Here is a 288,358-nt window from a genome sequence, read left to right as displayed (position 1 = left end):
GAAATCCATCTTTTTACCTAGTGTTCGTCAATATTGAAAAATTCCAGTGTAAAAAATATTACACAGACAAAGAATTGATATTGATGATTCTGTGTTTGGATGCTAAAGTATATTTGTGAATTATAATAAAATAATAATATGAGAATATCTGATAACAAATATGTTCTCAAATAGGCCTTGAATCGGATAACTAGCCAGTTCTATTAATTGGATACTATTAATAAAAAAGTATATCATACAAATTAATATAATTTATTTTTGCAAATGCATCTAATTTATATTATAATAAGAATATAATTTATGTATGTAACCTCAAGTGTTTTAATTAATTTTGCTTGAAATATTTCTGTTTATAAAGAAGATATATAGATCGATATAAAAGAGAATGGTTACTCTTCTAAATGGAGGATCTTGACTTGTGATTTTTTTTTTTTTTTACTTACTTACTGATTAAAGAAGTATCTTTTAATAATGTTGTGAATTTTTTTAAAAAAATATTTAAAATCATTATAAAAATACATCAAAAAAAAAAAAAAATTGGTGTGTCAAGATCCCAGTCGGGGGATTTTCCATATAAGGCCGTAGTGCCACTCTACAAGGAATGCCTATGATAGTACATATCTTATTCAAATAAATAAATAAATAAGTACATATTTTATTTTTCAATTTTTTTTTAGTATAAGATAACCGATTCAATCGAATCGGTCGAATCGGCTCAATGAGCAACTTAAAAAATAAATTAAAATTCGTGCCATTTTTCCAGCCATCAAATAATTTCGTTATATATCTTTTCTCTAACCAAGTTTTTAAGGTATCCATCCAGTAGCTTTGCTGCTTTACGCATTGAAACTCAACATCCAACCACCAAATTCTCCATAAGAGGGACATTAAGAAGTATTGTTGGCTGAAAACATATATTTTATTAATGTAATAAAGTTTCTTTTTCTCGAAATTCACTATCCTTGAGAGTCTGTTCACAGTCCTCAAAACTTCTATTGTTTCTTTCTCTCGAAATTCACCATCTTTCTTGTTGCACTCCCTTATGATTGATCTAGTTATTGGACTTTGGGCACAGAATGAGAGGGGATCCTTTTTCCTCTTATTCTCTATGGTGGAGAGAATTAGGGTGAAAATGGAAGGTAATCAGTAGGTTTTGGAGGAAACCTAGGTCTTAAAACACCTAGTGTACGTCAACGATGAAACTTACTGCTTTTTATGCGATAGCATGTAAATCTTATATAGATTTCTGCTGGCTTAACGAAATGATAACTACAAAGAATAATTCTCAAGTACTAGTGTTTATCCGAAAGGATAAAAATACATGTGAAATTAAAAGAACTTAAAGATAAATGACAGCAATATTAAACGACTTCTAAAATAAAATACTTCTAGCCAGGACTTATTCCCAACCACGTAATCTTTCTACTGCCATGTGAAATATCCCATGCAGATTCTCGGTTCCTAACTTCTCTGTCACCTTCCCAACACTAGGCCGCATTCATGTTACACCTACGGTCATTAGAATATGAACTAATAAGGTAGTGCTAAATTCTATGTTGGCTACTTATTAGTGGCTTCCGCAAGCATTGCACTTCACAAACGATATTCTATGTTGGCTACCCTTTGTTTAGTTTGATCATGCCACTTTTTGCTGACAAGTGGCCTTGGATAATTTATTATTCTAATGATTACTTTACTGTTTCACTTTTTTTTTTTTTTTTTTTTATCAAGTTTAATCCCTTAATTTTCTTCATTTTTTATGCCGCGGTAATTGAGTACGTATATGCTCTGTCCGTAGATTGTTGTACCTGATTATTTTATCTGTTTAATATAATTCTTTTCTTAATATTAAATGATATTTTCTTAATTATTAAAAAAAAAAAATCAACGAGGATACCCGGACTCAAGCATTATTCTTACCTTAAAGTTAGTTTGTAATCTTATCTTAAAAATTCTAGACGGGAAACCCAAACTCAAGCATTATTCTTACCTTAAAATTAATTTGTAGAGCATTCATTCCACTTACATGCTGGCGGATAATCTACGAAAATTCGATACTATGTTGTCTAGTTCTTATTGTCCAGTTCACTTTTTTTTTTAAAAAACAAAAAAAATCATATATTTTAATATATTTAAATATTTTTAAAAAATAAAAAATATATATCAATATATTTAAAATCACGTTTTTATTATTAAATAAAAAAAATTCACCAGCAGTCGCGATCCACCCAAGGCGGCAATCAAGTTTTATCCATTCGACACCTAGTCAGATTTTGGAGAGTGGTGGGGCCGCAATTCCAAACACAATTATTAGACGAAGTGTGAGAGAAGAATGTCAGACAAGATTTAGCCAATCAAAGTTTGTAACTAGATTCGTACGACAATTGTCAGAACTCGTTATTTTATCATATGTTTTTGACAAAGGTATTCACTAATTATATTTTTTACAACAATAATTCACAATGAGTCCCGCCGGCAGACGAAATTGAAGTAAACTATTCATAATTATAATACAATGAAATATAAATTATTATATAATATATTTTTAAAATTTTTGATAAAATAAGATTTTATTTAAATTTTTAAAATAAAATTCTTTTAATTTATATTTAATACAATAACTTAAATGATCCCTCAATGTAAATTTTATACTTCAATTTAATAAAATCTTTAAAAAATATTTAAAATATAAATAATTCATTTTATTAAATATAAAATTTAGTATTATGGGGTCTTGCACACTTTGAAAAATCTAAAAATTATTTAAAATTTTATTTAATGAAATTTTTTTATTATATTTTTTTCATTTTTTTTAAAACACCTCATTTTAATTTTTAGACTTTTAGACAATAGTTTAAATGGCCTTACCGATGAGTCAGCCCTAACAATGAGCCATGCTATAGCATGTAGCACAAGACTTATCCCAAGAAGTACAAATTTTATTTTTTATTTTTTTAATATTTTTTATTCATTTTTGTATTCTTAAATTTTTTTAAAAAACATTCACAATATCACTAAAAAAAGCTTTCTTAATCACTAAGTTAAAAAAAAAAAAAAATCAGGACAATGATTCGGGGCCCACTTGTCGATGAGTATAGCTTTTCTCCTTTCACAATATATTATTATAAAGTGAGGTAAAATGAGGATATTTTAATAAAATGATATTACTTTTTAAAAATATTTTATAATAATATTCTCATTTTTAAAAATATTATAAAATAGATTGTGAAAATTTTCATATTTCAATAAGAATGCCATTTATATATTTGACCTCAAGATACTTATTCAACTCTTCATTTTTTTTTCTATTTAACTAAATAAAATAAGTAACTACATATTTTATTTCCCAATTTTTCTACCCTTATTATTAAGCAAAAAGAGAAAAAAAAAAAAAAAAAGGAGAAAAAATATGAATTAATTTTTCGTATATTCTTAACACAATCCAAAAAAGAAACATACCTTTAAATGGGTTAGAATCAATTTTGCAGCCAGAATATAATTTGGTTATATTTACCCTAGCTAACCCACTTTTACTTTTTAGGGTATCCATTGATCACTTGCTTTGTTGCTTTAGAGTATTTCTATTTGGTGCCTTAAATCACTCTTATCCCTAAAATTTAGGGAGTCAAGTTAATTTTTTAACAAAATAAGCACTTTATCCGATTCCCTATCGATCTTAATATATAGGTTTAGGATGTGAACAATGACTCTCTATATTTGGAGAGTCATTATTCATCCTCTAAATCAATTTATATATATATTTTATCGGGAATAGTTAAAGATGTAAAAATATAATAGTAGAAATAATAATAAAGAAATAATAATAAAGAAATAATAGCAAATGATTATTTCAATAGAATAGAGAAAAAATAGGCAATGAGCTATATGCATGAGATTTTTTAAAAATGAGTAAAATTTAAGAAAAAATTATAGAAAATGTAATTTTTAATTAAAGTTTAGGAAAAATTATATTAAACAGGATGTGAATGCTCTATGCATTGAAACTCAACGTCCAATTACCGGCCACCAAAATCTCCGCTTGCACGCGCGTAACAGTCCATTCACTTAAAATAAATATAAAATCCAATATCATAATGTCGACACGACCAATTAAACACTTAAGATAAAGACAAGATTAGAAAAGGCATTTATGCTTAAAAGTTAAAAAATCACAAAACTTAGTACGCACGCAAAAATGCCTTTGATGATCACGAGCGAATATATATATATATACAGTTCATAAATTAACAGTACTGGGACCTTCGCGCCGGCTCACATCCAAATGCCTAAAGTAAGTAACAAAACACAACCAAATCATTTCGTTGATCTTTTTTCTTCGATTATAAATTGTACTTTTAGATTTAAGGTGGATGTGGCGCCCTAGCAAGTCCCATAAATTGTACTTTTATTATTTTGTATTACTATTTACTACTATTTAATATTTTATTATTATTTTTTATTATTATTTTTTTACTATTCACAGAATATCTGATATCACCTCATTATCCAAACGCAATCTAACTTAAATAATGTATATATAAATGGTAGAGTTGTAATATTGGAAATATAGCATCGTGAGTCTTAATTAATTAATAAGTGATCGATCTTTATCATGATGTATATATATCCACTGTAATCCGGCTAGAATCACCCTTTATATAATAAAATAAATGAAGCAATTAGATTGGAGATAGAATTCTAGCTAAAACGCATGAGAATTAAGGTTTTCATTTCCAGGTTATTAAAAAATAAGGAGTGCTAGCTGTCGCACTGTAGGTTGGTCGAAACCCAACGTTAAAAGTTTTCGATGGCCGGATGGGAGAGGGCTGAGTCTAATTTTAAACTCAGTCTATCATTTAAGTACCAAACTCTTAAATTATTAAATTTATTTCAATTCAAAATTTTCTTACGCGTAGGATTTATAATCTTTTTCAACTCAACATATCTTTATAGGTAGGATCCATAACTTTTTTTCAAATTTTTATAAATAGTGTTAAACTCATGTTAACATCCAAACACATTTAAACACATTTTAGATAGGTACCATATAATTTTCTCTACCAATAAAATTCACTAATATTCATAAAAATCTCAACTTAACTCAATTCAACTCAATATTTAAATGCAACATAAGTGTGTCGAAAAGGTTCCATCGAAGTTTGGGTTCCTTAATCATGCGCCGCTGTTTTTGTCTTCAAAGAAAAGTTCTGATTGGAATAATACCATGCATCATGAATACCGTTTAATTTGGACAATACTGTGATTCTATGTTTTCTGAATAATGTGAGACATAATCAGAGTGCACGTATAATCCTTTTAAGAAATAATGAAGTTTTATATCTATTAACTCCTTCTAAAAAAAATTACCTGATGCTTATATACTTAATTATACACTCCATTATTGTAATTTTTTTTTTTTTTCGGTTACGCGTACTTGCACCTGAGTTGTGCGCATTGTGTAGTGTCTTCACGCAGTCTAACGCCAAGTTTGGAGAGAGAGAGAGAAGAAGGGGGGGGGGGGGGGGGGGGGGGGGGGGGGGGGGGCAGGAAATACAATATCTAATTTTTCTACGTACGCCTTCTCCTTCCTACCCTCTTCCGTCTCCATGGAGCTTCCTCCCCTCTTCCCTGTCCTTGGTCTGCATCTTTTCAAGCGATGGGTTTGATATTATTATTTCGTTATCTTTTATCTAGTTTACTAGTACGTGATAGGTATCCGTCCACTACCTTTCCACCTTTAGCCATTGAAACTAACATCCAACCACCAAATTTTACGACTACCATTGCTAAAGGAAGAAACAAGTTTTTGAGACTGTCAGTAAACAATACAGAAGCATATATATAATACAAAGGTTTAATTAATAGATGCCCAAAAGTAGAAACTACGGTTTCATCCTACGTACCCTACAATGGTACTACTGTTTTCAGTTTTGTTCATGGTCTTTCTGTAATTTCTTCCGCCCTAAGCCTCTGTCGGAAAAAATATTAACCTGAAATATACTTTTATATAGGATTCTTATTCAACTCTTAGTATTTTACTATTTAACTAAATAAAATAAACAACTAAATAATTTATTTTTCAATTTTTCTACCCTTCATATTAACCAAAAAGATTTAAAAAAAAAATATTTAGAGAAACACAAATATTACCAGATGTTTTTTTAAGATTCTCTTTGCGCGCGGCGGCTTTGATTATTCGCCAGGTAGATTTGTATTATGCTTGAGGCTCTGATTTGAGATTTCAATTTCAATTCTGGATTTTCGTTTTGTTTCTCTAACATTTTCAAGGGTTTTATCTTGGCGAAAATTTGCCCGGCCTCCTACATATGGGGGGGGCCCGCCCAACCGATGCCGCCGGACAAAACCACCCCGGGTAGCACCTGAACCAAAAAGTGACACATACATACGTCATGACCACGAAAAAACGATGCGTTTCCTACTAATTGTCTAGTACTAGCCGAGCGGACCCTCAAGGACCTCAAAACTTTGTTACCTTAAAATATATGTTTTACTTTGACGGCCTCTAACCTATTCGAGGTTTACAAGAAGATCCTGATCTATCTCCATTCCTCTCCATTCTGGGCGTTGAAGGTCTGATCTCCAGGATGATCCTAAGACAAGAGAGAAACCATTCTATTCATGGAATCAAAATGGTCAGTCAGGTACCCCTATCTCTACTTTACTGGTCGTGCAGGTGATTTAAACTCTTTTTAGCAGCTAGGGCAAACAGACTAGATGAAGCAGAATTAACCCTTAAGGAATGTTTACAAACAGGCTGCACCTGGTGATCCTGCCAAGGCTTAAATGAAAGGAAGTCAGCAATTTCTTTTAAAAAGAATGCACCCCAAGATAAAAAAGGATAGATTACAGCAATTCTTAACCTCCGCAACTTGGCTTCGGAAAACGAACATCTAGGACTCTCCACTTTTCCCGCAATTGTACTGTTCATTGAGAATTTTTATTACTTATATATATAAAAAAAAAAAAAAAATGGAAAACCCAATACTATTTGGATGCTTGAAATGAAACCAAGAATGAGGTAAAGCAAACCTGAGCCAAGAATATAGCAAGCTCAGATCGTAAGCAACTTAAGACTGATTTTATCCTCTCAACTATGTGTGATGCTGCATGCAGATTAATGGCACAGCTGCTACATAGAAGAACCCTCGGCAACACATGATACACGTATCAACTTAACTGTTCCATGAAGAAGAGCCCGCAGTGGCCTTCTCTCAAAGATCATAAAGTACATTTTACTAACCTACGCCCTAGATTGCAGAAACTGCAAATTCTTGCGGATGTTATCCAAATTGAAATGCGCATGCTCTGAATTAAATACCAAAACATCATGAACTCTTGATGGCTTCTTCAAAACCCTGGTGAGCAGAACATTTAACCAAAAGATTAATTTCTTCCCCAAAAAAGAAACTTATTTTTATCAGACGTACGTAGCATGCTTTGTAAGTAAACGAATACATTTTCTAGGTAATTAAGTAAATTGTATCACATTGTTGAAGAGTTAAAAGCAACAGTTTCATGAACTTTACCTTCACTCAGAGTGCTGCCCACGTAAAGACATTTCAGCATTTCATAGGAATCAAAATAACAATCCCAACTATTTTTTTTTTTTTTTTAAATGGCACATAGAACACTCATCACGCACTCGAAGAAATCTCGAAGTCACTGACTATCAAAAACGGAAACCGTCAGTACCTTACATAATCATTCATAACCCAGAAGTTTAAACACTTGCAGCAATTCAATGTAAAAGAAAATTCAAAACAAGCACTTTACGAAAAGGCAGAGTACATAGAGAGAAGTACTGAATCCAATTTAGTAGAGTTTTTCATTACCCCAGAAAAAAAGATAAAATGCCAACTCCGGAATACTTTTCTTCCACGTTCTCGACAACCAAACAAGACATGCAAAAAATAAATATAAAACAAGTAGGAAAAATAATGAAGAGGTAGCATACATATAAGAGTCTAGAGAGTCAGAAGGCAACGAACAGCGTTTTGAAGTTGGAGAGAAGACTCATGTAGGATTAATCAATGATCCCATATTTGAGATCACCTCATTATCCAAACGCAACCCGACTTAAATAGTATATATATAAATGGTAGAGTTGTAATATTGGTAATATAACATCATGAGTCTTAATTAATTAATAAGTGATCCATCTGATCATGATATATCCATTGTAATCAGGCTAGAATCACCCTTTATATAATAAAATATATAAAGGAATTAGATTGGAAATAGAATTCTAGCAAAAACGCATGAGAATTAATTAAGGTCATCGTTTCCGGGTTAATAAAAAATAAGGAATGCTAGTTGAATTGGCAAGTTTTGTTTACAACAAAGGCCACATCAGGTCGGGTGAGGGACAAATACTGTAGACTACCAGCAGTGCTACAGTAAATTGTAGGATCACTAAAAGTAGGTCCATTAGTGAGAGAGAGATGGGTATTGGTGGCCATGGTAGTTTTCATAGGCTTGGCTAAGTCCATATTCGTTCTTTTGAGGATGTCACAGATATATTTGGCCTAAGATAAATGAAGACCATTTGATAAATTCTGAATTTCAAAACTAAGAAAAAACCTAAGTGGCCCTAAATCCTTTACTAGAAATGACAAACTTAGAGATTTAAGGACTGATGAAATAGCATTTGGACAGGACCCAGTAAGTATAATATCATCTACGTAGACCAAAAAATAAATGGTAACAGATGAGTGTTTATACAAGAAAAGTGAAGGATCAGCAAGGGATTGTGTAAACCCGAGTTTAAGAAGCCATGAACTCAATTTTGAGAAACAGGCTCTTGGTGTTTGCTTAAGGCCATAAATGGCCTTATTAAAGTGACAAACATGAGTGGGGTTGTAAGGGTTCATAAATCCAACAAGTTGAGTCATATAGACTTGTTATTCGGGGTCCCCATGTAGAAAGGCATTGTTAATGTCTAACTATCTAAGCGACTAGCCTTCAGTGACAGCAATGGCAAGAATGGTCCAAATGGTGGTGTTACCATATGACTAAAGGTTTTAGAGAAATCAATACCTTCCTGTTGATGAAATCCCTTGGCTACCAAGCACACTTTGTAATGCTCAATTGTTCCATTTGCGTTCCTTTTGATGCAAAAGACCCACTTGCAACCTACCAAATTAATGATTTCAATAGATGGCACCAAGGTCCAAAGTGTTGATTTACATGAGTGTTTGAAATTCATTGGCAATGGATGTGCACCATTGAAGATGCTTGGCAACTTCTTTGAAATTTCTTGGGTCATCATGAACCAAACTGGAGGTGGTGGTAAGATAGCTTCGTGGCGGCGACTAGAGCACTGTCCCATTGGTGAACTGTTTAGGATGATGAGAATTGGTTTTGGAAGGAGTGATAATCGGAACAGATAAAGAAGAAGACACTGGAGTTAGTGAGGAAGAAAGGGACTGAGAAGAATTTTCAAGTGGCTGGTAAATATTTGATGGGTTGGGAGAAGGAATGGGGCTCGTGACAGGAGAGGAGCTTGTAAGTTCAAGAAGGGAATTTGTTTGAGTAGTGGGGCTAGGAGGGAGGGGTGGGCCTGGCAAGATGTTGGGCTAAGAGGGTGCAACTGGTAATGAAGTGGACGAGGGAGGCAATTTGGGGGGTGGGGGGAGGGGGGAATGAGGAAAAGGGCCCATAATTGACGAAAGTGGTACAGAACTGGGCTAAGAAGAATTATCAAAGAGTTTGGCAAAAGGGAAGCACTGTTCATCAAATATAATATCGTGAGAAAATTAAAGGTGATTGGAGGGAATGTGTAGGCATTTAGAATCACTGTATCCTAAGAATAAGCATTGAGTGGAGTGAAGGTTAAGTTTATGGCTATTATGGGCCTCAAGTGAGGCCGAAAAGCTGTGCCAAAAACTTTGAGGATGGTGTAATCATGTGATTTTGACAAAAAATTTTCAAGGGGAGATTGATAATTGAGGAGAGGAGTTGGAAGAAAATTTATTAAATAGACCACTGTGTGAAATGGGTCAGCTCAGAGGTAATGAGGCATGGGCCATAAGAGTTAATATGATTTCTGCAATGTGCATGTGTTTTCTTTCCATGACACCATTTTGCTGATGGGTGTGGAGGCACGAGATGATGTGTGAAATGCCTTGATTTTTAAGAAAGGTGTGATGAAAACAATACTCACCACCCCAGTCATTTTGAAGAGATAGTATTTCGGAATTAAATTGTAACTCAACTTGTTTTTGGAATTGAATAAAAACTGAGATAACATCAGAATTTTGTATTAATGGAAACCACCAAGTGAACCCAGTAAAATCATCTAAAAAAACAACATAATAATAGAACCTATCAAGGGAGAGGACAGATCATGAGGCAGGGTCCCATACATCTGAGTAAATAAGTTTTAGTGGTTTGGTGCAATGTTGAGGACAAGAACTAACATGCAACTAAGAACTTTTGGCTTGACAGCTAGTGGAATAAATAGAAGGAGGATCGTGTATAGAGAATGGATGAGAATTTTGAGAGATGACTCATTGAACTATCTGGAGGGATGGATGCCTAAGTCTTCAGTGCCACTAAGAGGAAGTAGTGTGCTTGCCAACTAGAGCTTGAGGAGAAATGGAAGGCGCTGGAAAAGTGTAACGTCCATCATGTACAGGGAGGGGTATCCCTGTCTTTGAATCCTTTACAATGAAATAAAAACTGTGAAATTCAAAGAAAGCAAAATTGTCATGACAAAATTATCTAACAGAAACTAAATTCTTAGTTATATTTGGAACATGAACAAGATGTTTGAGAGAAAAGGAACGAGAGGAAGTGTTGAACACAAAATCACCAATGTTTACAATCGGTAGTGCAGTGTTGTCGCAAATACAAATTTGATCTATACCAATATAGGGTGCTCAGTTGAGGTGGGCTAGGTTAGAGGTGAGGGAGTTGGTAGCTGTGGAGTTTGGGTACCGAGACTAGTCGAGAGTGGAAATTGATGTGGTGTAGTTGGTAGAGAAAGATCAAGGAGGTTCACTTTGGACCGCATGATCAAATCGGTAGTAGCATTTGATAGAATTATGTCCAGCTTTTCCACACACTTGGTAGATGGATTTCGAGTGAGGAAGCGATGGATTTTGAGGTGAAGAGGTCGGAGTGAAATTTGTTGGGGAGAAGGAATTTGTGTGACCCCTACCATGGCCCCGATAACTACTACGATTGGTTCCTCGATAGTTACCACGACCACGAGTAGAGGACATGAAATTGGCTGAGAGATCTGTGGAGGGAGGCAGATGAGAGGAATGGGATAGATGACTCTTGTGGGTCAAGAGAAGACCATAAAGTTCTTCAAGGGATAATGGATCAATATGGGTGGTAGCTAATCAACTTATAATTTTAACTTCCAAGCGTAGAAGCTGTCCAAGTAATACGAGGGTAAATCTTAAGATCAATTTCACAGGGACAAAGAGAATTAAGCAAACATTAACATGTCATTCCTAATTATGGCGACAAAATATTCTGAAAAAGAAAATGAAGCTTCAACTAAAATGGTATAGCAATGAACAAACAAAAAAAAAAGTCTGAAATAAACTTCAAGTATTAGTCACTAAATGTATCAAATCAAAATGATGACTATTTACCGAGGGGTGTGGATTGGTTTAAGAGTGAAGGTAATGGTTGTTTGGGAACTTTAAGCACAAGTAAAACTGAAAATAAAAGCGAATCTATGCTTCTAAAATTATCAAAACTAAGAGGCTTAAAGAAAGTGTGTAGCAAATTAATTAAATTTGTAAAAAAACAATAAAAACAAACACTTGGGATGTCATTTTCACCCACTGATTTGGTAATGGGTTTACTTCTCTTTTCATTCTCTCACAACTATTCTCCCATTCTTAGAAGTTATGGTTGGATAATATAGCAATGAACCACAATTTTTGGCCTAATAAAATGTCTTGATAGATTATATAACAAGTATAAAACAATGAAAGAAAATCATCAAAGTCTTGTTACTTGTTCAAGTATCAAATGTGCTGTTATGTCTACAATTGAGCTAAATCAAGAACAAATAACTTCAATTCCTTCTAGATGCAAACTAAAATATAATCCAACAAGTTAATCATAAAAAAATCACATAACATTGAAGAAAATCCAATCCAAAATAGTCATGGGTTACTCCTTGAATCCCAAGCTAAAAGTCTAGCCTATCATCTCTAAATTAGCAAAATACCCAAAAGGAATGAACCCTAACATCTGAAATCACTGTCTAAACAAAATTGCAAAAACTGAAATTAAATAAAAACTGAATGCCAAAGTTACGGAAGAAGAAAAAAATCCAGGCTTGTGAAAATGCAAATCGCCCTTGCTCCCCCCCCCCCCCCCCCCCCAAAAAAAAGAAAGAAAAGATCAAAAAGAACGAAAAAAACTCTCCAAAACAGCTAGGAAAACTGACAAAACTCCAAACAGCTAGCAAAAACTGAACAACTAAAAAAACAGTGCCTCAAAATAAAAATCCTCCAATAAGTCCAAATGCCTACCAACCCAGCCAAAGAAAATCCCTCGAATCTGCTTTCGTGTGCTTCAATTTGTTCCTTAGCCCGTGTTTTGCTTTTTCTCTCTCCGTACTTTACGCCTTGCGAGACCAGCTATGTGCGTGAGTTAATTTGCTATAGTCCGAGCTACTGAAGGCGTGATTTGATTCCAGCAGGAACACTCTACCGCTATTGTTTCTGTGAGGCCAAGTTCCAGTACACTCCTAGCTCTAAGTGTGTGGTCCTCTCCGGAGTTGAGGCGACCAAATACCCAAAATCCCTGCAAAATAATTCCAAACCGTCACAGCCAAGTCACCACTATAAAGAATGTGGTCAATAGATTCTTGTTGTGGTAATACACAATAATGACACTTTGATACTAGAGAAATGCCTAGCTTAACAAGGATATCATCTACAGGTAACACTTGTGTTTTAGCACGCCAACAAATAAATGACATTTTCTTGGGAACAAATTTATGCCAAAGCCATTTTCTCCACAAACAAACCGGCCCTTGAGCTCTAATGAGATGCCAAGTAGATTTAGTGGAGAAACTTCCATCCGGATTAGGCTGCCAAATACGCACATCAGTGCCACTTGTTATCTGAACTGGCGAAGCAATTATTTTCACAACAATCTCTTCCAACACCAACGTATTTAATTTAGAAACATCCCAACTTGACTTAGGATTCTAACCACCAATAAATCTTCATCTCCGCTAACATCTTTTGAATTAACAATGACTCCATCCCCTAGCCAGTTGTCAAACCAAAAATTGCATTCATCATTTCTAAGCAAAATTCTGAAATTGTTTATCACTATCGGCATCACTGACATAATGTCTTTCCAAAATCTAGAGCCTGTGGAATTAGAAAGAATTGCTGGTTGCTTTTCACCCCACATATTTAGCCTTAAAGAATTTTTCCCAACACGATTTACCATCCAGTAATTTCCTAACAAATTTCATGAATAATGACATTTGAATATCAACGAGGTTCCGAATGCCCAAGCCCCCTTCCTCAACCGGCAAGCATATATTTTTTCAAGTCACCTGGTTTCATTTCTTTTTATCATCAGTCAAGCTCTAGAGACAATTAGAGAAAATATTCTTAAAAGCTTTGAAGACACTCTTAGATAAATTCATAACAAATAAAACATGTTTGAGAAGCGTAATTTTACCCACAAATGATAGAATTTTACTCTTTCAACCAGCCAATTTTTTTTTTTTTAATCTTCTGCAACAAAGGGTCAAATAATTTGATTGTAATCCGTCCTACATGCAACGGAACACCAAGATAATTACACGGCCATTTACTTTTCATAAATCTCATTATCCTAAATACTTCTAATTTCCTAGCAAGCAAAAATTTAGAGGAGAAAAAGATAGAGGACTTAGTCGGACTAACCAATTGCCTCGACATAGATTGATATGCATGTAAAGTCTTCATAATCTGCACTAGAGACTTTTACCTCCATTTACAAAAATAAATACATTATCAGCATAAAATAAATGAGAAATCAAAGTACCTCCATTAGCATTAAGAGGCTTGACTTTCTCCTTTTGAAAATCATCATTAATCATTCGAGAAAGAAGCTCTTGTGATAAAATGAAAAGATATGGTGAAAGAGGATCTCTATTAATATAATTAGCTACTTAAATTTTATTAATATAAAATAGCTACTTTGACCAAGAACATCAATAGAGTGCACGAAAGTACATAAAAATTACTATACGTAGTAAAACTCTTATCACAATTGCAGGAAAAAAATATGTAGAAGAAGCAAAGAAAAACTAGATAACAAAAATAAGTCTTAACTTGCTATAATAACTTTTTAAATTTGAGATGTATTGTAGCAAATCAAAATTCATTTTTCAAATTAAATTCAAAAGTAGATAATGTATAATATAAAGATCTCTCGAGATATAGTTATTCTCGTAGCAAAGTTAAGCTTTAACTAAACTTTAACTCCGGTTTGATTTCATAGATGGTATCAACCCATTTCATTTCATCTTAACATTTAAATAACATTTAAACATAAATATTTTTCAATTTCAAATTTTTAAAATTTTCATCTAATCATTGCCTAATTATTACAACTTTCACAAGCTTTCAAACAAAATAAAAAATATAATTTAATTTTTTCAAATCTAAAAAAAGTGTAATATTAAAAAATTATATTTTAATAATATTTTATAACTTTATAAGATTTGATTCAACTTTTTTTCTTTCATTTTTCAAAATTTCATAAAATATCTTAACTCAAACCATATCATTGTTATTTACAAATGATCTCACTATTATTCACAGATTTTTTTATCTTAACTCATTTCATCTGATCTTATATGTGTTACCAAACGAATTAATATGATCTCGTTTGGTTACACAGATGAGATTAGATGATATAAAAGTTGAATAAAATATTATTAAAATATTATTCTTTCATTTATTTTTTTGTGATTTGAAAAACTTAAACTATTTATTATATTTTATTTCAAATTTTTAAAAATATTATAATAATTAAGTAAAATAAATTAAAATAACTTATAACAAATTTGTAAAACACAAACCAGAGGCCGGCCGGATGCCGTACTCCAGTTTGGGTAATATTAATGATAATGATGCTTTTTGACCGTATGCAATTTACCAGTTGTCCTATTGTCTACCGATACTCATATATAATATATATTCTTCTGTGCATGTTTTGGTCGTCCATATATCACACGGTTCTTCTTAATATGAATGCAATTTGTCTTTTGAACTCAAATGTCTTTTTTTTTTTTTTTTTTTTCTTTTTTCTCAAATATTTACCTTAAATATATTAGACCATGTAAATGATACACTATTTTGGAAACAATCACCGATTTCAATTAAATGAAAAGCAAATTTAAAAATATACATTTAAAACAAAATAGTCTTCGAAAATACAAAAATATAATTAAAATTCCATTCTCTCTACCTTTTTATGTTTGTATTTTTATTTAACCACATGGTGTCACATAAAGGAAGCAAAAGGAGCGATAATTAAGGGACATGATAACATCTCTCTTATTTATTATACGAGAAAGACTTTACAACTTCACTTAGAAAACCAATAGAATGAAATTATGAATCACTACAACAAATATGGCTTTTAGTGACAGATTATAAATAGTGACGGTTTCCAAACTGTGACTAAAACGTATTTACTGTGACGGTTTGTGAGAACTGTCACTAAATGTTGGGCAAGAATTTCAAAACGTTCGGACGTTTCACATAATACGTTCGCACGTCACAGTAACGTTCGAATGTTATGTATAAATTACGTGCGAACGTAAAAAAATTAACGCGGACGTTCGAACGTTTTAACTATTTACATGCGAACGTGAATATATTAGCGCCAATGTTCGAATGTTAATGTGATAAAGTTCGAACGTTATATGTTAAATTACATAAATTAACCATAATATATATTTTTTTAATAGTAAGGTTGAGTAACGTGATATTAAAAAAAATTAAGAGTAGAAATTAAGCTACACAATACATACATTAAATATGTGTGTCCATTACATATGTCGAAAATAAAAAATGATCGAATGATAAATTTTTACAAATCACTTTCAGAACTGCTGGTTTACAAAAGATCGAAACTCCTCAGTCAATGTCTCAACCTTATTGTTTAGCACATCTACATGATGTGCAAGATGTGCGACAGCCTGATCTATATGTGCAATCTGTCTATCGATCTGTCGGTCTATATGCGCCTTCATATCTGTCATCATTGTATCAACCCAAGCAGGTCGCACATCCCCAGCAGATGTAACTCCCGGCTGCTGACTAGTACTCGCCGACGGGTGAGCAACATCGGCCCCAGACTCAGTCGGGGGAACAAGATCTGGCGTAGGACCAGACTGACGCCGAGCTGAGCCTCTCCCCTGTCCAATGCTCCGGCGGTGTGTGGTTATGTCGATAGGGCTCATCTAGTTTATCACCATCTCCTCCGCCTGTCGTGGCACTCCCCGGGCTAGTAATAAGCGGCTGATGATGACTCCGTACGGGAGATTATCCGTGGTAACGATGCTGGCCTCATAACGGATCCGCTCAAATATAACAAGGGGCAAGTCAATGGACTCACCACGTGCCAAGCCAATCAGGAACTGTGCACGAGCCCGACTGAATGTGCTCTTATGTGCCACCGGGTCTACATTTGTTGCAACGAAAATGTGCAACATGCGAAAGAAAGGCAGCAGCTAATTCTGGCTGAAGGAGTTCGGCCTATCGAGCTTTGTGCGGTCCGTGCCAGTGAGGATGTAGAAATCTTGATCCCGCTCATCCTCACCAACCTCAGCAGCAATAGGATCGCCCTCGGGTCGATCTTCTTCATGACTGGGCATAAACTCAACAGGGCCCGAAGATGAAGCAGAAGCGGCTGGATCTGCCTCGAATATGCCCGGGGAAAATGCAGCTGCTATGTCATCAGCCTGAGCAGCTGTCGACTCAGGTAGCATACGCGGAATCTGGAGCAAGTCGGCGAGAACATCCGCCGAGAACTGAAACTGTACACCGCGTACACTGAGAGTATGGGATAATGCATCGTTAGGCATGGTGGCCATCCCAATGTAAAACTCTCGAACCATTGTGGGGTAAATCTTTCCCCTCAATGTGCATATGGGGCCCCAGCCTCTGGTGACGAAGATGTCTCTCAGCGTCTTTTGCTCCCAGCTGAGCTCATCAAACTCATTAATGAGGATTTCTCGTTCCCCCATAACAGTTCGTGCCCTCAGTCGAGCGATGTCCGGATTGCCTCCATCCCTCCCTCGCTTCCTTGTCGTCATATACTGAGCCATATCCTGAAAATTAAAAAAAATATATAAGTTATAACATTTAAAAAAAATGATTATAATCACAGATACATACGTATTATGACATATATAGATTATACTAAAAATTAAAATATCATCCTTATAAATTTACATAATTTTGTGAGTAAAACTTTTAAAGAAACTCACTTTTTCAATATATAAAATAATAATACCTAAAAGAAACAATATAAAAAAATTTTAATAGGAAACGTTCGAACGTTAATACAATGTATGTTCGCATGTTAAAATAGGTCCAAATATACAAAGTTGCTACGTTCGGACGTTCTTATCGAACGTTTCATTCAAACGTTCGATAAAAACGTGCGAATAAGTTCATTACGTCCGAACGTATTACCTAAACGTTCGGACGTAATGAATTTGAACCGTCATACGTTCGGACGTTCTTATTAGCCGAAGAAGATCAACGGTTTACGTTCGAACGTTTTATCCAACGTTACGTTAAAGCGTTGGATAAAAACGTTCGCACGTAAAACTAATACATTCGCACGTAACAATATAACGTGCGAACGTAAAGAATACAAAAGGTCACACATTCGGATGTTGTGTCGTGACGTCTGAACGTTACGACACGGAATCGCTGAGTCGACTCAGCCATTACCGAAAGCTTCGAAACGCATGTTTTGAAGCCACAAACAACCAAAATATGCATTTCAAAAGATGGGAAATGTTTCTACGGTCCTATTCTATCATTTTACTGCGAATGGTGGCTGGAAATGCAAGTTTATAACCGGGCTACGGTGGGTTTCGAATTTTTGAAACCCACCGATTAAAAGCAAGGAAATAGAAGAGGGAGAGGGTACATTACCTTTTAGTGACGGTTGCAGTGGCGGATGGCGACGGTTGCGGCGGCATGCGTGGCGGAGAGGATGAGAGAGTTTGAGTTTTATAACCGGTTTCGTACAAGTTATGGCCTGGAAACCGTCGTGCCTGGCCTTATATACAGTTAATGTCCGAACGTTAATTAATTAACGTTCAGACGTTAACTCCACATGCTAACGTTATGTAGATTACGTTCGGACTTAAAAGCATACGTGCGAACGTATAACTTTTACGTTCGGATGTCACGTATACATGCGAACGTGCGTCTATTATGTTCGGACGTCAATCAAAACGTCTGAACGTTTTGGTCATAACATTCGAACGTTTTTACACTATATATTATATTATATATATTATATAATATATATAATATAATATATATTATATTACCTATATATTACTATATAATATGATATATAATATTATATATTATATATTATATAATGTATAATATTATATACGTATAATATACGTATATTATATATTATATAGTGTTAATAGTGTATATAGCGTATACTATATACTGTTATACGTGTATATAGTGTATACTATATACTATATAGTGTTATACTATATAGTATATAGTATATTACACTTATGTTCTATATAGTGTATACTATATAGTGTTATATAGTATGTAGTTTTAATATGTATATAGTGTTATATACGTATTATTGAAACCTATATTATATAGTATATAATAATATACTATATTACTTTAATATAGTTATTAGAAAAGTAATATAGTTATAAGATATACTATATTAAAGTATACTATACTAGGATAATATACAATTTTTCCAATATAATATATTAAAACTATACTTGTTATAACTATAATATATAATATACTTATTATATATTATAGTTATAATATAATATATATTTTATATATATTATATTTATATAAAGTTATAATATATATATATATATATACGTTCTTATATAATATTAGACTTATATATTATATAATTGGTACAAATTATATATTAATTAATATTGTATAATTTATAATTTAATATATAAGTATATTATGAGGAATATACTAAATATATAATATGTAAATAATAATATTAACGTTCGAACTTAAATTCGGATGTTCGGACGTTATAATAAATTCGGAGGGAAATTTTCCGCTTAAACCAAATTTGCACAGTACGTTCTAACGTACTATATAAACGTTCGAACGTTGATGACGAATACGTTGGATGGACGTACATACGTGCGAACATACTGTATAATTATGGGGCGGGATAAGTTTACGTTCGAACGTTAATGCTTAAACGTTCGCACGTAAAATTAAACGTCCGAACGTTTATTAATGAACGTCCGAACGTTAATCGCATAACAAGCAGAAAATAAAACTTTCACGCATGGGAAAGCAGATTCATTTCTGCTTTCCTCCGTGCGTGTTAGAGTGAGAGATAGAGAGAGTTTTAGAGAGACGGAGCGGGGAAGTGGAAAGCAGTGGGGAGAGAGAGAGTTTTAGAGAGAGGAAGAGAAGAAGCGGAGGGTATATAGTGAGTATATGTTTGCAAAGGTATTTTTTTAAGCATTAAGGTAAATGGTTTTTCTCATTTTTTGTTTGTAATATACATGATAATTATCAATGTTTTATTTCATATATATTTAACTAACTAGTATTGTGTATTTTTTGAAGGATCATTTGTTGTGAATTGTTGAGAAGTTGTGATTTTTGAAGAAGAATTTATTTAAAGCACAAGGTATATATACTAAACTCTATTGTTATATTTTATTGTGGATATAATTTGTGATTAAGTTTGTGTTGTTTGGATGAATTAAAAAGAAAAATTATTGTTATTGAATATGTTTATTCTTAATGTGATAATGTTTTAGTATAGTGTATGTTTTTGAATAATAATTATTTGTTAGTTTATGTGTCTATTTTAATAATTTGTTGTTATAAAAGAATATATATAACAATTTATTTAATAAATAAATAGTGTGATTATTTGTGTAAGAATAACAATTTTGGTATATAATTTATTGGATGATCATAATTATAAATTATAATATTACAATTATAACTATTATATATATAATTAGTTAAATAACTAATATAATAAATTATCACATGACCCTAAGTGTCAATTATAAGGCATAACTATATAGTATATATAAAAAATCGTATTACTAAAATGATAATATAAATAAGTATTATCAAATAATAATACTTATTTATCGAATAGCTCAATAATTTTTAAATATTTTATCTAATAATATATAGTATAGAGTATATATTAATATTAATCCATAATAATAATTATCATGTAATGTATAGTATTAAAAAATGATTAATAAGAAATAGATAAGTAATTATAATATGGATTACTTATTTAATAATAAAAATTATTATAATAATTATAATAATTTTGGCAATAATAGTAATAATTATATAATAACTGATAACAATTAAGTGTTATCAATATATAGTGGCACTAGTAATTATAATCTAATTTACTTGCTATTATATTAAATACGAGATAAATAAGTAAAAATTGTCATTTTATGCTATATAATAACAAATAAAATATAAGTGTTATTAGTAACTTATAATAGTAATATATATTTTATTGTTATACTAGTGTTATATATTATATAGCTGATAAATGACATATAATATAATAAATTAGGAATTATATAAGTCTACAAATAATTCCTAAGTGTTATCAATCATTAATAATATAAATATTATTAGTACATCGGTATAATTCAAACAATGTGCGCTAATTTATTTGTAGACCTTTTTGTTAGATATTGTATAACATTGCATAAATAACCTTAGACCCGTTTGGGAATTAGTGTACATTTAGGTGTACATTAATTCCTGAATTGTCCAGTGTGGACAGTTTGAGATTATATTATCTGTATTGCACATAAACGTTATTCCTACTTTGAACGTTTAGTATGAAGTTTCGGTGTCTTCCTCATTTGTTCTTCTGGTATACTGTTCTTAGGGTCATAATCCCTATATGTGAACATGTATACTTGGAGAACTATGGGGAAGTGCTGCCGAAATTTTTACTAACGTTCAAAGTAGTAGAGTGACGGGACTTGTGCAATATGGAGAATATAATCTCGAATGGGATAGGACCAACTACCTTGAGAAAGAGTACTTTGAACATGATGTATCATGACATGCATGTGTATTTAACTTTACCTTAATTACTAAAAAATATTATGTTTTTAGAAATGGATAAAAGTTGGATGCGTCTACGCGATAGACTTGGAAAAGATTACATACCCTATGCGCGTGGAGTAAAGGCCTTCATTGATTTTGCAAAGGCGTCTGCTGATAGTCGTGGTTACATTAAGTGTCCATGTCGAGGTTGTAAAAATTTGTGTGCGATAGGATTGGATGATGCTGAAAGTCATATATTTGTGAATGGTATGGATTTGGGCTATACTCGATGGGTACTGCATGGTGAGCCGTATGCTGAATCAGTGGATGACTTATTCAGTCAGCGGGAAAATTTACACAACGTGGATGTAATTATGAGCGAGATGAGATGGAGGAGATGTTGAATGACATTGGAGCTGGGATGTTTATGGATGAGGTTGACGACAATGGCTCAAGTGGGCGACGGATTGATTCAGATAATTTTCCAGAAATGTGGAAAGATGCAAAGCGTGAGTTTTATCCAGGTTGTACAAAACATTCTAAAATGTCGTTTATTGTGCGGTTGCTTCACATAAAATCATTGTGTGGAATGTCAACCAAAGCAATTAACATGGTATTAGACTTATTTAACAAAGTGCTTCCCGAAGGATCTGCATTGCCGAAGAACTTTTATGAAGGGAAACAGTTGAGAAAGGGATTAGGATTTGAGTATAAGTCCATACATGCGTGCAAGAATGATTGTGTTTTATTTTGGAATGAGAACGAGGAGAAACAAGCATGTCCTGTATGCGGAGAGTCGAGGTGGAAGGATAAGAAAAGCGTTCCGGTTAAAGTATTGCGATATTTCCCATTGAAACCCCGGTTGCAAAGATTATACATGTGTAAGAAAATAGCTCACGATATGAAGTGGCACAAAGAGAAAAGAGTTCAAAATGATGGATTTATGAGGCACCCTGCTGACTCACTTGCGTGGCAATCTTTCGATAATCAATATCCAGAGTTTGGGATAGAAGCAAGGAACGTGCGTCTCGGACTCACAACTGATGGATTCAACCCTTTTGGAAATATGAGTACAAGTTATAGCACTTGGCCTGTAGTGTTGATTCCGTACAATTTTCCACCATGGAGGTGCATGAAGGCGCCCAACTTTTTGTTAACTTTGCTTATCCCCGGCCCGAGATCACCTGGGAATGACATTGACGTATATTTGCAGCCGTTGATTGAAGAGTTGAAAGAGTTATGGGAAGCAGGCGTCAGAACTTATGATGCATCCACATCAACAACTTTTCAGATGCATGCTGCGGTAATGTGGACGATAAATGACTTTCCGGCATATGGGAATCTTTCTGGCTGGAGTACTAAAGGAAAGTTAGCGTGTCCGACGTGTAATAAAGAAACTACTAGTGAGTGGTTAAAATATTCTCAAAAGTTGTGTTTCATGGGTCATCGACGTTATCTACCAACTAATCATGCATGGAGAACAGAATCCGCTAAGTTTGATGGACGCGTAGAAGATAGAATTGCGCCAAATGAGTTGTCTGGGGAAGAGATCCTGGAACAATTGGTACATGTGGCAGCGAACAATTTTGGCAAAGGTCGGGGAAAGAACAAGAGAAAACGAGGCGTAGCAGAATTGAATTGGACAAAGCGTAGTATTTTTTTTGAGTTGCCGTATTGGTCGTCCTGCATGTTGCGACATAGTTTGGATGTAATGCATATTGAGAAGAATATTTGTGATAATATACTGGGTACATTGATGAGCATCAATAAAAAGATGAAAGATACGATTAAGACAGGAAAAGATCTTGAGAGAATGGGAATTAAACATAATTTGCATTTACGAGTGGATGGTGAGAGGGTGGTCATGCCGCATGCATGTTTTACAATGACAAGGGAGGAGAGGATGGACTTCTGCAAATGGTTGCAAGGTGTGAAGTTGCCAGATGGTTATGCTTCAAATATCAGTAGATGCGTAAGTCATGATGACTGGAAAATTGGTGGATTGAAAAGTCATGACTGTCACATATTTTTACAGAAGTTATTACCGGTGGGAATTCGTGGGAAGCTAACATCTACTGTACCTGTTGCCATAACTGAACTGTGTATGTTTTTTAAGGATTTGTGTGCTCGGGTAGTGAAGCGAGATATGCTGCAGAAACTGGAAGAAGACATTGCTACTATACTATGTAAATTTGAGCAAATCTTTCCACCGTCATTTTTTGATGTCATAGTCCATTTAGCAATACATTTACCCCGGGAGATCATGTTGGGTGGACCAGTACAGTTCCGTTGGATGTATCCAGTTGAAAGATATTTAGGTCGACTAAAGCGCACTGTTGGGAATAAAGCCAGAGCTGAGGGTTCAATAGCAGAGGCCTATATACACGATGAATGGTTAACATTTTGCTCTTTATATCTTCGTGGTGTTGAGACACGATTTATTCGTCAAGAACGAAATGCTGATCTTGCTGCTCCGCCTTCTCGTGAGCTATCAGTGTTTTCTTAGAATGTACGACCTTTGGGTGCACAAACGGGTTACGATTTACTTGATACAGAGTTGGGTAAAGTTCGGTGGTACGTACTAAATAATTGTCAGGAGATTGATCACTATCTCAGGTATGTCGTTGTACAAGGTTTAAATAATTCTAAAGATTATATACAACTTAAACTATTGTTATGTAAAATAATATGATAATATATACTATACAGTGAGCACATGGACAAACTTAAGATGGAAGGCGTCGAGGATATAGTGGCAAGACACGAGTCAGAATTTTCTGGATGGTTTGAACAACGTGTATGAACTAAACTCTATACTATATGTTACATGATGAAAGTTTTAAATCTAGAGCATAAATAATAAATGACATTATTTATTTTGTTAGATATTGGAACAACGTGCTCGTGATCCCGAATCAGTCTCTTTTGAATTGTATGCATTGGCCCGTGGTCCATCAAACAGAGCACTTCGATACACTGCATGCACAGTTCGAGGTTATAGATTCCATACTCTGGACCGTGAACGTAATAGAAAAACTCAAAACTGTGGTGTCTTGGTTGAGGGGAGTCATGGAACAGATGATATTGATTATTATGGTGTCATTCGTGATATTATCGGATTGAAATATCTGGGTGGGTCTATAACATATGTCTTCAAATGTGATTGGTGGGATCTAGGCGGTGGTCGGGATTCGATATATAGGGATAATCATTTTACGAGTGTCAATATTGCATCTAAATGGTACGAAGATGATCCATTCGTACTGGCTTGTCAAGCTACTCAAATCTATTACTTGATTGATCCAATGAAAAGTGCTGATGAAGATAGTGGAGAGATAACTTGGCGAGTTGTACAAAAATTTGTCCCTCGAAATATATATGAAGTAGGAACGAGTGCAGATTACGATAATAGTGGAGATGAAGATGACTTTTTCAATGTAGAGGCCTACCAGGAAGATGGAGGAGGGGGTATTAACTTATTTGTTGACCTCGGTGCACTCGAGTTGCTCCCCTTATGTAGAGATGACGTCCCACTCATCCATCTCGACCCGTCTTCATTAAATTATCACTCAATTGAAGAAAGTGAGAAAAGTACAGAAGAAGAGTCAGAAGAAGAAGACGAACAAGAATCCGGGGGGGAAGTGGATAAGGATGACGAACAAGAGCTTGATGATGATGACGAAGATGTTATATAGAGAGATTCTGAAACAAACATGGAAAATACATCCGAAGATGAAGACTAAAAGTACTAAAAGTTTATTCATATACAGCCATTATAGAATTTTATAATAAATATAAATTTATTCTAATAATATTTTTTTGTTATATATAATCATTTCCAAGTATGCCGCCAAAAAGATAAAGGAGAAATGTGCCTCCTCCACCGAGTCCAAGTCCTGAACCCATTGAGGACTCCCCACCTGAGGAGTCTGTTCCCAAAGATGAAGTTAACATTACAGAGAACGATACACAATCGACACCTACCGGTAAGGAATGTTTACGTTAATACTATATATACTTGAAGATGTTTGTTTCAATAAATAATATATATAACCTTCAAAATTATACTATCATCTATTAGTTGATGAACAATTGGCTCGTCGCGGTCGTGGCTATACACGCGACATCTCACTTGAGAAAAATCGAAGGCATGGTAAATTGAAAATCACAATTCCTGATAATTCCACTGGAGGAGTGAATGATAGTGCAGCAGCGCTTTCCTCCTATATTGGCACAGTAATTCGAGTTTACGCTCCATTTTATGTGCGCTCCTGGAGAGATGTGCCGAATGAGATTAAGGAACACATTCGGAGTCGTGTGCTGGTGAGTTTACTTATTATATCATTTTTTTCACCTACATTAGTTTATTATATTTTTAACGTAATTAATTTATAATTAGGATGAATTTGACCTCGACTTTGGTCGTAGCGAGGATTTGAGAACTGTGAATGAGTTAATGGCTACACTATTCCGACGTCACAAGGGACGATGTCACGACCATTTCAAGAAATTTGAGTCGTTTGAAGAGGCTGCACAGTCCCCTTTCCAGCAGATGAAATTAGACGACTGGATAAAGTGTTGTGATCTTTTTGCCTCTCCAGAATATCAGGTATTCTAGATTTATTTTCTATAATTATTTACATTTATATTTGTTGTTTATATTATATGTATGTACATATATTACAATTAACGGTGAGAATTATTTTTGTAGCACTTAAGTTCTACAAATGCAAATAATAGATCTGCTCTGACTATTCACCATCGTGCTGGTTCAAGATCATTTCATCGTCTTGCTGAAAAAAATGGTAATTAATAAACGCAATAATTCATATTTTTTCTTATTATTCTTTTATATAAGTACTAATATTGTCTTTTTCAAATTGCTAATGTCGTTTTCTTAGAAACGTGATGATCCTGAAAACTTTTCCCTCATTCATGTCTATGCTGCTGCTCACACTAATGAGCATAGTGAGTGGATGGATCCTGCAGCTGCAATTAATTATGTAAGCGGTGTTCCTTTTGTTGAATAAATTATGTAACACGTGATTAAATTATTTTTTATTTGTATTTCTTTTAATATGTTACTTATTGTGTGTTTTGATCTTTCAAACTGCAGGGAAAAATGATGGAGATGCAGTCAGCTTCTGGGGATTCCTCTCCTAGTGACTTGGACATTTTTTCACAGGTGCTTGGGCCCAACTCTAGTATGGCAAGAGGTTTGGGACGATCTTTCAAGCATTCCGGTTCATCTTCCTCAACCTCATCGACATCACAAATTAATAATCTTACCAAAGATTTAGAAGCTGCACGACGCGAGAATGAGTATATGAGGTCTAGACAGCAAGAGTTGGAGTCCCTCTTAGAGCGACAGTCTCATTTAGAGACGCGTTTGCAGGACCAACAAAGAGAACATGAGGAAAGAATCTGTAGTGAGGTCCAAGAGCAAGTGCAGCGGGAGATGATGCTGCAAATGGAGCGTGTTATGTCATTGCAACAGAATCGTGCTGGGCGAGGAAAGAAAGAGAAATGAATCTTATTTCTGTATTACGTTTTTAACATCTAATTTGAAAACAGTTTCAAATAATATTGGTTGTGAAATATGTACTGTAATGTGAAACAATTGGTTTGTTTATTAAGTGGATGAGTTTAGCATTTCTGATATGTACGTTCGAATGTAAAAAAAATACGTTTCAACAGTATTAAACGTTCAAAAATATGTTCGAACGTAACCATGCAAAATAGTAACAAAACGTTCGAACGTTTAAACCCAATTTAAAAAAATGTTCGAATGTCAAAAAAGTTTAACGTTACAAACATCCGAACGTACACTTTACGTTCGAACTCTACTCTCTTAACATTCGAATTAACGTCCGAACGTCATGATACAAACGTTCGGACATTATTTCATTTTCGTTGGATTCGAGATTCGAACGTAACGTTCGCACGTATAAACGTTCGAACGTTTACATTATACGTCCGAACTATAATCAACAAACGTTACCTTTTCTCGTTCGGATGTCAGCTTGTCTTTTTTACGTTCGAACGTATAATTTTAAGTTCGAACGTTATATTCTGTGACAGATTCTAACCGTCACAAAAAATAATACGTTCGAACGTTATTTCAAACGGCACATCTCCAACCGTCACTAAAAATATTTTTAGTGACGCTTGTACAGTAAACTGTCACCAAATGTAATCCGTGATGCACATTACGTGACAGTTGTGGTGACGGTCAGAAACCGTCACCAAATATATTTCGTGACGTTTTTTGCATTTCTTGTGACATGTTTCATCTGTCACTAAAACCTATTTTTGTTGTAGTGAATGTAAATATACATTCCTTTCAATTGCCATGCTTTCTAACCCATTTCCGGATTCCAATTAAATATTTAGATTTTAGACACTTTTTTGGACATGCTACACCCACGAGGGTGTAGCCTAAGAGAATTCACGGAGAATGCCGGCCATTTGGCTCTTCTTTTCTTTTTCTTTTTCTTGTATTTTTTTTTTTTTCAAGCATTTTTTAGTTCTCTTAAATGTATATTTTTTAAAAAATTCTCAATATTATTAAAAAATATTTACTTAATCATTAAAAAAAAAAAGAGGTACCGGGACCTATATATTGTTGGGATGCTTTGTCGGGACACAACATATTTTTCCCGTTCTTGTCATTGCAAGTTAAAAGTTTTATATCAACTTATTTATAAAGTGAAGCACACCCACTTGCTTGGATAAATTAGATTCTATTGCTATTTGTTAATGTTTATTTTATTTTAGAATATTCATAGGTATAACAAAGTTTTACATTATAAATAGTATTCTTTTCACTAACAGATAAGAGACAAGAAAAATCTGAATATAAAAAAGTAATTAATAACTCTACATTTATTTAAACTTAATCTGGCATAAAAAGATCTCCCTTAAACTCATCACGTTATGCCTTAGAATCTATTGAGTCGGCCCTGTATGTATAATCTCGTCAGTACTGCAGCCTCCGAAGAAAGAGCATGTCCATGCAAAAATGACCTATGGTTATTGGCTCAAGCGTTTATACATCCTGAATGATGACGTTTTAAAATGATAGGCCCAATAGGTTAGGCTGGTTTTGAAAGTCTATATTTGAAAACGCGTCCTTTTTCTCACGATTAGTTTAGTCTGATTTTGTATAAATTTTAAAATTGAATTAATAGTATTTACTGATTTTGTAATTTTTAGAATCCATTCCGAACCGATTATTTTATTAAACTGATATTTCTAGTTTTATTGGCTCCAATCCAGTTTGATCCCTTTTTTGTTTTTAAATGTGAATGTAAATATATATTATATATATTTAATATTAAAATTTTATGTTATATATTATAATATAAATTTATTTTATATATAATTATATATATTATATATACATGTATAAAATATTTTATATAATATTAAAAATTAATTTATATATATATATTATAAACCAGTCCAATCTGGTGCCGGCAAGTGGTCCGATCCGGTCCGTTCCGATTCAGGGCGATTTTCCAGTTTAAAATTTCACTCCTATTTGAAAGGGAGATTCTTTGTCTAAAAGTATGTCTTACAACTTTGTTTTATAAAAATGTCATTTAATTAAAATAAAGTGTCAAAAATAGGTTGGAGATAGAGGAAATGTCTCCAACCTTTTACAAAATGAAAAATTATCTCTCTTAATTTATACCATTCACTTTGTCTCATAGATTCAAACCAATAAAATAAAGTATCCCCCGGCCAGAAACACTAAAATTCAGATTCTTTTTACCCTTATATATTTGTGTTTTTAATTATTTTAATAAGTCACGTGACACTACATTATATATAGTGTCACGTCGAGAGAATAAAGTGAACAATATAATAAATACGGACGCATAGACTTTCTGACTATGGATATTGGTAAGGCTGGACTTTTCTTGGTCGGGTGTTTTAATTATTTTTACGGACAATATTTCTGCTTATAAAGTAGACGTACATCTCTAAAGATATACTCATGATATCTTATTCAACAAAATAAAACAAAAAATATACTTATTTTATTTTTCAAATTTTCTGCTGTTCAGTTAATATATAATTAGCTCTACCATATTATTTTTTTCGTACATAATAAAAAAAACTATTTCTTATCGCAATCCAAAAAAGAAACATTAACGATTTAAATTGAATCAATCTTATTTTTGCCATCTTTTCCAGACATCATATAATTTAGCTATATTTCTCTAAACAACTTTTTAAGGTATCCATGCATCCATTTGCTCTCTGCTTTAGCCATTGAAACCCAACGTAACATCGATCCAACCACCAGATTCTCCACACGAAGAACATTAAGAAGTATTGTTTCCTGAAACATGTAAAATCTGCCATTGCTACAGGAAGAAACTAGCTAGGCTTGAAGCTGTCACTTAACGATACAGAAGCATATAATACAAACGTCGATCTAAAGATGCCCAAAATAACTAAGGTTTCATTCTACCCAAGAATAATGGCGTTTGTAGTTTTGTTCATATTCCTATTTCCTACTCGCTACAAATGATTATTATTTGTAGAGCTCAAAATATTTTAACACAAACTTGAACTTTTCGAATTAACTTCACTTAAATTATTTATTACAGCGATTTTTTCTATAATAGCGGCAATTAACGGCGCTACAAATAAAAATATTTTGTTACAACGCTGAAAATTACGTCGGGATTCAGGTGGGTGGGAAAATGTGAAACATCTCTTTATTTCCCCCCAACATTTTTCTACCAACAGTACCTTTCCTTCCCCTGTATTCAAACAATTCCTCTAACATCTTTTTCGGCAAAATCTTTTCTCCCTATCTCCACCTGCAAATCCTGACGGTCACCTATGTTTTGGTGCGAACAGAACGTTCGGCTTGAAGGCTTCACAAGGCACATACGTGAACATACCTCTCTTTCCCTTTTCAGAGTCCCATTTTCCCACCCCCTAGTTCGTGTTTCTCCGCGGCTTTCTTACTTCACTTCCGAGTAGTTCTCCCCCTCCGTTGAGTATTAGGGCACAGTGCCTCTATATTCGGCTGGGAATTCACAAGGTTGGGTTTCATTTTGCTGTCGATCGAAGCTGATTTTCAGGTCATAATTTCTTTGTAAATGTATATTTTCTTGTCCCTCTAATTTGCATAATCACTCCTCCTTCATGGTTGTGCTCCTCCATTGAAAACAACCACTAACTCGCTGACTCCACCCATTTGGTGCCTGCGCAAGGAATTTGCTACATTTCCTCTTAGCATGGTAAACACCAGTCCTTGACGGAATCATCTGCAATTTTTTTCCACAAAAAGCTCCTCTTTTTTGTTTTCCTAATCCGCTATGTTATTGTTGCAGCCCGATCCTTTTCTTGGTGGCAAAGCCAGTTTTTGGTATTGCCTCTTCCCCTTCCTTTCCTCCACTCAGTTGCAATGATTTATTCATGGTAAGAACCTCTGTTTTTCTTTTCCAATTTTATAAATGCGTTTAGGTCAAGTAGAAATTAGAATGTATGTTTAACATTAATTTACTCAATTGTTTGGCTAAAGTAGTTAACAAATATTGTTAATGATTACGCTGTGCTTTTTTCTTTCATTTTCTTTCAAATTGCTATTTTTGCTTAGGAAGATCATTTACTATGATTCCAATGCGTATGAAGCGAGTAGCATTTACTATTATTACTCTTTTTGTGATATATTTCTTTAGATCATTGGAATGTGTGGGGTAATTTAATTATGAATGTACAGTTTTTTATAGTTTCCTTTATCCACAATCTGGTACCTCATTTGGTTCCAACATTGGTCTGGAGATTTTGGCTATTTTGCATGTTCCTCACTAGTTTTTCTATTTGTTGCACTATTTAAGTGAATTAATTATATCTTAAGGGTTATATATACATATATTTTATATAAGGGTCTCTAATATGAAGTATAGCTTGGGTATTGTTCATCTCTAGTTTGTTGAAGTATGTTGCTGCAGTTTAGGGATAAAAATAAAATGGTATGTTGCTACAGTAAAAAATAAATTGATGTTTTGATGTTGCTGCAATTTTACAGATAAGAGACAATCAACAGGATCTCATCTTTTTTGCATTACATATCTCCATAGTCCTAATATAATTGCATTACATAACGAAGTCCATATCTCATATTTTAGCTCCCTCCTTTCACTTTGCTGGTGTCTTAAGAGAAGTTTAATCATTTTGGGAGGAAGCTGTCATTCCTAGATTTCACATAGGGCAGTATTTTGATTTGCTTTTGCTTGATAATAAAAATGAGCTGTAACTGATAGTTTGATGTTGAACATTTCCTTTTATGAGTTGTTAGACAAGTGTGAGTATTGACAATGCCTTTTTATTTTCTTAGTCTTCCTCTGGTTTTCTTCTTTTTCTCCATGTTATTTGCTTCTTCCCCTTCTATTTTCCTTCCATTTTTGTTCTCATCAGGCCGTATTTGCTTATTATTTGATAATGATTATTAACTTAACTTATTTTCTCCTTATTATTTTCTTAGTCTCCTTAAACCATGTTATTTGCTTCTTCTTATTATTCTTCCTCTGATGACAGGGTATATTAATACTGCAAAACCATACCTCCATTTTCTAAATGAATGGCATTTCAGATCTGGACTTGGTCGGCATATACGGATCATTGGAACCTTATATGCCTGAAACTAGTTTGGTTTGTATTATTGTAGTCTCTACATTTGTAAAAAGAATTATAACAAAGGGCCACTTGGAATTTTAGATTTTTAACTAGATTTGTGTTAGTTTAGCAAGTGCTGGATGTTTAACTGGTTTTAGTGTTCACCGCATAACCCAACGACTAGTGTTCATTGGCTTTGAGTGAGTAATTATTTAATGTATCATAGTTGAATAATTGGTTTTTGCCCAACTATGTATAATGTTCCAATGTTTATGTAAGTTAGCATTGTTGTAAGTATTGCTTTGGACAATATTTTTCCCTCTTCATCCATCCATCCAGCTATCTCTCTCACTCTATCTATCTATCCATCTATCTATCTATTTTTCTATCTATGTATGCATACACACATACTCACGCATATGTACAAGATAGGGTTTTCAAAATTTTGAATGGTTTCAAGGGAGGGTTTTTGTTTCTTGCTTTGTTTTCAGTGGAGTGTTAACTTAGTTTCCTTATATGCCCCAACTGCTTTGGTGTGCCAGCTTCATTGTAATCTACATCAATTATTTCATACTTTGCAGGGCTGGACTGGTGAAATGGATTTTTCTGAATCTATCTACAAAAGTTGTGTACAACAAAATTAAGAAAATAGAACCTGAAAAACAGCATTCATCTTGCTGATAGGTGGGACTTGTAGACTTAATGTCTTTCTTACTCAATTAATTCATTGCTTAAGTTGTGAATTTATACGAGTTGCAAGCCTAGGCTTATGGGTAGCACTAAGTAATGTTGGCAGAAGATGTGCAAAAACATTAAGATTTGACCATGCATGATCTTAGAATTACGACCCTGGATTTGGTTTTTTTTTTTTTTCAATTTCAGTTTGGTTAGGTTAATGTGCTAAAGCCTGTGCTAGATATATTCCTCCATATATATATATATATATATATTTGTTTCATTGGTCTAATTTGCTTGTTTCCTTGTTGGGATTATAGTGTTTATTGTACTATTTTTTTCTTCTCTTTCTAATCTACTTTGCTTCATGTATTTGTAATGTATTGTAACCTATTTTGGCATGCCTGAATATTAATTTCTATACTAGGTTTAGCAATCTTCTCCACTCATCACATCCTTAATTAACACTAAAGCATCACCTTCATAACACGTTATGCTAAAACCCAAGTCTAAGCATGTTTGGTGTGCCTTTCTGTTAATTAAACCCTAACCTAGACCCTCCCTTTCCATCCACTTTGCACTCTTCTTTTCCTTCCCCCGTTCTCTACTCACACAAGAAGTTATTTGGAAAAAGGTTTTCTAGGTGATTTCCTTTGATTGACATTATACCTCCCAATCTTGTAATTTGCTACATGTTTTGGTTCTACTTGAACTGCTTGTACATGGATATCTTTTGAATTTGAAAAATGAGTGATGCTGTGTTATTATATTTTTGGTAAGATAGCGGCATTTTTAAAAAAAAATGCAAATGAAGAAGATTAAATTTGGAGTATTTAGGTCTTCAAGCTCTAGTTCAATTTCTATTTGAATGTATGCTTGTGCGGGCTTTAGATGTTAAGAGGATATATCTGAACTGGTCTTGGGTTGAAGTATGTTGTGTAATTTTTCTAAATGAATTGGTATGATGCCTATGCATATTCAGGTTATATTATTATATAATGACTATAATCACTATCATCCATTGTCATTGGCATCTTGCTCCTGTACATTGAGATAAATAGAAGTTAGGGCTTTTGTCTTTTTTGCTATATCTCATGGAAATCATCTACTATATGTTTTTGAGCTTATTAGTTGTCTTTAGTTGCAGCATTTTATCTACGTTAAAGCTGTTGCCGAGGAAACCTAACCTAACCATATCATAAGTGAAGTAGCTATGTTAAGAGGGGCCTTTATTTATTATTTCTCAGTTTTCTTGGTAACCAAACAGGGGTTAATAATGATGTTGTATTGGTGGACCGATGCTTTATTTTCTCTTTAATTGATAATCAATTCATATATTGTGTGTTATCGACATTATTCATATATTATGTTTAATCCTTTGTAAATTTTATATATGATATATAGCTTATGAAATAACTCATATTTCATCAAAAAGGTATATTCTGAAAATATACCTGATTACCAATGGATCTACACCCCTCTTAGACGATCCTTCTACTCAAAATATTTAGGTATCTTTTGAAAATATTGTGGTTAAAATTCATGGGGGTTTCAGATTGCAAAAACAAAACAAAAAAAAAAAAATCGGTTTCAATGGAGTTGATGTTTTTTGACTTTTGCTTATAGGTTACTGGAGCAACGGTTCAGAAGTTAAAGAAGCGGGTATTTAGGGGTTTGGGGTGCTGCTTCAATTACCTCGAGTGATTACGCTAGTAAATACCTGAATCTGACATGATATTTTTAATTTGTTAGACTGTCGTAAGCTCTGTATCTCCCATACTCTTGTTGAAGAATATTTACTTCATAACACTTCTAATTCATGGGAGAACTGTGTGACCGCATAAATTATACTATCAAATAAGATTATAAATTAATATCCTCATTGATCCAATAATGAGTTTCAACATTAGTCATCATTTTCTTTTGATCAGTATAGCAGAATTTTTGCTGAAGATATAGATAGGCATAGCCTAGGTATACGGGACATATATAAGAGCTTTAGACACAAAAGGAGACGTGCAAATTTCCTGAGCTTTCGATTCTATCTTTCCTTTATATTATCTTTGGTTGTGTTCAGGTGGTAAATCACAAAGAGGAAGTGAGAGGTATCTCCCGGATATTCAATTGATTGTGAAACAGCTGATGCCTTTTCTACATCTCTTGTGTCAGAGCATGTTAACATTATTGAAAACCTCATCAAATCTGTCTTGATAACTTATGATATAAGAATGTACTTTATAAGTCGAATCCCTTTCGCTTTAATTTCAAGGTTTAAGTTACTATGCAGTTTTGGCTCAGATAGGTCACCCAAATTCAAAGTTATAAAAACAAAGGACAAGAGGGCATGGACTGCAAAAGACCTAAAACTGACTCTGTTTTGTCTGACAATTCTGCCTTGAAAAATGACTAGCTATGTCATATGTTCTAGATCTTCAGTTTTAGAGTATTTGGTGGGTTTACTACTTTGTGAGAACCATTATAAAACCTTGAAGTTTTATAGGGTTGATATTCAGTAGGTTTGGACACATAGGTTTGGCTAGATTTTGTCCCAAATATCAAATAGGACTCAACCTTAGAGATGAGAGATTTCCGACCTGCCAACTTGAAAAGGAATTACATGCTAATTAACTATGGGCCTGACTTTCGTATGCATGCTTGCAAGGTGTTTGAAGATATCAAAGGATCAAAGCTGTAAAAATCACAATGGAAACACACACACGCACTACTTACAATTTTTATTGGCTGGATGAAAAGAACAATAAGGGAGATTGAGCATAATGCATTGGTGCTTTTGCTATAGTATTCCCTTCTAAAAGGGGCATACCTCCTTGGAAGTCAATTAACCAAAAGATGGAATGAACACTTGCAACACAAGCGTATTATAAGACTTGCTTTCTTGGTTAATCATGACTGAAAAACTGTTTAAGGTTGCTTAAATCCAGCTACCACAACTCCATAACACAAATTTTACAAGCATTGCATAATAAGTCTTTAAATATCCTAAAGGTTTTTTGATAGGTTTGAAAACATGCACACAGGCACTACAACAAAAATCATTTTTAGACACAAAATTGCTTTGGAACGAATTGAAAATCGTCCCAAAAAGTGAGATTTTGGAATGAAATTTGAATTTCATTCCAAAATAACGACGGTTATGCAAGATCGTTCGAACGCGTTCGAACGATATTCTTAGGGACAATTTTTTGTCCCGAATAAGTTAACCGTTCGACCGTTAATGATTAACCCGTCAAACGTTTAATTTTTACCGTTTGAACGTAATATTAGAGCGGTAGGCAAAATTATTTTGGAGGGAAATTGACAAACCATTCGAACGGTCAATTATAAACGTTCGAACGTTTCATATTCACCGTTCAAATGTTATTTGAGTCGGTCGAACAGTGATAGGGTTTTAATTTTTTAAGTTTTCTGCCAAATTATATTTAGATTAACTAGGAATTATAAAAAATTGATTAATTAAATAATATGAATAATCTAAATTAAGAATTAGTTTAGAAAATATAAAACAATACTATGTCATACTTAAATACTAAATTTACAAAACACAAAATGTTGTCCATACAAAAAATAGGAAATCAATAAATAAAATATATCATAAAGTAATTAAGACCCCAAGTCTTTGCACACTTCCTCAACTACAGCTATACGTTCCTCTATTTGTGTCAGTCGAGTACTGATGGTGACCTGAGTCGCAGACATGGCAGCAAACTCTGTACGAAGTTCAGACACAGTAGAATGGATCTCCATATGCACTGCATCGATCACTGTTGATGTTTGCTCGCTGATCGCTGCAGGCACTATCTCAGCCATCTCCTCACGAGTAACATTGTGGACTGATGCCTCGGCCCGTGTAGATGTCTAAGCAGCTGCAGCTGAGACTCCATGATCTCCCGGCTGTGCATCTCTGTGAGGATCAACTGGTTCTGGAATATGTGCACGAAAACGCAGTCTCGAGCATCCCGTGCTGCATGAGAGGGTGGTGCTGTTTATCGGTCCCATCGACTCCCATTTATGCTCAGCAACATCTGGCACAACACCAGCACATAGTAGATATCGGGTGATCAGGACTCCGAATGGTAGTATATCCATCGAAATGTACCGAGATTCTGATCGAATCCTATCGAATATATCCCCACCAAGTCGATAGGAATGCCACGAGCGACCTATATCATAAATTTCATCCGATCAATGCCAACTTCTATCTTGTGCTGCCGAGGGTCAATGTTATTGGTAATTATCAAATTTAATATCTTAAAGAAAGAAAATAAATCTGCCTGTTTGATGCTCTTCATCCCGTCATACGGTGGAGCATCTGGACCGACAACCAAATCCCTCACCTCGTGATCAGCAAGGGTATCGACCTCATCAGTATAAACTGATGCCTCCTCCTCAGCTGTCTCTGCCTCAACTGAAGGATCAGACTCTCTAGGCACCACATTCGGATATGCATCTGGGAGCCTAGGAATACCGAGATGCTCAGCAAGTCCATCTCGTGAAAATACAACGGGTACTCCTCGGACAGTGATACTGTAGGCCCCAGAATCATCTGCGCTGGCCCTGCCGAGTTCACTATAGAACTCAGCAACAATGTCAATGTAGGAGACTGGCTCCCATGCTTCCTCCCGTTCATCCAAGATAGGTCCCCAACCACGATCACTGAATATTGAAGGCAATGAATGACCCTCCCAGAGAAGACTCTGGAAATCAGAAATCTTCACTGGTCGCTCCAGTGATACTGTCCTCTTCCAAACTGGACCACTACTACTCTCACCAAGATTGCGTCGCTTACGTGCCTGTCTAGAAGTAGACATTATAATCAACCTGAAATTTATAATTACAAACTAGATATATAACATTAACAAGAAAAATACAATTAAGAACTATTTACAGTAGTTTGAAACAAACATCAATTTAATAATATTTGATATTATGAACAACATTATCAACAATAAATATATTTCTCAATATCAATATTAATAATATAAATATAATATTAAAAAACCGTTTGAACGATTAGAGACAAACCGTTTGACCATTATGTCATATCGTTCGAACTCTACTCATAGCGTTCGAATGATATTCGTGTCGATCGGGATTCCAGGCCGAGTAAACTCGGCCATTGAAATCCATGGAATCCTTTGATTCCCTGGATTTTACACCAAAATAAATGCAATAAAAACCTAAATAAACGTTCCTAACATGGATTTATGCAAATCTACCGATTATTTTGATGTATAAATCGGTTTACCCTAACTTAAACAATTAATCTATCAAACACTTAAATCTAAACGGTAAAATGCTTTAAAAATGAAAAATACCGATAGTTAGAGGTAGAAGCTTTGAGTGGGCACTGCTGACGGCGGCGAAGACGGCGTTCAACAGCGGAGATCAACGGTTTGGAGGCTTAGAACGGAGGAAATGGAGATGTAAACCTCCGTGAAAGTGACATCGGGGGCCTTATATATGCAGTACCGTTCGAACGGTAAGTTAATACCGCTCGAACGTATTAACTGAATATTAATACCCATCCCTAATTAATCCATATTTCATGATAATAAATATTATTTAAATGTAATATTCGGTATTAATTATATTAAATGTAATAATTAATTCAATTATAATATATTTTAACTGTTAAATATATTAAATGCAATATATTTAATGCACTTATATATTATTAAACACTATGTATTATATTTATAATTTTTTATATATATAGTATATATTATATTATATTTAATTAAAATATATTATACTATTGAATATTATAATATTCATATAGTATAAGTTATATTATATAGTATAATTAATATAATATAGACTACTATATACATGAAACTATGTTCATGTATTTATATAACATATATATTATATGTGATATTAACTAATATCACATATATATACTAGTATAGATGATCGTATTATATATATTAATAGTAGATATCCTATTATTAAATAATATTATAATAATAATATAATATAATAAACATTATATATATATATGCATGTGATACATATAACCCTATGCTATGATACCATATATATGTTATATATAATAGGTTAATATACGTACTTGACTATAATACTAGATGTAATATGATATTTTATACTATATATGTTACTAAACTATATAATATATGTTTGATTATATATTATATAGTTATATTACTATGTCTCTAAACTATAGTATATTTACAAGTTATTATATTTAAAGGTATAGTGCAAAAAAAATACAATAAGCAACAATATAATTTGACGTTTGAACGGTTTAATATAACCGTTCAAACGTATAAGAAAATGTTCGAACGTATGTTTTCACGTTTGAACGAAATTAGCGGGGGGAAAATTTCCCGCTAATCGATTTGACGTTCGAACGTTCATTAAACACCGTTCGAACGTAAATATTCTACATTTACACGACAGAACCTCACAATTTCGCACTAGTTCCAGTCGACTTCCAGTCACTCCCAACGCTCATTTTCTTCCAACCAACGCCATTATTCTTCAATCCAGCCCTCAAATATTACTAACTTCTATCAATCTCTTATATTTTCGGATTAAGAGGTTATTTTTAACATTTGTTGAAGAGTTTTTACCGTTTGGTGGATTTTCCGCTTTATCTCTCCAAATCAAGTATTTTCCTTAAATATATTCTCATTTTAGTTTTTATATAAGTGTTTTCGTTTGCTATAATGAGTTCGTCATATAGTTTGCTATCTTTTGATGTAATTTGGACTGTAAATGTTGGGATTTTCAGAGGTTGAAGATGAGTGATATCCGGAAGTAATCCCCTTAGTACTCCAACCTGAGTGATATAGACATACACTTACAACCATTGATTGCAGAATTGAAAGATTTGTGGGAGAATGGGGTTGTCACATTGATTCATCAACAGGCAAGTCGTTCAAGATGCATGCTGCCGTTTTATGGACAATAAATGATTTTTCAACATATGGAAACGTGTCAGGTTGGAGTACTAAGGGGAAAATGGCATGTCCAACTTGTAACAAACATACTAAATCTGAATGGCTCACTTACGGGAGGAAATTATGTTTCATGGGTCATCGTAGATTTCTACCTGGTGATCATAGATGGCGGGGAAATTCACAAATGTTTGATGGTACTGTTGAATGGGGCCAACCTCCACCATATTTGTCTGGTGAAGATTTACTTGCACAATTTGTAAATGTTAGTTGTAATGAATTTGGTAAAAAACAATGAAAGAGAAAACGAGCTACATCTGAGTTGAATTAGACTAAGAAAAGTATATTTTTTGATCTTCCATACTGGTCAAAGTTAAAATTACGGCACAGTCTTGATGTTATGCATATTGAAAAGAATATATGCGAATCCGTATTGGGAACATTGATGTCAATTGAAGGAAAAATGAAGGATACATTAAACTCAAGGAAGGATTTGAAGCAGTTGGGAATAAGACTGGAAATGCAGTTGCAAGAAAATGGTTTGTCTGTTTACATGCCGATTGGGTGGTATACATTGTCAAGGAATGAAAGGGCTACTTTTTGTGAGTGGATAATGAAAATTAAATTACCGGATGGTTATGCCTTGAATTTGACAAGGTGTGTGCGAACAAATGACTGGAAAATAACTGGGTTAAAAAGTCATGATTGTCATATCCTTTTGCAGCGTATCTTGCCTATTGGTATCCGTGGGTACTTGACTAGAGAAGTGCGCGTGGCTTTGACTGAGTTGGATTTATTTTTCAAAGACTTATGTGTACGAACATTAAATGTAGAAGCTTTGGATCGAATGAAACGGGAAATTCTCATAATATTGTGTAAGCTAGAAAGTATTTACCCACCGTCATTTTTCGATGTCATGGTTCACCTGGCCGTCCATTTGCCAAGTGAGGCTCGACTTGCAGGACCAGTTCAGTATAGATGGATGTATCCCATTGAACGATTTCTTGGGAAGTTGAAACGAATAGTTGGTAACAAGGTTCGCCCAGAAGGATCAATTGCAGAAGCATATATTGATGATGAGTGGCATACCTTCTATTCCAAATATTTCCACGGAGTTGACACTAGGTTTGATCGACCAGAAAGAAACTTTGACGTTGACAGAGCAAGACAACGAAATGTGTTTTCTGTGTTTTCCCAACAAGTACGTCCACTTGGTGCAAGGCGTGGTTATGACTTATGTGGAAGAGAGTTTGAGAAAGTTCAGTGGTATGTGCTGAACAATTGCCCTGAGATAGAGATTTACTTGAAGTGAGTATTAATCTTTTCTTAATTTAGTATTCGCTCATTTACTTTCACAAAATTCTAATAATATAAAATACATGTGGTAATCATCAATTTCAGTGATCATATTAACATGCTCAAGGAACTAGGAGTAAATGATATAGACCAGAAACATGAAGAGGAGTTTCCAAGATGGTTTGAACAACGGGTAATGACATTAAATATGCGACACTCATTCAATACAAATATAAAATATTGATTTTTTTTATTGATATAATAGAAGTTTTACTTAATATGTAGGTTGTACAAATGCATGCCAATAATCCAAACGATATATAAGATGAATTGTATGCATTAGCACGTGGCCCATCGAGACGGGCTATAAAATATTCTGCATGTATTTCTCGTGGTAGTAGGTATCACACAATAGATCGAGATCATTATAGGAAAACACAAAATAGTGGTGTCCTAGTTGAGGGAAGTCATGATGGAAAAAATATTGATTTCTATGGAGTGATTGTTGATATAATTAGAATGAAATATTTGGAGGAGCTTGTAGTGTATCTGTTTAAGTGTGATTGGTGGGATTTAAGCAATCCTCGAACTGGAGTCCGTGATGATGAATATTTCTTGAGTATTAATACATCAAGAAAATAGTACGAGGATGATCCATTTATTTTAGCTTCTCAAGCATCTCAAGTATTCTACTTAGATGACCCGAAGTTAGGAACTCAATGGCGAGTAGTACAAAAATATGCTCCAAGAAATATATATGATGTTATCCCTCAGACAGAAGGGCGAGATGAAGAAGAAGATGATGCCTCTACTCAAGAAGCATACCAAGAGAGTCAGCCCGTCTTTAATTTGTTTGTAGATTTGAGCCAGTATGAGATGATTCCATTGAATAGAGACAATATTGAGGCTGAAATTGTTGATGCGACACTTGAGCAAAATGTTGATTCATCTGAAGTATCTACAGAAGATGAGACTAAATTGTCAAATGATACTAATACAGATAGTGATTGACGAATTATATTTTCACATTATGTGATAATGAGCACTATTTTACGTAATGAATATTGTATCAATTTTTTGAAATTATGCCTCCGAAGAGAAAGGAAGTGCGCAACCCATCTCCACCTGTTCCTATCTCTCCTTCAGACTCACCATTAGAGATTGACTCTACAGAACAAGGTAAAATTTTAATAGTCATAAAAGTTATTAATTAAGATTATAATAGAAAATTGATTATAATGTTATATATCATGATGACTTCACAGTACAATCTCATCAAGGTCGAGGCACTACGAGAGGCGTGACGTTGGAAAAATATCGTAAGGTGGGTAAGATCAAAGTTAACATTTTTGATGAACATACCGGAGGCGAAGGACAACCAGCAACTTGGCTTGCATCGCATATGGGTGCTCTTACACGAACTTATGCACCTTTGGCAACAAGTTCATGGAAGAAAGTCCCCCAAGATGTTAAGGACCTTATCAAGAAGCGTTATTTGGTAATGTTTAATAAACGAAATTTAATTGGACTTATGATTTTATTTTACTTTAAAGTTAGAATATTATAAATGATAATATTTTTGTCTAAACTTTTTTCTGTAAGGATGATTTCGAATTAAATTTTGGTCGGAGAGAGGAGCGTAAAACTATGGAAGAGCTTATGAGTAATGCATTCCACAAGTATAAGGCGAGGTGTCATGAGCATTATAATAAGTTTGAGAATAGTGAAGTAGCACGCCAACATCCTTTTCAAGATGTGCAACCTTCTGATTGGGAAAAACTTTGTGACATGTTTGAGGATCCATCATATAAGGTATAATTAATTTAATTATTTTAGTCGTCCTATTTTTAATTTCGCTTTCTAATATTTTCAATTCTTATGTAGGAGCGAAGTTCTATAAACAAAACAAATATATCAAAATTGAAGATTACTCATCATGCAGGCTCAAGATCTTTCCACCGCCTCTCTAAAAAATTGGTATTGCTATTCTTTTATTTGTATGTAGTTAACTGAATATATGAATCATAATGACTTTATATCTTAACAAATCTTTATTATAGCAAGATTCAGATGCCAATTATGATCTGACAAAATTATATGCTGCATCACGTACTAATCGTAATGGAGAGTGGAGTCATCCTGATGCCCGTGAAAATTATGTAAGTATTATAATTTGTTTTAAATAAATATATTTGAATATTTATGATGATATTAACTCTTTATCTTATGTGTAGGATAAAATGGTTGCCCTGCGTGCTGAATCTGCGTCAGATCAAAATTCCTCAAATACTGATGTTGAGATTTTTACACAAGTTCTGGGTGAACGTTCAGGATATTTGAGGGGTTTGGGTCGCTGTGTAAAACCTTCTCCCTCTTCCTCTTCTTCCGGGTCTGCCTCTATAGCTCAAGAGAATGCGAATCGCAGAATTGAAGAATTGGTTGCAAAACAACAAGAGTTAGAGGCTCAATTGGCGAGACAAGGAGACATGGAGATGCGCCTCAAACAACATGAAGAAGAACAAGTAGAGTTCAAGAGAGATATGTAACTCCAAATGTAACAGCTTATGCAATAGTACAGGCCTCCAACCAACTGATGGTTTTTTACATCTAGCTTATGACATTATCTAATTATATATGAACAATGCTAGTCTTATGGTTATTTATTTTTTCGCACTTATTATAAAACTTTCGTGAGTAGTTAAGCAGTTCCTAATTTATGTTTTTTCAAATAATATGGATGTCTATTTAGTTTTTTTATAATTATTGGGTAAATATCCATTCAAACGACCGTGTCACGTTCGAACATTAATGGGCATGACGTTCAAACGATAATGTACCGTTCAAACATTCATGAGCAAACCGTTCAAACGATATCACATGCTCAAAAAAATGTTCAAACGCAGGACATTACCATATCGTTCAAACGTTGATAAGAACCGTTCGATCTTTCATACCGTTCAATCGATTCCTTTAACGTTCAAACGTAATTCTATTGATCGTTTGAACGTATCTTCATAACCGTTCAAAAGAAACGTTAACGTTCGAACGGTATATGAGAAGCATTCGAACGCCATTCTGGAACGAATGTTAACCGTAACAAAAAAATCCATCGTTCGAACGGTATCAAACGGTGAATTTCAAATTCATTCCAAAAGATATATTTTGGGATGAAATTGTGATTTTCGTCCTAATATATCTTCTGGGACAGTGATGTTGGGACGACCTTGGGACGAAATTTTTTCATCCCAAAAAATATTACAGAATGAAATCTATATATTTTGGGATGAAAATTTTCGTCCCAAAAAATGTTTTTTGTTGTAGTGAGGACAGCCTCTGAAAAATCCTCATTATATGCACTACACACCTAGAATTAAAATCATGCCCAAAACAGACATGCAGTAAAGGCCTTAATCTCTAACCTTTCGTCTAAACACCTCCAAAGATGTCCACAAGGCCTTCTCTTCTATTCCGATTTGCTTATACAATTTATCTATGATCTAATATTGGCTGCAACTAAGTACTATTGTCAGTTACATGAGGTTGATCACTTGTTTATGCTTTTATGATCTACCAAAATGTGTGTATATAGTCTGAAAATTTTTAATTAGATCTTACCGCAAGTATCAATCATGAAGAGTTTGATATTAGTTTATATAAATATATATATATATATATATATTACAGGTAGACAATTAGAAAAATGTGTAACCCACAATATATTGGTGTAATGTTGTTGGTGTATCCATACATTTCCAATTGCATATATATAATATGCAGAGCCCGTGAACCAAATATATAATATGTGCATAATGTGCTTTTTCTATATTACAAGATTGTTTCATGCACTGAATAAATTATTTATGTTCCAAACAGCTGGATCTTTGTTTGCACAACACTAAAGGGGATCTATCAACTTGCATAGTCGCAGGCGTGCAATGAAGTTTTGGATGTTCCAGCCACCAATATTTCATCACAATATGAACTGGGTGCATCTGAACCTCCTGACTATTGTGTGTTTATTGAGAGATTTCGTTGGAGAAAATATCCATATGTATGCTTCGATTTATAGTACTTAGTTGCCTTTCATTAATGCACCATTGATCCAGTGTATAGATGACTAAAAGAATCAGTACAATATTGTATTGGATGATTGAATATATTTATATTATTAAAAAATGGAATGATTGTTAAATACCAAGTATTTGGATGAATGTAATGTTTGGTTTAGCATACATATGATGTATTGTAGTATTTGAGATTATTGTGAGTAAGTTGGACCAGGATATGAATTAGGAACTCAAGAGAAATTGATATTTGTGTACCGGGTGGTAAAATAAAAGACTATTTGTGGCGACTTTTAATCACCACAAATAGTCTTTGAACATGTCATTTTTTTTCCAGCGAATGTAGTACGCTGATAATGTCAAGCATGCATATTTCCTCATTGGTTTTCATAGCATTTCAAACGCTGGAAAAATTATTATTTTCAGCGAATTTTTAAATGTTGGAAATAATAATAACCTATATGCATCGTTTTAAAAAATGGCTGTAAATAATGAACACTATTTGCAGTGAAATTTTTGTTATTTCTGATAGTTTTATGTCGCTGCAAATACTGTTCTTAGCGATTTACAACTAAATTGGAAGCGTAATTGTGGCAATTTTTTTTGCTATTTACAGCGTGGAAATTCGCTGCAAATAACTGAATATTTACAGCTATTTTTGGCTTTCACTGGATTTATTTATAAATGAGTAGACAAATGCGACTATCATCCGGTGCAGTAAAAATCGCTGGAAATAAATTATTGCAGCGATTTTGGGGGTCTCTTACAGCGATTTTTGACGTTGGGAAAGACCAATTTTCTTGTAGTGAATATTAACCCGAAATTTTTTTGTACATCTGAAAATAAGAACTACCAACCTATTTGGGGTAAGTAACTACAAATGCTAGTGACACAAGATCATTCAACCCTCTTCATCGTAATCTTCCTCATCCTTGTTTATTCTTCTACTAAAGTTGGCGACTTGACTAGGATCAATGGCCATCTTTTCCATGTTAGGTAAGGACCATTCAAGGACTTGACTAGGATCAATGGCCATCTTTTCCATGTTAGGTGAGGACCATTCAAGGTATTCATCATGTTTTGTTTCTGGAACAGGCTCAGTAGATGAACTACCAAGTCCCCATTCTCATCCAAGACCACATTCAAGTCAAAATTTTAGACTAGCGCTTCTTCAACTTTACCAGCCAGAATTTGTTCATTTGAGTCCTCGGCTTCTATCCTATTATTAAGCCTCTCAAGGCCTTGATTGTGATTTAAAATTTTATAATCATCTTCAAACTTCTCAAAGTGTTCAGTCACCTCCCTCTCTACTATTCTACTACCTTGCCCATAACCTCTACATCTGCCCTTACCCCTTCCTCTTGCACACATAAAAGTCAAGTCATGGGACTCGACGTGCACCAATAGGTAGGACAAGTTGCTTGACTGTCTGACCTCTCTTGTGCACGTAAAAGCCAAGACACCGAACATGCCATGGACCAAAAGGCAGGACAAGTCGCTTGACTGCTCAACCTCTCTCGTGCACATAAAAGTCAAGCTCAGCATTGGCATGTAGTACAGTCGAGTACACCTCCTGTCTATCTCTCAATGTCGAGCTACGTGCTCGCATTTAGCTCAATTGAGTACATCTCCCGCCCAAATCGAGCGCTATGCTCGAAAATCTTCATTGTTTAACACAAACCAAACGAAAAGCTAGGGGCCTTCTCCTATAATTTATTTTCTACATATTTTTGTAGGCTATCTCTGTCGCAATTTAATTTGAAGATTCTTCTCAAGGCCTAGCTCCTTGTTGAGCAAGCTTGTCTTAAAAATCGCAGGCATCTGTTAGGGGGTAAAGTCCCCCTAGCCCATACTAGGCTAACCCACCATTAAAGGGTCACCTTTGAGAGACAAGTGGGAAGAGAGAAAGAGAGAAGAAGCGGGGCGGGGGGACAAGAGAAACGAAATGTCAAGGGGAAATGAAAAAGATGATAAGAAAGAGGAGAAAAGATAGGAAGTTAGGCACACAAGGGGGATGAAGTGACATACAGCCGAATTCCTCACCAACAACTGACAGAGACTTAAATAATAATGGGACTTCCAGATGGCTGAGAATGGTCTCTTCAGCTAACCTCACGCTGAGAGCTCTAGAGAGAGGATCTTCTCCAGAAAATAAATCTTCGTCCTCTACTGTACAGAGAGAAATAGGAGATTGTAAAATATTCATATTATAGTGGATTTTCCCTCTAAACAACCCATGGATGTAGTTCATGTGCCGAACCATGTAAATCTGTGTGTCTCAATATCTATTTATTTTTTATCCACTTCTATAAATGTAAGTACGGATTCTGATTGAAGTCATAAGTGCACAAATTGTAACAAGTAATAAAGTGAATGAGTAAGAGTATTGTCTCACGAGAATTGAAAAATTACTAATAATTACCAAAATTTATTAAACTATGATCTATTTGATAATCTGAATGAGAACAAATTCTTGAACTAGAGAGTTTAAAATAACGAAATTAAGTAAGCAAGTTGAGATCAAGGAAACAAGATTCTTCCGATTCACCATAACTCATCCTATGCAAATTTCCTACTTGAACTAATTGCAATTATTTCCTATTGTTGATAATCGAGTCTCTAATTTATTCATTAATCTTTCTCAAGCATTAACAAAGTATCCCAACAAGCAAATTTTCTACATCTTTGTGAAAACTCTAAACCTGTCAAAATTCATTAAGAACAAGAAACCCTCTTAAAGATTCCACAAGTCCATAGATATCTCTATCCTACAGATTCCTTGTGGTATCTCAAACATAGGCTGAAACAAATATCACTTCTCATTCTCAAATTTATTCCCAAATCATGCAAATATTGATCAATCATTCACAAGCATCAAGTCTAGAATAAAATACTCAACAATATGAAACAACTACTAAACTAGTTCAATTAAAGAAAGATTCACATAATCATAGTTAGGCTATATTGTAGCCCTAGAAAATGGAGATTAGTTCATAATAAAACCGAATAAAAACATAATCAAAGAGTTTAACATCCAGAAATTGAAAGAAATTCGGAATGAAGAAAAACTCAAAAAAAAAAAAAAAAAAAAAAAAAAGTCTTGATGTCCTCCTTCCTTTGATTGTTCCCAAAAAGGAATCCCCCCAAAAAAATGAAAAGAAACCAATTTTTGACTCCCTCCAAAGTGATAGAGTCCTTATGCTTTCCTTCATTAGAGCTATCCTCCCTAGGAAATAAAATAATTCCCAAATCCGAATTTTAAATTTTGCAGGTTTTTGGGCTTAGAATTTGGGACATTTTTCGCTTGGAAAACTTTGGAATTACAAAACTTCTATTTCATGAACAATTGTATTTAGTTGAAGTAGCTATCCAACACCTCTTGAATCAGCTCAATATGATGTCGAATGAGAAAGATACGGTAAAAATACTCGAGCCTATGCCTAAATGTTTCCAATTCGGGATTACATTAAACCCATGCTGCCTTTCATTTGTTTGCTCCTTTCTATTGACCTTTCATTTCTTCTTATTGGGTTGGGCTAAGCCCACTCACATTGAACTCCATATTTTGGGTCTTGGGTTTTATTATTTTTAGCTTCATCTACAATAAAATCATTTAAATATCAATTAGAATTGGACTCTTTATAAACTAGCACTCAAATTTAAAAATATCATTAAAAGTCTCAATTATACTTATATATAAGCAAATAGATGTAAAAATGTAGCATTAAAATTGCACTCTTATACACTCTATCAACGGGCACCGTACAGTCGATCTGGGCTACCATCGGGAGCTTCAACTCGCACCGATGTAGGCCTGAAATGGCACAGTGGGCTGGGAATAATTATTTATCCTATTTTCAGCCTGTTCGCGATTTTTTACATTAAAAACTCCCTTCAACTTTAATCAGTTGAATCCCAACTTGAGGTACAGGTGGTTCTGATTCTGCTTGGTGCCGGATAATACAGAAGAAAGTGGCTCTGAAAGCCTGACAAAGCCAGTACACAAAGCACTTGAGCTGATGAAAAATGACCCCAAAACAAGGAGACAAGATCAAGAGCATCAAATAGGCAAACCAGAAGAGTGAGAGGTGCAAAAGGAGTGAGGGCAGCAGTAAAATAATCAAAGAACCCAACACATCTCCTGTCTGCAACCTGAGTCACTCCACTGTCTGATCAAACTTCACTGCGATCACAAGACAGATCAGGAGGATGACACAGACAACGATTAAAAAAAAATAGGTCATGGAAAACATGGGAAGGCCAAGAGACTCAACTTTGAAGTTGCCATTTTGAGGCCAAGAGCTGTCTTGGGATGTTAGAAACCCAAGGGCGAGACGAGGCCTGTGGGTGGCATGAAAACGTATCTCAACTCAAGTCCGCGAAAAAGCGCATCCTTTCTCTTCAGAAACTTTGTGTTATGTTGATGTTGAAGAATTGCAAAGAGACGCTGGTCTATTAATTATACTAACTTTGGACCACAAACATTGACCTCACTATGATATTTGCTAAGGTGTAGTGCACTCGTATAATTTGATTATTAGCCAAAGACCTGTTTTTGCGTTGTATTATTTGATTATTTGTCAAAGAGTAATGCAAGTTGTATATGTAATTTGAACTGGATTCTGGAAGAGTGTTTGAAAATTGAATTCTTTGAGAAAAACTCAAAACAATGTACAAACCTCATCTTTGAGGAAAACTGAAAATATTAACGTTAGGAACAACCAACCTCCAAGACTGAAGAAAAAAATAAATAAATATAAGATTTTTCAACGCCTTCTCCTTCCCCGGGCCTTTCTCCTGGCCCTAATTATACGCAATAAACTAACAGAAATACAAACAAGTGAAAAAACTATCACCACCTATTACACGCAGAATGTCCATAATAATATTTTGTGTGCGATCGCTTTAGTTTTCTAGCTCCTCGCCATGCACAAATGCTGCGGCATAGCCGCCACTTTCCTAGGTCGTGGCAAAAATGATACAGACAAAAAAGGTTGAACAACTGGATTAACAAACTATTATTATATTAACATTTCCTTCCGAATCCAATTCAATCGTGTGAATTTATATGCATGTAGCAAATTTATGGACAAATAAAGTTAAATACTTGATATATCATATATTATATGCCATTTTTAAAACTGAAAATTCTTTGGGTTCATTTTTTAGTTGGGACGAAATAAACACACTCAATTTATTTTTGATCTGATTTTGTTGGGCATTAAACTAAAAAAGATCCATTTTGCACAAGCTCAATCTAAATAAATCGGTTCGACAAGCTCCATAATTTTGACATGGCATGGTTTGATTTATGAGATAATTTAATTTTAAACATTGCTTGTAAATTATTTCTTGCAATGACGTCTTCTGCACCGTTTTACAAGTAGAAATACTTTTAAAATCTGCTTGGAAAGGATCAACGTGTAGGTTTCAGCTCTTTCCTAAGCATTATTGCTCCCTTCAACTTCAGTCAGTTGAATCCCAACTTGAGGTAGAGGTGGTTCTGATTCTTCTTGGTGCCGGATAATGCAGAATAAAGTGGCTCGGAAAGTGTGAAAAAACCAGTACACAAAGCACTTAAGCTGAAAAAAAATGAGCCTAGAACAAGGAGACAAGAACAAGAGTATCAAAAAGGCAAACCAGAAGAGTGGGAGTGGCAAAATGAGTGAGGCCAGCAGTAAAATAATCAACGGACCAGACACGTCTCCTATCTGCAACCTGAGTCTCTCCACTGTCAGAGCAAACTTCACTGAGGTCACAAGGCAGAGGAGGATGACAGTGACAACGATCAAAAAAGTCAGGAGAAACATGGGAAGGCCAAGGGATTCAAGTTCGAAGTTGTCATTTTGAGGCCAAGAGCTGGCTTGGGATATTAGAAACCTAAGGGCGAGGCCTATGGGTGGCAGAAATACGTACCTCAGGTCCACAAAAAAGCGCATCCTTTCTGTGCTCTCCAGAAACTTTTCTGTTATGTTGATATTCCTGGTGTTATGTTGATCTTGCAGAAATGCAAAGACGCGCTGGTCTATTTGTAGTACAGTACTACTACTCAAGAATAAAAAGTTCAACTCAGTTTATGTTAGTGGAAATCTGGTGAAATAGGAAGGGATATATTTAAGTTAGTGCGTATCATCTAGTCATTGCAGACTCCCAAAATAGCGACTGCTCATGAAGCAATGATCTGTGCTTATTGGCTTAAGAGTTCATACATCCTGATTGATAATAGTTTATAATAATAATGGGCGTGCACCACCCCCAGCGGCCAGGGTTTGGCTGTATTTGAAAGGTTCCATGAAATGGACAGGTAATTTCTTTTACGACTATGTTTAATAGGGAGAATCTCTGTAAAATAGTGGGTCTTACAACTTTGTTTTATAAAAATGCCATTCTAATATAAGAATCTCGTGAAAGATTGATCTGGACGTGTTGATGTGACTTTCTAATGACATGTTTTGCACTCCTAGGCACAGTCAGCAACTTGCAGCACAGTTTAAATTTCGATTGAATTTTTTAAAATTTTAAAATAATAATATTATTAAAATATAATATTTTAAACTTTTATTTTAAATTAAAAATTCTTATTTCATTCCCTAAACCTAACCTTAGAGTAAAGAGAAATCCATCTTTTTACCTAGTGTTAGTTAATATTGGAAAATTCTCGTATAAAATATATTACACGGATAAAGAATTGATATTAATGACGCTCTATTTGGGTGGTAAAATATATTTATAAATAATAATAAAATAATAGTATGAGAATATCTTATAACAAATATGTTTTCAAATAGGTCCTGAATCCGATAACTAGCCAGTTCTATTAATTGGGCACTATTAATTAAAAAATATATCATACAAATTAATATAATTTATTTTTGCAAATGCATCTAATTTATATTTTAATAAGAATATAATTTATGTATGTAACCTCAAGTGTTTTAATTATTTTTACCTACAATATTTCTGTTTATAAAGAAGATAGATCCTCTAAAGATATAAACGAGAATGGTTACTCTTCCATATGGAGGCTCTCGACATGTGGTTTTTTTTGTACTTACTTACTGATTAAGGAAAGCATGTCTTTTAATGATGTTGTGGATTTTTTTTAAAAAAAATATATTTAAAAGCATTATAACAATACATGAAAAAAAGAAAAAGAAAAAAAATGTTGTGTCCGGATCCCAGTCGGGGATTCTCCATATATATATATGGCTGTAGTAGTGCCACTCTATCAGGAATGCCTATGATAGTACATATCTTATTCAACTAAATAAATAAAAAAAACTACATATTTTATTTTTCAATTTTTTTAACATAAGATAACCGATATTTCAATCGAGTCGGTTCAATGAGCAACTTAAAAAATAAATTAAAATCGGTTCAGCTTTTAACCAATTTAAATTGAATAATCCGATTCGTGCTATTTTTCCAGCCATTAAATAATATCGTTATATATCTTTTCTCTAACCAAGTTTTTAAGGTATCCATCCACTAGCTTTGCTGCTTTATGCATTGAAACTCAACATCCAACCACCAAATTCTCCATACGAGGGACATTAAGAAGTATTGCTGGCTGAAAACATATATTTTAATGTAATAAAGTTTCTCTCTCTCGAAATTCACTATCCTTGAGAGCCTGTTCACAATACTCAAAACTCCTATTGTTTCTTTCTCTTGAAATTCAATATCCTTGTTGTTGGAATGAAAGGGGATCCGTTTTCCTCTTATTCTCTATGGTGGAGAGAATTAGGGTGAAAATGGAAGATAATCCGTAGATTTTGGAGGAAACCTAGCTAGTGTACGTCAAGGATAAAACTTACTGCTTTTTATGTGATAGCATGTAATCTTATATAGATTACTGCTGGCTTAACGAAATGATAACTACAAAGAATAATTCTCAAGTACTAGTGTTTATCCGAAAGGATAAAAATACACTTGAAATTAAAAGAACTTAAAGATAAATGATAGCAATATTAAACGACTTCTAAAATAAAATACTTCCTAGCCCGAGTACTTATAATTCCCAACCACGTAATCTTTCTACTGCCATGTGAAATATCCCATGCAGATTCTCGGTTCCTCACTTCTCTGTCACTTTCCTAACACTAGGCCGCATTCATGTTACACCTATGGTCATATATACTTGCGTACTGGCGGATAATCAACGAATTACGACATTCTTTTCCTCAAATTTTAGGAAAGTGGTGGGTAATCTTACGTACCTTAAAAAAAATTCTCGACGAGGATACCCGAATCCAAGCATTATTCTTACCTTATAGTTAATTTGTAGAGTGTTAATTCGATAATCTACAGAAATTACAATATTATTTTCAACAAATTTTGAGGGGGTAGTGTTAATTCGATAATCTACAGAAACTCAAGCATTATTCTTACCTTAAAATTAGTTTGTAGAGCATTCATTCCACTTACGTATTGGCAGATAATCTACTAATTTTTTTTTTAATTTTTTTTTCACATTTTTTAATATATTTAAGTATTTTTAAAAATTAAAAAATATATATTAATATATTTAAAATTATTTTTTAATCACTAAATAAAATAAGATAAAAAATTTAACGAACGGTCAAGTAGAGCGGTCAACGCCAGCCGGCAAACAAGTTTATCCATTCGACATTCTTCTAGTCAGATTTTGGAGAGTGGTGGGGACGCAATTCCAAACACAATTATCAGACAAAGTGTGAGACAAGAATGTCAGACAAGATTTAGCTAGATCCGTACCAAAATTGTCAGATTTGTAAGTAGATCCGTACCACAATTTTCAGAGACTCAGAGCCTCGTTATTTTATCATATTTTTTAAATAAAGGTATTCACGAACTATATTTTTCACAACAATAACTCGCAATGAGTTCAGCCCGCTCAATAAAAATTAAGACTTGAAAGATAAAATTTAAATAATTCATCCAGAATTATAATATAATAAAATATAAATTATTATGTAATATATTTTTAAAATTTTTAATAGAATGAGATTTTATTTAAAATCTTAAAATAATTTTTTTAAAATTTATATTTAATACAATAACTTAAATGAAATTTTAATGTAAATTTTACACCTCAATTTAATAAGATCTTTAAAAATATTTAAAATATAAATAATTCATTATATTAAATATAAAATTTAGTATTATGAAGGCCTTTCCACACATTAAAAAATCAAAAAATTATTTAAAATTTTATTTAATGAAATGGTTTTTAATTTATTTTTAAATTTTTTTTTTTTTATAAAGACCACCTCATTTTAATTTTTGTGGGTCTTACACAAGGTAGAGTTAGGCAATAACCTAAATGGCCTTACCAATAAGCCAGCCCTAACAATGAGCCATGCTATTGAATGTAGCACGAGACTTGTCCCAAGAAGTGCAAATTTTATTTTTATTTGTTTAATATATTTTCATTCATTTTTTTATTTTTAAATATCTTTTTTAAAAAAATTCATAACATCACTAAAAAACACTTCTTTAATCACTAAGAAAAAAAAATCACGACAATGATTCGGGACCCATTTGTCGATGAGTATAGCTTTTCTCTTTTCACAATATATCATTATAAAGTGAGGTACAATGAGGATATTTTAATAAAGTGATGTTACTTTTTTAAAATATTTTATAATAATATTCTCATTTTAAAAAGATATTATAAAATGGATTGTGAAAAACTTCATATTTCAATAAGAATGCCATTTATATATATTTGACCTCAGGATACATATTCAACTCTTCATTTTTTTTTCTATTTAACTAAATAAAATAAGTAACTACATATCTTATTTTCCAATTTTTCTACCCTTATTATTAAGCCAAAAGAGAGAGAGAAAAAAAAAGGAGAAAAAATATTTTCCAATCTTTCGTATATTCTTAACACAATCCAAAAAAGAAACATACCTTTAAATGGGTTAGAATCAATCTAGCCATAATATAATTTGGTTATATTTACCCTAGCTAATCCAGTACTTTTACTTTTTAGGGTATCCATTGATCCCTTGCTTTGTTGCTTTAGAGCATTCTTATTTGGTGCCTTAAATCACTCTTATCCCTAAAATTTAGGGAGTCAAGTTAATTTTTTGACAAAATAAGCACTCTATCTGGTTCCCTATCTTAAGATATAGGTTTAGGATATGAATTAACAGTAATTCCCTATATTTGAAGAGTCACTATTCATCCCCTAAATCAATTTATATATATTTTATAGAGAATAGTTAAAGATGTAGATATAAAGTAGTAGAAATAATAATAAAGAAGTAATAGCAAATGATTATTTTAATAGAATAGAGAAAAGATGGGGAATGAGCTATAGGGTTTTTTCTTTTTAAAGATGAGTAAAATTTAAGAAAAAATTATAGTAATTTTTAATTAAAGTACTTTAGGAAAAATTATATTAAACAGGATGTGAATGCTCTATGCATTGAAATTCAACATCCAATTACCGGCCACCAAAATCTCCACACATACACGCGCGTAACAGTCCATTCACTTAAAATAAATATAAAATCCAATATCATAATGTCGACACGGCCAATTAAACACTTAAGATAAAGACAAGATTAGAAAAGGCATTTATGCTTAAAAGTTAAAAAATCACAAAACTTAGTACGCACGCAAAATTAATGCCTTTGATGATCAGTGAATATATACAGTTCATAAATTAACAGTACTGGGACCTCGCACCGGCTCATATTCAAATGCCTAAAGTAAGTAACGAAAACACAACCAAATCATTTCGTTGATCATATGGATGTAAGGTGGATGTGGCGCCCTAGCAAGTCCCATACATTAATATTGTGACAATGAGTGGTGGAGTATTTTCAGCATATTCTATTACTATTTATTATTATTTTTATCTACTTTTTATTATTTTGTATTATTATTTACTACTATTTAATATCTTATTATTACTTTTTATTATTATTTTTTTCTATTCACAGAATATCTGATATCATCTCATTATCCAAACACAATCCAACTTAAATAATGTATATATATATATATAAATGGTAGAGTTGTGATATTGGAAATATAGCATCGTGAGTCTTAATTAATTAATAAGTGATCGATCTTATCATGATGTATCCACTGTAATCCGGCTAGAATCATCCTTTATATAATAAAATAAATAAAGGGATTAGATTGGAGATAGAATTCTAGCTAAAACGCATGAGAATTAAGGTTTTCATTTCCAGGTTATTAAAAAATAAGGAGTACTAGCTGTCGCACAGTAGGTCGGTCGAAACCCAAAGTTAAAAGTCTTTGATGGCCCGGATGGGAGAGGGCTGAGTCTAATTTTAAGCTGACTTTATCATCTAAGTATCAAATTCTTAAATTATTAAATTTATCTCAATTCAAAATTTCTTTATACGTGAGATTCATAATCTTTTTCTATTCAAGACATCATTATAGGTAGGATCTACAACATTTTTTAAATTTTTATATATTGTACTAAACTCATCTTAACATCCAAACACATTTAAACTCATTTTAGATATGTCTCATATAACTTTTTCTATCAATTAAATTCACTAATATTTATAAAGAACTCAACTCAATTCAGGTCAATATCTAAATACAACATAAGTGTGTCGAAAGGTTCTATCGACGTTTGGGTCGCTTAATTAGGCGCCACTGTTTTTGTCTTTGAAGAAAAGTTCTGATTGGAATAATACCATGCATCATGAATACCGTTTAAGTTTGGACAGTATTATTCTCTGTTTTCCGAATAATGTTAGACATAATCAGAGTGCACGTATAATCCTTTTAAGAAATAGTGAAGTTTTATATTTATTAACTCCTTTTAAAAAAATTACGTTATGCTTATATACTTAATTATACACTCTATTACTGTAAATATATATATATTTTTTTGGTTACGTGCACTTGCACCCGAGTTGTGCGCATTGTGTCGTGTCTTCACGCAGGCTAACGCCAAGTTTGAAGGGAGGCCGGAAAAAAAAAAAAAAATACAATATCAAATTTTTCTACGTACGCCTTCTCCTTCCTCCCCTCTTCCGTCTCCATGGACCTTCCTCCCCTCTTCCCTGTCCTTGGTCTGCATCTTTTCAAGCGATGGGTTTAATATTATTATTTCGTTATCTTTTATCTAGTTTACTAGTACGTGATAGGTATCCGTCCACTAGCTTTTCTCCTTTAGCCATTGAAACTCAACATCCAACCACCAAATTTTACGACTAAAGGAAGAAACAAGTTTTTGAGACTGTCAGAAAACAATACAGAAGCATATATATAATACAAAGGTCTAATTAATAGATGCCCAAAAGTAGAAACTACGGTTTCATCCTACGTACCCTACAATGGTACTACTGTTTGCAGTTTTGTTCATGATCTTCCTGTAATTTCTTCCTCCCTAACCCTCTGTCAGAGCAAATATTAACCTGAAATATACTTTTATATAGGATTCTTATTCAACTCTTAGTATTTTACTATTTAACTAAATAAAATAAACAACTAAATAATTTATTTTTCAATTTTTCTACCTGGCCTTCATATTAACCAAAAAGATTTAAAAAAAAAATATTTAGAGAAACACAAATATTACCAGATGTTCTTTAAGATTCTCTTTGCGCGCGGCGGCTTTGATTATTCGCCAGGTAGATTTGTATTATGCTTGAGGCTCTGATTTGAGATTTCAATTTCAATTCTGGATTTTCTTTTTGTTTCTCTAACATTTTCAAGGGTTTTATCTCGGCGAAAATTTGTCCGGCCTCCTACATATGGGGGGGCCCGCCCAACCGATGCCGCCGGACAAAACCACCCCGGGTAGCACCTGAACCAAAAAGCGACACATACATACGTCATGACCACGAAAAAACGATGGGTTTCCTACTAATTGCCTAGTACCAGCCGAGCGGACCCTCAAAGACCTCAAAACTTTGTTAATTTAAAATATATGTTTTACTTTGACGGCCTCTAACCTATTCGAGGTTTGCAAGAAGAAGATCCTGATCTATCTCCATTCTGGGCGTTGAAGGTCTGATCTCCAGGATGATCCTAAGACAAGAGAGAAACCATTCTATTCATGGAATCAAAATGGTCAGTCAGGTACCCCTATGTCTACTTTACTGGTCGTGCAGATGATTTAAACTCTTTTCAGCAGCTAGCGCAAACAGACTAGATGAAGCAGAATTAACCCTTAAGGAATGTTTACAAACAGGCTGCTCCTCGCCAGGGCTTAAATGAAAGGAAGTCAGCAATTTCTTTTAAAAAGAATGCACCCCAAGATAAGAAAGGAGAGATAAGAGCAATTCTGAACCTCCGCAACTTGGCTTCGGATAACGAACATCTAGGACTCTCCACTTTTCCCGCAATTTGTACTGTTCATTGAGAATTTTTATTACTCTTATATATATATATATATATATAAAATCGAAAACCCAAAGAGTAATGAAACCAAGAATGAGGTAAAGCAAACCTGAGCCAAGAATATAGCTAGCTCAGATTGTAAGCAACTTAAGACTGATCTTATCCTCTCAGATATGTGAGATGCTGCATGCATGCAGATTAACGGCACAGCTGCTACATAGAAGAACCCTCGGCAACACATGATACACGTATCAACTTAACTGTTCCATGGATAAGCGCCCGCGGTGGCCTTCTCTCAAAGATCATATTTTACTAAGCTACGCCCTAGATTGCCAAAAGTGCAAATTCTTCGGGATGTTATGAAAATTGAAATGCGCATGATCTGAATTAATATCTTCCAAAACATCATGAGCTCTTGATGGCTTCTTCAAAACCCTGGTGGACAGAACATTTAACCAAAAGTTTAATTTCTTCCCCATAAAGGAAACTTATTTTTATCAAACGAAGCATGCTTAATTTTTTAGAAAACGAATACATTTTCTAAGTAAATTATATCACATTGTTGAAGAGTTAAAAACAACAATTTCGCGAACTTTACCTTCACTCAGAGTGCCGCGCCCGCGTAAATTTCAGCCTTTCATAGGAATCAAAATAACAATCCCAACTTCTTCTTCTTCTACTTCTTCTTCTTCTTCTTCTTCTTCTTTTTTAAATTATTTTTTAATTATTTTTATTTTTATTTTTATTTTTAAAAAAGCACATAGAACACTCATCACGCACTCGAAGAAATCTCGAATTCACTGACTATTAAAAACGAAAACCATCAGTACCTTACATAATCATTCATAACCCAGAAGTTTAAACATGCACTTGCAGCAAGTCAATGTAAAAGAAAATTCAAAACAAAAAACTTTACGAAAAGGCAGAGTACATAGAGAGAAGTATTGAATCCAATTTAGTAGAGTTTTTCATCATCCCAGAAAAAAAGATAAAATGCTAACTCCGAAATACTTTTCTTCCACGTTCTCGACATCCAAACAAGACATGCAAAAAATAAATATAAAACAAGTAGGAAAAATAATGAAGAGGTAGCATATATATAAGAGTTGAGTTTCAGAAGGCAACGAGCAGCATTTTGAAGCTGGAATAGAATGAGAACAGCGTTTTGAAGTTCTTCGATTCATCGTTCTCCACAAGTACGATCGACCTCCATGAGCTCTGGTAACTTCGCCGCTTTCAAGATGATTTCTTTCCTAAAAATATTGAAAATAAATGAATTATTAGCTGCATTTTCTATGATTAAAAGAAAAAAGAAGAAAATGCAACAAAATATCAAAATGACAGTCACAAAGCTCAAAAACTCGCAGGAATGTTAGTTTTGGAACTGCGTTTTGAAGTTCTTCGATTCTTCGTCTCCACAAGTACAACCTCCATGAGCTCTGGTAACTTCACCTCTTTCAATCACCGCGCGCAAGGAAGAAGAGAGTGTTGCGTCTCCGGCCATCCAAAAATCACACAAGACGATATTTAAGTAGTTCAGCAAATTGCCTACGTCCACTAGAGCATCTTTTATAGAATTTGTACGAGATTTACAAAAACTCTACAAATTTCTATCTCTCTCTCACGTCCCTCTTTCTCTCTATTTTTCTTTCTCCCACTGCCTTTCTATTTTCCCCACTGCCACTTTATGCACATTTAAGCTCTCCTATTTATAGGAGAGTAGGACACTTATGGTGCAGCAATCTGCTGCAGAAATTATGGGGTGGGTGCCTAATAAAACAAAGCACCAAATGGTGCATGTGCAGCAGGCCACTTGGGTTGATTCAACAATCACCCCCTCCACCCAAGTGTGCCATACCAGGCTGCTTGCAAACTGATTCATTCTTCAAATGAATGCACCTCTTTCTTTGACATGAGAGATTTCTTCTATCAAATGCATCTGCAGGTACATCTTCAAATGGATGTCCAAATGCCTCTCCAAATGCATCTTCAAATGCATTCGCATCGTCTACATCCACGAAACTTGCAAGGGATTTTCTTCAGAGGAGATTTACAAGTGCTTAACTGCACAATCTCAACTCCCTAGGATTCTTCTTTCGCTCGAGTCCATGAGTCCACACTCATGCACACCTTGAGCGAACTGGGCTTCACTCGAGCCACAGTCAAGGGAACAATCTGTCTGGTGCCTTTACAGCTTTCAAACCAGGCTCCATAATCCTACAATCACACCAATCTCCAACTTGGAGACTGGTTCTCAACATGTTAGCCTCTATCTCCAGCATGATCCTTTATAATCTATACAATTTTACAGCTCATGTCTTCAAGTTAGAAGACTAACTAAAATGATGCATAACTTTAGTTCATCACGTACAGTGCCCTTAATCAACACATCTATATAGGGTAACACATCTCCCACTGCACTAGGAATCAATGGTCTCACACGGACCTTGACACATATTAGAGAACTTGTTGCTGAGGTCTCCATCTCTGATCTGGGCGACTGACCCTTCATCCTGCTACTAACATATCTTGTCTTCAGTCAATGTGCCCATCTTGTGTGCAGTCTCTGCTAACTTCGACTTGCATAATCTCTATTCTTGCAAGATTTTTCTTCATACCGTAGTTCACTACCTTCATTCAGCAGGATATAGTTTAAGGTAGTAACCACTATGGAGGTCTGATCGTCTTGGTAGTTATGTGATCATCAACTTTAGGTGTAGATATCCCTAGAACATCTGACGTTTTGTTCCCATCTCTCACACCTTTGTTTCATGTCGTGGTCTGGGAGATTTCTTCAAGCTTAGATGAGGAAAAGTAAAACTGAATTCATTTAACTTCCTCATCTAATTCACGCAACCATTACCACAAGCCAAGACCAATGAATCATTCATGACTTTCCATGCATTTTTAAGAACACACTACTGAATGACTGTTGTCTTCAAGCTGTCTTTAACAGCATTGTGCACTGCAAGAAATGCAATGCCATGTATTTCTTCAGTCACCATATTCACAGCATCATTTTCAGATTTCTCCTGATTTTAGCAGTCTCTTGTGGCCTTTCTTGCCACAATTTCTAGCGAGTCATCTGTTGTCCAGATCTTAACTTGCCTCTGCCCTTACTATCAACATTCAGGACCAACAACTCGAGATCTTGCCAGAATCTCTTCTGCACATCTCTTCATCTAGGATAAGATCTCTTACATTAAGAAACTTCAACTTCGTTTTCTTTGCAGAATTACTCATAGCCATTCTCATGACCTCCCAACTTTTTGACCACAACGCCAAATATTATTGGGCAATAATAGTACCTTCTGCCTTTTCTGAAGTTGAACTGTTTCTTCATCTGCACTTTGTTACTTGCAACTAGCTTTTCAAAGAAAGTCACAATGAGATCCGTTGCGATTCTCCTCTTAATAATATTATGCTCCATGAGTTGTATGACTGCAAAAACATGCTGATATAACAAGTTAATCAGCATCATCCAATGATCTAAAGTTTACTCCTCAAACTTCACGATCCCAACTGACTTAAATCAAACCCAAACGAACTGAGTTCGGCAACATTGGACTCCAACTGGCTGACATCAAGCCCCAAAATCAATGAGTCTAGCACGACTCCAATTGGCTAAGATCAAACCCAAAACAAATGAGTCTATCATGACTCCAACTGGCTGCGATCAAGCCCACAACTTATCTGAAGTATGAACGGTCCAGATCATTAGTACCGATGACTTCAGGATACTAATTAATTGTTCATCTCTTGTGTACGTACCATTACAAACTTCATATAGGAGTCTTAATCATCTCTTAGTTTTTTTTTCTATTTAACTAAATAAAATTAGCAACTAAATAATTTATTTTTCAAAAAAGAAACGTACCTTTGTTATTAGAATCATTTCCAATTAGTCTAGACCAATTGACTATAGTCAATCTGAAACCTACCATCTTTTCCAGCCATCATATAATTAATTTTGTCCTCTTTGTTGAACCAACTTTTACGACTTTCATTCTTTGATAGGAAGACACTAGGTTTGAAATTGTCAGTACTAAACGACAAAGAAGTAGGGGTTGTAATATATTACACGACCCGTTAATCTAACACGAATACGACACGATAATAGCTAGCTAGAGTTTAGTCTTTATGAATTCGGATCAAAACAAGTTGACCTATTAAGACACGATTGCTTAACGGATTGATAACAGATCAACCTGTTATGACACGTTATAACCCGTTATAACACGTTAAGAAAATTAAATTTACAATTATATCCTGACACTTAAAAGTAAAATTGTTAGCATTTCAATTTCAATATTTTTATTGTTTGAATTGTAATTTTAGACTTGTAGTTAATTTTATAATTTTTATAAATATTGTAATTTTAAAATTTATATAAAATTATGTTAAATTTAATCATATCAAACTAGTTAATTTCAGGCATATTCAACTCGTTTACATAAACAGTTTGAAATAGGTCGTATTGTGTCGTGTTGTCAATGTGTCGTGTTAACCTATTTCGTAATATTCACTAATGAGTCAAAACGGGTTGACACGACATGACCCGTTATGTTAATGGGTCGTGTTAAGGTTTGAGATTTTGACACGATAAGTTTAACGGGTCAGATTAGGGTTGAGTTATATAATATAATATACATGCTAATTTGATACGACACAAACACAACCATTTAATACGATTTGCCACCCATACAAAGAAGCATATAATACAAGATGCCCAACATGCATAAACTAAGGTTTCATCCTACCTGACATGAATGAAGTTTGTAGCTCATAGACAGAAAAATATTTTTTTACATAGATTAATTTTGTTGCAAAAAATGTAAAATGCATCGCGATTATTTATTAGAGATTCGTTTTGTATTTTTTGTAGCGAATTTAGATAACATAAAAAGTAAATTTTTTTATAACGTGCAATTTTGTTCATCATCTCCTATAATTTCCTACTCCCTAATTACCCACTCTATCAGAGCAATATATTAACCTGAAAGCTACTTGTATATCTAAAAATAACAACTGCCAAGTGCCAACCTATTTTGGGATAATTAACTACAAACATGGTAAGTACTGACACGTGATCGTTCAACCCTCTTCATCGTAATCTTCCTTATCCTCATCTGTTCTTCTACTTTCCAAAAAGCATATTTTCTCTGGTCTAAAATAATTATTTTAATTATTTTTAACCCAAAAAAGAAAAAAAAAGATACGATCCTTTTCTTCGAACTATATATGTTTATTAAATAGGGAGAATCTTTGTACAGTAAAGTATCTTACAACTTTACTCATGAATCTATGAGCTTATTGAATCCGGCTAACGTAATGAATAAGGACACGCTTGCTTTTCTGGCTATGGACATGATTGGTGGCAGACCAGCACACAACAGCAGCACGCCGGACTTTCCTTGGTCGTGAATATTGGGCAATTCCGGTGTAAAAACTATTACACAAATAACAAACAGGCATTAACAAAGCTCCGTTTTTTTGTTTTTTTTTTTTTTTAAAAAACAAGTAAGAGCCAAAAGGCTCCTATATATTTCATTAACATTCAATCAATCATTACAATATTTTTCCTTCAACACAAAATTTTTTATCTGTGGAGGACCCTCCTCAATCCATACAGTTTCATCACTACAATCAAGAGCCAATTTGGCCAGTATATGAGCTACATTGTTAGCTTCCCTATGAGTAAACTTTACAGACCACCTCACATTATTATTAAGCATTTTCCTAGTATCCTCAATGATAACACTATAATCTGTACCCACTTCACCTTCACTGTTAGCAGCATTAACCACTACCAGAGAATCTCCTTCAAAAACTGCATTTGAACAGCCCAACTCTAAGCAAAAGAACATAGCCCTTCTCAAAGCACATGCCTCAACACAAACAGGTTTCAACAAATTATTCACTCTCAAGCACAAACAAGCAAAAATCTCCCCCTCTGAATCTCTAATTATAATCCCAATTCCCACTCTCTTATTAGTAACATCAATGGCAGCATCCCAATTAGATTTAGAGGCCAACGCATCAGGCTTCTTCCATCTAGCCATAATTCTATTAGACTGAGTAGACATAGGATCAGTATTAGCTTCTCTGAATTCTGCAAAATTCTGTTGAGCAGCACTAGTTAAGGCTTTCGGGCATTCAAACTTCTTTTCAAAAATAACAGTATTCCTTCTCAACCATATTCTCCTCAAAGTATAGGCCACCAAACCAACCTTCTCCTCCAAATAATGATTCAGCTGCTTCCAAAGTTTCATGAAATCCCCTACTGAACTTGCCCATTTGTGAACAGGACTGTCGTTTTCTGCCCACACATCTGATGCAGCTGGACAACCCCACAAGGCATGAATAGTAGACTCCTCTTCCCTCTCACATATTGGACACATGCTGTCATCTATTATTTTCTTCTTGGCCAAATTCATTCTGGTAGGTAGTAAGTCATGACAGGCCTTCCATAGAAACTATTTTACCACTCCCTGCACTTTTAACTTCCATATCGATTTCCAACCAAATTCATTTTCTAACACATTTGAATTTTCCCCCTTATCAGCTATCAACCTCGAATGCTCAAGATGATAGGCACTCCTCACAGAAAAAAGATCATTATGTGAATAGCCCCATTTCATTCTATCCTCAGACCCCAACCTGCTAAGAGGAATGCAACAAATGGCTTCAACATCTTCTGCACTGAAAATTTTAGAAATCAACAATGTCTTCCAATGACCTGTACTCTCATCTATAAGTTGGTTAACACAAGCATTTTCAAGTAGAATTTTCACTGAAGAAGACACCATATGAGAAGAGAATAATGGAATCCATTTATCCTTTCAAATTTTAATCTTATTGCCCCTCCCAACTTGCCAAATCAGACCAGTTTTAATCAAACCCATAGAAGACCATAGACTTCTCCATATCAGAGAAGGACCATGACCCAATCTAGCTTCCAACTGATTCTCCCTTTTGAAGTATTTCTCCTTCATTACCCTTGCTACCAAAGAAGAATGATTATTCAACATCCTCTGAACTTGTTTGGCCAACATAGCTTTGTTAAAGCTTTTAAGCTCCCTAAAGCCCAACCCTCCTCTTTTCTTTGATTCCCCCATCTTTGACCAACTCTTCCAATGAATTCTTTTATCATTTTGCATATGCCCCCACCAGAATCTGGCCATAACTGCAGCAATTTCTTTACACAATCTCCTTGGAAGCATGAAAACACTCATTGAATATGTTGGGATTGCTTGGACAACAGCTTTCAATAATATTTCATTCCTTGCCTGTGAAAGGAATGTATTCTTCCAATTGTTCACCTTGTGCCATAGTCTTTCCTTTAAGCTCCTGAAGGTATTATACCTTGATCTACCTACAATGGAAGGAAGACCAAGGTATTTTTCAAAATTGCCACATGTAGCAACTCCTGCTTCTTGCCGAATCTATCTTCTAATTGTCATTGGTGTATTGGAGCTAAAAAATATTGTAGTTTTCTGTCTATTCAGACCCTGTCCTGAAGCCCTCTCATACGTACTAAGGAGTTCTTGAATCTTAAACCACTCAGACAACTTAGCCCTCCCAAATTTGACAGAATCATCAGCAAAGAGTAAATGATTTACTCTTATGCCTCCTCTGGTTACAGCAACCCCACTTATATCACTTCTCCTCTCAATCATGTCAACAAGAGAACTTAGACATTCAGCACAAAGAATAAACAAATATGGGGATATAGGGTCTCCCTGGCGTATTCCCTTAGAAGGCTTAATAGTGCAACCTGGCTGCCCATTAACCAAAACAGAATATGTTACAAAAGTAAACATACCATCACCAAAGAAAGGCTTGATAGGGCTGTTGCTAACCCTTTATGGTTGGAGCTTTTTAAAGAAAGGGTGGTGGAGACATTGACTGCTAGGCAATCAAATCATAAGCCTATTTTGTTGACTTTGTTTGAGAATAAACTCTCTATAAGGACTAGAAGGAGACTGTTCAGGTTTGAGGCAAAATGGACTTTAGAGGAGGAAGGGGGGAGGGTTGTGGAAGATGTATGGGAAAGAACTTTGGATACTCAAAATTTATTGATTAAGGTCCAATGGAAATTGAAAGTATGTAGTGGAGAGCTTCTTCGATGGAATTCTCAAAGAGCTAGTGATGGGCAAAAGGAGATAATGAGGCTGTCTGAGAGGTTGAAAATTGAGCAAGAAAATGAAAGTCCTCACAATTTTTCTGTCGTGAGGAACTTGCAGAAGGAATTGGGTCTACTTCTTGAAAAGGAGGAATTAAAATGGAAGCAAAGAGCCAAGAGATCTTGGTATAAGCTTGGTGACAAAAATACCAAGTTCTTTCATGAATGTGCCAATCAGAGAAGGAAGATGAATTGTATCAGTAAGATCCTAGATGATCAGAGAAGATGTGTGAAAGATCAGAAGGGAATTGAAGAGGTGTTCTTCCAGTACTACAGCAACCTGTTCTGTTCTTCTAATCCTTCAACAGATGATATAGCAGTTGGTTTGTGGGGAGTAGAGGGCAAGGTTTCTGGTTGAATGAATGATGACTTGCAGAAGGAATTCACTAAGCTAGAGGTTGTGGCTGCTCTTAAAGATATGGGCCCTTTGAAATCTCCTAGGCCAGATGGCTTTGGAGCATGCTTCTACCAGAACTATCGGAGTACTGTTGGAGAGGAGGTAAGTCAAGCTATCTTATCTTTTTTGAATGAAAAGGCTGGGTTGGATGGGTCTATTAATTTTACCCATATTTCTTTAATTCCTAAAGTTGAAAAACCTGTTGTTGCTAGTGATTTTCGGCCTATAAGCCTGTGTAATGTATTGTACAAATTAGTATCAAAAGTCTTAGCTAACAAGTTAAAGAAAGTGCTGTCAGAGATTATTTCGAAGAACCAAAGTGCCTTCCTTCCTGGGAGGTTAATTACAAATAATGTAATGGTTGCATATGAGGCTTTGCATACAATGAAGACAAGGCAAAAATGAAGGGTTGGTAGCATGGCATTGAAGCTGGATATTTCAAAGGCCTATGCCAGAATTGAGTGGGGTGTTTTGGAGGCCATAATGAGAAAGCTTGGCTTTGGTAAAAGGTGGATTAAAACAAAGCTCCGTTTAGATGTTAAGAACATCTCAATTCATCTGTAACTAAAAAATGAAATAGTTTATAAATAGTAATTAAATAGTCTAAGAAAATCTTATAAGAGTTATATTCCTAAATAGGCCTTGAATCCGATAATTAGTTAGTTCTATGCATTGGGCAGTATAAATAAAAAATATATCATGCAAATTAATATAATTTATTTTTGCAAATGCATGTAATTTATTTTTCAACAAATCTATTCATCATCTATTTTCTCATCATTATTTCATCATCACATGATGTGGCATTAGATGATTGGTTCACAAATAAAATATAATAAATAATTTCCAATCATCTAATGCCATATCATGAGATGATGAGAAGATGATGAAAATTAGAATAATGAGTAACATTACTCTTTATTTTTTTAATAAGAATATAATTTATGTATTCCAACATCAAGTGTTTTAATTATTTTTACCAACAATATTTCTGTTTATAAAGAAGATAGATCTTCAAAAAATATAAACAACGTCAATGATAGTATCTTATTCAACTAAACAAATAAACATTAGTACTGACACATGATCATTCAACCATCTTCATCGTAATCTTACTCAACCTCGTCTATTCTTCTACAAAAGTTGGCGAGTTGACTAGGATTAATGGCCATCTTTTCCATGTCAGATAAGGACCAACTAGGGTATTCAGCATGTTTCGTTTCCAGAACGGGCTAAACAGATGAGCTGACTATGTGAGCAACTACAGTTGTCGAGTCCTATTCTCATCCAAGACCACATTCAAGTCAAAATTTCGAATGGGTGTATCTTCACCTTTACCAACTAGAATTTGGTCTTGAAGTCCTTAGTTTCTCCCATTATTGAGCCGCTCAAGGCCAGCTTGGTTGTGCTTGGAAATTTTGGAATCATCTTCAAACCTCTCTGAGTGTGCTGCCACCTCCCTCTCTACTGTTCGACTAACGCGCCCACAACCGCTACCTCTGCCCTACACCTTCCTCTACCACTGCTGGTTGATTGGCCAGCCTCCTGCTGCAATAAAGAAAATAATTCATCAAAAAATCTTCTATATCAAAACAGAAGCTGATTCGATATTGTTTTGTAAGTTACATACATGGGTATTGAGTTACATGCATGGGTATTCGGTTACATTACATATCAAAACAATTTTAAAAAAAACTCATATATCCAGTCATCACTGTGATTCTTGTCATCTTCAGTAACTTTACCAATGAATCAAAGTATTAGATAGTACTCATAAAATACCTCATATTTTTTCACTATCCTAAAGTCACAAAAGAACCTTTTCCCAAACCTTCTTTTGGCAGCCGAACAATCTTCACCAGTAGCATCAGAACCACCTAGATCCGAAAATTTGCCGACGATATCCCTCAGAATATCAAGAACATTAAATGTATGGACACACTGTTTCCTGTAAATACAATACTCTTTGGATGATCGAAATGAAACCAAGAATGAGGTTAAGCAAACCTGAGCCAAGAATATAGTAAGCCCAGATTTTAAGCAACACGAGACTTTTAGCAAGCTCAGATCTTAAGCAACACAATACTTTTGTTCTCTCAGACATGAGATGCTGAACAGATGCTGCATGAAAGAACCCTCGGCAACACATACACGTATCAACTTAACTGTTCCATGAATAAAAGCCCGTGGCCCTCTCTCAAAGATCATAAAGTACATTTTATGAGCATTTGATCCCTGAAATAAACTCAGAGAAAATGAGGGCAAATTAGATAACACTACTTAAAAGTTCATGGGTAACCTACACTATCAGTTGGATATTACAAGTAACGGCTTCGTTTGGTTATGCAGTTCAGATGATATAAGATGTGATATTTTGAATAGTGATGAGAATTTTGAGTTAAAATAAGATGAGATAGAATGCAAAAAAGTGTTTTTAGATATTAAAATGAAACGATATAGTTTTTATTTTTTAGGATTTGAAAAAGTGATAGAATATCCCATTAATAATTAAAAACTATTTTGTAATTATTAAAATATATTAATAGACAGTAATATTTATTATTAATTAAAAAATTTATAAACAAAACTGTACATTCGAAGATGGTGCGTGCACTTAGCTTTGAAAAGTAATAATTAATTATTATCAAAAAATCTATAAAGAAATACCATGCACTAGAAGACAGAGACTCTTGAGGAAGACTGCACCAAACGGGAAGGGAAAACATTTCAGTAGAGTCTAACAAAAGATAACAGTACAACAATAACCCAAATCATTTGGGCCTTCAGCCTCAACCTTGATTCTCCATGGCCCACTAAGTGCAAGCCTCCTTTTCCCCTATAGCCCAGCCCTTTACTCTTTCTTAGTTTGGCTAGGACGAACCACTTCAGATCAGTTGCAACCGACATCTTTACTCTCTTCGTTTAGTTCGTACAAGCCACTTTTACCTGATAAGATGAAATGAGATAAGATAATTTTAGATAAAATATAAAAGTTAAATAAAATATTGTTATTATTATTTTGAAATTTGAAAATTTTGAATTAGGATTTGAAAAGTTAAATTTTTTTATTATATTTTGTGTTGAAATTTAAAAAAATTGTAATGATAAAATAAGATGATATGAGATCACCTCCCAATCCAAACAAGGAGGCTGTGGAGATAAAGCCCATAATAACCTCCCCCTTCTCTCTTACCAAAGAATATCGTGTGTGAAGTGCACACACAAGTATAATTTAGCAGAGTTCCTGGATTGTATCGAATCCATGTCAAGTCTACAACATAGAATCGTTACTTCTTTTAGCAAGAATGCACCCCAGGATAAGAAAGGAGAGATAAGAGCAAGTCTTAACTTCCGCAACTTGGCTTCGGCAGCGAACATCTAGGACTCCCCTTGTTTTTCTGCAAGTCCAAAATGTCATCATTCAGAGAGATAAAAGAAAAAGTGTTCAAAAAAATATCTGGCTGAAAGGCAAAAATCCTATCTCAAGATGGTCCAATTTCATGACTTTCTTTCAATCCTACATAAGTGACTCTCTTGTTATACATCTTGCAAACGAGGCTGCATCTTTTGTGTTGATTGAGAATTTTTGATATTCACAAACAAATGGAAAACCCAATACTCTTTGGATGCCTGAAATGAAACCAAGAGTGAGGTTAAGCAAACCTGAGCCAAGAATATATATAGCAAGCTCAAATTATAAGCAACTTAAGACTTTTATTCTCTCAGATATGTGAGATGCTACAATCTAGCACAGACGCTGCATGGAAGAACCCTCGGCAACACGTAACATATCAACTTAACTGTTCCATGAATAAAAGCCCGTGACCGTCTCTCAAAGATCATAAAGTACATTTTACGAGCATTTGATCCCTGAAATAAACTCATAGAAAAAATGAGGAAAAATTAGATAACACAAATTAAAAGTTCATGGGTAACCTACAATAACAGTTGGGATACATCATATATTTTACTAACCTCCGCCCTAGATTCCAAAACTGCAAATTCTTCAGGATATTATGCAAATTGAAAAGGGTGTGCGCTAAAATATCTTCCAAAACGTCATAAACTCTGGATGGCTTCTTCAAAACCCTGGTGTGCAGAACATTTAACCAATAGTTTAATTCCTTCCCAAAATAACAAATTTATTTTTATCAAATGTAGCATGCTTAGTAACCAAACGAATCCATTTTCTAAGTCAATAAGTTATATCACATTGTTGAAGAGTTAAAGTCAATAGTTTCAGAAACTTTACCTTAAGTCAAAATGCCGCCCACGTAAAGACATTTCAGCATTTCATAGGAATCAAAATAACAATCCCAACTATATATATATATATAAATATATATATATATATATATATTTTTTTTAAAGGGGCACATAGAACACTCATCACTCATTGGAAGAAAAGCAATCTCGAAGGCGCTGACTATTAAAAACGGAACCCATCAGTACCTTAATTCTTAATTACGTAATCATTCCTAACGCAGAAGTTTAAATATGAGTTAAATACATACAAACACTGAAAGGTAGGGGAAGACATTCTCTGCGCCTCCGGAACAAGGCGCGAGTTGCTTGGCCACAGATATATGATATTTTCCTGAGAAAATTAGAGGCCAAAGTGGGCAAGAAACCGACCAGCCACTCGATTATGTAGATAGCTGGAATATAATGAGATCAGAGTTTTGAAGTTGTTCGATTTATCGTTCTCCACAAATACGACCTCCATGAGCTCAGGTAACTACACCGCTTTCAATCACCTCGCGCAAGGAAGGATAGAGAAGACCCACCAATTCAATGATCCAATATATGGGAAATGCTCCCATGCCGCCGCCAAGTGTACCGTTCAGGTAAATTATCTAGTAATTAAAGAAGTGATTTTAAATGTATTGATGGATTTTTTTTTTTTTTTTGCTTAATAATTAAAAATAATAAAAAAATGTAAAAATAAATTTAAAAAAAAAAAAAACCAACTAAGTAGTACATCAAGCGATATGTTTCATAGTAGCCGCTCCTCCAATATATATATATATATGGGTGCGTTGCGTTAGGCGTGCATACCAAAAAGCTAAAAGAGAACTAGTCTTTCATGTTTCAAGATGATATTTTTTCCCTAAAACAATTGAGAAGAAATTCACTCTCACAAAGCTAAAAAAACTCACAGAAAGTTCTTTGAGGTAGTCATAAGAATCCTATTATATAAGCATTTTTTAAAATTCTTCAAATATATTTTTTTCAAAAAAATTTTTAAATATATTAAAAGACACATTTTTAATTATACAAAAAGAAATTCTCGAGGAGATATCCGGACTCTAAGCATTATTCTTACCTTAAAAGTTTGTTCGTGGACCGTCGAGAGTATGTGACTCAAATAACATGAGACCTAATCTCCATAAGAGAGGTTCTGGTTCGATCTCCGTCCCCAAATCCTTCAATATAAAAATAATAAAAATAAAATAAAATAAAATAAAATAAAAGTATGTTTGTGGGCCACTCTTCGAACTATCATTTTTATATATAAATTTGTTTTTATTTTTTTATTTTTTGTAATTAAAGAAATATTTTTTAACAATGTTATAAATTTTTTCGATCTACTAATTACGATCTACTAATTACGACATTCTTTTCGTCAGATTTTGGGGGAGTAGTGGCGTGCAATTCCAAACAACTGTACCACAATTGTCAGACAAATTACCTGACAAATTATCAGACAAAGTTTTCTGACAAAAGTGTCAGACAATATTTAACCAAACAAATCTTGTAACTAGACTCGTTTCCCAGCCCTCCAGAGCCCAAACATCTGTACGACAATTGTTAGAGGTTCAGAGCCTCGTCCTTTTATCGTATCTTTTTTTAGTAACGATATCCAATACTTTCACAATATTTTTTAGAAGAGTTCTTCTACATATAGACGGGGGGAATCGGCTGCCACGTCAGCCAATAAATTTATTTAAAAAAAAAAAGTGAATGAAAAGCACAGGAAGAGGGGAAAAGTGAAAAATGAAACTAGAAAAATACCGAATTTCTTCAGTTGCTCAGAAGACGATTCAAACTACCGAATCTAGGTCATATTAACCTCGTTAAACCCAGACATGAGGCTTAAGAGCATAATTGCAAGTCCAGTGTTACACCGGCTAACCAAAAAAATCATTTTGACATGAACGTAAGTAGCAGATGATAATGATAAAACCAATTAAAAGCAAAGCATAAATGAATGTAAAAAAAAAAAAATCCAATGCTACCTTATCTACACTTTTGTGAAATGCTGGTAGACCAAAAGACACCATTACTTCTTATGGGAGGCCAGGCTACTTATAAAAAACAAAATTCTTATGGGAGGCAAAAAAATTGTTAGTAAATTCTATATCGGCAAGCAAACATTGGTTCAAGTGGCGTTCACTTGAAAAACTTGAAACTTGCAGTATGGCAAAATAGGCACTGCTTGGTGGGTTGGGGTTTGGGTTGGGATTTCAGGCTTTGTGGGGTTGGTGAGAAGACGGAGGCAAGGAGAGCACGGCTTGGTGGGTTGGGGGGTTGGGGTTAGGGTTTCGGGTTTCGTGGAGTTGGTGAGAAGAAAGAGATGAGAAGAAGAAAAGAAGAAGATGAGAAGATGAAGTTGAGAAGTTGTACTTGACCGTGGGGAAGTAGATTCGCATCTGCGATGCAGGATGGTGATGAAGACACGAAGGGAAGGCTCAAGGGAGCGAGAGCATTTGAACTTGGAGATTAAACTTAGCGGCTGATAATATGAAACGCGGAGTTTTATTTGTCCACGTGGAGGCCCGTGTACGCAAGGGTTACCCCTCCCGAGTGCAAATAGAGTTTTCCTTTTAGAATAAATCAAACTTTATTGCATCCTACAAGGCAAATATTTTATATATTTTAATATTATTTATTATTTTTATTAAATTAATTGAATTATTATACTTATAATCCATACATCACGGATTTATTATAAAAAAGATAAAAAAATTAAAATAGATATGATGTGTGATGTGTAAGGATGATAAGTAGAATTATTCTATCAGTATAAAATAAGGTAAAATGATGATTTTTTTATAAAATGATATTATTTTTATAAGATATTTTATAATAATACTCTCATTTAAAAAAATAATTGTGAAATGTGTTGTAAAACACTTATATCATTCTTCATTTTTTTGCTTTGGAAATCAATTATCAGAAAACAGCGGCGCGCTAGAGATTTCTTGGTCGTGAAAAATATTACACAGACAAAAAAATTGGGCAGTATTAATATTTAAAAAAAAAAATATCATTCAAATTAATCTAATTAAATTTTGCAAATGCATCCGATTCATATTTCAATAACTAAGGCGTTTCATCCTACGTACCTTAGAATGGCCCTTTATATAAAAAAAATAAATAAAGGAATAAAGGAATTAGATTAGAGATAGAATTCTGACTAAAACGCATGAGAAGGTCACCATGTCCAGGTTATTAAAAAATAAGGCGTGCTAGCTCATGTTCATATCACGCACGGTACTACGCCGGTCGTAGAAACCCAAAGTAAAAAGTCTTCGATGGGGCCGGATGCAGGGGGAAGGGGACGCCATTTTAAGGGTGTCGAATAGACGTTCTATCGGTTGTGTCGCTTAATTAGTCGCTGTTTATGATTTTCGAAGAAAAAGTGATCTGATCGATTGGACTAATACCATGCATCCGTGAATACCTTTTAAGTTTGGACACTGATTCTATGTTTCCGAGTGATTCTATATTTCCGACTAATGCTAGATACCATCAAAGGTATACGTGTTGTATATTTTTTTTAAAAAATATAGAATTTAGTATTAAAAAATTAGTTTAAGAGAAATGCTTAAGAGCCTGCTGGTACGTAGCTCCCACTGGGTTATTATTTGGTTTCTTGCGACGAAAAGAAATTGTTGGGATTGTTATTTTTTTCAATATTTTTGTCTATTGCTAAAATTAATTAAAAGTGAACATTTAATATCGTCAAACTTGCAGCGAACTTAAAATCGCTATAACTGCTCAAATACAATCATGATTTTTAGGTGTTTTTGCAACAATTTTGAACACTGAAAAATATCTAATTTCTTGTAATTTTTGATAATATTGTTGTAATTTTTTTAAAAATATATATATAAAACTATTAAAAAAATATATGGTAAAAAAATACAAAACAAATTACATAAAACTAACTAGCGGTACCTGCTGGAACTGGAAGCAGTGGCTGTAACATGATCCTTAATATATAAATATATATATATATATATATATATATATTTTAGGTGAATTTTATATTTATTTAAATTTTTTCTAAAAAATTAAGCTACGCTTACCCACTTTACCACTGGATCCCGGTTAGGTGCACCCGCACCCGAGTCCTGCGCATTGTGCAGTGTACACAGTCTAACGCCAAGTGTGAAGGGTGGGGAAAAAAATAAAATACAATGCCGTGAAACAGTCTAACGCCACGTGTGAACAGAGGAAAAAAAAAAAAAGCCTTCTCCTTCCTCCCCTCTTCCCGGCCATCTCCATGAACCTTCAATTCGTCCCCCTCTTCCCTGATCTCCTTGGTCTGCATGTTTTCAAGCGATGGGTTTAATATTATTATTTCCTTATCTTTTATCTAGTTTAATAGTGATAGGTATCTGTCCACTAGCTTTTATCCTTTAGCCATTGAAACTCAACATCCAACCACCAAATTTTACGAATTCCATGGCTACAGGAAGAAACATGTTTTTGAGACTGTACGCAGTAAACAATGCAAACGTCTAATTAATAGATGCTCAAAAGAAACCACGGTTTCATCCCCAACAACGGTACTACTGTTTGCATGAGTTTTGTTCATCTTCCTATAACCCTCTGTCAGAGCAATAATATTAACCTGAAATCTACTTTTATATCTGATACTTATTCAACTCTTAGTATTTTACCATTTAACTACATAAAATAAGAACCTAAATACCAGATGTTTTTTAAGATTCTCGATCTCTGCGCAGCATTGATTATATGCCAGTTAGATTTGTATTCTGTTTTAGTGCCAGGTAGATTTCAATTTCAATTCTGGGTTTTCTTTGTGTTTCTCTAACATTTGCAGGGGATTTACCTCGGCAATTATGATAATTTGCCCCTCCTATAAATCCTACCCTTCCAGATGGGGGGCCCGCCCAACCGATGCCGGCGGCCATAACTACCCCCGTGGGCAGCTGTGCGGGTACCACCTGAACGAAAAAGCGGCACACACATACGTCAGGTCAACGAAAAAGCGCATTCATTTGTTTCTGTACTCGAGAAACATGTTTGTGTCAATTAATTTAAAATTGCTGTTTGATACGGACGGTGCTGCTCCCACACGTAGTCTACCGAAAAATCTACTGATACGGAAATGTATTTTTCAGCCTCTAATAACCTATTCGAGGTTTGCAACAACAAGATCCTTGCTCTCCATTCCTCTCCATTCTCTGGGCGTTGAAGTTCTGATCATCACCAGGATGATCCTAAGACAAGAGATAGAGCTACCCCTATCTCTACTTTACTGTCTGCAGATGATTTAAACACTTTTTAGCAGCTAGGGCAGACAGGCTAGATGAAGCAGAAACCCTTGAGGAATGTTTCCAAACAGGCTGCTCCTGGTGATCTGGGCAAGGCTTAAATGAAAGGAAGTCAGCAACAACAAGATCCTTGCTCTCCATTCCTCTCCATTCTCTGGGCGTTGAAGTTCTGATCATCACCAGGATGATCCTAAGACGAGATAGAGCTACCCCTATCTCCACTTTACTGTCTGCAGATGATTTAAACACCTTTTAGCAGCTAGGGCAGACAGGCTAGATGAAGCAGAAACCCTTGAGGAATGTTTACAAACAGGCTGCTCCTGGTGATCTGGGCAAGGCTTAAATGAAAGGAAGTCAGCAACAACAAGATCCTTGCTCTCCATTCCTCTCCATTCTCTGGGCGTTGAAGTTCTGATCATCACCAGGATGATCCTAAGACAAGAGATAGAGCTACCCCTATCTCCACTTTACTGTCTGCAGATGATTTATACTCTTTTTAGCAGATAGGGCAGACATGCTAGATGAAGCAGAAACCCTTGAGGAATGTTTACAAACAGGCTGCTCCTGGTGATCTGGGCAAGGCTTAAATGAAAGGAAGTCAGCAATTTCTTTCAACAAGAATGCACCCCATGCAGGATAAGAAAGGAGAGATAACAGCAATTCTTTTCTTCCACTTTCTCGGCAACCAAACAAGACATATGCAAAAAATAAATATAAAACAAGTAGGAAAAAGAATGAAGAGGTAGCATACATATAAGAGTCTAGAGAGTCAGAAGGCAACGAGCAGCGTTTTGAAGCTGGAATAGAATGAGAACAGTGTTTTGAAGTTCTTCGATGCATCTTTCTCCACAGGTACGACCTCCATGAGCTCTGGTAACTTCGCCGCTTTCAAGATGATTTTTTTTCCTAAAAAGATTGAAAATAAATGAATTGTTAGCTTCATTTTCTATGATCAGAGGAAAAAAGAAGAAAATGCTACACAATATCAAAATCACAGTCACAAAGCTCAAAAACTCACAGGAATGTTGGTTTTAGAACTGCGTTTTGAAGTTCTTCGATACTTCATCTTCACAGGTACGACCTCGGATCCATGAGCTCTGCTAACTTAGCCGCTTTCAATCACCGCGCGCAAGGAAGAAGAGAGAAGACCCACCGAATGAATGATCCTATGTGTGTGTGTCATGTATGTGTTTATATATAGATCGGTGTGTTTGTACCTTAAAGCTAAAAAGCCTTCTGTTTAAAAACCCATACAGATATATAATCTAAACTACAAAACAGAAACTGAGTTGTTTTGTATTAAATGAACCCCCATGCATACATAAGTAAAATGGAAAGGATCCAAAATTGGAAATCATCAAACTGAATCTGAACGCCCAAAAACATCCATCATTATTATAAACTTGTTCCAATTTATTTTTAGAAACTCACAACTTCATTACATTAACCCCAAAGCTAAGATATGGCAGGATTTAATTGAGACATTTCTAACAAATTAAATCCTATACCGAGACTACAAGCTGAAAGCCTGAAACACTAGTTAAAACTACTAGTTAAAAAGGACCAGAGCGTTTGTTTCAGTTTTTTCCTAAACATTATTAATGCTCCCTTCAACTTCAGTCAGTTGAATCTCAACTTGAGGTACGATTGTTTCTGATTCTTCTTGGGGTCGGATATTGCAGAAGAAAGTGGCTCTGAAAGTGTGACGAAACCAGTACACAAAGCTCTTGAGCTGATTAAAAATGTGCTTAAAACAAGGAGATAAGATCAAGAGCATCAAATAAGCAAACCAGAAGAGGGAGAGCGGCAAAATGAGTGAGGCCAGCAGTAAAATAGTCAACAGACCCGATACATCTCCTGTCCGCAACCTGAGTCCCTCCACCGTCAGATCAAACATCACCGAGATCTCAAGGCAGAGGAGGATGACAACGACGATGATAAGAAGTGTAATGAGAAACATGGGAAGGCCAAGGGATTCAAGTTGGAAGTTGCCATTTTGAGGCCAATAGCTGTATAATTGGGATATTGAAAACCTAAGAGCGAGGACTATGGGTGGCAGGAATGGAAATCTCAAGTCCACGGAAAGCTGCATCCTTTCAAGATACTCTTGCGCTATTTTGGTGTAGCAGAAATGGAGAGAGGGCAATAAGCTGGTATAAAAGGTTCTTTTATAGAGAGAGGGCATGGCTGGCAGGCACTGTAGAGGAGGAGGGCCATGGCCGAAAGATGACTGCACTCAGGTATAAAAGGTTAGAATGATAATGATTGGTCGGAACAATACAAGAATTATCAGCCAATCCAATTAATGGATTAGCAAAGGTTAAAAAAAACTATTTGAAAGCTATTAGGACAAAATACCGTCCGCATTGTATTTCTTTTCTTGATAGAATATGATTAACCATGTATTTAATTAGAATATAATTACTAATTAATATATAATTAGTAAGATGGTAAAATATGATAAAAATAAATAAATTAAAAATATAAAAATATGAATTTAATATTATTTTATTATTATAAAAAGAATAAGGGCTGGTTTGGATTTTGAGATAAGATGAGATAATTTTAGATGAAATATGAAAGTTGAATAAAATATTATTTTTTTATATTATTATTATTTTGGGATTTGAAAATAATATAACATTTGGTATAAACATATTTACATAAAATGTAAGAAAAAATATATTCATCATCTTAATTCTCATTATCATCTCATCATCCCATGATGTGGCATTAGATAATAGGTTCACAAATAAAATATAATAAATAGTCTCCAATCATTAATTAATATCATATCATGGGATGATGAATAGCAATATTACTCATAATCATGTAAATGCTAATGAGTTTTGATAAATGATTGCTGCCTTTTTTCTGACCGAGAAATGGTAGTTGAAGTCGTAACTGTGCAAGCGCCACACAATTATTTTGAAAATAGTGAATAAATGCTGGATCCACTTGAAAATAAATAAATATTTTAATAGTAGACCCTACTCTTTTTCAAAACGACTCCATGACACTTACACACTTTATGATTACACATAACATTACTCTTTCTAATCTTATGTGCGCTTTGTTTTTGCTTGTGAATGTAACATCTTCTCTATTTTAATTATTATTTTTCTAAAACCTCCACCATCTCCCTTTCTATATCTTCTCTACTACATTTATTAAAATAATCTTTCTTTATTCATTTTTTTTTACTCATTTATTTTCAACTATTCATCTCTAATGATTATTTTTTAAAAATCTTAAATTATTTATATCTTGAAAAAAATAATAAATTTTTAATATATAATATTTTCTATTAATGATAAACATATTTTCAAATGATGATAAAAATATAGAAATAACCATAAAAACATAAATGACAATAGAAAAAATAAGTTATAAAATAGCTTAAGAAAAGATAAACAACTATTATCACATAATTTGTAGGGAAAGAAACATGTAAAAGAAGCAAAGAGAAAAATAAGTAATGAAAAATAATAAGTTTTTGGTACTGTTTGAATAATGAGTTGAGATGAAATTAATTAAGATAAAAGTTAAAAATTAAATAAAATATTGTTATAATATTATTTTTATTTTTATATTTAAAATTTTTAAATTTTTTATTATATTTTATATAAAATTTTAAAAATTATAATAATAAAATTACGTGAGATTAGATTATTTTTCCATCGTGGCTTTAATTTGCTACCGACTACAGTAGCTTCGAAAGTGATACTCCACGGTTGGAATTGACACTTTGATCGTCGGACTTTGGGCCGTAGTGGGGCCCGGATGCGGATTCCTTTGTGCAGAGTGCATGATCCTACATTTTATGGAATATATGTTGATTTCCGGTGTGGCTACGAGAGAACAGAAACTACGGTCGTAAATAAACCATGGAATCGATAGACGTGAACTCAGCCGCCGGAGTTCAGAACGTCGAAATTGGAAGAGAATTTGTCGGCCGGCAATAAGAAATTGATGAAATTGACGTAGGCCTGTTGAGTTTCAATTTGAAGGAGATTCAAACCGAGGACGATATAATACGTACATATATATTTTATATATATATATCTTAATTAGGCATCATTTTACACGTATTGGTTAGAAAAAAAAAATATAGAATGAAACAACTTCATTTGGACTTAAGATTTAATACCGCATCCCTTCTTCTTCTCCCTATTCTCATCTCTTATATTCTCTCTCTCCTCTCTTACACAGGTGTAGCACTTCGTCATTCTGCGCATCTCTCTCCCTCCTCTCTCACACAGCACCACCACTCTCTCTCTAAGTTTCTACCTCATCTTGATACCGACGAGACACCAACAACCGATTGGAATTATGTCGAAACCGATATTGTTGATTTTCTCACTTTTCACTAGCCGGTTTTATACATATATAAAACTATTTCATTCGGTTTCGATTTTAGACCGCATGCTTCCAAATTCACCCCTAAGAGAAAAAATAGAAATAGTAAAACAATTATATAATAAACTAATTTATTTTGATTTTTTATTTTTGAGTTGATGAATTTAAATATAATAAAAAATATTATTATATTTAAAATTATATATAAATTATGAGTATCATTTTCCAAGTTGTAGGCTACTAGCTACTTTTTGGGAGAAAATCTAATAATAAAAAATTGTTAGAATGCTAACTTCTAATAAGGGTTTACAAATCTTTAGATATATAGATAATCCAATATCCTTATATCCACAATTTTCTAAGATGTCGTTCGAATAGTAAGTTGAAATAAAAGTTAGAAATTAAATAGAATATTATTATTGTTTAAAGATTTAAAAAAATTGAATTATTTATTATTTTTTATGTAAAAATTTTATGAAATTAAAATAATTATACAAATAAAATGAAATACTTTCAATATATAAAAATATATAACTGTTCGTTCTCACATGAATACTATTTTTATTTTAATTATATAAAATTATTAACATGAATATATATAATATATTTAAAAGATATGGCACGTAAGCCAGCTTTAATCTTCTTGACAAAATTGTACAACAATTGACAAAGACTATAGAGTCGCGTCCCTTTATCGCATATCTTTTTTGCGTTAGAAATTAATTATCATTCGACGACTCGAGATTTCCTGCGACAGCGAGGATTGTACAATGTATTTTTTATGAATAAATCTACTCGGCATTCGATTTAATTTTTCTGCACGGCCCACCGTGAGACCGGATTCATCACGTTGTTCTCAACTGCGTATCTTAAAATAAGGAAAATGGGCCCTTTTCAATGAGAAACATTGAAAGACGAAAAGCAAATTAAAGTAAACACAGAGGAGAATATCCGAAAAGACTTTGATTTGCATGTTCGTCTCTTTTCTTTGGTGTTGCCGTGTTGGTCTTAGTACTCATTGGGATTTGGATATAAAATGAGAAGATTTTGTATAGAAGATTAAAGTTTAATAAAATATTTTTTTTAATATTAATATTAATTTTAAGATTAAAAAAATTGATTTATTTATTATATTTTGTGTATACATTTAAAAAAAATTATAATGATGAGATAAAAGATAAACTATAGATGACTTCTTCAAAACCCTAGTGTGTAGAAGAGTTAACCAATAGTTTAATTTCTTTCCAAAAAAATAAGAGAAATGATACTTACCTTCATACAGTGCACAAGCATCTCACACTTTAAAAAAAAAAAAAAAAAGGTGAATAAATATAAGATCACATAAAAAATACTAAATGGACAGAGAATGAACACTTACAACGATTCAAAGTAAAAGAAAATTCAAAACAAGAACTTTACGAAAAGGCGGCATATATAGCGAGAAGTACTGAACCCAATTTTGTGGAGTTTTTCATTACCTCTGGAAACAAGATAAAATGCAAAATCTGAAATACTTTTCATCCACTTTCTTGGCAACCAAACAAGACATGTACAAAAAATAAATGTAAAACAAATAGGAAAAATAAAGAGGTAGCATACTTGTAATTGTCTAGCAAGTCAGAAGGCAACAGAGACCGAAGTGGGCAAGAAACTGGGCACTCGGTTCCATAGATGGCTGGAATAGAATAAGAACAGCATTTTGAAGTTTTTTGATTCATCGTCCTCCACAGGTATGACCTCCATGAGCTCAGGTAACGTCACCGTTTTCAATCACCAAGCGCAAGGAAGAATAGAGTATAAGAGTTTTATTAAAAAATTTATTAAAACTCTATGTCCCACATATCTATATCATAATATTTAGACTAGCTCAAATATTATCATTTATTTAATAAGTCACAGTGGGACAATAATACCTTTATATCTAGTCATAGTGGGACACAAATGTCTCTAGAGTTCTTGATGGACAAATGTCTATAAATAGTTCTAATGGGTTAAGGATTTTCACCTCCAATATTATTGTACTTCTAGCAATCTGGAGACACTAGGATGTAAAGTTATTTTGATGATCCTTCTCTCATAGTCAGGTCAAAATTTCTATCAAACTGTAACTGAGGGACGTGGTTTTCTAACTATTATTATTTATCATCGTAGATCATAGAAAATTAAAGATCCAATTATTAATGTTCATATTAAAATATTTAACATGTGGTATTAGAATGTCAGGTTACAGATATTTTATAATCTCGATAAAATATAGTAAATAAATATCTATTTGATTGATTTTATATATGGCCTTTGTGTGCTTCTCGATTTTTATCATGTTGTAGTTGAGTGTCTTTTCGATCTGAGAAATAAATTTATGATAGTGTTTAGGAATTTCAAATGATTGTTCCGATTAGCACATATTCATAATATTATTGTACTTGTGTATTGATATTCATGAAATTGCACATTGAAATGTATATGGAAGGATTTTGGATTCAAAACTATACTTGGGTTTTATTTTTCTCCCATTTTGCTTATATAGTGTTTATGCTGGGTTAAAGAGAGAGTTGAGGAAGGGGCCGCCGTATGGGTCAGCAGTGGGTAGCGTGGAGGTGGTCAAAATGCCCTTGTTGGTAGTACTCTAGTATGGCATAACGCGTCCGCCATTGTGGAGATCCCCTCGATTTAGTGGTGCGAATCTCTTTGAGTATGTTTATAGGAAAAAAAAAAAGGAAGGGAGGATGTTTGGCCTTAGATGGAGGGTGAGAACCTCCTTCCTGACGACTTTGTAATGGCGGCGCAGAGGTGGCTTAGCATTTCAGTAATAAAAAGAAGCAAAAAAACAAAAAACAAAAAAAAACAATTCTTTCTTTCTCTTCTCTCTCAAAGCATGTGCTAGCGCTTTATTGTTTAATAAATATATGAATTATTTAAAATTGAATTATGGCTATTAGTTATAAAATTCGTAATTATTGTTTCTTATGAGTTTTATTCTATGGTGGGCCATATAAATATATGAATTATTTGCACATAAATTATGGCTATATGTTATAAAAATTCTTAATTATTGCTTCCTATGAATTTTATTGTATGGTAAGCAATATAAATGTATGAGTTATTTAGACTTGAATTATGGCTATTAGTTATATGGTTTTTATTGTATGGTTGGCCATATATATATATTATATTCTTTTATCCCATATGGAGCAACTAGTTTGTACCAAAATTAAGGAAAAGATTGATTGCCCAAAGATATAAGATTTCTAAAGGTACAAGATTTTTCTTAATTTTGGATGGAAAAAACATTAAACTCTATAGTAAATATGAGTATGATGGAGTGAACAATTTTGTATGTCAAGATCTACTCCCAAATGAGGATTTTGATGATACTACTCGTTCATCCATTAAAGTAAAGATGGAGTGAATAATTTGTGTGTGAAGATCTACTTCCAAATGAGGATTTTGGTGACACTACTAGTTTATTTATCAAAGTAAAGCTAGAGTAAATAATTTGTATGTCAGAGTTTACTTCCAAATGAGAATTCTGGTAATACAAGTAATTCATCCACATAATTTAAGGTTGGAGGGAACACTTTTTATATGTCAGAGTTTATTCTTTTAAATATTTTTTAAAAATATAAAAAAGACACAAATTTATTTAAAAAAAATTCTTAATCATTAAAAAAATTTAATCAGTAAGTATTATCTTCTCGAGTAATGCTACAAACAATCATGAAATGTACAAACATCATGCAATCAATTTGAAAAAGAGTGTAGTCTACTATTAAAAAATTAATTTTCTTTTTATGTGGATCCTATATTTATTTACTTTTTTCAAAATAATTGTGCGGCACTTGCACACTTACGACTGTAAGTATCATTTTTCTTCTCAATAACCACACTCCACTCGGTGAGAATGGCATTTCCTCTATTATTTTTGTTCTAAAACATCACATCTGTCTAGCCGCATTGTTCCTTTTTCTAGAAAGAGAAGCCCTGACTTCTCTCTCGAAAGAACTCATCCTTCTATTCGGTTTTGCCAGAGAGAAATGTGTGAGTCTCGAGTCAACCTTCCTCTCCATCTCCTTTTCCTTTTTCTTTACATTACCTATATATGAATCAATTCTGCTATAGGTACCCGAGGTTAGGTACCTTGGGGGAATCGACTGACGTGGTCAGGTAAAAAATAATAATAATAATAAGAAAAAGAAGAAGAAGAAGGCAGAAACCTAAAATATGAAACCCAATCCAGAAAAATAGCTAGCGTTGTGATGGGTGACTACCGTTGAATAATTTTTTTTTTTAGAGAGACAGTGTCGTCACTCGAGGCCAGTGGTCGTCATTGTGGGTAGATTTCATCTGCATCGGAGGTCGTTGTCTTTAGCAATTTTGTCACATTTCTTCTTTTTATTTTATTTTCTCTTACCAATATTTTCACAGATCACATCAAACAATCCAGAGGTAAACGTCTTCAGCAATGCCTCATAGTAATTTTCTCAAACTTGAAGTTTTAGATTTGGTAAGAATAGTTCAGACCATAAATATATTTCCTCTTCGGTAAGCAGCAGCACTAATCACCAAAGAATTTGACGAGATCTTAAAGGCCCAATTCCAAATTTGTTCGAGGAAAGAGACACAAACATACCATGGCTCTCTTTTTGTCTGTTCTATTAAATCTTCATCAAAAAGAAAAAGAATGCTAACATACACCAATTGCAACATCACCATCGCCAATTTTAGACTTAGCGAAGATCTCCATGCTAAAACCCACTTTCCAGATATCAGAATCAATGAAAAGAAACCCCCGGAGAAGATTCAAAAGATATACTTGTTAAAATGGAAAGAAAATGACAAATATTTTCGTTGGGAAGAAAATGACAAAACATGGAAAGAAAATGAAAAATCGGGAAGACAAGGGAAGAGCAATTACAGCTAGGAGACGGTAAGCGAGAGAGAGAGAGAGTTGAAAATGACTCAAGAGAAAAATGCAGCTATACATCTAAATTTGAAACACATCGTTCATTGTTGTACAAGTGGAAGGACGGTATGCGGGGTTCCCAACCCCCGATGCAAGTAGACTTTTTCTATGTGAATATGCTTATATGGTAGTTTTTGTCCACCAGCTCAGATTTTCACAAATCTGCTGCACTCCGACCATGGAAAGTTGGCACATGCCCCACCATGACATTCCCCTGCCGCTGATCTGTTGGGACAACGCGAAACCACACCCAAAATGTTTGGTGTGTCCCTCAAGCGCGACTTGTTTCCGTGCATGGTCTCCACTCGCTGCTGCCCTACGATAGCTCCGCCCGCTACACGCGCCGCACTAGCAAATTCCCCTCCCTCCGATCCTTTAGATTGGCCCAAGACCACCTCTATACCTACGGCGCGTGGCCCTCATGCGCCATTCTAAAGGTGCGGGTTGACTGTTACTCCACCACAAATCTGCTCTTCCGACATCAATCTATTTTGATTTTCACTTTTCCTAACCAGTGATCTTGTTAAAAGGACTAAAGACCTCTCCAAAAAATATCTCAAGATAATGGACTGCAATGCACCCATTTGCACAATCTCTGAAGGTAGCTTACCTCTTGAATGTCTTTTAAGATGGTACTCTCTTTGTAGGGCTTAGGTAGTGAATAAGAAATTAGTCTCAAAATAATTTTTTTTTCTTTTTTTCACCACTTTTGCACTGTGGTTGTTGTATTGAGGTATTTGTTGGGAATCCCACCCCCTAACATTTACCATATATTATTTTATTAAAGTTTGCTTGCTTAGAAAAATAAAATAAACATCACATCTGTCTCTATTCATTTTTGCTCTATTATAATAATTCTTCTTTATTTTTTATTCTTGTTTAAAATCATTCCTCTTTGATTTTTTTTAAATACGAGATATTTTTTTTGTAAAAATTTTATGTGCAGTTATTTTTACGTATTCTTTACACACTTTACTAATATAATTACTTGCTTAAATTTTATTAATATAAAAGAATTACTTTGATTAATCATATTAGTGAAATGCACAAAAAATATGTAAAAATAATTGAATGTAACATAACTCTTATCACATTTATAGGAAAACAAATATGTAGAGATGAAGTAAAGAAAAAACAAATAATAAAAGTAACCCTTAACTTTCTATAATAACTTTTTAAATTTGAGATGTATTGTAACAAATCAAAATTTATTTTTCAAATTAAATTCTAAAGTAGATAATGTATAATATAAAGATCTCTCATGATATAGTTATTTTGCAGCAAAGTTAAATTTTGACTAAACCTTAACTCTCATTTGATTTCATAGATGATCTCAACTAATCTAATCTCATCTCAACAACCAAATAACATTTAAACACATATTTTTCAAATTCAAATTTTTAAAATTTTCATCTAATCATTACAACTTTCACAAACTTCCAAACAAAACATAAAAAATAAAAAAAATAATTCAACTTTTTTAAATCTCAAAACAAAAATAATATCAAAAAATTATATTCTAACAATATTTTATAACTTTATAAGATTTTATTCAAATTTTTCTCTCTCATTTTTCAAAACTCCATAAAACATCTTAACTAAAATGATATCACTATTATTTACAAATTATCTCACTATTATTCACAGATTTTTTATCTTATCTTATATGTGTAACCAAATGAATTAATATGATCTTGTTTGGTTACACAGATGACCTCGTTTGGTTACACATATGAGATGAGATAAAGTTGAATCAAACATTATTAAAATATTATTCTTTAATGCTATTTTTTGTGAGTTGAAACAATTAAATTATTTATTATATTTTATTTAAATTTTAAAAAAGTTATAATAATTAGATGAAATAAATTAAAATAATTTATAACAAATTTGTAGAACACAAATAAGAGTAAGGATGCCATACTCCGGTTTGGGTAACCACTAACCAGTGGCCGGATGCCGTACTCCGGTTTGGGTAATTATAATAAGGAAAAAGCTAATTTGCCTTTCAACTTGTACCCCTACAATATATTATTGGATAAAAAGTTTTTTTTTTTTTTCGTGAGTAATAAAGTGATTTTAAATGTATTAATATATTTTTTATTTTTTAAAAATATTTAAATATATTAAAAAATATAAAAAAAATAAAATAGTCTGGCTAGCATGCTCAGCGGTAACAGCTGGGCGACGTATTAGCCAACAACCCTTACGATAATAACGATGCTTTTTGACCGTATGAAATTTATCATTTGTCCTATTCATGTCGACCACTACTCGTATATAATGTACAATTAATTAGTTTTGACAAGTGATTGTCGCCCCTTTTTTCTTCTGGCATGCATGTTTTGATCGTGCATGTATCACGCGGTTCTTTCTTCCAATGCAATTTGTGGCTTGAACTCAAATGTCATTTTTTTTTCTTTTTTTTTTTCCTCAAATATTTACCTTAAATATATTAGACCATGTCAACGATACGTACAATCACTGATTTCAATTAAATGAAAAATATATTTAAAACAAAAGTCTTAAAAAATATATATAAAAAATGAATATTAAAATTCTAGATCATTCTCTTTACTTTTTTATGTTTGTGTTTTTATTTTTTATTTATTTACCATGTGGTATCACATCAAATATTAGACAAATTAGTGAGCAATATAAATTAACGGACATGATAGCATTTCTCTTATTTATTGTAAGATAGAGAGACTCTATAACTTCACTTAGGAAAACCAAAAGTCCGAACATAAGTATTTAGACACTTTTTTGGACATGCTACACCCATCTAGAAGTCTTCGAGAAAGCTATATATTTGGCTTTCTTAGTTTTTTAATAGTGTATTACACTCATTTTTAAAGCGATTATGCAATGTTTAGACATTTCAAGATTATATGTAGAATTATTTTTCTTTCATACATTTTTTTAGTTCTCTTAAACATTTTTTTTTTAAATTCACAATATCATTAAAAAATATTTACTTAAACATTTTTTTTAAAAATAGTGTCGGGACCATTGTTGGGATGCTTTTCAGGATACAGAGCATTTTCCCACTTCTTTTCATTGCAAGTTTATATTTTTATATCAACTTATTTACAAAGTGAAACACACCCACTTGCTTTGATTCTATTGCTCATTGTTAATATTTATTTTATTTTAAAATTTTCATAGGCATAACAAAGTTTTACATTATAAATAGTATTCGTTGCACTTATATATAGATAAGAGACGAGAAAAATAAAATTTAATTAATGAACTCTACATGATTTATTTAATTAATCTGGCATAAAAAAAGGACTTATTTAAACTTGTCATCTTAGGACGTATAATCTATTGAGTCGACCCTGTACGTATCATCTCGTGACTGGAGCCTCCAAAGGAAGAGCATTTCCATGGAGCAATGACGTATGGCTATTGGCTCAAGAGTTTATACATCATGAATGATGACAGGCCCAATAGGTTAGGCTGGTTTTGAATGTCTTATCGAAAACGCGTCCCTTTTCTTACAATATTTATTATGTTTGAAAGGGAGATTCTTTGTCAAAAAGTGTGTCTTACAACTTTGTTTTATAAAAATGTCATTTTAATTAAAATAGAGTTTGTCAAAAATAAGCAGGACTTTCCTTGGTCGTGAATATTGGGCAATTCCGGAGTAAAAACTACTACACAAATGACAAGCATTAACGACGAAACTTCGTTTAGAAATATGAAATAGTTTATGATTAATAATAAAGTTATATGAGAATATCTTATAACAGTTATATTCTTAAACATGCCTCAATCCGATAAGTACTAGCCAATTTTATGAATTGAGCAGTATAAATTAAAAATAAATATATCATGCAAATTAATATAATTTATTTTTAAATAAGAATACAATGTTATATTTAAGTGTTTTAATTATTTTCACCGACTACTTTCTGAAGATATAAAGACTGTCAATCCATATAGTATTTTAATTTCTTTTTGTTATGTCAAATGATTCAATCGGTTCAGCTTTTAACCAATTTAAATTGAATAATCTGAATCGTGCCATCTTTTCCAGCCATTATATAATTTGTTATCTTTCTCTAACTAACTTTTTAAGGTATATATCCATCCACAATTCCACTTGCTTTGCTGCTTTACGCATTGAAACTCAACACCCAACCACCAAATTTTCCACACCAGGAACATTAACAATTAATATTATTGCTAACCGAAACTTGGCAACTGGCACAAATTTTACAACTTCAATTGCTACAGGAAGGCAATAGCTTTGAAACTGTCAGTAAACGATACAGAAGCATATAATACAAACGTCTAAAGATGCCCAAAATAACCAAGGTTTCATGCATCATACGTACGTACTCGACAATGATGTTTGCAGTTTTTTCCATCTTCCTATTTCCTACTCCCTAACCATCTGTCAGAGCAATATTAACCTGAAATCTACTCATCCTCATCTATTCTTCTACTTGAGTTGGCGAGTTGAATGGGATCAATGGCCATCTTTCCTATGTTAGATAAGGACCAGCTAGGGTATTCGTCATGTTTTGTTTCTGGAACAGGCTCAGCAGATGAACTGCCAGAGCCAGCAACTACAGATGTCGAGTCCCCATTCTCATCCAAGACCACATTCAAGTCAAAATTTCGAATTGGTGCATCTTCACCTTTATCAGCTAGAATTTGTTCCTTCAAGTCCTTGGTTTTTGCCCCATTATTGAGCCTCTCAAGGCCCTGATTGTGCTTGGAAATTTCGGAATCATCTTCAAACTTCTGAGAGTGAGCAGCCGCCTCCCTCTCAACTGTTCAACTACCCTGCCCATGATCTCTACCTCTGCCCCTACCCTTCCTCTGCCACTGCTGGTTGTGTGGTCAGCCTCCTCCTGCAACAAAGGAAATAATTCATCAAAAAATCTTCTATATCAAAACAGAAGCTAATTAGATATTGTCTTAAAAGGAATCTTACAAGTTACATACATGGGTATTGGGTTACATGCATGGGCATTCTGTTACATTACATATCAAAACAAATTTCAAAAAACTCATCCAGTCTTATCGATTGTTTACCAATTCAAAGTTCCAAAACATATGTTCCGCAGCCACTTGTGAAGTTTAGGGAAAAGAAAGATTCTTACACCATCAAACATCCAAATTGGAGCTCGCCTGAACACCATAACAAATGAACCATGCATAATTCATGTAACAAAGATAGAATAAGAAGATGTTGAACATCTCCTTAAATACCAAGAACAAGTTTGACAGTGTCTTAACAAAAGTGATGATGAAAAATGGAGTACCAGAGTGTTGTGAAGCATATCTTACCATCTTACTTCTCTTGGACTCATCATCACTGTCATTTTCATCATTGTCACTAACTTTCCTCATGAATAAAAGTATTAAATATTCCTCATAAAATACCTCATTTTTCTTCACTATCCTAAAGTCACAAAACGACATTTTTCCAAACCTTCTTTTGGCAGCAGAGCAATCTTCACCAGTAGCATCAGAACCACCTAGATCAGGAACCCGTACATTCTATTTCCTGTAAATACATCAATCACATCAGAGCAGCTAAGATTTACCATCTAAAAACAGTAACAAACAGTACGATATTTCCCCCCAAATAAAAAATTAACCCTACATCCTAACGTGTATGTCATACTTGTGCATACGTGGAAGGAAAGAGGAGGGGAGAGAGAGAGTTGACATATCTAAAAGGGAGAAGCTAGGGACTGGATGCGGTGAATAGGGGAGTTTTACACCCTCCAATCACATTTCGACACTATGCATTTCAAGAGAGGAAGAGTGGAATCCCACATTTTGGCAACCATGAACATTCTTCCTTTCATGGAACAAAAGCAGAATTAGGTTGCTTTTGTATCCAATTGAAATAAGAATGGCTTGGACAATCCTAAGAAATTATCCCTGCCCCTCAACTTTGCTCATGGAGGAACCAAGCTTTTATGAATCTCCTACAGACGCCCTTGACATTATGGTTCTGATATAAGGCGTTCCAGTTCCTGATCAAAGTCTTCATCCCCTTGTAGTTGTGGAACCCCACACAGGGAAGTAAATCTCAGCCCCCCCCCCCCACGGGGTCGCTGCTCTCTCCCCTCCATATCACAAACTAGAAACCATCCCTTGACAACCATATACATTCTTCCTTTCCTGGAACAAAAGCAGAAGTAGGTGCTTTTTGTATCAAAGTGAAATAAGAATGGCTTCAACAATAGTAAGAAATTATCCCTGCCCCTCAACTTTGCTCAAGAATGGAGGAACCAAGCTTTTATGAAGCTCCTACAGATGCCCTTGACATTATGGTTCTAATAGTAGCCATTCCAGCTCCTGATCAAAGTCTTCATCACCTTGCAGTTGTTTTTCTCGCAGTTGTATTACCGTCAACTGCTATGGTTCTTCAGGAGGATGATGACTTGATCGTGTTTGCTAATAAAAAATGTCTGTGTACAACCCAGTCGTCTGCAATATTTTCCATGGCATCTGTAGCGGTAAAGCCACTTTTATGGACTTTTATGGGTCAAAAATAGTGTCTAGTTGAGCTTGCATTCACATTTGCTTCCGCCATCTTCCAGTTGCTTCCGCCATCTTCCACTTGCTTCCGCTATCTTCCACCGCCACCTTTATGGGTCAAAAATGGTGGCTAGTTGACAACCTACTTCAAGCTTGCATTCACATTTGCTTCCGCCATCTTCCAGTTGCTTCCGCTATCTTCCACCTCCTTTAACTCCTATAAATACATGTTTTTGCTTTTAAAAACCTATCCCATTTTGAAAGAAAAATTTAGAGAAAGAGAGAGAGTTTTAGAGAGAAAAATAGTGAGGTTTCTCCTATATATTGTCTCTCCTTTTATAAGAAAGAGTGAGTTTTCTCCTTTTATAAGAGAGGGTATTGTCAATTGTGCTCTCCTTATTCAAGAGAGAAATTCTTGTAATCCTTTTGCTATAAGTGAAATTCTTCTACAATTGGAGTTCCTTATTATTTCTTTTATTCTTTCTCATTTCTACTTCAGTTGTAATTGTATGCCCCGTACCACAACCGCCTAACAGTGGTATCAGAGCATCAGGTTTATAGCCAGTTTTCGTGCTATAGTTAGATCCAGTTTGTGGAAATGAGGCATCTTCAATAATGGCGACGAAGTACGAAATAGAGAAGTTCAATGGGAGTAATTTCTCATTGTGGAAAATGAGAATAAAAGCAATTTTGAGGAAAGATAATTGCTTGACGGCAATTGGAGATAGGCCCGATGAGATCACTGACAACGGCAAGTGGAACGAGATGGATGGCAATGCTATTGCTAATCTGCACCTAGCACTAGTTGATGGAGTATTGTCAAGTGTGGCGGAGAAAAAGACAGCAAAAGAGATATGAGATACTCTGACAAAATTGTACGAGGTCAAATCACTACACAACAAAATTTTCTGGAGAAGAAAACTCTACACCCTTCGGATGATGGAGTCAACTATGGTGACAGACCACATCAACACCCTCAACACTTTATTTTTACAGCTCACAGCAATGGGGCATAACATAGAGACGGGTGAACGTGCTGAAATTCTACTTCAAAGTCTACCTGATTCGTATGATCAACTCATCATCAACTTAACCAACAACATTAAAGTTCTAGTCTTCGATGATATTGCAGCTGCGGTTCTTGAAGAAGAAAGTCAGCGCAAAAGCAAAGAAGATAGACCAGGAGGTTCACAACAAGCCGAAGCTTTGGTAATGACAAGAGGGAGATCAACGGAACGTGACCCCAGTGGGAGTCAAAATCAGAGTAGATCAAAATCCAAAAGTAAGAAGAATGTCAAGTGTCATCACTGTGGCAAGAAAGGGCACTACAAAAGGGAGTGTTGGTATCTCAAGAAGAACGAAGAAGCCAAAGGGAAAGGCCCTGAGTTGTCAAAAGCTCAGGATTGTGTAGCAAGCACCTCAGATGATGGTGAAATTTTATACAGTGAGGCAACAACAGTTACTGAAGGTAGAAGAAGATTTGCTGATGTCTGGCTTATTGACTCAGGAGCAACATGGCATATGACTCCCCGGAGAGAATGGTTCCATCAATATGAACCTATCTCAGGAGGATCTGTGTTCATGGGAGACGATCATGCCTTGGAGATTGCTGGTATTGGTACCATCAAATTGAAGATGTGTGACGGTACAGTTCGCACCATTCAGGAGGTACGACATGTGAAAGGCCTGAAGAAAAATCTATTGTCTTTAGGACAATTAGATAATAGTGGGTGTAAAACCCATATTCAAGATGGGATCATGAAAATAGTTAAAGGCGCGCTTGTAATGATGAAAGCGGAAAAGATAGCTGCAAATTTGTACATGCTTAAAGGAGAAACACAACAAGAAGGAGAAGCATCCACTGCGCTGGCAAGTTCGACAGAAGAATTAACAATGATGTGGCACCGTAAACTTGGCCATATGTCAGAACGAGGTTTGAAGATTCTTGCTGAACAAAAACGTCTTCCAGGGCTCAAAAAGGTTTCATTACCCTTTTGTGAGCATTGTGTTACTAGTAAGCAGCACAGATTGAAATTCAGTAGTTCCTCTGCTAGAAGTAAAGCTATTTTAGAACTAATCCATTCTGATGTTTGGCAAGCACCAGTTTTGTCCCTAGGAGGAGCAAAATACTTTGTGTCATTTATTGACGATTACTCCAGGAGATGTTGGGTGTATCCAATAAAAACTAAAGCAGATGTATTTCCAGTTTTTAAAATATTCAAAGCGCGGTTTGAGCTTGAATCTGAAAAGAAGATCAAGTGTTTAAGGACAGACAATGGAGGAGAATATACTGGTAGTGAATTTGATAGCTTCTGTCAACAAGAAGGTATCAAAAGGCAGCTCACGGTGGCATACACTCCACAACAAAATGGAGTAGCAGAGCGGATGAACAGAACCTTGTTAGAACGAACAAGAGCGATGTTGAGAACTGCGGGAATGGCCAAGTCATTTTGGGCAGAAGCAGTCAAGACTGCCTGTTATGTGATCAATCGGTCACCATCAACCGCAATTGATCTGAAAACGCCGATGGAGATGTGGACTGATAAGCCAGCTGATTATTCTCACTTACATACATTTGGAAGTTCTGTTTATGTTATGTACAACGCCCAAGAAACATCAAAACTAGATCCAAAATTTAGAAAATGTATTTTCTTAGGGTATGCTGATGGAGTCAAGGGGTATCGCCTGTGGGATCCCACTGCTCGCAAGGTGCTAATCAGCAGGGATGTTGTATTTGTAGAAGATAAGGTACAAGAAAAAGAAAATGATAGCGCTTCAAAAGAGAAACCAGAGACTACTACAGTTCAAGTTGAAGAAAGACAAGAATTAGAAGTTCCAGGTTCTTCTGAAGCAATATCAGAGCACGAAGAACAAGAACAAGCTGAGTGTGCAATTCCACAAGTTCGACGATCAACTCAGGAGAGAAGAGAACCAGCTTGGCACTCAAAGTACATCATGGAGGGAAATGTCGCATACTGTCTACTAATAGAAGATGGAGAACCGTCAAATTTCCATGAGGCTACAAATAGTCAAGAAGCTTCTCTGTGGATGGTTGCAATGCAAGAAGAAATTGAAGCTCTCCATAAAAACAAAACATGGGATCTTGTACCACTACCACAAGGAAGAAAGGCCATCGGAAACAAATGGGTTTACAAGATCAAACGAAATGGCAATGATCAAGTGGAGCGGTATCGTGCTAGATTGGTGGTGAAAGGATTCACTCAGAAAGAAGGCATAGACTTCAACGAAATATTCTCTCCTGTTGTTCGACTCTCAACGGTTCGAGCAGTCCTTGCGATGTGTGCTACATTTGACTTGTACTTAGAACAACTGGACGTGAAAACTGCATTTCTTCATGGAGAAATTGAAGAAGAAATTTACATGCTCCAACCAGAAGGTTTTGAAGAAAAAGAAAAAGAGAACTTGGTTTGCAGGTTGAACAAATCTCTATATGGTCTCAAACAGGCGCCGAGATGTTGGTATAAGAGATTTGATTCCTTTATCATGAGCCTTGGATACAACAGACATAGTTCAGATCCTTGTGTTTACTACAAGAGATTTGGTGATGGTAATTTCATTATTCTGTTGTTGTATGTTAACGACATGTTGGCAGCAAGCCCCAACAAAGATCGTATTACAGACTTAAAGGCACAGTTGGCTAGGGAGTTTGAAATGAAGGACTTAGGACCAGCAAACAAGATTCTAGGGATGCAAATTTACCGAGACAGAAATAATAGGAAGATATGGCTTTCTCAGAAAAATTATTTGAAGAAAATCTTGCGACGCTTCAACATGCAAGATTGTAAGCCAATTTCTACCCCTCTTCCTATTAATTTCAAGTTATCCTCAAGTATGAGTCCTAGCAATGAAGCAGAGAGGATGGAAATGTCTCGAGTACCGTATGCATCAGCAGTGGGTAGCTTAATGTTCGCTATGGTTTGTACAAGACCAGACATTGCACAATCAATGGGAGTGGTTAGTCGATACATGGCGAATCCTGGTAAAGAGCATTGGAGTGCTGTAAAGAGGATCCTGAGATATGTCAAGGGTACCTCAAATGTCGCATTATGTTATGAAGGATCAGACTTTACTGTCAGAGGCTATGTTGATTCAGATTATGCAGGTGATCTTGATAAGAGCAAGTCCACCTCAGGTTATGTGTTTACTCTTGCTGGAGGAGCTGTAAGCTGGGTTTCAAAATTGCAGTCTATCATGACTACTTCTACAACGGAGGCAGAATATGTCGCAGCTACACAAGCTAGCGAAGAGGCAATATGGTTGCAAATGCTACTGAAAGAGCTCGAACACGTACAAGAGAAGGTTGATTTATTTTGTGATAGTCAGAGCGCTTTGCATTTGGCAAAGAATCCAGCATTTCATTCAAGGACAAAGCACATACGAGTTCAGTATCACTTCATTCGTGAGAAGGTGGAAGAAGGAAGTGTGGATATACAAAAAATCCATACAAAAGACAACCTAGTAACTATATTAACAAAGCCAATTAATAATGACAAGTTTATCTGGTGTCGATCCTCCTTAGGCCTAACAGATATGTAAGCGGCATGGAGATGGAAAGTGTAGAAAAGATAGAAGGATTACAAAAGTGACTTTAAGTGGGAGATATGTAGCGGTAAAGCCACTTTTATGGGTCAAAAATGGTGGCTAGTTGAGCTTGCATTCACATTTGCTTCCGCCATCTTCTAGTTGCTTCCGCCATCTTCCAGTTGCTTCCGCCATCTTCCACTTGCTTCCGCTATCTTCCATCGCCACCTTTATGGGTCAAAAATGGTGGCTAGTTGACAACCTACATCAAGCTTGCATTCACATTTGCTTCCGTCATCTTCCAGTTGCTTCCGCTATTTTCCACCTCCTTTAACTCCTATAAATACATGTTTTTGCTTTTAGAAACCTATCCCATTTTGAAAGAAAAATTTAGAGAAAGAGAGAGAGTTTTAGAGAGAAAAATAGTGAGGTTTCTCCTATATATTGTCTCTCTTTTTATAAGAAAGAGTGAGTTTTCTCCTTTTATAAGAAAGGGTATTGTCAATTATGCTCTCCTTATTCAAGAGAGAAATTCTTGTAATCCTTTTGCTATAAGTGAAATTCTTCTACAATTGGAGTTCCTTATTATTTCTTTTATTCTTTCTCATTTCGACTTCAGTTGTAATTGTATGCCCCGTACCACAACCGCCTAACAGCATCTCCAATCAAATTTTATCTTCTGCTGTGTGTGATGGCTTGCGGGTCTAGAGAGAGGATGACCAAGCAGAGAGAGAAGAGAGAGAGAGGGGGAGGGGAAGAGAGCAGCAACGGGGGATTGAATGAGATTTGCTTTCCTGTGTACAGTTCCATTCTACCTCTCTTGAAATGCATACGTGTCGAAATGTGATTGGAATGTGTAAAACCCCTTTATTCACCACATCCAGTTTGAAGTTAAATCCTATCTAAAACTATTTTCTCTCTAGGTATTTGGAACAGTACAAAACACCATCATTTGAAAAACAACTTACAAAAGGCCCGTCTCAAATAATAACAAGTAAAAGCATAGAGGTGCAGGAATAGTATTTGAAAGATTGGGACAGAGTTTGGTACCCAATGAACCGTAAAAACTTAAAATCATTCCTGTCCCAAAGAAGATATTTACAAGTTAAATGTTAATTGATGGAATTTCGCTCACAAATGCAAAGAATGCAAGGTCTTTGCTTCTCTCTTCTACTTTTATTTCATATGTGCAATCACATTGATCTTGCAGAAATGGCTACAAAGCTTTAGCTGCATATTACATGACAACAGGTCATAACTATCATATACAATAAGAAAACCAGAACATATTTTCATGAAATGAAGAATAAAAGTCAGAAGAAAAAGATAAATGTTGAAGGTGAAAAAAGATCTGTGAACTACTGACTAATCATTAAAAAAAATAATTAGAAATAAGATATATATATAATTGGAAAAAAAGTGCTAAGAGTTGAACAAATTACTCACAGACTAGAAGAGGCACGGCCATGGAAATCTTCCCAACATCCTCATCAGCTTTGATAATCTTCCTACTATGAGCCTGTAAGAGAATTATATTAAACCAGATAAAATAATCAGGTACAAAAATCCACCGGATTGGAGGAATGCCAATGCGTAACACAATCTATGGACAGAGCACATACTCAATTACTAAAGCATCAAAAATGAAGAAAAACAAGGGATAAAACTTGATAAAAAGTTAAACAGTAAAGCAACCATGAGTATAATATATTAGAGGACCAAGTCCAATGCCACTTGTCAGCAAAAAGTGGCATCATCAAACTAAACAAAGAGAGTAAATCTGCAATGATAAAGCCCATAATAACCTCCCCTTCTCTCTTACCAAAGAATATCTTTTGTGAAGTGCACACACAAGTATAATTTAGCAGAGTTCCTGGATCGTACCAAATCTATGTCAAGTCTGCAACATAGAATTGCTACTTTTAAACCGTGTAAAAGTTCTATAGATTCAGATTGATGTAATCCTTGATTAAATTTGCCTGCATTTGGGTTTACTGCCACCATAAAGTCAACTAATGAAATCAAGGGAAGTCTTTCCAACTCAGACCAATGGTGAAATAGAAAAGGTTTTCCACAAGCAGAACCTAAAAGACATATAAGACCAGTTCAGACAAGAGGAACAAAAATGACAGTCCACTGAAATTCAGTAGGAAAGATATCGCAAACTAGACTTTCTTTGTATTAAGTCAACTATAGAAAGGCACTCAGATGCAATGAATCTATGCAAAGCGGAGAAGCGATAGTACACAGTTCTCACGTTAGTCCAGAAATTTCTCATGTTGGCATACCGTTGTCATGTCCATCAAATCAAGAACAAATGCAATGCTCAGAAGCTACTAATCTATGGTATCTATCTCATTAACAACGAAAAAATATAAAGCAAAGATAATATTAAGAAAGATTGAATTTGTAGAGAAATTTTTGTGTTCATAAAAACATATATTTCTCTTCTTCTTTTTTTCCCAAAATCACAAGGGTGATTGGCTATATACGGCGAGCACAAACGAGAAGCCAGCTCCAAAACAGTGTTGGAAAAAGATCAATTTTCAGTTTGATGTAATTTGAGTGGCATATGGGAAGGCTCATTATTCGTAGACAGAAAAAATAAACTATATTTATACCAGCATACGAACATAATGTGTTTGTCATATTTTTCCTAGAGGGGTTTTTTTTTTTTTTTTTTTAATTTAATTTATGGTGATGTGTTTTAGGGAGAATGCCCATAATACCAGCAAAAAAGAATTCTGGACACAAAAAAGTGGCTTGCTAATCCAACAATACTCTTCTAAATACGTAGAATATTGAATAATATATTCCAGCTGGGTTTTTGTCACTTCTAACTTCTAAGCTTGACCTTGAATTTAATGTTTTTTTTCCCTTTCTGACAGATAATTAAGAAGTTTTATTCATAAGAAAAGAAGGTATAGCCCAAGTACACAAGGCTGAATTTTTATTTTTTTTTCCTTGACAACATTGTTATCTACCAACAAAAGAACATTCTTTAGTTATGGTAAAAGTACCATAAAACATACATGACATATGGTACCGCATGTTACCACCTAAAACGATACAGAAGCATATAATACAAACGTCTAATTAAAAGATGCCCAAAATAAATAATTAATAGAGTTAAAGGCAATAGTTTCAGAAACTTTACCTTCAGTCAAAATGCCGCCCACGTAAAGACATTTTAGCATTTCATAGGAAGCAAAATAACAATCCCAACTATTTTTATTTTTTTAAAAGGGCACATAGAACACTCATCACGCACTGGAAGAAAAGAAATCTCGAAGACGATGACTATTAAAAATGAAACCCATCAGTACCTGAATTACATAATCATTCCTAACGCAGAAGTTTAAATATGAGTTAAATACATATAACCACTGAAAGGTAGGGGAAGACATTCTATGCGCCTCCGGAACCATGCGCGAGTTGCTTGGCCACAGAGATATGATATTTTCCTGAGAAAATTAGAGGCCAAAGTGGGCAATAAACCAATTGGCCACTCTGTTCTGTAAATAGCTGGAATAGAATGAGATCAAACTTTTGAAGTTGTTCGATTCATCGTTCTCCACATATACGACCTTCATGAGCTCAGGTACCTTTGCCGCCTTCAATCACCGTGCGTAAGGAAGGATAGAGAAGACCCACCGATTCAATGATCCAATATATATATATATATATATGGGTTCGTTGCGTTATGCGTGCATACCAAAAAGCTAAAAAAGAACTTTTTCATGTTTCAAGATGATTTTTTCCCCTAAAACAATTGAGAAGAAATTGACTCTCACAAAGCTTAAAAAACTCTCTTAAAGTTCTTGAGGGAGTGATAAGAATCCTATCATTTAAGCATTTTTTAAAATTCTTTAAATATATTTTTTTCAAAAACAATTATAAATATATTACAAGATACATTTTTAATTATACAAAAAGAAATTCTCGACGAGATTCCTGGACTCAAGCATTATTCTCACCTTTTAAGTAGAGCGTTAACTTCGCTTGCGGACTAGCGGATAATCTACTAGAATAACGATAGGCCAATGATTGGAGCTATCTGTCACGGACTTAGAATTTCTTCACTCGACCCGTGCGGCCTTAGGAGGCTTTCTCTCCCACAAAGCTCCTAAGTAAGCCTTCTAAAGGACTCAAGACAATAGAGAACAAACTAGAAAGAGAAGATAGAGAGAGATGCTCTAGAGAACTTGTTTCTCTTATTGCTTGGTGATTTACACAAATGAGAGCCCCTCTATTTATAGGGAACTCTTGGTACAAAAAATGGTTAGGATGGTGACACTTGTCACCAATCCAATGGTAAAGAAGTTTCTAGATCACTACTCTAGAATTGTCTATAAAGCCCTTTCTAGAACACTACTCTAGAATTGTCTATAACGCCCCTTCTAGATGACTCTACACAATTCCACAAGATTACAAAGGACTAGGAGGCTTCTAGAAGGGTAGGAAATTCTCTAGAAAAATCTAGGTGGTGACATTCTCCCCCACCAAGCTTCGCGACGTCCTCGACGCGGTGTCTTCATGGAACCTTCGGATGTGATCTTCAAATTGCCACAACGACTCCTTTGGTTCCCAAGTTGTCTCACTTTTGGGCAATCCCTTCCACTTGATCAAGTATTCTTGGCGTGGCATATGATTCTTTCGCCTGATGACACGATCCGCCAAGATTTCTTCTACTTCTTTATCAAAAGTGGTAGTTATGCCCAAGGGTGCACGCTTAGACTCTCCTCGTGATGGCTCCTCTTCATCACCATGGTAAGGCTTCAAGCAGCTGACATGGAAGACTGGATGAAGCTTGAACTTAGAGGGCAAGTCTAGCTTATAGGAGACCTTCCCTATTTTCTTGATGATTGGGAATGGTCCCTCGTAACGTCGTACAAGCCCCTTGTGTAGTTTTCTTGTGAACTTGTGTTGGCTCGACAAGATCTTTACTAACACCAAGTCGCCTATACAATATTCTGCGTGCCTCCTCTTCTGGTCAACCCACTTCTTCATCTTCTTGGTTGCTTTGTCTAAGTAGGAACGGGTCACATCCAATTGCTCGTTCCAAGACTTAGCAACCTTGAAGGCTGTCGGACAATTCCCCGCGTAGCTTGTCTCCAATGACTGGGGAGTAAGTGGCTGCTGTCCCATTACAATCTCAAATGGGCTTTTGTTTGTGGACTCGCTCCTTTGTAAATTATAGGAGAATTGAGCGACATCCAATAATTTGGCCCAATCAGATTGGTTGGCACTTACAAAGTGCCTCAAGTATAACTCTAACAAGGCATTCACCCTCTCAGTTTGCCCATCTGTCTGAGGGTGGAAGCTGGTAGAGAAATGTAGGGCAGACCCCATAAGCTTGAATAGTCCTGACCAGAACTTTCCTGTGAAGCGAGGGTCTCGATCACTAATAATGCTCCGTGGTAAGCCCCAATACTTCACCACATGCTTGAAGAATAACTTTGCAGTTTCCTCAGCTGAGCAATCCTTAAGAGCCGCGATGAAGGTGGCATACTTGGAGAATCGATCTACCACCACAATGAGGGTACCGCAACCCTCGGATTTAGGTAGAGCCACTATAAAATCCATGCTCACACTTTCCCATGGGTGAGAAGGAATGGGTAGTGGTTCTAGTAATCCTGCAGGACTTTGATTCTCCACTTTGTCTTGTTGACACACAAGACAAGTCTTCACGTAGAGTTCCACCTCATCTCTCAATTGAGGCCAATAGTAGGAAGCTTCTAACAAAGCTCGAGTACGTCGTTGGCCCGAGTGTCCAGCCCACAAGGAATCATGGCATTCCTTGATAAGGTTCTTCCGTAGGTTTCCCCACTTTGGAACATAGATTCGCCGCCTGATGGTGTAGAGAAGACCGTCCTCTACCCAGAATCTCTTGGTTTTCCCTTCCTTAGCCATGTTCACCAAGTTCTTGGCTAAGGGATCATGCTCCATGCCTTCACGGATTACCTCAAGTAGCTCCCCTTGAGCTTGAGTGATAGCAGTAAGTTCACCCTTCCTACTTAGCACATCAGCAACGAGGTTGGCCTTGCCCGGTTTGTACTCCAAGACAAAGTCAAATTCTGCCAAGAAGTCTTGCCACCTAGCTTGTTTTGGACTTAATTTCTTCTGACTCTGGAAGTAACTAGTGGCAATGTTATCTGTCTTGACTACAAAATGAGAGCCAAGCAGACAGTGTCGCCAAACTCTGAGGCAATGGATGATGGCCGTCATCTCCTTTTCTTGCACGGTGTATCTCCTTTCAGTCTCATTGAGTTTGCGACTCTCATATGCAATGGGATGTCCCTCTTGCATGAGAACTCCCCCTATGGCAAAGTCTGATGCATCTGATTGTACCTCAAAAGGCTTGGTACAATCTGGTAAGGCCATGACTGGTTTCTCCGTGATGGCTGTCTTCAGATCGTCGAAGGCTTCCTGACACCTTGATGACCACTCCCAGGCCCTGTTCTTCTTGAGCAAGTCAGTGAGGGGAGATGCTCTTGTGGAGTATCCCTTTATAAATCTCCTATAATAGTTGACAAGCTCAAGGAAGGATCGGAGCTCGGTAACCTTAGTGGGAGGCTCCCACTTCTTGATTGCCTCAATTTTTCCCTCCTCCATGCTGAGTTTTCCCCCTTGGATTTTGTGGCCTAGGAAATGGATTTCGTTTAGAGCGAATGAGCACTTCTCCTTCTTGACATAGAGTTGGTTTTCCCTTAAGACACGGAAAACAACCCTTAGATGCTCCACATGTTCTTCAAGGGTAGAACTATAGATGACGATATCATCTAGATAGACTACCACAAACTGATCAAGATAGGGATGGAAGATCTTGTTCATGAGCGTGCAGAAGGTAGCTGGAGCATTTGTGAGGCCAAAGGGCATCACTAGGAACTCGTATGCCCCATAGCGAGTTACACAAGTTGTTTTGGCTTCGTCTCCTTCCGCAATCCTTACTTGATAATATCCCGATCTTAGATCAAGCTTGGAGAAGTACTTTGCATGGCCTAGTTGATCAAATAAATCAGCAATCAAAGGAATAGGGTACTTGTTTTTTATGGTTACCTTGTTTAGAGCTCGGTAGTCGATGCACAGCCGCAACGACCCATCATGTTTCCTTTGGAACAACACAGGTGCCCCATATGGTGCCTTGGAGGGTTGGATGAATCCGGCATCAAGTAGCCCCTTAAGTTGCCTCCTTAGTTCTTCAAGCTCTGGAGGTGACATGCGATAAGGTGCTTTGGCGGGTGGTTTGGCGCCGGGTTCCATCTCGATCTGATGATCCACCTCTCTCCTAGGTGGTAGTTGCTTGGGCAACTCTGGCGGCATGACATCCTCATAGTCCCTGAGGACCCTTTGGATTTCTTTGGGTGGAGGGGAGAAAATCTTCACTTCACCTTCCTCCATAGAAGCCAAGTATGACACCTCGCCCTTCTTCCATCCCTTCTTGAATTGCATGGCGGATAGAAGTTGGGTGGTGTTTGGCTTAGACACGGTGGGTATCATGCATGGACCCCCTTCCAAGATGCACACCGAGTTATAGTGGGGAAGAGACACTACATTGAACTGTCTCAAGAATTCCATCCCCAACACGATGTCGAAATCATCCATAGGAGCGACCGAGAAATCCACCGTACCTTTCCACATGCCAAGTTGTAACTCCACCCCGTGAGCTACGCCATCAAGGGGTTTGGCTTCAGAATTCACAGTCTTCAGCCATCCTTGACCCTTCTTAAGAAGAATCCCTAGCCGTGTGGCCTCTTCCTTCTTAATGAAGTTATGAGAAGCTCCTGAGTCGACCATGGCGTAACTCTTCTTCCCATTGACGAACACTTCTACAAACATCAAAGACCCATCCTTAGTGGTTGGCTTTGTGCTTGCCTTCAGAGAGTTGAGAAGTTGTAGACACCCCAGGTGCGACTTCTCTTGAACTTCCTTCTCCTCCAACATAGCGTTGAGGGCCTTCCTCTTGGGACAATCTCTAGCCCAGTGTGGGTCGTTACAAAGGAAACAAGCATCCTTTGGCTTCTTGTCCTTAGAGTAGTCCTTCTTGCCCTCCTTTGATGTTGAAGGCTTGTCACCTCGATCTTTATACTGTGGAGGCTTGAACCCCTTCGCTCCCCCACCCTTAGTGTGATTATCCTTTGAAAACTTGGGTTTTGAAGAGTTGTCACTCTTATGGTACTCAAATTCTTCTAAGGTCTCTGCCACGGTCAGGGCGGTGGAGATGTCGTTGAGTCCACAACGCTTGAATTCTTGAGCCACCCAAGATTTGAGACCGTCGATGAAGTTGAAGAGGAGATCTTCTTCACTCATGTTTGTAATTTGAAGCATGAGGGCAGAAAATTTTTCAACATAGTTGCGGATAGAAGAAGTGTGCTTCAACTCCTTCATTCTCTTCCGCACATGAATAGCCACATTCTCGGGATAGAATTGCCTCTTGAGTTCACGCTTGAACTCTTCCCAAGAATCAATGGAGCAAGTACCCTTCTCTATCTCACTATGCTTACGACGCCACCAAGTACCAGCAAGATTAGTAAGATAGAGGGAAAGTACGTACCTTGACACGCTCGTCTTGCATGTTCAAAGCTTCAAAGTAGCGCTCCATGTGCCACATGTAGTTGTCAAGTTCTTTGGCATCCCGCTTGCCATCGAACTCTTTTGGTTTGGGGGTATCCACCCTTGGTGTCGCCATCATTCCAGCTCCGACAGCGCCCCCATTGGCCACTGCCCGCTTGCATATAGCCCAATCCGCCTTGGTCTCCTCTAGACCGACGCGGTATTCCTCCATTTGTCCTTGGAGTTTTGTTAGCTCCCCCAAGACCCGGTCCTGGAAAACAACATTCTCAACACGTTGTGCTTCGATGGTAGGGTGGATGGTGCTCAGAATGGACTCCTTGAGCGATTCGGATTGTCCCTCCAATCCTAGCTCCTCCAAACCTTGCTCCACGATGTCAAGCCGGTCCCTGACATCCGCTACCGCCACCTCCATCCTGGTCACCGTGTTGTCGAGGGTGCTCACCTCCCTGTGAGACTGATCCCATTCCTCGATCTTGGCCAATATTTTGGCCATGGCCCTCTCGATCCCATCGAGACGAGACTCCATAGATGAGCTTGAGTCCTTCGACCTCTTGCTCTTTCTTGTCTCCTAGACTTCCATGGTAATCTCACTTGGATCCGCCATCCTAACCTGGATAGCTCTGATACCAACTGTCACGGATTTAGAATTTCTTCACTCGACCTGTGCGGCCTTAGGAGGCTTTCTCTCCCACAAAACTCCTAAGTAAGCCTTCTAAAGGACTCAAGACAATAGAGAACAAACTAGATAGAGAAGATAGAGAGAGATGCTCTAGAGAACTTGTTTCTCTTATTGCTTGGTAATTTACACAAATGAGAGCCCCTCTATTTATAGGGAACTCTTGGTACAAAGAATGGTTAGGATGGTGACACTTGTCACCAATCCAAGGGTAAAGAAGTTTCTAGATCACTACTTTAGAATTGTCTATAAAGCCCTTTCTAGAACACTACTCTAGAATTGTCTATAACGCCCCTTCTAGATGACTCTACACAATTCCACAAGATTACAAAGGACTAGGAGGCTTCTAGAAAGGTAGGAAATTCTCTAGAAAAATCTAGGTGGTGATATATCGCTAGTCATTTTTATATTTTATATTTTTTATTTTTATTAAAGATGTATTTTTTAATAATATTATAAATTTTAAAAAATATATTTAAAAATATTAAGATAATTTAAAAAAAAAAAACCCACTAAAGTACTGACTGTGGCCGTACCAACTTTCAATCTACTAATTAAGACATTCTTTTCGTCCGATATGGTGGAATGGTGAGATGCAATTCCAAACAATTGTACCACAATTGTCAGAAAACTGCCTGATAAATTATCAGACAAAGTTTTCTGACAAAAGTGTCAGACAATATTCTCGTTAATCCAAACAAATCTGGTAACTGGACTGGTTTCCCAGCCCTTTAGAGCCCAAACATCGGTTCGACAATTGTCAGAAGTTCAGAGCCTCGTCCTTTTATCGTATCTTTTTTGAGTAACGATACCAACACTTTCACAATATTTTTTAGAATAAATCAAGCGACGGCAAATATTTTATATATTTTAATATTATTTATTATTTTTATTAAATTAATTAAATTATTATACTTATAATCCTTGCATCACGTGATTTATTATAGAAAATATAAAAAAATTAAAATAGATATAATGTATGATGTATAAAGATAATAAATAAAATTATTATATTATTATAAAATAAGGTTAAATTATGTTACTTTTATAGAATGATATTATTTTTATAAGATATTTTCTAATAATACTCTCATTTTAAAAAATAATTGTGAAATGTGTTGTAAAATATATTATGTATATCATTCTTCATTTTTTTGCTTTGGAAATCAATTATCATAAAATAGCAACGCGTTAGAGATTCCTTGGTTGTGAAAAACAGTTTTGTTATTCATAAGCCTATATACCAGACATTGCACAATTTTTTATTTATTTTTTATTTTTTTTAATTTTATTATTCTTAAAATAATTTAAGTCCTCTCTACTCATCATGCATATATTACACATTTAGTAAGAGAAAAAATTAAAAATAATAATAATAAAAGTGATGTGTTGTGTATGAAACTTATAAATAGAAATTTTCTGTGAAAAATAGTACAGAGACAAAAAAACTGGGCGGTATTAATAATTAAAAAAAAATATCATGCAGATTAATCTAATTAAATATTGCAAATGCATCCGATTCATATTTCAATAACTAAGGCGTTTCATCCTACGTACCCTAGAATGGCCCTTTATATAAAATAAATAAATAAACGAATAAACGAATTAGATTAGAGATGGAACGCATGAGAAGGCCATCATGTGCGCGCTAGCTCATGTTCATATCACGCACAGTACGCCGGTCGTCGAAACCCAAAGTAAAAAATCTACGATGGGGCCGGATGCAGGGGGAAGGGGACGCCATTAATTTTAAAGGTGTCGAATAGACGTTCCATCGGTTGTGTCGCTTAATTAGTCGCTGTTGATGATCTTCGAAGAAAAAGTCTGATCGATTGGAATGATAGCATGCATCCGTGAATACCTTTTAAGTTTGACAACCCTGTTTGGATAATGTGTTGAGTTGATGTGAGTTGAGATAAAAGTTTAAAATATTATTTTTTAATATTATTATTTTAAAATATGAAAAAATTAAATTGAAATTTAAAAAAGTTAAATTGTTTATTATATTTTGTGTTGGAAGTTAGAAAAGTTGTAATGATTAAATGAGATGAATTGAGTTGAGTTGAGTAAGGCTTGGTAACCAAATGCTTCCTTATTCTATGTTTCCGAGTAATTCCATATTTCCGACTAATGCTAGTTACCATTAAGAGTGTGTAAGTGTCGTATACTCTTTTTGAAAAAACTATACGAAAAAAAAGTTACTGGGATTATTATTTTTCCCGACAATTTTTGTCTATCGTTGAAATTGATCAGAAGCGAACACTTAATGTGGTTGAACCTGCACTTAAAATTGCTGAAATTGCTCAAATATAGTGAATTTTAAGAGTTTTTGCAATAATGTTGAGCGCTGAAAAATGCCTGATTTCTCATAATGAAGTGTTCTTTAATAATATTATTGTCATTTTTTTAAAAAAATATTTAAAAGTGTTAAAAAAATATATGTAAAAAAAATACAAAAACAATTACATAAAACTAACTAGCGGTACCCTGCTGGAACTGGGAGCCATGGCTGTAACATGATCCTTAATATTTTTTTATGTGAATTTTATATTTATTTAAAAAAAATTTTAATACAAAATTTTTATCTAATCATTACAATTTTTTCAAATTTTCATACAAAATATAATAAATAATTGAAAAAAACTAATGTGTTGCCTGAGCGGTAATGTTTAAGTGTACCGCTCAGGCAAATTTTTTTTTTTTATTTAGTGATTAAGGAAGTAATTTTAAATGTATTGATGTATTTTTTTTTAACTCAATGTGTAAAAAAGTGATTAAAAATGTGAAAAAATAAAAATAAAAAGAAAAAAAACTGAGTGGTACACTGAACGGTATGAGTGGAGCGGCACAATAAACCCACTCTAAACAATTTAATTTTTTTAAATTTTAAAAAAATAATAATATTAATATATAATATTTAAATCTTTAATCTAAAACAAAAATTTCTCTTCTCCCTTCCCAAACCAGCAAACGTTTACCCACTCTACCACTGGGTCCCCGTTAGGTGCACTCGCACCCGAGTCCTGCGGATTGTGCAGTGTACACAGTCTAACGCCAAGTGTGAAGGGCGGCAAAAAAATTAAAAAAAAATAAAAAATACAATGTCGTCGAACAGTCTAACGCCACGTGTGAATGGAGATAAAAAAAAGCCCTCTCCTTCCTCCCCTCTTCCCTGCATCTCCATGAACCTTCTTCCCCCTTTCCTGATCTCCTTGGTCAGCATGTTTTCAAGCTGTGGGTTTAATATTATTATTTCGTTATCTTTTATCTAGTTTACTAGTGATAGGTATCTCCCCAGGAAGAAACATGTTTTTGAGACTGTACGCAGTAAACAATGCAAACGCAAGGAAAATACTAAGGCCACCGTTGGTGGCTCCCGCTGGCCAGTTTTTTTTTTTTTTTTTTTTTTTCTCTTAATGATTAAGAAATTTTTTTTTAATATTAATATAAATTTTTTATATTTTTTTAAAATATTTAAAAGTATTAAAAAATGATTTTAAAAAAAAAAAAAACTTTTTTTAAGCTAACGGTGGCTACCGCTGCGGTAAGTGTAGCATCGTCCAACGTCTAATTAATAGATGCTCAAAAGAAACCACGGTTTCATCCTACGTACCCTACAACGGTACTACTGTTTGCATGAGTTTTGTTCATCTTCCTATAACCCTCTGTCAGTGCAATAATATTAACCTGAAATCTACTTTCATATCTGATACTTATTCAGCTCTTACTATTTTACCATTTAACTACATAAAATAACTAAATACCATATTTTTTTAAGATTCTCGATCTCTGCGCAGCATTGATTATTCGCCAGGTAGATTTGTATTCTGTTTTAATGCTTGGGATCCATATATGGGGTTTGCTATATAACCTCCTAATATTCTAACACTTTATTATTTTTTTAATTTTTATTATTTTATTTTTTTTAAATATTTAATATATAAATAATAAATAAAATAATTAAATTAATTTAAAAAAATAAATTCAAAAAAAAATCTTAAAAATATATTAAAAAATTAAAAAAAAGTGGGATGTTGAGGGTGTTGGGAGGTTGCATAGATTTTTCTCCCATATATATATATATAATATATATATGCTTGAGGCTCCGATTTCAATTTCAATTCTGGGTTTTCTTTTTGTTTCTCTAACATTTGCAGGGGATTTACCTCGGCAAGTATGATAATTTGCCCCTCCTATAAATACTACCAATCCAGATGGGGGGCCCGCCCAACCGATGCCGGCGGCCATAACCACCCCCGTGGGCAGCTGTGCGGGTACCACCTGAACGAAAAAGCGGCACACACATACGTCAGGTCAACGAAAAAGCGCATTCATTTATTTCTGTACTCGAGAAACATGTTTGTGTCAATTAATTTAAAATTGCTGTTTGATACGGACGGTGCTGCTCCCAAACGTAGTCTACCGAAAAATCTACTAATACGGAAATGTATTTTTCAGCCTCTAATAACCTATTCGAGGTTTGCAACAACAAGATCCTTGATCTCCATTCCTCTCCATTCTCTGGGCGTTGAAGTTCTGATCATCACCAGGATGATCCTAAGACAAGAGATAGAGCTACCCCTATCTCTTCTTTACTGTCTGCAGATGATTTAAACACTTTTTAGCAGCTAGGGCAGACAGGCTAGATGAAGCAGAAACCCTTGAGGAATGTTTCCAAACAGGCTGCTCCTGGTGATCTGGGCAAGGCTTAAATGAAAGGAAGTCAGCAATTTCTTTTAACAAGAATGCACCCCATGCCGGATAAGAAAGGTTAGATAACAGCAATTTTTTTGATCGGCAACCAAACAAGACATATGCAAAAAATAAATATAAAGCAAGTAGGAAAAATGATGAAGAGGTAGCATACATATAAGTCTAGAGAATCAGAAGGCAACGAGCAGCGTTTTGAAGCTGGAATAGAATGAGAACAGCGTTTTGAAGTTCTTTGATGCATCGTTCTCCACGGGTACGACCTCCATGAGCTCTGGTAAATTCGCCGCTTTCAAGATGTATTGAAAATAAATGAATTATTAGCTTCATTTTCTATGACCAAAGGAAAAAAGAAGAAAATGCAACACAATATCAAAATCACAGTCACAAAGCTAAAAAACTCACAGGAATGTTAGTTTTAGAACTGCGTTTTGAAGTTCTTCGATATTTCGTCTTCACAGGTACGACCTCCATGAGCTCTGGTAACTTCGCCGCTTTCAATCACCGCGCGCAAGGAAGAAGAGAGAAGACCCACCGAATGAATGATCCTATATATACACGTGTGTGTGTGTGTGTAGATCGGTGCGTTTGTACCTTAAAGTTAAAAAGCCTTCTGTTTAAAAACCCACACAGATATATAATCTAAACTACAAAACCGAGACTGTGTTGTTTTGTATTAAATGAACCCCCATGCATACATAAGTAAAATGGAAAGGATCCAAAATTGGAAATCATCAAACTGAATCTGAACGCCCAAAAACATCCATTATTATTATAAACTTGTTCCAATTTATTTTTAGAAACTCACAACTTCATTACATTAACCCCCAAAGCTAAGATAAACTTGTTCCAATTTATTTTTAGAAACTCACAACTTCATTACATTAACCCCCAAAGCTAAGATATGACAGGATTTAATTCAGACATTTCTTACAAATTAAATCCTATACCGAGACTACAAGCTGAACGCCTGAAACACTAGTTAAAACTACTATTTAAAAAGGACCAACGCGTTTGTTTCAGTTTTTTCCTAAGCATTATTAATGCTCCCTTCAACTTCAGTCGGTTGAATCTCAACTTGAGGTACGATTGTTTCTGATTCTTCTTGACGTATGATATTGCAGAAGAAAGTGGCTCTGAAAGTGTGACGAAGCCAGTACACAAAGCTCATGAGCAGATTAAAAATGTGGTTAGAACAAGGAGATAAGATCAAGAGCATCAAATAAGCAAAACAGAAAAGGGAGAGCGGCAAAATGAGTGAGGCCAGCAGTAAAATAGTCAACAGACCCGATACATCTCCTGTCCGCAACCTGAGTCCCTCCACCTTCAGATCAAACTTTACCGAGATCACAAGGCAGAGGAGGATGACAACGACGATGATAAGAAGTGTAACTAGCAACATGTGAAGGCCAAGGGATTCAAGTTGGAAGTTGCCATTTTGAGGCCAAGAGCTGTATATTAGAAACCTAAGGGCGACGCCTATGGGTGGCAGAAGAGCAAATCTCAAGTCCACGGAAAGCTGCATCCTTTCAAGAAACTCTTGCGCTAATTTGATGTAGCAGAAATGGAGAGAGGGCAGTAAGCTGGTATAAAATTAAGGTTGTTTCATAGAGAGAGGGCTGGCAGGCACTGTAGAGAGAGGGCTGGCAGGCACTGTAGAGAGAGGGCCATGGCCGAATGATGACACTCAGGTATAAAAGGTTAGAATGATAACGATTGGCTGGAACAATACAACAATAATTATCTGCCAATCCATTAGCCAATCCAATTAATGGATTAGCAAAGGTTAAAAAAACAGTTTGAAAGCTATTAGGACAAAATACCGTACGTGCGAATTGTATTTCTTTTCTTGGTAGAATATGATTAATCATATATTTAATTGGAATATAATTATTAATTAATATATAATTGGTACGATGGTAAAATATGATAAAAATAAATAAATTACAAATATAAAAATATTATTTTAATATTATAAAAATAATAAAGGTCGGTTTAGATTCAGAGATGAGATGAAATGATTTTAAATGAAATATGAAAGTTGAATCAAATATTATTAGAATATTATTTTTTTATATTATTATTGTTTTAGGATTTGAAAATAATATAGAATCTGGTATAAACATATTTACATAAAATGTAAGAAAAAAATTATTCATTATCCTAATCCTATCATCTCATGATGTGGTATTAAATTATAGGTTCACAAGTGAAATATAATAAGTAGTCTCCAATCATTAATTAATACTACATCATGGGATGATGAAAATTTGGATGATGAGTAGCAATATTACTCATAATGTAAATGCTAATTAGTTTTGATAAATGATTGCCTCCTTTTTTCTGATTGAGTACAGATAGTTGCAATTGTAACTATGCAAGCGCTGCAAAATTATTTTGAAAAGAGTGAATGAATACATCATCCACATGAAAAAAAATTATATTTTAATAGTAAACCCCGCTCTTTTTCAAAACGATTGCATAACACTTACACACTTTATGATTACACATAGCATTACTCTTTTTGATCTTATGTGCACTTTGTTTTTGCTTGTGAATGTAACATCTTCTCTATTTTAATTATTATTTTTCTAAAACCTCCACCATCTCCCTTTCTATATTTTCTCTACTACATTTATATAATATAATATTTCTTTATTCATTTTTTTACTCATTATTTTCAACTATTCATTTCTAATGATTTTATTTTTAAATCTTAAATTATTTATGTCTTGAAAAAAATAATAAATTTTTAATATCTAATATTTTCTATTAATGATAAACATATTTTCAAATGATGATAAAAATATAGAAATAACGGTAAAAGCATAAATAACAATAGAAAAAATAAGTTATAAAATAGGGTAAGAAAAGATAAACAACTATCATCACATAATTTGTAGGGAAAGAAACAAGTAAAAGAAGAAAAGAGAAAATAAATAATGTAAACGAATAAGTTTTTGGTGCCGTCTGAATAATGAATTGAGATGGAATCAATTGAAATGAAAGTTAAAAGTTAAATAAAATATTAGTAAAATATTATTTTTGTTTTAGCTTTAAAAATTTTAAATTTTTTATTATATTTTATGTTGAGGGAAAAATAAGCGTATTGGCATATTCTTGTGAAAACCTGTGTAAAATAATGTTGTAACAAGTGTTGTTGCGGAAAGGCTTGAAAATTGGTCAAAGAAGTCAATTTCGCTCGACCCTCGCTCGATGGAGCGCTCGAGTGAACTTGGGCAGATTGCACCGCTCGACCTTTGCTCGACATACAGCTCGAGCGAACTCAGGCAGATTCAACCGCTCGACCTTCGCTCCACACTGAGCTCGAGCGAACACAGGCAGAGTGAGTCGCTCGACCCTCGCTCAACACTGAGCTCGAGCGAACTCAGGCAGAGTCGACCGCTCGATACTCGCTCGACAGGTCGCTCGAGCGAACTTTGGCAGATTGTTTCGCTCGACCTTCGCTCGACACTTCGCTCGAGCCAATGTTCTAGATCACTAGGGTTTTGAACGCCTCATTTGATGGGAACTATAAATAGAACATGTTAACTTCTGTTCTTTGTGTGGAGAATCAGAGCAAAAACCCTAAGGGCCTCCAAGAACTTCTTAGAGCAACCTCTCCCCCATTTGGTTGATTCTTTCTTGGATAAATATTTCTCCATCACAACACATACAAAATCAACTCTTACTTGAGTCCATTGAAGTGGACATTTTTGTTGGCCGGAAGAGTCTGGAGCTGCCGTTGATGCAGAGATCGACAGGTTCTCGTGGGAAGCTATAGGAAGGTCGGAGTTCCGACACTACATGCGTGTAGAGATCGAGTGGGTCACTCGTGGTGTTGCAAGCCAAGTTTAGCTACTACAAAGGTTTTGTGAGTGTCTCTAAATTGGTTGTAACAAACTAAAGTTTCTATAGTGGATTTGAGGTGGTGTCTTACACCCGGAGTGGTTTTAGATTTTGAAGATGTTCTTCAAATGAGTTTCCACTCCGTGAACAAAATCATGTGTTGATTATTTTTGTTATTTGATTTATTTATTAACCGCTTGTTTGATTAATTTTCAAAAGGCCATAAAAATTAGATTACATCTATTCACCCCCCTCTAGGTGTAGTGTTGTGTAGAACCACTGCTTTTTCAATTGGTATCAGAGCTAGTTGACCTGTACTGTTCATACAGGCAGATCACTCATGGGAACTCTCGCTTGTGACTGTGTCACCGAAGCAAGACTCTCCGACCATGAGTGACGGTGCACCGGTAGAGACGGTGGCCGGCTAGTCTGGTAGGTACAATTGTTAGGTGACATAGGTGCGGCCTATGATCAGTAACAATTGGTATCAGAGCGGGTTCACTCCGTTAGGATTTAGTTCCTGAGTGTGATCCTGCTGTAGTGGTTTAAATGGATAGGTCTCAATCACTCACATCTCCACCATTTTTTGATGGAAGTAATTATGCGTATTGGAAGGTTCGAATGAGAGCTTTCCTTAAGTCTGTGGATGAACGAGTGTGGACCTCCGTAACAAAGGGATGGAAACAACCGGTTGTATTCATTGAGGGAGTCGAAACCCCCAAGGGTGTGGAAAGTTACTCTAGGGATGAAGTCAACAAGTGTAGTTGGAATAGCAGAGGCCTGAATGCGATATTCATGGCCGTGTCCCAGGAGGAGTTCAAGAGAATCTCCATGTGTGAAAATTGCAAAGAGGCATGAGACATTCTTGAGGTTACCCATGAAGGTACTAAGGCTGTAAAGAATTCTAAACTTCAAATGCTGACCACCAACTTTGAAGAACTTAGGATGAAGGATGATGAAACTTTTGATGGCTTCTATAGCAAACTTAATGATATTGTCAATTCTCGTTTTAATTTAGGGGATAGAATTCCCGAGGACAGAATTGTGAGAAAAGTCTTTAGATCTCTTCCTGAGAGATTTCGTCCCAAAGTCACTGCTATAGAAGAAAGCAAAGACTTGGACAACATGAGAATTGAAGAGTTGGTGGGTTCCTTACAAACCTATGAACATACTCTTCCTATGGATAAGAAAAACAAGTCCATAGCCCTCAAAGCTATTACAGAAGAGTCTGGTGAATCTTCTGACGAACTTGCCATGAGTGACAAGGAGATAGCATTTTATGCTAAAAAATTCAGGAAGATGTTTGCCTAGAAAAACCCAAGACAAGAGAAGAGAAGGTTCAAGGGTATCAATGGAGGTTCTAGTTCAGAAAACCGAGAAGGGAGGTATAAGCGAGAAACTAGAGCTGTCAATGACAATATTTAGTGCCATGAATGTCATGGTTTTGGTCACATTCGACTTGAGTGTGTGAATTACAAAAAGGCCAAAGAGAAAGCTAATGCTGCTTCCTTGACTGATAGTGAGTCTGAGTCAAGTGACTCACAAGAGAGTTCTCCCAGGAAGAAAAAATTCAACTACATGGCTTTCACTTCCTCTGTTGCAGGAAAAAGTCATAGCAGTGAATCTGTGGTTGAAATTGAGAGTGTTTCTGAAAATGAATCCGGGGATGAAGATGACTTGCAGGAAATCTATGAGAAGTTGTATAAGGAATGTGTGAAATTGAGGAAACTCAATAAAGCACATATTGAGGAAATAGATTTATGCAAAAGAGAAAATGGAGGACTTCAGGGCAAACTAAGAGAAGCCATTGGTCTAACAGATGAGTTGCAAAAGAGGAATGTGACTTTGGAAGATAAAATGACAACTCATGAAAATGAGCTAACTTTGTTAAATACTAAGTTGCAGAAATTCTCCATTGGGACAAACCAGTTGACAAACTCCTAAGTTTAGGAAAGTCTTCTAGTGATAAAAGTGGTTTAGGCTATTTTGAAGAGAATCCTGATGCTCCTTCAAGCTCAAAAGCTTTCGGTAAAAATGTGAGAACCACAGTGTTTGTTCCTGAAATGACTGAGAAAAGGAAGGCTCATCCATCTGAAAAGGGTAAGAAGCCTGTGCAAGTGCAAAAGTCTGTTCCTCCTCCCAAAAGACAAGGAGCTCGCAACATGAGCCCCATATGTCATCATTGTGGGAAGCTAGGCCATATTAGACCAAACTGTTTTAAATTAATGAGTCACTTTGCGCATGCTCCTGCATTTGTTAATAGTAGAACTGTTTATCCTTCAGGAATGGGTAAGAATTACTTGAATGACTCTAAGAATGTCTCAATCTTCTTGAGACAAAGAGCTCACAAAGCAAGCCCCGTGTGTCATCATTGTGGTAAGATTGGTCACATCCGACCAAACTGTTTTGAGCTTAAGAGGCACACCAAGAGAATTGAAAAGCCCTTCTCAAGAAAATGGATACCAAGGTGGATCATCCAAAAGGGACAGACGCGAGCCACACATGGTGTGACGCCCCCAAATTCCGTTTGGGATCGGACGGACATTTGAAGCGTCGAGACATGCAACACAAGGTTACCTGCCCCCGTTCATGACATATAAGATGCAATAATCCTAACATGCATCTAACATTATGCAATATTCGCAGCGGATAATTTTTTTCTTTAGCAATACTATGCACCAAACTGAAAATATCCCAATACTTAAAACATACTTCATACATAAAGATCCATTGAATAACTAAGATCACAACACTATTCCAAAATAGTTATGATCCAAAAGTACTGGAGATGCAACTCCATCGTACAAGTAGTAATTTAACTACTATATTAACATTAACGACGCACCGTCATTCAGTCGACTGTGTCTAGTTGGTCAGCTCCTGGTCCTCCTTCAGGTCCTGTAACAAGATCTACCATTCGGGAGGAATGGTAGTTGGGACTACCACAGTGAGATTTGATTACAAATCTCAGCAAGTTAACAAAAAACTTCCACACAGACTAATGATGCATGGATGACAGTAAAAACATAAATGCATAATCAAATTCATCAGTAATTAAAGAATAACTTAGCGTACAACATAGCATAATTGACATAACTTAAATTGAAACATGAACTGAACTTGACTTAGCATGAACTTGCTCTGAAACTTGAATTAACATGAAAAATACATACTCCACAGTTGTTGTGGCCCCATGTATTCTACGTGTAAATACATACTCCACAGTTGTTGTGGCCCCATGTATTCTACACAAACTTGACTTAACATTAAAAATACATACTCCACAGTTGTTGTGGCCCCATGTATTCTACACAAACTTGACTTAACATGAAAAATACATACTCCACAGTTGTTGTGGCCCCATGTATTTTACACAAACTTGACTTAACATGAAAAATACATACTCCACAGTTGTTGTGGCCTCATGTATTTTACGCATCACAATTGTAGTTAAATACATACTCCACAGTTGTTGTGGCCCCATGTATTCTACACAAACTGAATGTACTCAAGATGAAACGTGACTAGAAAACTAAAGGACTGGAACCCTGACGTAACATAACTTGATTTGAACATAACTTGAAATACATGACCAACTTGAGATAGAAACATTTTGTAACATGGCATAACATATAATAGACAACATATTTAACATGACATACTTGTAATGTACAGTAATACATGACAGAATATATTATGTAACAGATAAAAATTGATGACAGAATAAATTCTGTATAATAGATAATTACGTGATAACTTGGCATGGCATGACATATATGATAACATACATACATACACTATAGTTCCTTTACTTAGCACACATACACAGTAGACTGCTAGTAAGTTAAAAGCTAACTTACATCGATCTCCGCGTTTCTTATAAAACTTCAAGTGCGATCACGAGGAACTGTAATTAGTAATTCTAAAAGTTAGAACTAAATCACTAATAATTTGAAATATGGAAAATACTAACTTAAAGAGTAAAATTTTCATTTTACTCTCTACATGTAGAAAAATGACCGTTTTACCCATAACTTAAGGATTTTGCATACTAACTCTAAAAGTTTCTAAAATTTACATTCCTCATGTAAATTTTATCCTAAACTTAAATATCAACTCAGAAAAATTTAAAACAAAACACAACTATGAAGAACACACTATGGTTGAAACATCCATAGGCCATTTCCCTTTATTTTTATTGCAATTCCTTCCAACTTCAAAACTCTTGCTTAAACCAAAATTTTGCAACAAACATCTTCCAATCCTAAGTTCAAAACCATACTTAAAACATCCATTTAGAAAAAGCTAATAATCAACACCAAACTTTTTTGTAAAAAGATCCAAGCACTTGAATCACAAGTTTTGACCTTAAATCAAAACATCTCCAAGAATTTCAAAAATCAAATCTTACTTCTAACATATTCATAATATCATCCTAACATCAACCGTGCTTTAAATCATCAAACTAAAGTCACCAAAATCACAAAATAAAATTTGGAGTTTTTGGTTTTACACTTAGTCCAAAAACAGAAACTTTTTCCTCAACTAGCTTTGATAAATCTCTTGATCTATGACTTATAAATATATGATCTTCAAACCAAACCATTACATGGTTTAAAAAGATGTCCTAAAACATATACAAGCTTCTAATTCAAGATCACATGGTTAGAAATTAATCAAAACATAAATTTAGCCAAGAATATCCACACTTTGGCTTATCTGAATATCTCTTTGCATAAAATTTCATATCTTTGAAACTAACATCAAATATCTTCAAAATAATAATATAACATGTATATAAGATGTTTAGGATCCTCCAATAAAATTATCAAAGTCATTAGAATAGGTTTAGACCACCAAAGAGTTAAACTTTCTCAAAACAGAAACTGTTTTTCCTCTTCCAGTTTCTAAGTTTCTAAATCTAAGAAACTCTTTCATCAAAACCTTTAATCATGCAAAAATCCTCAACCAATAGTCATATATACATGTTAACAATACTCCATAAAAATTTCGGACCAATATCTATCCATGAGCTTGGTCAAAAACTCCAAACTATAACATACTCTCCAGATTCACGCCCAGAATGACCTTTCTATGGTTAAAAATACTTTTGACCGACCAAATGACCATAGAATGATACGAAAAATACATCTACGGAAACTAAACTCAAAGAGGAACAAATTATATGAAGGAGACTTTATGATAAAACACTTACAAAAGCTTCGAAATGGGTGTGCAAAAGAACTCCTAAAAACTGTCCGAGAGAGAGTGTTTGGTATTCTTTCAATGGAAAGCATGAATGAAGATAATTTCGTGGGGAGGGATGGCTGGAGATACTTGTGGATAAGATATGGAAGAGATGAGGCTGGAGTGAGAGTTAAGTGTAGGACTCTCTTACCCGAAGTGAGAGTTAAGTGTAGGACTCTCTTACCGGAGTGAGAGTGGAGTGTAGGACTCTCTTACCTAATAATATCTACAAAAATCAACTCAAGATATTTTTACCCAATAATATCCACGAAATTAGTTCAAAATATTTTCTAAATGTGGAGTAGACTTGGAAGAGTAAGGTGGTTAAAATCTTTCCATGTGTATTTTAAATCTATGTTCTTAAGATATTTTCCAAATGTGTATTTTGCTTAGGTGTCATGATCTCACACCTTGATTTCCTTCACAATTCCATCTAATGGTTTCTCTTTGTGCTAAGTATCTAATACTATTCATTATGTGTGGTTAAGATCTTGCCAAGTATCCAAATAAAATTTCGCTAACCTAATTTGGACATTTCACACTGTGATTTTGAATACACTGCATTTAGTACGTTTACCGAGATTACTATTCACTCCAAAAATAAACGTAATAAACTTAGTACTGAAAAATCCTAAATATTCAATTAAGCCTAGTGGTGTAGACTATAATGTATTCTGACACTTCTAACTATCTCAAATAATTAAAATCGCATTTCTGGCACCATAGTGAGTGATAACACTAACTATGTTGACAGGCTAAAACCTATGCGATTAGTCGATTCGTGTAAACTTACGGAATTTTCACGAGGTTCTTAAGGTCAAAAGAAATTTCACAATTGAATTTCTAGCGGGCTGTTTCACATAGTTTTGGTGCTGTAGACTGACAGGTATACATTACATGCATTACATACATTACAAGCATTTTTGTTTTACTTTGTTGTTATTTGATTGTTTTTTTGTTGTTGTCTAGTTTCTTTGTCTTTGATTGCTGCCCCTACATGCACTCCATGATTGCGCTATATATTAGTGGAGTTGTTAATTCTAAAATCAAGGTGCATGTGTCTTTTGAGATTTGTATCATATACCTATGTTTTACAAAGGTTTGAAACATGAGTATCTCTTGTAATCTGTGACTGACATCACACACTTCACTCCAAACTCGGTCAATTGACATTTCACCACTTGTGAGTTTATTGGGGAGGCAATCAAAAGTGGTAGGAAGCTCTACCTTTATACAGAATTGACCACGGGATAGATGACCTCATCATGGTTCGCTTGTGCAAAAATATGGTATCTCAAAAAGAAAAGAAAAAGTGAAGTTATTATATATATATATAAAAAGGGAAAAGAAAAAGGAGGGTGCAAAACAGAATAAGTTTTCTGTTTTCTTAAACATACTGAGACAAGTATTTAAATAGAAAGATTCAGGTCTTAGCAGCATTAGGTTTGACTTTCTGTGTCTTGAATGAGCTTCCCAAGCACTTATGGTTTTATGTTCAGCCCAACCCCACTCACGCCTTACGGTTGAAATTTCTTGATTGAGCAAGGACCGCTTTAAACACGCACGTCTATATTACTTGTGATACTTGGTTTTAAACTGCGTATTTTATGGGAATATGATGCTTCTCTACATTTGATATGTACTCTTGGTGTGAAAATTGACATTCCCAATAGTTGTCCAAGTCATGTGAGTGTTGTGTGCTTCAAAACTGGGCAATATGTGTTTTTCTAGTGGTCTCGCTCGACCCTCACTCGACCCCGCTCGAGCGAAAACCGCTCGACAGTCGCTCAAGGGTTTTAAGTTCGCTCGAGCGAACATCTGTTATAAAACTCGAGCGCCGCTCGAGCACAGTGCTCTGTTTCGAGTTTTCCCTCTCCCGTGCGATTTTCTTCCTCGTTTTCTCAAATTTCTTCATTTAATCTTGAGTTTTGCTTCCGAAATCATCTCCAAACCAAGGTAAATCCCTTTCTCTTTTGTATTTTCCTGATTTGTTGCTTTTATTTTGGGTATTTTCCGTGTGCTATGCATATAGGTTTCGGTTTGGGTTTGTTGAGATATTTCGTTGATTGTTTCCAATTCTTTTGGTTTGTTGAGGCTATTGTGCAGCCATTGTTGAGTTTTTGGTTGTATTTAGGAGGCTTTTGAAACTCCCATGGGTCTATACCCGAGTTTCACACTTGGATGCACTCCAAGTGTTCGGTAAAATGCCTCAATGAAGTGTCTTTTCTCTTTTTCATCATGCATTGGCTTAGCATTGTTCCCATATCTATTTCATGTCTATCCTAGGTTTGGGACATCGTTTAACTAGGATTGCATTATGTTTTGAAGGTGTTTTGGTTTAGAATTGGCATTGACTTGCCAATGGCTTGGCATTGTCATTGCATATGGTTTTGCACATGGGTTGGCATTGGCATGCACATGAGTCATGCATGAGGGTTGGCTTTCGCTTGCCAATGGGTTGGCATTGGCTTGTAAATGGCTGGGCATTGTCTTTGCATAAGAGTCATGCACATGAGTTGGCATTGGCTTACATGTGGGTTGTCATTGCATATGTGTCATGCACATGAGTCATGCACATGAATTGGTTTGAAAATGGTTGGCATGGTTGTGTCAGCATGCATGCATTCATCACGTCTTTGCATTGCCTTAGCCTTGTCTAACGTCGTTGACTCTGTCTACAGCTGAAACTATGTCTCGACGAGTTTGTCCTCGCCAAAACCCCCCTGCACCCGCTCAAGCTCACTTCTATAGTGCCAGAGCTCAGGAGTTATATTCTCAGAACTTCTCGCATCGTACTCCCATAGTCGAGCGTGAAGTGACATTAGGTGAGCTTACCGAGACTATAATTCTCCATATTTTTTAGTCTCGTCAGTGGCAGGCATTGACCACTGGTCATCCCGCTCCTTCTGTGGAGTTGGTTAGGGAGTTTTACTCCTATATTTATGACGTGTCTGTTGACAACTCGTTTGAAGTCAGTCTCAGGAACGTTGTTTTTCGAGTAACTCCGGGCATGATAGCGACTCTGCTAAATGCCCCTCGTGTGTCCTATCCTGAGTTTCCCTACTCACGGACATCTCCTCCAAGTCCACAAGTCATTGCCACTTGTCTTTGTGGTCGACCTAGTAGTTGGGAAGGGACAACCCCTATTTCAACTGCTCGTTTTACCCCCGATCACCTCATTCTTAGTAGGATTGTTCTTACGAACTTAGATCCTACTGGTCATAATAGTGATGTGGGTCTTGACCGTGCCCGTCTGCTGTATGCCTTGATCAATGGTGTCTCCATTGATCTAGGAAGTCTTTTGTGTCAGGTTATTGTTGAGGCGTATCGGTCCTCCAAAACACGGACTGGTTTGCCCTTACCATGTTTAATCACCCGACTAGCTCTCTCCCAATCTGTTGCTTTCCATCCTCAGGAGCCTAGAATTGCACTTAAGGCTCCTATTGGTCGTAGGACGGTCCAGCTGAGTCGTGCTCACACAACTCCACAGCCTATCCGTGTTGAGCACCCTCCCGCTCCCTCCTCTCAGCCTTCGAGCTCTCGACCATCTAGTTCTCAGCCGTCTACCTCGGCCCCATCTAGCTCTCAGCCATCTTTCTCAGCCCCCGGTTCGTCGGAGCCCAGTCTTCAGCAGGTACTTGAGTATCTAGCTCGCCTTGACGCCCGGTTCGACAGCCTTAAGGTGAAAGTTGATAATCTGCAACAACTTGTGACTCAACGCTTCAACGACATCGAGAGGCAGCTCAATGAGGATGATGAGGATTCCGATGGTGATGATTGAGACCCTTGGCCTCTTGTGACAAAAAGGGGGAGATTGATTGTTGAGGGGGAGATATTGTTGAAGGGGAGTAGTACAGTATTAACTCAGAGAGAGTGTTACTTGTACTAACATTTTTGTTTTGGGGGAACAGCAGCTTTTGGTTATGTCTGTTGATTTATATCTCTTGTTAGCTGCTGATTGTTTGACTAATGTTTCTTGAACTCAATCTATGATTTGTTGTTTAATGAAATATTTCTCTTCTAAAACCTGTACTTGACATGAATTATGATTTGAGAATTGCAAATATGTTTTTGTGCATATGTGAATGGGTGTGTTTAACCGTTTGCTAAGCGTGTGCAGAAATATTTCAACATGTTCAAGAATATGGATCTAGTTGGGTGTGCTAGGATTAGGTCATATGTATAGGTTAGAGGTTTTGTCACAGAAATGCCAAAGGGGGAGATTGTTGAGGGAAAAATGAGCGTATTGGCATATTCTTGTGAAAACCTATGTAAAATAATGTTGTAACAAGTGTTGTTGCGGAAAGGCTTGAAAATTGGTCAAAGAAGTCAATTTCGCTCGACCCTCGCTTGATGGAGCGCTCGAGCGAACTTGGGCAGATTGCACCGCTCGACCTTCGCTCGACATACAACTCGAGCGAACTCAGGCAGATTTAACCGCTCGACCTTCGCTCGACACTGAGCTCGAGCGAACCCAGGTAGAGTGAGTCGCTCGACCCTCGCTCGACACTGAGCTCAAGCGAACTCAGGCAGAGTCGACCGCTCGATACTCGCTCGACAGGTCGCTCGAGCGAACTTTGGCAGATTGTTTCGCTCGACTTTCGCTCGACACTTCGCTCGAGCCAATGTTCCAGATCACTAGGATTTTGAACGCCTCATTTGATGGGAACTATAAATAGAACATGTTAACTTCTGTTTTTTGTGTGGAGAATCAGAGCAAAAACCCTAAGGGCCTCCAAGAACTTCTTAGAGCAACCTCTCCCCCATTTGGTTGATTCTTTCTTGGATAAATATTTCTCCATCACAACACATACAAAATCAACTCTTACTTGAGTCCATTGAAGTGGACATTTTTGTTGGCCGGAAGAGTCCGGAGCTGCCGTTGATGCAGAGATCGACAGGTTCTCGTGGGAAGCTATAGGAAGGTCGGAGTTCCGACACTACATGCGTGTAGAGATCAAGTAGGTCACTCGTGGTGTTGCAAGCCAAGTTTAGCTACTACAAAGGTTTTGTGAGTGTCTCTAAATTGGTTGTAACAAACTAAAGTTTCTATAGTGGATTTGAGGTGGTGTCTTACACTCGGAGTTGTTTTAGATTTTGAAGATGTTCTTCAAATGAGTTTCCACTCCGTGAACAAAATCATGTGTTGATTATTTTTGTTATTTGATTTATTTATTAACTGCTTGTTTGATTAATTTTCAAAAGGCCATAAAAATTAGATTACACCTATTCACCCCGCCTCTAGGTGTAGTGTTGTGTAGAACCACTGTTTTTTCATTTTATATAAAATTTTAAAAAATTTATAATAATAATCAAATTGTTATTAAACTATCGAAAGGAGAGAGAGAGAGAGAGAGATAGAACTCAGAGAAGTTATGAAACTTATGAATTTCTTAAAGAATTCAACGATATATATAGGCGTACAAAGGGAACTATGCAAGTTACTATGCAGTACTATGCTGGTACTGTGCATATTTACTATGCAGTACTATGCTGGTACTATGCACTGTGCGATGTCGGCCATTTACTATGCCAGTTACTATGCAGTACTATGCTGGCACTATGCGCACTGTGCGATGTCGGCCATTTACTATGCCAGTTACTATGCAGTACTATGCTGGCACTATGCACACTGTGCGATGTCGGCCATTTACTATGCCAGTTACTATGCAGTACTATGCTGGCACTATGCACTGTGCATTTGACGGCTAGCTCAAGGTGGTCATACAATTTTACAATGTTATTTTACAACACTCCCCCTTTGGATGACCACTTATAATGAATATGCCTCGTTAAAACCTTGCCAAGGAAAAACCCTGTGGGAAAAAACCAATGGCGAAGGAAAAAGAGTACAATATTCATGTGTACCGTAAAATGCTTTAAGATTGCCTCATTAAAACCTTGCGAAGGAAAACCCAGTGGGATAAAACCTTAGCGAAGGAAAAAGAGTACAATCAGCATAAGTCTTCAAGACGTTACTCCCCCTGAAAAGTGCATGATAAAAGGTCTTCAAGTCTCCGCATTCCAATGTTCTGCACAATCTTCTTAAATGTTGCAGTTGGTAATGCTTTTGTAAATAAATCTGCCAGATTATCACTTGATCGTATCTGCTTGACTTTAATTTCACCTTTTTCTTGAAGTTCATGAGTATAAAAGAATTTAGGTGAAATATGTTTGGTTCTATCACCTTTGATATATCCTCCTCTAATTTGAGCAATACAAGCAGCATTATCTTCGTATAAAGTTGTTGGACTATCATTAATCACTGGAAGACCACACTTTTCTTGAATATGTTGGATCATTGATCTTAACCAAATGCATTCTCGACTTGCTTCATGAATTGCAATGATCTCTGAGTGATTTGAAGATGTAGCAGATAGTGTTTGTTTGACAGATCTCCATGATATAGCAGAATTTCCATAAGTAAATACATATCCAGTCTGAGATCTACCTTTGTGTGGATCTGAAAGATAACCTGCATCTGCATATCCAACTAATTGTGGACTTGAACCATATTGATAAAATAATCCCATATCAACCGTACCTCGAAGGTATCGAAGGATATGTTTAATGCCATTCCAATGTCTTCGAGTTGGTGCGGAACTATATCTTGCAAGTAAATTAACTGAAAATGCAATATCAGGCCGAGTGCAATTTGCAAGATACATCAGGGCTCCAATTGCACTGAGATAAGGTATTTCAGAACCAAGAATTTCTTCATTGTCTTCACAAGGACGAAATGGATCCTTCTGCACATCAAGTGATCGAACAACCATTGGAGTACTCAGGGGATGAGCTTTGTCCATGTAAAAGTGTTTCAAGACTTTCTCTGTATAATTTGATTGATGAATGAGAATTCCATTTGGCAAATGCTCGAGCTGCAGGCCGAGACAAAATTTCGTTTTGCCAAGATCTTTCATTTCAAATTCATTCTTTAAATATGTAGCAGTTCTTCTGATCTCTTCAGGAGTTCCAACAAGATTTAGATCATCAACATAAACCGCAATAATAACAAATCCGGAGTCTGATTTCTTAATAAAAACACATGGGCATATTGGATTATTCTCAAATCCTTCTTTCAATAGATATTCGCTAAGGCGTTTATACCACATGCGTCCGGATTGTTTTAACCCATATAAAGATCTTTGAAGCTTAATAGAATACATACTTCTGGATGTACTCAGATTAGAAGCTTCAGGCATTTTATATCCTTCAGGGATTTTCATATATATGTCATGATCTAATGATCCATATAAATATGCGGTGACCACATCCATCAACTGCATATCCAATCTTTTTATAACTGCCAAACTAATCAAATATCTGAATGTGATTGCATCCATAACAGGAGAGTATGTTTCCTCATAATCAATCCCCGGTTTCTGCAGGAAACCTTGTGCAACAAGTCGTGCTTTATATCGCACAATTTCATTACTTTCATTACGTTTACGTATAAATACCCATTTATATCCAACGGGTATTACACCCTTTGGTGTTTGTATAATTGGTCCAAAGACCTCTCGCTTTGCTAGCGAGTTTAATTCAGCTTCAATAGCTGATTTCCATTTTGGCCAGTCATCTCTATGTCGACATTCTTCGACAGTTCTTGGCTCAATTTCTTCATTACTTCTGGTAATGTCAAGAGCCATTTTATATGAGAATATGTTGTCGACAACAGTTTTATTTCTATTCAAAATTTCTCCTGTATTCATGAAATGTATCGAGATCTCGTTATTTTCAAGTACCTGTCCCTCTTCAAGGGAAGACATTTCATGAAATACCTCTTCAGGAGGTTCTTTCTCAGGAGATTTACTCTCTTCATGAGCATCAATTACTCTTATGGCCTGTGTTGGTATGGATTCTTCAGGAGTACCAAATTCATTTTGTATTTTCTTCTTTCGAGGAATTTTGTCCTTAGCACCAATAGGCCGTCCACGCTTCAGGCGTATCTTAGACTCGCCTATTGCTATTTTGGCAACTTGTCCTTCAGGGACTGCAATCCTTGCTGGAACATTAACAGCAGGAATATATGATTTTACCACACCTTTAGTGTCAGTAAATGCATCCGGTAATTGGTTTGCAACACTTTGCAAATGAATAATCTTTTGAACCTCTAGATTACATTCTTTTGTACGAGGATCAAATTGGGAAAGAGCTTTATTTTCCCAAGTAATTTCTTGTCGTGCTTCAGGCACCGACTTCTCTTTACACAATGTTTGTCGTGCTTCAGGCACCGACTTCTCATTACCCATTGTTGGAAAAATGGATTCGTCAAAATGACAATCCTCAAAACGTGCCTTAAACATATCCCCTGTAAGAGGCTCAAGGTATCTGATAATAGATGGAGAATCAAACCCAACATATATCCCAAGTCTACGTTGAGGGCCCATCTTTGTACGTTGTGGAGGTGCAATTGGAACATATACAGTACATCCAAAAGTACGAAGATGAGAGATATTTGGTTGCTGACCAAATGCAAGCTGTAATGGTGAATATTTGTGATATGCTGATGGTCTAACTCGAATTAATGATGCTGCATGAATTATAGCATGTCCCCAAGCAGAAATAGGAAGATTTGATTTCATGAGTAAAGGTCTAGCGATTAGCTGAAGCCTTTTAATCAATGATTCAGCTAAACCATTTTGAGTATGTGTGTGGGCAACTGGATGTTCAACATCTATTCCTATTGACATGCAATAATTATCAAAAGCTTGAGATGTAAATTCTCCTGCATTATCCAATCGAATAGTTTTAATTGGATAATCAGGGAATTGTGCTCGTAGCTTAATTATTTGTGCAAGAAGTTTAGCAAATGCAGCATTTCTAGTGGAAAGTAAACAAACATGTGACCATCGACTTGATGCATCAATTAAAACCATAAAATATCTGAACGGTCCACTTGATGGTTGAATAGGCCCACATATATCTCCATGAATCCTTTGTAAAAACGATGGAGATTCAAAACCAACCTTTGAGATAGATGGTTTGATAATCAATTTACCTTGAGAACATGCAGAGCATGGATATTCATTGGGTAAGATAATCTTCTGATTCTTTAGGGGATGCCCATACGAATTATCAATTATTCGTCTCATCATTATTGATCCCGGATGTCCAAGGCGATCATGCCAAGTCATAAATATTTTAGGATCAATGCACTTCTGGTGCATTACAACATGTGATTCAATTGTTCTCATTTTTGTATAATACAATCCAGATGAGAGGGCAGGCAGTTTTTCTAATACGAGCTTCTGGCTCGAAATTATTTTAGTAATGAGAAGATGCTCTTTATCGTCTTCGTTAATGGTTTCAATATGACAACCATTACGACGTATATCTTTAAAACTTAATAAATTTCTTCTGGATTGTGAAGAAAATAGAGCATCATCAATGCAAAATTTGGTGCCATTAGGCAACACAATATAAGCTCTTCCGGAGCCTTCAATTAGATTCGATGAACCGGAGATGGTATGAACATAGGCTTTACTCAATGTTAGATTTTGAAAATATTTTTTATCCTTAAGAATTGTATGAGTTGTAGCACTGTCAGCCAGACATACATCTTTATTATTCATCTCGGAGATAGAAAGTTCATCAATAAGACTCATGATTCTACAAAATATATAAAACTTTCATTACTAAAAAAAAAAACATTACAGAATAAAAATATTTTACAATAATATAAAGGAAATACATTAATTAAAAAGGAACACTTCCATGATCAACTCTACCACTAGAATCCTCAAAGAAATCAGAAACATCAAGACTTGTAATATCTTCTCCATCTATAGAATTTAAAGCATATGATGGTTCAGCAAAATTTGTTTCAAATTTCTTTGTTTTTTCTTTTATGGAAGATTGGTATAAGTCAACCAAGTGTTTAGCTGTACGACAGGTACGAGACCAATGTCCAGTCATACCACATCTATGGCATTCATCTTCATATTTCTTTACAAATTTATTTTGAGGACCTTTGCCCTTGTCTGAGTTGAACCACTTCTGGTGGTACGGTGTATATCTATTATTTTCCCTTTTAGTGTGGTCACTTCTAGGACCTCCACTTCTATAGTTTTTCTTACCACGTCCACGCCCTCTTTTTCTTTGAAAAGATGCACCATTCGCTTCTGGGAATGATGTAAATCTAGTACCATTCACTTCAGGGAATGATATAGAACCAGTAGGACGTGACTGGTGATTTCTTAATAAAAGCTCATTATTCTGCTCAGCTAATAGAAGACAAGATATAAGTTCAGAATATTTCTTGAACTTTCGCTCTCGATACTGCTGCTGCAGGAGCACATTCGAGGCATGAAAAGTAGTATATGTCTTCTCTAACAAGTCATCATCAGTGACTTTTTCACCACATAATTTCAATAGCGAGTTAATTTTAAAGAGTGCAGAGTTATACTCACTAACACTCTTGAAGTCTTGCAACCTCAGGTGCATCCAATCATGACGAGCTTTTGGGAGGATTACAGTTTTCTGGTGTTCATATCTCTCCCTTAAATCATTCCACAAAATAAGTGGATTTTTCACCGTTAGATACTCAGTTTTTAATTCTTCATGAAGATGGTGCCGAAGGAAAATCATTGCCTTAGCACGGTCCTGCAGGGACCCTTGATTTCCTTCTTTAATTGTATCTCCCAGGTTCATTGCATCCAGATGGATCTCAGCATCAAGGATCCAAGATAAATAATTTTTCCCAGAAATGTCAAGAGCAACGAATTCCAATTTTGTAAGATTTGACATTTTCTACATATATAAATCAAGAACATAAGTATGTTTAATATTTCATATTCATTTTGAAAACTATAAAAAAATATATTGAAAGACTTACTTGAAGTAGAGGACTATTAGCTTCAAAATCGTCAGAACTCTCGTGCTGATAACGTGTTATTAAACTATCGAAAGGAGAGAGAGAGAGAGAGAGAGATAGAACTCAGAGAAGTTATGAAACTTATGAATTTCTTAAAGAATTCAACGATATATATAGGCGTACAAAGAGAACTATGCAAGTTACTATGCAGTACTATGCTGGTACTGTGCATATTTACTATGCAGTACTATGCTGGTACTATGCACTGTGCGATGTCGGCCATTTACTATGCTAGTTACTATGCAGTACTATGCTGGCACTATGCGCACTGTGCGATGTCGGCCATTTACTATGCCAGTTACTATGCAGTACTATGCTGGCACTATGCACACTGTGCGATGTCGGCCATTTACTATGCCAGTTACTATGCAGTACTATGCTGGCACTATGCACTGTGCATTTGACGGCTAGCTCAAGGTGGTCATACAATTTTACAATGTTATTTTACAACACAAATGAGATTATATTATTTTTCCATTTGAACATGGCTTTAATTTGCTACCGACTACAGTAGCTTCGAAAGTGATACTCCACGGTTGGAATTGACACTTTGATCGTCAGACTTTGGGCAGTGGTGGGGCCCAGATGCGGATCCCTTTATACAGAGTAATCCTACATTTTATGGAATAGATGTTGATTTCATGTGGAGCTACGAGAGAACAGAAACTACGGTTGTAAATAAACGATGGAATCGATCGACATGAACTCGGCCGCCAGAGTTCAGAATGTTGAAATTGGAAGAGAATTTGTCGACCTATAATAAGAAATTGATGAAATTGATGTAGGCCGGTTGGGTTTCAATTTGAATGAGATTCAAACCGTGGACGATATAATACATATATATTTTATATATATCTTAATTAGGCATCGTATTGCTTGTATCGGTTAGAAAAAAAAAATATAGAATGCAACGACTTTGTTTGGAGTTAAGATTTAATACTGCATCCCTTCTTCTTCTCCCGATTCTCATCTCTCATATTCTCTCTCTCCTCTCTCACACAATGGTGCAGCACTTTGCCATCTGCCGTGCATCTCTCTCTCTCTCCTCTCTCACACAGCACGACCACTCTCTCTCTAAGTTTCTACCTCATCTTGATGCCGACGAGACACCAACGAACGATTGAAATCATGTTGAAACCGACGTTGCCAATTTTCTCTCCCTTCAGTAGCCGATTTTATACATATATAAAAGTACTCCGTTTGGTTTTGATTTTGGACCGCATGCTTACAATTTCACCCCTATGAGAAATAATAGAATTAGTAAAACAATTATATAATAAAATAATTTATTTTGATTTTTAATTTTGAGTTGATGAATTTAAATATAATAAAAAAATATTATTATATTTAAAATTATATATAAATTATGAGTATCATTTCCAAGTTGTAGGCTATACTAGCTACTTTTTGAGAGAACAGTACTCAAACACATAAGCAAGTTTGGGAGAAAATTTAATAATAAAAAATTGTTAGAATGCTAACTTTTAGTCATCGTTGATCAAGTATTTGCAAGAATCGATTATTTCTAAATTGTTAATCCCCACAAATTTCATATTGAATATGGGTTTCTAGCTTATCTTTATTTACATTAATGAATATGACTGATGGAGAATTACATATCTTTATATATATAGATAGTTTAATATCCTTATCCACAATTTTTTAAGATGTCGTTTGAATAGTAAGTTGAAATGAAAGTTAAAAATTGAATAAAATATTATTAGAATATTATTTTTTAATATTATTATTATTTTAGAATTTGAAAAAAATTAAATTATTTTTTACTTTTTATATGAAAATTTTAAAAAATTATAATAATTATATAAGATAAAATAAAATAAAATAAAATACTTTCATTCCATAAAAATATATAACTGTTCGTTTTCACATGAGGACTACTTTCATTTTAATTATATAAGATTTTAATATAAATATAAAATTATTAACATAAATATATATAATATATTTAAAAGATATGGCACGTAAGAGCATCCCCATCCGGTTCCCTATATCATCCCCATCCCTAAATTTTGGGGAAAATTTTAGGGATTTGCTCACTTTTGTGTCTCCATCCGGTTCCCCATTTTGGGGTTTTCGTTTAGGGTCTGTACAGGAGTTCCCCATAGATGGGGAACGACTGTACATCCCCATCGCATCCCCATCCCCAACGATTTTCCTTTCCCCCCCGCGTCTTCCTTCTCTCTTGCTAGGGTAAACCGTTGGCCCCTCCCTCTTGCGCTCCACCATTGATTGCAGGTCTCCATCGGCACGCACGGTAAGATCTCCACAACCCTTGAGCTTCACCTTGAGGTCTTCTTTTCCCCTTTCGCTCGGCTGTGATATTTGGAAAATTTGGGGGAACTCTGTGATTCATCTTGATAATTGCATTCGGCTCTCTCGTTGGGTACGAATTTCTTTGGGGATTGCATAATACTTTCACCGTTTGGCTGCCGAGAAAGTGTTGTTGATTTCTCACGGAATTTTTTCCGTGCAAAATGACGAAGCTCATGTTTGAAAATTTCTTATTATTCTGATCCATTGATTGAGTTGATGTTGAGAAAATACAACACACGATTGTGGGTTTAAGTACTTCCTGCTGTGTTGGGTTGTTGGTTTTGAGGATATTTTATTTGAGTATTGCATATTCATTGATTTGGTGTTTGGCTGCCGAGAAAATTTTGCTGGGTTTCGCACGGATTGTTTTTTTTTTTTGGATTTTTGTCTCATCTTTTACCATTTATAATTTGTTGATGCTTCCGGTTGACAAGCCGAGATGCTCTGGTTGCCATTGTGGCTTTGGTGACTTCTTGGTGTGTTGGGTTGTTGGATTTGAGGAGAATTTGGGGGAGTTTGTTGGTATGGAATGGATTTTGAGGCTTGAGAAATCTGTTGCCCTTATTTATGTTGCCATTTTGTGATAGAATATTAGTTGTGATTCCTCAACTGCTGTTTAAGCTGTAGCTTGACCATGCATGTGCTTTTTTTTTTTTCTTTTTAGTAAGAAACTTCAATGAAAAGTGAATAGAATGCCTAGTGTGTACTTTGGAATATGTTTCTGAGCATTGCCACTTTTTGTGTTACCATTGATCTGGAATATGTCTTTTCCTTGCTAGTTGAAACCACATACCATAATCACTGTGTTGGTGGGTTAATTACCTTCGAAATACGTATCCCCATCCCTTTTCTTATTGCATATTCTTGTGTTTGTGTATATGCTATGTTACAGGAGTTCTTCGAGGAGTCTAGCTTGTGATCATTGCACATGTTCATTTTTTGACTCTATAATTCTTGATTCATCAGCTTCTGAACCTTGTGAAAGGACATTATTATTTCTACTTTATATATATTACATTGTGGCTTAAAATTGATGTACTTATAAAAAAAAAAGTAAAAAAAAATTATTTAGGTTGTTGGATAATAGTATACACCTTTTGCACCGTGTAGATCCTATAGCTAGATCTCTTGCCTATTCTTATGATCAATACAATCTTGTTGGATAATAGTATTGTGGTTGTGACAGTTTCCTTGTAGTTTGCTTGAATTTGTGCAATCTTTTTGGATTCTTTGCAGTTATTCATATATCTCGGGGGAGGGGACCTATTAATAGGCTATGATGATGGTTATAGTGCTGGTAGGTCACTAGTGTATTAGGGGACCCATCGATATGGCGGGGTAATCCTCATTCAGATGACCATATTGCAGTTTGTGGTACTTTCCACAAAAGGCAATTGGGGTTCGAGTGGGGTTTTGCAGCCATTCGATGTTCGCCACCTTACTTACGCATGCTGAGCATATTTACACCATTCTGAGCCCTTTGTCATATTAAATTATGTTATATTAATAATGTGGAGCTGGATGGGGATGCTCTTATATAAATTTCCATGATCTGCATGCTGATGATGTTGGTGTTTTGTATTATGTTCTGATAACTGAATAAATGTATAAACTCAACCCCCTCGGCTGTGATGATGACAACCGCATGTAGGGATACATCATATAGATTGCCATCTCCTCAGTGGCTAGGTAACCCGGACGGCATCCAAGTAGTGGCAACCGGTTGTTGCAGCCATGAGTGGGTGGCAATCTTATCTTTTGTAACCCATTCGGTTCCTGAGCCTTGATCAAAAACCAAACATTGTGGTGATATCTTTTCTAATCTCTATATATTTTTTTAGAGATGGATTCACAAGACTTGACTAGTATGTACTTCACGAACCTCCTTAGTCAAGATCCTCAAATCGACCCCACTTACGGTGGGCAAAGTGGAAGTTCTCCGTTAACCCTGCATGACTCTCCAACCCAACCCCCTAACGAGCCCATCGGTGTTAGGAAATCAGTGAGGGGTGCGAATTTCACCCCCGAAGAAGACAAATTACTTGTCTCCGCTTGGCTAAATTGTAGCCTTGATGCCGTTCAGGGAACAGATCAAAAACACTCCCAACTCTGGGAAAAAATTTTTGAGTACTTCCAGCAATTTAAAGAAACCACAACTGAGCGGACAATAAAATCTCTAATTCATCGGTGGTCGGTTATCCAAAAGGCCACGAACAAATTTTGTGCGAAACTAGCCCAAGTTGAAGGGTTAAATCAGAGTGGCATGACCGACCAAGACAAGGTAAAAATTCGATATCCTTCTTGTTTTACTCTAAAATTTCTTATCTTCTACATTGGTTTAACATTTGTTTTTTTTTTTCCATGCAAGTTCGACAAGGCCAAGGTTATGTACCAAGCGCTAGAGAAATGCTCTTTCCAATTTGAGCATTGCTGGCACCTGTTGAAGGACCAACCTAAGTGGATTTGGCGCACCACAAAGGAGGATCCAAAACGAAGGAAGACGATGTCCCCATCCCCGACCCCAACTCGATGTTCTGGCGCTACAATTGATTCAGCTTTTGATATGGAGGCGGATGAAGTCATGGAAAATGAAGTTATCGAGCTGGACCGACCAATTGGGAGGAAAGCTGAGAAAGGAAAACGAAAGGCCCAAAGCAAGCAAGCAGAGGAAAATTTCCAACTCAGGAAGATGAAGTATACTCTTTTGGAGGAGTCACGCGCTCAGGAGAAAGAGTTTTATCGAATGAAGGCCGAGAAGATGGAGTATGACAAGGAAAAAGAGGAAAAAAAATTACGCCTTGAGGATGAACGACTGAGGTTGGAGGCCGAGAAGATGGTAATTGAGAGGGAAAAGGAGCTCGCCAAAATTCGTCATGAGGACGAAAGGTTAAGGTTGGAGGCGCAGAAAGTGGAGCTAGCCACGAAAGAAAGTGATCAGCGCATTATGATGATGGACGTGAGTGGCATGCCTGAACTGCAGCGGTTATACTTCCAGCAACTCCAGAGGGAAATCATGGCGAGACGCAGTACTTCTCAAGATTGAACTTCTTGTTTTTTAATATTACCAAATTCAGTTGGCCATCTTATTTTTTGTTCTGAACAATGATAAATGTATAAAAAACATGTGATTGTATTTTTTAACATTAGTATTGTAGCTTCAATATGCTTGTGCAAGTAATATGTTATAATAATTTTTATTTTTATTAAAAATAAAATTTTCATCATCATATAGATTGCAAAGCTTATACTCAAGGAAAGGCATTACTAAAAGGGTTTTACCATTAACATAGTTACCAATTACACGAAGGAAATACTAATGCAAACTCAAAGCAAATTAAGTTAAACATAAATCTTAAATAACATGAAGGAAATACAAATGCATGCCATATCAACTCAAACAAGAAGATCTAATAACACGAAGGAAAAGAGGTCATAGTTTGCATGCACTTATGCTAATGTTGGGAATATAATAACCATTGATGTTCAATTAGATCTTCTTGGAGCTGATGATGTGCCGAGCTATCTCTAATATGATGATGACGCTGGATGAAGTCCGTAAGCTCAATTGTATGATTGCGTGACAATTCTGGAAGATCATCATCAAGTTGATCATACTCAATGTTCAGACTCTCACTATCATCACGTTCGTCTTCAATGATCATATTATGTAAAATAACACATGCTTTCATAATATTTGTTAGGTCCTTCACTTTGAACATTCGGGAAGGTCCACGAATGATAGCAAATCGTTGTTGAAGTACCCCGAATGCACGCTCGACATCTTTTCTTGCGGATTCTTGTGCTTTCACAAAATTTTTCTTCTTGTTCCCTCGTGGTGATGGAATCGTCTTCACAAAAGTTCGCCACTTGGGATAAATACCATCCGCAAGGTAATACCCCATAGTGTAGTCGTTGCCATTGATAGTGTAATTGACAGCAGGAGCACGCCCTTGAGCAAGTTCCGTAAAAATAAAAGATCTTTCTAGCACATTAATGTCGTTATGTGAACCGGGCATACCAAAAAATGCATGCCATATCCAAAGATCATATGAAGCAACTGCTTCTAAAATAATAGTTGGTTCATGTATGTGGCCAGAGTACATACCTTTCCACGCTGCGGGACAATTTTTCCACTTCCAATGCATGCAATCAATGCTTCCGAGCATTCCTGGGAATCCTCGTTGTTCACCAACCAACAGCAATCGGGCTATATCATTAGCATTTGGAGACCGCAAATATTCATCTGAAAAAACATTTACTATTGTCTCAGAGAATCTTTTTAGGCTCTCCATTGCAGTGCTTTCACCGATACGTATGTATTCATCCATAAAATCTCCAGTAACCCCATACGCCAGCATTCTAAGGGCTGCGGTTATTTTTTGCATAGAAGATAAACCGAGTCTTCCGGCATTATCTCTTCTCTGGACGAAATACGGCTCGTAAGACTCTACCTCATTTAGAATACGAAGAAATAGGGGACGGCTCATCCGAAATCTCCTTCGAAATAGATTCGAGGGATATACTGGATTTTCTGCGAAATAATCACGAAATAGGCGCTCGTGCCCCTGGGCATGATCACGCCGAATAAACTTACGTGGTTGCCTATTGTCACGCTGCCTCGATGACTGTCCATCGACCTCCTCAGTATGAACATCGCTATCATCTTCAGATGATACGTATGTCAATAATTTGCGAAAGAAGGTACGAGCCATTTGATGAAGGGAGTGGGAGATGAAAGGATAGAATAGAATCTCTGCTCTATAAATGAAATAAGACTTGAGTTTGTGAGAATGTGAATGTTAGCAATATGCTAATTTATAGAGGAAAAAGTTACCGTTACACTACAAACAAAAAATGTTACCGTTTGAGAGAAGACAAAAAAAGTTACCGTTAGAGAAAAGACAAAAAATATTACCGTTGGAAATATGACAAAAAATGTTACCGTTGTAAAAAGGACAAAAAATATGACCGTTAGAGAAAGGACAGGTAATATTACCGTTACAACCAATTTAAAAAAATTAAACATCAATACGTGACTACGGATCCTCATTAATCTTTAATTGATAAAGAGTACTCTTCTAAATAAAATTTCCATCACGTACGAAAATGGATTAATTTATTAATAAAATTTACTATTTTTATAATACGATTAATGATTTGAAAAAATACTGTATTGGGTAGTCAAAATCATATAAATATTTAGTAGAAAGTGATATTTGAAAAAAAGATAATAAGACAAAAGAGTTAGTAGTTAGGATTGTAAATGGAAGAGAGAAAATAAAGTAATAAAAAAAGAATAGAGAAATATTATTTAATAGAATAGAGATAGGGATGGGGAATGAGATGTAGGAGGTTTTTAGAAGATGAATAAAATTTAGGGATAAATTTGAGGAAATGTAATTTTGAATTAAATTATAAGGATGGAAATGGAAAACCGGATGGGGATGCTCTAAGCCAGCTTTAATCTTCTTGACAACATTGTACAACAATTGACAAACTGTAGAGTCGCGTCCTTTTATCGCATCTTTTTTGCTTTAGAAAGCAATTATCATTCGAGGAGTCGAGATTTCCTGCGACAGCAATTTTCTGCACGGCCCACCGTGAGACCGGATTCATCACGTTGTTCTCAACTGCGTATCTTAAAATAAGGAAAATGGGCCCTCTTCAATGAGAAAGATTGAAAGACGAAAAGCAAAAGTAAAAAGAGAGGAGAATATCCGAAAAGACTTTGATTTGCATGTTCGTCTCTTATGTTTGGTGTTGCCGTGTTGGTCTTAGTACTGATTTGGATTTAGATATAAAATAAGAAGATTTTAGATAAAAGATTAAAGTTAAATAAAATATTATTAAAATATTATTTTTTAATATTATTATTATTTTGAGATTTAAAAAAATTGATTTATTTATTATATTTTGTGTAAAAATTTAAAAAAATTATAATAATGAGATAAAAGATAAAATATAGATGGCTTCTTCAAAACCCTGTGTGCAGAATGATTAACCAATAGTTTAATTTCTTTCCAAAAAAATAAAACAAATGATATTTACCTTCATACAATATGCAAGCGTCCCACACTCTTTTAAAAAAAGGTGAATAAATATGAGATCCTATAAAAATACAACACTTACAACAATTCAAAGTAAAAGATAATTCAAAACAAGAACCTTACGAAAAGGCGGCATATATAGTGAGAAGTACTGAACCAAATTTTGTAGAGTTTTTCATTACCTCTGGAAACAAGATAAAATGCGAACTCTGAAATACTTTTTATCCACTTTCTTGGCAACCAAACAAGACATATATAAACAATAAATGTAAAACAAGTTGGAAAAATAAAGAGGTAGCATACTTATAATTGTCTAGCGAGTCAGAAGGCAACAGAGACCGAAGTGGGCAAGAAACTCGGCACTCAGTTCCATAGATGGCTGCAATAGAATAAGAACAGCATTTTGAAGTTTTTTGATTCATCGTTATCCACAGGTACGACCTCCATGAGCTTAGGTAACTTCCCCATTTTCAATCACAGCACGCAAGAGAGAACAGAGTATAAGAGTTTTATTAAAACTCTATGTCCCACACATCCATATCCTAATGTTTAGACTAGCTCAAATATTATCATTTATTTAATAAGTCACAGTGGGACAATAATACCTCTATATGTAGTCATGGTGGGATACAAATTTCTCTAGAGTTCTTGATGGCCAAAAGTCTATAAATAGTCCCGAGGGGTTAAGAGTTCTCACGTACAATATTATTGTGCCTCTAACAATCGGAAGACGCTAGGATGTAAAGTTATTTGGGTGATCCTTCTCTCATAGTCATGTCAAAATCTCTATCAAACTGTAATTGAGGGACGTAGGTTTTCTAACAGTTATTATTTATCATCGTAGATTATAGAAAATCAAAGATCCAATTATTAATATTCATATTAAAATATTTAACATGTAGTATTAGAGTGTCAGGTTACAAATATTTTATGATCTCGATAAAATACAGTAAATAAATATCTATTTGATTGATTTTATATATGGCCTTCGTGTGCTTCTCGATTTTTATCATGTTGTAGTTGAGTGTCTTTTTGATCTGAGAAATAAATTTGCGATAGTGTTTAGGAATTTCAAATGATCGTTCCAATTAGCACATATTCATAATATTGTTGTACCTATGTATTGATATTCATGAAATTGCAAGTTGAAATGTATATGGAAGGATTTTGGATTCAAAATTGTACTTGGGTTTTATTTTTCTCCCATTTTGCTTGTATTGTGTTTATGCTAGGTTAAAGAGAGAGTTGAGGAATGGGCCACCGTATGGGTCAGCAGTGGGCAGCGTGGGGTGGTCAAAATGCCCTTGTTGGTAGTACTCTAGTATGGAAGAACGCCTCCGCCATTCATGTGGAGATCCCCTCAGTTTGGTGGCACGAATCTCTTTTGAGTATGTTTATAGGAAAGAAAAAAAAGGAAGGGAGGATGTTTGGTGTCAGATAGAGGCTAAGAACCTCCTTCCCAATGACTTTGTAACGGCGGCGCAGAGGTGCCTTAGCACTTTGGTAATAAAGGAAGCATAAAAAATAAAAATAAAAATTAAAACAAAAAACAAAAAACAAATCTTTCTTTCTCTTCTCTCTCAAAGCATGTGCTTTATTGTTTAATAAATATATGAATTATTTAAAATTGAATTGTGGCTATTAGTTATAAAATTCGTAATTATTGTTTCTTATGAGTTTTATTCTATGGTGGGCCATATAAGAATTATTTGCACTTGAATTATGGCTATATGTTATAAAAATTCTTAATTATTGCTTCCTATGAATTTTATTGTATGGTAAGCCATATAAATGTATGAGTTATTTAGACTTGAATTATGGCTATTAGTTATAAAATTCTCAATTACGTTTTTTTTTATTGATTTTATTGTATGGTTGGCCATATATATATATATATATATTATTCTTGTATCCCATAAGGGGCAACTGGTTTGCATCAAAATTAAAGAAAAGATTGATTACCTAAAGGTACAAGATTTTTCTTAATTTTGGATGGAAAAAATATTAAACTCTATAGTAAAAATGGGTAAGATGGAGTGAACAATTTTATGTGTCAAGATCTATTCCCAAATGAGGATTTTGATGATACTACTAGTTCATCCATTAAAGTAAAGCTGGAGTTAAAAATTTGTGTGTGAAGATCTACTTCCAAATGAGGATTTTGGTGCCACTACTAGTTCATTTATCAAAGTAAAGTTAGAGTAAACAATTTGTATGCCAGAGTTCACTCCCAAAGGAGAATTCTGGTAATACAAGTAGTTTATCCACATAATTTAAGTTTGGAGAGAACACTTTTCGTATGTCAGAGTTTACTCCTTTAAATATTTTTTAAAAATATAAATAAGACACACAAATTTATTAAAAAACAATTTCTTAATCATTAAAAAAATTAATCGGTAAATATTCTCTTCTCAAGTAATGCTACAAACAATCATAAAATGTACAAGCGTCGTGCAATCAATTTAAAAAAGAGTGGAGTTCACTATCAAACAAATAATCTTCTTTTTATGTTGGTCCCTTATTTATTCAATTTTTGTAAATAATTATGCGGCGCTTACACACTTACGACTGCAAGTATCATTTTTCTTCTCAATAACCGCACTCCACTCAATGAGAATGACATTTTCCTATATTATTTTTGTTCTAAAACATCACGTCTGTCTAGCTACATTTTTCCTTTTTCTAGAAAGAGAAGCTCTGACTTCTCTCTCAAAAGAACTCATCCTTCCATTCGGTTTCGTCGGAGAGGAATGTGTGAGTCTCGGGTCCACCTTCCTCTCCATCTCCTTTTCCTTTTTCTTTCCATTACCTATATATAAATCAATTCTACTACAGGTACCCAAGGTTGGGTACCTTTGGGGGAATCGACTGACGTGGTCAGCTGAAAAAAAATAATAAGAAAAAGAAGAAGAAAGGCAGAAACCAAAAATATGAAACCCAATCCAGAAAAATAGAGAGAGTGTCGTCGCTCGAGGCCAGCGGTCGTCGTTGTGGGTACATTTCATCTACATTAGTGGTCGTCATTGTCTGCAATTTTGTCACATTTCTTCTTTTTATTTTATTTTCTCTTACCAATATTTTCATAGATCACATCAAACAATCCATAGGTAAACGTCCTCAGCAATGCCTCATAGTAATTTCCTCAAACTTGAAGTTTTAGATTTGGTAAGAATAGCTCAGACCATAAATATCTTTCCCCTTCGGTAAGTAGCAGCACTAATCACCGAAGAATTTGACAAGATCTTAAAGGCCCAATTCCAAAATTTGTTTGAGGAAAGAGACACAAACATACCATGGCTCTCCTTTTGTCTTTTCTATTAAATCTTCATCAAATAGAAAAAGAATGCCAGTGTACACCAGATGCACCATCACCATCGCCAATTTCAGACCCAACAAAGATCTCCACGCTAAAACCCGCTTTCCAAATATCAGAATCCATGAAAAGAAGCCCCCATGGAAGATTCAAAAGATACACTTGTTGAAAATGGAAAGAAAATGACAGATATTTTTCATTGGGAAGAAAATGACAAAACATGGAAAGAAAATGAAAAATCGGAAAAATCAGAAAGACAAGGGAAGAGCAATTACAACTAGGAGATGGTTAGCGAGAGAGCCATAGAGTTGAAAATGACTCAAAAGAAAAACGCAGCTACACATCTAAATTTGAAACACATCGTTCATTGTTGTACAAGTGGAAGGACGGTATGGAAGTTTTTGTCCACCGGCTCGGATTTTCACAGATCTGTTGCACTCTGGCTATGGAAAGTTGGCACATGCCCCACCATGATGTTCCCCTACCGTTGATATATTGGGACGATGCAAAACCGTGCCCAAAATGTTTGGTGTGTCCCTCACGCGCGACTTGTTTCCGCGCATGGTCTTCATGTGCTGCTGCCCTCCGACAGCTTTGCCCGCTACACACACTGCACCAGCAGATTCCCCTCCCTCCGATCCTTCAGATAGGCCCAAGCCCACCTCAATACCTACGGCGCGTGGCCCTCATGCGCCATTCTAAAGGCGCGGGTTGACTGTTATTTCGTCACAAATCTGCTCTTCCGACATCAGTCTATCTAGATTTTCACTTTTCTTAACCGGTGATCTTGTTAAAAGGACTAAAGACCTCTCCAAAAAATATCTCAAGATAATGGACTGCAGTGCACCCATTTACATCGTCTCCAGCGATGGCTTACCTTCAACGTCTTTTAAGACAGTACCCTCTTGGTAGGGCTTAGGTAGTGACCAAGAAATTGGTCTCAAAATCTTTGTTTTTTCTTTTTTTTACCACTTTTGTACTGTGGTTGTTGTATTGGGGTATTTGTTGGAGAACCCTACCCCCTAACATGTACCATCTTTTATTTTATTAAAGTTTACTTGCTTAGAAAAATAAAATAAAATAAAACATCACATCTATCTCTATTCATTTTTACTCTATTAAAATAATTCTTCTTTATTTTTTTATTATTTTTAAAAATCATTCCTCTTCTATTTTTTTTAATAAGAGGTATTTGTCTTGTAAAAATTTTATATGCAGTTATTTTTACGTATTCTTTACGTATTTTACTAATGTAATTGACTGCTTAAATTTTATTAATATAAAAGAACTTCTTTGTCTAATCTTATTAGTGAAATGCACAAGAAATATGTAAAAATAATTGTATATAGCATAACTCTTATCACATTTGTAGGAAAAAAATATGTAGAAGAAGCAAAGAAAAAACAAATAATAAAAGTAAGCCTTAACTTGCTATTATAACTTTTTAAATTTGAGATGTATTGTAGCAAATCAAAATTTATTTTTCAAATTAAATTCTAAAGTAGATAATGTATAATATAAAGATCTCTCATGATATAGTTATTCTGAAGCAAAGTTAAATTTTAACTAAACCTTTAACTTTCATTTGATTTCATAGATGGTCTCAACTAATCTAATCTAATCTCAACAACCAAATAACATTTAAACACAAATACTTTTCAATTTCAAATATTTAAAATTTTCATCTAATAATTGCAAAATTCACAAACTTCCAAACAAAACATAAAAAATAATTCAACTTTTTCAAATCTCAAAACAAAAATAATATTAAAAAATTATATTCTAACAATATTTTATAAATTTATAAGATTTTATTTAACTTTTTCTTTATCATTTTTCAAAACCCTGTAAAACATCTTAACTCAAACGATATCACTACTATTTACAAATTATCTTACTATTATTCACAGATTTTTCATCTTATCTCATATATATAACCAAACGAATTAATATGACCTTGTTTGGTTATACAGATTAGATGAGATGAAAGTTGAATAAAATATTATTCTTTAATGTTATTTTTTTGTGAATTGAAATAATTGAATTATATATTATATTTTATTTAAAATTTAGAAAAATTATAATAATTAGATAAAATAAATTAAAATAATTTATAACAAATTTGTAGAACACGATCAGTGCCCGGTAACAGCTAAGCAGCATATTAGCCCCACCCTTAAGATAATAACGATGCTTTTTGACCGTATGAAATTTATCATTTGTCCTATTCATGTCTACCACTACTCGTATATAATATATAATTAATTAGTTTTGATAAGTGATTGTCGCCCCTTTTTTCTTCTGTGCATGCATGTTTTGGTCGTGCATGTATCACGCGGTTCTTTCTTCTAATTAATATGAATGCAATTTGTGGCTTGAGCTCAAATGTCATTTTCTTTTTCTTTTTTTTTCCTCAAATATTTACCTTAAATATATTAGACCATGTCAATGATACGTACAATCACCGATTTCAATTAAATGAAAAATAAATTTAAAAAATATATATTTAAAACAAAATAGTCTTGAAAAAAATATAAAAAAATGAATATTAAAATTCTAGATCATTCTCTTTACTCTTTTATGTTTGTGTTTTTATTTTTTATTTATTTACCATGTGGTATCACATCAAATAGACAAATTAGTGAGCAATATAAATTAACGGACATGATGGCATTTCTCTTATTTATTGTAAGATAGAGACTCTATAACTTCACTTAGGAAAACCAAAAGTCTGAAATTTTGAACGTAAATCTACATCTCTTTCAACGACTATGCTTTCTAACCCATTTCCGGATTCCGAATATAAATATTTAGACACTTTTTTGGACAGGCTACACCCATCTAGAAGTCTTTGAGAAGGCTATTTGGCTTTTTTTAGTTTTTTAACAGTAGATTACACTTATTTTTAAAACAATTAAAAAAAAAAAAAAGTGTCGGGACCATTCATGTTGGGATGCTTTTCAGGATACAGAGCATTTTCCCACTTCTTTTCATTGCAAGTTTAAATTTTTATATCAACTTATTTACAAAGTGAAGCACGCCCACTTGCTTTGATTCTATTGCTCTTTGTTAATATTTATTTTATTTTAAAATTTTCATAGGCATAACAAAGTTTTACATTATAAATAGTATTCGTTTCACTTATATATAGATAAGAGACGAGAAAAATCTAATTTAATTAATGAACTCTACATGATTTATTTAATTAATCTGGCATAAAAAAAGGACTTATTTAAACTCATCATCTTAGGACGTATAATCTATTGAGTCGACCCTGTACGTATCATCTCGTGACTGGAGCCTCCAAAGGAAGAGCATGTCCATGGAGCAATGACGTATGGCTATCGGCTCAAGAGTTTATACATCATGAATGATGACATTTTATAATGACAGGCCCAATAGGTTAGGCTGGTTTTGAATGTCTTATCGAAAACGCGTCAAAAAGTGTCTTACAATTATCATGTTTGAAAGGGAGAATCATCGTCAAAAAGTGTCTTACAACTTTGTTTTATAAAAATGTCATTTTAATTAAAATATAGTTTGTCAAAAATAAGCAGGACTTTCCGGAGTAAAAACTATTACACAAATGACAAGCATTAACGACGAAACTTCGTTTAGAAATATGAAATAGTCTATAATTAATAATAAAGTAATATGAGAATATCTTAGAACAGTTATATTCTTAAACATGCCTCAATCCGATAACTAGCCAATTTTATGAATTGAGCAGTATAAATTAAAAATAAATATATCATGCAAATTAATATAATTTATTTTTGCAGATGCATGTAATTTATTTTTAAATTAAATAAGAATACAATTTTATATTTAAGTGTTTTAATTATTTTCACCGACTACTTTCTGAAGATATAAAGACTGTCAATGCATATAGTATATTTTTAATTTCTTTTTGTTATGTCATATGATTCAATCGGTTCAGTCATGAATCGTGCCATCTTTTCCAGCCATTATATAATTTGTTATCTTTCTCTAACTAACTTTTCAAGGTATCCATCCACAATTCCACTTGCTTTGCTGCTTTACGCATTGAAACTCAACATCCAACCACCAAATTTTCCACACCAGGAACATTAACAATTAATATTCTTGCTTCCCGAAACATGGAAACTGGCACAAATTTTACAACTTCCATTGCTACAGGAAGACAATAGCTTTGAAACTGTCAGTAAACGATACATAAGCATATAATACAAACGTCTAAAGATGCCCAAAATAACTAGGGTTTCATGCATCATACGTACGTACCCGACAATGGTGTTTGCACTTTTGCTTATCTTCCTATTTCCTACTCCCTAACCCTCTGTCAGAGCAATATTAACCTGAAATCTACTTTTATATCTGAAAATAACAACCGCCATCCTATTTGGGGTAAGTAACTACAAACACTAGTACTGACACTGCATGATCATTCAACCCTCTTCATCGTAATCTTCCTCATCCTCATCTATTCTTCTACTTGAGTTGGCGAGTTGAATGGGATCAATGGCCATCTTTTCCATGTCTCAGATAAGGACCAGCTAGGGTATTCGTCATGTTACGTTTCTAGAACAGGCTCAGCAGATGAACTGCCAGAGCCAACAGATACAATTGTCGAGTCCCCATTCTCATCCAAGACCACGTTCAAGTCAAAATTTTGAATTGGTACATCTTCAGTACCTTTATCAGCTAGAATTTGTTTCTTCAAGTCTTTGGTTTCTGCCCCATTATTGAGCCTCTCAAGATCTTGATTGTGCTTGGAAATTTTGGAATCATCTTCAAACTTCTCAGAGTGAGCAGCTACCTCCCTCTCAACTGTTCGACTACCTTGCCCATGATCTCTACCTCTACCCCTACCCTTCCTCCGCCACTGCTGGTTGTGCGGCTAGCCTCCTCCTGCAATAAAGGAAGTAATTTATCAAAACAGAAGCTAATTAGATATTGTCTTGAAAGGAATCTTACAAGTTACATGCATGGGTATTCTGTTACATTACATATCAAAACAAATTTCAAAAAACTCATCCAGTCATATCGATTGTTTACCAATTCACAATTCCAAAACATATGTTCCGCAGCCACTTGTGAAGTTTAGGGAAAAGAAAGATTCTTACACCATCAAACATCCAAATTGGAGCTCGCCTGAACACCATAACAAATGAACCATGCATAATTCATGTAACAAAGATAGAATAAGAAGATGTTGAACATCTCCTTAAATATCAAGAACAAGTTTGACAGTGTATTAACAAAAGTGTTGAACATCTTACTTCTCTTGGACTCATCATCACTGTCATTTTCATCATTGTCACTAAGTTTCCTCATGAATAAAAGTATTAAATATTCCTCATAAAATACCTCATTTTTCTTCACTATCCTAAAGTCACAAAACAACATTTTTCCAAACCTTCTTTTGGCAGCAGAACAATCTTCACCAGCAGCATCAGAACCACCTAGATCAGGAACTTGTACATTCTATTTCCTGTAAATACATCAATCACATCAGAGCAGCTAAGATTTACCATCTAAAAACAGTAACAAACCGTACGATCTTTCCCCAAATAAAAAATGAACCCTACATCCTAACGTGTATGTCATACTTGTGCATACGTGGAAGGAAAGAGGAGGGGAGAGAGAGAGTTGACATATCTAAAAGGGAGAAGCTAGGGACTGGATGCGGTGAATAAGGGAGTTTTACACCCTCCAATCACATTTCGACACTATGCATTTCAAGAGTGGAATCCCACACAGGGAAGTCCAGGAGGCGGGTTTGCTGCTCTCTTTCTCCCATAATAGAACCCATCTTTTGGCAACCATGAACATTCTTCCTTTCCCGGGACAAAAGCAGAAGTAGGTGCCTTTTGTATCAAAGTGAAATAGGAATGGCTTGGACAAACCCAAGAAATTATCCCTGCCCCTCAACTTTGCTCATGGAGGAACTAAGCTTTTATGAATCTCCTACAGACGCCCTTGACATTATGGTTCTGATAGTAGCCGTTCCAGTTCCTGATCAAAGTCTTCATCCCTTGCAGTTGTGGAACCCCACACAGGGAAGTAAATCTCACCCCCCCTCCCCCCTCCCTCCCTGCCCCTGCCCCTCAACTTTGCTCAAGAATGAAGCTCCTACAGATGCCCTTGACATTATGGTTCGGATAGAAGCCGTTCCAGTTCCTGATCAAAGTCTTCATCCCCTTGCAGTTGTTATTCTCGCTGTTGTAGTACCAGCAACTACTGTGGTTCTTCATGAGGATGATGACTTGATCCTGTCTGTCGATAAAAAATATCTGTGTACAACCCAGTCATCTGCAATATTTTCCATGGCGTCTCCAATCAAATTTTATCTCCTGCTATGTGTGATGGCTTGTGGGGGGAGAGAGAGAGGATGACCAAGCAGAGAGAGGAGAGAGAGAGAGAGAGAGAGAGAGAGAGAGAGAGAATGGGGGGAAGAGAGCAGCAACGAGGATTGAATGAGATTTGCTTTCCCTTCTCTCTTGCCAAAGAATATCGTTTGTGAAGTGCACACACAAGGATAATTTAGCAGAGTTCCTGGATTGTATCAAATCCACGTCAAGTCTACAACATAGAATTGTTACTTCTTTTAGCAAGAATGCACCCAGGAAAAGAATGGAGAGATAAGAGCAAGTCTTAACCTCCGCAACTTGGCTTCGGCAACGAACATCTAGGACTCCCCATGTTTTTCTGCAAATCCGAAACGTCATCATTCAGAGAGAGAAGAAAAAGTGTTCAAAGAAATATCTGGCTGAAAGGCAAAAATCCTATATTAAGATGGTCCAATTTCATGACTTTCTTGTATCTGCTTTCAATCCTACATAAGTGACTCTCTTGTTATACATCTTGCAAATGAGGCTGCATCTTTGTGTTGATTGAGAATTTTTGTTACTTACAAACAAATGGAAAACCCAATACTCTTTGGATGCCTGAAATGAAACCAAGAATGAGGTTAAGCAAACCTGAGCCAAATATCTCTCTATATATAAAAAGTGTGTATGAAACGGAAAATCTTGTTTTAACGGTTTTTCTTGTTTTTCCGTTAAAGTTAACACCGTTTGTTTTAACGGTTTGACATATAAAATGAAGACATAAATATTGAGAGAGATAGCATTTAATATTGTTATATGATTTATTAATCACAATAATAATAATACTTAATAGTTTATATAATAATAAGTAATTAAAGATTAGTTATTATATTTTTCTCATTTTCCTTAACATATACACGTGTATTAGGTGCATAAGACGTAAATCCCTAAGTATAATATACGTGTATTATACGTTTCATTAACTCAGATTATTGAATATTTCAAATTTAAAAATCTCATATAATATATAATACAAGTGTGTTTAATCAAAGTGTTTTTTCTTTTCCCATGGTAGTAGGACGTAACTTCCGCTAAGTCATATTCCACACGTAGGCTTGTTATGATGGGTACGTGACAAAGGCCGTGATCCTTGAGCTAATCAAGAAAGAGTAAATTCGGCCAACAACTTCAAAATATATTTTAGGATTTATATATATGCTATATATAGAAAATATTATACCACAAATTTTATAAAAAGATTATGTTTTAACTTTATGTTGTCTCTGATCAACTCAACCAACAGAAAAATAAGAATTTCAATGTTGTCTCTATTGATCGTCTACATGATGACATAAATTGATGAATAATAATACAAACATCAAACGACACATATTTTGAATTACCGTTTATGTTAGACTTTTATTAAATTTTTCGTATACATCTTTGCTAAAATTATAGATGTTATAAACATGTATTGGATTATATGATATTTTGAACTAATTTTTTTATTTTCTCTAATATGCCTTAAATTATTAAGTGACATCAATAATTTTTATAAAATATATATTATTTTTTACAAATAATCATTTCATAAAATTAGACAAACGTGCTTTGCACGTTGCTCCCATCTAGTATATATATATATATATATAGCAAGCTCAGATTGTAAGCAACTACTTTTATTCTCTCATATATGTGAGATGCTACAGACCAGCACAGACGCTGCATGGAAGAACCGTCGGCAACACGTAACATATCAACTTAACTATTCCCTGAATAAAAGCCCGTGACCCTCTCTCAAAGATCATAAAGTGCATTTTACGAGCATTTGATCCACGAAATAAAATCACAGAAAAAATGAGGAAAAATTAGATAACATAAATTAAAAGTTCATGGGTAACCTACAATAACAATTGGGATACATCATATATTTTACTAACCTCCGCCCTAGATTCCAAAATTGCAAATTTTTCAGGATATTATGCAAACTGAAAAGGGTGTGCGCTAAAATATCTTCCAAAACATCATAAACTCTAGATGGCTTCTTCCAATCCCTGGTGTGCAGAACATTTAACCAATAGTTTAATTCCTTCCCAAAATAACAAATTTATTTTTATCAAACGTAGCATGCTTAGTAAGCAAACGAATCCATTTTCTAAGTCAATAAGTTATATCACATTGTTGAAGAGTTAAAGACAATAGTTTTAGAAACTTTACCTTCAGTCAAAATGCCGCCCACGTAAAGACATTTCAGCATTTCATAGGAATCAAAATAACAATCCCAACTATTTTTTTATTTTTTTTGAAGGGGCACATAGAACACTCATCACGCATTGGAAGAAAAGAAATCTCGAAGGCGCTGACTATTAAAAACGAAACCCATCAGTACCTTAATTACATAATCATTCCTAACGCAGAAGTTTAAACATGAGTTAAATACATAGAACCACTCAAAGGTAGGGGAAGACATTCTCTGGGCCTCCGGAACCAGGCGTGAGTTGCTTGGCCATAGAGATATGATATTTTCTCGAGAAAATTAGAGGCCGAAGTGGGCAAGAAACCGACCGGCCACTCGATTCCATAGATAGTTGAAATAGAATGATAACAGGGTTTTGAAGTTGTTCGATTCATCGTTCTCCACAGGTACGATCTCCATGAGCTCAAGTAACTTCACCGCTTTCAATCACCGCGCGCAAGGAAGGACAAAAAAGACCCAGCGATTCAATGATCCAATATATATATATATATATGGGTGCGTTGCGTTGTGCGTGTGTACCAAAAAGCTAAAAAAGAACTTTTTCATGTTTCAAGATGATATTTTTTTCCCTAAAACAATTGAGAAAAAATTCACTCTCACAAAGCTTAAAAAACTCACAGAAAGTTCTCTGAGCGAGTTATAAGAATCCTATCATTTAAGCATTTTTTTTATACTCTTTAAATATATTTTTTTCAAAAATAATTATAAATATATTAAAAGACACATTTTTAATTAAAAAAATAAATAAATAAATTCTCACCAAGGATACCCGGACCCAAGCATTATTCTTACCTTAAAAATTTCTTTGTAGAGCATTAATTTCGCTTGCGGACTAGCGGATAATCTACTAGAATAATGATAGGTCACTACTTCGAGCTGTCGCTGGTATTTTATTTTATTTTTATTTTTTGTAATTAAAGACGTATTTTTTAATAATGTTATAATTTTTTTTAAAAAAATAAATATTTAAAGATATTAAGATAATTCATATTTAAAAAAAAAAAAACCACTAAAGTGCTGACTGTGGCCGTACCAGCTTCCAATCTACTAATTACGACATTCTTTTCGTCAGATGTTGGGGGAGTGGTGGCGTGCAATTCCAAACAACTGCACCACAATTGTCAGACAAACTGCCTGACAAATTATCGGACAAAGTTTCCTGACAAAAGTGTCAGACAATATTTACCCAAACAAATCTTGTAACTGGACTCGTTTCCCAGCCCTCTAGAGCCCAAACATCTGTACGACAATTGTAAGAGGTTCAGAGCCTCGTCCTTTTATCATATCTTTTTTGAGTAACGATATGCAATACTTTCACAATATTTTTCAGAAGAGTTCTTCTACAGGTACACGGGTGCGGTCCACGGGAGAATCGGCTGACACTTCATCCAATAAATTTATTTAAAAAAAAGTGAATGAAAAGTACAAAAAGAGAGAAAAAAAGTGAAAAATAAAACTAAGAATATATAGAATTTCCTCAGCCGCTCGGAACACAATTCAAATCCAGTCGAAGAAAGCCATTATATCATCCTCGTTAAACCCAAACTTGGTTCAAGCAGCATTAACTTGAAAAACTTGAAACTTGTAGTATGGCAAAATAGGCATTGCTTGGTGGGTTGGGATTTCGGGCTTTATGGGGTTGTGAGAAGACGGAGGTAGGGAGAGCACGCGGCTTGGTGGGTTGGGATTGGGGTTGGGGTTGGGGTTGGTGAGAAGAATAAGAGAAGATGAAGTTGAGAAGCTGTTCTTGATCGTGGGGAAGCAGATTCGCATCTGCGATGCATGACAGTGATAAAGACACGAAGGGAAGGGTCAAGGGAGCAAAAGCATTTGAACTTGGAGATTGAACTCAACGGCTGATCATATGACATGCAGCGTTTCATTTGTCCACGTAAAGGCCCGTGTACGCGGGGGTTACTTCTCAGGAGTGCAAATAGAGTTTTCTTGTTTAGAATAAATCAAGCAATGCATCCTGCACAGCAACTATTTTTTATATTTTAATATTATTTATTATTTTTATTAAATTAATTGAATTATTATACTTATAATCCATACATAACGTATTTATTATAAAAAAGTTAAAAAAAAAATTAAAATAAATATGATGTGTGATGTATAAGGATGATAAATAGAGTTATTCTATCATTATAAAATAAGGTAAAATGATGATATTTTTATAAAATGATATTATTTTTATAAGATATTTTATAATAATAATCTCATTTTAAAAAATAATTGTAAAATGTGTTGTAAAACATATTATGTATATCATTCTTCATTTTTTTGCTTTGGAAATCAATTATCATAAAACAGCTGCGCACTAGAGATTCCTTGGTCGTGAAAAATATTTCATAGACAGAAAAACTGGGCAGTATTAATATTTTAAAAAAAAAATATCATTCAAATTAATCTAAGTAAATTTTGCAAATGCATCCGATTCATATTTCAATAACTAAGGCGTTTCATCCTACGTACCCTAGAATGGCCCTTTATAGAAAAAAAATAAATAAATAAAGGAATAAAGGAATTAGATTAGAGATAAAACGCATGAGAAGGTCATCATGTGCGTGCTAGCTCATGTTCATATCACGCACAGTACGCCGGTCGTCGAAACCCAAAGTAAAAAGTCTTCGGTGGGGCCCGATGCAGGGGGAAGGGGACGCCATTTTAAGGGTGTCGAATACTGAATAGACGTTCCATCGGTCGTGTCGCTTAATTAGTCGCTGTTTATGATCTTCGAAGAAAAAGTCTTTTTTAAGTTTGGAAAATGATGAGTTACAACCTTCTACTATTTATTTATTATTTATTTATTTAATTTTATTTTTAATAATTGATTTTATTTAATAATTAAGAAAATAATTATTAGTAAAATTATATATTTTTTTAATTTTTTCTTAATGACTAAAGATGTTAAAAAAATATTTAAAAAAAAGATAAAAAATAAAAAATTCATAACACCTTTTCAGCAATAAATATGTAGTGATAGTATTAAGTTTTACCATGCATCCGTGAATACCTTTTAAGTTTGGACACTGTGATTCTATGTTTCCGAGTGATTCTAAATATTATCAACTAGGCCTGCAACCCGACCTGGGACAGGCGGGCTCGCGCCCGACCCGACCCGAAACCATGCATTTAAGGAGCTGAACCAACCCGATCTGACCCAAACAAAACGAAACAGGGTCAAACCCGTACAACCCGAGAAGAAGAAGAAGAAGAAGAAAAACAAAAAAAACTACTTTCTGCGATCTGAATCTCATCTACCATCATCTTCAATCTCAACCCGTACAGCCCAAGAAAAAGAAGAAAAAAAAAAATTGCTTTCTGCGATTGAATCTCATCTACCATCATCTTCAATCTCAACCCGTACAGCCCAAGAAGAAGAAGAAGAAAAAAAAAAAAACTGCTTTCTGCGATCTGAATCTCATCTACCATCATCTTTAATCTCAACTCGTACAACCCAAGAAAAAGAAGAAGAAGAAAAAAAACTGCTTTTCTGCGATCTGAATCTCATAAACCATCATCTTTATTCTCAACCCGTACAGCCCAAGAAGAAGAAGAAAAAAAAAAAAACTGCTTTCTGCGATTGAATCTCATCTACCATCATTTTCAATCTCAACCCGTACAGCCCAAGAAGAAGAAAAATAAAAAATAAAAAACTGCTTTTCTGCAATCTGAATCTTATCTAGCATTATCTTCAATCTCAACCCATACAGCCCAAGAAGAAAAAGAAGAAAAAAAAAAACCCATACGCAAACTTTAGCTTTCATTTTCCTATTAGATGAGTAATAAAAATGAATTCTACAAAATATCAATGTTCAAAATCGCAATCAGACAAATTTCGAAAGCAAAGTCACCATTAAAGTGGAAAAAGGGAAAAGATCCATTGAACTCGCTGTTCTTGTTCTGAAGCATGAGTTTGAACTCAGCGATCTCGATCTCCTGCTCCTTGTTCAAACACAGAAGCTCTCTCTCGCTCCTCAACACCATCGCCAAAGTCCTCGTGTTTCCTTTACCTTCGTCAACGCCTTCACCTCCTTCTTTTTCTCAAATGACGTCGCTCCCTTCCCACTCCCATTCTCATTCCCGAACAGTTTCTTATGTAGCCCCTAGCGGTCTTCTTCAGGTCCTTGGCGATTGTGTCTGACAGAATAACCAACGCCGTTTTGTTTACCGCCTTAGATTTTGATGAAAAGAGAAGTGAAAAAATATGCAGATGGGGGCAAGGGCTAGGGTTCGATGTTGAAGGGAAAGTGAAGAAAAATAGCGGGTTCCAAGTGATGGCCCGACGTTCATCGGGTCCGATTGGTTCAAAACCGACTTTTGATGTAAACCAAATTTTTCGGATTGGATCTGCACGGGTTGATCGGCCCATCGGGCCTTTTGCATAGGCCTACTATCAACAATGTGTAAATGTTGTATAATTTTTTAAAAAGAGGTAAAATTTAGTATTAAAAAATTAGTTTAAGGAAAATACTTAGGAGTCCGTTGGGTTACCATTGGGTTTTTTGCAACAACAAAAAATCGTTGAGATTGTTATTTTTCCTGATATTTTTGTCTATCCCTCAAATTGATTAGAAGTGAACACTTAATGTCGTAGAACCTACAGCGAACTTAAAATCGCTAAAACTACTCAAATGTAACGATTTTAGGAGTTTTTGCTATGATTTTGAGCATTGAAAAATGGCTGATTTCTTGTAGTAAAGTGTTTTTAATAATATTGTTGTAATTTAAAAAAATATATATATTTAAAAGTGTTAAAAAAATATATGTTAAAAAAATACAAAAGAAATTACATAAAACTAACTAGCGATACCCTGCTAGAACTAGGAGCAGTGGCTATAACATGATCCTTAATATTTTTTTATGTGAATTTTATATTTATTTAAATTTTTCCCAAAAGATTAAGTACGCTTTGGGCACTACAAAATTCTCATATCAAATACAAAATTATCATCTCATCATTACAATTTTCTTAAATTCTCATACAAAATATAATAAACAATTCAATTTTTTCAAATTTTAATTTAAATTTTTTAAATTTTACAACAATAATAATATTAATTTCATCTAAAACAAAAAATTCTAATCTCCCTCCCAAAACCAGCAACGTTTACCTACTCTACAACTGGATCCCGGTTAGGTGTACTCGCACCCGAGTCCTGGGCATTGTACAGTGTACACAGTCTAACGCGAAGTGTGAAGGGAGGGAAAAAAAATAAAAAATAAAAAATACAATGTCGTCAAACAGTCTAACGCCAAGTGTGAAGGGAGGGAGAAAAAAAAATAAAAATACAATGTCGCCACGTGTGAAGGGAGGGAGAAAAAAGCTAGCCCCCTCCTTCCTCCCCTCTTCCCGGCATCTCCATGAACCTTCTTCCCCCTCTTCCCTGATCTCTTTGGTCTGCATGTTTTCAAGCGATGGGTTTAATATTATTATTTCGTTATCTTTTATCTAGTTTACTAGTACGTGATAGGTATCCGTCCACTAGCTTTTCTCCTTTAGCCATTGAAACTCAACATCCAACCACCAAATTTTACGACTACCATTGCTAAAGGAAGAAACATGTTTTTGAGACTGTACGCAGTAAACAATACAGAAGAAGCATATAATACAAACGTCTAATTAATGAGAAATTCTATTTGCAATTTCTAAACGAGAACTACATGTGCAGGCCTTTTATTAAAGGAAAAAAATATCATTTTAAGATAGATATTTTAGTAATTTTGAAAATTTTTAAAGATAAAATTATCTATGTTTATATTGCAATCTCTAAATAAAGATTGTACGTAGCATTGCTCCTAATTAATAGATGCTAAAAAGAAACTACGGTTTCATCCTACGTACCCTACAATGGTACTACTGTTTGCATGATTTTTGTTCATCTTCCTATACCCCTCTGTCAGAGCAATATTAACCTGAAATCTACTTTTATATTTGATACTTATTCAACTCTTAGTATTTTACCATTTAACTACATAAAATAAGCAACTAAATACCAGATGTTTTTTAAGATTCTCGATCTCTGCGCAGCATTGATTATTCGCCAGGTAGATTTGTATTCTGTTTTAGTGCTTGGGATCCATATATATATATATATATATATTAGGTCGGAGCAACGTGCAAAGCACGTTTGCCTAATTAAGTAAGATAATATTTTGCACATAAAATATAATAAATCATTCAATTTTTTCAATTTTTAAAATAAAAATAATATTAAAAAATAATATTATAATAATATTTTATTCAATTTTCAACAAAACATCTCATTTTATCCTATTTCATCTAAACTACCTAATCAAACCAGACATAAAGTTTGTAGTAATTTAATTTTTTTAAATTAAGTTCATTACCATCACATTACATAAAACATTTAAGATGGTTTTTTTCTTTTATAAAGTATTTGTTAAATAATACCTTAAAAAAAGTAAATGTTTTTTTTTTATATATATTTGAAGGAGTGGAGTTTCAAACTCCAACTTCTATTTTAAAAGAGAAATGATATTTGTATTCGTGGTTTTGCAAACATCGTGCAGTTTCTTTGAAAAAAATGAATTAATACGGGACTTACATTAAAAAAAATTAAATTTTTAATCGTGAATCTCATTATTTTTCAAAATAATTATGTGGCGTTTGCATATTTCACGACTGTATGTAGTATTACTAATTTTAAAAACTGTAAGTTATGCCAATCAAATCACATGTATTTGATAAAAAAAAAAATTATTGTTAAATAAAAACTGAGATGAACTTTTTATATAAGATTTTTTGTATTTATTAAAGAAAAACTTTTTATTAGATCACTCTATTATATTCGTACATATTTTCATTCCTTTTAATTTCTTAAACAGTCGTAACAATTACAACATGTTCACTTGTCCTCAAAAGGACGATTAGACAAACTCATGTCTATCCATTTAGGTATTTAAAAAATAAAAATAAAACCATTGTCAGAAGGAGCTGAAAAAAGAAGACGCATATCTTCGGTTTTATTCAACATTTAATAACCTGTTAAAAACAGAGGAGAGAGGGATATTAATGAAAGACCTGCAAAACAAATTTTCCCTTATCTCTCTCCCTCTGCAATTCAGTCGTATTTGACTCTCTTTCTTCAAAATTACAGGGTTAGGTTTCGTGAGCCTTGTCATTTCGCTTTGAGAAATGCCTTTTGCAAGCGCCGGATACAAGCGGCACGCAATCGGCCATTTAATTATATTTTTTTTAAATTCTCTCTCCTCTCTCTTTTGTTATCCCACCCGCCCAACTTTTCTCTCTCCCTTCCCCCCCTAACTTTTCTCTCTCCCTTCCCGCCCAACTTTTGGAAGTAATAGGCCATCTGGTTTTGCTTTTAGAAGTGATTGGTAATCGGACTTGTACTCAAAACCTAGGCAGACATGTTGGTTTTGCAGTGGACGAGGTTTATGAGCTGAGTGTGGAGAGTGCGTGGTCTTTGGGGTCTGGTTGGTAAAAGTTCGGTGATTTGAAAATTTCTTCAAGTTATGAAACTCGGGTTTGGCGTAAGATTGGAAATTAATTGCTGAGGTTGGATTACAGTTTAGCTTTTGAGTGAGAATTAAGTGGATTTTGTGAATTCATGAACGATTTCGAAATACGAGAGATTTAGATGGCAAGCACAGCGCCATCTCCGGATTCATCTCCCTCTACCGTGCCACCACCTTCTACCATTATATCTCCTTCCACCAGTTCCTATGGCTTTTTATGCTCTGTTTCAAGTTAGCTTTCCACTTCCACGTGTTTCAGGTTAGCAGCTGTTTTTTATTTTATGTGTGAAAGATCTGGAGAAGGATCAAAGTGGTAGAGGCCAGCTTCCTGTTCCTCCCTCTCTCTCTCATCAGCTGAGCAACTTTTATGTGGCCTTCACAGCTCGGGAATGGGTTTTCTAAGAAGGTTGAGGAAGGTTGAAGAGGACAAGGAGGTGAAGAATCTTCGTCGGTCGGTCATCATCGAAGATTGGATGGAGAGGCAGAGCATTCACAGCTCTGTGCTATTCAATTCAACCTCAAGCTCCTCTGAGTCTAGCTCTGGCGCAGGCTTCTCATCGTCCTCTGAGTCTAGCCCCGCTTGTCTGTTTTTATTTTTTTTATTCTTTTCGTACGGTCGTTTACACGCCGGTTGTATCTTGCGACTGTACCTAGCGGTTCTGGTTTTTATTTTTTTTATTCTTTTAGTACGGTCGTTTACACGCCGCTTGTATCTTGCGACTGTACCTAGCAGTTCTGTTTGGCTTTTCTTCAAAATAATCAGCAACATCCAAATGCACGGATGCGAGGACGGAAGGCAAGAAAAGAAACGCACGCTGGAGGGCTTACAAGAAGGAAAAAAATGGTGTAGGGGTGTTCTTCATTTTTCCTCTTGGGTTTTATTTTCAGGATGAAGATAAGCATATCTTGAGCTAATCTTCTTTCTTTCCCTCTCCCTGCCTATCTTGAGCTAATCTTCTTTCTTTCCCTCTCCCTGCCTATAAACCAAAATCCCAAAATCGGGAAGTGAACTGAAAAAATGTTGAATAGCACCCTATTTTTCTCTGCTTCCTCACACACATCTCCATCCATCGCCAACCACCGTCTACCAAACCAAAGATTTCCAGCGACACCCAAATGTACGAATGCGAGGACGAAAAGAAATACATGCTGGAGGGTATATAAGAAAGGAAAAAATGGCTCTTGGGTTTTATTTTCGATACGAAGAGAAGAGATCAGAAGAATTAAAGAAGAGAGCAAATGAAGAGACAGAAGGAAATGAGTTTGGTTTTGGAGAGAGAAACGAATGAGAATATGCAGAAAAACATCGAAGATGTAAAGGTGAGAGAAATTAAAGAGAATAACTAAGATCGAAATTTACGATACAAACGGCGTTAAATATAATAATAAAGTAAACGGAAGACAACAAAATCTGTTAAAACAATAAAAATCCGTTTCATAGCCACTTTTTATATATAATATAAATATATCTTCTATATATAAAAAGTGTGTATGAAACGGAAAATCTTGTTTTAACGTGGGAGCAACGTGCAATTCTTATTTTGCTGTTGGTTGAATCGATCAGGATCAACATAAAGTTAAAACATAATCTTTTTATAAAATTTGTGGTATAATATTTTTTATATATAGCATATATAAAAAATATATGCTATATATTTTCTTCGGGACTGAAGATTATGTTTTAGGGCTATGTTCTTTAATTACTTATTATTATATAAACTATTAAGTATTGTAATTATTGTGATTAATAAATCATATAACAACATTGAATGTTATCTCTCTCAACATTTATGTCTTCATTCTATATGCCGATTACATTCACACGTATTTAAACAAACTTTGATTAAATACACTTGTATTATATATTATATGAGATTTTTAAATTTAGAATACTCAATAATCTGATTTAATGAAACGTATAATACACATGTATTATACTTAGGAATTCACGTCTTATGCACCTAATACACGTGTATATGTTAAGGAGAAAGAGAAAAATATAATAACTAATCTTTAATTACTTATTATTATATAAACTATTAAGTATTGTAATTATTGTGATTAATAAATCATATAACAACATTGAATGTTATCTCTCTCAACATTTATGTCTTCATTCTATATGCCGATTACATTCACACGTATTTAAACAAACTTTGATTAAACACACTTGTATTATATATTATATGAGATTTTTAAATTTAGAATACTCAATAATCTGATTTAATGAAACGTATAATACACATGTATTATACTTAGGAATTCACGTCTTATGCACCTAATACACGTGTATATGTTAAGGAAAAAGAGAAAAATATAATAACTAATATTTAATTACTTATTATTATATAAACTATTAAGTATTGTAATTATTGTGATTAATAAATCATATAACAACATTGAATATTATCTCTCTCAACATTTATGTCTTCATTCTATATGCCGATTACATTCACACGTATTTAAACAAACGGTGTTAACTTTAACGGAAAAACAAGAAAAACCGTTAAAACAAGATTTTTCGTTTCATACACACTTTTTATATATAGAAGATATGCTTGAGGCTCTGATTTCAATTTCAATTCTGGGTTTTCTTTTTGTTTCTCTACATTTGCAAGGGATTTATCTCGGCAAGTATGATAATTTGCCCCTCCTATACATACTACCCTTCCAGATGGGGGGCCCGCCCAACCGATGCCGGCGGCCATAACCACCCCCGTGGAGAGCTGTGCGGGTACCACCTGAATGAAAAAGCGGCACACACCTACGTCAGGTCAACGAAATAGCGCATTCATTTATTTCTGTACTCGAGAAACATGTTTGTGTCAATTAATTTAAAATTGCTGTTTGATACAGAGCATTTGTTAGCCCAAAACTCTGTAATCAACACCTGGGAACTCATGGACAGCCAGTTTCTTCGATTTTTGATCTCCCAGTTGCCATCCCGAACAAACCCAATTTGTACCGGATATTATTTAGACCGATAATACATAAAATGGAAAGGAATGAGCTGTTGAATAATGCTGCTCTCTCCCGTTCTATGATGTTTGGGACTTTACAGGGGCACTTTGTTAGGAGGTTGAATTCAAACACAAATAGCCAAAAAACTCTGGAAATGGAGACTATTTTGTTGGATTCCATAGCAGCACAAATGTGAAAGGCAAAAATTTTGTTGGATTCAAAGTTCAGGGTCACATATGTTGTATATTTTTGGTTTAGGCTTCGCTATTTTCTCTTCTTCATCCATGATCTTCTTTCATTTATAAGTAAAAGAGGCTCTGTTATTTGGTCATTCACAAGACTTGAATCTCCCTCAGTCTTCAACCTCAAAATCACACAGCTGTCAACTTCCAAGTATCTTTGAGAGACCCAGTTTGTACGCAGACTTCTCTTCTTGAAATTCCAAGCACATCCGTTTTCCCCTCTCTCTTTTTTTTTTTTTTTTTAATATATACCAATTGTGAAGGTTAAAGCTGGTTTCTTTTTTCTATTTCTTGGTGGAGAAATATTTCAGAGTTTTACAAAATCTGGGTTGTTTGTTTCCAAGAAGCATTGGCCTCAACTCGACGGAAGAAGGCTGTACTTTGGCCTTTTCTTTGTTTTTGTTTTTATTTTTTTTCCTTTTTCTTCTTGCTTTTTTGCTTCTTTTTTTTCTCTTCCACGTAAACTTTGCCACGTATAGCCGGTTGCATCCCGTTTGCGCATGCCGGTTGTACGTAGCAATTTCCTATGACAAATTTGTAGAACACAAATAAGTGCCGGGATGCCGTACTCCGGTTTGGATAATTATAATAAGGAAAAAGCTAGTTTGCCTCCCCACTTATACCCCTACAGTATACCGCTAGGTAAAAAAGTTTTTTTCTTTTTTCCTTAATGAGTAACGAAGTAATTTTAAATATATTGGTGCATTTTTTTTTTAATATTTAAACATATTAAAAAAATATGAAAAAAAATTAAAAAAAAAAAAAAGTGTAGCCGGGATGCCCAACGATAACAACTGGGCAGCATATTAGCCCAACCCTTATGATAATAACGATGTTTTTTTGACCGTATGAAATTTATCATTTGTCCTATTCATGTCTGCCACTACTCGTATATAATATATAATTAATTATTTTAAGTGATTGTCGCCCCTTTTTTCTCCTGGCATGCATGTTTTGATCGTGCATATATCACGCAGTTCTTTCACTACAACAAAAAATATTTTTTGGGACGAAATTACTTTGGGACGAATTGGAAATCGTCCCAAAAAGTGAGATTTTGGAACGAAATTTGAATTTCATTCCAAAATGACGACGGTTATGCCAGACCGTTCGAACGCGTTCGAACGGTATTCTTAGGGACGAAATTTTTTGTCCCAAATAAGTTAACCGTTCGACCGTTAATGATTAACCCTTCGAACGTTTAATTTTTACCGTTTGAACGTAATATTGGTGCGATAGGCAAAATTATTTTGAAGGGAAATTGATAAACCGTTCGAACGGTAAACAATAACCGTTCGAATGATGCATATTCACCGTTCAAACGTTATTTGAATCGGTCGAACGGTGACAGGGTTTTAATTTTTTAAGTTTTTTGCCAAATTATATTTAGATTAACTAGTAATTATAAAAAATTGGTTAATTAAGTAATATGAATAATCTAAATTAAGAATTAGTTTAGAAAATATAAAACAATACTATTTCATACTTAAATACTGAATTTACAAAACACAAAATATTGTCCATACAAAAAACAGGAAATAAATAAATAAAATATATCATAAAGTAATTAAGACCCCAAGTCTTTGCACACTTCCTCGACTGCAGCTATACGTTCCTCTATTTGTGTCAGTCGAGTACTGATGGTGACCTGAGTCGCAGACATGGCAGCAAACTCTGTACGAAGCTCAGACACAGCAGAATGGATCTCCATACGCACTGCATTGATCACTGCTGATGTCTGCTCGCTGATCGCTGCACGCACTATGTCAGCCATCTCCTCACGAGTAACACTGTGGACTGATGCCTCGGCTGAGACTCCATGATCTCCCGGCTGTGCATCTCTGTGAGGATCAACTGGTTCTGGAACATGTGCACGAAAACGCAGTCTCGAGTGTCCCGTGCTGCGTGAGAGGGTGGTGCTGTTTATCGGTCCCATCGGCTCCCGTTTACGCTCAGCAACATTTGGCACAACACCAGCACATAGTAGATATCCGAATGGTAGTATATCCATCGAAATGTACCGAGATTCTGATCGAATCCTATCGAATATATACCCCACCAAGTCGATAGGAATGCCACGAGCAACCCGTATCATAAATTTCGTCCGATCAATGCCAACTTTTGTCTTGTGCAGCCGAGGGTCAATGTTATTGGCAATTATCAAATTTAATATCTTAAAGAAAGAAGATAAATCTGCCTGTTTGATGCTCTTCGTCCCGTCATACGGTGGAGCATCTGGACCGACAACCAAATCCCTCACCTCGTGATCAGCAAGGGTATCGACCTCATCAGTATAAACTAATGCCTCCTCCTCAGCTGTCTCCGCCTCAACTGAAGGATCAGACTCTCTAGGCACCACATTCGGATATGCATCTGGCAGCCTAGGAATACCGAGATGCTCAGCAAGTCCATCTCGTGAAAATACAACAGGTACTCCTCGGACAGTGATACTGTAGGCCCCAGAATCATCTGCGCTGGCACTGCTGAGTTCTCTATAGAACTCAGCAACAATGTCAATGTAGGAGACTGGCTCCCATGCTTCCTCCCGTTCATCCAAGATAGGTCCCCAACCACGATCACTGAATATTGAGGGCAATGAATGACCCTCCCAGAGAAGACTCTGGAAATCAGAAATCTTCACTGGTCGCTCCAGTGAAACTGTCCTCTCCCGAACTGGACCACTACTACTCTCACCAAGATTGTGTCGCTTACGTGCCGGTCTAGAAGTAGACATTATAATCAACCTGAAATTTATAATTACAAACTAGATATATAACATTAACAAGAAAAATACAATAAAGAACTATTTACAGTAGTTTGAAACAAACAGCAATTTAATAATATTTGATATTCTGAACAACATTATCAACAATAAATATATTTCTCAATATCAATATTAATAATATAAATATAATATTAAAAACCGTTCGAACGATTACTGTAACGGTCGAACGGTTACAGACAAACCGTTCGACCGTTATGTTATATCGTTCGAACGCTACGCATAGCGTTCGAACGATCTTCGTGTCGATCGGGATTCCAGGCCGAGTTGACTCGGCCATTGAAATCCATGGAATCCTTCGATTCCCTAGATTTTACACCAATATAAATGCAATAGAAACCTAAATAAACGTTCCTAACATGGATTTATGCAAATCTACCGATTATTTTGATGTATAAATCGGTTTACCCTAACTTAAACAATTAATCTATCAAAAACCTAAATCTAAACGGTAAAATGCTTTAAAAATGAAAAATACCGGTAGTTAGAGGTAGAGGCTTTGAGTGGGCACTGTTGACGGCGGCGAAGACGGCATTCAACGGCGGAGATCGACGGTTTGGAGGCTTAGAACGGAGGAAATGGAGATGTAAACATCCGTGAAAGTGACGTCGGGGGCTTATATATGCAGTGCCGTTCGAACGGTAAGTTACTACCGTTCGAACGTATTAACTGAATATTAATCACATCCCTAATTAATCGGTTTTTCATGATAATAAATAATATTTAAATGCAATATTCGGTATTAATTATATTAAATATAATAATTAATTCAATTATAATATATTTTAATAACTATTATATATATAATTTTTTATATATAGTATATATTATATTATATTTAATTAAAATATATTATACTATTGAATATTATATAGTATATAGTATAAGTTATATTATATAGTATAATTAATATAATATAGACTACTATATACATGAAACTATGTTCATGTATTTATATAACATATATATTATATGTGATATTAACTAGTATCACATATATATACTAGTATAGATGACACTATATATATTAATAGTAGATATCCTATTATTAAATAATATAATAATAATATAATAGTACTAAACATTATATATATGCATGTGATACATATAACCCTATGCTATGATACCATATATATGTTATATATAATAGGTTAATATATGTACTCGACTATAATATTAGATGTAATATGATATTTTATACTATATATGTTACTAAACTATATAATATATGTTTGATTATATATTATATAGTTATATTACTATGTCTCTAAACTATAGTATATTTAGAAGTTATTATATTTAAAGGTATAGTGCAAAAAAAAATACAATAAGCAACAATATAACTTAAACGTTTGAACGGTTTAATATTGGCGTTCAAACGTATAAGAAGAAGTTCGAACGGATATGTTCACGTTCGAACGTTAAATTAGCGGGAGAAATTTTTCCCGCTAATTGATTTGACGTTTGAACGGTTTAATATAACCGTTCAAACGTATAATAAAACGTTCGAACGTATATTTTCACGTTCGAACTTTAAATTAGCGGGGGAAATTTTTTCCCGCTAGTCGATTTGACGTTCGAACGTTCATTAAACAACCGTTCGAACGTACATGTTCTACATTTACACGACAGAACCTCACAATCTCGCACTCGTTCCAGTCGACTTCCAGTCACTCCCACGCTCATTTTCTTCCAACCAAAGCCATTATTCTTCAATCTAGCCCTCAAATATTACTAACTCCTATCAATCTCTTATATTTTCGGATTAAGAGGTTGTTTTTACCATTTGGTGAAGAGTTTTTACCGTTTGGTGGATTTTCCACTTTATCTCTCCAAATCAGGTATTCTCCTTAAATTTGACCTCATTTTAGTTTTTATATAAGTGTTTTCGTTTGCTTATATGAGTTCGTCATATAGTTTGCTATCTTTTGATGTAATATGGACTGTAAATGTTGGGGTTTTCGGAGGTTGAAAACGAGTGATTTCTGGAAGTAATCCGTTCGAACGGTATTCGTGTTCCGTTCGAACGTATGTCCTTAGATCGAACAGTGACGAGCACCGTTTGAACGTTATGTTGGTCAGTGTTAAAATAATTAACATTTTAAATGCAGGAGTTGAATTAAAAATTAATTATTTATAATCTACATTTAATAATACTTAAATACTTAAAAGATTCAAATAATCAAATAATCAAATGAGAATGAATTAAATTACAAATCATGCATCTAAGATTTGCTACAAAACTTAATTATTTATGATGTTGAATTATTCAACTATAGGTTAATACAAATAGTTTTGTTTTAATAACACAAAAATACTTAATCTTTGAATTAATAAAATGAATTTTAAATAAAATACAAATAATCTGGATTTAATAATACTTAAATACTTAAAAGTTAAAAGTAATCAAATGAATTTGATTAAAATATAAATTCCGAATTATAATTAATAAAATGAATGTTAATTACAATACAAATAGTTATAATTGATAAAATATTTTGAAAGATATAAAACAACTATCTAATTATTTAATAATATAAATACTTAATTAACATATGTTGCATTGTTTGTTTGATACATGTTAAATATTGGCATATCTTATATTGCTTGTTCATCAATATTAGCCTTAGACCCGTTCGAGAGTTATCAATCCGCCTTAATTGAAAGATTGATAACTCTTGAATTGTCCAGAGTGGACAGTTTGGAATTGTAAGATCATTCTCGCAAACTATCGATCTATATCTGTTATACGTCCAGTCTTGATGTTATGCATATTGAAAAAAATATATGCGAATCCGTATTGGGAACATTGATGTCAATTGAAGGAAAAACGAAGGATACATTAAACTCAAGGAAGGATTTGAAGTGGTTGGGAATAAGACCGGAAATGCAGTTGCAAGAAAATGGTTCGTCCGTTTACATGCCGATTGGGTGGTATACATTGTCAAGGAATGAAAGGGCTACTTTTTGTGAGTGGATAATGAAAATTAAATTACCGAATGGTTATGCCTCGAATTTGACAAGGTGTGTGCGAACAAATGACTGGAAAATAACTGGGTTAAAAAGTCATGATTGTCATGTCCTTTTGCAGCGTATCTTGCCTATTGGTATACGTGGGTACTTGACTAGAGACGTGCGCGTGGCTTTGACTGAGTTGGGTTTATTTTTCAAAGACTTATGTGCACGGACATTAAATGTAGAAGCTTTGGATCGAATGGAACGGGAAATTCCCATAATATTGTGTAAGCTAGAAAGTATTTACCCACCGTCATTTTTCGATGTCATGGTTCACCTGGCCGTCCATTTGCCACGTGAGGCTCGACTTGCAGGACCAGTTCAGTATAGATGGATGTATCCCATTGAACGATTTATTCGGAAGTTGAAACGAACAGTTGGTAATAAAGCTCGCCCAGAAGGATCAATTGCAGAAGCATATATTGATGATGAGTGGCATACCTTCTGTTCCAAATATTTCCACGGAGTTGACACTAGGTTTGATCGGCCAGAAAGAAACTTTGACGTTGATAGAGCAAGACAACGAAATGTGTTTTCCGTGTTTTCCCAACAAGTACGTCCACTTGGTGCAGTGCATGGTTATGACTTATGTGGAAGAGAGTTTGAAAAAGCTCAGTGGTACGTGCTGAACAATTGCCCTGAGATAGAGATTTACTTGAAGTAAGTATTAATCTTTTCTTAATTTAGTATTCGCTCATTTACTTTCGCAAAATTCTAATAATATAAAATACATGTGGTAATCATCAATTTCAGTGATCATATTAACATGCTCAAGGAACTAGGAGTAAATGATATAGACCAGAAACATGAAGAGGAGTTTCCGAGATGGTTTGAACAACGGGTAATGACATTACATATGCGACACTTCATTCAATACAAATAGAAAATATTGATTGTTTTTTTATTGATATAATAGAAGTTTTACTTAATATGTAGGTTGTACAAATGCATGCCAATAATCTAAACGATATATTAGATGAATTGTATGCATTAGCGCGTGGCCCATCGAGATGGGCTACAAGATATTCTGCATGTATTTCTCGTGGTAGTAGGTATCACACAATAGATCGAGATCATTATAGGAAAACACAAAATAGTGGTGTCCTAGTTGAGGGAAGTCATGATGGAGAAAATATTGATTTCTATGGAGTGATTGTTGATATAATTGGAATGAAATATTTGGGGGGACTTGCAGTGTATCTGTTTAAGTGTGATTGGTGGGATTTAAGCAATCCTCGAACTGGAGTCCGTGATGATGAATATTTCTTGAGTATTAATACATCAAGAAAATGGTACGAGGATGATCCCTTTATTTTAGCTTCTCAAGCATCTCAAGTATTCTACTTAGATGACCCGAAGTTAGGAACTCAATGGCGAGTAGTACAAAAATATGCTCCAAGAAATATATATGATGTTATCCCTCAGGCAGAAGGGCGAGATGAAGAAGAAGATGATGCCTCTACTCAAGAAGCATACCAAGAGAGTCAGCCCGTCTTTAATTTGTTTGTGGATTTGAGCCAGTATGAGATGATTCCATTGAATAGAGAAGATATTGAGGCTGAAATTGTTGATACGACACTTGAGCAAAGTGTTGATTCATCTGAAGTATCTACAGAAGATGAGACTGAATTGTCAAATGATACTGATACAGATAGTGATTGACGAATTATATTTTCACATTACGTGATGATGAGCACTATTTTACTTAATGAATATTGTATCAGTTTTTTGAAATTATGCCTCCGAAGAGAAAGGAAGTGCGCAACCCATCTCCACCTGTTCCTAGCTCTCCTTCAGACTCACCATTAGAGATTGACTCTACAGAACAAGGTAAAATTCTAATATTCATAAAAGTTATTAATTAAGATTATAATAGAAAATTGATTATAATGTTATATATCATGATGACTTCACAGTACAATCTCGTCAAGGTCGAGGCACTACGAGAGGCGTGACGTTGGAAAAATATCGTAAGGTGGGTAAGATCAAAGTTAACATTCTTGATGAACATACCGGAGGCGAAGGACAACCAGCAGCTTGGCTTGCATCGCATGTGGGTGCTCTTACACGAACTTATGCACCTTTGGCAACAAGTTCATGGAAGAAAGTCCCCCAAGATGTTAAGGACCTTATCAAGAAGCGTTGTTTGGTAATGTTTAATAAATGAAATTTAATTGGACTTATAATTTTATTTTACTTTAAAGTTAGAATATTATAAATGATAATATTTTTGTCCAAACTTTTTTCTGTAAGGATGATTTCGAATTAAATTTTGGTCGGAGAGAGGAGCGTAAAACTGTGGAAGAGCTTATGAGTAATGCATTCCGCAAGTATAAGGTGAGGTGTCATGAGCATTATAATAAGTTTGAGAATAGTGAAGAAGCACGCCAACATCCTTTTCAAGATGTGCAACCTTCTGATTGGGAAAAACTTTGTGACATGTTTGAGGATCCATCATATAAGGTATAATTAATTTAATTATTTTAGTCCTATTTTTAATTTCGCTTTCTAATATTTTCAATTCTTATGTAGGAGCGAAGTTCTATAAACAAAACAAATAGATCAAAATTGAAGATTACTCATCATGCAGGCTCAAGATCTTTCCACCGCCTCTCTAAAAAATTGGTATTGCTATTCTTTTATTTGTATATAGTTAACTGAATATATCAATCATAATGACTTTATATCTTAACAAATTTTATTATAGCAAGATTCAGATGCCAATTATGATCTGACAAAATTATATACTGTATCACATACTAATCGTAATGGAGAGTGGAGTCATCTTGATGCCCGTGAAAATTATGTAAGTATTATAATTTGTTTTAAATAAATATATTTGAATATTTATGATGATATTAACTCTTTATCTTATGTGTAGGATAAAATGGTTGCCCTAGGTGCTGAATCTGCGTCAGATCAAAACTCCTCAAATACAGATGTTGAGATTTTTACACAAGTTCTGGGTGAACGTTCAGGATATTTGAGGGGTTTGGGTTGCTGTGTAAAACCTTCTCCCTCTTCCTCTTCTTCCGGGTCTGCCTCTATAGCTCAAGAGAATGCGAATCGTAGAATTGAAGAATTGGTTGCAAAACAACAAGAGTTAGAGGCTCAATTGGCGAGACAAGGAGACATGGAGATGCGCCTCAAACAACATGAAGAAGAACAAGCAGAGTTCAGGAGAGATATGCAACTCCAAATGCAACAGCTTATGCAACAGTACAGGCCTCCAACCAACTGATAGTTTTTTACGTCTAGCTTATGACATTATCTAATTATGTATGAACAATGCTAGTTTTATGGTTATTTATTTCTTCTCACTTATTATAAAACTTTTGTGAGTAATTAAACAGTTCCTAATTTATGTTTTTCAAATAATATGGATGTCTATTTAGTTTCTTTATAATTATTGGTTTTAATAAAAATAATATCCGTTCGAACAACCGAGTCACGTTCTAACATTAATGGGCATGCCGTTCAAACGATAATGTACCGTTCAAACATCAATGCGCAAACCATTCGAACGATACCAGATGCTCAAAAAAACGTTCAAACGCAGGACATTACCATATCGTTCGAACGTTGATCATCACCGTTCGATCTCTTCTACCTTTCGATCGGCTCATTTAACGTTCGAACGTATTTCTATTGATCGTTTGAACGTATCTTGATAACCGTTCAAAAGAAATGTTAACGTTCGAACGGTATATGAGAAGCATTTGAACGCTATTCTGGAACGAATTTTAACCGTGACAAAAAAATCCATCGTTCGAACGGTATCGAACGGTCAATTTCAAAATCGTTCCAAAAGATATATTTTGGGACGAAATTGTGATTTTCGTCCCAATATATCTTCTGGGACAGTGATGTTGGGACGACCTTGGGACGAAATTTTTTCGTCCCAAAAAATCTTTCGAAACGAAATCTATATATTTTGGGACGAAAATTTTCGTCCCAAAAAATGTTTTTTGTTGTAGTGAATTTCTTCTTAATATGAATGCAATTTATGGCTTGAACTCAAATGTCTTTTTCTTTTTTTTCCTCAAATATTTACCTTAAATATATTAGACCATGTCAATGATACGTACAATCACCGATTTCAATTAAATGAAAAATAAATTTAAAAAATATATATTTAAAACAAAAGTCTTAAAAAATATAAAAAAAATGAATATTAAAATTCTAGATCATTCTCTTTACTTTTTTATGTTTGTGTTTTTATTTTTTATTTATTTACCATGTGGTATCACATCAAATAGACAAATTAGTGAGCAATATAAATTAACGGACATGATAGCATTTCTCTTATTTATTGTAAGATAGAGACTCTATAACTTCACTTAGGAAAACCAAAAGTCTGAAATTTTGAACGTAAATCTACATCTCTTTCAACGACTATGCTTTCTAACCCATTTCCGGATTCCGAATATAAATATTTAGACACTTTTTTGGACAGGCTACACCCATCTAGAAGTCTTTGAGAAGGCTATTAGGTTTTCTTAGTTTTTTAATAGTGTATTACACTTATTTTTAAAGCGATTACGCAACGTTTAGATATTTCAAGATTATATGTAGAATTATTTTTTTTTTCATGCATTTTTTTAGTTCTCTTAAACATTTTTTTTTTTAAATTCACAATATCATTAAAAAATATTTACTTAAACATTTTTTTTAAAAATAGTGTCGGGACCATTGTTGGGATGCTTTTCAGGATACAGAGCATTTTCCCACTTCTTTTCATTGCAAGTTTATATTTTTATATCAACTTATTTACAAAGTGAAGCACACCCACTTGCTTTGATTCTATTGCTCATTGCTAATATTTATTTTATTTTAAAATTTTCATAGGCATAACAAAGTTTTACATTATAATTAGTATTATTTTCACTTATATATAGATAAGAGAAGAGAAAAATCAAATTTAATTAATGAACTCTACATGATTTATTTAATTAATCTGGCATTTAAAAAAAAAAAGAAAAAAAAAAGGACTCGTTTAAACTCATCATCTTAGGACTTAGAATCTATTGAGTCGACCCTGTACGTATCATCTCGTGACTGGAGCCTCCAAAGGAAGAGCATGTCCATGGAGCAATGACGTATGGCTATTGGCTCAAGAGTTTATACATCATGAATGATGACATTTTATAATGGGGTAATGATACACTTATTACTCTTTCATTATTACTTTATTATTTATAGTGTATTTATTTTTTTATTATTTTCTTTTAAATATTTTTTTAACATCCTTATCCATTAAAAAAAAATTTTAAAAATATATAATGATAGGCCCAATAGGTTAGGCTGGTTTTGAATGTCTTATCGAAAACGCGTCAAAAAGTGTCTTACAATTAGGAAAATTCTAAACGTCCCCGGGGTGCGTCCCCATTGCGTCCCCGTTGCCTACGTGGCAACATAATGTAAACGACGCCGTTTACATTGACTGCACAGATCTAAATCTTTCCCTTCCCGTGGTCTCTGCTTTCTCTCATCTCTCTCTTCTCTCTCGTCCCTCTCACCCATCTCTCTCGTCCCTCTCATCTCCCACGAACCGAACCCTAACCCTCATCTCCATCTCACACGAACCGAACCCTAACCCTCTCATCTCCCTCTGATCTCTCCTTTCTCATCATCCCAATCTAACCCACACAAACCCTAACCGAACCCTAACCCTCTCATCTCCCTCTAATCTCTCCTTTCTCATCATCCCAATCTAACCCACACAAACCCTAACCGAACCGAACCCTAACCCTCTCATCTCCCTCTGATCTCTCCTTTCTCATCATCCCAATCTAACCCACACAAACCCTAACCGAACCGAACCCTAACCCACACGAACCCTAAAACCCACTCGCCCCTGAGGCCGTGACACTCAAACCCCTGAGGCCGTGACAGGACACGAATCCACGACCCTCAAGGCACGAATCTGGGCTGGAGATCTTATAAGGCACGGATTTTTGCATTTCTTTCAAATGGTTTTGGTTTGTTTTAACGTTTTTCTATATATTTATTTTCTGCTCGGTTGGGTTTGATTGCTGATGAGTTTTGGGTATTATTGGCGGATTGGGATTTTATAAGCTGCTGTAGTTTTAAATGGTTGGTTGTAGCTCTATTTATTTATTTTCTGCTCGGTTGGGTTTGATTGCTGATGAGTTTTGGGTATTATTGGCGGATTGGGATTTTATAAGCTGCTGTAGTTTTAAATGGTTGGTTGTAGCTCTATTTATTTATTTTCTGCTCGGTTGGGTTTGATTTATTCGAGTCTAATGTTTGTGTTTTTATGGTTTGTTCATAGTAATTTTATTGAATATTATCTCGTTTATTTGTTCTGTTTGAGATGAGTGCTCGGTTGCGCTGCTTGTTCTCCTTGTTATCCACTTTGGATTGAGTGTTGTCAGCCATGGAAGTGATGTTTAGGTAAATTTTCTGGGTTGTTTGGCAGATGGAAAATGTAAATTTCTGGAATGGAAAGGTGTTTATGGTATGCATTTCTGGGTTGGTTTGATGTATATTGGTATGTAAGTTTTTCTTTTTTCTTTTTTCTTTTTTTTTTTTTTTTTTTTGGGTTGGGATGTAAGGTTCTCCTAATAAGTTGTTTGGTTGGGTTATGAATGGGTTTTTTTTTTTGGTTTTAATTGTGCGGAAGTGTGAAGAAATGGGAGAATTGGTGGCTCCAAGTGATACCACTTGTTAGGAACTTACTGCAGTCAGGTGTAAAACAATGGCAGAATATGGAAGGAATTACATAACACAGGAAGATGATAAAATGGAAGCTACAGTACTTCCATTGCTGATAACTTGGATTTTCGAGGAATCCAAAACCTCCCAAGAAAATAACCAAATTAATTGTTCAGATGTTTGACAAAAACTCCCACATACCTGTTCCCCCCTTGTCTACGTGATCTAACAGAATTAAAAGTAAAAGACATACCAGCCCCTACAACCAGCTGTCAAAACACAGCCTTTAAAGCAAATATTAAACTACAACGTTTAAAGCAAGTATTAAACTACAATTTTTCTATATAAAATCTATTTAAAGGCAATATGGCTCCCAGGTCTGAAAACGACGCCGCAAGCTCCATTTCCTTACATGCACCGTTTCATTTTCTTCCCATGCACACTGTTTTGGCTACTGAAGTAAATAGCCCCAAATTCCCTTTTCTCCTCATTTGCCCTAGCCTCTTCGATCTCTCTTTCAGAATCAAGCTTCAAACTTTATTTTTCACCCCATGCCGTAATCCTCCTCAGCATCATGACATTCGATTGTGTTACATTAAGTACGTAATTTAACAAAATCTTTTTTACAACCAAGAGAGACCTCCGAAACACAGGAAAAAATTTATTACTTCCATTATCATGCTATACCTAGGCACCTTGTTCAGCCAATAATGCATGCTTTAAAAACACCTTTCAGTTCTAGAAGTCTTCTGAACTCTTGTGGATCGATCAACTTGTTCCATCTAAAAACAGCTGAAATCTATACTGCAACAGTTGTGATTTGTATCGAATTGACAATGACAGTATACTAAAGAATAGCAGCTCCTTTTTCCTCTTCTGGGTCTATAGAGACTATACTGCTGTTTCCTAATTTTTTAAATTCCCTTGAGAGATTCATAGGGTTCTGTGTGTTTCACAAAATGCCAGCTCTCTCTCTCCAAAGTAGCAGTGTGCTGTTTTATAGCATGAAAAAAAAGATTTGAAAACAAATTTTGGCTTTGGCATGTTCCAAGACTGCCACTTGGGCCGCCACTGAGGTCTTCTATTTATTGCTCTCAAGGAACCATATAGTCGTAGCAGTGTGCTTGTTTTTTTATTCTCCTCATCGGAAATAAGGATAGTAGTGGCGGAGACACCATATCTATTGGACGTTCTATGAGGGCAGAAGATGAAATGATGTTGGGACGAAAATTACCACAATGTTATTGCGGCATTCCCTCCAAACTGCGAACGATCGGCCAACCCCAAAGTTTTGGTCGGCTGTTTTTGATTTTCAATATTATAAAGCTCAAAACCAGTATGGATTTTTCGAATGGGTTGATCTTGCAATATCACAATTGGATTGTTGTAAGCGAAACTTAAAATTAGCTAAACGAATGAATGAAAGGATAGTATATGAACATGCAAGAATAGAAGGCGCAAAAATCAATAAAGAAGAAGTACAAATATGCCTTAATTGCGTCTTGGGTTTTATTTATTGTTTTATTAGTTCGTTTTAAATTTGTTAAAGTTAATGATAATGTAAATCGTATAGTGCTACTATAAGATTTTCTTGGTTTATCAGGATAAGTTGTATTTATATCTTAATATCCTATGTAGGTTGTTGTCCGTTGTTATTTTTCCATCATGTACGACTCTATTGGACTGGTTATATATATATATATATATATATATTTACTATATATACTAGCTATGTTTTGTCCTTATTGAATGAAGTATGTAGCCAATTTGGTTGATGGATACTTCCCAAAATCACCCATCATTGTCTTCTCTCCAAAATTTTCTGCGTACTTTTCTTTGGCTGGGACAGCACCTAGGCAAATGTTGTTCATAGCAGTATCACAAAGTCGAGGTGATGGCTAGCTGGAGGCCTGCTTTCATTCTTGATTTTAGCCAACCATCCAAAGTCAAGATAAAAGTGTTTATATTAAAAGATAAGGATGGAGCCTAATAAACTTGCATTAAAATTTTCCTTTTATTGGAGCTTTTATAAAGTTGTAGCAAAAATTCTATGCATGCCAACAATGGTGTGTTTAAAGTATTGATATGTCCTGAAAGTGTACTCGTTTTAAAAAACAGGTTTGTTTAATTCCTATTAATTTACATTTTTAATTTCCGCCTCAGCTATTGGTGATCCATCCATCTCCTTTGCAAAAAAGAAGTCATAAATGATAAAAACAACCAATATTTATTTATTTTTTAAATAGACAATAAACTAAGGAATATACACTGAGTAAAGACAAAGCAATTTCCTTTCCAACCCATACATAATGGAATTTTCCACCAACATATTCCATAAAAAAACATTTACTTTCTTTAGCTATGAATGAAAAATATTCTTTTATAAAAGTCTCCTCTCGTTTTCTCTCTAGCTTGCTATGAGAGAATTGAGGTGGTGGTGAGTTTTCATCTTAGTTTCTTTTCATCTTTTCTCGGTATTCACTTCTCAAAGAGGTGGTGTGATACAGTCTTCTCAATGGATAGTCTACACTCTATGTGGGGTAATCTTCATTTGAATGAAGAAGAAGATGATGCTATTGTTATTGATGAGAATGTATGTTCTGAGGTGCAACGTAAAGGAGAACGCAGCTTGATTGGAAAAATATGGAGTGATAGACAGGTGGGAAAGAATGTGGTGGAATCTACACTTGCTAAAATCTGGCGTCTCAGTAAACCTGTTGTGCTGAGGGAGGTTGCTCCTAATACTTTTATCTTGATTTTTGCCACTCATGCTGATAAAGACAGGGTTGAAGGTGGCAGGCCATGGTTTTTTGATGGCCATCTGTTTGTTATCAACCCTTTCGATGGATCCATTCCAGTTTCTGAGTTGAAGTTTGATCATGCCTCGTTCTGGGTGCAGTTTCATAATCTACCTTTGTTGGGAATGAATAAAGAATGTGGGGCTAAGTTGGGCAGTACAATCGGAGAAGTGGAGGAGGTTGAGGTTGATGAAGATGATGTGGCTTGGGGTAGGAGTCTGAGAGTAAAGATTCTGTTAGATCTGAGGAAACCTCTTGCTAGAGGAAGAACCATTGTCTTGCATGGAGTCAAAGTATGGAGTCCTGTCAAATATGAGAAAATCCCTCGGTTTTGTTTCACGTGTGGTAGAATTATACATGGGAGTGTAAGATGCCAAGTAGAGAAAGATGTATCAACACAGTTTGGACCTTGGTTACGAGCAGAGTCACCTCTGAAGAAACGATGGGAGATAAAGAAGGAACACTCAACTGACAAAGGTAGCAGTTCAGAAGCTGGTATGGAACAGAACACGGTGGTTGATGGTGGAGCAGCTGATCACGGTGGTCCAATGAAGTTTACTGGTAACGTTTTATCATCATCAATGCATAGTGATGATGGTATTAATGGTGATGGTCTGGGTGTTGATAATGACAGTATGAATGATAAAGTTGTTACTGACTGTTATGAGGAGCAAGGCATAAATCAGTTTGTAACGGAAAATTTTGATCTCTTATCTGATGGCAATCTTGGAGGGAAGGAAATACCTGCTCCTGAGGCATCTTTTGGGCCTGCTGGTGGGCCTGGTGGGCTAGGTGGGCCTGGTGGGCCTGCTGATTCACAAGCTGGCCTTAATGAGACTGATTTGGTTCAAGAGGGCCCTGAGGTACAACCTGCAGTCCATCAACTTCCTTTAACACAGCAAGGAAGGCATACACGAAGTTCTTGGAAGAAGAAGGCCAGAGGGAGTTTTTTACCTGCTGAACCATTGGAGAGGTCTACAGCTAGAAAAAGATCAAGGGATGTTTTGTCTATGGATCAATCTCTTATCCCAGCATCTAAGAAAGGTAAGTTTATTACTCTTTCTACTGATCATGATTGCTGTATTAAGAATGGTTCTAATAAAAAAGGTAACTCTATATTGGGATCGGCAGTGGCTGTGCAACAGCCCTGCCGGGAACAATGAGTCTTATAAGTTGGAACTCCCGTGGGCTTGGGAACCCAGTGGGAGTTCAGGCCCTTTCTGACTTGGTCAGAAATAAAGTTCCTGACATTTTGTTTCTTCAAGAGACAAAACTTAATGCAAGAGTTATGGAAAGGATGAAGTATAAGTTGGGGTTTCAAAATTGTCTTGCTGTGAGTTGTGAAGGCAAAAGTGGAGGAATTGCTCTTTTCTGGAATAACAGATTCAAGGTAGAAATTCAGACTTTTTCTAAGTTCCACATACATGCAAAAGTTACTGAGGAGGAGGAGAATGTTGAGTCATGGTGGTTAACTGGTTTTTATGGCAATCCAGATGTGAGTAAGAGGCATGAGTCCTGGAATTTATTGAGAACATTACTGGTTCCTAGTGATAAAGGCTGGTTGATTTTGGGAGACTTTAATGAGATTCTAAGTAATGCTGAAAAGAGTGGAGGTAGAGACAAACCTGATAGACAAATGAAGGCTTTCAGGGATGTTATTGATGAATGTCATTTACATGATTTGGGATTTAATGGTACTCCTTTCACCTGGTGTAACAGAAGGGAAAGGGCTCACTGTATTAGTGAAAGATTGGACAGGTTCTTATCAAATTTGAAGTGGCATTCTTTTTATCCAATGGCTTCTGTTATTCATGGGGTGATAGCTTATTCTAACCATGTGCCAATAATGTTGAACCTCACAGCTGGGAGTGTACAAGGTCCAAGAAAGAAATTGTTTAGATTTGAAGCAATGTGGGTTGATGCTACTGACTGTAAACAGGTTATTCAAGAGGCTTGGAGGGGCATTGAAGGAAGGAAAGATTTGAGCCTTGTAATGAGGAAAATTAAACACTGTGGTGAGAGACTTACAGTGTGGAATAAAACTATTTTTGGTCATGTGCAAAGGAATTTAAAAAAAGCAAAAGACCAGCTATGTTTGGTACATCAGGCAGACCCTCTCTCTAATAACAGACAGAAGCTACAAGAAGCTAGAAATGAGGTCCAAAAATGGTTAACCAGAAATGAGATAATGTGGAAACAGAGGTCCAAGGCCTTGTGGTTAGCTGAGGGTGATAAAAACTCAAGGTATTTCCATCATAAGGCAACACAGAGAAAGAAGAAGAATTGGATAAAAGAAGTGAAGGATTCGAATGGAGTTTGGCAGAATAATGAAAGAAGAGATGAGACTATTCTTGATTATTTTAACTCTCTCTTTAAAGCTGCTGATGAAGTGGGAAGTATGGGCTTTTTACAAGGTCTGGCAGGCAGAATAACACCTGATATGGTTGAACAAATAGATTTGCCTTTTTCAGAAGATGAGGTAAAGAGGGCTTTAAATGAGATGCATCCAACAAAGGCACCTGGTCCAGATGGTATGAGTCCCCTCTTTTATCAAAAATACTGGTCAGTGGTGGGCAAGGATGTTACTGAATCAGTTCTTCATGCATTGAATAATGGTTGCTTTCCATCTGCCATCAACCACACTTATGTCACCCTGATTCCAAAGAGAAAAAACCCTGAGTTAGTGTCAGATTATAGACCAATAAGTCTATGTAATGTGATATACAAATTGATTTCAAAGATTCTAGCCAATAGATTGAAGCTGTGTTTGCCTGCTATCATTTCACCATCTCAAATAGCATTTGTTCCTGGAAGACTTATTACTGACAATGTGCTAGTTGCTTATGAGATGGTTCATTTTCTGAGAAGGAAGAGGAAAGGGAAGGATAGCTTTATGTCACTCAAATTGGATATGAGTAAAGCTTATGACAGGATTGAGTGGTGTTTTCTTCAGAAAGTGATGGAACAGATGGGGTTTAGTGAAAAATGGGTGAAGCTGATTATGTTTTGTGTTCAGACAGTTTCTTTCTCTATTCTTGTAAATGGAGAACCAAAGGGACCTATATATCCAACTCGTGGATTGAGACAAGGAGATCCTATCTCTCCCTATCTTTTTCTACTATGTACTGAAGGTTTAATTCTATTGTTGGATCAGGCTAACTCCCATAATCAAGTTGAAGGAATTCGAGTTTGCCGAGGGGCCCCCAAGCTAAATCATCTGTTATTTGCAGATGATGTGGTTTTGTTTAGTAGAGTTAATATGCAAACATGCTTAAACCTCCAACATCAGCTGGACATCTATAAGAAAGCCTCTAGTCAAAAGGTTAATCGTGAAAAAACCTCCATGGTCTTCAGTCAGAATGTAAATCAGGCCCAGATGGATGAGATTATGCAGTTTTGGGGAGTGCACCAGTTTCAACAATATGATAAATACCTTGGTTTGCCAACTATGGTTGGAAGAGGTAAATATCAAGCTTTCTCAACCTTAAAACATAGAGTTTGGGCCAAAATGCAAGGGTGGAAAGAGAAGCTATTATCACAAGGGGGAAAGGAGATCTTACTCAAAGCTGTGGCCTTATCTATACCAACATACACTATGAGCTGTTTTAAATTACCAAGGTCTTTATGTTCTAATTTAGAAGAGATGATGGCAAGGTTTTGGTGGGGACAGAAATCAGATGAAAGAAAAATATGTTGGTTAAGCTGGAAGAAAATGTGTGATTCAAAGCTTAGTGGTGGATTGGGATTCAAGAATTTACAGTTGTTTAATATGGCCCTTTTAGCTAAGCAAGGATGGAGGATTATGACTCAGGAATCATCTCTTCTTCATAGAATTTTTAAAGCTAGATATTTCCCTACTTCTAGTTTTAAAGATTCAATGTTAGGTGGCACACCTTCTTTTGTTTGGAGAGGTATTTGGGAAGCTAAAACATACCTCCTTAAGGGATGTAGGTGGCGTGTTGGAAATGGTCTATCTATTAATATTTGGGAAGATTATTGGCTTCCAAATCACAAGTTAGTACCTACTCCTCCTATAACTGCAACTGATTCAGCTTCTGAGAAGGATAATTCTGTGGCATCTTTGATGATGCAGAATCCAAGAAGATGGGACATAGAGAAGGTCAGAAGCTTGATACCAGCAAGGGAGGCAAATGAGGTGCTTTCTATCAGATTGTCTTCTGAGGATGTTTCTGATTCACTGGTATGGGAACATGAGAAAAGTGGGTTGTATTCTGTCAAAAGTGCTTACCAGTTTTTTCACTCTATGGATACAGATAGAAACAGAGCTGAAAGTTCAACTACTACAGACCAAAATCTACTATGGAAGAAGTTATGGAAGCTTAATATACCTCATCGAGTGAAAGTATTTGCATGGAGGACATGTAAACATATTCTACCTACACTGCAGAATCTTAAAGCTCGGAAAGTGATTGATAATGCTGTTTGTCAATGGTGTCATACAGAAGAGGAGGATTTAAATCATGCTCTATTTTACTGTCCTCTAATTAGAGACAGTTGGAATCAATTCTTTCCTATCATAACAGATTCATCTCCTAGAGTGGACTGTCTGCACTTAGCTCTATTAGTTCTGAGAAGTAAAAAGGCAGGGGAGTTAGAGAAGTTCTTCTTAATAGCTTGGGGTTTATGGTATAGGCGAAATCAAAAGATGTTTGAAAACAACCTGCTGACAACAAACCAAGTCATTCAGCATGCTCTCACCTTATATCAGGAACATACTGCAGTACATAAAGCACAACAGAGAAAACAGAAGTATAGTTGCAGATGGCAGCCACCTCCTGCAGGTTCATTGAAGCTTAATGTGGATGGAGCAATCTTTAGTGATCAATGTCGATCTGGTATTGGTGTGGTTTTAAGAGATGATAAGGGACAAGTGACTTTTGCTACTAGTAAACCAGAAGATGCTCTTGCTGGCCCAATGGAGATAGAGCTCATTGCTATCTTGAGAGGAATTCAGTTGTGTATTCCTCTAGGTATTGCTGAGCTTCAAATTGAAAGTGATGCACTTCTTGTTATTGAAGAACTAAAAAAGGATGGAAGATCTTCAACCCTATGGAGTTCTCTTATTCATGAAATCAAGACCCTTCTATCCTCTTTTCCAGCTTGGTCTATTCAATATAGAGGCCGTGAGTCTAATGGTGTAGCACATAATCTAGCTAAGTTTGCATGGCATCTTGATGATATAGCTCTATGGTGGGATGTTATTCCTGAATGTATATCCCATGCTATTTGGGTTGATTCATCATTGTAATGCTTGTTTTATGAATGAAGTTTGCAGATTTCCTATCAAAAAAAAAAAAAAAAAAAGTTTTAATATCGAAAACTGGCATACGCATTAACGTCTGGTCAAATTTATAAATGGCATTCTTATTGAAATATGAATTGAAATTTAATTAATTAGATTAATTTGCATGATATTTATTATTATTATTATTATTATTATTAATACTAGCCAGTTCTTTGTCTGTGTAATATTTTTCACGACAAAGGAATCTCTACTAGCACGCTGCTGTTTTATGATAATTGATTTCCATGATAATTGATTTCCAACGCAAACAAGTGAAAAATTGTTAACAACACATCTTATAAGAATATATTATAAAATGGTAACAACACTGTATAAGAATATATTATAAACAATATTATAAAAAGTATTGTGAGAATATCATTACACAAAACATATGATAAAATAAGGAGCCTCTGACAATTCTTGTACAGATGTTTGGAATTGCGCCCCACCACTCCCCCAAAATTTAAGGAAAAGAACGTCCTAATTCGTAAATTATTCATCAGTACCAAGCGAAATTAACGCTCTACAAATTAACTTTAACGTACGTAAGGATAATGCTTGGATCCGGGTCGAGACCTTTTTTATTTATCTTTTTTTTTTATTTATTTTTTTATTTTTTTTATTTTTTATAATTAAGAAAGTATTTTTTTAATATATTTATAATTTTTTAAAAAAATTAAAGGAATTTAAAAAGAATGTTCAAATGATGAGCAGTGCTACAGCACGAGCTCGATTACGAGAACATTTTTTTATTTTTTATTTTCTATTTTTAAATATTTTTTAAAAAATAAAAGAATTTACAATATTATTAAGAAACACATTTTTAATTATTCAATTAAAAAAAATCTCCAGACCACAAATTCAGACTTACGTTTAGTGAGCTTAGAGCATGTTTGGAATTGCATTAGGAATTTTAAAAAGTATTTAAATATTCTTAAAAGTTCTTTAATGAAAAAATTAAGTCTTTTGAATATTACATATTAAAGTATTTTTAATCTCAAATAAGTTAAAAAATACGTTTGAGAAAAATCATCATTTTCTCAAACGTACTTTTTTAAAAAATGCGGAACGTAATTCAAATTTTAAAAAGACTGCTAATGGACAAAAATATCTATACAACTTTAAGATAATTAAAACTTTCAAATTTTCAATGATATGATCATAATCTTCAAAAATTCAAATAATCGTTATTTCTATCTTAAAAAATATTTTTTTAATTTGTTTTCAAACAAACGTAACATATTTAAAAGTGTTTTAAATATATGATTACTAAATAGTAAATAACTTTTTAATAATAAAATTTATTATTTAAGTTATAAGTTATAAATCCTAAAATTATAAACTATAATTCAAACCGCAATTCCAAACATGCACTTGGAATTTATACAGGGTAAATACATTCTGCTCTATTGAAGAGGGAGGAGGTTAATGGGTACAAAACGGTGCGATTTGAAAGCGAATGCACCACGGCGTCATTTGGCCTGTACGTTTATTTTGACATTATCATAATTAATTACAAACTAATGTTTCGAATTAATAAAGTAGTTTTAAATAAAGTCTCTTAATTTTTGAAATTAATTTATACATTAAAATATAAATCTATAATTAAATACACTTTTTAATCATTGGTGGGACCTACTACATTTCTATTCCCAAAAAATGGATAAAATTCTCATCTCACTTTTACATCCAAACACATCTTAATAAGAGACCCACGAGCCTTTTAAAAACAAATTCTAAAATTTTAACTTATATAATCTCAACACTATTTACAATAATCTCAAAATTCTCATCTTATCTCAGCATATAAGAATATAAAATTAACTAGCAAACCGAATCGGACTAGTCCGAACTAGTGGGTCCAGTCCAGGACCTGTTCCCTTAATTCCAAAACCGACCAGTACCGGTCTCGTTCCGGTTCCTGTTGTATGTTTTTAAGGATGGGACATGTTCGCCATATTATATATTTTAAATAATTTTTTTTTATATTATATATAATGTATATATAATAATATAAAGTATAATTATATATAAGATAATGTTATTATAATTTATAACATAAAATTTTAATTTTAAACATGAAACTTTATTTGATTATATGCTTTAATCATAAAATATATATATATATATTAAGGACATTTTATGGCGTAATACTAATAGTCTAATACTATTACTATTAGTAATATATTTTAAGTCTATATATAAATTATTATATAAATCACTATATTAAATAATTATATATGAAATAATGATATAGTAATATTAATACTATCATTATCAATGATATAGTTATAATAAATTAAAATTACTATACAAATACTAATATATAGTTATTCTAATCACTATAACTAATATTAATATATATACTAATACTATTAAAACCAGAAAATCGGACTAAACCAGATCGAAACCAGTAAAATCGAAGGTATCGGTTTATGAAGGTAACTGGTGTGTAATCGGTTTTAAAAAATGCAAAACCAATACATATTGGTTTGGTTTCAAATTTTGTCCCAAACCTAACCAAACAAGACCGGTTACATTCTTATCAACATCCAAATCTGCCCTGAGTAGCTTGAGAATATCTGATAACAGTTTTATTCTTCAACTTTTTTACCCTTCAGATAACAGATGTTTACCTCTATCATATTATGAAAACTTCTAAGTATCATCATGACACTAAACACCAATATGTAATTTGTTATTTTTATCTTTCTGTTTAAATACACTAACAAAAATAACAAATCTTATGTTAGTATATATTGTTAAGATGACCAAGATTATTTTTCATCATATTATTATTTTTTCTCTATCATATGAAAATTGGCTGATTGAATTGATTCAATGAGTAATTTAAGAAAAAAAAAGTATGTATAATTATTTTTATATTTTTTTTTATATAACCTATTGATTACATATTAAAAAAAATTTAAAATAATCAATTACATTAATAAAATATTTAAAAAGATATATATATATAATATTAATATTTTTTAAAAAATAAATTAAAATAGGTTCAGCTTTTAACCCCTTTAAATTGAATCAATCTTGTCATCTTTTGCAGCCGTCAAATAACTTTGTCATCTTTCTCTGACCAACTTTGTAAGGTATCCATCCACTTGCTTTGCTGCTTTTGCATTAAAAGCCAACATCCAACCACCCAATTCTCCACACCCGGAACATGCATTAACAAGTATTGTTAGCTGAAATCCCAAGAACACACATAAAGTCAAAATTCCAATTTCCAAATTGATGCGTCTTCCAACTTTACCAGCTATAATTTGTTCCTTCAACTCCTTGGTCTCTGCCCCTCATTATTGAGCCTCTCATCGATGTTACTTCCTTTTTATATATTTTCCCCCTTTTGTTTTTAGGTATGGAATGATGGTCTTTATCTATTTTTTGTCCGACAATGCTACGTCAACATTGGATTATAGAATTTAAATTGAATCAGATTATGAGATTATGGGTTAAGATGAAAATTAAAAATTAAATAAAATATTATTATTATTTTAAAATTAAAAAAAAAATAAATTATTTATTATATTTTATATAAAATTATAATAATAAAATAAAATAAATTGGATTTAGTTAAACTGCCTATCTAAAATAAACCTCACTCTTGTCATCTTGTCAATGATGTTACTTACTTTTTATATATTTTACCCTTTTTGTTTTGTTTTTAGGTATGGAATGATGGCGTTGAATCTTGATCTATTTTTAAGCGGTGGGAGCAGACTTTTTTATTCTTTTTCTATTTTCCTTTTAAGTAATTGACGTACTAGAGTTGGAGTCATACGTCACGGTCAACGGATCAGAGACACACTCATTCGGAGCGTCATCTAAGAATTATGTCGGTTTATTTTTATTCTATTAAAATAATTTTTCTTATTTATTTATTTATTTGTTTATTTTCTTTAGTCCACGACGCTTTAGAATCGTGGAAAGGGCGTGGAAACTGAAAGGGGGACTGTCCTACCTAAGGACGGTTAAGATGATATTTGGAAGTAAATCTCTTACTATTTTATATTATTTTATTTTAAATATCATTTAAATAAAAATATTTTTATATTAATTATTATAAAATTTTCAAATTAATCACTAAAATTCTTTTAAATTTTAAAATAAAAAATAATTCTATTTTTTCAAGTCTCAAAATAAATAAAATATTAAAAAAATATAGTCTAACAAAGTTTTAATTTTCTAATAATTCTTATTCAATTTTTTCTTTTTCATATATAAAATGTACAGTATGAATCAACTCTTAGTATATATCTTGCTATTTAACTAAATAAAATAAGCAACTAAATACCAGATGTTTTTTAAGATTCTCTCTGCATGTACGAGGCTTTGATTATTCGCCAGGTAGGTTTGTATTATGCTTTAGGCTCTGATTTCAATTTCAATTCTGGATTTTCTTTTTGTTTCTCTAACATTTTCAAGGGCTTTATCTCGGCAAGTATGATAAGTTGCACCTCCTACATATGGGGAGCCCGCCCAACCCATGCAGCGTTTTGAAGCTGGAATAGAATGAGAACGGCGTTTTGAAGTTCTTCGATTCATCGCGCTCTCCACAGGTACGACCTCCATGAGCTCTCGTAACTTCGCCGCTTTCGATCACCGCGCTCAAGGAAGAAGAGAATAGACCCACCGAATCAATGATCCTATATATATATATATATATGTGTGTGTGTGTGTGTGTGTGTGTGTGTGTGTTTATAGATCGGTGCGTGCGTACCAAAAAGCTAAAAAGTCTTTTGTTTAAAAACTCACACAGATATCTTGAATCTAAACTATTAAGTTGTTTTGTATTAAATAAACCCGATACATAAGTAAAATGGAGAAGATGAAAGCATCAAACTGAATCTGAACGCCCAAAAACATCCATCGTTATTATAAACTTATTCTAATTTATTTTTAGAAACCCATCCATCCTCACAACTTCATTACATTAACCCCCAAAGCTAAGATATGGCAGGATTTAATTCAGACATTTCTTACAAATTAAATCCTATACCGAGACTACAAGCTGAAACACTTTTTAAAACTACTATTTAAAAAGGACCAACGCGTTTGTTTCAGTTCTTTCCTAATCATTATTGCTCCCTTCAACTTCAGTCAGTTGAATCTCAACTTGAGGTAGGGTTGTTTCTGATTCTTCTTGGGGCCGGATATTGCAGTAGAAAGTGGCTCTGAAAGTGTGACAAAGCCAGTACACAAAGCTCTTGAGTTGATTAAAAAGGTGCTCAGAACAAGGAGATAAGATCAAGAGCATCAAATAGGCAAACCAGAAGAATGACAACGGCAAAATGAGTGAGGCCAGCAGTAAAATAGTCAACAGACCCGATACATCTCCTGTCCGCAGCCTGAGTCCCTCCACCGTTAGATCAAACTTCACCGAGATCACAAGGCAGAGGAGGATGACAACGACGATGATAAGAAGGGTAATGAGAAACATGGGAAGGCCAAGGGATTCAAGTTGGAAGTTGCCATTTTGAGGCCAAGAGCTGTATAATTGGGATATTAGAAACCTAAGGGCGAGGCCTATGGGTGGCAGGAATGGAAATCTCAAGTCCACGGAAAGCTGCATCCTTTCAAGAAACTCTTGCGCTAGTTTGATGCAGCAGAAATGGAGAGAGGGCAGTAAGCTGGTATAAAAGCTTGTTTATGGAGAGATGGCAGGCAGGCACTGTAGAGAGAGGGCCATGGCTGAAATAAAGATGACGTATAAAAGGTTAGAATGATAATATGATTGGTTGGAAACTTGGAACAGTACTACAATAATTATCTGCCGATCTAGCAGAGGTTAAAAAAACTGTTTGAAACCTATTAGGACAAAATACCGTGTGCATTGGACTAGCCAAAGAGGATGAACAGTTAATTTATGCTGCAGTAAATAGAAAATAAAAGTCATCTTTGTTCTTCACTGTAGATGAACCAAAGATTACTTTAGTTCTACACTGTGCATTGCATTTCTTCTCTAGGTAGAATATGATTAACTATATATTTAATTAGAATATGATTACTAATTAATATATAATTAATAGGATGGTAAAATATGATAAAAATAAATAAATTAAAAATATTAAAAAAATATTTTTACTCATTTATTTTCAATTTTTTGAACAAGAGTTATTTTTCTTCATTGTATTTTCAACTATTCATCTCTAATGATTATTTTTTTAAAATTTTAAATTATTTATTCCTCGCAAAAAATAATAAATTTTTAATATCTAATATTTTCTATTAATGATAAACATATTTTCAAATGATGATAAAAATATAGCAATAACGGTAAAAACATAAATGACAACAGAAAAAATAAGTTATAAATTAAATAGATTAAGAAAAGACAAACAACTATTGTCACATTTGTAGGAAAAGAAACATGTAAAAGAAGCAAAGAGAAAAATAAATAATGAAAAATGATAAGTTTTAAGTGAGGCTTGGGCATTGAGTTGACATGAGATTAGTTGAAAATTAAATAAAATATTATTTTTTTGATATTATTATTTTTTTGAGATTTAAATAAATTAAATTATTTATTATATTTTATACAAAAATTTTAAAAAATTATAATAATAAAATAAAATAAAATGAGATGAAATAAATTGAGATTACTTTTCAATTCAATTGTGGCCTTAATTTGCTACCGACTACAATAGCTTCAAAAGATGATACTCCACTGGTTGGAATTATCTCGTTTAACATTTTTGTCATAGGAACATTTTTGTCATAGGACTCTGGGCGTTGGTGGGGCAGGATGAGATTCCCTTTCTATAGATTGATACTCCACTGGTTGGAATTATTTCGTTTAACATTTTTGTCATAGGACTCTGGGCGGTGGTGGGGCAGGATGAGAGTCCCTTTGTATAGATTGATTTTATGGAATAAAATTTTGCTATGTACAAGCAAAAATTATATGTGGATTTCGGGTGGAGCTACCGAGAGAAAGAGAAACTTTGAGTTCAGAATCAATTAAAATTAAAAGATAATTAGGGCAGATTTGACAAGTAAGATGAGATATAAAATTTTTATATTATTTTATCTCATCATTATAATTTTTTAAATTCAAATTATAACCGATATATTATATATATTTTTTATATATATCTTAGGTGGGCGTGGTTTTATACATAGTATTTAGAAAAAGATTTTGAATGAAACGAAACAGTTTTGTTTAATACACCAAACAACATAATTTGAATTTAAGATTTACAGAAAATATACACAGCAGCCTCACACTTTTTCAATTGATCCATCATTTCTTCTTCTTTCTTTTCTCATCTCTCAGATTCTCTCTCTCTCCTCTCTCATATAGCGACGTAATGCTCAGCCATCTACCGCGTATCTCTCTCTCGTCTCTCTCACATAGCGTCACCAGTCTCTCTCTCTCTCTCTCTCTCTAAGTTTTCATCTCATCACAATGCCGACAAGACACTGATGACCGATTGGAATCATGTAGAAACTGACGTCATTGATTTTCTCCCCATTCACCAGTCGATTTCGGCCAATTTTATACATGTATAAAAGTACTCGGTTTGATTTCTGTTTTGGATCGCATGCTTCGATTTTCACCCCTAAGAGAAACGATAGAATTAGTATAACAATTATATAATAAAATAATCTTATTTAAATTTATTTTGACATTTAAATTTGAGTTGATGAATTTAAAGATAATAAAAAATAAATTATTATATTTAAAATTATATGTAAATTATATATCATTTCCCTTAAGTTGTAGGCTATAATATTTGAGAGAACGGTACTGAAAAAAGTAAGCTGCTTCCGTAAGATTGGGGAGAAAATATAATAATAAAAAATTATTAGATTGTTAATCTCTTGTCATCGTTAATCAAGTATTCATAAGAATCAAATATTTCTACATTGTGGACCCTCATAGATTATACAATGGGTCGAGATTTTCAGCCTATCTTTATTTACGTTAATGAATATGATTGATAGAGAATCACATACGATATATATATTTATTTAGGCCAATATCCTTATTCACAACTTTTTAAGGTGTCGTTTGAATAGTAAGTTAAAATAAGAAAGTTAAATAAAATATTATTAGAATATTATTTTTTAATGTTATTATTATTTTAAGATTTGAAAATATTAAATTTTTTATTATATTTTGTATGAAATTTAAAAAAAATTATAATAATAAAATAAAATAAAAATAAATAAAATAAAATATTTCACTATCCAAATGGTATTGTTTCCTTTCATCAAGAAATATAACTGTTAATTAAAAAAAAAATTATAAGGGTTGGTTTCTAAATAAATCTTATTTTTATTTTATTTACACCAAATTTTAATATAAATTTAAAATTATTAAAATAAATATATATCATATTTTTAAAAGATGGGGGCACGTAAGCCCCCAATCTTCCACAAGGAGACGTGATCAGTAAGCTTCCTTATGCGAAGATAGTACAACAATTGACGAAAACTACAGGGTCGCGTCCTTTTATCTTTATCTTTTTGAGTTAAAAGAATGGATTTTATTACTTATATGTATTAATTTATATATTAATATTATTTTTTTATATTTAAAATTTAAATAAATATTATTTTTAATAAAATTTATTTTTTAATCAATTTTATTAAATTAATACAAATATGTAATTATACTTACTATAAATTTTTTCTAAAGAAATTATCATTGGAGGACGAGATTTTCTGCAAAGAGTGTAAAATGTAATTTTTATGAATAAATCTACTCCATAGACGCCGAAATTGGATTTGCGAGAGCAAGCCCCAAAAGGCAAAAAGTAAGCGTTGAGATGATAGCTCTAGTGCTATAATACCCTTTATTACTATTTTACTTTTTTGTTTTTTTAATTTTTATTAATTTATTTTAAATTTTTTTTATTTAATAGTTAAAGAAGTGATTATTAATAAAATTATATATATTTTAAAAATTTTTCTTAAGGATTAAGGTTATTGAAAAAATATTTAAAAATAATAATAAAAATAATAAAAATATAGTAAGAGAGTAATAATTTAATCTACTTACATCCTAATCTCATCTGCCCCTTTCACGCTCATGTCTCGTCGAGGTACTGTAGAAGGAAAAAACTACAAAATCTGATTCAATTTATGGGATTGATTAGTTAACATTAACCGTATTATGAAACACTGTTTTATTTGGCAGTTTGGTATATTCTTAAAAGAGAAATTCTATTCATTATTTCTATACATTATATATAATATATATTTTTATTTTTTAAAAGCTTTTTAATTTTTTTTAAACTAATTAAATTTTTCTGCTCATCATTTATATATCATATATTTAATGAGAAAAAAATAAAAAAAAAATCATGTAATAAGAATGATGAATAACCAAACCCATTCTGAAAATTGTATTTTTTACCAATAAATCCACTCGATATTCAATATAATTTTTCTACCTGCACATCGTGAGATCAAATTCACCACGTCATGCTTCTCAATTGTGTATCATAACAGAAGGAAAATGGGCCCAATTCAATGAGAGAGATTGCAAGAAGAAAGGAAAAAGTTAAAAAAAAAAAAAAAAGAATATGGGCCCCACCGGTAAAAGACTTTTAAGACTTTAATTCGGTGGTTCTTTTCTTTCTTCTTGGTGTTGGTCTTATTGGACTGACTCAAGATGATTGATTTGAGAGAGAGAGAGAGAGATTGAATTGTAGAGAGAGAAGGAAAGTGAGGCAAAAAACTGGATGCATGATAATTGATTCGTGAACCGACTCTTTATTGAATTCAACAATAGACTTCGTTTCCAGTTTTGATGGGCTAATAATTTTCACAAAAATAATGAAATAAATCTAGAGATGAAGGGAAGCCAAGAAAGAAGAAAGAAAAAGAGGAGGGAAATTGTAATTTAACGCAATTGGGATTAGCAGGAAAATTGGAAATGGGGCTGCCAGTGGCGGACCTACCACCTTATGTCTAAGGAGGCCAATGGCCATGGCCCCTCAAAATTTTTTAAAAAATTTAAAATATACATTATATATTATTTATAATTTTATAAATATAGCAAATAGTTCCTCCAAAAAAATTTACATTCTCCATATGTTCTTTAAAATTTTTTAAAATCTCAATATATTTAGAAATATCTTTCTTCAATTTTTTTTCCTGTAGTCTCAAAATCTTATATAATTTATATATATTATTTATTTTCAAGGATGTGACCTCACTAAAATTAAATTAAAATTAAGTTTAAGAAAAATAATAAACTTATTAATATCACTACAACAAAAATAGGTTTTAGTAACAGATGAAACTGTCACAAGAAATGGAAAAAACGTCACGAAATATATTTGGTGACGGTTTCTGACCGTCACCACCACTGTCACGTAATGTGCGTCACGGATTACATTTGGTGACAGTTTACTGTACAAGCGTCATAAAAAATATTTTTAGTGACGGTTGGAAGTCTTCCGTTTGATGTCACGTTCGAACGTGAGATTTTTTGTGACAGTTGAAATCTGTCACAAAATGTAACGTTCGAACGTCCAACAGAACGTTTGAACGTTAACCCGACTGATTGACATTCGAATGAGAAAATTTGACGTTCGTTGGTTATAGTTCGAACGTATCATATTTACGTTGGAACGTCAAACAAAACATTCGAACGTAAATCATTTAAACATTCGAACGTTGTATTCATTTTGAAGATGAACATGTTCGAACGTTGGGTCGTACATTCGAACGTTATTTCGTAATTTTATGTAATTACATTCGAACGTTAGTTCTAATGTAAACCAACATTCGAACGTTTGTTATATACATTTGAACGTATAAATCAAAAATACTATTTTCATAAAATTAAAAAATATACAAATTGTATCATCATATTATACCATCAAATTAGCAACTAACAATGTTTTATATAGTTGCAAAATTAGATATTAAAAGTTCTATACAATGAGAAAACTGAATTGATTTCATTTCTTCTTCTTTCCTCGCCCACCACGATTCTACTACAGTGACATAACACGCCCTATCTGGACTCTCATCTCCCTCTGCACTTGTTCTTAAACTTCACTGCACATTCTTTCCTCCTGGTCTCTATGTTGCTCCTGCAAACGCATTTCTAAATCAGACTGTTGCTCCAAGAGAGACTCCAACTCTTATTGTCTTGATCTCATATACTCATTTGATAAAAAAAAAAAAATGCTGCAAAATAAGTAACATTTTAAAAGAAATACAAATAAAAATTAAATTAATGACATCTTGCATAATTTAATAAATTATTCCCAACATATTCAATAAAAGTTCATAATTTTTTTCAAAATGATATAATATATTTCCACAATATATAAACATATTCACAACTAAATTTACAATATTTTACATATTCCCAAAAATTTTAATAGATACTGTAATATACAAATTCACAATATATAAACATATTCCCTATAGAATAAACTAATTCACAAATCACATATACATATGCACAATAATAACTAATTCACAAATATCAAAACATAGTCACAAAAAAATAACCATAACATATGTTTCAAATTCCCATACACAATTGTAAAACATATTCATTTTAATCTATAAATATACACAAATATTTATATTTTCATTTTAAGAATAAGCATACACACAACACAAATTTTAATTTTAATTCATCATATTACATAATCCATATCACAAAGATTTTCTTCTAATTCATTAACATAAACAATTCAATTCCTTCTAATTCATCAATAATATTCAATTCAAAACATATTCACAATATATACAATCAAAATTCACTACTCAATTCACAATATTATACCCATATCTAATCCTTCAAAATCCACAATCAACTCACATTATACACATTAAAATATTCATCATTATCCACAATAAAAGCACAACAAAATATATAAACATATTAATAAAGTTTAGAAATATACCTATCACTCACAATATCCTCTTACAAATCACAAGTTTTGAACAAGTCACAACAACCAATCCTTCAAAAAAATCACAACTCTAGTTAGTTAAAGACATATATATAAAAAGACACAAAATAAATATCATAAAATTGTAAAACATTTAAAGGAAAAAAGAGTTTTTCCTTACCAAAATCAAGGGAGAGAGCAAAAATATTAATCATCTCTCACGCTACTCTCTCTCTCTCTAACCCTCTCTCACTCTAACACACACTCTCTCTCTAACCCACAACCCTCTCTCACCCTCACTCTCTCTTTCACGCACGGGAGAAGCAGAAGAAATGATTCTGCTTCCTCCCGTGCGTTTATTCATTAAAACTACTCTAATTTGATATGACGTTCGAACGTTTAAAAAGTAACGTTCGAACGTTATTTAACTAACGTTCGAATGTTAAATTTTAACGTTCGAACGTTATTTTAAAAATGTGTGGGAAATTTCCCGCATTTTTTCACGTTCGAACGTATATGCATATACGTTCGAACGTTTAAAAAGTAACGTTCGAATGTTAAATTTTAAAGTTCGAACGTTAGTTAAAAATGTGTAGGAAAATTCCCGCATTTTTTCACGTTCTTGCATATACGTTCGAACGTTTAGAAAGTAACGTTCGAACGTTAAATTATAACGTGCGGACATTATTTAAAAATGAGTGGGAAATTTTTCGCATTTTTTCACGTTCGAACGTATATAATATATATTATATACTTAACTATATACTATAATATATACTATATATATTAACTATATAATATATTATATATTATAGAATATATGTAATGACTATATATATAATATATAATGAGTATATATATACTATATATATTATATAACATATACTAGACTATAATGAGTATAATATATAGCACTAGACTATATATATAATATATATTATATACTTAACTAGTATTTAATATAGTCTATTATATATTATATATATCGTATATAATATACTGCAGTTAGTTTATCCAATTTTAATATTAAATCATTGCGCTTCAAATTTCAATCTCTTTAAATTTGTAATAATTGTTCACAAATGATGCATTATTTTATTTAAAAATTACATAAAATTTAAATTATAGTCATATTTACCAAATACTCTATCTAACGTTAGAACTACACCTACTAACGTTCGAACGTATGTAAAAGAAATATACTCTATTATTATAAATAATATATAATATATATATATATATATAGTATATTAACTATATACTATAATATATACTATATATATTAACTATATAATATATTATATATTATAGAATATATGTAATGACTATATATATAATATATAATGAGTATATATATACTATATATGTTATATAATATATACTAGACTATAATGAGTATAGTATATAGCACTAGACTATATATATAATATATATTATATACTTAACTAGTATTTAATATAGTGTATTATATATTATATATATATAGTATATAATATACTGCAGTTAGTTTATCCAATTTTAATCTTAAATCATTGCGTTTCAAATTTCAATTTCTTTAAATTTGTAATAATTGTTCACAAATGATGCATTATTTTATTTAAAAATTACATAAAATTTAAATTATAGTCATATTTACCAAATACTCTATCTAACGTTAGAACTACATCCACTAACGTTCGAACGTATGTGAAAGAAATATACTCTATTATTATAAATAATATATAATAATATATATATATATAATATTAACTATATATAATATTAACTATATACTATAATATATACTATATATATTAACTGTATAATATATTATATATTATAGATTATATGTAATGACTATATATATAATATATAATGAGTATATATATACTATATATATTATATAATATATACTAGACTATAATGAGTATAGTATATAGCACTAGACTATATATATAATATATATTATATACTTAACTAGTATTTAATATAGTGTATTATATATTATATATATAGTATATAATATACTGCAGTTAGCTTATCCAATTTTAATATTAAATTATTGCGCTTCAAATTTCAATCTCTTTAAATTTGTAATAATTGTTCACAAATGATGCATTATTTTATTTAAAAATTACATAAAATTTAAATTATAGTCATATTTACCAAATACTCTATCTAACGTTAGAACTACATCCACTAACGTTCGAACGTATGTGAAAGAAATATACTCTATTATTATAAATAATATATAATAATATATATAGTATATTAACTATATATAATATTAACTATATACTATAATATATACTATATATATTAACTATATAATATATTATATATTATAGATTATATGTAATGACTATATATATAATATATAATGAGTATATATATACTATATATATTATATAATATATACTAGACTATAATGAGTATAGTATATAGCACTAGACTATATATATAATATATATTATATACTTAACTAGTATATAATATAGTGTATTATATATTATATATATATAGTATATAATATACTGCGGTTAGCTTATCCAATTTTAATATTAAATTATTGCGCTTCAAATTTCAATCTCTTTAAATTTGTAATAATTGTTCACAAAGGATACATTATTTTATTTAAAACTTACATAAAATTTAAATTATAGTCATATTTACCAAATACTCTATCTAACGTTAGAACTACACCCACTAACGTTCGAACGTATGCGAAAGAAATATACTCTATTATTATAAATAATCTATAATAATATATATATAGTATATTAACTATATATAATATTAACTATATACTATAATATATACTATATATATTAACTATATAATATATTATATATTATAGATTATATGTAATGACTATATATATAATATATAATGATTATATATATACTATATATATTATATAATATATACTAGGCTATAATGAGTATAGTATATAGCACTAGACTATATATATAATATATATTACATACTAAACTAGTATTCAATATTGTGTATTATATATTATATATATATAGTATATAATATACTGCAGTTAACTTATCCAATTTTAATATTAAATCATTGCGCTTCAAATTTCAATCTCTTTAAATTTGTAATAATTGTTCACAAATGATACATTATTTTATTTAAAAATTACATAAAATTTAAATTATAGTCATATTTATCAAATACTCTATCTAACGTTAGAACTACACCCACTAACGTTCGAACGTATGTGAAAGAAATATACTCTATTATTATAAATAATATATAATAATATATATAGTATATTAACTATATATAATATTAACTATATACTATAATATATACTATAAATATTAACTATATAATATATTATATATTATTGATTATATGTAATGACTATATATATAATATATAATGAGTATATATATACTATATATATTATATAATATATACTAGACTATAATGAGTATAGTATATAGCACTAGACTATATATATAATATATATTATATACTTAACTAGTATATAATATAGTGTATTATATATTATATATATATAGTATATAATATACTGCAGTTAGCTTATCCAATTTTAATATTAAATCATTGCGCTTCAAATTTCAATCTCTTTAAATTTGTAATAATTGTTCACAAATGATGCATTATTTTATTTAAAAATTACATAAAATTTAAATTATAGTCATATTTAACAAATACTCTATCTAACGTTAGAACTACACCCACTAACGTTCGAAGGTATGTGAAAGAAATATACTCTATTATTATAAATAATATATAATAATATATATATAGTATATTAACTATATATAATATTAACTATATACTATAATATATACTATATATATTAACTATATAATATATTATATATTATAGATTATATGTAATGACTATATATATAATATATAATGAGTATATATATACTATATATATTATATAATATATACTAGACTATAATGAGTATAGTATATAGCACTAGACTATATATATAATATAAATTATATACTTAACTAGTATTTAATATAGTGTATTATATATTATATATATATAGTATATAATATACTGCAGTTAGGTTATCCAATTTTTATATTAAATCATTGCGCTTCAAATTTCAATCTCTTTAAATTTGTAATAATTGTTCACAAATGATGCATTATTTTATTTAAAAATTACCTAAAATTTAAATTATAGTCATATTTACCAAATACTCTATCTAACGTTAGAACTACACCTACTAACGTTCGAACGTATGTGAAAGAAATATACTCTATTATTATAAATAATATATAATAATATATATATAGTATATTAACTATATATAATATTAACTATATACTATAATATATACTATACATATTAACTATATAATATATTATATATTATAGATTATATGTAATGACTATATATATAATATATAATGAGTATATATATACTATATATATTATATAATATATACTAGACTATATATAGTATAGTATATAGCACTAGACTATATATATAATATATATTATATACTTAACTAGTATTTAATATAGTGTATTATATATTATATATATATAGTATATAATATACTACAGTTAGTTTATCTAATTTTAATATTAAATCATTGCGCTTCAAATTTCAATCTTTAAATTTATAATTTCACAAATGATGTATTATTTTATTTAAAAATTACATAAAATTTAAATTATAGTCATATTTATCAAATACTATATCTAACGTTCGAACGTCACGGATTAACGTTCGAACGTTGGCGCCAAAAAATATTACGTTTGCTCGTAAAAATCTTTAACGTTCGAACGTTCATGTAACGTTCGAACGTAAATTTGCTTACGTTCGAACGTCATACGAATTCTCATCTAGATTTAGTGACGGTTTGTATAAACATCACAAAAACTGATTTTTTGTGACAGTTTGGGGACTGTCTCCAATTCTAAAGCGTCACTAAATCTCAATTTTGTTGTAGTGTATGGATCTCTATGTTTTTTTTGTTATACAATATTAGACTTCTTAATATGGAATCCAAAGTGAAAATTTAAGAAAAATTATTTAAGGTTGATAATTTATATGAAAAATAGTTGAGAGATTTTATCATCTAAACTTCATTGAGTAAATTTTTTATTATTTAAAGTCTCAATTATAATATTATATGCTTAATATGACATGAAAATATATAAATTTTGTATGAAACTTGATAAACTAGCTTACAAACTAGAATTAAAGATTGACATTTTAAAAGATTACTTGATAGTTTTTACGAAAATAAAAATTATAAATATTTTATTATAAAATAATAATGGATTGATATTATTCTTTGAAACATTATTGTCAAAAATTTGAAACATAGATTAAGTTGTGTTTTTTAGAATTTTATTTCTATATGTATGTAACAAATTATTGAGATCTAAACGTGTCACACAATAGAAAAGTTTACTCCTTTATAAAAATTCCTGGTTCCGCCACTGGGGGCCCTTGATTGTTGTTTCAATGAGTGTTTAAAAAATTTTCAAGTTGGCAGGCAGCTTGCAGTACAACGGGATGAGATGAAATGAGATGTTTTGTTGAAAGTTTAATAAAATATTATTATAATATAATTTTTTAATATTAATTTTATTTTAAGATTTGATAAAGTTGAATTGTTTATTATATTTTATATTAAAAATTTTAAAAAAATTATAATAATTATATGAAATAAAATGAAATAAATTAATTTTATGTAACCAGGTTGTGCTTAAAAACACCTCATTTCTTAGCACAATCCAAAACAGAAACATACCTTGTTAGAATAATTTCCAATTGGTCTTGGATTGACTATAGTCAATCTGAAACGTACCATCTTTTCCAATCGTCGTATAATTTCGTTCTTTTTGTCGAACTAACTTTTAAAGGCATCCATTGATCGGCCACTTGCTTTGCTGCTTTAGTCATTCAATTAATATTTTCAAATATTTTATTTTCAAATATGATTTAAATAAAATATTTTTCATTTTCTAAATTAAAATTTTTTTCAATAATTGTTACTTAATCATTATAATTTTTACAAATTCCTAAGCAAAATACAAAAAATAATATGAATTTTTGAAATTTTAAAATAAAAATAATATTAAAAAATTATTTATTTCTAAACTTTATAACATATCCTCTCTTATTTTTCAAAATTTAATAAAAAATTTCAATTCAAACAATTTTACTATTATTTATATATAGATAACAATGTGGCCATTGGCACAAGAGTTTTCTTTTTTCTTTTTCTTTTTTTTTTTTTTAAAAAAAAGAGCTAAAGAGTTTATACATCCTGATTGGTAACATTTTATAATGATCGATACCCAAATATTGACGTATATTAAGTTATATAAAAAATATTAAATTATATTAGATTATAATTTTAAGTAATTTTATATAATAATTTTTTTTACAAATTGACATATATTAAATTATATAAAAAAATATTAAATTATATTAGATTATAATTTTTTTTATCTTAAAAGATATTTAAGATGTAACAATAATTTATAAATTTATTTTTATAAAATAATTTTATAAATAATATATTTTTCTCCTAAAAATGATAAGATTATGTTTAAAAAACTTTTTTGACTTCTGAAATCCGAATATTATAATCCCATTTGCATATCCAGATGAGATGAGATATTTTAAATAATAATAAATAAAATATTATTATAATATAATTTTTAATATTAATTTTTTATTAAAATTAAAAAAATTAAATTATTTATTATTTATTATATGAAAATTTAAAAAAATTATAATAATAAATTAAAATAAAATAAAATAAAATCTTTAATTTTATGTAACCAGTCAGACCTATCAGCTTTGAATCTCGCTTACGTACTAAGGAAGGACACGCTCGCTTTCTGGCTGCCGACGTTGGTGGGACTGGACTTTTCTTGGTCGGGTGTTTTAATTATTTAATATTACTGCTTATAAAAAAGACAGATACTCTAAACGGCGCTGTCCGACTTTATCCATAAGCACCTGTACAGAGTAGGAAAATGATATTATTAGTAATCAATTATAATTTATCTACAACTTTTTTTATATTTAATTTTTTTTTTAATTTTTTATTTTACTTAATGATTAAGGAAGTGAGTATTAATAAAATTATATTTTTTTTAAATTTTTTCTTAATGATTAAGAATGTTAAAAAAATTCTTAAAAAAAAAATAAAATAAAAATAAAAAAATTTAAAATACACATAAAAAATAAATAAATTATAACGTGATGGGTGGTCTATCATTGTCCGTACAGAATATGGTTAGTTCAAGGTCGAGTGATGATCAAATCAATCAATCGTTTGACCATCACTCGACTATAAGCTGCGATAAAGACAAGCATCTGTCAGAAAAGGATATCATTCTGTCTTAATCTGATGTTTTGCAGAGAAGGGAGATGTGGTAGCCTGATGTAGTGGAAAATTCAATTTTATACCCTTCAATAATTGAACGACACGTCAGCTTTTCCATATGCTTATCATATACTCACATACAACTGATAAAACTCATTTGTTTCCTCTTCCTCGCGCCTGTGGCTCCTTTTCCCCTCTCAATCTCTCTCTCTCTCCCCCCGCAAAATAGGAATACTATGAGAAGGAAAAGGAAAACACAGCTTTGCTAACTTCGGTTCCGGCCCTTCATTTTCAGGCTTTTCTTTTAAACTTTCAACTGGGTAAGGTATGCAGAATTCGGTAAAAGAATCATGGCAACCCATGCTATTTTGCCCATTTCCAGGTGACAAATCCTCAAAAATGATTTGTAGGGTCGATTTTAACGTCATTTCCTTTTTAAATCATTTGTAAGACTCAAATCTAAATTTCCGTTAGCCTAAATAAACATGCACAGGGAAAACCAAAATCATTTGTTAAAAAAAATATAAAGACTCATAAAAATTCCAAAACTTTCTTCCAGTTCAAAGTCCAAAAGTCGTAACTGAATTTGATACGTTGAGAAAGGAATTAGAGTGATGGTACTGGTTGCACAGGTGGAAGGGAAGGGGGTGGAATTGGGAGAAAAGAATTGAATGAGGGTTGAAAGCGTCCATAGAGCTTAAAAAAAAATGCCCGTTTCAATCTTCTCTCTCTCTAAGTTTACGGCACATGTTTCTCTCTCTTAAAGTCAGTCGCTTTCTCTCTCTCTCTCTCTACAGGGAAGGGGTAATGAGAAGATGTAACAAGTAAATTTTATCAGCTCAGTTTGGGTCTACAGTAAGAATATTAGTAATGTTACATGTTACCCTCTAATTAGAGGGTGTAAAATTGAACTTTCCCCCGCATCCTATTTGAAGTTCTTCTCTTGCAAGAAAGCAAGATTTTTCCAAAAAGCATATTTTGATTTAAAACAATTATTTTAATTATTTTTAACAAAAAATAAGATACGTCCTTTTCTTCTAACTATTTTTATTAAGAGTAAAGCTTAGAGTCGGATGGGTGTGAAAAATATTTTCCCACCGGCCAATAAAAAACAGACACGTAGGTGTGAAAAATTACTAAAATGCACCTGCATGTAGACGCACATTGGATTATCTATTTATTAGTCAAAATAATTATAAAATATTATAAATTTAATAATATTTTTTTCTATTAATTAAAACCAAACTGTTCACAACTACATTTAGTTATAATATTTTTGCCCACCACAAATATATATGATTGTTTATCCGGGCCTATTTTTATCCAGCCCGGGACCCGCTTGGTTCTGATTGCAGTTTTCGGACTAGGTTAAATCCGATCCGAAACCTACATTTTGAAACCCGGTACCTAGGTTTTTTTTCTTATTCGTAATTTCGGTAACTGAGAATTTGAGTAAAGCAAAAACCCTCTCTCATTCGATTCTCACTCTCTCTCACTCTGCGCCAAAAACCCTCTCAGTCTCTTCGAAACCTTAGCCATTGTCCCTCTCTCAGTCTCTGCGAAACCCTTGCCGTCGTCTTCATCCTCGTGCCTCATCTTCATCCTCATGCCGATATATGTAAGTAGAAGCTTCTGTAATGCCACCGTCTTTATCTTAGATGTTGTTGTTGGTTGATTTTATCTTGTTTTGGTCATTTGGTGCCTATAGTTTCTGCATCTGTTTTCCCATTCTAAAAAGTTAAATGGGTTTGTTTAGCTTAGATTGTTGCTTGCTTTTGGTTTAGATTTGTCTTCTTCAACCGTTTCTTTTGTTCTCTGTTTTTTTTTTTTAATAAATATTTATTCTCTATTTGTTGATTTTGGGAGATCTCAGAACAATATATATTGAGAACCTTGCTAGCTTCTGAGGGCCGGGAAGATTCTGATGATCTACCATTGCCATTGGTTCGTTAAGACCTTTGATGTGGATGTTTTAATTTTCTAGTACTTCAGAAGATTCGCATGTATACAGTGACACCCTCACCCCAATTATATATAATATTGTAACACTTGATGCATGGATTGGGTACTTCAACATCCCGGAATAGGCCAAGTCTCTGTAACTTGGAAGATACATAGAAATCCAAATTTATTTTGTCTCTCATGTGGAAAATTTTTTAAACTGTTCATTATAAACATATTCTACACACACTCACACAAAATATATATATATATATAATGGAGTGATTTCTACTTTTCTTCTATAATTTTCCTATATATGTATATATGGACTAATTTTAAAGCTTAATAATTAGCATATATATATTTGGGTAATTAATTATATAAAATTGATCCGATGGAAGCAGCTCATGTGTGTTTATGATTTGGACCCATTGAGCATGCGAAACGTGGAATATTATTATCATTATGTTATGTAGGAGATAATATTTTATTTGTTGTCTTAAGACCTCCCTTGTAGAAAATTTCGAATATCCTTTATAATCTGCCCATACCAAGACCAACATTCTTCATCATTATTACATGCATTTTCAACCCCTTTCAAATTAACACATGAAAAACCCCTTCCATTCTTATATTATGATGTTGGGAGTTATTGGCTTGATGATATTCTACTAATTATGCTTGTGCTGATTGAATCATTGCACTGGGACTCGAAAATTGATCATTGAAGACATAGTTATTCATTCCTAACCAAATTCCCCTCATGGTGATAGCCATACCTTCCACCTATTCTTTTTGCAAGTTTGCAAGTAACTGTTCCCCGAGCTGCATGAAATCCATCTCATTACTAGACCATTTATGAATTGGACTATATATTTATGTCCAAGAAAAACACTTTATTTTTACGAAAAAAAGATGCTTTATTGACATAATCTCTCAATTTTGTATCATTTCCAAGTGCCAAATGGGAGCTTTAGAATATATATGTCATGTGTGTTAGACGGCCAGTGCATGTTAGTGGCTGCTGCACATGCTGCAGCTTTTCAATGCCTGCTGCTAACCTTATTTTTATTGGCCAAAGTTAATTATTTTTCTAAAATAAATAATAATAAAACAAAAAAAATAATTATATGATCTTATTTCTATAAGGATGTTTAATGGAATTAAGTAGTTTAGAAAATAATATAGATTTGTACATTTTCTCGTGCTATGCTTCTTATTACTTTATGTCATGTTAAAGTCATATACACTGCTATCTAATATAGATTTAGCTTTTTTATTGTGTTTTGTTACTCAATAACAGATGGAAGAAGATTCTGTAAGTTGTAATGTCAGTACAACTCAAGGGGTTCGTAGTGACTTATTTTCTCTTCCAATTGATGTGGAGGAGCATGGGAGTCTTCCAACCCCTTCATCCATATATATACAACAGTTTACCCGTTCCATCCCACCTTTACTCAAAAAATCCAAGAAAATACCTAGTAATCAATCGGTGGTTTGGGAACACTATGCGAAAGTGCTACCTATTGACCTCGATAATCCAAAAGGTAAGTGCAATCATTGTGATAAGCAGTATAGTTGCTACTATAAGAATGACACTTATTCTATAAATCACCACCTTTATAATGTATGTGAAAATTTCCCTTTTAGGATTAAAGGAGCTAGAAAAAGTAAATCCTCTAATGGTAAGAGGGATGCAGAGGGAAGAATATGTAGCCCACAAGGTCTAGTAAAGTATGACGCTGAAAAACTTAGGGTGTCAACTGCTAAGTTTTTTATTAGGTGTGAATTACCTTTTAGGCTAGTGGAGCACTTAGGGCTTATTGAGTATGTGGCTGATTTAGAGCCTCGATTTACTTTGCCATCCTGACTCACTTTTAAAAGGAATTGTATTAATCTGTATAACGAAGATAAGATACAGCTAAAGAAATTATTACATAGTCAAAGAATTTGTATAACCACCTATATCTGGACATCGGTGCAAAACATGAACTACATGTGCATTACTGCACATTTTATTGATTGCAATTGGAGACTGCCTAAGAACATATTAAAGTTTTGCCAAATTCTCAATCATAGGAGCAAAACTATTGGGAGGGTGTTAGACTTGGGGTTGCATGATTGGGATATTAATAAGATTTTGACCATCACAACTGATAATGCTTCCTCTAATGATGTTGCTGTTGATTACATGAGGAGGAGGATAAAGGATAGTGATTGTACCATATTAGGTGATGAGTTCCTTCACATGCAGTGTGCTGCCCATATATAGAATTTAGTTGTTAATGACGGTTTGAGAGAAGTTTATCAATTAATATCAACGATTAGAGAAGTTGTCAAATATGTGAAGTCTTCACTGTCATCGTTGAGAACCAGTCAAATATGTGAAGTCTTCACCGTCAAGGTTTTCCAAGTTCAAGGCTTGTGCAGTATAGAAGAATATTAGCGGGAGGATGCTTTGCTTGTATGTTTTCACTAGATGGAACTCCATATATTTGATGTTGTGCACCGTTGTAAAATAAAAACTAGCCTTTGAACGCTATTATATGTATATGGATAATGAATTCATGAACCACACTAGTGATGATTGGAAAAAAGCACAGATTTTTGTAGAGTTACTGAAAATATTTTATGATGTTACATTGAATATTTTTGGTTCTTTGTATGTGACAGGTAATGTATATTTTCAGGAACTATGCACAATAGAAGATACATTAATTGATATGTGCATGGGTAATGATAGCATCACTAGGACCATGGGCATATATATGAAAAATAAGATTGAAAAGTATTGGGGTAGTACAAATAAGTTTAACTTGATGATATATGTTGCTTTTGTGATTGATTCACAATATAAAATGTTGTCAATGAGATTTTGGTTGCGACGATGCAAAGGGGATGAGTTAGGGGATAAGATAGAGGCCAATGTTAAACTCTTGTTAAGCCGCTTGATTAAGCAGTATAACAAATTTCATATGGCTAGTGGGGGGAGTTCTAATGTGGCTCAAGGGTGGCCAAGCACTACTTCTACTTCTTCTAGTAGCTCGACTAAATTTGATATCAAGCTAGACAAATACCTTGAGGAGCAAGAGTTTATGGAGTTTAGATCAAAACTAGATAGGTATTTGTTCGAGGGATGTGCTCCAATATCACCCAGTTTTGATATCTTGGATTAGTGGAGAGTTAATGGCGCCAATTATCTTGTTCTTGCTGAGGTAGCACATGATGTGCTAGCCACCCCCATTTCCACTGCTGCCTCGGAGTCCACATTCAGCATTAGAGGACACATCTTGGATCCTTTTAGAAGTTCATTGTCTCTAGAAACTGTCGAGACTCTCATTTGCATCCAAAATTGGTTAAGGACCAAACCTATCGATAGAGGTGCTACCTGCACCCTGCCAAGCATGGTGTGGGGGTGGGGTTTTCCCCCCCTCCCCGCACCTGCCTCGCATCCCTGGGGTAGGGTACCCCGCCCCGCTAGGCGGGGTGAGGGTGGATACCCACCCCACCCCGCATCATTTCCACTTTAAATATGAATTACATTTCACTATATTTAAAAATTATTTCTAGATCCAAAAGTGATCAAAAGTATATTTTTAGATCCAAATTGTAAATTTAAATTTTGTAAATATGACTATAATTTAAAAATTATGTAGTTTTTATATTTGCTAGTGCATATTTTGTGTAAGTTGTAGTATAGTATTTTAAACTATATAGTTTTTAAATTTGCTAATGCATACTTTGTAAACAAGTCCAACAAATTGTAATATATATATTTATATATACACAATTTATAAAATATAAATATATATTTATATTTATATATATAAACATATATTTATATTTTTGTATATATATAAATATTTATGTTTATATAATATATATATATATATATAGGCGGGAGCGGGGCGGAGGAAATGCGGGGCGGGGTTGGGCCCTCCCCATCCCCGCCCCCACTAGGGGGACTAGATGCGGGTTGGTGTTGCCCACCCCGCCATGCGGGGGCGGGGTAGCGGGGGGCGGGGCCTCGCTGCCCACCCCTACCCATCGACATCTAGGAGTTGGAAGAAGATATAGAGTTGATGGAGCTTAAAGGTAAGTTTGAAAGTTGAAATATTTTTTAATATTTTTTTAAATGATTATCTAGTTTTGTCTTCAACTGAGGCTATTGTGAGTCAGCCTTCCCAATCATGCTGAAAAAAACTAGAGTAAGAGCATTACTTGTGTGTGTATTATCTAGCATTATTGTATGCTTGTGTATTTGGGTTGAATTGTTTTATGATAACATTAATGACAATGAAATAGTTCTAATGTGTTGTAAGCAATGAAAGCCAACAATTGACGAGTAACATCTTTTTTCGATTCTTGCATCATCTCCATCATCATCAAATGCATTTACTTCCTTTGTATTGAAAGCTAATCAGATGTGATATTTGTAGGTGGATGGAGACATATATGATTGTATTGATTTCTTCAAACAACCAGGTTTTAATCACCCTTTTTGGAAGAATACTACAATTCAGGTATTGAAAATTATTAACATTTTACATTCCCAACTTATACTATTAAATACCTGTGTGGTTGTTCTAATTTGTTAAAAGTTAATAAATTATTTTTGTTCTTATCATGGTGTTGTCAATAAATTGAGCTAATAAATTGATTATTCCATCTAGTTTGCAATACTTAGAACAAAACATGATCCGACTAGGAAGATTGACGGAATTAAAGTATTCTTCAGCAACTTTCTCCCAAAAGGAGTGAATGGATCCCAATATAGTTCATTTCACATGACACTTTTAAATGGCGTTGACAGCTTGAAAGTCAGATTTATGGTAATTTTACTATTCTATTATGAAAGAGTCTAGTCCGTAGTTTTTAACATTTCCATGATATATCACATCAGACATAAATGCTCAAGGTGAATCATCATTTAGGTATATCCATTGCTGTTCAATACACGATAATATGTTTCATTTTATTTTAGTTGTAAGTCCCTTGTTCTGGAAATGCAAGTTGTAAGCATTGATGCATATAACTTTCTAGGAGTCTTTGCTGATTTCTTATTAATTTGTCCCCTTTTTCCCACTAGGCTGCTTATACTTGTGTTTATGAAAATTTAACCTGCATAATTTTTTAATTTGTTCATGATAAGTTAAACTATTGTAGCTTTGCCTAGTGAGAGATTTGAGAATGGAGACGCAAATGAAGGTTCTCATTACATATGTATCAGTTGTGGAGGAATGCATTGATTGCATGAAGCAGACATTATGTATTGGTGGCTCTATGTAATCCACTTTTGATATTTAATTTCATTTCATATATTGTAATTTTCTATTTTGTAATGTAATGTATAAATATAAAATAATGTAATAAGTAGTGATTGCATTATGTTTTGCATGCATTTACGTGATAAATATTGAATTTCTATTTTTTTAGATGCATTTAGTTAAAAATGTAAAGGTAATTAGTTTTCTAATCTAAAAGAATATGCTTTGCAACATTTTGTATTGAAAAATTTGTAATGGAATATAGACTTCTAGATGAAAAATATGCTGCTTGAAAGAAATTTAATAATATAGGTTTTTGTTTTTGTCTTTTTATTCTTTTTTTAAACCCGGGTACAACCCGGAACCCGAATTTTTGAGTTTAAAAAAATCAGGATTCACCCTGGTTCTAGACCGGGTCATTACTGGGTGTACCCGGACTGAAACCCGAGTACCCGGTCCAGAACCCGAATGAACAATCCTACAAATACATTCAATTACAAACCAAAAAACACAATACCGAATACAATATTTCTACCCACCACAAATACATTCAGTTACGTCACAATACCATTAAAAAAAACATGTCCATTACATTTTCACCTAAAAAATACACCATTCAGAAAAACATTGCAGCCTATGACAAAAATATACACACCTCCAATGGTCAGCCCATCACAAAAATACACACACCTCCAAAAGTCAACCCATCACTAATGTTATTGCCCATCACAAAAAATAGTGATAATGCCCAATCACAAAGTTGCTGCCCATGTGGCTGGACGACTACTAAAATCAGACAAAGCATACGTTAAACATATACTACTATTAATTACAATGTTGAAATAGGCTAGACAAATACTTACACACCTCCAAAAGGTATGGATGTGTCCTCGGATGGTGATGTGATTGCAGACTTATTCATTAAAGCGTCGAAAATTTCATCCCGAAGACATTGGAAACAAACTTTCTGTTTTGCTTTCATCCCATTAAGATCTAATTTCATTATTTTAGCTTCGAACTTCTTCTTCTCAAGTGTAAGATATTCATCTCTATCCTGCCCCGCCTTTCTGTAAAATCCTCTTCTCTCCACATTGAATGCATTTCTGTTGGCAATTATGCATGCTAAGGCATGGTAAAATTCAGCATTTACATCATCTCTAGACTTCCTCTTTTTTTCATTTTCTTTCTCAACCTTCAGGCCTAGAGGTCTCTGATGGATAACCTCCATGTTGACAATGTTGACTGATGTTGTTGCCATTTTGGTTGGTATCTCAATAGATACCAACAATGCTGCATGGTAAAAGTTTCATTCTCAATCTCTTTGTATATTATTTTCGCTTTCTCAATCTTAAATGAACAAAGTTATAAATTTAGTATGTAAATAAGCCCAAGCATATAAAAAAACTAAAGGAAAAAAAATTAATATCTTATCAACCTTCGTGATACCACTCAGATGCAAAGACTCGACTTGTGCTACAACAACACAAAACTTGTTTGTGCATTTTTGGATCGATTGCCATCGATTGGTCAATAATGTAATCGAACGTTCAGGAGTGTTTGATTTTTATACTCATGATAGTATTTATAAATTCTTTCCTACATTTGAGTTAATTTTTCGTCAGTCCCCCGAATAGCGTCAAGGCTAATGTTTAGCCAAGCTAAAACAAGGAGATTATCATATGTGGTGAAAGACACACCTTGTTAAGATTGTTTGTAGGTGGCCTTCATTCACCTTCAGCTTGTGATGTTTGGACCACCACATTATCATGTATGTTATTGAATGGGGTGTTGCATTTCCCTTGTCCACCACTTTGCAAGAGAGTGGTGAAGAAGGGATCCGCATCAAATGAAAGCTCAATCCTTGAATAATTTAAAGTTCATCATAAAACATCAATATAAGCATCAACAAATTAAACATATATTAAGAAATGGCATAAGCACAAACATTAAGAAGAAATAGTACAAATAGAAGGATGAAGCTTGACTTAAAGGAAGCAGTCATTTGGATAAAGGAAAAGTTATACTCAAAGCCATATAAGGATCATAATATTTTTGTGAGAGAAATTATAAAGCGAAAGTTATGCTTAAAGGGGCACAACAGTAGTAGCTTTGGAGAGAAATGAATGTGTTTGTATTGTTGCAGAGAAATCAAAAGCATAACACAGCATTCTCCATGGTATTTCTTGTCCACACCAAAATGTGTATCCGAAAAAGCCACAACTAGTGCCTTTGAAAAGAAGCAATAGATTTTCATCTGCATTGGTGATTTGACGATTTTTTAACTAATTAAATAGTAATAGAACACATTGCAGACTTTTGGACAATGCTCTAAAGAGAAGATGGCCAATGTAAAGAGCTGATAATAAGGATTCTAAAAAATCAAAGGGAATGGAATTTGATAGCACAACAAGCTTAATTTTGATTTGGATATTGGATTTCTTGGCATCCAATAGAGTATAAGATCCACAATTGGCAGTCTGGCAACTAGATAGATCATAATATCCATCACCAGGGATGAATTACTGCTATCCATCAAAAAGGAAAACTACATATTGACTTAATATCAAGATGCTAAAAAACATTTCAACACGACATTCAAAAATAAATTTTTGTGGATTTCTTGTCTGATTCAATAAGCATTGCTCCGTTTTCCATAAAACCACTCTACACAAGATCTAAAATTGTCATTTTGAATCCCCCGCCCCCCCAACCCCCGGCAAAAAAAAAAAAAAAAACAGTGCACAAAATAGAGTGCTTTAATTGTATTGGAGGGTAGAAGTCATCTCGCATTGTTTAGAGGGAAAACTTCTTACCCATTAAATGATTCCAAGGAATTCCTATCGCAACTAATTCTTAGAGTATGGATTCCAACTGCATCTAATTCTTTGAGTATGAACCCACATGTGACTTATACTTTCTTGAGTAATTTCATCCTAACACGTCGAAGAGATTTCTAAAAATATTATCATAAACATGTATGTGTGTTGTTGAACCCAGCAATAACAAGCAAAAAAAAAAAAGAAGATACAAATTCGAATCTTAACTAATCTGTGAATCTTGACAAAAATATTCTCACTAAGGACCGAATGCAATATTGATTAAAACCCCAAAATCACAAGACCACTATTGGATTCAAGATGCAAGTACAAATTCGAAAGTCTCCAATAACAAACTGATGTAGTATAATGGTAGAACAAGGAAAGGAAACTGAATAACAGCAGAACAGAGAAGAAAATAAACTAGAAAATAAGACAAGAAGAAGAAAGCAAAGAGAAAGGGTTGGAAGGGTGGCCGTTGTAGCAAGCATTCTTTTCTCTCCAAAAAGCTAATTCTCAAATGTTTCATTACAACATCTTTATAGCAAAATAACACAACCCATACGTAAACCCTAAAAGTCTATGGGCTAAAGCCCAAGCACATTAATACAACCCAAATAAAATAAGTAAAGCATCAGTAAAACAACCAAAATGACAAAATAATAGATGCCCTCAAAATGACAAAATAATAGATTTCCTCATCAACTCTCCGGGGTGGGAGAGAACTCAACTCTGTCAAGTTGACAAATCACAATAAGGCTACAGTCAATCACCCAACCATAAGCTAATAGGTTGAGCAAACTTCTTCTGACGCCCATAAACATGTGTGAGTGGAGGTCCTAAATCTGGTGTCTCCACCAACTTCCTCAAGATGGGTGGACAGGGATCCGGGTAAAGGAAGATCATGCTGACTCGGATAAAGCTCCAATAAGTCTGGATCAAGCTGCTGGAGTGTCTCTCTGGGAATCCATGTATAGTCAAAATCAGGTCTATCTACCCAACGAACAAGGCAACGTTGAACCTCTCCATCATTAGTCAACACAACCTGTTCATCTAGAATAGAATCAATTTTATCTGTGTGCTGTAATAGATGGTATTGGAGTAGGAGTGGCAAAAGGTTTAGGATCAAGGTCCACAGATGGAGGTAGAAGAGGATCATTGGAGGGATTGAAATGGCCTTTGTAAGCAATCAAGTCCTCAACACTGAAAGTAGAGTGGCAACCAAAATGTGATGGAAGATCAATGACATATGCATTTGGACCAACTCACTTTAAAATCTTAAAAGGACTAGCATTGTGGGCCTACAATTTGGAAGCAGGTCCAGGTGGATGCCATTCTAGTCTAATTCGAAGCATAGCATAATCCACAATATTAAATTCAACATGTCGTTTATGTAAATTAGCTCGAAGTTTATATGATGCATTATTGGCTTCAAGTTGTTTATTGATCTCAATATGCAAGTCATGAAGATGTTGTACAAATGCCTTAGTTGACACAGACACACTAGCATGTGGGGACATGGGAATAAGGTCTAAAGGCTTCCTAGGCTTATAGCCATGAACAACTTCAAAGCGAATGATACCTAAAGACTGATTCACAAAAATGTTATATGCAATTTGAGCTGTAGGGAGGATCAAATCCCAATTTCGAAGATTTTCCTAGACCAGACATCTTAATAAATTGCCAAGACTGCGGTTAACAACTTTAGTTTGATCATCCGTCTGAGGGTGGTAAGCAGTGGAGAATTTCAATTTAGTGCCAACCATATGCCATAGGGTTCTCTAGAAATGACTAGTGAAACAAACATCCCTATCTGAAACAATAGTCTTAGAAAGACCATATAACTTGACAATCTCATTAAAGTACAACCTAGCAACCTTAGACACATCTAAAGTCTTGCTACAAGGGATAAAGTGAGCCATTTTCGAGAAACGGTTCACTACAACAAAAATAGATTCATGCTTCTTTGGAGTGCGTGGAAGTCCTAACACAAAATCCATACTGACGTCTTGCCAAGGACAACTAGGAACGGGAAAGGGCGTGTAGAGACCAGTGTTTTGTCGCTTTTGTTTGGCCAACTGACAGGTATTCCAAGTGCTAATTATCTTAGCCACATCTTTCTTCAAGCTAGGCCAATGAAATTGACGTTCAATCTTCTCTATGGTCTTATCACGTCCAAAATGTCTGGCCAAGCCTCCCACATGAATTTCCCAAACTATAAAGTCTTGAATGGAAGTCCAAGGGACGCACAACTTATTGGACCTAAAAAGATAACCAGCCTCAAGACGGAAACCATCAGTGGTATCCAACGGCCCACTTTGCAATGCGAGAAAAATATTCCTAAAATCAGGACAAAACTCATATTCTTCTTTAAGTCTGTCAAAACCTTTGACCTTGACACTCATGATAGACAAAACAGAGATGCGGCGGCTCAAAGCATCAACTGCTTGGTTTTCAACGCCATTCCTATGTTTCAAAACAAAAGAATAAGCCTGTAAATATTCAATCCAACGGCCATGCCTAGAATTCAACCTTTTCTGGGAGTTAAGGTAGCGAAGAGCCTCATAGTCCGAATAAAGAACAAACTCCTGGGGCAACAAATAATAGTGCCAATAGCACAAAGCCTACACAACTGCATACAATTCCTTATCATAAGTAGAGTACCGCTATTTGGCATCATTTAACTTTTCACTGAAATAAGCAACAGGGTGGCGTTCTTGGCTAAGGACTCCACCTATTCCTACTCCTGAGGCATCACACTCAACCTCAAAAACTTTGGAGAAGTCAGAAAGTCACATGACAGAAGCATCCGTCATTCACTTCTTGACCAACTTAAAAGCCTTAGTTGCTTTCGGTGTCCAATGAAATTTGCCTTTCTTCATGCACTCCATGATAGGAGCCATGATTGTGCTAAACCCCTTGATGAAGCGATGATAAAAGATAGCTAGGCCATGAAATGGTCTAGATGTTGTTCTCTAGTTTTACTATAAACGAGGATGTCATCAAAGTATACGATGAGGAACTTACCCATAAAAGGCCGAAGAGCTTGTGTCATCACTCTCATAAAAGTACTTGGGGCATTGGTTAGTCCAAAAGGCATGACTAACCACTCATAAGACCATCCTTTGTCTTGAAGGCAGTTTTCCACTCATCCCCCAGGCGAATCCCAATTTGGTGGTACCCACTCTTTAAGTCAATCTTAGAAAATATCGTGCCACCAACCATCATATCCAACATATCATCAAGCCCAAGAATGAGAAAGCGATACTTCACTGTGATCCTATTAATGGCACGACTATTAATGAACATCCTCCAAGAGCCATCTTTCTTGGGAGTCAAAAAGGCGGGAATTGAACAAGGACTTAAAACTCTTATGGATAAATCCTTTGTGAAGGAGTTAGCCCACTTGCCTTTGGAGCTTAGCATGCTCAAGGGATTCATCCTATAATGAGGCAAATTTGGAAGAGACGCCCCTAGGCAAGATCTATGGCATGTTGAATATCCCGTAAAGGGGGCAAGTGGTCAGGGAGGTCCTTAGGGAAAACATCCTGAAACTCCTGAAGAAACGGCTGGGCCTCAGCAAGGGCCACTGTTGGAGACTCCAACGGAACCTCCATAACAACCACAACAAACACAACAGAATCACCCACGAGTGTACGCTTGAACTTCGTAGGGTTAACGATATTTAACCATTTCCGTTCCACAATCTTCTTTGCTTGCTATGAGCTAATAGGTTTTGAGGGTAAAGGATTAAGATGAATCTTCTTTCCATTAAAGACAAATGAATATGAATTGGATCTTCCGTGGATGGTCACATCCAAGTCGAACAACCAAGGCCGACCAAAAATGACATGGCCGACATCCATATGAAGGACATCACACCATATATGATCCTTATACTCGAGGAATTGTATAGGCACTAGACAATGCTCTTTCACAGCTACGGAAGAAGGATCAACCCACGAGACACTATACAGCTGAGGGTAAGGAATTGACTGCAACCCAAGACGGGACACAGTAGCCACAGAAATCGAGTTAATGCAACTACCACTATCCACATTGACTTTGCAACCCTTATTATTGATTTTGATATAAGTATGAAAAATGGCATGATAACGTCAATCGTCATCAGTATCTTTGGGCTGGGTAAGGGTACAACGTACAACACTTAATGGGGTGCGTCGGGAACAAAGGGCATCGAACCTAGACCCACATGAATGGTCCGAATACAACTTAAGAAGGCCTCCTCATTATGACCCAAATCACAAAACTCTTCAAGCTTAGGTTCATAGAATTAATCTTCTAACGGCTCATCAACTACACCCTCACATTCCTCAATGACCAAGGCTCGACTAGGACAATTGGAGGCAATGTGACCAAAACCCCTTACAGTTGAAGCATTACAAGCGGGAGGAAGTCCTGGGAATCTCTGGACCTTTACCCTTATTTTCCCGTATGGGAGGAATAGATGGGGGAGGCCTTAGGAGAGACTTAGGGGAAGAGTGGATGTTGAGGATGATGGAAGGGCGCTGTCACCACGCTTTCCATACGAAGTCCTAGGAACCGACTCATAGTCTCGGACTAAAAAGTAAGCGTGATCAAGAGTAGTGACACCCCGAAGGACAAGCTCGTGCCTAAGATCATCTCTTAGACCTTGTCTAAACCTACTCAAGGTCATGGCCTCATCCTCAACTACATGACATCTTATTCGGAATTCATCAAATTGAGTGACATACTCAGTCACTAGCAGATTGCCCTAAGTAAGGGCATTCCATTGGTCCAACAAATTACATCTGTAAGATTGGGGTAAATACTTCTCTTGAAGGCGGTGTTTCATTTCTTCTCAACCTCCAACAGGAGGCGCATGGCACTGCTCAAGAAGATCCTCTACACTTTCCCAAAAGAGTTGGGCAGTGCCAATCAATTTCAAATTGGCAAATTGAACTGTTCGATCCTCAGGAACCCCATACCAAGTAAATAAACGATCTATATCCCTAATCAATTGAGTAAAAACTCAAGAATCTAAGCAACCAGCAAAAGTAGGGGCATCTAACTTAATGTTTCTAAATAAGCACTCTTCATGGTGAGTAGGAGACTGAGTATCCTAGAGGGAGATTATTTGTTTAGGAGATCATATTTTGGTGCCTTTGCACTTGGGATTTTTGGGTGAAATTCGTGAATCCCAAAGAGAGGATCATCACCTTGCAATTCATTGAATATGTGTGATTCAATTTATCAATATATGATGTATTCCTTCATTTTGGTGTAATTCTTGAATTGGAGTTGAGTTTTCATCATCGTGTTCTTCATATTTCCATTGTGTTCATCATTTTTATTGCATAATTTCCATCTCCCAATCATCAATCACGCCCAACACATTTCCACTTCCATAGATCTATAATTCTCACATGCCATAGCCTAGATCTATAATTTCCTATCCTTTCCATACACTTTCTCACCAACCAAACACTTCATAAGCCTCTCTAGATCCATATTCCTCTCTAGATCCATATTCCACCATAGATTTATTCCATAAAGCCACAAAACCCTAGATCTATCCTAGATCTATTGCCTCCAACAAGTCTAGCCGTAAACCTTAATTTCCATAAGGATTTCCTACATTTTAGGAAACCCATCATAGCCTCCAATTCCTAAATCTTAGGATCTACTTAAACCCTAAAGATCTGATCTCTTCTTACCCTAGCCGAATTCTCATAAACCCTAAAACACTTCTTACATTTTTGGATCTCATCCTACACATCACCAATCCTAAGATCCATTTCATCTTTGACCTAACCAAAACCCAAGACTACCCAAAACAACTCTTCCAAAATTCGCAACCCTATCCATACACCATTCAAACCCTAGCCTCACTTCATCATACCAACCCTAAACATCACCCAAGTGTTGCCAACACCAAGGGTCATCATCAAGTCGTCTTACGTTGCATCAAACACACAAATTCACCACTTAGATCGCCCGAACTTGTTATCATCATCAAATCCATCCCTAAATACCAAACCTCACCTTACCACAATTGCCATCATTGCCATTGGTGAGCAATAACCAAACAAGAGGAGGTTGGCCCTACCCCTTCCTCTACCACAGCTGGTTGTGTGGCCAGCCTCCTGCAGCGAATAATAAAACTTGATAAAAAGTGAAACAGTAAAGCAATCGAGAATAATAAATTAGAGGACCAAGTCCAAGGCCAATTGTTAGCAAAAAGTGGCATGATCAAACTAAACGAAGAGACTAAATCTGCAGCGATAAAGCCCATAATAACCTTCCCCTTCTCTCTTAAGAAAAATAAAGGACAAAAAAGAATATCGTTTGTGAAGTGCACACACAAGTATAATTTAGCAGAGTTCCTGGAATGTACCAAATCCATGTCAAGTCTACAACATAGAATTGCTACCTTTAAACCGTCTAAAAGCTCTATAGATTCAGATTGATGTAATCCTTGATTAAATTCGCCTGCTTGTGGGTTTACTGCTAACATAAAATTAATTATTGAAATCAAGTGGAAGTCTTTCCAACTCAGACCAATAGTGAAACAGAAAAGTGGGTTTACTGCTAACATAAAATTAATTAATGAAATCAAGTGGAAGTCTTTCCCTCAGACCAATAGTGAAACAGAAAAGGTTTTCCACAAGCAGAACCTAAAAGACATATAAGGCCAGTTCAGAGAAGAGGAATAGAAATGACAGCCCACTAAAATTCCGTACGAAAGATATCACAAACTAAACTTTCTTTGTATTAAGTCAACTATAGAAAGGAACTCGGATGCCATGAATCTATGCAAAGTGGAGAAGCGATAGTACACAGTTCTTATGTTGGTCCAGAAACTTCTCATGTTGGCATGCCGTAAGAACCTAAAAATCAGTAAATATGTCATGTCCATCAAATCAAGAACAAATGCAATGCTTGGAAGCTAATAATCTATTGTATCTATCTCATTAACAAAGACAAAATATAAAACAAAGATAATTTTAAAAAGAGAAACGCTTCTGACCGGTGTCACCTTTTTTCTCTAATTATCGGAGACTAATGAGGAGTGGCCACGTAGGGGACATATGCAAAAGCACGGCTGAACGCGCAATAGGCGATCAACGCCCCCCTTTCTCTCTGCTCTCATTCTCTCACGAAAAAGGTGATCTGAACTCCCTCTCCCCCCTTCTCTCTGCTCTCATTCTCTCATGCGAAGGATCTTCTTTCCCTCTCACACTCTGAAACTCTCTCACCCGAAAAAAATCCCTTCCATTTCTCTCTCCTTCCCTCTCTCTACTCTCATTCTCTCTTGGTCCAAAATCTCTAACCTCTATAACCTCTCTCTCTCCTTCCCTTTCTCTCCCCTTTCCCTACTCTCATTCTCTCTCAAGAAACCAACGTTGTGAATGTGGTGAAAATGATTTCCGATTTCCCACTGTTGGCGCATGTCGCAGTAGAATTTGACTCAGGCAAGCCAACACATCTAGGTTCAATATCTCGATCCTTCTGAATCGCCACATCTCCCCAAGGAGGCAAAGTTTGCTAAAAAAAAGATGCTTCAAACCCTTCATCTCCTCCTCCAATCAGTTCCTTTTCCTTCCCCTTGTTCACAAACCGAACCAGAATCAATAGTCGCAACCATGTTCATATCGATGCGAGATTTGTCATTCCAAACGGGTTGTAATAAATAATTTTGTTGCGTCCCTAGTTGCCGCATGGAGATTATGCGAAGGTTGCAGATATTATCGCACACCACCTATTCGACTTTATCACAGAATTATTATACACGCTACAACGAAATTGCCGACAGCAAATTCTTTGTAAGTAGACAGTCCGGTCATGTGGGTCATGTTGGCAAGAAAACCCACTCGACAAAATGGTTACAGAAACTGAGTCCTTCAATAGTTCAAGCATAACTGCACCCTGAAAAATAAAAATAAAAACAAAAGGATAAAACAGAGACTCTTTAAGCGAGAGAAGATGTTTGAGACACTCACTGACCTTTTCAAGCATGACCCAGCTGGAGTATGCGATTCTGTCGCTCCTCTCTGCATGCGTACACCGATTTCGCACACCGACGGTCTGAAATCATGGTATAATCTTGTGTGCATAATCTGTGTTAATTCATATTTCTTGCTAGTCCAGGTATTCAAACTCTGTTTTCTTCCATAAAAATAGAGGTGGATTTCATGGGAATGGATGGGCTGTAGCTGAGAGCCAGGAGGCACTTCACGTGGAGGGTGGTAGTACGGAGTGATGTTATAGTGGCAAGCTCTGTCTTCATCACCAAAAACAGAGGTGAAAGATACGGGAAGTGCTAGGGAATTTCACATAAAGGGTGGTTATGGGCTGGGGTGAGGGTGGTGACGTCTTGGACCTACCGACTTTTTTGGGTTGCCGATGTAAATCCGTGGTGGCTTCCGTAAGACTTGGGGCTGGGGTGGTTTCAGCGCAGCATCACGTGATGTAGGGGTGTAGTGGTTCGGCGCAGAACATGGAGGAGGCTGGATGAAAACACAGATAGTGTTGGGCGCATACGGAGTGGGCTGACCAAAATCGTGAAGGAGAGATAGAGAGAAGTTTTCGTGAAGGAGAGAGGGAAGGAGAGAGATGGAAATGGTAGAGAAGCGTTCCTGGGTTAGAGATGATTTTCGTAGAGGGAAGAAGAGAAACGAAAGGAGAGAGAGGGCGGAGAGAGAGAGAGTTCTAAAGGGCCTCCTCTACTTGTCGATCTCCTGCAGCGCAGCTCTTGGATGTGAAATTGTAATCCTTACGTGTCGCTTGGCTATTGGACTCCGATAAATAGAGTTGATAGGAGCCACCGGTTTAAAGATATTCTCTTTTAAAAAATGGTCCATTTGTAGAAAAAACCGTCTATTAGTAAAACATACATTTCTCTTCCTTTCCCAAAATCAAAAGGGTGATTGGGCTATGGTGAGCACAAATGAGAAGCCAGCTCCAAAACGGTATTGAGAAAAGATCATTTTACAGTTTGATGTAATTTGAGTGGTATATGCATGGCTCATTATTCGGAGACAGAAAAAATCAACTACATTTATACCCTCGGACAAAAATGATGTGTGTTTGTGATATTTTTCATAGAGGTCCTTTTTTTTCTTTTTCTTTTTTTTTTTTTTTTTTTTAAATTTGGTAAATTTTTTTTTGATGGTGATGTTTTAGGGAGAATGCCCATAATACATAAAGAATTCTGGACACAAAAAATGGCTTGCTAATCCAACCATACTCTTCTAAGTACGAAGAATATTAAATAATATGCTCTAGCTGGGTTTTTGTCACTTCTAAGCTTTACCTTGAATTTAATGCTTTCTTTCTTTCTGATAGGTAATCAATAAGTTTTGTTCATTAGAAAAGAAGGTATAGCCCAAGTACACAGGACTGGATTTAAAGTTTTTTAAAATGAATTTAATGTTTTTTTAAATATTTTTATCTACCAACAAAAGAATATTCATTTATGGTAAATGTACCATAAAATATACTTGACATATCATACCACATGTAACCACCTACCACTGGATGATAGCCTATCATCCAGTACCCAAAACTAACCACTGGATGATAGCAATAATTGAATCGAGTCATATGATTCAATCGGTTCAGCTTTTAACCAATTTAAATTGAATAATGTGAATTTGTACTTGCTTTGCTGCTTTAGGCATTGAAACTCAACATCCAACCACCAAATTTTCCACACCAGGAACATTAACAATTATTGCTTGAGTGAGCAGCCACCTCTTTCTCAACTGTTCGACTACTGCCCACGATCTCTACCTCTGCCCCTACCCTTCTTCCGCCACTGCTGGCTGTGTGGCCAGCCTCCTCCTGCAATAAAGGAAATAATTCATCAAAAAATCTTCTATATCAAAACAGAAGCTGATTAGATATTGTCTTGAAAGGAATCTTACAAGTTACATGCATGGGTATTCTGTTACATTACATATCAAAACAAATTTCAAAAAACTCATCGAGTCATATCGTTTGTTTACCAATTCAAAGTTCCGAAACATATGTTCCACAGCCACTGGTGAAGTTTAGGGGAAAAATAGATTCTACACCATCAAACATCCAAATTGAAGCTCGCCTGAACACCATAACAAATGAAACATGCATAATTCATGTAACAAAGATAGAATAAAAAGATGTTGAACACCTCCTTAAATACCAAGAACAAGTTAGACAGTGTATTAACAAAAGTGATGATGATAAATGGAGTACCAGAGTGTTGTGAAGCATATCTTACCATCTTACTTCTCTTGGACTCATCATCACTGTCATTTTCATCATTGTCACTAACTTTCCTGCTGAATCAAAGTATTAAATATTCCTCATAAAATACCTCATTTTTCTTCACTATCCAAAAGTCACAAAACAACGTTTTTCCAAACCTTCTTTTGGTAGCAGAATGAGATCTTCACCAGCAGCATCAGAACCACCTAGATCAGGAACCTTGCTGACGATATCCCCCAGAAAATCCAAAACATTAAATGTACATTCTGTTTCCCGTAAATACATCAATCATATTAGAGCAGCTAAGATTTACCATCTAAAAACAGTAACAGTACAATCTTTCCCCAAATCTTCCCTCTCCCCCCCGGCGGTGGGCGCAGGGTTCGCTGCTCTCTTTCTCCCAGAGTAGAACCAATCTTTTGGCAACCATGAACATTCTTCCTTTCCAGGAACAAAAGCAGAAGTAGGTGCTTTTTGTATCATAGTGAAGAATGGCTTGGGACAATCCTAAGAAATTATCCCTGCCCCTCAACTTTGCTCATGGAGGAACCAAGCTTTTATGAATCTCCTACAGATGCCCTTGACATTATGGTTCTGATAGTAGCCGTTCCAGTTCATTATCAAAGTCTTCATCCCCTTGCAGTTGTGGAACCCCACACGGAAGTAAATATCAACCACCCCCCTGGGGGTCGCTGCTCTCTCCCCTCCATATCAACCCCCCCCCCCCCCCCCCCCCCCCCCCTGGCGGCGCCCCAGCGGTCGCTGCTCTCTCCCCTCCATATCACAAACTAGAACCCATCCCTAGGCAACCATGTACATTCTTCCTTTCCTGGAACAAAAGTAGAAGTAGGTGCTCTTTGTATCAAAGTGAAATAAGAATGGCTTCGACAATACTAAGAAATTATCCCTGCCCATCAACTTTGCTCAAGAATGTTGGAACCCAGCAACGGGGGATTGAATGAGATTTGCTTTCCTGTGTGCAGTTCCATTCTACCTCACTTGAAATGCATGTGTCGAAATGTGATTGGAAGGTGTAAAACCCCTTTATTCACCACATCCAGTTTGAAGTTAAATCCTATCTAAAACTATTTTCTCTCTAGGTATTTGGAACAGTACAAACCACCATATCATTCGAAAAACAACGTACAAAAGGCCCATCTCAAATAATAAGAAGTAAACACATAGAGGTGCAGGAATAGTATTTGAAAGATTGGGACAGAGTTTGGTACTCAATGAACCGTAAAAACTTAAATCATTCCTGTCCCAAAGAAGATATGTACAAACTAAATGTTAATTAATGGAATTTCGCTCACAAATGCAAAGAATTCAAGGTCTTTGCTCCTCTCTTCTACTTTTATTTCATATGGGCGATCACATAGATCTTGCAGAAATAGCTACAACGCTTTAGCTGCATATTACACGACAACAGGTCATAAATATCATATACAATAAGAAAACCAGAACATATTTTCATGAAATGAAGAACAAAAGCCCAAAGAAAAAGATAAATGTTGAAGGTGAAAAAAGATCTGTGAACTACTGACTAATCATTAAAAAAAATAATTAGAAATAAGAAATATATAATCGGAAAAAAAGTGCTAAGAGTTGAACAAATTACTCACAGACTAAAAGAGGCACAGCCATGGAAATCTTCCCAACATCCTCATCAGCTTGCATAATCTTCTTAATACGAGCCTGTAAAAGAATTATATTAAACCAGATAAAATAATCAGGTACAAAAATCCACCGGATTGGAGGAATGCCAATGCGTAACACAATCTACAGACAGAGCACATACTCAATTACCGAAGCATCAAAAATGAAGAAAAATAAGGAATAAAACTTCATAAAAAGTGAAACAGCAATGCAATCGTGAGTATAATATATTAGAGGACCAAGTCCAAGGCCACTTGTCAGCAAAAAGTGGCATGATCAAACTAAACAAACAAAGCAAGTCCGCAGCGATAAAGTGCATAATAACCTCCCCCTTCTCTCTTACCAAAGAATATCTTTTGTGAAGTGCACACGCAAGTATAATTTAGCAGAGTTCCTGGATTGTACCAAATCCATGTCAAGTCTTCAACATAGAATTGCTACTTTTAAACCGTCTAAAAGTTCTATAGATTCAGATTTTATGCAATCCTTGATTAAATTCGCCTGCATGTGGGTTTACTGCTACCATAAAATTAATTAATGAAATCAAGTGGAAGTCTTTCCAACTCAGACCAATAGTGAAATAGAAAAGGTTTTCCACAAGCAGAACCTAAAAGACATATGACACCAGTTTAGACGAGGAACAGAAATGACAGTCCACTGAAATTCAGTAGGAAAGATATCACAAACTAGACTTTCTTTGTATTAAGTCAACTATAGAACAGAAAAACAGCTAAAGGTGAAAAAAAACCAACTAATTTTAGAGAAACAGAAGTGAGAAGTTACCACAGGATCAGAAAAGGTTCCAGTACAAAGAGTAAAGCAGGCAAGGGGTTGGGAACTCTGAAGACCCACTTTTGAACTGAGTTGTCTTTCTTCACCATATTTTTTTTCTCAAGGCAGTGGAAAGTATGGTTTCTAGCCACTGAAATTTAAGCAAATGCAGATAAAAGATAAGTGTGGGTCAAGTGACACCATCTGTTGAAACTATACCATGACTTTTAATATCGGGTGAACTAAAGAAGAAACAGGCCAGGAACTGTACGCCATGACTTTTAATATCGGGTCCATCTGCAATCATCTCTTGGAATTAAAAAAATAACAATTTCCGAGATTATGTCAGGCCCATCTTTTCCACTTTCGTGCATGTGTATCTTTGTGTCTTCTTAAGTGAGAGTAAGGAGAGTACCCTTCCCATTCGAGGTGCTCGGAAGCAAAATTTAGACTACAGAATCTTAGAATTGGAAACTTTTTGCAAAATTTAGGATGTCAGTTGGAAATAGCATTTTTCACGTCCAGATTTTAACCAGAGAAAACGATCAAAATAAAAAAATTGTATAACCTTTGACACTATGTTGCTAAAATAAATATTAAGAAAAAAAAAATCCAAGAATTTTTGTTGGAGCGAAAAACCAAAAATTTCAAATCTGATGCCTTCGACAAAAGAAATAAAAGCATAGATCAAATCTTGTAAGAAGCCAATATCCAAAATCCAGAAACTGAAGACCAAACGTAGTTCAGCAGAAATCACTTCGTGAATTATACTAATCCATACAAATAGTAGACCAGCAATCTCCAAACCGATCAAAATTTACCTAAACTACCTCAAGCAAACCAATCATAATATGCGCCCCACTCAAATAACATGTCCAAAAATCTCCTTTGAATGCCGATGCAAAAAATAATATAGATAAAATAAAACCCATACCCATTCAAAAGCTCATCAACAACAACTAATGGGTCGCTCTCAGAATCAAAAGTAGCTAACTGTATCCCTAACCTTGCCAGCCGCTCGCTCTTCTCCAACTCTGTTGTTTGAGATCTCAGGCACCGGGATCGTCTTCCCCAAGAGCTTGATCGCAGGGTCTTTCGCTTCCGACATTTCTCCTTGTCTCTGCTTCCTGTGTTTGTCTTTTTTATTCTCTTTCCTCAAAAAAAAAAAAAAACCCGAGAGAGAGAGAGAGAGAGAGAGAGAGAGAGAGAGAGAGAGAGAGAGAGAGAGAGAGAGAGAGAGAGAGAGAGAGAGAGAGAGAGAGAGAGAGAAAGTGATCAGACGAAAGGGTGGGGGGGGGGTGTTCAGAGAGAGAATCGGAAAGAGAGAGAGGTGTGAGAGAGTGAGTTTCAGGGGGGTAATGAGAAAGAAAAAAAATGGATGAGTTGCCATTCTCGTTGGTTTAAAAGAAAAGGAAGGTAAAAAGACTAAAATATTTGTCGGCAAAATAAAAATAGAGGCAAACGGATTGTAATTTTGGAATAAAACTAAGGGCAAAATTAGAAAAAAAAAATTAGTCGAGCTGATTCCCACTTTTATATATAGTCGATATAGTATAAGTAGATCTTATCTTAAAAGAGTTTTACTACATACAAGTACAGTTACGCACTAATCTGTGTACCAATACTGATTTATTCATACTTAAAATTTAAATTAATACTGTTTTCAATCAAATCTACTTTTTGACCAATGACATCACATTGATGTACAGATTAGTGCACAACTATGCTTGCAACTATATTTTTCCATCTAAAAAATATTTTTTTATCCAAAGATGTTAGTTTTAGTGATTGTATATTGCATTGCAGGACACATGACTTGGTTGCATCAGATAATTGTTTAAAAAAATAACTCAATTAATCAGATAATTGTTTTGTACTAAATGGACAATATATATAAAGTAAAATGGAAAGCATCAAAATTTACTGAACCCCCAATAAACATCAATCAGTCTAAACAAAGCAGCTAAAAGGACTCAACTTAGAAAATCTTACAATTAAAGAAAGCTTACACGTGTTCTTTATTTTTAGACGATCAACCTCCATAATTTTGTCTGATGGCCTAATGATTTATATGATTCCAAACTCCAAACTCCCTTGTATAAAAAACAAAAAACAAAAAAAAAATCCCCAATCTCGACTACAAGTAGAAGCACTCTTTAAAACAACTACTTGAATAAAAAGAACTAAAGCGTTGGCTTCAGTTCTTTCCTAAACAATATTCATCCCTTCAACTTCAGTCATTTGAATCCCAACTCGAGGTTGGGGTAGTTCTGGTTCTTCTTGGTGCCGGATAATGCAAAAGAAAGTGGCTCCCAAAGAGCGACAAAGCCACTTTACAAAGTGGTCGAGCTGATTAAAAATGAGCCCAGAACAGGGCGACAAGATCAAGAGCATCAAATAGGCAAACCAGAAGAGTGAGAGTGGCAAAAATACAGAGGCCAGCAGTAAAATAGCCAATGGACCGGACATATCCCCCGTCTGCAACCTGAGACTCTCCATTGTTAGATCGAACTTGACCGAGGTCACAAGGCAGAAGAGGATGACACCGATGATGATCAGGAGTGTCAGGAGAAACATGGGAAAGCCAAGGAATTCAAGTACGAGGTTGTCATTTTGAGGCCGAGAGTTGTCTTGGGATATTAGAAACCTCAGGGCCAGGCCAATGGTTGGGAGGAAGACATATCTCAAATCCACGAAAAAACGCATCCTCTCTTGATCGGCAGAAATTGTGTTATTGCATAGGTGCAGAGAGAAGACGGACTCCATCGAGTATTTATAGAGCATGTGGTGACGCAAGAGCGGTCTTTGAATCTTTGTTACGCTTAAAAGCTTTGGACCCTCGTACACTTTGCATCATTTTTTTGGTTTTTTTTTTTAATTTTTTTTCTTATTAAATATGTAGTATATAGATATTAATATACTATAGAATTTAATATATGGAGACTGCATATAGAATTTAATATAGAGAAATACTTTTTGCAGTCGGGAAATACAGTCGGCGTGCAGTCGTGGAGAAAAAAATGAATTAATACGGGACCTACATGAAAAAAAAAATTATTTTTATAACTTTTTTTTATTCATGTAGGTCCCCCTGAATATAAAATAATTTTTTTATAATTTTTTTTTATTCATTACGTACAGCCGACTGCACGCCGACTGCATTTCCTGACTGTATCTAACAAAGCCCTTTAATATATGGGGACTACAGATAGAATTTAATATATAGAATTTAATATATGAGGACTGATATGATTGTTTGTATGATTGTTTTTATGTAATTCCTATATAGTTAAGAGTATTTTTCTTTGTTAACAAAATGATAACAAATGGAATATGGTTCCAGTAAATTAGAATATTGATGAAATTAAGTCCACATTGAATTAGTTAAACACTTTTATATGAAATATTAGTTACAGTAAATCCATCTCACATTCTATATATGAAAAGAACTGTAGCTTCTTTAAACTAATATTTTATTATTTTTTATCCCACATTTGAGATTGTTTTATTATAGATATGAGATTTTAATGGATTATATATATGAGATTTTTATTTACATATGAGATTTCACCATCTATATATATATATATATATGAGATTATCATATTATAGATTATTGAATTGTGAAAATGAGAATGAAAATGACTATTGGAGGTTATTGAAGATAATAAAAATTAATTAAAGAAATATAAATAATAAAAAATAATTTTTTATTATTATTGAGAATGTAATAATTAATATAATGTAGATTTTAATTGTTAAATAATTAATTAAAAACCAAAAAGTTACATATTTTTTTCAGATTTTAATTGTTAAATAATTAATTAAAAACTAAAAAGTTATATATTTTGAAAATTTTAAAAAATTACATATTTTGAAAATTGAGACGAGGAAACAATGCGACTGCTCTGACGATATCCTCGACGGGAAAGTGCAGAAGTGTCCGCTTCACCCTCACCAAATTAACAATAAATGCTTGTTAGCGATATCAGGACAACGATCGGAAGGCTAGGATTATTAGCTTGTTTTAAAGATAAATGAAAATTTTATAAATTATACCGACAAAGTCTTTCTTTGGTGGAAGTCAAAATTTATTTCCTGTCCACCACTCATACGGTCCAACCATTCCGAAATCTCTCTAAATTGTGTCATCCTCACCTCTTTCCCTCCTACCCCACAACAATACACCACGCCATCATGAAGCTTTTAACTCCTTTAGAAGTTCCCAGGATTTCCCCCTTTTACTAGCTTTAGGTTCCCATAAAACCAAGCAGCCAATCCTCCTCCCCATTACTTCCCTAAACCCATGGGTTGATATGTCATTGAGAATAATTCAGCAACTCAACCTGATCTTTTATTTTCCATAAACCAATCAATCCACCACTCAACCCCCTAGGTTCAACAACCACACATCCCTCCATATTCAATTTTCTCTTAACACTAGTAGCCTTTTCAATACGCATTCTTATCTTTATTAAAAGAACAATCTCGAATCTCTTCTCCCTTACCATCAAGTAGAGAGAGGGACTAAACTGTCTGGAGGTTCTCAAGCCCCCAACAGTTTCAACTGAAAACTTTTATACAGGGCATTCAAATGGCACATGCATTCTATATACAGAGGCGCTTCATGCCGGTCGGGCTGTAAATTAGATAAAAACAACCCTCCATTCATGTAATGCCACGTAAGAAAAATCAGTGTTAGACAAATGGGGTCAACCACAGGGAATCATCAATTCGTTAACCCCATTTTCGTCTTTCCGTCTGCAAGCCCTTCTCCCCTTCTCGCATAGCACTTGTCTCGGACGCATCCCATCTCAGCACGACGCCGACTCTCACCCTCCTTTCTCTGCATCGTCGTTTGCCCTTTTGTTTTGTTTTGCTCCATCGTGTCCTGTACGACCAACGCAACCCCCTCATAAACACCTTAGCTGCGACAACCCCTCGCCGCCATCACACCGACCCAAGCACGACTGTCGCACGGTGAACAGCACCACCAAGTCGATTGGCCACCGTTTGGGCCCTTCGGTTCCTCCATCAAAACTCACGCCCAGCCGCGTCGCACTTCTCACGGCAATGCCACCGTGAACCTCCCCACCAGAGCAGCCCCAACAGTGAGAACCACCACCACCAGCCACTGATTTCCGCCTAACCACCCCTTAAGCAAGTTTTTTTTTTTTTTCCCATCTCTCTCTCGTTGCTTTTGAAGAAGAGAGTAATTTTCTGATTTTTTTTTTTTTTTGTGCATTTTCGCCCAGCCCCGTCGCACTTCTCACGGCAACGCCGCCATGAGTCTCACCACCAGAGCAACCCCAACGCTCTTTTCCCTCACGGTTATCGGTCTGGTTGTTGCCCACCCAAAAACCCATATCAGGTGAGATGCAGTCACACCATCATAAAGATGAAATGCATACGTGGCAGAAGTGTATTGGCGGGTTGATTTTAATGGGTTATCAGCCCAACCGGTCAGAAGGTTTTCTCTTCTATATAAACAAAGTTGACATTTTTTTTTTAAAGTTTTATGAGATTCCATTTCATCTATTTGTAAACGGATTTGGCAATAGGACATCTCCTGTTACAAAGATCAACGACCAATATTACATATCTCAGATCTACGAAAAAATGCATCCTCTCTCTGTTTTACAGGAACTGTGTTATTGCATAGGTGCATAGAGAAGAATGGTATTTAACTATCTATAGATTATAAGAACATATGAGCGGCCTTTATCATCTTTATTTAACTATCAATAAATGCTTTGCTAAACGATATATCACTATAATAAGTGGCATTTGCCTGGAATTTACAACATCAAAACTCAAAATTGTGCCTCCTGGTTTGTTTGAATTTACAATAATATGGGATTTCTTTATGGACGTAACTGATGGAAAGAGTGCTGATACATCTATAAAAAAAAAATTATATAAAATAATCTTACGAATTGGTATGATTTCATATGATCAATTATATCAAGTAATTTTATAATTCGTTAGATCTACTTTATAATAAAAATAATTTTATAATCTGACGAACTATATCATGCCATGTCAGTTTGTATAATTATTTTTATGTAATTCTTTTATGATTATAGTATTTTCCTTTATTAACAAAAAGATAACAAAGGGAATATGGTTCCACTTCCACAATCAATGAGTACTCGTTTATTCACGCATATATGGTTATAACAAAATCATATCCATAAGTAAATAATTAAGGCCCCGTTTGAAATCTGAACTATCTAATTTTAAGTTAAGTCTAAGTTATAACATCCAAATATTAAAATTCTCACATTACTAAATTCATCTCAACTCAAAGTCTCTTTCCACCTAAGACCTATAATTATGTTTAATTCAATATTTTTTTATACACGAGACCCAGAGTCTTTTTCAATTTTTTATAAATATATCTAAATTCATCTTAGCATCTTTCACCTAAATTCATCGAGCCAGTTTTCTTTATTCATTTTTAGGCTTGATACTTAAGAAAAAACACATCTTTAGATATTATCAAAAAAATTCATTTTATTATCTTAACTTATTATTATTTATAAAAAAAACTTAACTCATTGCAATTCAATTTAGCATTTAAACGGATCCTAATTATTATTAGAAGTGAAACCATGCAATTAGCTTCACTTGTCAAAGTTGTCACGTTAAGGGTCTCGAACAAAGTTTTGAAATCCGTTCCGGAGACCATTCCGGTTGAGCCACTGGAACGGAATATTTCGGTACCGGTACGTTTCGGTGTACCGTTTCGGGATTAATTATATATTATATATAAATATTTATATGTATATATAAACTAACAATTAATAAAATAAATACATATATGTAAGTGTGTGATATGTATATGTGTATACATATAGAAGAATTAAAGATTTATAAAATGAATATATATTGAAAAAATTCACAAACTTGAGTTAAGACACAAAAATAAAGGAAAAAAATTAAAGAATAGAAAAATTATTAAAAGTAACAATACTTCTAATGCACGGAAAGGGGTATTTGAATTCTTAATGTACAATTTTATTCATTATTTTTTAACTTATTTAAAAGTTTTTTTTTTTTTTTTTTTCGGACCGGAATTACTATTCCGGCCGGAATACCGGAATTCCGGCCGGAATTGACCGGAACGGCCGGAATTTGACCGGAATGGCCGGAATTTGCCCGGAACGGAACAGATACCTATCCCATTCCGGTCACTGTTCCGGCACGAAAAATTCCGGCCATTCCGGCCGGAACGGAACGAATTTTAAAACTTTGGTCTCGAAGATGTTAAGGTGGGTCGTGTCTTCGAAGAAAAGTCTGATCGGAATAGTAATAATAATAATAATAATAAAATCTGTGGTTTTAAGGCATTGGATCCCTGGCCAGAAGGACTTTGACCCCAAAAGTTTGGACACGTTCTAAGTTCTGACGCCAAATTCGAAGGGAGGACAGAAAATAGAAAAATATAATATTAAATTTTTCTGCTCGTTCGCCTTCCTCCCCGCTTCCCTCGTACCTACTACACAACCGCCCGCCCGCCTCCCCCCTCCCCCCTCTCCTCTCTCCTCTCTCTCTCTCTCTCTCTCTCCACAACAGATTAACTTATGTCAGAAATCAATCAATTATCAAAGACGGATCGTAATATTTCCCATATGTTTCCAAAAAGAAAAAATCTCTGCTTTTCTTAAATAATGATAGATATAATTTTAATGTGCACTCTTTTTTAATAAAAAATTAAAAAAAGAAAAGAAAAAGTAAAATTAATTATTAAAAAATAATTTTTTTAGATAGATTTTAGATTTAGAAAAATGCTATTTCACCCTAATAGTGCTTCCGATGATTTCTCCCAAATCTTTATTTTTTTTATTTAATGATTAAGAAAATATTTTTTAATGATGTTATGAATTTTTATATTTTTTAAAAAATATTTAATAATATAAAAAAGTGAATGAAAAAAATTTTAAAAATTTTTTTTGCCATGTTCGGTGACTTCTCGGGCTATATCTTCAGATGATGTAGATGTGCTCTTTAGATTTATCCACATTTTTAAAAGAAGTGTTTAAGACTTACATATCTAAAACTATAAATATATTTTAATTAAATAAAAAAATCCATATTTTATCATTTAATTTTTCTAGCATTCATATGAGTATGAAAAAGTTAAAGATATGTTTATTTCTATCATATTATTTCAAAATTAATATTTCATAAGCAAAATCCAACAAAAAGAAAAAGGAACCTATTTTATATAAAGAATGGGTTTGAATCAATCAAATGAACTAGTTCAATAAATTGGTCTGCATCTTTTGAATCCATGGGTTTAATATAATAATATTATTTCGTTATCTTTATCTAATTTACTCGTTATAGGCATTGAAACTCAACACCTAGCCACCAAACTCAACGCACCAGGACCATTAAAGAAGTATTGGTTGCGGAAAAAGCTGGCACATACAGGTAGAAACTAGTTTTTGAGACCGTCGGCAAACAATGCAGAAGCATATAATACAAACGTCTTAAAATGCCCATACTAACTCAGGTTTCATCCTACGTACATACCCTATAATGGTGTTTACAGTTCTGTTCATCTTCCTATTTCCTACTGCCCAAGCAATATTAACCTGAAATCTACTTTATATATGAAAATAATAATAATAGGATTATTATCCTATTACTATCCTTTTTTATTTTTTTTATTTAATAATTAAGGAAGTGGCTATTAATAAAGTTATATATATATTTTTAATTTTTTCTTAATGATTAGAGATGTTGAAAAAAGACCCAAAAGAAAATTATAAAAAAACAAAAATTTCAAATCTACTATAAAGTAGTAGAGAGATAATAAGAGAGTAATAAATGTATTATTACCTTATCTAAAACTAACAACTGCCAATCTATTTGGGATAAGTAACTACTACAAACAACAATACTGATACATGATCATTCAACCCTCTTCATCATAATTTTCTTCATCCTCATTTATTTTTCTACTTAAGTTGGTGAGTTGAATAAGATCAATGGCCATTTTTTCCATGTCAGATAAGGACCAGCCAGAATATGTAAAATGTGTCGTTTCCAAAACGGGCTAAACAAACAATTCTTCTACCGACAGTTAGGATGCGTAAGCTAATGAAATCGGCTACCTTTTTTTAAGGTATTAAGGTATAATCTGAATAGTAAGGTATAATCTGAATAGTAATAAAAAAGTAAGTAAAAAATAATAATATAATATTAAATAGTATTAAAAAATAATAAATAGTAATAAAAAATAGATAAATAATAATAATAAAATAATAAATAATAATAAAATATATTAAAAAGTGTTAAGGTATTTTCAACACTCAAACACTCAGAGTAGGAAATAGGAATACGAAGTATCTTTTTTATTATGTATGCACTTACATCCTTAAGTTTGACAATAAGATAAAACGTAAAATTTTCATCTCATTTTATTTTATTATTATAATTTTTTTTAATTTTTATATAAAATATAATAAATAATTTAAATTTTAAAATAATAATAATATTAAAAAATAATATTTTAAACTTTTATCTAAAATAAAAAATTCTCATCCAACGTTACTTGGGAAATACAAAATTACAGTGTCTAAATTTGGAGGTATTCACGCGGTTTTATTCCAATCAGACTCTTCGAACACAACCAACAAGTCAACTACGCCCTCGGGCCTCCCCCATCCGGCCCCATCGAAGACTTTTTACTTTGGGTTTCAACGACTGACCTTGGTATGTATACATTGTATAGCCAACGCTCCTTTATTTTTTTATTTTTATTTTTTTATTTTTTAAAATGAATAATTTTACTTATTATCTTGATACGTACAATAATTTTACTTATAATTCAACAAAATAAGATGGACTCGTTGGTGGGGCTAGACTATTCTTGATTGATTGTAGGGATGTAAGAATAAACCGACAAATCAGAAAATCAACCTGGACCGATTAGTTCGGTCCGATTTTCAACCGATTCGGTTTAGAATCGGTTATTTCATTTTAAAAACCGGTCAAATCTAGTCCGGAATTGATTTTATATTTTATTAATTTTTAATATTATATATAATATATTTTATATATAATATATATAATTATGTATGAAATGATATATTATAATTTATAACATAACATTTTAATCTTAAACATGAATATTTATTTGATCATATGCTTTAAATATAAAATATATATTAAATACATTTTACTACGTAATAAATTCTCTATATTTCTTTTGATAAATACATTAGTTATACTAATATACTTAATATATTAAAACCGGAAAATCGGATCGGACCGGACCGGAACCGGTAAAACCGGACATACAGGTGCTTAATCAATTTTTAAAAATATAAAAGCGGTACGTACCGGTTCGATCTTAGATTTTATCTAAAAGTGGATTGAACCAGACTAATTACATCCCTAATTGATTGTCTTAATTACTTTTATTGACAATATTACTGCTATAAAGAAGACATAAATGTCATTGTCTGAGTTTATCCACAAGCACATGCACAAAATATGCTATTTCAAGTTGAGTGATAGTCGCACAAATAAGATTACATTTGAGTAGTAAGGTGATGTCAGATATTTTGTGAATATTAATTAAAAATTAATGAAAAAAATAAATAAAATAAAATATTAAATAGTAGTGAATAGTAGTACAAAATAGTAAAATGTGAACATTAATAATGAAAATAATAAATAGTAATAGTGTTAATGTTTTGTTTCACATGCCTTTAGGCCTGGTTTCAGCAACTCGAATCTTTTGAGTTGGGCCCCCGACAGTAGTCCGGTGCTGCTGTATGGTGTCGGTGTATGCATCCATGGTGGTGAACTGTATTTTAATGCAGATAAAATAAAGAGAAATGACACACAGATTTATGTGGTTCGACACTATGCCTTCATCCATGGGAGCTTGAGGAGGGAAAAATTTACTATAATAAACTTGTTTACAGTCTATCATAGCCTCTTATCATCACTATACAATGAAGATATCAGCTCTTTCCTCTAGTTTTTCTCCTCTCACTAGAGCTTTTCCCTGGTTGAGTTGAAGAAGATGAAGTCTTTCAAACTGTCGCCAAAAGTCCCTGAATCCGTAGATCTCCTCCCTTTTATCTCCTCTCCCTTTATTTTAAGTCACTTCTCTCCTGACATGTTATACATTGCTTTATGTTAAATCATCGATTTTTCCTCTACTTACATTGCACTCCTGCCCTTGTCCTCTCTCTCTCTCTCTCTCTCTCTCTCTCTCTCTCTCATTAATCTCTTTCTCCTAGTGGGTCCCCCCAATGGATTGGGCCTGAGAAATCCCATGGGTCGGGGGAAAATTCCCTCATAGTTATCCTACTAATTCCTATCAGACCTTTTCGATGGGAATTTTATTAGCCTGTTTTTCATTTGTTTCGTCTCATTCTGTCGAGCTATTAGTATTCCCACTTGTCAATCTTTAGGTGGGGTTCTATCCAGCCAAGCCTTCTTGTTGTCTCTTTATTCTTCTAATTTCCTTTAACCTTCATTTCCTTTCCCATTTCCCTTAGTTGTGTTCCATCAGTTCTTGTTGTTCTTATTTCCTTAGCTTCGTTCCTTTTGCTCCTACTACTTGAACCTGCCGACCCCTTATTTCCTTAGCTTTCTTTTTGCTTTGCTCCTTCCTACATTGTTAGTGTTAGTTTTTGTTTGTGGAGATTCATTTGGTAGAGGTTCAATTGATGGAGATTCCACTTATGAAGATTTTGTTGATGGAGATTCTGTTAATTATTTTTAACCAAAAAAGAAGATATGTCCTTTTCTTCCAACTATGTTTATTACTAGGAAGAATCTTTGTAAAATAGTGTATCTTACACCTTGCTTTTAACATTGTTTTATAAAAATGTCATTCATTTTTCATTAGATTTTGAGATAAATTATGTGTTTTTTTTTACTAGGCGAGTGTTTTATCCAAAACTGGTAAACCATTATGTCTTTGTTTTTAACCAAGGAGTATTTTTCTATATATATATATATATATACATATAAATGAGTGTTTTATGATTTTCTCCAAAATTAAGCCACATTTATTTTTACAAATGAGATGAGTTGAGATTAAAGTAAAAAATTGAATAAAGTATTGTTAGAATATATGTTTTTAATATTATTTTTGTTTTAAGAATTGTAAAAATTGAATTGTTTTTTCTTTCATGAAAATTTAGAAAAATTATAATGATTAAATAAAATGAGTTGAAAATGACTGTGAAAACAAACGAAAAGTTAGAGACAGAAGAAATTTTCTCAAACCCTTTATAAAAATAAAATAAAAAATTAAGTACTAAGTTTACAAAAGAATTTCACAAAAACAAAAAATATAATCATTAAAAATAATCATTGAAAGTGAATGAATCATATACCATAGGCCATGAAGCTCTTGGTAAAATATAGGGGTTTTCATTTGTTAAGAAATGTATAAAGTTAATTCGTGTCATGTCAAAATTATGGAGGTGGTGCGTCCAAAAATAAAGAACCCGCATGAGCTTTCCATAATTGTAAGTGTATTTTAGTTAATTCCTTTTAGTAGCTTTGTATAGACTGATTGATGTTTACTTCGGGTCAGTAAATTTTGATGCTTTCCAATTTTGAATCTTTTTATTTTATTTATAAATGATATTTACAGATATGAGTATACAAGAGTTATATAATTATTTAAAAATAAATAAATATAAATTTTATATAAAAAAATTAATTTTTTAATAATAAATCTAACTCTTTTTTAAAATAATAATATTATATTTACAGACTTTATAACCGTATAACATTACTTTTTACTTATATTTGGAGTCTAATATACAATCTCTAAAACTAACATATTTGGGTAAAAAAATATTTTTGAGATAATATCTACTTATATTTGTGAAAGTGGTGAAATATGGAAAAATATTTGAATGAATCTTTTTTGGTATTTGAGGAACTAAGAGGATTCTTATACGTCTAGAAAGAGAACTTTCTGTGAGTTTTTTTGAGCTTTGTGAAAGTGATTTTGATCTCCCGTTGCATTTTCTTCCTTTTTCTTTTGATCATGGAAAACGAAGCTCATAACTAATCATCTTTAAAGATGAAAAAGTTCTTTTTTTCTTTGTACGCACGCACGCACGCAACACACCCATTTGTAAACGCATATATGGGATCATTGATTGGGTGGGTATTCTCTGTTCTTTCTTGCGCGCGGTGATTGAAAGCGGCGAAGTTACCACAGCTCATGGAGGTCGTACCTGTGGAGAACGATGAATCGAACAACTTCAAAAAGCTGTTCTCATTCTATTCCAGCTAGCTACCGAACCGAGTGGTAGGTTTCTTGCCCACTTCGGCCTCTAATTTTCTCGGGAAAATCTCATATCTCTGAGGCCAAGCAACTCGTGCCTGGTTCCGGAGGCGCAAAGAATGTCTTCCCCTCCCTTTGCCTTCTGACTTGCTAGACTCTTATTTGTATGCTATCTGTTCATTATTTTTCCCACTTGTTTTACATTTATGTTTTGCACATATCTTGTTTGGTTGCCAAGAAGTGGATGAAAAGTATTTCGGAGTTGGCATTTTATCCTGTTTCCAGGGGTAATGAAAAACTCTACTAAATTGAGTTCAATACTTCTCGCTATATACGCTTCCTTTTCGTAAAGTTCTTGTTTTGAATTTTCTTTTACGGTTAATTGCTGTAAGTGTTCATTCTCTGTCAATTTTGTGTCAGGTTTTAATAATTGAATTGTTGTACCCTTTCAGTGGTTGTATGTATTTAACTCATGCTTAAACTTCTGTGTTAAGAATGATTATGTAAGGTACTGATGGGTTTCAATTTTAATCGTCAGCGCCTTCGAGATTTCTTTTCTTCCAGTGTGTGATGAGTGTTCTATGTGCCCTTTGTTTCTTCCTTTTTTTTTTTTTTTTTATATATATATATAAAAAAAGAAGAAATAGTTGGAATTTTTATTTTGATTCCTATGAAATGCTGAACTGTCTTTACGTGGGTGGCATTTTGACTGAAGGTAAAATTTGTGAAACTGTTGTCTTTAGCTCTTCAACAATGTGATATAACTTATTTACTCAGAAAATGGATTCGCTTGCTTACAAAGCATGCCACGTTTGATAAAAATAATTTTTCTTTTTGGGAAAAAAATTAAACTATTGGTTAAATTTTTTGAGGAAGCCATCTAGAGTTTATGGTGTTTAGGAAGATATTTTAGAGCATGCGCTTTTCAGTTTGCATAACGTCCATAAGAATTTGCAGTTTTGGCAATCTAGGGAGATTAGTAAATTATATATGTATCCCAACTGATAGTGTAGGTTACCCATGAACTTTTAAGTAGTGTTATCTAATTTTTCCTCATTTTTGATATGAGTTTATTTCAGGGATCAAATGCTCGTAAAATGTACTTTATGATCTTTGAGAGATGGCCACGGGCTTATATTCATGGAACAGTTAAGTTGAAATGTTACGTGTTGCTGAGGGTTCTTCCGTGCAGCATCTGTGCTGGTCTGCAGCATCTCACATATCTGAGAGAATAAAAATCTTAAGTTGCTTATGATCTGAGCTTGCTATATATATTCTTGGCTCAGGTTTGCTTAACCTCATTCTTGGTTTCATTTCAGGCATCCAAAGAGTATTGGGTTTTCCATTTGTTTGTAAGTAATATAAATTCTCAATCAACACAAAAGATGCAGCCTAGTTTGCAAGATGTATAACAAGAGAGTCACTAATGTAGGATTAAAAGCAGATAAAGGAAAGTCATGAAATTGGGCCATCTTGAGATAGGATTTTTGCCTTTAAGCCAGATATTTTTTTGAACAATTTTTTCTTTTATCTATCTGAATGATGACGTTTTAGACTTGCAGAAAAAACATGGGGAGTCCTAGATGTTCCCTGTCTGAGCCAAGTTGTGGAGGTTAAGACTTGCTCTTATCTCTCTTTTCTGATCCTGGGGTGCATTCTTGCTAAAAGAAGTTGCTGACTTCCTTTCCTTTAAGGCTTGGCCCGACCAGGAGCAGCATGTTTGTAAACATTCTTTGAGGGTTTCCGCTTCAGCTCTGTTTTCCCTGCTAAAATGAATTAAATCATCTGCAAAGAGTAAAGTAGAGTTAGGAGAAGCTGACTGACTGATTTTGATTCCATGAATGGAATGGTTTCTCTTGTCTTAGGATCAGCCTGGATGGAACTTCAGTGCCCAGAATGAAGAGGAATGGGGATAGTGGATCTCCCTGTTGCAAACCTCCAGTAGGTTAGAGGCTGTCTGAGGAAAACATATATTTTAAAGTAATAAAGTTTTGAGCTGCTTGAGAGGCTGTTCACAATCCTCAAAACTCCTATTGTTTCTTGCTCTCGAAATTCACTATCCTTGTTGTTGCACACCCTTGTGATCGATCTAGTTATTGGCCTTTGGGCAGGGAATGAAAGGGGATCCTTTTTCCTCTCATTCCCTATGGTGGAGAGAATTAGGGTGAAAAAGGGAAGGTAATCGGTAGGTTTTGGAGGAAACCTAGGCCTCAAAACACCTAGTGTCAAGGATAAAACTTACTGCTTTTTATGTGATAGCATGTAATCTTATATAGAATACTGCTGGCTTAACGAAATGATAACTACAAAGAATAATTCTCAAGTACTAGTGTTTATCCGAAAGGATAAAAATACATGTAAAATTAAAAGAACTTAAAGATAAATGATTGCAATAACGACTTCTAAAATAAAATACTTCTAGCCAGGACTTATTCCCAACCACGTGATCTTTCTACTGCCATGTGAAATGTCCCATGCAGATTCTCGGTTCCACACTTCTCTGTCACCTTTCCAACACTAGGCCACATTCATGTATTGAGAATATGAATTAACCCACGTAGAGTGGGTAGGCTAATAAGGTAGTCACGAGTGCTACATTCTATGTTGGCTACTTACTAGGTGAAACTCTGGTTTTATAAGTGACCAAGGAAGTTTTAAGTTAACATGAGAATTGTGTACTATCGCTTCTCAGCTTTGCATAGATTCATTGCATCCGAGTTCCTTTCTATAGTTGACTCAATACAGAGAAAGTCTAGTTTGTGACATCTTTCCTACTGCTGAATTTCAGTGGACTGTCATTTCTGTTCCTCTTCTCTGAACTGGTCTTATATGTCTTTTAGGTTCTGCTTGTGGAAAACCTTTTCTGTTTCACTATTGGTCTGAGTTGGAAAGACTTCCCCTTGATTTCATTAATTAATTTTATGGTAGCAGTAAACCCATATGCTAGCGAATTTAAGAAAGGATTACATCAATCTGAATCTACAGAACTTTTAGATGGTTTAAAAGTAGCAATTCTTTGTTGTAGACTTGACCTGGATTTGGTACAATCCAGGAACTCTGCTAAATTATACTGTGTGTGCACTTCACAAACGATGTTCTTTGGTAAGAGAGAAGGGGGAGGTTATTATGGGCTTTATCGCTGCAGATTTCATAAAAGGCTTGGTTCCTCCATTCTTGAGCAAAGTTGAGGGGCAGTGATAATTTCTTAGTATTGTCGAAGCCATTCTTATTTCACTTTGATACAAAAAGCACCTACTTCATCTTTTGTTCCAGGAAAGGAAAAATGCACATGGTTGCCTAGGGATGGGTTCTAGTTTGTGATATGTAGGGAGTTGAGGGGCAGGGATAATTTCTTAGTCTTGTCGAAGCCATTCTTATTTCACTTTGATACAAAAAGCATCTACTTCATCTTTTGTTCCAGGAAAGGAAAAATGCACATGGTTGCCTAGGGAGTCACGAGTGCTAAATTCTATGTCGGCTACTTCATCCTGATCAAAGTCTTCATCGCCTTGCAGTTGTGGAACCCCACACGGAAGTAAATCTCAACCACCCACTTCCCCGCCCCCCCCCCCCCCCCCCCCCCCCCCCCCCCCCCCCCCCCCCCCCCCCGGTGGGGATCACTGCTCTCTCCCCTCCTTTTTTTCTTCCACGTATGCACAAGTATGACATACAAGTTCGGAACTGGCATTAACGACGTTTATGCTAAAGTATATCATGTTATATGTGAATAAAAATAAAATAGTTTATAAATAGTAATGAAGTTGTATTACAGTTATGTTTCCAAATAGGCCCTGAATCTGATAACTAGTCAGTTCTATGAATTGGGCAGTATTAATGAAAAAAATATATATCAAGTAAATTAATATAATTTATTTTTGCAAATGCATCTAATTTATCTTTTTAATAAGAATATAACTTATGTATTTAACCTCAAGTGTTTTAATTATTTTTACTGACAATATTTCTGTTTATATTAAACAGATAGATCCTCTAAAGATATAAGGAATGCCAAAAAAACTACATATTTTATTTTTCCATTTTTTTAACCTAAAGTTAATGTTTAGCTCTATCATATGATAACCGATTGAATCGGTTCAATAAGCAATTTTAAAAATACTTTAAAAAAAATGAGCAATTTAAAAAATAAATTAAAATCGGTTCAGCTTTTAACCAATTTAAATTGAATAATCTGACTCGTGCCATCTTTTCCAGCCATCAAATAATTTCGTTATCTTTTCTCTTAACCAACTTTTTAAGGTATCCATCCACTCGCTTTGCAGCTTTAGCCATTGAAAGTTGAAACGCGCGCAACATCCAACCACCAGATTCTCCACACCAAGAACATTAAGAAGTATTGTTTGCTGAAACATGTAAAATCTGCCAATATTGCTACAGAAAGAAACTATTTTTTGAGACTGTCGGTAAACAATACAGAAGCATATAATACAAACGTCTAAAAAGATGCCCAAAATAAACTACGGTTTCATCCTACCCTACATTAATGGTGTTTGCAGTTTTGTTCATCTTCCTATTTCCTACTCCCTAACCCTCTGTCAGAGAACTATTAACCTGAACTCTACTTTTATATATGATAAGAACAAATGCCAACCTATTTGGGGTAAGTAACTACAAACACCAGTTTTGCTGAGAAAAAAAAAAAAAAAACTACAAACACCAGTGACACGCGTTCATTCAACCCTCTTCCTCATCTTCCTCATCCTCGTCTATTCTTCTACTAATATTGGCGAGTTGAATAGGATCAATGGCCATCTTTTCCATGTCAGATAAGGACCAGCTAGGTTATTCAACATGTTTCATTTCCGGAACGGGCTCAGCAGATGAACTGTCGGAGCCAACAGCTACAGTTGCCTAGTCCCCATTCTCATCCAAGACCACATTCAAGGCAAAATTTTGAATTGGTGCGTGCATCTTCACCTTTACCAGCTAGAATTTGTTCCTTCAAGTCCTTGGTCTCTGCCCTATTACTGAGCCTCTCAAGGCCTTGATTGTGCTTGGAAATTTCAGAAGCATCTTCAAACTTCTCAGAGTGAGCAGCCACCTCCCTCTCAACTGTTCGACTACCTAGCCCACGATCTCTACCTCTGCCCCTACCCTTCCTCCGCCACTGCTGGTTGTGTGGCCAGCCTCCTGCAATAAAGGAAATAATCATCAAAAAATCTTCTATATCAAAACAGAAGTTGATTACATATTGTCTTGAAAGGAATCTTAGAAGTTATATGCATGGGTATTGGGTTACATACATGGGTATTGGGTTATAATACATATCAAAACAAATTTAAAAAAAAAAATCATCCAGTCATATCGTTTGTTTACCAATTCAAAGTTCCAAAACATATGTTCCACAGCTACTTGTGAAGTTTAGGGGAAAAAAAAAGATTCTACACCATCAAACATCCAAATCGAAGCTCGCCTGAACACCATAACAAATGAAACATGCATACTTCATGTAACAAAGATAGAATAAGAAGATGTTGAAGAACTCCTTAAATACCAAGAACAAGTTTGACAGAGTGTTAACAAAAGTGATAATGATAAATGGAGTACTAGAGTGTTGTGAAGCATATCTTACCATTTTGCTTCTCTTGGACTCATCATCACTTTCATTTTCATCATCGTCACTAACTTTCCTGATGAATCAAAGTACTAAATATCCATCATAAAATACCTCATTTTTCTTCACTATCCTAAAGTCACAAAACAACATTTTTCCAAACCTTCTTTTGGCAGCAGAATGATCTTCCCCAGCAGCATCAGAACCACCTAGATCAGGAACCTTGCTGACGATATCCCCTAGAAAATCAAAAACATTAAATGTACATTATGCTTCCTGTAAATACATCAATCATATTAGAGCAGCTAAGATTTACCATCTAAAAAAAGTAACAAACAGTACAATCTTTCACCAAACCAAGAATGAACCCTACATCCTAACGTGTATGTCATACTTATGCATACATGGAAGAAAAAAGGAGGTAAGAGAGTTGACATATCTAAAAGGGAGAAGCTAGGGACTAGATGCGGTGAATAAGGGAGTTTTACATCCTCCAATCACATTTTGACATGTATGCATTTCAAGAGAGGAAGAGTGGAATCCCACACAAGGAAAAAAAGTGCTAAGAGTTGAACAAATTACTCAGACTAGAAGAGGCACAGCCATGGAAATCTTCCCAACATCCTCATCAGCTTGCATAAACTTCTTAATACGAGCCTGTAAAAAAATTATATTAAACCAGATAAAATAATCAGGTACAAAAATCCACCGGATTGAAGGAATGCCAATGCGTAACACAATCCACGGACACAGCACATACTCAATTACCGAAGCATCAAAAATGAAGAAAAATAAGGCATAAACTTCATAAAAAGTGAAACAGTAAAGCAATCACGAGTATAATATATTAGAGGACCAAGTCCAAGGCCACGTGTCAGCAAAAAGTGGCATGATCAAACTAAACAAATAGAGTAAATCTGCAACGATAAAGCCCATAATAACCTCCCTCTTCTCTCTTAAGAAAAATAAGGGACTAAAACAGAATATCGTTTGTAAAGTGCACACACAAATATAAATTAGTAGAGTTCCTGGATTGTACCAAATCCATGTCAAGTCTACAACATAGAATTGCTACTTTTAAACAGTCTAAAAGTTCTACAGATTCAGATTTATGTAATCCTTGATTAAATTCGCCTGCATGTGGGTAAAATTAATTAATGAAATCAAGTGGAAGTCTTTCTAACTCAGACCAATAGTGAAACAGAGAATATTTTCCACAAGCAGAACCTAAAAGACATATAAGGCCAGTTCGGAGAAGAGGAATAGAAATGACAGTCCACTGAAATTCCATACAAAAGATATCACAAACTAGACTTTCTTTGTATTAAGTCAACTATAGAAAAGAACTCGGATGCAATCAATCTATGCAGAGTGGAGAAGCGATAATACACAGTTCTCACGTTAGTCCAGAAACTTCTCATGTTGGCATGCTGTAAGAACCTAAAAATCCGTAAATATGTCATGTTCATCAAATCAAGAACAAATGCAATGCTTGGAAGCTAATAATCTAATGTATCTATCTCATTAACAAAGACAAATTTAAAACAAAGATAATTTAAAAAAATGGTGCATTTGTAGAAAAAACCGTGTATTTATAAAAACATACATTTCTCTTCCTTTCCCAAAATCAAAAGGGTGATTGGGCTCTGGTGAGCACAAATGAGAAGCCAGCTCCAAAACAGTATTGAGAAAAGATCATTTTTCAGTTTGATGTAATTTGAGTGGTATATGCGATGGCTCATTATTTGGAGACGGAAAAAATCAACTACATTTATACCCTCAGACAAAAATGACGTGTGTTTGGGATATTTTTCATAGAGGTTTTTTATTTTTATTTATTTATTTATTTTATGGTAATGTTTTAGGGAGAATGCCCATAATACCAGCCAAAAAGAATTCTGGACACAAAAAATGGCTTGCTAATCCAACAATACTCTTCTAAATACGAAGAATAATGAATAATATACTCTAGCTGGAATTTTTTCACTTCTAAGCTTGACCTTAAATTTAATGTTTTCTTTCTTTTGATGGGTAATCAAGCAGTTTTGTTCATAAGAAAAGAAGGTATAGCCCAAGTACACAGGACTGAATTTACTGTTTTTTTAAATGAATTTAATGTTTTTTTTCAATATTTTTATCTACCAACAAAAGAATATTCATTTATGGTAAACGTACCATAAAATATACATGACATATCATACCACATGCTACCACCTACCACTGGATGATAGCCTATCATCCAATACCCCAAACTAACCCTGGGCAATCTAAGAAAAAGACATTGTGGGGATGATTGGTGTGGTCTTGTAACAACCCAGCCACATATTGGAAATACAAATAGCCCTCATAGTGGAGATAGCTTATAAAGTTAGTTGGGTGTGACGTCCCACATTGGTTATTTACGAAGTGAACAGGGCTATATACGTGATTTTAGAAACACTTCAAATTGAGTAGTGGGCTTTTGGGGGGGTATAATGCAGATATGGCCAGTGCGGCAAAAGCACAGTGGGCCCATAACACAAAGGTTCCAAATCAAAACATGACTTTGATGCCAATATGCAGGGACCTGCCATAAGCACGAGCCACATTCACGCTATAACCCCAAGAAGACTAGTCAATTTAAAACTTCCTTAGTCACTTATAAAACCCAGTTTCAGCTAGTAAGTAGCCAACATAGAATTTAGCACTCATGACTACCTTACTAGCCTACCCACTCTACATGGGTTATTCATATTCTCAATCTATGACCTTAGGTGTAAAACAAATTTGCAAGAGTGGGGAGTTTTTTGACCATCTATTACTCCATCACGAGGTGCCTAATGCGTTGTAGAGTGACTTCTTCAGACGTGGTTATCTTTGATTGCGTCATACCCAAAAGAGTTGTGGGCCTTTTTTTTATTCACATAGGGGTTAAAAGGAAGCCCACAAATTACAGTAGTGTGGAAGGTTGTTCCTACTAGCCTAGTGTTGGGAAGGTGACAGAGAAGTGAGGAACTGAGAATCTGCATGGAACATTTCATGCGGCAGAAGAAAGATCATGTGGTTAATTAGTAGTTATTACTTCTAAAAAAGTGGAAAACCCAATACTCTTTGAATGCTCGAAATGAAACCAAGAATGAGGTTAAGTAAACCTGAGCCAAGAATATAGCAAGCTCAGATCGTAATGGGCACAAGTCTTTTATTCTCTCAGATATATGAGATGCTGCAGAATGGCACAGATGCTGCATGGAAGAAACCTCGGCAACAAATACGCGTATCAACTTAACTGTTCCATGAATAAAAGCCTGTGGCACTTCTCAAAGATCATAAAGTACCTTTTATGAGCATTTGATCCCTGAAATAAACTCAAAGAAAGAATGCAGACAAATTAGATGACACTACTTAAAAGTTTATGGGTAACCTACACTATCTGTTGAAATAGATCAGATTGACAAAACTGCAAATTCTTCTGGACATTATGCAAATTGAAAAGCGCGTGCTCTAAAATAAATTCCAAAACATCATAAACTCTAGATGGCTTCTTCAAAACCCCGGTGTGCAGAACATTTAACCAACAGTTTAATTTCTTGCCAAAAAAACAAACTTATTTTTATCAAACGTAGCATGCTTTGTAAGCAAACGAATCCATTTTCTAAGTAAATTAGTTATATGACATTGTTGAAGAGTTAAAGACAACAGTTTCACAAACTTTACCTTCAGTCAAAATGCTGCCCCACTCAAAGACATTTCAGCATTTCATAGGAATCAAAATAAAAATCCCAAATTTTTTTTTCCTTATTTAGAAAAAGGCACATAGAACACTCATCACGCACAGGAGGAAATCTCGAAGGAACTGACTATTAAAAACGAAACCCATCAGTACCTTACATAATCATTCCTAACCCAACCCAGAAGTTTAAACATGAGTTAAATACATAAAACCACTCAAAAGTGTACAACAATTCAATTATTAAAATCTGACACAAAACTGACAGAGAGTGGACACTTAAATTCAATGTAAAAGAAGATTCAAAATAAGAACTTTACGAGAAGGCAGCGTATATAGCGAGAAGTACTGAACCCAATTTAGTAGAATCCTTACCCCTGGAAAGAAGTTAAAATGCCAACTCCGAAATACTTTTCTCCCACTTTGTCGGCAACCAAACAAGACATGCAAAAAACAAATATAAAACAAGTGGGAATAATAATGAAGAGGTAGCATACATATGAGCCTAGAGAGTCAGATGGCAACGGGAGGGGAAGCCATTCTCTGCGCGCCCTGAACCGGGCGCGAGCTGCTAGGCTACAGAGATATGAGATTTTCCCGAGAAAATTAGAGGCCGAATTGGGCAAGAAATCGACCACTCGGTTCCATAGATAACTGGAATAGAATGAAAACAGCGTTTTGAAGTTCTTCCATTCATCATTCCCCCACAAGTACGACGTCTATGAGCTTTGGTAACTTCGCCGCTTTGAATCACTGCGCGCAAGGAAGAATAGTCAATAGAGAAGACCCATTATTTGTGCGTTCGAACCAAAAAGCTAAAAAAATAAAAAACTTGCTACGTCCGCAGAAATTTTTTACAGAAAAGTTTTATCGATCACTTCAAATCTTTTTTTTTTTATTTATTTTTATTTTATCTTTCACTATTTTTTAAAATTATTTAGATATTTTTTAAAAAAAAAAAAAATTACAGATTCATTTATAAATGTTTACTAAATCATTAAGTAAAAATGATTAAGTAAAAATAAAAAATTAAAAAAAACATTTCGGTAGATCTATGAGCTTAGTATTTTCCTTCATAAAAATAATTATTAGGTTCATTATCTATATTAAAAGAAAATAAAAAGAAGAAAATGCAACAAGAGATCAAAATCACTTTAAAAAAACTCAAAAAACTCACTGTCTCACCACTTCGACGGGTATAAGTTTCAAATAAATAAGTTATATATAAGTTTTATGTGAAAAATAAATTTTATTAATAAAAAAATATTTTTTCCCTCTTTTTTTTTATGGTGGGGTCAAATTTTGTATGTAATTTGTCTATTTAAAACTTATACAAATCATTTTTTTCACAAATATAATATATATAAATCAATATATATTACCTCAAAAATATTTTTTATCCAAACATGTTAGTTTTTAGGCCTAATTTAGTTACACAATTAAAATGAAATGAGACGAGATGTTTTGTTAAAAATTAAATAAAATATTATTATAATATAATTTTTTAATATTAATTTTATTTTGAAATTTTAAAAAGTTAAATTATTTATTATATTTTGTATAGATGTTTTAAAAAATTATAATAATTATATAAAATAAAATGGGATAGTTTAATTTTTATGTAATTCAACCATCTTTTAGAGATTGTAAATTGCATTGTAGGACACATGGCTTGGTTGTACTTTTTTTTTTTTTTTTTTTTTTAAATGGAAAGCATATAAATTTGTTGATGTTACAGAAATGCAAAGACACGCTGGTCTATTTATATACTATTCATTAATAAAAAGTGTGTGCCTGTCTATATTCGTGGGAACTTGTCCGCAGTCTTGGAAGTCCGAAATAGTGAATTAATATAAGAGAGAAGCTAGAAAATCTTATCTCCTGACGCCCCAAACAAGTTCAACGACACCCTCCAAAAGTCGTGTAATACAAAAGCAAACATCTAGATCATCAGCTGCGTCTTTTATTGAATTATTATATTTTTTTTAAGTGAAAATTTAAAAAAATTATAATAATTAAATAAAATGAGATGAAATGAACTAAAAATTGTTATGAAAACAAACGAGAAGTTGGAGATAGAAAACATTTTCTCTAACCCTTTATTAAAAAAAAAAATGAAGAAAAAAGAAAAAGGGTAATGATACACTTACCACTCTTTCATCACTATTTTATCACTTGTAGTATATTTATTTTTTTATCATTTTCTTTTAAGTATTTTTTTAACATCCTTAGTCATTAAGAAAAAATTTTAAAAATATATAATTTTAGTGATAGTCACTTGCTTAATCATTAAGTAAAAGAAAAATTTTTAAAAAATTAAAAAATTAAAAAAAGTGATAAAAGAGTGGTAAAATAGTGGTAAGGTTATTATTATTTAAAGGAAAAAATGTGTTGCCCAGATGACTAACACAAGAGGGGGGTGAATTGAGTTGTATTAAAAAAAATAACAATTATAAATCAAATATATAATATAAAATATAAACAAAATATGAAATAACAATAAATATAAAGAGTAAGGGTAAGAGAGAAGCAAACTCAGTATGTTAACGAGGTTCGGCCCCACTGCCTACGTCCTCGCCTCAAGCTACCCCTTGAGGATTCCCAAATTCACTATTCAACCTCCTTCAGGTGGAGATAGAAACCTATTACACCTTTGAACAACATCGCTACAAAGGATCCGTGTAGAACACCCTCTACACTTGCAATCACCTTACACGTGGTGATTCAACTATTCCCCGTGTAGAATACTTTCTACACACACAAGGGTTATACACACCCTTTTTCTGATACAAAAGCTGATAGTGGGTAGGTTATCAGAAAACACTCCTCAACGAGTGAAATAAAAACAATACAGCGCAAGCTATATCTCTCAAAATGAACAAGGATTAAGGCTCAATGTTTAGAGAAGAGAGAATGAAAGCTTTGAATGAATGTTGTATGCTCTTGGTGTTGTGAATGTGAAGCTCTCAAATGATCTATTTATAGGCATATGAGACTTCATATTCAAATTTAAAAAGATTCACATGTCAAAGACAACATCATTCACTTTTTCAAAAAATTCAAATAAAAGGTTCTTCTTTTTCAATTGTCAAAGACAACATCATTCACTTTTTCAAAGAATTCAAATAAAAGGTTCTTCTTTCTCAATTGTCAAAGACAACATCATTCACTTTTTCAAAAAAATCAAACCTAATCTTTTACTTTTGGCATATGACAAAATGAGCACACTTTCATTTTCAAAAAATTCAAACCTAATCTTTTACTTTTTGTATAAGTCTAAAAAAGCATCAATCACTTTTGAAAATATTCAAATAAAACATGCACATGTGAAAGATGACAATCAATCATCTTTAATATTTTCAAAGTTCAACCCTTTAATCAAGGCATGCACATGCAAAAGATGACAATCAATCATCTTTCAAAATTTTCAAATTTAATTTTCAAAAATATTCATGCACATGTGGAAAATGTATTTTAATGCTTTATGATAAAATATTAATTTTGAGCATTAATCCTAATTTCGAATTTTGAAGAGATTTACAACATTACTCTATAATTTTAATGTGAACTTGTTCCCTTCTTGCTCATGCTTGTTTCCTTGATGTGCTTGACTCCATTGTGTAGACAACTTGAGCTTGAGACTTCTTTATTCTTTGAATTCATTTGTTATCATCAAAATCCATGTGTAGATTTATAATCACATGAAACTTGAAATCTTGAGTTCAACAATCTCCCCCTTTTTGATGATGACAAATATTTGATAGAACTTGAAACCTATATTAATACTTAAGCTCCCCCTGAAAATATGCGTTAGTTTTTCAAGCAAAAGTATAAATATAATTCCAAGCATATATAACAAGTTTAGCAATTTAAACAATGTTAATGTTCTAGTCTAACACTTCTCCCCCTTTTGGCATCATTAAAAAGGATCCGCAACAAGAAAATGGACTGAAGAAAACGATGCGTTTAATAGTCACTGTAGATAGTTGAAAAATGGAGCCGTCCGTGACCCGACAAGTGCTGCAAAGCCTCGAGGCCTAACTCTATGAATTTAATACGGCTGAAGATTTAAACAATCGCCTGATGTTGTTGACAAACGGGATTGAAGGCTCCGAGTTTCTATAAAAAAATGATCATTTTCATCTATCGGATGCCAAAAAAATAATCACTTCTTGACCTGAGTTCTGTTTTTCCACAACGATAGAATGGCTGAGCAATTCTCTTCCACTAATGTTCCAGACTTGAATCAGGAACCCTTGACGCATCAATCATCAATCTTCTCTCCTGAGGCCGTCAATACCATGATAGGAGCAGTGAACCGTTTTTCTAGTAAGGCTGATTCTGAGATTATTGCAGAATCAAGAATGCTCAGTAATCAATATGCTGCCTCTGTTACGATCATGTCTCGAAGGTTAATGGCGAGGGTGAGTGAGATTGATCATCTTAACATGCAAATATCTGAGTTACGACAGAAGCTTGCTAATAAGGATAGTGAGAATAAAAGGCTAAAGCAAGAAAACCAAAAGTTGAAAAAATTTGCAGATTGGTATGCTCATGATCTGCAACCACGAATAGAAGAGCTGGAACGAGAAATGGTTCAGATACAAGGTCAACATCGGCAGATAACAGCAGAGGTTCATCGTTTACTAGAAAAATAGGGACAATCTACTGTTAATCTCGCTGGCTTAGTAAGAAAACTTTTGACAATGTGTGTCCAGCATATCTTGTATTTCTTTTGACTAAATAAGATTTGAAGAGAAAATAGTTTGTCTTATTCTTTATGCTATCTCTATAAAATCAGTCCTGAAGTTCATCTAATCCGCATCAAGTTTTCATCTCATCTCTATAACTCATCTGCATTCCTTCAGCATTCTCGTTTTAAGCCTTCTATTCTTTTCTCAATGGCTCATTCTTCTAACATTTCTCTAGATCCATCCATGAGGCATTCTGCATCTCAACCTCCTGTTCTTTCTGCAGCTACCATTGGTGCCATGTTGCAGCAAGAAAATAATAATCTGACTAATAAGTCAGATTCTGATGCTATTTATGACTTGGTGAGTCTTGGGACTCGCTACTCTTCCTCTATTGTGGCTTTTTCTCAGCGGCTACAAGCCAAAAATCACGAAGTTGAAAAGCTCAAAGAACAAATTGTTGTACTTCAACAAATTGTTCAAGAGTCTCACACAAGGGAAGGAATCATTCGGCAGAAGAATAAACAGTTGAAATCTTTATTAGATTCTTCATTCCGCTTGCCGGTTCCCATGAATAAGAATGACATGATATTGTATGAAGAGAATGAGCGTCTCAAACATGAGGCTAAGAATCTCAAATTTATGTAAAAGTATTAAAAAAAATCTATCTCTATTTTTATTGACTCTGGTCTATCTTTTAAGAGATATTCATAGCATGCATCATACCTATTTCTCTTCTGATCATACATAATCTATCTTCTGGTAAAGGTTTTGTGAAAATATCTGCTAACTGATCGTGTGTGTTTGTGAACTCTAACATTATATCACCTTTTTGCACATGATCTTGAAGAAAATGATACCTTATTTCAATATGCTTAGTTCTAGAATGTTGTATTGGGTTCTTTGAAAGATTTATAGCACTTGTATTATCACATTTGATTGGAATGTGATTATACATGAGTTTAAAATCTTCAAGTTGTTGCTTCATGTAGAGAACTTGAGCACAACAACTACCCGCAGCAACATATTCTGCCTCAGCAGTAGATAGTGCAACAGAATTTTGTTTTTTACTAAACCAGGAAACTAATGCATGACCTAAGAAATGGCATGCTCCACTAGTGCTTTTTCGATCTATTTTACAGCCAGCATAATCTGCATCTGTGTAGCTGATTAGATCGAAAGATGTGTGCTTAGGGTACCATAACCCTAGGTTAATTGTACCACTAAGATATCTAAGAATGCGCTTAACTGCAATTAAATGTGATTCTTTTGGAGATGATTGAAAACGTGCACATAAGCACACACTAAACATAATATCTGGTCTACTGGCTGTTAAATATAATAAGCTACCAATCATACCTCGATATATCTTCGAGTCAACTGGCTTACCGGATTCATCTTTATCAAGTTTAGTTGATGGGCTCATTGGTGTTCCAATTTCCTTAGCATTTTCCATCCCAAACTTCTTCAGTAATTCCTTAATATATTTTGATTGATTGATGAATGTCCCACTTTTTGCTTGCTTAATTTGCAATCCGAGAAAGAATGTAAGTTCACCCATCATGCTCATCTCAAATTCTTCCTGCATAGTCTTAGCAAAAACTTGACACATATTTTCATTAGTAGCACCGAATATTATATCATCAACATAAATCTGAATCAAAAGAATATCATCATTTTCATATTTAATGAAAAGAGTTGTGTCGATTTTTCCTCTTGAAAAACCTTTTTCAATCAAGAAACCACTGAGTCTCTCGTACCAAGCTCTAGGAGCTTGTTTAAGTCCATATAGTGCTTTTGTGAGTTTGAAAACATGATTTGGGGAAATATGATTTTCAAAACCTGGAGGTTGCTCAACATATACCTCTTCATTTATAAAACCATTTAAGAAAGCACTTTTAACATCCATTTGAAAAAGTTTGAAATCTTTATAACAAGCATATGCAAGTAGCATTCGAATAGCTTCTAATCTTGCGACAGGTGCATATGTCTCATCATAATCGATTCCTTCTTCTTGATTAAAACCTTGGGCTACAAGTCGAGCCTTATTTCTAGTAATGACTCCAGACTCATCTTTCTTGTTTCTAAAAACCCATTTTGTTCCAATAATAGTATAATTTTTGGGTCTAGGAACAAGTGTCCAAACATTATTTCTTTCAACTTGATTCAACTCTTCTTGCATAGCTAGAATCCAAGATTCATCAAGAAGTGCGTCATCAATATTTTTGGGTTCAATTTGAGATAGAAAAGCAGTATGATTACAAATATTTCTAAGAGATGATCGAGTACTTACACCTTGTGAAGGTTCTCCCAAAATTTGTTCCACTGGATGATCTTTCACAAATTTCCACTGTTTGGTTGCATCTTGTATTAAATTTTGATGATCTTTCCTGATGGCTCCATGTTGAACTTCCTCTATTGCTTTCTCTTTGTTGAGATTGAGACTTTCTGTGTTATTTATACCTTCTATTTCTTCATCAATAGATTTCTTGGAGAGTGGAGAATTAGATTCATCAAATACTACATGCATAGATTCTTGTACAGTTAAAGTCTTTTTGTTGAATACTCTATAAGCTTTACTATTAGTAGAATACCCGAGAAAAATACCTTCATCAGATTTTGCATCAAACTTGCCTAAATTATCTCTGTCATTCAAAATAAAACATTTGCATCCAAATACATGAAAGTAACCAATGTTGGGCTTTTTCTCATTCCAAAGCTCATAGGAGGTTTTATCTAATTTAGACCTTAACATAACTCTATTTATAACATAACATGCAGTACTTACCGCTTCGGCCCAAAAATAACTAGGCAAGTTGTTCTCATTGAGCATTGTTCTTGCCATCTCTTGAAGAGATCTATTTTTCCTCTCTACTACCCCATTTTGTTGAGGAGTTCGAGGAGCAGAAAAATTATGAATAAAACCGTTTTCATCACAAAATGTTTCAATATTTTTATTAACAAATTCTTTTCCCCTATCACTTCGGATACTTGAAATAGTATAGCCCTTTTCATTTTGAATTCTCTTGCATAACTTGGTAAAGGCATTATGTGCCTCATCTTTATGAGCAAGAAAGATGACCCAAGTATATCTAGAGAAATCATCAACAATAACAAATGCATAATATTTTCCTCCTAGACTTGCAACTCTATTTGGTCCAAAAAGATCCATGTGTATCAGTTGCAATGGTCTAGTAGTGGAAATATGTTTCTTAGTTTTAAAAGAAGTTTTTGTTTGTTTACCAAATTGACATGCATCACAAATTTTGTCTTTAAGAAAATATGTTTTTGGTAAACCTCTGACAAGATCATTTTTTTGAAAGTTTGGAAATAAGTTCCATGTTGGCATGACCTAATCTTCTATGCCATAACCAACTAGTTTCATTTTTGAGCTGACAAGCAAATAGCATCTTGTGAGGTAATTTCTTCAAAATCAATTGTATAAACATTATTGTTTCTAAAAGCAATAAAACAAACATTACAATCATGATCATTCAAAATAATGCATTTATCCATTTTAAAAGTAACTGTAAATCCTTTATCACATAATTGACTTATGCTCAAAAGATTATGTTTTAAACCTTCAACAAGTAGAACATCTTCAATTATAAGAGAAGATTCATTACCAATTTTACCTATTCCCACGATCTTCCCTTTCGAGTTGTCTCCAAATGTCACGTGTCCTTCTTCTTTAGATCTAAGATCAAAGAACTTAGTCTTGTCTCCCGTCATGTGTCTTGAACATCCACTATCTAAAAACCACTTATTTTTGCTTGTGGATGACTTCATGCGTACCTCAATGTCATCTTTAGCCATAAGACAAAGATTTGCTGATTCTTCATTGCTTGCTTCACTATCTGAGCTACTTGAATCATCATCCCATGTAGCTTTCATTGCTTTCTTGCCCTTGTTTCGATCTTTCTTTAGCAGAGGACAATCTGGCTTGATATGACCAGGTTTATTGCATTTATAACAAATTAAAGTGTCGTTTTTACCTGAATCTTTCTTGGAAAACTTTTTGAAAGATTTCCTCGGAGGAGTTCTATTTTTCTTCAAGAACCTCTGAATTCTTCTTGTTATCATCGCAACTTCTTCATCTTTATCGTCATTTTCCTCATCTTCATCACTTTCACTTTCATGAGGAACAGCTTTAAGTGCTAAACTCTTCTTTGGCTTTCCTTCTTCTTCTCCTCTTTTCAATGTGTACTCATGGGTGATAAGTGACCCGATGAGTTCATTGACTTCGAGCTTCTTGAGGTCTCTAGCTTCAAGAATCGCTGTAACTTTTGATTCCCAACGTTTTGGTAAAGAGTTGAGAATTTTTCTTACTATCTCTACCTTGGAATAAACTTTGCCAAGAGCTGTCAAGCTGTTTATGATGTTAGTAAAACGAGTGTGCATACTAGAAATAGATTCATCATCATTCATCTTAAACATTTCATATTCATGAGTAAGAATATAAATTTTTGATTCCTTGACTTGCGAAGTTCCTTCATAAGTTACTTCCAAGTTATCCCAAATTTCCTTTGCCGTAGCGCAATTCATTATTCTATTAAACTCATTTCCATTAAGAGCATTATATAATAAATTCATAGCAGTTAAATTTAAAGTATAAAGTCTATCGTCTTCACGATCAAACTCTTCTTCTTCCTTTTTGACCTTTACTCCACCAACCACTTTTGTTGGAATATAAGGTCCATTTACAATACATTTCCATATTTCTCTACCTTGAGCTTGAAGAAATATTCTCATTCTAACTTTCCAGAATGAGTAATTATCTCCACAAAAGAGTGGAGGCCGACTACTAGATTGACCTTCACCAAATGAAGCTGCAATGTTAGCCATAAGATCTTAACTCAAAAGATAGTTAATCTTATAATAGAGCTCTTAGCTCTGATACCAATTGTTGCCCAGATGACTAACACAAGAGGGGGGTGAATTGAGTTGTATTAAAAAAAATAACAATTATAAATCAAATATATAATATAAAATATAAACAAAATATGAAATAACAATAAATATAAAGAGTAAGGGTAAGAGAGAAGCAAACTCAGTATGTTAACGAGGTTCGGCCCCACTGCCTACGTCCTCGCCTCAAGCTACCCCTTGAGGATTCCCAAATTCACTATTCAACCTCCTTCAGGTGGAGATAGAAACCTATTACACCTTTGAACAACACCGCTACAAAGGATCCGTGTAGAACACCCTCTACACTTGCAATCACCTTACACGTGGTGATTCAACTATTCCCCGTGTAGAATACTTTCTACACACACAAGGGTTATACACACCCTTTTTCTGATACAAAAGCTGATAGTGGGTAGGTTATCAGAAAACACTCCTCAACGAGTGAAATAAAAACAATACAGCGCAAGCTATATCTCTCAAAATGAACAAGGATTAAGGCTCAATGTTTAGAGAAGAGAGAATGAAAGCTTTGAATGAATGTTGTATGCTCTTGGTGTTGTGAATGTGAAGCTCTCAAATGATCTATTTATAGGCATATGAGACTTCATATTCAAATTTAAAAAGATTCACATGTCAAAGACAACATCATTCACTTTTTCAAAATATTCAAATAAAAGGTTCTTCTTTTTCAATTGTCAAAGACAACATCATTCACTTTTTCAAAGAATTCAAATAAAAGGTTCTTCTTTCTCAATTGTCAAAGACAACATCATTCACTTTTTCAAAAAAATCAAACCTAATCTTTTACTTTTGGCATATGACAAAATGAGCACACTTTCATTTTCAAAAAATTCAAACCTAATCTTTTACTTTTTGTATAAGTCTAAAAAAGCATCAATCACTTTTGAAAATATTCAAATAAAACATGCACATGTGAAAGATGACAATCAATCATCTTTAATATTTTCAAAGTTCAACCCTTTAATCAAGGCATGCACATGCAAAAGATGACAATCAATCATCTTTCAAAATTTTCAAATTTAATTTTCAAAAATATTCATGCACATGTGGAAAATGTATTTTAATGCTTTATGATAAAATATTAATTTTGAGCATTAATCCTAATTTCGAATTTTGAAGAGATTTACAACATTACTCTATAATTTTAATGTGAACTTGTTCCCTTCTTGCTCATGCTTGTTTCCTTGATGTGCTTGACTCCATTGTGTAGACAACTTGAGCTTGAGACTTCTTTATTCTTTGAATTCATTTGTTATCATCAAAATCCATGTGTAGATTTATAATCACATGAAACTTGAAATCTTGAGTTCAACAAAATGAAGTACTAAGTCTACAATTACTTATTATATATATATATATATAAGAGGCTTTACAACTACACCTAATAAATTATGGACGTACGTCCCTTTCAATTGCTATGCTTTCTAACCTATTTCTGGATTCCTAATACTAATATTTAGACACTTTTTTTTCATTGCAAGTTAAAAGTTTTATATCAATTTATTATAAATGAGTCATGCTAGACTCACCGAGGGTGCATGTAGTCCGACAAATTGTCATGAGAAGCCTAATGCAATTTTTTATTTTTATTTTTTTCATACATTTTTTTATATATTTAAACATTTTTTAACAATTACAATACTATTAAAAAAATACTTTATTAATCACTAAGTTATAAAAATGATTGAGACTCATACCGCAACCACCATAGAAAGAAATAGCATTATTCATATGCTAAATCAGATCGATTCTATTGATATTGCGGCTGCCTGCTCCTTTTGAAGCACACCCACATGCATTCTATTCAAGGAATCAAAATGGCCCTAACAGTACTTTACTCGATCGATCTAATTTGTAGTGTTGGATAATAAAATCTGAAAAACTCTAAGATCTCTTGTCAAACCTATGTAAAAATATAATAATGAGTGTATACCTGTAGCCATTGGATCGAAGAGTGCAGCGGTATGATCTTTGACGTCCAATAATCACTCTCTGTAAAAACTCACAATGATGAGATGTGTAGAGTAGAAAGTAAATCTGATGACCTTTATATAACACCTTGAATTCCAGTTTTGCCCATCATAAATGGAATTACATAAGTCCTTAATGAGTCTCTACACATGAATTGGTGTTGAAAATCTCGGTCAAGTCCCCAAACACTAAGGTTGTCCCCGCCTTGGTTCTCCTTAGGTTGACTGAATGTCAAGTCCTCTTGCTTGGTTATTGCTCAACAATGGCAATGATGGCAATTGTGGTAAGGTGAGATTCAATGTTTAATGATGGATTTGGTGATGATAATGAGTTTGGGTAATCTAAGTGGTGAATTTGTATGTTTGATGCGACATATGACGGCTTGATGATGACCCTTGGTGTTGGCAACACTTGGGAGATGTTTAGGGTTGGTATGGTGAAGTGAGGCTAGGGTTTGAATGGTAAATGAATAGGGCTGCGAATTTTGGAAGAGTTGTTTTAGGTAGTCTAGGGTTTTGATTAGGTCAAAAATGGAATGGATCTTAGGGTTTGTGATGTGTAGGATGAAATTCAAAAATGTAGGAAGTGTTTTAGGGTATATGGGAATTCGCCTAGGGTAGGAGAGATAAGATCTTTAGGGTTTAAGTGGGTTTAAGAAAGATCCTAAGATTTAGGAATTGGATGCTAGGGTTAGGGTTTTCTAAAATATAAGAAATCCTTATGAGAATTAGGGTTTATGGCTAGAAATTATGGAGGCACTGGATCTAAGATAGATCTAGGGTTTAAGGGCTTTATGGAATAGATCTATGATAGATCTAGAGTTTTATGGCTTTGTGGAATAGATCTATGATGAGATTTGGATCTATGGAGGCTTATGAAGCGTTTGGTAGGTATGAAAGTGTATGGAAAGTATGAGGTAATGGGTATTTTGGCTAGATCTCTTGGAAATGGTAGATCTATGATGTTATATGAATGAAGGATATAGAAAATATAGATCTGAACTATGATGGGTGTGATATGTGTTTGGAATATGAGATGATGCAAGATTTTATAAGATCAAAGGAAATTTATGAACAAGTAGGAAAATATATATGAACAAAGAATAAATGACTCAACAAAGGAAAGATGAAGTCTTTCTTTTTGGTATATATGGATATTTTGAGAAATCAAATAAAAGTAAGAATAACGCTTAGACCATGTTTGATAGGCAAGAAAATATAGATGAACAAACTAAGAAATAAACAAGAATAAAGATAGGTAATTGAATGGAGAAAGGAAAATACTCATAAGATTGATAAATAATTCAACACCGATTCAAGAATTGCAAGGTGATGATCCTCTCATTGGGATTCATGAATTGCACCCAAGTAGCCCAAGTGCCATGCACCGAAAAAGATCTCAAGAACATAACTCAAACCATCCACATGGAAATATGCCAAAAGATCTAAATGAAATGACTAATGGTCATATTTATAGAATTTACAAGTTGGAAATCTTCAAAAGGTTCCTAACAAAAGAAATTAAATAAATAAATAAACAAAAAATAATAATATAGTACTAATGGACGGGCCATGGTGGCTTGTGGCATGCTACAGCTATGGTGACTCATGGTGTGCATGGCTTGATAGTTGGCACGGCTTGGTTTTGTGCATGGCTTGCTACTGAGTGTGGCATGGTGTCACGCATAGGTCTGCTAGATGACACGACTGCATGGCATGGCATGTGCCATGCATTGGTCTGGTGGTGGGCACGGCATGACAATGTGCACGGCCTGCTAATAGTGGCATGGCATGGTGCCAAGCCTAAGCCTGATGGTGGGCACAAGGTGGTGCTGTGCTGCTACTATGAGGCCTAGTCAAGTGACTTGGGTGGTGGTTCTGCATGGCTCGGACTGGTGGCCTGGGCGATGGGCATGCATGGCCCAAGCTGACGGTCTCTAAGGCTGTAAGGCATGAGTTAGAGCCATATGCTGATCCCTTACAATATTGTGACATATTAAGACTGACATTGAATAATGGTAGAGTACTTGTAATATTGGTAATGTAGCAATATGAGTGTTAATTAATTAATAAGTGATCCATCTGATCATAATGTATCAATTGTATTTCGGCCATATACTTTTTTAGACTATAGGATGTGGAAGTAACGGACATTACAGATGAACTGAAGGTACTTTTTTAGTCTTTCTCCTTTCATGGATTCATCCCAACACCTGGCCAACGACCACTTGGTAGTTAGCCCTCACTTCCATCTCCTTAGCTCCCTGCAATGGAGCAACTGTCATCTCGGCCAAGAGTAAAGATGCGCAAAATAAGTAGGGTTTCATCCAATATACTTACCTTAGAATGGCCCTTTCTATAAAATAAATAAATAAAGGAATAAAAGAATTAGATTGGAGATGGAATTCTAGCTAAAAGGCATGAGGAGGTCATCATGTCCAGGTTATTAAAAAAGGGAGGCACTATAGCCACTACTCTCAATTACAGTTAGGAGTTACCGTTATTGTAAAAATAAGTTTTTTATTTTTTATTTTTTTACATGAATTTTTTAAACACTATTAAATAATTTTTTTTAAAAAAATTAACAGAATTATTCAAAAACACTTCTTTAATCAGGAAGTCAAAAATCTATTTTTTTTTTTTCGTGTGCAGCGGTGACTCTCGATTGCAACTTGGAGCGGTGTGCTTACCATTTTTCATTAAAATATAGGCGTGCTGGCTGTTCATATTACGTACAGTACGTCGGTCGAAACCCAAAGTAAAATGTCTTCGGATGGGGGAAGGGCTCGCCATTTTAAGGGTGTCGAAGACGTTCCATCGGTTGGCTCGCTTAAAGTCGCTGTTTGTCTTCGAACAAAAGGTCTGATTGGAATAATATCATGCATCCGTAAATACCTTTTAAGTTTGGACACTGTGATTTTTATGTCTTTAGAATAACACAAACAGGGTGTGCATCATTTTTTTTTTTAAATTAGAGTCTAATATTAAAAAAAATAATATTTTTATATAAATTTCATACTTATTCTTTTTTGTCAAAAAATTTACATAACAATCCAGGAAAAAGAATTGATATTTGCAATTATAAATTATGTAAATACAATAGTCTTTTTAAAAAAATAAATTAATATTAATTCATATAAAAAAATAATTTTTTAGTCATGAATTTTATTTTTTTTAAAATGGTTGTATGTTAATTATACATTCTACAATTATATATAATATTACTTTTCTAAAAATATGGTTTCTCATCCCGTTGAGTCCAAGTTGCACTCGCACCCGAGTCATGCGCACTGCATGTGCATTGTCGTCACACAGTCTGACGCCAAGTTCGAAGGGAGGAAAAAAAATTAAAAACGTACAATATCAAAATTTTCTACGCCTTCGATCTCCTTCCTCCCCACAGCTTCCCTCCCCTTGAACCTTCGTCCCCCTCTTCCCTCTCCTTGGTCTGCATCTTTTCTAGCGATGGATTTAATATTATTATGTCGTTATATTTTATCTAGTTTACTAGTGATAGGTATCCGTCCACTGGCTTTTCTCGTTTAGCCATTGAAACTCAACATCCAACCACCAAATTTCACGACTTCCATTGCTATACAGGAAGAAACAAGTTTTTGAGACTGTCAGAAGCATATAATATAAACTCAACAATTTGCCCCTCCTATATATGGGGGGGCCCCAACCGATGCCGGTGGCCAAAACCACCCCCGTCCCATGCCGCCGCCCGCGGGGGTGTACTTTGTATAGCAGCTGAACGAAAAATTAAGCGGCACACACATACATCAGGTCAACGAAAAAGCGCATTTATTTCTGTACTCAGGAAACATGTTTGTTTCAATTCTAGTGTTGCGGAAAGCAAGAGACAGGAATCTGTAAATTTAAACTTACTATTTATATCAATCACGAATAATGGTAGCATTACACCTCATTATATTATCATCGTCCTATCAATCACTAGTACTGGAAGGTTTTACTTTAAAACTTTATAAAAGATATGTTTTACTTCGACAGCCTCTAATAACCTATTCGAGGTTTGCAACAAGAAGATCCTTTATCTCCATTCCTCTCCATTCTGGGAGTTGAAGGTCTGATCTCCAGGATGATCCTAAGACAAGAGAGAAACCATTCTATTCATGGAATCAAAATGGTCAGTCAGCTACTCCTATCTCTACTTTACTGGTCGTGCAGATAATTTAAACTCTTTTTAGCAGCTAGGGCAAACAGACTAGATGAAGCAGAATTAACCCTTAAAGGAATGTTTACAAACAGGCTGCTCCTGGTGATCTGGCCAAGGCTTAAATGAAAGGAAGTCAGCAATTTCTTTTAAAAAGAATGCAACCCAGGATAAGAAAGGAGAGATAAGAGCAATTCTTAGCCTCCGCAACTTGGCTTCGGAAAACGAACAGCTAGGACTCCCCATTTTTCCCGCAAATTGTACTGTTTATTGAGAATTTTTATTACTTACAAAAAAAAAAAAAAAATGGAAAACCCAGTACTCTTTGGATGCTTGAAATGAAACCAAGAATGAGGTAAAGCAAACCTGAGCCAAGAATATAGCTAGCTAAGATCGTAACTTAAGACTTATCCTCTCAGATATGTGAGATGCTGCAGATGACGGCACAGCTGCTACATAGAAGAACCCTCGGCAACACATGTTACACGTATCATGAACTAATTAACTGTTCCATGAATAAAAGCCCGCGGTTCTCAAAGATCATAAAGTACATTTTACGAACCTCCGCCCTAGATTGCCAAACTACAAATTATTCTGGATGTTATGCAAATTGAAATGGGCATGCTCTGAATTAATATCTTCCAAAACATCATGAACTCTAGATGGCTTCTTTAAAACCCTGGTGTACAGAACATTTAACCAAAAGTTTAATCTTTTCCACAAAAAAGAAATCTTGAAGTCACTTACTATTAAAAACGAAAACCATCAGTACCTTACATAATCATTCCTAACCCAATTTTAAACACTTGCAGCAATTCAATGTAAAAGAAAATTCAAAACAAGAACTTTGCGTAATGGCAGCGTACATAGAGAGAATTAGTATTGAACCCAATTTAGTAGAGTTTTTCATTACCCCAGAAAACAAGATAAAACACCGACTCCGAAATACTTTTCTTCCACTTTCTCGGCTACCAAACAAGACATGTGCAAAAAATAAATATAAAACCAGTAGGAAAAATAATGAAGAGGTAGCATACATATAAGAGTCTAGAGAGTCACAAGGCAACGAGCAGCGTTAGGTTTTGAAGCTGGAATAGAATGAGAACAGCGTTTCGAAGTTCTTCGATTCATCGTTCTCCACAGACCGTACGACCTCCCTGAGCTCTGGTAACTTCGCCGCTTTCACTCACCGCACGCAAGAAAGAAGACCCGCCAAATCAATGATCATATATATATATGTGTGTGTGTGTGTGTGTGTTTATAGATCGGTGCGTGCGTATCAAAAAGCTAAAAGGCCTTTTGTTTAAAAACTTACACAGACATCTTGAATCTAAACTACAAAACAGAAATTAAGTTGTTTTGTATTAAATGAACCCCATATATAAGTAAAATGGAGAGGATCCCAAATTGGAAAGCATCAAACTGAATCTGAACGCCCAAAAGCATCCATCATTATTATAAACTTGTTCTAATTTATTTTTAGAAACTCACTACTTGATTACATTAAACCCCTAAGCTAAGATATGGCAGGATTTAATTCGGACATTTCTAGACTACAAGCTGAAAGCCTGAAACACTAGTTAAAACTAATATTTAAAAGGACCAACGCGTTTGTTTCAGTTCTTTCCTAAACATTATTAATGCTCCCTTCAACTTCAGCCAGTACTTGAATCTCAACTTGAGGTACGATTGTTTCTGATTCTTCTTGGGGTCGGATATTGCAGAAGTAAGTGTTGAAATCAACCCAAGTGTAAGTGTGAGTGTGAAATGAGTTTGGGTTTGCAGCCACCAACTCATGCTCACCCACCACCACCCACCACCACCTACCATAGTTAGGCCACCCACCCTCTCCCAAGTCAGAAGAAGCTGCAACAGGTGGGCTACTCTTCTCCTATAAATAGAAGAGAGCTCTGAAGATAAAATGCAGTGGGTAAAAGAGAGGAAGAGGAACATGAGAGAGAGAAATAGAATTTTGTAGAGTGTTTTGTAAATCTCATACAAATTCTATAAAAGAGGCTCCAGTGGACGTAAGCAATTTGCTGAACCACTTTAAAATTGTTTTGTGTGATTTTCGGACAGACCGGAGACACAACAATTGGTATCAGAGCCAGGTTCGAGCTGTCCGAAAATTCAAGTTGTTCAAAATCAATTTTTGACAACTCCAGGGTGTTCCTCGCGTTGAAACGAATCCGTTGCCTCAAACGGAATCGAAAACGGAGGTCGGAGTAGCTCACACACGCCCCTAGAAGGTCCGCGCGTGCACTGCTGTCATCCACGCGCCTCCACGCGCATCGGAGGAAGAAGACGACTGAACCACACGCCCCCACGCGCCCTCACGCGCTCCAGAGGTTGAAGACGCGTGGCAGACACGCTCCTCACGCGCTCCCACGCGCCCTACAAAGGTTCAGCGCGTGACGGACACGCGCCTCACGCGCTCCCAACGCGCAGACAGTACTGTAGCGCGTGTATTCCACGCGCCTACTCGCCGCCCACGCGCACTGTTCAGCGCGTGCATCCCACGCTCCAGACAGATCACAACCGTCCGTTTTTCAGATCCAATTTCGGCTTGATCTAAGCCATTCGGAGTCCGATTTCAACAATCAAATAGTGCTTTCTTACTATTTGGATCATTCCGGACTCATCCGTACGGTTAGAATTTTGAAATTTTGAGTCTAAATTTTTTAAAATTCAAATGGAAGGATCTGGAAGAGACAGGAGCTCTGAACATTCCAGTAGCTCGGGACGTCGGTCCACTGTGTCAAATGCCAAGTTTGAAATTGAAAAGTTCGATGGAACAAGCAACTTTGGCATGTGGCAATGTGAAGTCATGGACGTGTTGATCCAACAAGAGTTGGATATTGCGTTGGGAGGAAAGCCAGATGATATGACTGATCAGGGTTGGAAGAAGCTTAGTACTCAAGCTTGTAGTACAATCCGATTATGCCTTACCAAAGAACAAAAGTATTTTGTCATGAGAGAGACAGATGCTAGGGTACTTTGGCAGAAATTGGAGGATAAATTCATGAAGAAGAGCATTGAGAGCCGTTTGCACTTGAAGAAGAAGCTCTTCAGATTCCAATTTCGTGAAGGTATTTCAATGTCTGAACATCTGAATAATTATAATCAAATTCTTGCTGATTTGTTAAACTTGGATGTTAAAATCGAAGATGAAGATAAGGCTTTACTACTGTTGAATTCCTTGCCTGATACATATGAGCATTTAATTACTACTCTATTGTATGGGAAGGAAAAGATTAGTTTTGAAGATGTATCTAGCTCTTTAATTAGCAATGAGTACCGGAGAAAAGATAAACAGGTACATCAAGATACATCAAGTGAAGCGCTAACAGCAAGGGGGAGACCACAGTCAAGGTATCCCGGAGGGAGGAAAGGTTTTCATTCGAAAACCCGAGCCACATCGCGTGGTTCATCAGTCGGCAGAAAACTCGCCAGAGATGAGTGTTCCTTTTATCACAACAAAGGACACTGGAAGAAGGATTGTCCCAACCGGAAGGGACAACAGCAGAATCAACCCAACACAGCCAATGTCGTGGACGGAGATGACGAGTCAGATTTTGCCTTGGCAAGTTCATCATCCATTTGTCATTCCGATGAATGGATTATGGATTCCGGATGTACCTATCATATGTGTCCCAATCGGGACTGGTTTACTGATTTCACAAAGATTGATGGTGGAGCAGTACTTATGGGCAATGATAGTGCCTGTAAGACTCAAGGAGTAGGTAGCATTCGGTTAAAGCTGCACGATGGCAGTGTCAAGACTCTGACAGAAGTTCGGTACGTTCCGGACTTACGGAAGAATCTCATCTCACTGGGATCTCTGGATTCAAAGGGATTCAGAATCGCCATTGAAGATGGAACTCTCAAAGTACTAATGGGAGTTCGGGTGGCAATGAAGGGTTTGAGGCGAGGAAACTTGTACTTCTTGCAAGGAAGTACTGTTGATGGAAGAGCTTCCACAGGCTGTGAGAAGCTAGATGAGACTGATGCCGACACCACCAGTCTTTGGCATATGCGTATGGGACACGCAGGAGAAAAAGCTTTGCAAACACTGGTGAAGCAAGGCTTACTCAAAGGTGCCAAGACATGTAAACTATCTTTCTGTGAGCAATGTGTATTGGGGAAGTAGAGGCGGATCAAGTTTGGAACCGCAGTACACAATACACAGGGAATTCTTGACTATGTGCATTCCGATGTTTGGGGACCTACCCAAAATGCATCTTTGGGAGGTAAACATTGGTTTGTAACTTTTTTTGATGATTATTCTCGTCGTGTGTGGGTGTATACGATGAAGAACAAAGATGAAGTGCTGAAAATCTTCCTTGATTGGAAGAAAATGGTTGAGACTCAGACCGGCAGGAAGATCAAGCGGCTCAGATCTGATAATGGAGGTGAGTACACTTCAGACCCCTTCATGGAAGTATGCCGGAGAGAGGGAATTGTCAGACATTTCACGGTACGAGGTACACCGCAGCAGAACGGTGTGGCAGAACGAATGAATCGTACTTTATTAGAGAAAGTGCGATGTATGTTGCTGAATGCTGGATTCAGTAAACAATTTTGGGCTGAAGCTGTGACCTATGCCTGTCACCTCATTAACCGACTACCAGCAGCTGCCAATAATGGGAAGACGCCCATTGAAATGTGGAGAGGTAAACATGCTACTGATTATGATTTTTTACACATTTTCGGATGTCCTGCTTACTATCATGCTAAAGAAAGTAAGCTTGATCCTAGAGCCAAGAAAGCAAAATTCTTGGGCTTTAGTATCGGTGTAAAAGGGTATAGACTCTGGTGTGTAGAGTCCAAAAAGATAATCATCAGTAGAGATGTTACATTCAACGAATCTGAGATGCTTAAGTCACATAAGCATAAAGATTCCAGTGAAGGCAGCAGTGATGGCGAAACATTAGATGATTCGCAAAGTGTGGAGTTTATTACTTCAAAGAAGTTGGGAAAGCATGGACAAGATGAGGTTCATAATCCAGTCATAGTACCTCCAAGTCAACCTGAGTCAATAGCAACCAACAGACCGAGACGAGAGAAACGTGTACCGATACGTTATTCAGACTATGTGACATATGCATTACCAGCTGAAGGGGGTGAGATCCCAACCACTTACAGAGAAGCCGTACAGTCCAGTGAACAAGTTGAATGGACAAAGGCGATGAATGAAGAGATGCAGTCTCTTCACCAGAACCAGACTTGGGAGCTTGTGCCGCTTCCAAAAGGAAAGAAGACAATTGGCTGTAAGTGGATCTTCAATCAGAAAGATGATCAAGCTGCTAAAAATGGAGTGAGATACAAAGCTAGGTTGGTAGCCAAGGGCTACGCTCAGACAGAGGGAATTGACTACAGTGAAGTATTCTCTCCTGTTGTGAAACATTCATCCATTCGGATATTGTTAGCTTTGGTTGCACAATATGATCTTGAGTTAGCACAGCTTGATGTAAAGACAGCTTTCTTACATGGTGATCTGGAAGAGGAGATTTATCTGTCTCAACCAGAAGGATTCAAAGAAGCTGGCAAAGAGAATTGGGTATGCAGTCTGAAGAAGTCTCTCTATGGCTTGAAGCAGTCACCTCGACAATGGTACAAGCGTTTCGACCGCTTTATGTTGGATCTGAAATACACTCGTTGCCAATACGATCATTGTGTATATTTCAGAAAACTTGCAAATGGATCTTTCATTTATTTACTTTTATATGTAGATGATATGTTAATTGCATGTAAAAGCAAGGGGGAGATAGATCGCTTAAAAACTCAGTTAAGTAATGAGTTTGAAACGAAAGATCTAGGAGAAGCACGAAGAATACTGGGAATGGAGATCAGCAGAGATAGGGTGAAAGGTATAGTTCACCTTACTCAGAAACAGTATCTGAAAAGAATACTGCAACGATTCAACATCGACTCAAAGAAGAAGCCGGTGAGTACTCCTATGGCCCCATATTTCAAGCTCAGTGCATTGCAGTCTCCTAAAACCGATGAAGAGCGAGACTACATGAAGAATGTACCATATGCAAGTGTTGTTGGAAGCTTAATGTATGCCATGGTGTGTACACGACCTGATATCTCCCAGGCCGTTAGCTTGGTTAGTCGCTATATGCATAATCCTGGAAAGGTTCATTGGCATGCGGCTAAGTGGATTCTACGGTATATTGAGGGGACCGTAGATGTTGGTTTGAGGTTTGAGAAGAGTGAAGATAGTCTAGTAACTGGATATGTTGACTCAGACTATGCAGGTGATCTTGACAAACGTCGATCGACAACTGGTTATGTGTTCACTATGGCTGGAGGACCAGTTAGTTGGCGATCAACTTTGCAGTCAACAATTGCACTATTATCAACTGAGGCTGAATACATGGCTGTAACAGAAGCAGTGAAAGAAACTATTTGGTTACAGGGATTGGTCACAGATTTGGGCTTTGAGCAGCAAGAGGTTACCGTTTACTGTGACAGTCAGAGTGCAATTCATTTGGCCAAGAATCAAGTATATCACTCTCGAACAAAACATATAGATGTCAGATTTCACTTTGTACGTGAAATATTGGAAGAAGATGACATCAAACTTCAGAAGATTGGCACTGAAGATAATCCAGCAGATATGTTGACGAAGGTCGTCGCAGGGATCAAGTTCCAACACTGTTTGGACTTGATCAGTATTGAACACTGCTGAGCACCCTCAGGTGCATTGGAGCGTATTCGATAGCAGAAGTCTCTCATGTCAAAGAATGTGGTGCATTCATTTGAAGAATGAATCAGTTTGTAAGCATCCTAGTATGGCACACTTGGGTGGAGGGGGTGATTGTTGAAATCAACCCAAGTGTAAGTGTGAGTGTGAAATGAGTTTGGGTTTGCAGCCACCAACTCATGCTCACCCACCACCACCCACCATCACCTACCATAGTTAGGCCACCCACCCTCTCCCAAGTCAGAAGAAGCTGCAACAGGTGGGCTACTCTTCTCCTATAAATAGAAGAGAGCTCTGAAGATAAAATGCAGTGGGTAAAAGAGAGGAAGAGGAATGTGAGAGAGAGAAATAGAATTTTGTAGAGTGTTTTGTAAATCTCATACAAATTCTATAAAAGAGGCTCCAGTGGACGTAAGCAATTTGCTGAACCACTTTAAAATTGTTTTGTGTGATTTTCGGACAGACCGGAGACACAACAGTAAGTGGCTCTGAAAGTGTCACGAAGCCAGTACACAAAGCTCTTGAGCTGATTAAAAATGTACTTATAACAAGGAGATAAGATCAAGAGCATCAAATAAGCAAACCAGAAGAGGGAGAGCCGCAAAATGAGTGAGGCCAGAAGTAAAATAGTCAACAGACCCGATACATCTCCTGGCTGCAACCTGAGTCCCTCCACCGTCAGATCAAACTTCACCGAGATCACAAGGCAGAGGAGGATGACAACGACGATGCTAAGAAGTGTAATGAGAAACATGAGAAGGCCAAAGGATTGAAGTTGGAAGGTGCCATTTTGAGTCCAAGAGCTGTAGAATTGGGATAGTAGAAAACTAAGGGCGAGGCCTATGGGTGGCAGGAATAGAAATCTCAAGTCCACGGAAAGCTGCATCCTTTCAAAAACTCTTGCGCTATTTTGAAGTAGCAGAAATGGAGAGACCTAGGGCAGTAAGTTGGTATAAAAGGTTGTTTTTATACATGGAGATAAAAGGTTAAAAATACTACAACAATTATAAATGATAATGATTGACGTTGGAACAATAATAATTATATATACGCCGGCCAATCAAAGTGTTTAAAGCTAATATTAGAAATACCGTGTGGATTGGATTACGATGAAATGCATTTCTTTATTCTTCAGTACTGTAGATGAAGGTGTGCATTGCATTTCTTTTCTTCCTAGAATATGATTAATCATGTATTTAATTAGAATATGATTACTAATTAATATATAATTGGTAAGATGGTAAAATATGATAAAAATTAAATAAATTAAAATATTTAAAAAATTAATTCAATATTATTTTATTATATAAAAAATAAATAGATAATGTAGAGATTAAATGTGAATGAAATAGACAAAGACATTTTTCATATCACAAAAGCTAAAACTTGGGATAATTTTGACCAATCCATTGAAATTGCTTTAAGCATGCACTCGCATTGGCTTGAAACCTATAAAATGACTAAAATGAATTAAAAGGGATGGCATCAAGCACTTTCATTGGAATAGCCAAATCCAAACCTAAGTTTTAGCTAATATGATATAAATTTACATTTGCCTATTTCATTCAATTCCAATCCCCACATTGGATTATCCATATATTTTTTATATAGTAATAAAATAATATTAACTTATTTTTAAAAAATTTTAAATTATTTAATTTTATTATATTTTATCATTCTACCGATTATATATTAATTAGTAATAATATTATAGCCATAAAAAAACTTATGCAAGTATATCACGGTAGGAAGTAAGAAAGAACTTTTTTTATTATTATTTTTGGTCATGCTATAATAACTATCAAATTTGATCCACAACACTAACTTATTGTAACAAAAGTCATCCCCTTTTACATTTACATAATCTAATGTAACACATATTGAGACTGTATTAACCAAACACCTTATTAGATTTGCATTTACATAATCTAATGAGAGTGCTCTTAGCATTAATGTTCGGCCATCTTGACTTTTAAGCTCAGTCATTTGATATTTTATTTTTTTTCTCCCACCACAAAAAAATTTCATTTCCCTCTCTACGTTTTCTCTTCCATTTCTTTTCCTTTCCCACAACCTAGACACATCTCTTCAAGAAAAACATAAAGCATTAGTAACTTAGGATCTTGATCATCTTTTATCTATTTGCACAGACATTTTGGGAGCGATTCTGCATTATCCCAGCAAGTTGGTGGTAGGGAAATGTCATGGTGGGGTGCGTGTCGACTTTTTATGGCTGTAATGCTATAGATTTGAAAAAATCCAAATTAGTAAAAAAAATCTACCTTATAAGTATATTCATATATAGATAGTGAAAAGGAAAATGGTTAAAAGAGAGAGAGAGAGAGAGAGAGAAGAGGAAGGTGAAATCCGACAAAACTGATTGAAAAGAGAGTTTCTTTTAGAGTTTGGAGCTTCTCTTTATATAAAAAGAAAAAAAAAATCTAATTGCAAACATAACTACACACTAATATGTATAATAATCTAATGTGATTGGTTAAAAAATAAATTTTATTAAAAATAGTATTAATATTAATATGTAAATTAATACACAATTTTATTTATACGTAACAAAACTCAAAAAGAGATAGTCGCTATATCCTTTGGCCACTCGTTTTCTGATCTCATGTGCACTTTCTTTTTGCTACGTAACATCTTCTGTATTTTAATTATTATTTTTTCTAAAACTACCTTTCTTTATTTTCTCTGCTACATTTATTAAAATAGTATTTCTTTATTTCTTTTTACTCATTTCTTTTCAATTTTTTGAACAAGAGTTATTTTTCTTCATCGTATTTTCAACTATTCATTACTAATGATTATTTTTTTTAAATCGTAAATTATTTATTTCTTGCAAAAGATACTAAAATTTTAATATCTATTATTTTCTATTAATGATAAACATATAATTTTCAAATGATGATAAAAATATAGCAATAACGGTAAAAACGTAAATAACAATAGAAAATAAGTTATAAAATAGCTTAAGAAAAGATAAACAACTATCATCACATAATTTGTAGGGAAAGAAACATTTAAAAGAATCAAAGAGAAAAATAAATAATGAAAAATAATAAGTTTTAAGTGCCGTTTAGATAACGAGTTAAGAAGAAATTAATTGAAATGAAAGTTAAAATTTAAATATATTTTTTTTAAATATTATTATTATTTTAAGATTTAAAAAATATTAAATTATTTATGATATTTTATATAAAAATTTATAATAATAAAATAAAATAAGATAAAATAAAATACTTTCCTTCTATAAAGAAATATAACTGTTTGTTTTCAAATGTACAGTATTTTTATTTTAATTATACAGAATTTTAATATAAATACAAAATTATTAAAATAAATATATATAATATATTTAAAAGATATGGCACTTAACCCACCTTAATCTTCCACAAAGGAGACGTGATGTTTCGGCTTCCTTATCCGAAAATCGTACAACAATTGACAAAGACTGCAGATCGAGTCGCGTCAGCTTTTGTCATAAAATATCTATTTTGCGCTGGGAAATGATAGGATCCCCAGCGGGATCCCGGTGGCTGCGGGATCCCGTACATTTCTCCTGCTTAATTTTTTTTACAGAAAGATTAAAAATTTATGTTTAATTATATTATAAATTTTATTATTTTTTTAAAATATTTAAAAGTGTTTAAAAAAATAATATGAAAAATATTTTTTTCAAATTATTTTTTTAAACACTTTTAAATATTTTTAAAAAATAAATAAAATTTATAATTAATTAAATATAATTTTCTTAATTTTTCTATAAAATTTTTTTTTAAAAAAATAGAACGAGACAAAACAACGAGATTTCTATCATTGTCCTTTTGAGTTAGGAAGCAATTATGATACGAGGGTCCGAGAATCGAGATTTCTTGCTGCTGCGAGCAGTCATGTAAAATGTATTTTTTATGAATAAATCTACTCGGCATTCTTCTATACGGGTTCCCATAACACTTTTTATTTTATTTTTTAATTTTTTTATTTAATGATTAAGAAAATATATTGTAATAGAGATATGATTTTTTTATTTTTTTAAAATTTTTATGATGATTTAAAAATGTATAAAAAATAAAAAATAAAAAAATAAAATGTATATCTCGAGATCCTTCTGTAGAAGTACCGACATGCTTCTCAACCGTGGTCCGTGTATAATAAAAGAAGGAAAATGCCTCCTCGATGGGACAGAAAGCCAAACGTAAAAAGAAAAAGTTCTTCTTGGGAACAGCCCATCTGCTAAATGCAAAATAACAGCCTGCCAATTACAGCAAGTTACGTATGACTGTCGCCTAAATGTATACTACAGATCATACATCTGATCAAAATTCTGGACAGTTGAAAAATCACTTCGCAAAGAGGAAACCTTCTCATGCTAGAAGACAAAACGTAGAAATGGCATATTTATAAGGACAATTAAGTCTGGAATGTGCAAACAGGTACAAGAATTATTATTTATTTTAGAAATTGTCAGAGGTTGTTGACAAAATAAGTCTGGTCTTCTTCCAGTTTCTTCCCCGAGGATAACCATTTTATTAATGGCAAAAACAAGTTTTTCTCCTCTCACTTCTTCTTCTTCTTCTTCTTTGTCGAAATCTGGAATTAGAAGTAGCAGCTCTGACTTTATCCTATCTAAAGCCCAATACACCATTTCCATCTGCACCTTGTTCATCTTCGTCACCTTCCTCCTCTTCACTCTCTACACTTTCGAACCCACCACCATTTTCAGAACCCACCCAACCTACCTGCAAAGATTCCTATCCCAAAATCCTCCTCCCCCAAATTACATTAACAACCCCAAATCCAAATCCAAATACAAGAATATAACAATAAATTTATCTGTCCTGAAATAAATAGCTGTCCATGTTGGACCAGAGAGGGAACGGGAGCAAGAAGCTGCACAGCCACTTTCAACGAGCATTGGAGAGCGGGACCACATACATGCTCAAGTACGGAGTCAGCATGTGGTAAATTGGTAATGGATTAATTTGGTTTGCAGCATTATTATTATTATTATTATTATTGTTATTATTGTTATTTTAGATTCCTTTGATTTGCGTTATTGATTATTATTATTGTTGTTATTTTTATTTTTCCGTATATTTTCATAATGAATATGATTATTGGGGACTATTAAAGATTATAAAAATATAAATATAAATATTTAAAAAATAATTAAAGAAATATAAATAATAAATAATAATATTTTATTATTATAAAAAGTGTGATGGCTAATCTAATATAGACTTGAAGTTTTAAGTGATTAGTTAAAATAAAAAAAGTTACATATTTTTCAAATTTTAAATATTGAGATGGCTAAACCAATATTAATACTCTAAGAGCAATGATACTGTAACTACCCATCTACAAATTATCTACTATTTCCTCATAAAATATAATTTTTTTAAATTTTAAATACATCAAATAAAAATCAAAATCAAAATTAAATTTTTAAAAAAATATTTTTTTTTATTTAGTAGTAATTTAAGAGTATTAAATTAGTTGGTAGTTTATCATTTCTCAAAAGATAAAGGGCAATGGCGCAAAAGCATTTGATTTACAAGTTCTTCTCATTTAAAAGTTTTGGTCTTAGAAAAATGTTAGTTAAACTGATATATTTGACCGATATAATTGATCGATTAAATTTATTATTTTTTTAATTTAATTTAATAATTAAGAAAGTAAATATTAATGAATTAATATTTTTTTATTTTTCTGGAATATTTAAAATTGTGTAAAAAATATTAAAATAAAAGAAGATGGTTGATTGACAAGATTGTTTTTGAATTTCGTGAATGAATATTTATTAAATTCAATAATTGATAACGTTTTCAGTTTTGATGGGCTAATAATTTTATAAAAATAATAAAATAAGAAAAAAATATATTTATAAGCATAATTGCACATTAATATATATACTAATCTAATGTGATTGGTCAAAAAATAGATTTTAATTATTAAAAACAGTGCTAATTTAAATTTTGAATATGAATGAATCAGTATTGATATATAGATTAGTACGCAACTTTCCTTGTATGTAGCAAAACTCATAAAATAAATTTAAAGATGAAAGAAAGTCGAAAAAGAAGAGATAGATGATGATGAAATGCAACAGTAGACAAGGAAATGAGGAACAAATTAGGACTGGCAGGAAAAAACATAAAGGATTGGGAAAAAAAATTGGAAATGGGGCTGCCGATGGTTGTTTCAACAAAAATTTACAAAAAATCCAAGCTCGTAGCCAGTGTGTGGTGTAGTCAGTAGTGGCTACGAGTCATATGATTCAATCGGTTCAGCTATTAACCAATTTAAATTGAATAATCTGAATCGTGCCATCTTTTCCAGCCATCATATATAATTTGTTATCTTTCTCTAAGTAACTTTTCAAGGTATCCATCCACAGTTCCACTTGCTTTCCTGCTTTAGGCATTGAAACTCAACATCCAACCACCCAAATTTCAAACTTGCATCTATAGATTAGGAACACATCCCCTGCTATTTATGGATGAAATAAAAGCCCTTCAAAAGATGGTATTCGAAAGAGAGAGAAATAATAAAACAAATATTTAACCCTTCAAAATACGGAGGAAGAGAAAATGTTTGATTTTTTTTTTTTTATCTAAATTTTGTTGCCTATGTCAAAATATATTAATCCATGTTTCCATCATTAATTAAAATTAAATAAATGAAAAACTAAAAAAATAAATTAATATTATTTTATTATTATATAATGAATTAATAGATAATTCAATATGAAAATTTGATGTAAATGGAATAACTAAAACTAAATTTATCTCATATTAACTAAAACAAGAATTTAACTTTAGCTATTTCAACGAGAATTGTCTAACATAGCCAAATACATTTTATTGGGGAGAATGAGAGCAGAGAACTTTTGTTTTAATTTTTGATCTAAATGTATAATGTCAAAATGTGAATGGAGGGAATTATTTAACAAAAAAATAATATTTGATAAATTTTCATAAATTTATCTAAACTCATTTTAATATCTTTTACCTACTTATTAAGCATGTCCAATCAGTCTTCCTTGTTCAATTTTAGGCTTGATACTTGAAAAAAAATATATCTAAATTTATATTAAATAGCATTTATAAAATTTATTCTATCATTTTAATTCACTATTATTTATAAAAAAAGTTTAATTCAACTCAATTCAATTTAACGTATAAACGGATCCTAATTGCTATTAGAAGTGAAACCATGCAAGTTGCTTCTCTTGTCAATGTTGTGAAGTAAATCTCGAAGATGTTGAGGTGGGTCCTGTCTTTGACGAAAAAGTCTGATTGGAATAGTAACAATAATAAAAAAAAAAAACCTGCTGGTTTAAGACATTAGTATTGGGTTATCAAAAGTCAATACATCTTCAAATTTTGATAAATTTATTTAAAATAGACTTACATTGAATTCATCAAAAATGTATTTGAGAAGCTTTTAGCTATAGTAATTATTGTTATTTCTTCAAATTTGAAGATCTACTATTTCACATTTAAATTAATATTTTATTCTAATTTTAATAGGCAATGGTTTTATTTTATTTTATTCTAAATTAGTTGGGAATTAATTATTTAAGTACTAAATTAAACTATTATTATCCATATAGTTAGTATAATTACAAAATATGAATAAAAAAAATTAAAAATATTATTATTAAAAAAGTAATATTATATTATTATTTTAATGAATCTAATAATTAATCTAATGTAGAATTATTTTGATAAATTTTTAAATTTATAAAAAATATATACTTTTCATCAAATTTTAAAAATAAATTTTACAAGTTTAATGATAGTTGTTTAAGATTTTAGATCCCAACTTCCCAAGCCAGTAGCAACCACAAAAGGTTTGGAGTTTGGAAACAGGGATCCATCCCCATCATTTTCTGTCCCCGTTATTAAACTTTTTAGAAAACCACGCCTCCCCGCAGACAAAGAGAAGTGAGGAACCAAGAATCTGCATGGGACATTTCACAGGGCAGTAGAAAGATTACGTGGTTGGGAATAGGTCCTGCCTATAAGTATTTATTTTAGAAGTTGTTTATTGCTATCATTTATCTATAAATTCTTTAAATTTCATGTTTAATAAAATTGGGGTAGGGGCTCCTCTCGTACATGGGGCCCTGATTTTTTGTTAAAAAAAAAAAAAAAGTTCTTTAAATTTCACGTGTATTTTTATCCTTTCGGATAAACACTAGTACTTAGAATTATTCTTTGTAGTTATCATTTCGTTAAGCCAGCGGTAATCTATATAAGATTACATGCTATCACATAAAAATCAGTAGGTTTTATTTTTTAAGGTACTCCACGACCTGATACCTCTTCTTAAAAATCATACCACATTAAATGGAGCTCTGACAAGAGACACCTCTGACTAGAAAAATCACACCATATTAAATAAGCTCTAACAGGAGACACCTCTGACTAGAAGGGCAGGGCATAGATCTCCAACCCCAAGGAGCATAAGAGATTCTATTTAACTGCCGCCCGACCGTTGGATCCCGAAGTAACTTTGCGTGTGCACGTGAAAAGAAAGGCCCGAACCCCAAGGGCGTTAACAAGCAGAAATATTGTGGATAAAAATAATTAAAATGCCCGACCAAGAAAAGTCCAGCCCCACCAACGTCCATAGCCAGGAAAACGCGTTTTCAATAGACTTTTCAAAACCAGCCAAAACTCAATGGGTATCATTATAAAATGCTATCAACCAGGATGTAAAAACTCTTGAGCTCTACTTTTATTTTTTATTTTTTATTTTTAAAAAAAAGAAAACTCTTGAGCCAATAGCCAGTAGCCACGTTGCTCCATGGACAAGCTCTTTCTTTGGAGGCTGCAGTGACAGGATGATACACACAAGGCTGGCTCGATTCTAAGGCCTAAAGCGATGAGTTTTAAATGAGTTCCTTTTTTTTAATGCCAGATTAATTAAATAAATCATGTAGAGTTCATTAATTAAATTTGATTGTCTCTTATCTATAAGCTGAAAAGAATACTATTTATAATGTAAAACTTCGTTATGCCTACGAAAATTTTAAAATTAAATAAATATTAACAAAGAGCAATAGAATCGATTTAGCAGAACAAGTGCATGGGGATGCCGGCCCCCTAATCTATATCATTCATTTTGCTTTCTTGATGTTTGATGTTTGATGTTTGATGGTGTACATAATCTTTTTTTCCCCTAAACTTCACAAGAGGCTGTGGAATTGAGCAAGCAATACTTCTTAGGGCATATCTGGATATTTAGAATATCCTTATATATCTATGAATAGTAGTGAAATCATTTGAGTTAAGATATTTTGTTAGATTTGAAAAATGCAAGAGAAAAAATTAAATAAAAATATTATAAAGTTAAGAAATAAATTAATTTTTTAATATATATTTTTTTTTTGAAATTTGAAAAATTAGTATTATTATTTGTATTTTTTTAAGAGTTTGAAAAAGTTGTAATAATTAGATAATGATTATGGAAAAAAAATTAAAAATTAAAAAGTATTATGTTTGAATGATATTTAGAAAGAAAATATTTGAAAATGTTGGTTAAATGCCTAAAGCAGCAAAGCAAGTGGATGAATGGATGCCTTAAAAAGTTGGTTCGAGTCCTTGAATGATAATTGCTTTCTAACGCCAGAAAGATAGGTTAAGAGCATTGGCAATGACTTAGTTGAGAAAATGACTTCAAGAGTTAAGAGTTGGGCATGCAGATTTCTCTCTTATGCGGGTAGGGCCCAGCTGGTCAAGACCATCTTGTTTGCTATTCAGGTTTACTGGTCTTCTCTCTTCATCCTTCTGAAGGGAGTGATTAAAAGCATTGAGTCGGAAAGAGGGAGGACTTGGGATTAAAAGAATTGGAGCTTGACTGGATGCAGGGTGCTTAAACATTAGGGTGATTGATGATAGTACTATTTCTCATTGATTTTGACAAAACCCTAAAAAAATAAGAGACGTAGGTTCATTTTTCTTCCTTTTTTTTTTTATTTTATTTTGAAGAATATACGTATCAACTTAACTGTTCCATGAATAAAAGTCCGCGGTGGCCTTCTCTCAAAGATCATAAAGTACATTCTACTAACCTACGCCCTAGATTGCCAAAACTGCAAATTCTTCTGGATGTTATGCAAATTGAAATGCGCATGCTCTGAATTAAAATCTTCCAAAACATCATGAACTCTAGATGGCTTCTTCAAAACCCTGGTGTGAAGAACATTTAACCATAAGTTTAATTTCTTCCCCGACAAAGAAACTTATTTTTATCAAACGTAGCATGCTTTGTAAGCAGACGAATACATTTTCTAAGTAATTAAGTAAGTTATATCACATTGTTGAAGAGTTAAAACCAACAGTTTCATGAACTCTAGAAGCTGTTCACTGAATTTCTCATGATCTCGAGGCATGTCAGTACCATAAGAGAACAGGCCAGATTCTGACAAAAACTGTCAAAATCCCAACATGCATATAAGAGTCTAGAGAGTCAGAAGGCAACGAGCAGCGTTTTGAAGCTGGAGTAGAATGAAAACAGCGTTTTGAATTTCTACGATTCATCGTTCTCCACAGGCCGTACGACCTCCATGAACTCTGGTAACTTCGCCGCTTTCAATCACCGCGCTCAAGGAAGAAGAGAGAAGCCCCACCGAATCAATGATCATATATATGTGTTTATAGATCGGTGCGTGCGTACCAAAAAGCTAAAAGGTCTTTTGTTTAAAAATTCACACAGATATCTTGAATCTAAACTACAAAACAGAAATTAAGTTGTTTTGTATTAAATGAACCTCATACATAATTAAAATGGAGAGGATCCAAAATTGGAAAGCATCAAACTGAATCTGAACGCCCAAAAACATCCATCATTAGTATAAACTTGTTCTAATTTATTTTTAGAAACTCACAACTTCATTACATTAACCCCCAAAGCTAAGATATGGCAGGATTTAATTCAGACATTTCTTACAAGCTGAAAGCCTGTAATAATGATTAAAGCCTGAAAGACTAGTGAAAACTACTATTTAAAAGGACCAACGCATTTGTTTCAGTTCTTTCCTAAACATTATTAATGCTCCCTTCAACTTGAGTTGGTACTTGAATCTCAACTTGAGGTACGATTGTTTCTGATTCTTCTTGGGGTCGGATATTGCAGAATAAAGTGGCTCTGAAAGTGTGACGAAGCCAGTACACAAAGCTCTTGAGCTGATTAAAAATGTGCTTAGAACAAGGATATAAGATCAAGAGCATCAAATAAACAAACCAGAAGAGGGAGAGCGGCAAAATGAGAGAGGCCAGAAGTAAAATAGTCAACAGACCCGATACATCTCCAGCTGTCTGCAACCTGGGTCTCTCCACAGTCAGATCAAACTTCACCGAGATCACAAGGCAGAGGAGGATGACAACGACGATGATAAGAAGTGTAATGATGGGAAGGCGAAGGTAGTCAAGTCGGAAGTTGCCATTTTGAGGCCAATAGATGTATAATTGGGATATTAGAAACCTAAGGGCGAGGCCTATGGGTGGCAGGAATATAAATCTCAAGTCCACGGAAAACTGCATCCTTTCAAAAACTCTTGCGCTATTTTGAAGTAGCAGAAATGGAGAGATCTAGGGCAGTAAGCTGGTATACAAATAGTGAAAAACTTGGACCGGATCGGTGTGCCCACCAGCCAATAAGAAACGGACAAGTGGATGGTTGCGTGTGGAGAGAAAAGGATACAAATAGTGAAAAACTTGGACCTGATCGGCACCGGCCAATAAGAAACAGACAAGTGGATGGTTGCGTGTGGAGATGCTCCACAGGCTGAAGTTCTCACGCCGTCCGATATTGGATTTGATATTTTATTACTTTTTCTCGCACGCAAAAACATTCAAAACATTCATTAACCATTTCATTTCCTTTCCCACAACCTAGACATCTCTCCGAGAAAAGCGTAAAGCATTTAAGCGGGTTTGGGAATTGGGATGGGAGATAAAATTTTTATTTTATTTTATTTTAATATTATAATTTTTTTTTAATTTATACATAAAATATAAGAGACACGAGCAGAAACCCTTTCCATGGGCCCCCTAGCTGTAGTCCACACCCCCCTCTGTTACCACAAAAATATTCGTTTCCGTCGGTTTCATTTTTACGAACAGAAACCCTACCTTTCCGAAACCCTAACTTTCCATGGCCCCCTCTCTCACCACAAAAATATTCATTTCCGTCGGTTTCATCTTTTACGTTTTGGGCTGCTTCGGATATTAAATTTAGCTTAGATGAGTTAATTTTCAGGAATTATGAGTTGAAATAATGAAATAATTTTTGTAGAATTTATTTAAAATTAGTTTAGATGTATTTAGATGTTAATATAAATTTAAATTTATTTGTAAAAAATTAAAAAAAATTATGAGTTTTACATGTAAAGAAATATTAAATTAAAAAAGATTATAAATCTCACGTATAATAAAATTTTAAATTAAGATAAATTTAATAATTTAAAAATTATATATTTAAATATTAAATTTAATTTAAAATTAAATTAAATTAAATTAATTTCAATACACTTAACAACCTAATAGTAATGCGTTAATTAATAGAAATGGAAAGACAAAGTTTGTCTTTCCTTTTGTCTTTTCCTTTCCCACAACCTAGACATATCTCCGAGAAAAACATATTAAAGCAAGATCATGTTTCATCAGTACGGTGGTGGGTGCGAATTATGAGCTCATGGGGGTCGTACCTGCGAATTACATACTCTCCCATGTGGTTTTTCTGAACCGTAGAATCTATTCTGAGCAGGGCTTTGCTACACGCAGTCGGGAAACGCAGTCGACTGTACAGAATGAAGAAAAAAAAATTATAAAAAAATTATTTTATATTCAGGGGGATCTGCATGAATTATAAAAAGCTATAAAAATAATTTTTTTTTTTCATATAGGTCCTGTATTAATTTTTTTTTTACAGCCGACTGCACGCCGACTGTATTTTCCGACTGCACAAATCATTTCTGTTATGAGAATTATCGCAGCTTTTCCGCCAATTATTGATTTGACCATCATTGGACTAGCAGTTTCCGTGCAAGAGAACCGCCAATGACCATAATAACAATAAAATAGTTATTTTTTTATTATATAATAATAAAATAATATAAAATAAATTTAATTTTAATTATTCATATCAAATTTCTATATTAAATTATTTATTTATTTATTATATAATAATGAGTTAATTAATAAATTATAAAAAAATATTTAATTTTTTTAATTATTAATATATTTTATTTTATCATATTTTATTATTCTATTTATTTATATGTTAATTAGTAATCATATTCTAATTAAATTATGGATTAAAAAATTATATTTTTTCAATTATCAATTAATGCTAATAACCACAAATGTCTAATTAAATCCTTCCATTCTATATAAATGTCAAGAGGAGAAGTGAAACTGATTTGGTTGCATTGAGAAAATACCAAGAGGAGAGAGGGAGAGTTATAGATAAATAATAAAATAAAAATTTGCTCTTTATACAATAGATATCAAATTTGATATTCTCTTTACAAATACTGTAGTTAAAAGCTACAAAATTTAATATTGCCTAATCCGTTGTAAGTAAATTTTCTGTCTAATAGTTAAAAAGTATACTTTATTTTGGATATAGATAATCCATTAACAATGCTTTTAAACTATCTATCTTGATCTTTGTAAGCAATAATATTGTGACTGTCGATAAAGTGCGTGGCATGCAAACACGTCAGTCGGGAAATCTTTTCATTTTCATATTGCCAAGAATTAATCAATGAAGAAGCAAATTTCTTCAAGGAAATTTCTGACGAGAGACGGTAGAACAATGGTCATAATGAACTAATGATATTCTTTTGTTTCTTTTTATAACTTCATATAGTGCTCTCCACTTCTGTGGTGCAAACTTTTATCATTTTTTTTATAAAAGTTTTATACAGAGTATGCTGCTAGATATTTGGTTAGTAATTAAGAAATTTATATAGAATTTTATGAGTTTAATATCAATTTTTGGTTTAGCATTAAATGACCTTTGAAAATATGATTTATTAATATTAATTTAATTAGAATATAATTATTATTAATATTAAATTGGTAGAATTACAAAATGTGATAAAAATAAATTAAATAAAAAAATTATCTTCAAACTTCTCAGAGTGAGCGGCCACCTCAGACTCAACTGTTCAACTACCTTGCCCACGATATCTACCTCTGCCCGTGCCCTTCCTTTGCCACTGTGGTTGTGTGGCCAGCCTCCTGCAATAAAGGAAATAATTCATCAAAAAATCTTCTATATCAAAACAGAAGCTGATTAGATATTGTCTTGAAAGGAATCTTACAAGTTACATACATGGGTATACTGTTACATTACATATCAAAACAAATTTCAAAAAACTCATCCAGTCATATCGTTTGTTTACCAATTCAAAAAGATTCTACACCATCAAACATCCAAATTGAAGCTCGCCTGAACACCGTAATAAACGAAACATGTAACAAATATAGAATAAGAAGATGTTAAACACCTCCTTAAATACCAAGAACAAGTTTGACAGTGTTAACAAAAGTGATGATGATAAATGGAGTACCAGAGTCTTGTGAAGTATATCTTACCATCTTACTTCTCTTGGCCTCATCATCACTGTCATTTTCATCATCATCACTAACTTTCCAAATTGAGAATTTTTATTACTCATAAAAAAAAAAAAATGGAAAACCCAATACTATTTGTATGCTTGAAATGAAACCAAGAATGAGGTTAAGCAAACCTGAGCCAAGAATATAGCTAGCTCAGATGGTAAGTAACTTAAGACTCTTATCCTCTCAGATATGTGAGATGCTACAGATCAACGGCACAGCTGCTACATAGAAGAACCCTCGGCAACACATGATACACGTATCAACTTAACTGTTCCATGAATAAAAGCCCGCGGTGGCCTTCTCTCAAAGGTCATAAAGTACATTTTACTAACCTCACCCTAGATTGCCAAAGCTGCAAATTCTTCGGGATGTTATGCAAATTGAAATGCGCATGCTCTGAATTAATATCTTCCAAAACATCATGAACTCTAGATGGCTTCTTTAAAACCCGGCTGTACAGAACATTTAACCAAAAGTTTAGTCTTTTCCCCAAAAAGGAAATCTTGAAGTCACTGACTATTAAAAACGAAAACCATCAGTACCTTACATAATCATTCGTAACCCAGAAGTTTAAACACTTGCAGCAATTCAATGTAAAAGAAAATTCAAAACAATAACTTTACGTAATGGCAGCGTACATAGAGAGAAGTATTGAACCCAATTTAGTAGAGTTTTTCATTACCCCAGAAAACACCAACTCCTAAATACTTTTCTTCCACTTTCTCGGCAACCAAACAAGACATAAGCAAAAAATGAATATAAAACAAGTAGGAAAAATAATGGAGAGGTAGCATACATATAAGAGTCTAGAGAGTCAGAAGGCAACGAGCAGCGTTTTGAAGCTGGAATTGAATGAGAACAGCGTTTTGAAGTTCTTCGATCCATCGTTCTCCACAGGTACGACCCCCATGAGCTCTGGTAACTTCGCCGCTTTCAATCAGCGCGCGCAAGGAAGAAGAGAGAAGACCTACCGAATCAATGATCCCATAGATGTATTTATAGATGGGTGCGTGCGTACCAAAAATCTAAAAAGCCTTTTGTTTAGAAACTCAAGTATCTTGACTCTAAACTACAAAACAGAAATTAAGTTGTTTTGTATTAAATGAACCCCATACATGAGTAAAATGGAGAGGATCCAAAATTGGAAAGCATCAAAGTGAACCTGAACACATAACAAACATCCATCATCATTCTAAACTTGTTCTTTATTTTTGGACAATTATCCTCACAACTTCATTACATTAACCATCAAAGCTCAGATATGGCAGGATTTAATTCTAAACATTTCTTACAAATTAAATCCTATACCCAGACTACAAGCAGAAACACTCTTTAAAACAACTACTTAAAAAGGACCAACGCATTGGTTTCAGTTCTTTCCTAAGCATCATTGCTCCCTTCAATAAGAGGACCATAAGAGGCCAGATTCGGACAAAAACTGTCAAATATCACTTGAAGGACAAATCAATCTATTGCTCTGGGCCATCTACAGCGGACCAAATCCAAACATCATGTCATGCACATTAGCACCAGATTGATCTAAAGCGAAAGGACCCGGCCAATTATTCTGGATGATTTGTCCTTAAAGGTATTCTGTCCGAAAATTGGGGATAGGGTTAGTGAGTCTGCGCGTGGGGCCCCCAAATTTTGGTATGTTTTTGTGGCCAAGTTCACCCATTACTGCACAAGCCACAAAGACTACAAAGTTCATACTAGCTTTTCTCATAAAACTCATAGGAATCAAAATCAGAATCCCAACTATTTTTTATTTTTATTTTTTTTTTTAAAAAAAGGCACATAGAACACTCATCACGCACTCGAAGATATCTCGAAGTCAGTGACTGTTAAAAACGAATCAGTACCTTACATAATCAATCCTAACCCAGAAGTTTAAACAGTTATACACATACAACCACTCAAATGTACAACAACACAATTATTAAAACCTGACAGAGAATTAACACTTACAGCAATTCAATGTAAAAGAAAATTCAAAACAAGAACTTTACGAAAAGGCAGCGTACATAGAGAGAAGTATAGATTGAACCCAGTTTAGTAGAGTTTTTCATTACCCCAGAAAAAAAGATAAACCGCCAACTCCGAAAAAAATAAATATAAAACAAGTACGAAAAATAATGAGGAGGTAGCATGCATATAAGAGTCTAAAGAGTCAGAAGGCAACGAGCAGTGTTTTAAAGCTGGAGTAGAATGAGAACAGCGTTTTGAAGTTCTTCGATTCACCGTTCTCCACAGGCCGTACGACCTCCATGAACTCTGGTAACTTCGCCGCTTTCAATCACTGCGCGCAAGGAAAAAGAGAGAAGCCCCACCGAATCAATGATCATATATACGTGTTTATAGATCGGTGCGTGCGTACCAAAAAGCTAAAAGGTCTTTTGTTTAAAAACTCACACAGATATCTTGAATCTAAACTACAAAACAAAAATTAAGCTGTTTTGTACTAAATGAACCTCATACATAAGTAAAATGGAGAGGATCCAAAATTGGAAAGCATCAAACTGAATCTGAATGCCCAAAAACATCCATCATTATTAGAAACTTGTTCTAATTTATTTTTAGAAACTCACAACTTCAGTACATTAACCCCCAAAGCTAAGATACGGAAGGATTTAATTCTGACATTTCTTACAAGCTGAAAGCCTGTAATAATGATGAAAGCCTGAAACACTAGTGAAAACTACTATTTAAAAGGACCAACGCGTTTGTTTCAGTTCTTTCCTAAACATTATAAATGCTCCCTTCAACTTGAGTCGGTACTTGAATCTCAACTTGAGGTACGATTGTTTCTGATTCTTCTTGGGGTCGGATATTGCAGAAGAAAGTGGCTCTGAAAGTGTGACGAAGCCAGTACACAAAGCTCTTGAGCTGATTAAAAATGTGCTTAGAACAAGGACATAAGATCAAGAGCATCAAATAAACAAACCAGAAGAGGGAGAGCGGCAAAATGAATGAGGCCAGAAGTAAAATAGTCAACAGACCCGATATATCTCCAGCTGTCTGCAACCTGGGTCTCTCCACAGTCAGATCAAACTTCACCGAGATCACAAGGCAGAGTAGGATGACAACGACGATGATAAGAAGGGTAATGATGTGAAGGCGAAGGTATTCAAGTTGGAAGTTGCCATTTTGAGGCCAATAGATGTATAATTGGGATATTAGAAACCTACGGGCGAGGCCTATGGGTGGCAGGAATATAAATCTCAAGTCCACGGAAAGCTGCATCCTTTCAAAAACTCTTGCGCTATTTTGAAGTAGTAGAAATGGAGAGATCCAGGGCAGTAAGCTGGTATACAAGGTTGTTTTATGGAGATAAAAGGATACAAATAGAGAAAAACTTGGACCGGATCGGTGTGACACCAGCCAATAAGAAACTGACACGTAGATGGTTGCGTGCGTACCAAAAATCTAAAAGGCAAATGCTCCATTGCGCCTGAGTGAGTTTCTAATGTTTGGATTTATTCCAAAACGACATAAGTTCTGTTTTGTAATTAGAGTCAAGATACTTGGTGAGTTTCCATTTTTTACGTTTTGCACTGTTTCGGATATTAAATTGAGTTGAGATAAGTTGATTCTTTATAAATAATAATAAGTTGAGATGATAAAGTAATTTTTGTAAGATTCATCTAAAATAAGTTTAGATGTATTTAGATATTAATATGAGTTTAGATTTATTTATGAAAAAATTAAAAAGATTGTGGGTCTCACTTTTAAAGAGGTATTGAGTTAAAAAAAGTTGTAGATCTCACGTGTAAAAAGATTTTGAATTAAAATGAGTTTAGTGATTTGAAAATTGTGTTTTTGGATGTTAGGCTCAATTTAAAATTAAACTGAACTAAGTTGATCTCAGTACACTCTAACAACCAAATGAACCTTTCTCTTCCATTTCTGAACTAAGTTGATCTCAGTGCACTCTAACAACCAAATGAACCTTTCTCTTCCATTTCTTTTCCTTTCGCACAACCTAGACATCTCTCAAAGAAAAGCACAAAGCATTAAAAACTTAGGATCACTACAACAAAAATAGGTTTTAGCGACAGATGAAACTGTCACAAGAAATGGAAAAAACGTCACGAAATATATTTGGTGACGGTTTCTGACCGTCACCACCACTGTCACGTAATGTGCGTCACGGATTACATTTGGTGACAGTTTACTGTACAAGCGTCACAAAAAATATTTTTGGTGACAGTTGGAAGTCTTCCGTTTGATGTCACGTTCGAACGTGGGATTTTTTGTGACAGTTGAAATCTGTCACAAAATGTAACGTTCGAACGTCCAACAGAACGTTCGAACGTTAACCCGACTGATTGACATTCAAATGAGAAAATTTGACGTTCGTTGGTTATAGTTCGAACGTATCATATTTACGTTGGAACGTCAAACAAAACGTTCGAACGTAAATCATTTAAACATTCGAACGTTGTATTCGTTTTGAAGGTGAACATGTTCGAACGTTGGGTCGTACATTCGAACGTTATTTCGTAA

The 288,358-nt window shown here is 34.4% G+C and overlaps 4 protein-coding genes across 25 annotated transcripts; 1 reads left to right on the top strand and 3 right to left on the bottom strand.

The window, feature by feature from the left end:
• Positions 1-63,842: 63,842 nt before the first annotated feature.
• On the bottom strand, positions 63,843-64,718 carry LOC122293763. The gene has a single exon (XM_043102246.1). It carries the CDS (start codon positions 64,716-64,718, stop codon positions 63,843-63,845), a length of 876 nt encoding a protein of 291 aa, XP_042958180.1.
• Positions 64,719-64,757: 39 nt separating this feature from the next.
• On the bottom strand, positions 64,758-65,960 carry LOC122293762. The gene is made up of 3 exons (XM_043102245.1): positions 65,792-65,960; positions 65,168-65,656; positions 64,758-65,074 (listed from the first exon to the last, which is right to left on the bottom strand). The coding sequence occupies exons 1-3, from the start codon at positions 65,958-65,960 to the stop codon at positions 64,758-64,760; spliced, it is 975 nt and encodes a 324-aa protein (XP_042958179.1).
• Positions 65,961-134,105: 68,145 nt separating this feature from the next.
• LOC122293969 lies at positions 134,106-136,231 on the top strand. Its single transcript, XM_043102430.1, has 2 exons — positions 134,106-135,314; positions 135,402-136,231. Exons 1-2 carry the CDS (start codon positions 134,877-134,879, stop codon positions 136,074-136,076), a joined length of 1,113 nt encoding a protein of 370 aa, XP_042958364.1. The 5' UTR covers positions 134,106-134,876; the 3' UTR covers positions 136,077-136,231.
• An 11,424-nt stretch (positions 136,232-147,655) lies between these two features.
• Positions 147,656-246,729, bottom strand: LOC122294478. 22 transcript variants are annotated; one of them, XR_006237647.1, is made up of 7 exons: positions 246,710-246,729; positions 246,331-246,350; positions 243,599-243,673; positions 243,180-243,255; positions 221,749-221,806; positions 221,495-221,589; positions 220,884-221,330 (listed from the first exon to the last, which is right to left on the bottom strand). XR_006237647.1 is itself a non-coding variant. In XM_043103247.1 (5 exons), the coding sequence occupies exons 2-5, from the start codon at positions 243,653-243,655 to the stop codon at positions 221,211-221,213; spliced, it is 309 nt and encodes a 102-aa protein (XP_042959181.1). In that variant the 5' UTR covers positions 243,656-243,673; positions 246,331-246,348; the 3' UTR covers positions 220,884-221,210. The 22 variants fall into 22 exon arrangements, 3 of the variants coding, with proteins under 3 accessions (XP_042959181.1, XP_042959180.1, XP_042959182.1); XR_006237632.1 differs by lacking the exons at positions 221,495-221,589; positions 221,749-221,806; positions 246,331-246,350; positions 246,710-246,729 and adding exons at positions 242,779-242,905; positions 243,035-243,092; positions 245,235-245,914 and having other exon boundaries at positions 243,601-243,673; XR_006237634.1 differs by lacking the exons at positions 246,331-246,350; positions 246,710-246,729 and adding an exon at positions 245,235-245,904 and having other exon boundaries at positions 243,601-243,673.
• Between the last annotated feature and the right edge of the window lie 41,629 nt (positions 246,730-288,358).

The sequence above is a fragment of the Carya illinoinensis genome, chromosome 14, assembly GCF_018687715.1.
Source record: "Carya illinoinensis cultivar Pawnee chromosome 14, C.illinoinensisPawnee_v1, whole genome shotgun sequence".
Taxonomy (NCBI): Eukaryota; Viridiplantae; Streptophyta; class Magnoliopsida; order Fagales; family Juglandaceae; genus Carya; species Carya illinoinensis.
This window is presented reverse-complemented; position numbering and strand designations above follow the sequence as displayed.

Excerpts from the sequence above, each read along its gene's own strand:
- LOC122293763 (XM_043102246.1), bottom strand. The coding sequence starts at position 64,718 with ATGAATTTGGCCAAGAAGAAAATAATAGATGACAGCATGTGTCCAATA.
- LOC122293762 (XM_043102245.1), bottom strand. The coding sequence starts at position 65,960 with ATGATTGAGAGGAGAAGTGATATAAGTGGGGTTGCTGTAACCAGAGGA. Across the intron at positions 65,657-65,791 it reads TGAGAGGGCTTCAGGACAGG|GTAGATCAAGGTATAATACC; the intron begins GTCTGAATAGAC and ends CTTCCATTGTAG. Across the intron at positions 65,075-65,167 it reads TATGGGTTTGATTAAAACTG|TGAAAATTCTACTTGAAAAT; the intron begins GTCTGATTTGGC and ends TGTCTTCTTCAG.
- LOC122293969 (XM_043102430.1), top strand. The coding sequence starts at position 134,877 with ATGGATTCACAAGACTTGACTAGTATGTACTTCACGAACCTCCTTAGT. Across the intron at positions 135,315-135,401 it reads GCATGACCGACCAAGACAAG|TTCGACAAGGCCAAGGTTAT; the intron begins GTAAAAATTCGA and ends TTTCCATGCAAG.
- LOC122294478 (XM_043103246.1), bottom strand. The coding sequence starts at position 245,255 with ATGATAGGCTATCATCCAGTG. Across the intron at positions 243,256-243,600 it reads GGCTGTGCCTCTTCTAGTCT|GGGATATCGTCAGCAAGGTT; the intron begins GAGTAATTTGTT and ends TTGATTTTCTAG. Across the intron at positions 221,331-221,748 it reads AGTCCAAGAGAAGTAAGATG|GAGGAGGCTGGCCACACAGC; the intron begins GTAAGATATGCT and ends CCTTTATTGCAG.